The sequence below is a fragment of the Malania oleifera genome, chromosome 4 (assembly GCF_029873635.1).
Source record: "Malania oleifera isolate guangnan ecotype guangnan chromosome 4, ASM2987363v1, whole genome shotgun sequence".
Lineage (NCBI taxonomy): Eukaryota > Viridiplantae > Streptophyta > Magnoliopsida > Santalales > Ximeniaceae > Malania > Malania oleifera.
Genome location: NC_080420.1, coordinates 84,563,999 through 84,819,482, shown reverse-complemented (window position 1 = coordinate 84,819,482; position 255,484 = coordinate 84,563,999). Strand labels below are relative to the sequence as shown.

Genomic DNA, 255,484 nt, shown 5'->3' with positions numbered 1-255,484 from the left:
GTTATACACCATCCTTTGAGGAAAATTTTGTAACGACTGAAACTTTCTAACCATATTTTTTTTCTAGTCAAGTTATATATCATAACTCTAATACCCTGTATATAAATATTTGTCATCATCACGGCCTAATGTGGATGTCGTGGTAACCTGTGCATTCTATGTATATTACATATGTAAAGACCCGAAGAATTATAGCAATTAAGTAATTAAGGGAGAGGAAAATAAGTGGAAGGAAAAGGAAATTCAAAAAAAGAATTAAAGATGGATTCATCGACGAACCCTCTGGTCTCGTCGATGAACTCCCTTTTAGGTTTGTCGTGCACCACGTGTCTCGTCGACAAAAAAATACTGAGAGGGGTTATATCAGAGCCTGAAGTTCATTGATGAAAGTTACGAGTTCGTCGACGAACTACCTTCTTGGACTTGTATGGGCGGGTAATCACCCCTATCCTGGGGTAATCTCGTGGATTAAATATTTGCATGTGATTGTTTAGGTTCAGAAAACGATTTCAATATTATATGATGATTTGCAAATGAAATAAAATGATATCTATCTATCTCATGTTGGCCACATAATTTAGCAGTAAAATTCATGCATATTTCACATAAAATAAGTCAACCCACATTTAACATTTACATGCTCAAAATATACTTCATTTCTTACATAATTCCTTAGAAAATTCCTTTCACTTTCGTTTGTTTACTTTCACACATACATAACTATATCGACAATCCTAGGCTCATAAAACATAAATTTCATGGCTGGCATTTTAAACCCACATAAAAACATATATACATAAATAACACATGTTCATTTTTAATTCATGAAAAACCTGATTTAATATATAAATTTCTCCCTTACCTTGTTTCTTGAACTACACCAACAAGGACCCCGAAAAGATGCCTGTGGCATTCACCCGGATCCTGAAATTAAATTCCTAGTTCCAATAAATTATTCCTGAATAAAATATTATTTTAATAATTTCTAGGCCCATAAATTCTAAATAATTAAATAGATCCTTAAATATAACCAAATTACCAAATTTCCCAAATTAATTAATTCATTTCCCCAAAATACTACCCATCTAGCCTTCCCTAGGCTCCACATACCTCAAATAAACATTTAAACTAATATTTAATACTCCCGCTTAATTTTCTAAATTATGCCTGCGGGGCCCAAAATTACACCTGCGGCCCTTACCCGAGCCCTGATTCAAAAATCCTAAGTTCATTTAAATTATTTCTAAATAACATACTATTTAAATATTTTCTAGGGTCATAATTTTAAATTTATAGTTATACCCGCATATTTAACTAATTTGCCAAATTTCCCAAATCCCACTCTCGCTTTGGAGTAGAGCCTAGAAAATCCTAATTAAAAAATTATCTACGTCAAAATGATGATGACGACGATTAGGACCACGTGGTGGTACCCGTTCGTCGATTTAATAGCAGATTTAAAGTAAAATTGAGAAAATGGGAAAAAATTACCTTTCCCCAAGAACAGTGCCTAAGTCATTCTCACAACCAATCTGCTCCAGTAGAAATGTCAGTAGCGGAATCAGGAATCCAACGGCACCTTCCGTTTCCCAATCTGTTGCAAATTTACCGAGAAATTGAGAGAGACAGAGACGGAGACAAAGGTGGCTGTGGTTGGCAGGAAAGAAATTTCAGGGGGGTGGGGGGGCGTGCGCTGCTTCTCTGCTTCTTCTTTCTTCTTCTTCTTTCTTCTCTTCTTCAGTAAAAGTAACTTTACATATATATATATATATATATATATATTACATTACTTTAACTTTTATATATATATATATATATATATATATATACTTATATATATTATATTACTTTAACTTATATATTTATATATATATATTAACTTACTTATATATATATATATATATATATATATATATATATATCTTATTTTAATTATTATTATTTTTTTAAATCCAATGTAATAATATTTAATTTAACAACTAATAATTTAGTTACTTAATTTAATTTAATTTTAATTTTTTTTAATTTTTTCCACGTCATTCCTTTTATTTATTTGTTTGTTATTTTATTTATTTATTTTTTCTAAATTATTTTAATCCTTTTAAATTTCCAGGTCTTTACATTTCTGGACTGAGGGGAATATGTTGGAAGGTGTTAAACAGGTATATGTTGATTTGTTGGGAAATGTGAATTTCAGGGCGTTGAGTGGGAACACACAGTAGTAGGTTTATTTAGATTTGTGGGCTTCTCTGTAAGCCAGGTAAGGGGATAAACTAAATAAGCATTTTTCGTGAAATTATTTATGAATATATAACATTCACTTTCAGAAATTTTATATGTATAGTACAAGGTTTGAAAATACTGCTATTGAATAGGAAAATAGATTTAATACATTTTATTAGAAAATATGGTTTTAGATCAGATTTCATGTTAGAATATTATTCATATTTGTGTGGCAAGGGTATAGATTTCCAAGAAAATTATGTTATACCAAAATATTATGATTTTCCAGAATAAGCATGTTATAATAGTTTAAAAAAAAAAAAAAACCATGAAAGCAGTTCAAAAACTATGGTTTAAAAATATTATGTTAAATAGTGTAGAAAATTTATGTTCCGTAAGTTATGATATGACTGACGTAGATGTAGTGATTTATATGCTATGACATGACCAGCGCAGATGTTAGTGCTACCACACATCTTAAATAGAGTGTGGGAGATGGCAGTCGATGTAGCTTCAGTGTAGTGGAGGTGTTCCTCTGGTAGTTCAGAACAGGTGGGACAAGCCCGTCATACTTACAGACATATGTTGACTTAGCGTGGTCGGCCAGCCATTGCTAGGTTCCGCTTTTGGGCCACACTACTCTATCATGTGGGGGGGGGGGGTAAGACATGACATTAACTAGCTATCCATCCTGGGTATTATTTCAGTATTGTACAATTATAGAATATGTTTTCATGATTACAGAATTTAGTACGATATTTACTATGACGTTTATTTTGATATGATGAATCATGTTTTGCTCAGAGTTTATACAACCAATTTTTATTAGATATGCATATTATGTATAGTTCATGTTTAAGCACGATAATACTCATGTTGCCATACACTGATATTACTTTATCTCTTTTATTAAGAGATGTCTCATCCCAGCATTACAAACATTTCAGGGAATCTAGATAGAACGGAGGATAGAGCTCCATAGCAATAGAGGTAGATCGAACTACCCAATCAGAAGGTAAGTATTTGAGTTAGGGTCAAATTGATTTTTGGGTTATGACCCTAGGGTACTTTTTGGTCCTTTTGTGGATGTTTGTATATATATGACATGTTCAGTAGAATTTTGGTATTGTGCCCGTTGTTGTATGGCATATATGTAATTTATGTTTTCCGCTGCTTAGGTATCATAGATATATGAAAGGTATATTCTCAGTACCCATGGGTCCGAGTTGATCATGACTACATCGGTTTAGTAGGATATCAAAGTTATTATGTATGTGGTTATGTTGAAAAAAAAAAATTTATAGCAAAATAGGTAGGTAGTTACAACCTATGCAGCGGAAAAACATAAATATCCAAACCATATCCCATAATACACAATACCAGAGTACTACAGATCCATGCATAAATATATACACACATGTACATCATTTCCCAAAAATCTCAAAATACTAAGGGCTCTACTACTCAGCCCGAGACTCACCCTAAAACTATGTCGACTTAGCCACCTCCTCTATCTCTGAGTTGGCCCTGCACGTCTCTCTAGGTTACCTGGAATGTTTATAATGCTGGGGTGAGACACCTCTCAATAGGAAAAAACATGTTATTATCAGTGTGTGGCATATGAGTCTGTACATAAAACATAACCTTTATTTAAAACTATAAATGAGATATCATGTAAAGGTATCTGTACTATAGCCCACATCTATGTCACTTAAAATACAGTAATTATGTGTCAATAAATTAAACATACTTCTATCTATAATATTTAATCTTTGTTTCTGTGTATACTATACATATACGTAATTCTGAAAACTTCCTTGGATGACTGTATGTCATGATTTAACCCCTTATGACAGGGTTGTGCGGCCCGTAGGCGGGACTGAACACTCATTGGCCTACCAGTGCTAGCCTAACTATATTTATCTGTATCTATAGCATGAAAGGCCCGCTCCACCTGGTTTGAATGCCAGAGAGCCCTTTACTCTACCTATGGCACAATTGGCAATACCATACTCTATCTAAGACGTATGGTTGCACTGTCTATACTGTATAGCTACGATATCGTGCTCTGTAAACTGCTATGTTCCATTAGGGTCTGATACTATATAATACTACTTCTATATAATATCTATCTGTTTTACCATGATTATGTGTCAACTGTAAATCTGTATAATTTGTATTTCTGTATCAATTGTATTTACCATGATGCTATAAATCTCTGTATTAACCATGACGTTATAATGTATATGAATATATGAATTAATTGTATTTCTGTATGTCATGGTTCTATGCTCTTTATATCATGATTTTGTAAAATACTATATAATCACGGTTCTATAAAGTACTATATAATCATGGTTTTGTAAAATACTATATAATCATGATTCTGTGAAATACATATCATAGTTCTGTATATAAAACTGTATATGTTGTATATCATTATTCTGTGAAAACTAAATAAACATAATTAAATAGATTTGTATTAAATTATGTAATATTCTAGTATTTCTCATGCCACACAAATTAAATAAAAATCAATAAATATCATTTATAATACTGTATAATTTCCATACTCTAATTTATTCAAAAACCATACTCTGTAACTCATATTCAAATACTATACTTTGTCGGTAAAATTTCTAATTTAATTGGCATAACATATTTCCCTTACCTAATGGACTGGGAAGCCTGACCCAACTTAATCCTTATGTCCACAGCATACCAAACTCAAAATCCTATAAAAATATACATTTCCTAATTCAATTAACCCAAACTCAGAATACCAATTATACTCATATTTTCCCTAGGCTCACATATCCTATTATATCCATAAAATTTTAATCTACTAATCATTTATCAATATTATCTAATTTTATGAGGAACACCTGCTGGGATCCTCAACTCATGCTTGAGGTGTTTGGAAACCCAAACCTTGAAATCAAAACACCTTAGTTTAATCAACTCAAACACTAGTATATTCCTTTCTTATACAAATTCCGAGTTTAGAAAATCCTGATAACTATAAAAACCCTAAAATAACCTTCTTACCTTGATTTTGTGATGGTGCTTGAACTACTCAAACCAAAATTCTGCTCCTGCTAATTTGTAGAGAATCTCCTTGGGATCATCGTGGTAACTTTTGATCGTCGAATTGGCGAAAAACGAGGCCGAAATCTTGGAGAAAAGGTGAGAGAACCATATTTTAGAGAGAGAAACAGATCAAAAAATAAATCTCTCGCTGAAAATGCAATTTCCAACTATATATAGGTAGGTGTCCACGTGGCTTCGTCGACGAGTCAGGTATAGTTGTTGATGAACTGAAGAAAGGAGTTCGTCGATGAAGATGATGAGCTCGTCGACGAACTAAAGGGTCTGAAATACCCCATATCGGTATCTCTTCGTCAACGAAACAATGAAACTTGTCCACAAATGCTATATGGGAGCTCGTCTACAAAACCAGGGCATTCGTCGATGAACCCTACTTTTTCCCCCTTTTAATTTTCCTTTCTCTCTATTATTTAATTAGTATAATTCCCGAGTCTCTACAAATTTGCTACTTATTTTATTAATTACCCTCATTTATGGCGGAGGAATACCATGGTTACAACTACGATTCTGGGAGATTACAAGTATACATATAAAAGAAAATTCTCCCAAAACCAAAAAACACTACCTATCCTATAATTTAAAATACAACTTATACATTAATTACCTAGCACTGTATTAATAATACTGATTTTATCTAAACTATTACTTTCCTTATCCTAATTAACACTTATCCCCACTGAACAGATGTGGGTACCTCTGTCGTATTTCCTCCTCAAGCTCCCACAACGCCTCTTCTACTACATGATTCCTCCATAGTACTTTTACTAGTGGAATTTTCTTGGTGCGCAATTCCTATTCTTTTCTATCTAGAATCTGCACCAGTATTTCCTCATGTGTTAAAGTATCTCTAAGCTCTATCTCTTCATAGCTAATCAACTGGGAGGGATCTGAGACGTATTTCCTCAGTATGGAAACATGGAATACTTCATGAATCCTAGATAGAGTTGAAAAGTAAGGTGTAGTCCCAAGAGGGGGGGTGAATTGGACTTTAAAAATTTCTTTTAATTTCTTTGAAAATTTCTATTTAATTCTTTTAACCAATTCTTGACTTGTTTGTTTGATTTACCAATCACACAAGAACTTAGTTCTTTTTAATCCACAATACTATTACTCAACCAAACAAGTAATAAACCAATTAATTAAACCATCCATCAACCACAATGTTCAAACCAAACAACCAATTGATTTGCCAAGTAATCTGCAGCACTATTAGATTAATGAAAACTTTGTAAGATTTAGCACTCTTTGAAACACGTTACAATCAATATCAAAACTTTAAAACCATTCAATCATAATATAGCTTTTGTTGTCGTCAGCCTTGGATATATAAATTTGAATCAAGCCCTGTATATATGAAATTGTTTCTTTAATGCAATTCACAACTCCAATCCCAAACAATTTCAAAATTTAAATAACCTCTTGGTTAATTTTTCTTTAGGTGTTAACCAACCAACGTACTTCCTTTTGAGGTTTTCACAAAGACTCATTTGATTCTTCTTTGCTTTGAGTTCTCTTTATCCTCTTTGCCAATCTTTGATCTTTCAGACTTCGAGCTTCATTGAACTTTTTCATACTTTTGAGCTTTATTGAACTTTGAGCTTTATTCAAATTCTCTTTAATCCTCATGCTCTCATGATTTTCAGGCTTTGTCTTTAAATCCATGCTTCAAGCTTGATATAATCCTCCTCATCTGAGGTACAAGCTCTCATGAACTCTTTAACCTTGCATTCTTCATTGAGTCTTGAAAATAACAACACTTAACCAAATATGTTAAGTTCTACTTGTTTGTTAGCATCAAAATAAGATATTAAGCCTTTTAAGGCCAACAATCTCTCCCTTTTTGATGATGACAAATAAGAAGCAAAAATTGGAGTGAGTCTTAAAAAGACTCCCCTTTTTAATAAGCACCATCTTAACAACATTTGCAAGATCAATATCAATTTCAAAAAAACTTTTGCAATCACACTCATCACTTCATTCAAGTTCAAGTTTATCAATAATATCCTCCTTTTGATATATATTATGTTCTTGCTCAATTTTTGCTTTACACTTCTCCCCCTTTTGACATCGATCAAAAAGAGAAAAAAATATATGATTAAGTTCAAATAAAATTTTAAGCATATCATCCAACATGCATATCAAACATGTGTACACACTCAATTTATTTTTCAATATAGCATGTGTAGTGTGTTTTAATAGTTATATCTTTACTAACTTTTTCTTCCTTTGACATTATTTGAGATACTTATTGTTGATTTTATGATACCAATTTAACAAAATATGTAATAATATGTGATACCAATTTAAAATTTAATTCATGATATCAATTTATTAATAGGGAAACTATCATATATAAGTAATAAGTTATAACACTCCCCCTATCAATAAGCATAGTCTAAAAATAATTTCTTTTAAGATATAAGTTCAGAAGGTTCAAAGTTTCAGATTTAACATTAACATAGAACTTATAATACTTTAAATTGGAAACCAAACATTACATAGGTTCAAAGTTTTAGAACTAGAAACAAATACATACATAGACTAATAGACTTTGCTCACACACATACTCCCCCTTTTGACATAAAAAAGGCCTAATAAATCCAACAAATGAGCATGTGTAGCATACAACATCAAAAGTCTATGTATCAAAATTAGCATCACCATTTGCAGCAAAATTTTCCCTCATTTTAGAACTGAAGCTGGTATAATTCTAATAAAATGGAACAAACCATGTAGGCATATCAGCTTCTTCTCGTGCTGGTCTTGCCGGTTTATTTCCCTTAAACATCCATCCCTTGGTATACCTTTTGTAACCCATTCTTTTGAGTGTAGTAGAGGAGAAGACATGATAATGAGTTTGCTTCACTATTTTTGAAGACGGAGTGAGGAATTGAAAATAAGCAAAGACCAATGAAAGAATGCCTCCATATGGAAGTCGAATTTTGGGAGATTCGAGTTGCATGACCATCCATTTTAGTATGAGGCTAGCCAAATCTAATTTCTTCCCTTTTAATATGCACTACATTATGAAGCAATCGAAGAAAGACACATGATCAAAGGATCCGGACCTTACAATTATATTATAAGCAATGATCTTGTGAAGGATTTGTGCTTGGAGATTGAGCTGTTTATATGGTGGAGGATGTCCAAAATAGACGGGTTGATTGTTCATCACAAGAGGCAAAAATTCTTGTGGTGAAAAACCTTGCTCCATAGTTCACTTTTTTTCTACTAGATTACACTCAAAATACCATGCTTAATACGAAGTATTTTCCATAATGAGTGTGGAGTAAGTGTTATCTTTTGGAAAAAAAACTTCAGTATCAAAACCAACGTCTTTCTTTACCAAGTTTGAGTAAAAAAGTTTAATTTGGTTAGGATAGTATCCCTTAACTTGGTGAAGAACGAACTTATCCCATCCTATATTTTTGAACAACTGAAGAATTTCAAGGAAGTTTTCTTCAAAGAAAGTAACATCTAATACCTTACAAAACATTGGATTGATTGTAGAGATGTGATTTTGATACAACGCTTTTGCGTGAGATGAAACCAACCATTTCTCTATGTCGTTGTTGGTTGCAGCCTTTGAAGAAGAAGAGGATGCTTTGTCCTTTTTCCCCACTGTTTTGGTACGTGCCATTTTTATGAAGCTGAAATTTAAGAAATCCTAGGTGTGAAGGAATTAGGGTTGTGATGAATGACGTTGGGAAGAGGTTTGGAGAGAAGAAGCTTCAAAGAGAATGAAAGGAGCTAGTTTAGAGAAGTGGAGACGAATGGATAGGCATCTGAGGGTTTTTAAAAAGAGTGTTTTTATGTTAAAAAACATGAACCGCCGCGAGACAGTCGTTTGTCACCAAGTGGACAGTCAGCTGTCACCTGTCTTTCTAGCCTATCAGTCGCTTACTAGATGTTTAGTAGTCGTCTGCCCTAAAAAAATTTTTATTCTCTCTTATTTAACCTCCCGGATATGTAATATGCTTTATTTTTGCTTTCATATGACTTTTCTTTCAAAAACTCTCTATCTTAAGTTTGTATGAATCATCTTATGATTTTTGGCCAACAATGTTATTTAATTATTTATGTTCTTCAATAAACACTTTGAGTTTTTCAAGGCTTTTTTTTTTTTTTAAAATCTAGGTACCCATACCTTTTTGGGACTTGTAGGTTTCATAAGGGATGTTTCCTTAATTCTCCATACTTGTTTAGTTTTTACACCCTTTCTCTTAAATGAACATTCAAACTTGATATGCCCCTTTTTCTTACATCGATAGCATATTGTATTAGTGTAGGCATTAGAGGAAGTGCTAACATAATTTTTGGATTCTTTTGAAAAATATCCCATATAAAGATTCTTTTTCTTTATATTTTTAATCCCATTAAATCCCTTCTTTATTTAAGGTCATCCTTTGTGAGCCTATCATCTTGTCAAAGTTTGCCTTTCCTTTTGTAAAGTTATAAATGATTTTTTCTTTATCTTCAATTTGATTTTTAAGATCTTTTATTTCTATCTCTTTCTTGTTGTTAACCTTCTTCAGTGATTTTTCTTATTCTAGAGATAGTTTTCTTATCTTATCCTCAAGTTCAGAAATATATATATCTTTCTTATATTCTATAGAGGATAGGGATCGAAGGTCTTCTGTCATTTTTTCGTTCTTGCTTTATAATTCTTTAATTTTCAAGTCTTTTTCATTTTCAGTAAGATTTTTTGATTCTAGCTCCTTTTTCATAGCTTCATTTTTACTTTCTATTTTCTTGATTCTTGAATCCTTTTCCCTTTCAACAATTTTAAGTGATTCTAACTCTTTCATCATTCCTTCATTCTTGTTTCTCAATGATGAGTTTTATTTGGTTACTTTGATCAACATCTTATATACTTTGAATAAGTCATTTTGAAGTTCTTCCAAAGATAGCATGCTTTCATCATTGGATTCATCACTACAAGAATTATTTGAAGATTTAGATGAGAAGCTTTCCTCATCGTCCCAAGACATAAAGCATGTATAAGCAACCTCTTGGTCACTTGATTCATTTTGTGAACTACTTGTACTCATCATGTCCCAAGTAGTGTCTTTCATTTCCTTTTTCTTTTTCTTCTTAGACTCTTTCTTTAGTAGTGGACATTCTAGTTTAATATGTCCAACTTTGTTGCAATTGTAACACGTAGGGGTTTTATTCTTTGATTTCTTGCTGACTTCTTCTTCTAATTCGGAGTTTTGATTACTTCTCTTGAATTTGTTTCTCCTTCTTAGTATCCTTGCTAACTTTTTAGATATGAAGGCTACTTCATCTTCATCCATTTCTTCTTCACTACTTGAGTTGTCTTGTAAGACTTTGAAAGCTATTGATTCTTGGGTTTTGATTTTTCCATTCTTTTCATTCATTGCCATTTCATATGTAAATAGAGAACCTATTAACTCATCTAAGGAAGTGTTTTTCAGATTTCTTCCTTCATTTATGGCAGTGGATTTTGGTTCCCATTTTGGTAGAAGCCCTCTAAGAATTTTCCTAATCATCTCATAAGTAGTGTAGGTTTTTCCTAGTGCATTTAGGGAATTTATTATGTGAGTGAATCTAGTGAACATATTAGTTATGGATTCATCTGGGTTCATCTTAAAAGCTTCATATTCACTTGTAATCATATCGATCCGATTATCCCTAACCTCTATAGTGCCTTCATAAGTGACTTCTACCTTGTCCCATATTTCCGTAGTTGATTTGCAAGCCATTACTCTATTAAATTCATTTGCATCCAAAGCACAATATAGAACATTCATAGCACTAAAGTTTATTTGCAACATTTTATAATCTCTTTCAGTCATGTCTTTCTTTTCCTTAAGTATTTGTTTTCCATCTATTAATGTGGTAGGAATTAGATCACCATCCGTGACAACCTCCTAAGCTTTCCAATCCATGGTTTGAAGGTATATTTGCATTCTATTTTTCCAAAATGTATAGTTGTGTCCACAAAAGATTGTTGGCCTAGTTGAAGATTGTCCCTCTCCAAAGGGAGCTATGCCTATTTAAGCAATTTAGATCTTTTTATAACTAATTGTTAGGATTTGTTATAACCCCGCTCTGATACTAATTAAAAAGTAAGGTGTAGTCTTAAGAGGGGGGTGAATTGGACTTTAGAAATTTCTTTTAATTTCTTGGAATATTTCTATTTAATTCTTTTAACCAATTCTTGACTGGTTTGTTTGATTTACCAATCACACAAGAACTTAGTTCTTTTTGATCCACAATACTATTACTCGACCAAACAAGTAATCAACCAATCAATTAAACCATCCAATCAACCACAATGTTCAAACCAAACAACCAATTGTTTTACCAAGTATAAGTAATTTGCAGCACTATTAGACTGATGAAAACTTTGCAAGATTTAGCACTCTTTGAAACACATTACAATCAATATCAGAACTTTAAAACCATTCAATCACAATATAGCTTTTGTTGTCAGCCCTGGATATATAAATTTGAATCAAGCCCTGTATATATGAAATTGTTTCTTTAATGCAATTCACAACTCCAATCCCACAACTTCAAAATTTAAATAACCTCTTGGTTAATTTTTATTTAGGTGTTAACCAACCAACGTACTTCCTTTTGAGGTCGTACTCCCTTTCGGTTTCCGCAATCCCAAATCAAAATTAAACCTTAAGTTTATTCAGCTTCCAATTTACGTAGCTTGTATGATTTATATATTTAAAACATCCACGCAATTGTATATGTACTGGAAATAAAGAGCGTAAGGGAGAGAGAGAGTGAGATAGGGATTTTTACGAGGTTCAGCTTATACCCAGCCTACGTCCTCACCTTTGGTAAACCATCAAAGGATTCACTAAACATGTTGCTTTAATGGGCGGAACAAACCTTTACAACACTCCTTAGTTAAGGCTAGAGCCCGCCTTCTCCAAACGATGTCCCCTCATTCGGTCACTTCTTTAGGCTAGAGCCCGCCTCTTTAAGCAATATCCCTTTGCTTAGCCAACGATCCAAACAGTCCTTGGAATCATCAATCTACAAGAAATATAACCAAAATTCGTGTACAAGAATTTTCTCCTACAAAGAGTTGATTAGTACAACAGTTACAACACAATAATAATATACTTCAATAAAATTTAGAATATGAAACTCAAAATGAAGCTCTAAAGATTTATCACGGTAAGTATCTTTCAATAGATGAAAGAATCAACAATTTGAAGTACTTCAATAAAATTTAGAATATGAAACTCAGAATAAAGCTCTAAAGATTTATCACGGTAAGTATCTTTCAATAGATGAAAGAATCAACAATTTGAAGCACAAGATTGGTGAGAAGATTAACAAGACTTCAGTATATTTCGTGCAAGCTTACAGTAAGATGTGAGCAATAGAGTACTTTCAGAATTTCAGAATGCTTGAGAGAAACATAAGTGCTGAATTGATTTCTTGGTCTCTCTTGGTGTTTAAATCAATGGAACTTAAGGGTATTTATAGATGTAGAAAGGTTTCTAGCTTGTTCCCCAAGTTTACTTGGAGTAGGATCCAAGTTGTAATTTAGTTTGGGCTTCAAATAATTTTAATTTCAAAAATATGCCCATTGGAATTTTGAAAATTTGTCGCGAGCCAGGCGATTGTGTAGTCACCGACAGTCGGCTGTCCATGTATTACAACTCTGAAATTCAAAAACAGAGAGGTGGCAGTCGCCTGTCCTCAGGTTGGTAGTCGTCTGTCACTAGAACAACTCAATTTTAAAACAAACTCAGAAGGGTGGCAGTCGGCTGGTAGAACACACACAGACGACTCACTTGTCACTGGCAGTCGGCTGTCAGCTGTTTGGAAGTCCTCTGTTAGGCTTCTATAACATGTTTAAACCCTTTCAAAAATATGCTAGTCATCTGTCATGTGACAGACAGCCGTCTGTCATCAGACTTATCTTCTTTTAAAAGTATTTTTATCTCTCTCATTTTTGCTTAGTTATTCTTGGAGTATAAACTTGTTTAATTTTGAAAAACATGTTCTAAGACTTAAACTAAGGTCTCTAAGTATGTCTTTGCCTAATGAGCTTTAAAATGAAAAACATATTTGAACTATTCTTGATGTACTTACAAAGACTTTGTCCTAAAGACTCATTTGATTCTTCTTTGCTTTGAGTTCTCTTTATCTTCTTTGCTGATCTTTGATCTTTTAGACTTCGAGCTTCATTGAACTTTTTCATACTTTTGAGCTTTATTGAACTTAGAGCTTTATTCAAGTTCTTTTTAAACCTCATTCTCTCATGATCTTCAGGCTTTATCTTTAAATCCATGCTTCAAGCTTGATATAATCATTTTTATCTGAGGTACAAGTTCTCATGAACTCTTTAACCTTGCATTCTTCATTGAGTCTTGAAAATAACAACACTTAACCAAATATGTTATGTTCTACTTGTTTGTTAGCATCAAAATAGGATATTAAGCCTTGTAAGGCCAATAAAAGCTGGTGGTAAAGTTAGCCTGTAGGCGACTAGACCCACTCTCTCAAGTATCTCGAATGGGCCAAAAAACCTAGGGCTTAGCTTACCTTTCTTCCCAAATCTCATAGCTCCTCTCAGCAGTGCTACTCTCATAAATACCCAATCTCCCACATCAAACTCCAACTTCCAGCAGTGAGTGTCTGTGTAGCTTTTTTGTCGACTCTGAGCTGCACTGATTCTATCTTTAATAAGTCAGACTTTATCGTATGCCTACTGCACTAACTCTGGTCCTAAAACTCGCCTCTTACCCATTTCATCCCAATGTAGTGGAGAACGACACCTCCTACCATATAATGCCTCGTAAGGTGTCATCTCAATGCTAGCTTGGTAACTATTATTGTACGCGAATTCAACCAGCAACATATACTGGGTCCAACTACCCCCGAAATCCAGCACATATGCTCGTAACATATCCTCAAGTATCTGGATCATCCTATCTGTTTGCCCATCAATATAAGGATGAAAGGCTATGCTGAATGATAATTGAGACCCTAAAGCTTCTTACAAACTCTTCCAAAATCACGATGTAAATCATGGGTCTTGGTATGAAACTATGGATACTGGCAGACCATGGGGTCGAACTATCTCCTAAATGTATAACTCTGCCAGTCTCTTCATAAAGTCGTTGACTTTAATAAGGAGAAAGTGAGCAGTCTTTGTCAATCGATCAATGACCACCCAAATAGCATTCTGACCATGTAACGTCGGTTGTAACCTTGTCACGAAATCAATGTTTATATGATCGCACTTCCCCTTAGGGATGTGAAGTGGCTACAACTATCTCATCAGTCGCTGGTGCTCAGCCTTTACCTGCTGGCATGTCAAATACTGCTCTACAAACTTAGCTATCTTCCTCTTTATATCACTCCACTAGAAGGATTCCCAAAGGTCCTGATACATTTTAGTGCTTCCAGGATGCACTGTGTAAAGGGATCTGTGAGCCTCCTCTAGGATAGTCCTCCTAATCTCAGCATCTACAGAAACGCACAGTCTAATACGGAACCTTAGAGTTCTGTCATCTGAAATACTAAACTCTTCCCCCTGTGTGTCCTGCACTTTATCTATTAGCTCTATCAATTCTACGTCATTCTTTTTTTTTTAGCGGCTTTAATCCTCTCCTTCACGGTAGGCTGTAGCACTAGATTGGCAATAAATGCCTGAGATCATCCTCCACTAGCTCTACACTGAGTCTCTCCAAATCTATCTAAACCGGATGCTGAATCTCCATTTTTGACAATACTTCTCATACTGATTTTCGGCTTAGAGCATCAGCCACTACATTTACTTTCCCTAGGTGGTAGCTGATAGTACAGTCATAATCTTTAATAAGCTCCAACCATCTTCTTTACCTCACATTCAATTCTTTCTGGCTGAAGAAATACTTTAAACTTTTATGGTTAGTGAAGATCTCGCATCTCCCACCATAAATATAATGCCTCCATATCTTTAGGGCATACACCATTGCAGCTAACTCTAAATCATGTACCAGGTAGTTCTTTTCATACTCCTTAAGTTGTCGAGATGCATAGGCAATAACCCTCTCATGCTGCATCAATATACACTCGAGTCCTTTCTGGGACGCGTCACTGTATATCACAAATCCATCCACAAAACTTTGGTAGTACCCTACCAGACGTAGGAAACTTCTGATCTCCTGTATGTTCCCCAATCTCACCTAATTCACCACTACTTCTATTTTGCTTGGATTTACTGATATGACATCCCCAGAGATCATATGCCTGAGAAAAATGACCTACCTCAGCCAAAACTCACATTTCTTAAATTTAGCATATAACTTTTTTTCCCTTAATACCTGTAATACTCGCCAGATGTTTCTCGTGCTCCTCAAGACTCTTTGAGTAGACCAGTATATCATCAATAAATACCAAAAAAAACTGGTCCAAGTACTGATGGTACACTCAATTCATTAGGTCCATAAATGCTACTGGCGCATTAGTCAATCTGAACGACATTGCTAAGAACTCATAATACCCATACCTAGTTTGGAAAGATATTTTCGAAACATCCTCTACTTTAACTTTCACCTGGTCATATCCCAACCGAAGGTCAATCTTAGAATAGACCTGGGTCCCCTAGAGTTGATCAAATAAATCATCAATTCTGAGAAGAGGATATTTATTCTTCACTATCACTTTATTTATCTCTCTATAATCAATGCACATCTTCATAGTCCCATATTTCTTCGTTACGAACAAGACTGGTGCTCCCCAAGGTGACACGCTAGGCCTAATAAATCCTTTATCCAACTACTCCTGCAACTGGTCTTTCAATTCTTTCAGTTCAGCTGAAGCCATTCTGTAGGGCGATTTTGATATCGGTGCTAACCTTGGTATTAAATCCACGACAAATTCAATCTCTCGATCTATTGGTAACCCATGTAATTATTATGGAAAAGCATTTGGAAGTTCTCTGACTATTGGAATATCAACTTATTTCAATTCTTCCTTTGGTATCTCCTTTATGCAAACAACATATCCTTGGCAACCACCTTGGAGCAGCCTCCTCACCTAAATAATCGACATTAACTGTGGTGAGGCACGCACACGTGATCCCACGAATTTGAATTCCTGCTCAACTGGGGGTCTGAAGATCACTTTTTTTATGGCAATCAATGCTAGCATAGTTAACTGCCAGCCAGTCCATACCCAATATCACATTGAACCCCTGCATGTCTAATACCACGAGATCGGCTGGTAATACTTTCTCCTGAATGCCCACTGGATAGTTTTTAAGTACCCTCCTACACCTTACTATTGATTCAATTAGCATGACTATTGACAACTTAATATCTAACAGTTGTGCCTCTAGTCCAGATACTTTGACACATCCCAATGATACAAACGAATGGGTGGCACCTGTGTCAGATTAAAAAAATATATTTATATAGTAAAACAGCAAGAATACTTGTCACAACATCACCTGCAGCCTCGACATCTTCTAGTGTCAATGCATAATCCCTTATCGAAACTGTATTCCTCTGCTGGCCTCCACGGGGTGCCTGAGTATTACCTCGAAACTGTCAAGGAGCTGTAATATACTACGCATGATAGACTCGTGCTACATGACCTAGTCTACCACATCGGTAGCAAACCTTCCTCCCTACTCGGCATTCTCCCATGTGTCTTCTCCAACATGTTAGGAAAACATGATAGGTCTACTCGCCCTGAACCTCATGACTCCCAACCTCCTGCCTTTGCCCACCGCTATGACCACCTCTCCTCCATGGGCCCCGGTTAGAGCCTGCCTGAAATTTAGGAGGTGTGGGCCTCTTCCTCTAGTTCAAATTTATAAATTCCTTCGCCTGAGCATCTTTGATGGGAGAGTGAATGTATCGTTTATAGAAACTTTCTTTAAAACGGTTTCATGTCAAGGTTACTGAATCTGGCCTTTGTTCCTCAAATAACTTCATCGACATCCACCAATACTTGGCCTTCCCAGTTATTTTACAAACAACATACAAAACCTTCTGCTCATCTGCACAGTGGAGACTTTCCAATATTCCCTCCATCTCTTGGATCCATTCCTTTGCAACGATTGCATTGGCTCCTCCAGTAAAAGTTGGGGGATTCATACCGGTAATTTGCTCGATAGAGCAACTCGGGTCAGCTAGTGGGCAGTTCTGTCCCCTCCAATTCCACACAATACCTACCATGAACTGCTAGCCTACACTACGCAGCATCTGTTTAAAGTCACCACCACCTATACTGAGAGCCCTTATGTTGCCACTACTTCCAGCATTCATATTGCTATTTCGAGGGTCCATTCTGCAAAGAAAATAAACATAGTTTGAGAACCCTATCTTCATAATACAACTAATACATTTATCTAACTAAAATTTCATAATGCTATTCTTACATTAATCTAACTAAGACAGCCTCATACCACCTATTTCTAATTTAAGGTCTAGTCCTACCATATGAAAATAGAAACCGACGATAGTTTACTATGGTTTTCCTGAAATCGTCACCCTAGGAAAATCACAGAAACCACCCCAAAGTTCTTACTTCCATATTGCAAAACAGAACCCTAAATTCTCACCCTAAATTTCCAAAATTAACTCACTAAAATTCTATTCCTATAATCTGGTATTGTTTTCCACTGCACACTAAAGTCTACAAAACCTAATAACCTAGGCTCTGATACCAAACTGTAATGACCCGAAAATTCATCCTAATTTTTTTTTTTATAAAAATCACAAAAGCTATAAATCTAAATTACTCTGATACCCTTGTAATATTTAATATAACATCTTGATCCCAAAATGGTACCAAGGAATCCCTTTTCATAAGATAACATACCTATGCAGTGGAAAACATAAAGTCATAAAACCAGCAAATGTCCTTCCTCCTCCTGGACTGAGTTTTATTACCACTCTATCCACCCCAAGATTTGCCTCTCCCACAATCTTGATTACCCTTCGCCACGAGCCTTTCACCATGGGAACACTCATCACTGGACTTCTTCCTTTGATGGAACCCCAGCAATGCACTCGTGATGTAAGGACCCGACTCGAGAAATTTGGATTAAACAAATAAGCAAAGGGGAAGGAATTTAAAAAGGTGAAAACAGTAGGGCTTGTCGACGAGGCTCTTTCTCTTATCGGCGAAGTCTCTTTTGTGGCTCATCGATGAGGTTCAAAGGATCATCGACGAGTGGATACTGAGAGGTTTAGGAAATTTTGGAATCTTAGGCTCATCAACAAGGCCAACTCTGTCATCGACGAACACCCTTCTTCTGCTCGTCGACAAGTGCTCCACTTTGTCGAAGAGTCTGGCTAGGTCAACTAAGTTATAAATATCTATTTCATTACTTTATGGTTAAGAAACTCAAAACTCTCTCTCTCTCTCTCTCTCTCTAGAACCGACGAACTCTCTCTCTCTCTCTCTCTCTCTCTTTCTCTCTCTCTCTCTCTCTATCTCTCTCTTCAATCCTCCGCTATTTGTCACTCGAATCCATGATCCGACGTTACTATGTGGACTAGGGGGAAAACCTTTATGATTATAGTGGATCGGATCTTCATTTTGAGGATTTCCGGGTTTCATCCTGAAATCGAGGTAAGGGTCTAAGTTTGTTTTTGGTTGGGTAGATATATAGTAAATAAGATTGTGTTGAAGTACTGTTCTTTGGGTTATAGGTTCTGAGAACTCGATTCGCTATTTTGGAGCTGTGTAGTTTGTGTTTCAGGTTTGGAGAAATAGGTAAGGGGATTTGTTTACATTAGTCTTTTTAAAAAACTAAATCACTATAAAGTTAGCTTATGTTTATATGCACGTATTGACTTCTTATTTGTACAGTTGCACTGAGTAAAAATGTCGGTTTTATGATTTTACGATTTTGGTAAAAATGAGGTTTTTGGCGTATGGTCTCCAAACTTTCCAAAATTTCTTAATGTGCATTAAACTTATGTAGGAGATGCTTGGACCCCTTTTGTTTTCTGTTTAAATGTTAATTTTTGAGTTATATACTATATAGCAGATTTTGACCAAACGAGTGTGGCATATGATATGAAATGGAATATACTGAACTATTATACACGTATATGAACTATGGGAACTGAAGTTCCATTTTTCTATTTAAAAATTTGAAAAATAGGTGTTGGTTATATACTGAGCTTTGTATGTGAAAAGGGTTAAATCAAGAATGTGTGCGCCGATTTATACCACAGTATGAATGAATGAGTTTGTGAAAATACTGGAACTGTATAAGTGATTTATGAATTGGAAACAAGTTAATTTGGTTTTATCATAAATTGTATATATGATGTTGGGACCGCAGCTTGTTACTATGAGAGCCTTAAAAAGCTCAATATTATATGAGAGCCTTAAAAAGCTCAACGTTATATGAAGCCTTAAAAAGCTTAAGCGCGGTTCTGTTGCTATACTCTAGATATAGTGCAACCACACATTTGATTTTCAGTGTGGGTATCAAGATAGTCGGCTGGGTAGGTGTGTGCCACTGGTGGATTAATGGATCAGGTGGATTCAGTCGAACTATAGTAAATCGCACAACCTACTCCAAGGGGTAGTGTTGGCATTTGTTATGAAGTTTCTAAGCTGGATGGTGTTTTAAATATGCATATATATGATTTAAAAACTAAAATGGGCAAAGTCACAGGTCTGAGTACTGGGCGGAGGGATTGTACAGTGTATGGGCCTGTACCCTACCCTGACCTCGGGAGCTCTTGCTTGTTATGATGCTAAACCATCTATTGCAGGAATCATGTATATATATCTCCTATATTACAATATTGAGAATATGCTTTATATGTAACTGCTTTCAATATGCTTTATATTGTCACATACTAATGTAATATCTTCCACCTTACTGAGAAGTGTCTCACCCCAACATACAACCTTTGTTTTAGGTCCTGTAGGATGTCGTAGTTACTAGAGGGACTTGAAGTGTCGTATTGTGTTTAGTTTACATAAGTGTTTTGTATATGTAATAGACTTAGTTCAGAATATCTTTTTGGGGATTGTGAGAACATGTTATCTTTTAAGCACGATCGTATGTGTGTGAGAATACAGTTAGAAACTCTGGTATGTCTTTTAGATTTCCATATGGATGTTTATGTTTTCCATTGTGCATGAGATTACAGACTAGTATGAAACATCCGTATGTCCCTATTTAGGGCAAGTTGTATATGTATGTTTATCATAGACAGGTATATTATACAGATGTAGTAGCACTTTGAAGCTGTATAAAGGGCCAGGGTGTTACAGTTGGTATCAAAGCCTTAACCAGTTGGAAGTGTGATGTTAATTACACTACCTGATTATGGAAATGCTTAGAGCTCAGGTTGTTAGGTTTTGTAGACTAGACTATACCAGAGTTTAGGATTGGAATGAGATCTTGAGTTTAGCTTTGTATACTTGGAGGTTGAAATCCATTGATAAACTTCTGTGTTTTTTTGGATCAATTGAAAGGTTCATAAAATCATGGCAATCCATCAACGCTTTTGTTTCCGAGTGGAGGGGCGGAACTTGAGTTAGAATGAGAATGTTGAGTTATTTGAATACGTCAGTAGTAGGAGCGTGGATTAGAGGTTCAATAGCTAGATCATGAACTAGTAGTGACTACGCCATCTGGGTCTGTAATCATATGTAGTAAAGTAGTCGATGACTTTCCAGTGAAAATTCAGAAGAGGGCACTACCAGTCAGTCTTATCAAATTTGATGTGCATGGCTTCGATATCATCCTTGGGATGGATTGGTTATCTACCAGCTATGTCAGTATTGATTGCCACATGAGAGAGGTGGTGTTTAGACCTCCAAGGAAATAAGAGCTCAAGTTCTTAGGGTCGTGTGTGCGTTCAGCACCACGAATCCTTTTAGCTATGCAGGTTAGGAGATTACTCCTAGAGGGATGTCAAGGGTATCTAGCGTTTATGAAAAACACGCCAGAAGAAAAATGTAAATTAGAAGGGAATCCTGTAGTGTGTGAGTTCCTAGATATGTTTTCAGAGGACTTGCCGGGATTACCTCCAGATCGAGAGGTGGAGTTTGTTATAGAGTTGGTTCCAGGTACGACGCCAATATTGAAAACTTCATATCATATGGCTCCAGCAGAATTGAGAGAGTTGGAGGAGTAGTTTAGGAGCTACTAGATAAGGGGTACATTCGACCGAGTGTTTTGCCCTGGGGAGCACCGGTGTTATTTGTAGAAAAGAAGGACGAGTCGATGAGGAGTGCATTGACTGCAGAGAGCTTGGCAAGGTGACGGTAAAGAACAAATACCCATTACCTAGGATTGATGATTTGTTTGACCAGCTTCAGGGCACACAGATTTTTTCTAAGATTGATCTACGATCTGGGTATCACCAGCAGAGGGTGAAAGTAGAGGACATTCCGAAGATAGCTTTCCGAACCTAGTATGGCCATTACGAGTTCATAGTTATGTCATTCAATCTGACGAATGCACCTATGACATTTATGGATCTGATAAACAAGGGTTTTTTCACAAATACTTAGACTAGTTCATCATGGTATTTATAAATGACATCCTAGTGTATTCTAGGAGTGCTGCAAAGCATGAAGTTCATATGAGATTGGTACTATAAATGCTCAGGGAAAAGAGGTTATATGCTAAACTGAAGAAATGTGAGTTCTGGCTAGAATAAATTGCGTTTCTAGGGCATGTAGTGTCCAAAGAAGGGGTATTAGTGGATCCAAGTAAAATATAAGTGGTAGTGGACTAGGCGAGATAGAAGAATGTTCAGGAGTTCAGAAGTTTTCTAGGTCTTGCAGGATACTATTGATGGTTCGTAGAAGGGTTCTCCAGTTTATCAGGTCCATTGATGCTGCCCATAAGGAAGAACGTGAAGTATGATTGGACGGATGAGTGTGAGCTGAGTTTCTAAGAGCTAAAAGAGCAATTGGTTTCTACTCCAGTGCTGACCATTCCATCTGGGGATGGTGGATTTGTTATCTTTAGTGACGCCTCTAAGAAAGGTATTGGGTGTGTTCTAATGCAGCAGGGAAAGGTGATTGTTTATGCTTCTCCTCAACTCAAAGAGTATGAGAAGAACTACTTGACACATGGTATGGAAAAAGCAGCAGTAGTGTTTGCATTAAAAATCTAAAGGCACTACCTGTACGGTGAAAGGTGCGAGATTTTTACCAATCATAAAATTCGTAAGTACATTTTCACCCAAAAAGAGCTGAATATGAGGCAGCGTAGATGGCTTGAGTTGATAAAGAACTACAACTGTAACATTAGCTATCACCGAGGAAAAGCAAATTGTGTAGCTGATGCTCTGAGTTGGAAGTCTATTGATGCGTCAGTCTCAGTAGTGGGAGTTCAGCATCAGTTCTGTATGGACCTGGAAAGGTTGGGCTTAGAGGTTATGGAAGGAAATCACCAGGCTCTTCTTGCTAGCTTGGTGGTACAACCAACCTTACATGAGAGGATCAGAACAGCTCTGAAGGAGGACAAAGAGCTGGTAGAGGTTGTGGAAGGGGTACATAGTGGTTCAAAGCCGGATTTCAATATCTCTGATGAAGGGATATTGAGATTCTGCAGTAGGGTCTGTGTACTAAATGACACCGAGATTAAACAGGTCATTTTAGAGGAGGAACACCACTCGCTCTATACTGTACATCCAAGAAGTACGAAGATGTACAGAAACTTGAGGGAATATTTCTGGTGGTCTAACATGAAAAGAGAGATTGCCCATTTCGTAGAGCAGTTCCTGACATGTCAGCAGGTCAAGACAGAACACTAGAGGCTAGCAGGACCCCTTTAGCCACTTGACATTCCCAAGTGGAAATGGGAGCATATCTCGATGGATTTTGTATCGGGGTTACCTATGATGGTGCATGGGCAAAATGCTATATGGGTTATAGTTAATCAGCTGACAAAGACTACACATTTCATTCTAATAAGAGTCAGCTATTCTTTGAATAGGCTGACAGAGCTATATGTGCAAGAGATTGTATGACTCCATGGTATTCCAGTTTCTATCATTTCAGATCGATACCTACATTTTACTTCTCGATTTTAGAAGAGTCTATAGGATGCCTTGGGATAGCATCTCACATTTAGCATGTCGTTTCACCGATAGATGGATGGACAATTCAAGAGGATTATTCGGATGTTTGAAGATATGTTGTGCGCATGCGTACTAGATTTTGGGGATAGTTGGATACGGTATCTACCACTTGTGGAATTTGCGTATAATAACAGTTTCCAGGCTAGTATAGAGATGGAATCATATGAGGCGTTGTATGGTCATCGGTGTCAGTCTCCATTGTACTAGGATCAAGTAGGCGAGTGGCAGATACTCGGAACGAAATTGATTCAGCAGGCCTTTGCGAAGGTCGAGCTAATTAGAGAGAGAATCAGGGCAGCTTAGAGTCAGTAGAAGAGTTATGTAGATACTTTCCAATGAGAGCTAGAGTTCGAGGTAGGAGATATGGTATTCCTAAGAATTGCTTCAATGAAAGGAGAAATAAGGTTTGGGAAGAAAGGGAAACTAAGCCCTTGGTACATTAGGCCATTCGAGATCTTGGAAAGGGTAGGTGCAGTTGCTTATTGAGTGGCATTACCCCCAGCACTATCTAGAGTTCACGACGTGTTTCACGTGTCAGTGCTGAGGAAGTACGTGCCAGATACTTCACACGTGTTGAGTTACGAACCTCTGGAGATCAGTGATGCATTAACATACGAAGAGGTTTTGGTACAGATATTAGATCAGAAGGTGCAGTAGTTACGGACTAAGGAGATACTGTTGGTGAAGGTACTGTGGTGTAACCATGCAGTGGAGGAAACTTCATGGGAAGTGGAGTCAGAGATACACCAGAATTAGCCTCAGTTATTTAGAGATAGTTAGAGTTAGACAGGTTAGTAAGAATGTATGTATGTATAGTAGAATAGGTGGTTTAGGTTATTTTAGATATGGTCTTCGGGAGAGTTTTGTATTTGTATTGTAATCTTCTAAAGCACCACGTTGTAACCATGGTATTCCTCTGCCATATGTGAGGGTATATAATAAATTTGGGCCAGAGCCGTTATGTGGGTGGATGTCGACTCTTCTATAGAATTGAGTTATAAGGTAAGGTTATGCTTAGAAATAGTTAACAAATTTTGAGGACAAAATTCTTACAAGGAGGAGAGGTTGTAAGGACCCAACCCGAGAAATGTGGATTAAACAAATAAGAAAAGGGGAAGGAATTTAAAAAGGTAAAAACAGTAGGGTTCGTTGGTGAGGTTCAAAGGATCATCGACGAGTGGATACCGAGCGATTTTGGGAATTTTGGAATCTCGGGCTCGCTAGATTTGCTCTCCGATTCACTTGAACTTGTGTCGTCCCATGTTGCTTTCATTGCTGGCTTCTTCTTCTTCTTTTCCTTCTTAAGCTGAGGGCAGTCCGACTTGATGTGTCCAACCTTTTTACAATGATAACAAGCAGGAGGTTCATTTTTAATTTTGTTTTCCTTTTTGCTAGTTTCACCTTTTTCAGCTTTTGAACCTCTGAATTTTCTAGTGAATTTTTTATTTCTTTTGAAGAATTTTCTAGGTCTTTTAGTTATAAATGCAAATTCTTCATCATTTAATTCTCTGGATTCATTATTTTCTTCACTTGAATTTTCTTTAAAGGCTTTTAGAGTTATGGATTTCTTATTTTTATTTTCAGTGTTTCTTTCTTTCATGGCCATTTCATAAGTTAGAAGTGATCCTATGAGTTCATCTAGTGAGGTTGTTTTGAGATTTCTACCTTCCCTTATGGCTGTGGCTTTTGGATCCCAAATGGGTGGAAGTCCTCTAAGGATTTTGCGAATCATCTCATAGGTGGAATATGTTTTCCCTAAAGCATTTAATGAGTTTATGGTGTGTGTGAACCTAGCGTACATGCTTGTGATGGTTTCATCAGAATTCATCCTAAAGGCTTCGTATTCACTAGTCAACATATCAATCCTATTGTCTCTAACATCTACGGTGCCTTTGTAGGTTACTTCTAGTTTATCCCAAATTTCCTTTGCTGTTTTACATGCCATAACTCTATTGAAGTCATTAATATCAAGTGCACAATATAGGGCGTTTATTGCACTAGAGTTAACTTGCAGCATTTTGTGATCTATTTCAGTCATCTCTTTTTCTTCCTTAGGTACCTCTTTTCCATCCACTAGTTTGGTAGGGATTAAGTCACCATGTGTGACAACCTTCCATGCCTTCCAATCCATTGTTTGAAGGTAGATTCTCATACGCTATTTCCAAAAAGTGTAGTTTAGGTCCTCAAAATATGGGTGGTCTAGTAGAGGATTGACCCTCTCAACAGGGAGCTACTCCTATGTGTGCCATCTAGATCTTTATAACTTCTAATTAAGATTTGCTATAACAAGGCTCTCATACCAATTGAAAGTGAAGTAGTTATCCTAAGAGGGGGGTGAATTGGGTTATTTAAAAATTTAAGTTCCTATTATAGATTCTTGAATTACTTGTTTAATACACACAACAAAGTTTTAATGATTCAATCAATTCACAACCAATACTAAACACACCACAAGTTAAAAAAAAAAACTTAAACAAATAATTAACCAATTAATAACTCAAAATAACCAATCAAAATACTTAATCAATCACAATTTTACAACACTTGTGCAAATTCAGCTTTTGCAAATTTTTGCTTTGTTAGCAACCCTGTTTTGAATGAAATTATTTGTGCTCTCTTAATTAAGATTTCCACAAACAATTAACTAATGTACTCCCTTTTTGCGTTTCTACAAAAAGGTTAATTAAAACGTACTTTCTTTTTGTTAAGTGTATTCTTTTTATTTTAGAATTATTCCCTGTAGCCTGCACTTAGCATACAACACAAAATCTAAAAGTGCTAAAATTAAAGAGTTAGGGAAAGAAGAACACCTAGATTTTATGAGGTTCGACTTATCCCCAGCCTACGTCCTTGCCTTTGACCAATACCACCAAAGGATTCCACTATTTGCACTCTTTTCCAGGCAGAGTAAACCTTTTACAATTCCCTTTTATATAGGCAAAGATTCCTCTCCAAGCGATACCCCACGCTTGGTTACAACGATCCAAAAACCCTAAATTGTCTACAAGACAAGAGACAAGAGAAGAGAACTTGTGTACAAAAGACACTTTCAGATAGAGTAGATTAGTACAACAATTAGCACAATATACTTCAATGTAAATTCAATATAAAGTAATTGAAGCTTAATGAAATTTTATCACCGCATTAATCTTCCTTTGATTGAAATATTTAGACTTTGAATGTACAATTTCGGTGTGAAAATTAACAAAAACTCGGTAGTGGAAGCAGCAAGATGTGAGCAAGTAAGCTTTGGAGAGTTGAAAGCACTTGAGAGTATTAGATTGCTGAAAATATTTCTTAGTGATTAAAAATCCTTGTCTTGGGTGCTATTTATAGAGTTTAAAAGGTTAATTCATTGCTCCCCAAGTTTACTTGGAGTTTTGGTCAAGTTTCCGAAAGAATTGGAGCCCAAGAAACCAAATTTAAAAAACTTCCCATTGGTTTTTTTAAAGTTCCTTCGAGTGGCAGTTGCTTGGCACAATAAGGAAAACGTCTGTCATAGTTATTTTTGAAAGTTAGAATATTGGCAATCGCCTAACAAAACACAGGCAGGCACCTCAGATGATAAGGCAGGTGCCTGTCAGGCACCCATAAGTTCTTAAAAAACAAATATAGGTAGTCACTTGGGACTTTTGGGCAGGCATCTAAGCTTTCCAAAACATTGTTTTTTAAGGTTTTGACTTTGAATACTCTTTTCTTTTGAGACCTTCATTATTTTAAACTTTAGAAAATATATTTCAAGGTCTTTGAAAAATGGTTTCTTAAGATTTTAATTTATCCTAAAGAGCTTCAATCCATTTTTTATTGAGCTTTACTTGAAGTACTTACATAAAGACTTCCTTAAGAATCTAAATTCTTTAGCACTTAGAGTCTTCATGCATGTCCTTGCTTTGAGTCCTTCGTTTGAGCTTTAAACATACTTTGAGCTTCCATAGTCTTTCAAACTTTAAGCTTTCATGCTTTTTGCCAATCTTTGAGCTTTTACATCCTTTTTGCTTGAACCACTTGTTTATACATTTCCATTAAGCTTTCTAACATTTGGTTCTTAAACATTTCAATTTGGAAACACATTAAATTCCTTTGATTTGCTATCATCAAAATAATAGTCGTAAGCCTTGTTAGGCCAACAAGACAAAATCTTATAACTCTCAATACTTAACCTACCCATTTCCTATCCTCGTTGTCATCTATTCCTATGCTATCGTATTATTCATTCCTAAGTTTGCAGAACTTAAAACCTAATGCTCTGATACCAAACTATAATGCCCCGAACCTGAAACTAGGGTCCAGAGTGTTATTTAAAATATATCTCTAATACCACCTTGTGATGCCCCAAACTCGCCAAGTGGGGTCTGGGTGCCACATGTTCCATTACCAGTATATAATATTCTCACATCAATTATGCAACAGAAATAATAACAACTCCTCAATAATATACCAGAGTTTCTAAATATCTATAATCTCAAAAGGTTTTCTCCAACATCTAGTATTCACAAATATATATATATATATATATATGTATGTATGTATGTATGTATGTATGTATGTATATATATGTATATATATATCTTAGAAAACTTAAATATAATACAACCCCAAAATATACGACTCAAAAATGTAACCAAAGTTTATACTCTCTCTCTCTTAAAAACGCTACGCCAAGCCCCAAGCTCACTGAGTTCAATCACATGGTCCTCCTGAAAAAGATAAAATTTCATATCGGGTGAGACACATCTCAGTAAATTGAAATAGATTAAAACCAGTGTGTGACTATCATGAGGTTAAGTGTACAAAACATAATCATCATTTATAAATTTACCATAATTATGAAATCATTCTCTGTCTCTACTCACACACATGCAGTATATTTTAATAACGAGAGTTCTCAAAGATTGGGGTGATTACCCACCTATACAAGTAGCACCCCTCTGCTCTTATACCTTATGCAACCTCTGGCTACAATTGAAGCATATCAGGGCACTTAACTTACTCAGTAAGTCCTCAGGTGAATAGTTTATCTCATACTCACACACACATTCAAACAAAAGTTTACTAGCAGAAGTTCTCGAGAATAGGGAAGATTACCCGCCTATACAAATAGCTTCCCTCTACCCTAATACAATATGCAGCCCAGTATGACTACATCTAATATTAATTAGAGCACTTGCCTTTCTTAGCAAGCCCTCAAGCGGAGTGTATATTTCGCCCCAAATACATATAATGCTACAATATATAATACATATTTACTTTTCTCTATATCTGTTATCTCTATATTACTCATCTTTTCATGTTCTCAGTATTTCACATCACATAATTCACTTTCACATTTTGCATTACTCTGATTTCATGCACGTGAATCTCACTTCCACATTTTACATCATCCACATTTCACATTCACATTTCTTATTACTTTGATTTCATGCTACTCTATATTCACATTTGCATTCATATGTTTTGTTCTCATATTATACACTGGTTAAATTAAACAATTATGCATTTAGAACTCACTACCAGATGGAAAATCACTATCATGCTTCCCCCCATAACGGGTTGTGCAGCCCGAAGACTGGACTTAGCCCTGGTCGACCCACCAGAGTTAAATTAGAAAATAACCTCTTCAGTCTATAAGTCATATTGGTTTTCCAACATTAGTCTAGACTATAGGGGGAATCTCTACCTTACACAGCACAATCGACCATCCTTCTCCACACTCTCCATGAGACGTGTGGGTGCACTAATTTCTGCCAAAAATCACACGCAACAGTACTGTGCCTCACTATGGTCCATTGGAGTTTACAAATCATACATTGCAATTTAGCATTCACATCCTGCTCTAATTAAACAATACACATGCAGTATATATTCTCATCACATTTCAATATTCCCAAAATTTCATAAATATATCATAATTCAACACATTATTTTCATTTTACTTATGCCACACCATTTAATTAATACGCATAATCATATCATTTAAAATAACAAAAGCCAACCCATGTTCATCGACAGTTTAATGAAAATACACATTTAATATCCTTCAAAAATATCTAGAAAATTCATTACTTTCCACATTTCATTTTCACAAATAATATCTACACAGCCCTAGGCTCAAAATCATAACTCAAACGGTTGTCTTTTCTTCTAAAACTCACATGATAATTATATATATATATATATATATATATATATATGTATATGAACACTTAAAATCCCCATTTTAACTGGTAAATTCACAAAACTTATGGCTTAATCTATTCCCCTTATCTGGTTTCCTGAATTACGCCGGCAGAGACCCCGAAACGATGCCTGCGGTGCTCACCCAAACCCTAATTCAATAACTCGAGTTCAATCAAATCAACCCTAAATAAAATACTATTTTAACATTTCCTAGGTCCATAAATTCCAAATAACAGTTAAACTCTGCAAAATAACCAATTTTATTAATTCCCTAAATCCCACCCTCACTCGGGAGTGGTGCCTAGGATCCCCAAATTGAAAATTTGCTCTGGTAAAAAATGACGACGATCGAGATTAGGACCCCATGGTGGTGTTCGATCGTAAATTTGGCTAAATATTTAAGGAGAAATTGATGAAAGAGAGGGAGTATACCTTACCCTAGGAGTGGTGCCTACGTCGCTCCTACGACAAATTCACGCTGGTAGGAATGTTAGTGGCGGAGATTGGAACCCAGTGGTATCTTCTATTTTTCGATAGGCCAAATATTTTCCAAGAAAATGAGGAAAGAGAGGCGGAGCCGTGATAATAGACGTGAGGAGAGAGAGTGAAGAGAGTGGTGGTCGCTGGGGGCTTATGTTTCTAATTGAAACCAAATTTCAATTTCAATCCTATAGCTTATAGGTTAAGCTTATACATATATATATATATATATATATATATATATATATATGTATATATATAATATTATTATATATTATTATTTATTTAATTAATTTTATTTATTTATTTATTTATTTATTTTTTAGGATCACTACATATTTATGTGAACATGATAAAGGGAGAAACAGTGGCCTCTACTCAGGTCAAGGAAAAATCTTTTGCCCTTACTCCTCAAACTTTAGTTGTTAAACTAAGAATCTGAGAGGGAGAATTTGAATGTCCACTAATTGGTTCCTTTTTGGATGATGGCCCAAGATTTTACACCTGAGGAGTTCCTACCTATGATTGTGTCTAAGGAACTCGTATATTTTGGCTATCCTCCTTTATATCGTCAACTAAACTTGAAGGCCCAAATTTTATATAAACTCATCACATATAATATTTTGCCTAGAGTAGGGTCACATGACCATGTCTCCTACCTTGATTGTTTTGTGATGTGGTGCCTGTTAAAGGGTAAACGCCTTGATTTGCATAGTCTAATTTTAAAATGGATGATTTCGAGAGAGGAAGCTCGAAGGGTAATTCTTCCATACGGAAGAATTTTAAACCTCATTTTTGATCATCTGGGCGTTATTACTCCATCTTCTTTATTCATAAATCATACCCACTATGATATTTTTTCATCCACGGCAATTAATAAGGTACGAACGATGTCGACAAGGTTGGTTGCCAAAGGGTAGACGTCCACGTAGAGAATCTCAACAAGAGCAAGAACCCCAGCAAGATGCAACACCAGCGGATGATACACCCTCCTGGTTTAATTCTAATCAGTAGCAATTAAATGATTTCTATGGTGAAGTGCATACTAGTTTCAACTCACTTCAGTTGAGTTACACTTCCCTTAACCAGCGGCTTGGACATATTGAACGATATATGGAAAGTTCTTCTTCATCACGTGACAAGGCTCCCATGGAAACAAACTCTGGAGATGATGCCTTAAATATGTTATCTTTGCATGCTATTGTGGATTATATTGAATATCATATGCATGATGACTGATGTATATCTAGAATGAACATTTTGATGAATGCTTGCGTTGAGAAATTGCATGTTGAATTATGGACTACGATTGTGAATTGAATTTTGATTTTCAGTCCTATGTTGCAATGTATGTTCATTTTCTTCAATTACCCTTTTTTTGTTGATGTTTAAAGGGGGAGAAATATTAGCCAAATGAGAATTTATGATTGAGATATGAATGTAGTAGTAGTATATTCAGGTGGAGTTATTATGAAAGTATGATATGCATTAAACATTCTGAAAGCTTGAAACTGTTTTGATATGAGTGTTGACAACATGATATATATTGTTCTGATATGATTATTGAACGCATGCTATACATTGAAAATTCTGAATGCTTGAAATTGGTCTGATATGAATGTTGAAAGCATGATATTCTAAACGCTTGAAATATTATGATATAAGTGTCGAAACTTCTACTATTCATGTTATGACTTGTTAAGGATATGCTAATTGTAAAAGGGAGCCTTTTTAAGGCTTTCTCATTTCTACTCTTTATTTGTCATCATCAAAAAGGGGGAGATTGTTGGTCTAACAAGGCTTAATCTCATTTTGATGATAACAAATCAAGGTTACTTAACATGATTGTTTGAGTTAAGTTTCGAGGCTTAAGTGTATTTATAAAATCAAGTAAAATGCTTGAAGGGCTTGAATGAAAATCACACTTAAAGCTATGAGCCATGATGAACATGAAGTTTCAAGTCATGAGGGATATAAAGATTATTAAAGATTCACTTAAAGCTCAGAAGAATGTCAGAAGCTCCATCACATGAGGACTTAGGAACTTAGGTTTATCATGTGAAAGTCTCATGTAAGAACTTCAAATTTCAATATTGACGATTGAAGCTCCTAGGATACATCATGGACTTAAATACTTGTTTTATACATGGAAAATATTTTCTTAAAGTCCAAATTAAGTATTCCAAGTTATGAATTTAAGTTTGGAACCAAAACATTGAAAAATAAGTGTTGCTGAAAGGTCAGGCGACTGATGATATTTCATTAGGCAACTGAAGTGCTACTGATTTTGAAAAGATGCAAACATAATAGGTACAGGCGACTGACCTATCGGGACCAGTTGACTGACCCCATTTTGACTTTCAAAATGTGCTATTTTTAAGAGAGCTCAAGTAATTGACCCTTCGAGTCCAGTCGACTGATGCGTATGTTTAAGTGATTAATAGCGCTGATCCTGTTTCCAAATCTTGCATGATTGGTTTCCAAATTGAGAGAAAATTTGAGGAAAAAAATTTTGAAACCCTAAAGCACTATTTGAACTTAATATTCTTGCACATTAGGGCTAGAAGAGATAACGACACACACATATTCTTTCAAAATTCTTTGGTTATACTTTTCTGAAGAGGTTGTTGTGTTCCTACTGAATACTCATGAAATTTTGATTTGATCTTTCGAAACTCTCACTTTTAAATCATATTTCTGGTGATGTACTTTCAAGCTTTACTTCTATATTGATTTATTTGAAGTATTTTGTATTCTAAAGTGTACTAATATGCTCGATTGAGGAGTATTTCTTTGTACAAGAATTTGTTTCTTCGTCTGTATTCTTTTGACTATTCAGTTATTTTGAATCATTGCCTAGCGATAGGGGTGTTCTCGTTAGAGAGGCAAACTCCACCTTGAATGGAGAGAGGTTTGCTTCACTTGGTAACAAAGTCGTAAAGGAATCCTCATAATGGGTTGCTTGAGGCAAGGACGTAGGCTATGGCCGGATTTTTGTAAAAAATACGGTGTTCAATTCTTCTTCCTTTACTCTTTTAATTTTTGCAAGATATAACCTACGTGTATATTTTAATTTCATTGCATGCTTGCTGAATATTTGATGACATGCTGAATATATGAGAACTTGCTGAAAAGAAGAATCTTACTGAATATTGTGAACTTGCTGAACATAGTTTTGGTTGTGATTGAATATATATAAGTTGCATGATTAAGTCGTTGACTTGAAAATTCGAACAAACTTACAACTCTGAATTCGTGAGTAAATAATTTGAGGTAAACTAGTTGTAATTGATTTTCAGATTAAAGCTTTAGCACTGAAATAAACCAAGTTGTGATTTTAGGTATATTCCCAAGAGGAGGGTGAATTGAGAATTTTAAAAATTCTTCCTAGGTCAATTTATCCTTATTTTAATTTCATAATCAGTATAACACAATTTAGGGTCTTTCTAAACAAGCATCAATCCAACAAATAATAATGTATGCAAATATTTAAAATAAATATAACATTCAATACAAATTGAACATAAGCATATAAGTGTGGAAAGTAAAGTGTGGAAATTAAATAAAGTAGGAAAGAAAAATGCAAACACGATATTTGTTATTGGGGTTTGACCAATCTCGCCTATGTTCCCGCCTTGGGAAAACCACCCAAGGATTCGACTATTCTGCGCCTTAAAACTGAGCGGAGCTTCCCATTACAATTCATTGCTTACAAAAGGTACAACTTCCTCTTAATTCGTTGCTTACAAGAGACACAACTTCCTTCTAATCCGTTGCTTACGAGGCGTAGCTACCTCACCAGGTTCACAACCTGAATCATAAATTACAAAGGATATGGAATTTAATGCGTACAAGAAAATGCTTCTTAACCAAGCTAATTTGTACAAATAAAATCCTAAATGCACTCTCAAATGATTTTCTATTTTGAAGTTCGGTAGAGTATGATAAAACCCCTCAAAAATGTTTTACACTTAATTGAGTGAGAGAAGGGAAAAATGATTTTCTTAATAAGTTTGACCTAATTAAATATAATAAGCCTTCCAAGCAAGAATATATGAGTAAAAAATATTGCTCAAGGCTCTCTTTAAAAATCTAAAGAATTTTTCGCCAAAAAATATATTTTCTAATGAAAGGAATAGGAGAAATAATCTCTTTCAAGATTGGCCTTTTTAAGAAAAATAGCAAGTAGGCTTTTCAAGCAATATATATGCTCAAGCTCAAGGCTTGCCTATAAACCCCAAAAATAATTTCCCCAAAAAGAATTTCAAGTAGAATAGTAGGAGAAATAAGCTTTGATCTTCAAAACGGGTTTGGAAATATGAATAAGAAACAAAGAATATGTGTATATGCTTTCAAATGTGTTTCTCCAACCTTTTTTAATTGTAGAAGCATGTATTTATAGGCCAAATTATTTATAGCTGTTATATGGCCATTGGGGGAAGAAAATAATATTTAAGTTTGAAAACTAGCCATTTTTGCCCGTTGAAGTGCTGTTCCCGACACGACTGGTCGACCATTGTCCTGTAAAGGTCGACCATTGACTGCACTGGTTGACCAATGACCTCTTATGGTCGACCATTCACTTGGCAAAAAGAAATATTTAGCTACTACTTTCATTGGTCGACCATTCCCCTACACTGGTAGACCATTCCCCTGTTTTTGCGCGGACACCCTTCAGTTTTTTGGACATAACTTTTTCTATACAAATCCAAATTAAACGATCTATATATCAATAGAAATTTAAGAGAAAATTATGTTGGATACTTTTTATAAGGAGTGAGTGGTAAAAAAAAAAGTGCCCATCAAAGTGACAGAAGAAACATGAAGTGGTTTTTTTTTTTTTTTTTTTTCAAATACTTGTTTTGGAAAAATGTTTTCGTGAAAAATTCATGTGCCTAAGGTCAATATATGGTCAAGGTTGAGCTTCAAATTAAATCATATGATTATGCATGCACAAATTGAAACCTAATTAATTATTACAACCCAAGAAAAATAAATAAAGTCTTTGTGTTTTGCTCCTTTACAATTCCTTGGAATACGCCGGGGTATGATCATTTTCGTGCTCTTACGGCTTCCATTTCCCATTTGTTACTCATGGTTAGAAAAATGAACCTATTTATACACTTAGCACATAGATGAGATACTGTTGTTTTTCATAATCAAAATAGGGATCAGGCTCAAAAAGCTAACACAAGTGGTTTTACAGAAATTGTTTTTAAAGGAAAACATTATTCATTGCTGACAATCTGATCTTGATATTGATTATACTATTGAAGCATAAGTTGAATCACTGAATTTACTTTTTGAATACATCATTGAGTATTGTTGTAAATTGTACTCTAATAATTTATTCAACTAATTAAATTGAAACTTGATCTTGTAATATAAGTGTTGATATCATATACACATTCATATTCATATTTAGGACTCTCGATTGGTATAGTACAGTCGCTGCTTAGATATCTTGTTTGTGTAATTATAAAAGGTTAAAATAACTAAGGGTTAAAATAAATAGAAATTCTGCAAAGAAATTTTTTAATAACCTAATTTACTCCCCTATTGGGAATACATCCTAATTTCAGTATTCGGTCGGTTTATTTAAAAAATCTCACTAACCAAATCGAATTGAAATTCCATATTAACCGAACTCAAAATTGACCTAACTGAATTTCGGTTAAATTGGTTAACGAATTTAATATTTTAATATATATATAAAATATAAATAATATATATAATTTATGTAAAATATTAGTATATATATAATATATAAATTTATTTTAATATATAATGTATAGTTATTTATTATTAATTTATGCTATTCTGTTAATTCGGTTAACCCAGTTAACTAAACTCAAAAATTGAACCGAAAATTGAAAATTGAAAATCAACGAAAATGAAAACTAAAGCGAATATAATAAATCTTTAACCAAACTGAACCAACCAAATTTACTCGATTAATTTTGTTAAAAACTGAATTATGCTCACCCCTACATGTACACACACACACAAAGCTTTTCTTTGGAGTTATCTACATAAAATAATTTAGAAATTAGCTTGACATCCCAGAACCACGAAGCCATTCAAGAATGAAAAGTAAATCTTGATGATTTGAATGCTCAAAATCAAGAAACTATAATATGCTCCAGTTTGGTATAATCAAATATCTTATTAAACTACAATTTCCAAGTAACTTTTTAGAAGTTTCAAATTAGGTTTTTGAGAAATTAATGGGATTTGTGAACATTTACTTTGGAACATAGATAAGAACGCCGAAGTCCTGAAAAATACTAGAATGTTGTATCAAGAGAGGTTCTAATATCAACACAACAAACAAAATCATGAATGTGATTGCCAGAGAGGGCAAAGTAGTTGGAAACAACTTACATAAGTTGTGTAGAACATCACACCCGACAACTAGCAAAAAAGAGTAGAGGGAAATCAAATGGGGTGAAGGGATTAGGGTTCAACAAGTAGTTTCAGAGGGTGTCTACTTGAAGAAAATCAAATTATGAGGAGGGCGTACGACAATAGGGTTAGTTCAACAAGTAATGGCAGAGGAACAAATCAATGGGGGATCAAGAAGGGCAAACAACAAAGAATCAAATGACAAGGTGGCTGAGCATGCTAGATTTCGAACAATGGTGAAGCGTGCTACACTTTTGGTGGTAGTGATAGAGCCTTTAAAGTAGATGAGAAGGGAGGACTCAAAGCCACGAACAACAAAAATAGGGAAAGAACAGAGAGTTTCAAAGGCGAAAGAACTTTTTTTTTGCAGACATACAAATAGGGGTATTTCATTTTTCACTCAAAGCCTTTAGTGACAAATAAGAATTCGTCACTAAAGACGTTACCAAAATTTTGTCACTAAAAAGAACCTATATTTACAACTAGATAACTTTTTGGTGATGAACCTGGATTCATCACTAAAGAATATTTTAAATTATCGCTATATAAATTTGTCCCTTGCAAATTTCTAGTGGCGGATAGAAAATTGTCACTTAAAGAACTATTTAGTAACCAATATAAGCTTTGTCAGTAAAAATCGTCTTTAGAAACACATTAGAGATCCATTACTAATACTTTCTCTTCAGTGACCAACATGGCTCAGTCACTAAAACATTTTCTAAGTGCATTTTTTATTGACAAATATACTCCATCACTATTAATTGGTCACTAATGAAAAAAAACTTAAACTACCATTAATAATTGAATAATAGTGACAAATATAGTGATCGTTTGAAACAACTTATACATGAGTATTTTTCACAAAAAAACTGAATTTAATAAGTGCTAATAATAATTGCTAAACTAAAGAATATTGAAAGTTATAAATGGTGTTTGGTGGTATTTAAAATGGTAAACGACACTAACTTCCCCTAAGGTTTGGAAAAAAAAGATAATGATCTCCCCTACGTTTGAAAAATTTTAGGGGACCTTTCTTGAAATTTCAAGAATTCCAGAGACCTCCCTTAAGGTTCGTCAAAAAGATACAAACCTTCTTTTATATTTTACAAAAAAGACAAGTGTTTTTTATAGAACATCTGTGTCTTTTTGGTAGACCTCAGGGGAAGTCTGTAGTATTTTTTAAACCTTAGAAGATATATTTTTCTTTTTACCAAACCTCAGGGGAGGTGCTTTTACCCTAATTAAAATAAGTGGTATTTGGATACTTACTTTTATTGTAAAATACATTTTAAACTAAAATATTAATAATTTTTAATCAAAAATTTATTTAAAATTATTTTAATTATTTTTAGTTAATATTTATAGTTTTTCTATCAAATAAAATAATATAAAATATACTTTTTAGTAAAAAAATATTCCTATTATTAATGTGTAGTTATAACATATGGCTATTGTATTAATTTATTGTAAAAGAAATTTTATTAATTAAATTAAAAATAATTTATTTAATATTAATTTAAATCAATAAATGGTTCTACTTTGTTTTAAAATTGAATCATATTTCATTTATGTGTCACATTTCTATCTTAGAAAAATCTAATAAAAGAGATTACAAGTCCCAAAGAATCATGCTTTATTAATTATCAATCTATAATTAACTTGAAGATATCTTTAAAGCCCTACATACATCTCCATGTTATATTAGATTTCTAATGGGCTTGATACTTGCCAAGAAGAAATGATGCATTGTATTGTCTCTAATAATAATAGCAATTGATAGTGAAAATCTACCCCCTCCCAATTAATTTGGATACATTTGTGAATAAAAAGATTCCCATGCACAAAAGAAAAAAAACAAAAAACAAAAAACTTGCATTGCCTTTATTGTGATAAAAGAAAAATTTATGAGAAAACCATGTTTTCTTTTAAAGATAATAGATGATGACAAACATCAATTCACAAAATAAAAAGATAAAAATTATCGCAGTCATATGACAAATTCTATATATCTTAGACCTATATAATGCCAATTCTTTTCGGTCTACATTTTTCAAGTCTTAATCTTCTTGTATGATAAAAGTAATATTCTAGGTAGTCATTAGTCAAATTATAATACTTAGCATGTTTCATTTTAGGACCAATGGATGTATTTATAGAGAAGACAAGACATTTCAAGAGTTTTACATTGTGAAATTTACAATCCTAGCTAATATCAATTAAAAGATCTATTGGAGGATGCATGAAATTAAAATTATAATTCCGAAAAGATAGGAAAAATAAAATCAACAACGATTTTTTGTCTACAAGTAAACCATATTATGCTTTTAGGAGTAGTCAAATTGTTACTAAAAGGCTCCCATGCAACAAAAGCTGAAAATCACATTACTTTTATTACGATAAAAGAAAATTAGAAGGTGATTTTTTTTTGGAATTATAGGGAGAAATCTAGAATAAAAAAAAAAAAGGGAAAAGTCATTTCAATCACATGATGTCAAAATTAGAACATTTTTCAAATCTTTATCTCCTTGTATGTATATATGAATAAAAAAATTAATGTTAAAAGGAAATTGACTTGTCCCCAAGTTATGCCGAAATACTTAGCATGTGTCTCTTGAAGGACCAATTGATGTATTTACAAACTTGACTTTCCATCATGTTTACAATTTTAATTAATATCAACTACAAGAATAACAAACAAAATGTTATGAAATCAAATAATCAAAACTATTTGAGGGAAATAAAGAATTTAAAAATAGAAAATTCATAGATTTGTAGTGGTGAAATTGTTAACCCATTTATATTCACAAGAAAATAACCATGAAAAGTACATTACGATTTTAGTAGTAGTCTAATTGTGGCAACAATGCACCCATATTATTATGAAAAAAGGGAAAATTAGAGGATGACAAGTCTTTTTTTTTTTTTTTTGAATTGAAGAGGAATGGTAGATGTATAATTAAAAGAACTGAAAATCATCATAATCAAATAGTATTGTACATATTTTATAAGTTACATGATGTCAAAATTCTTGTCCATAAGAAATAGAAAAAGTTGCAAGTGCAAGTGATTCTTCCAATCATGTTAATATGATATTGTAAAAGATAAAATTTACCAACACCCCTTTAACTTTTTGAATACGAAAGTCCATCTTCTAAGTTTTGAAAACTAACAAAAAACTGTCATAGCTTTAATCTTATCGACTAAATGGATCTTTTGCTAGTTGACCATTAGTCAATCATTAGGTTTAGAAAAAATAAAATAAAAATTTAACCTTAAATAAAATGATAATTTTACCCTTCCATTCAATTTTGATGAGATAAATTAAAAAAATGATATTAATTTAATAAATTAAGTTGGAAAAATTGATTAATTTAAGTACAATATGTTTTGAAAATTGAACCTAATAGTTAATTGAACACCTAGTAATTTTCGAATCAACCAATTGACATAAGTATGATAACAAAATTAAATTATTATTTCAAAAAATTTAAAAATATATGAAAATAAATAGTACTAATAATTCATAAAAATTATTTAGATAATTATATTATTTCAAAAATTTATTATATACGTACAAATTAAATGACTAAATATATATTTCAAATAATGTCTCACTTTTTGGATATTGTTGAATATCATGTCTAATAACATATAGCAACTTGAATAAAATCAAGAAAATTCGGTGAATTATCTTAAACAAAAAATCAATCATTAATATACATTTGAGTTTTTTTGTCCAATTATCATTTATATTTTACAAATAAAAAAGTTAAAACTAGATTTTGTAGTTTTCAATTAGTAAAGTGTGAAATTTAAAATTTTAATTTATGTTTTTCAAATGCTATGTTTGATAATTATATATATATATATATATATATATTGTAAAATATTAGATTTTTTTGTTATATTGATATCAATTTTGATAAAAAAATGATTGAACTGAATGAATCAATCAATTCAGGAATCATACAGTTTGGTCTTTGATCCACTTAATTAGTTTTCAAGATATTATACTCAACAATTTTATCAAGTTAACTTATTATATTAATATTGTTTTAAAATATCATTATATTGCGAGTAAAATTCATTTTTTTTTTCACATACTTAACATTTGAGTATCAATTAATTAACAAAAAATCAATTCGTTAATAAAATTAATTCTTAAAATATTTTGTAATAACTTTTAAAAATTCAAGGAAAGAAATGTCATATTAAAAAAAAAAAAAAGTTGCTGGATTTTACCTCACTGCAAACCAATTAATGTATTTATAAACTTAACAAGATATTGTCACAATTTTTTTTTAATTTATAAATTGTGAAAATTTTAACTTAGAATAATAAATGAAGGTTATGAATTCAAACAATCAAAACTATTTAAGTAAAACAAATGAAATAAAAAATAATTCAAGGTTAATAATAGTAAAATTGATCAAATTTCATGCACACAAGTAAAAACACATTATCCCTTTAAGAAATGGAAATTTTCTAAATCTCTACACTTAATGAATTTTTACGTTTGATTTTTCATATATTTTTCCTATTTCAAGTTCCTTTTGTGGTTTTAAGATTTCTGACTCTTATTTTTTAAAAAATTTTTTGGGTAGAATTTCACAGTTTTTTAAGTCCCAACAGTTCTTTCCACTTGGCACAGCAACTCCATTCATATATAGCTCACAAAAAATGACTTATGACTTTTGATATTCTCTGTAGGTCAATAGACAATACTCTGTTGTTGCTAATGTTATAACTATATGTTTGATATGTAATGAATGAAACTAAGAGAAGTGAAATTAAATTTATAACTTGATTTCACCATGCTTTTTATTCAAAATTTTATTACATTACTTTCCCACTCCATTCTATTCCTCCAATCAAACATAAACCAAATCTCAGAACAAGTGAGTGAAAAAAAGAGCAATTCGATTTCAGTTGTTCTCCAACATCTTATCCTTTTCCTGTGAAGCTTTCATTGAACTAAGCATTTCAACCTTCCTTCCAACCAACCCCCACCCCCAAATACTTGTGTCTCGTTGAAGCAAATTCACCCCTGCAGAGCTAGCCAGATTCATAACATAAAGTAGCACTGAGCTCTTTCATCAGGCATAAACAGCAAAAAACAAATCCCTACTCTTTAAAATCTAGTTAATAAAAAATAATGATAGAAAAAAAAATTACCCTCGAAGGTCATCTACCGGCCTGTAAAATAGTAGAAATAAATTACAATTATTAAATGGATTGCTATTAGTTGAGACTTGAGAGCAACACATCATAAACCATTGAAACAGAAAAGCTAAAAAATTTCACCATTTTGACATACATGTTGACATCTAACTACGGCACTGAAAGTTTAGTAGTTTCAATAGAGGGGGGAGGAGGAGGAGGAGATCAAATGGGCAGAATTCATCTGGGAACAAGTCTCATTCACTTTCAACAAGCAAAACAAAGAGCTCCTCATCAGTTATCGCACCCATCTCCATTGCTCTTTCCAACACACTCAGCCCACCATCATCTTTAATTGACGCACGTGCACCCCTGAGCAATACACAATGTTAGGGCATAATACATATAAGAAAATATTTTATGTTAACAAAGCATGGAAACAATAACGTAGCTTCCCCATTTTTTTTTCAATCTTTCAGTTCTATGAAGGTCACATTGATTAATGCAAAGAAAATTATGTGAGCTAATACAATACCATATTAAATTGTTTCAAGCGTCCATATCATCTATTTTCGTTCAATATGTGATGCACATATAAGTACCACTTCCAATTTAAGTTTGTATTGATCATACTCTCATCCTATTGTGGTAACAAGGTTCGAAAACATTAAAGTGACAATATCCAAACCTGTGCAGTGAGTGATTTCCAAGTATAATGGCCACACACTACCAAAAACGAAAAAAGATGCTCCTGAACAAAAATGTGGAAAAAGATTGAAAGATGTTTACCAAAAAGTGGAAGTCGAGAACTATTTGAGAATTTGTTAGCTTCAAAAGGAAATTGAATCTATTAAAGAAGAGCACCAAAGCTAGGTGCATGGAGTCCTTTAAGTAGGATGCGGATCACATGGCCAGCACACCAACATATTGGCACAACGAAATCATTGACATCATGTTCTTATAATCCTAGGTCATCGTTAACAGATGCATCTTTTATGGAGTGGAGCAAATGCACTCCACATGACAGATGATAATATGACCCAAATGCCCATTCCCCACAACATTTACTGTACCATTTATTCTGTGATGATTACTCTAATGTTTCCAAGAAGACTAAGAAATTGTGTTTGCATCAAAATTAATACACGTTCAACCAACATCACATGCTCAAATGAGAAGCACCAAATCTTGCAAGCTCCTTTGCAAGTTACGCATCATACACAATTCACCATTTGGAAGCACAAAAAATTCAGAAGATATCACCACCAATCCACCATTACTGACAAGACCTTTATCCCAACAGTTTATGGGTGGCTTTGAGAATACCTTTTCTTGTTTCCCTTTTTCACACCAAACCATCCACAGACCAATGAGACCACCCTTTGAGCCAAATTAGAACTTAGATTTTCTGAATCAATGCATATAAATAACCAGGAAAATGATAGGGATATTCAAAGTGGAATTCTAGCTTCTACGCTGGATAGAATATGGGGTTGGCCCCATCCCCATGAGGGACCATGTTCGTTCGACCTATTGTTTTTGTCAAGGACACAAGAAAAGATCCCATCTTTTGAAATCCTCAGAAATTACCTAATAAAAAAAAGGAATGTTGGGATTTAATTGAGTGGCATTTGATAATCAGGAATCAACTCTAGGAATAAGAATTAGAATGGTCTGTTCCGATTCCTAAAATTTGGTTTGCAGGAATTTCATTCCAATGCCCATCCCATACATGCATTAGACACCCCTTTTAGCCTAGTTTTTGATTCCAGCCTCTTATCTAGGAATCAAATTCTGATTTTTGGTCAATCCTTGGTCCACCATATATACACATATATCTACAAAACCAAAATACCTATCTACACCTGCATACATAGATACTTACATGCACACATGCACGCAAGTACATTTATATATATGCCGTCATGCATGCATATACTTGTATGCACATACAAAGATATGAATATGTATATCCATGCATATTTATATTAATATTCATATACACATAATATCAAATATATTTCTAAGTTATAACATAAATCATAATATTTAGTAATGGCATTATGTCAGTAAATATATAATAATACTAATCTATGCAGTGAAACCATTGAAATCATGTTCTAATAAAACTATTCTTAGATCATTGTCAACAAATGCATCTTTTATCCTCCTTTATCTGGGGTGGAGCAAAAGCACACACTACATAACAAAGACGATGACATGATCCAAATGCCCATTCTCTGTGACAAAGGATTTCACTATACCATTATTGAGGTATGATTACAGATTTACTATATTATTATGTTATGTTAAATCATATATAATTTTATATAATTAATTTTTTATATTATTATTTACATTTAGAAAAACATAATAATAAAAAAATAAGGTAAGTCGCAATATTAATAATACAGTGAGAACAAGATATACTGATAACAAGAAAAATAATAAAGCATGATATGCAAAGTGTGAAGTACATGACGAAAATGGTAATAATATTAGTAATAATAGAAATTATTTATTATATAATAAAATATAATAATATTGTAATATAATTATTGATTTGTGTATAACTATTGCATATTAAATTACACAAATTTTTATGCTATGTAATGGCATAACCAACAAATTACACTAATTCCCACTCTTATGTCAGCATATACAAAACATAACATTTAGGTTGAACCTGATGTAAGAGGGGAATTTGTCATTCAGCTTCCAGTTCCGCTGTATTCTGATTCTGGTCAAACTAAATGCCACCTTGGTATTTTTAAGCTAGTCGTCAATATTAGTAATCATTTGATGAGTAAGTTAGATTTCAGTAAGCTCTGTTTTCGTATGTATACATCATAACATCCCTTGGAAAGACAACCTTAAAGAGTCTTCAAAGGCCATCTCATATCTTCCTTATTGCAACAACCGTATCCTTCTTGATATTCTTTTTCTCCTTACAAGGCCTCCACCTTCGTCAAATAATTGCTTTTCTCATTTTATTTTCTATTAGAGCTACTCCTAATCTCTCACATATTTCATCTTTCATTTACTTGCAAATCTCAACTTCCTCATTTTGGTAAGGAGAATATTTTTTGAACTACCCAACTATCAAATCCATACTATATGGTCAGTCTCTTAGAGTTTCTATTTCAACATGCTGGGTATTCCAGATTCACTTAGCACTCCAAAGTCACCTCTCCATTTTAATCAGCATGTCTTAACATTATGCACAAAATTTTAGTTAATCACTCTATCATGATGAATTATGTAACCCTGATAACAAACACAAAGTTTATAGGTAAATCCTTGCTTTCTTATCTTCTGTTGCAAAATTTATACTCCATTCAAAAGAAAAATAATAGAATCTAGCATTGACAGAGTTTATTGATCCAAGGAGCTCAATTAATGTATCCTATAAGCTGCTTATTCATTCTTCACCATAATAATCATATGTCCAGAACAATGGCTTCCCATCCAGGCTCAAATCCATTACTGTGATCTCCCAGATCAGAGGTGATCTCCCAGATCAGACAACTACTGATGCTGAATTTTGTCCAAGGAATTTTTAGATATTCTGTGTAAGCTAAGTACAGCTAAGCAATCAAGGGATGCTTTCTAGGATGGTTTCTTACAAAGAAGACCGTTAAATGATTCTCTGTTCACCAAATTCAAGTACAAAATGGACAATCAATACATACTTCCATATGTTTCAAAAGAGAGCTGTTGACTGAATGTATAAAATTAAGGTAAAGAGGAGCTTTAGAAGTTGGGTTTACACTTTACAAAGAGGGGAGCTCGTTACATGGCTAAGATAGTTTGCGCAAAATATGCATTTACAGAACCTAGAATTATATGTATAATGCTTTCCTCAAAACACGCCTTACTGCAGAAGTATTTTATCATGGAAACGAGGGGATGCACTACAATCATCCTGTGAATAATGAACTTTTCAGATTCATCACAAAGCAGAAGTTAATGGATCTGGTCCTAGAAGGTGGGGATTCTTTACTTGGTGTGGCCTCTTGGCTAGATTGGTTCCTTATTTTCCCAAACCAGGAGACATTTCCAGGGGATCTGTAGGTGTGTCCACCTCGACCAGTCTTAGCTGACAATCCAATTAGTGATGATTGTGAGGGTTGTGAGAAAATGTGGGTTAAAGAGTAGCATTTTAGGATAATAGTAAAGATCTGGTGTAGGCTTTGCACGGTGCAAGGAGTGCTAAGTTTTAGAATGTCCAGGAAGCTGCAGTTTCTCAATATTACCTCAAAAAGTGGAGTGAGAGGTGTTTGGAATAGAGGAAAATAAGATGTAGGCAGGAGGTAAGGAAGTTGGATGATAAAGATGTGGTCATTGACAGGACAGGAGAGAATTGGAGGAAATAGAAGAAAGGGGAGATGTGAGCATCAGCGACTTTGGAGGCAGAAATTTCAATGTTCTAGATCAAGGAAGTGGATGGAAAGCCATATCCTTCATTTCAGCTTTCAAAGAATTTTAATGCAGGGAAGGAGGCACGTTGACAAGCACAAATCAGATATGAGGCTTTCACAACCAAGCAGGCCACTTCACCTGGCAAACAATCAAAATGCAGGCAAGGATTAAGCTAGGGAATTGTCAATTTCTATTAGAAGCACTACCAAAAAAAATTGTAATTTTGGAGGCTTAGTCTGGATGGGTTGTATTTTAGGTCCCTAGGAGATGTGTGCAAGGAGTGGGTTGAGAGACCCTTCTCTGAGGAGGTATTTATTGTGGGTGAGATCTTTGAATGGGGATAAGGCTTCACAAACTTATGGATTTTCCTTGGATTCATGAGCCAGTATTAGGGCATGGTCAGAGAGGATGCTATGAAGGCTTTGCAGCATTTTACGAGCTTGCTCAGTTTAAGAAGGTCCTGAATGCTTCTTTTGTAGCTCTCATGCCCAAAATAAGTAGCAGATGACAATAGGGAACTTAGGCAGGGACTGTTTAAAAGATTGTAGTAAGGTTCTCCCTACAAGATTCCTTAAAGTACAAGTTTGCAATGAGCTCTCAGATTGCTTTCATGACTTGCAAGGGATAAGGCAGACCCAGGATGGTGTTTTGCTAATGAATATGTGAACTCTAGGTTCTGAAATAGGGAGCCCGGGTTCATCAAATCAGATACGACAAGAGCTATGATCCTGTGAATTGGGATTTTTTGCTTTACCAACATAGTAGGATGGGGTTTCAGGAAAAAGCCAAGGTGCTCGATTCGAAATGCATTTCTGCAATGTGATTCTCTCTTACTTACTGGCCCCAACTAACCAAAAAGACTTTTCTCCTTGTTTGGGGGCATTGGCAGGTACTTTATTTTAAGGAAAAAAGAGGAATATTATTAATCACAGAATAAGAGAAGTACAAAAAGGAGAAAGTTTGGATATTCATGGTAGAAAGCTGAGTCTGATGGGAGCAATTTTGGTCAGAAAGTATGGGGAGGGAAGAACAACAAGGTTTGTGAGACTAGAAATAATGTCCAATAGGATTCATATTTGGAAAGGAATCATGAGACAGTGGAATCAATCTTCCATATATATTAGGTTCAAAGTGAATGGTGGAAGCAGGAAGATATTCAGCACAATGGAGTGATGAGTGCCCTTGAAGAGGGTGTATGTATACCTTTTGAGCAATTGCGAGGAACAAGGATGCGACGGTGGAGGATTATATGGAGAGAAGAGAAGAAAGGATCTTGTTACAGCTTGATGTGCATTGTTGGCCCACAACATAACAACTAGTATCTACATGATGTCAGAGCTATTGTTGCCAGGAGGTCCTAGGTTTTACTTGCCTGCATTTATTGTAAAAAGAGGGCAGCTCACTGCACAAAGCTCCTGTGGATGTGGAGTTTGGGGAAGAGGCGGACCACAATGGGTCTATAGTGCACAGCCTTACCTCGCATTTTTGCTAGAGGCTGTTTCCATGCCTTGAACACGTGACCTCAAGGTCACATGGTGACAACTGTAAGTTTGTTAAAAAAATTATTATGTTCCCACTAGGGGGTGTTATACATTGTTTGTTTCTATATCCACGTGCAACCAGGCTGCATGAGTAGGGGGAGTGCTATGACTTGATATACATTGTTGGCTTACAGCCTAACAACCTAAGCTTTTAGGTAAAGTGGTCATCTAACTGATCAATTGGAACCTCAGATGAGCACCACAAAATTGGGTGGTGAAGTAAAAATAAAATTTGGAGGATCAGTGCAAGGGTGATACAGAGGGCAGTAGTCGGGAAAAATTGTGTAGGGACAGAGCAACAAAAAGAAGGATGCAGAGAAGGGTTTGTACATTCAACTTTCTATTTGGTACACAGCTCATATACATAGGTGGCACCCGGTTGGCATCTCCAATATAAATATACTCTTGCAGATTAAAAAGGATTATTCTTTTCATGGTTGCGGGTCAGGGAAGTGGGCAATAGAAAAAATCAAAAGCATTCTAGTAGGAAGGCCGACCACTACATAAGCCACCATCAGTCCAAGAGGGAAGCAAGATACCTTTCTTTGATCCACTTTCCTGGTCAGGGAAGAACTACAACAGGGATGAAACGAAAAGTGTTTTCTTATGATTACGCCCAACAGCCCACTTGAGCAATTTTCCAACAATCCAATCCATTCAGGGCTTTGGGGAACCCAAAAAATGAAGTCGGTCGAACAGTTGGCAAAGTTACCTCTTCCTCTTCTGGCTTTAAGAACAGGTGCGAATGGCTGCCAATGCCAAACCAAGTATGTTTTATTTTAGATTCAACTTTCTATTTAGTACACTGTTCATATACATAGGTGTCACCTAGTTGGCATCCCCAATATAAATATATTCTTGCAGATTAAAAAAGGAATCTTTTTTATTCGTGGGTGGAGGCAGGGGGGGGGGGTGTGGTTGGGAAACAGAACAAATCAAAACTATGTTTTAGTTTAGATTTTTTTTTGGACAGCCAAAGAAGAATTTTCATTAAAAGACCAGGAATATAAAAAGATGAGAATAAGACATCTTCTTAGAAGACTCTGGAGGCAACCAGATAGGATATACAAATAAAACAGAACAAAAAAGGAAAAGAAACAAATAAAACACACACAACACAGAAAATCAAGCCAACAAATAATTCCAATCACGTTGAATATTTTAGAAGCTCAGTCCTTTAAAGTACCATAGCCAGCACACCAAAACAATGCCAAGTAATGAATCTTCTCTTCCAAACTAGCAAAAAATTCAGCTTCTTCCCCAAAACAATATGCACATTATGTTCCAACTATATACCCCACAGGACTGCAAAATAAGTGCATTTCCATAGTTGTGGCCTGTCCTTTCTCATTCCAAAACCAACAGAAGTAACTGCCAAAAGATCCTCCACCATCTCTGGACAAACCCAACTCTCTTCCATTAAACCAAACATCTTATTCCACTCTTTTCAAGAAAAAATCACAATGCGGAAATAAATGGGATGCTGTTTCTGAGCTGTTATGGCAAAGAACGCAAACATCTAGACAAAGAGCCTATTTGGTCTTTGGCTTTGGAACAAGTGCAAAAGGAAAAGAAGTGGACAAAACAATATTTCCCCAACCAAAGGTCTTTCCAAAGATAGATATGAAAACCCTTCCCAACCCATACCTAGTATAGGGAATGAAGGAGGGGATAAATATGAGAGAAAGATCTCTACAGGCTTTCCGAAGAACATCTAGATCCTAAATTGTCATCCACCCGTTCTCATTTAGCCAAAACCTACTGTTAATGACTCTGCAAAAGGGAAGAATCCTCTAGGAGAAACCACCAAAGCCATTCAGCTAGGACAACAGTGTTTTTAGACACCAAATTCCAAGACCAACCCACCCTCCAATTTTCACCTACCCACAAGGGCCACAACATCCTAGCTCCCCAAATGGTCCCTATAATCCATAAAGTATCTCATAATTTTCTCAACCTGATTAGCAATCCCCAACGAAGTCTTTAAAATAGATAGATAACACAAGAAGATAGCAAGTCATGCTTGAATAAGAGTAATTCTGCACCCAAAGAGAAAAAAGAGCCCTCTCCAACCAAATCCCAAAAGTTCACTATCCTAGGGTTTCTTTTTGTTAGATTACCACTTTACTTGAAAGCTTAAGCTATTAGGTTGTGGACCAACAATGTATATTGAGGTTTAACATTGCCCCACATGTGTGACCCGAAAGCATGTGGAGAGATAAACAATCGAGAAGTAACACCCATTATAGGGAATATAATAATATTTTAAAACACCACATAATAAATGTGGGCAACAAGACTAGAACATAGGACCTCTTGGTAAACAGCTTCGGTGCAATGTTAGATTACCACTTCACCTAAAAGCTTAAGCTGTTAGGTTGTAGGCCAACAATGTATATTAGCTTTAACACCCTCCAATGGGACTCTTAGGTAGGACAAGGACTGTGGTCATCCAAATAGAAAATGGTGTTATCAGCAAATTGAAGATGAGAAACCACCAACTCCTCCCTCCCCACTTCTAGACCTTTCACCAAACCCCTATCCACCGCTTATCAATCAACCAACCTACTCAAAACACCAACCACAAAAAAAAACAAAAAAGGGAGAGCGAAAGGGAGAGCGGGTCATTTTTATGATTCCCCACAAGGCACTAAACCAAGAATTAGGTTTGCCATTTATTATAACTAAAAAGAAAATGTTAGATATGCAACCCCTCTTCCAAGTTCCAACAACATTGTCTCTCTCTCTCTCCAAACCCCTTCCTCACAAAAATCTTATCTAAGAAATTCCAACAAACTCTTTCGTAGGCTTTTCAAAATGCAATTTCAAAATGAACCCCTTCTTTCTCCTCTAAATATTCACTACTAGTCTACTACCCCATCAGCAATCAAAATGTCATCCACTATCTCTCTACCCCTACAAATGCATTTGAGCCTTAAAAATTGTCTTATCAAGCACCATACTCAACCTATTCACCATTAATCTAATGATAATCCTATACACATTAAAAACTAGACTAATAGGCCAATAATCTACAATCTTGATTGATCCCCTCTTCTTTGGCACCAAGCAATGAAAGTGGAATTATACTCTTAATCACTTCACAACAATCTTGAGAAAAGGTTAGGTTAAAGCCATTAGGCCCTTGAGCATTATCCCTCTCCTCCCAAACACTGTGCTCCTCACTTCTTCTTCAAAAAGTCTCTCCAACCCAAGATACTTGATATTCAAAAATAAGATCCCACTCTAACCCCTCAATCATTGGTCTACAAGCATTCTCCTCAGTATACAAGTCAAAGTAGAAAAAAAGTGATGTTTGAGGCAAACTAGGAAGGATTTGAAATAATCTACCCATATCCAATTCCTAATCAAATTCTTTCTTTTTTTCCCATTAGCTAGCCTATGGAAAAATCTAGAGCTGCAATTGCCATCTTTAACCCATTTAAACTCAGTTTATTGTTTCCAATTTCATACTTCCTTGAAAATAAAATCTTCCAATTCATTTTTTCAATAAGACCCTTTCACGTCCTCACTTTTCGGAAGACTAGAATCTTCTTCTTTTCTATCAAATAGTCAAACTCACCTAAAATACCGGCCTTCATAATCCTTATATTTCCAAACACCTCCTAATCCACTCTTCAATTGCTTAAGCCTACTTGTAAACCTAAACCCTTCCCACCCCCTCTCTGCGCCCTCTCTCAAGAATTCCTAATCGAAGGCCAAAAGTAATCATGATCCAATAACATTTGCAAACCTAAAAGAAGTAGGACCCAAGAAACCTTTCTAGATTCTAGCAAAATAGGAAAATGATAGGTCTAGGAGGAATAGTTTGTGAGAGGTTGGGAAACTCATCCTCCCACCCACTACAAAAAAAAAACCTATCAAGCCTACTACCGATCACCCTAGCTCTTCCTACACAACAAGAAATGAATGAGCATTATCCAAGTGAAGATATCTCAATCCATTTCCTAAAAAGTGTGTCAAAATGCTTAACAAGTGTGTAAAATTACTACATTGTCAATGTAACCCCCCTCCCTGCGTGGAAACCTAACATCATTAAAATCACCATCCATGATCCATCTAGCGAAGCAAAAACCAAAAACAAAGTAAAACTCATCCCAAAAGTGAACTCCTAAGAGTTGGTCTAGAAGGCCCAATGCTGACTCCCTCTCACTTATACAAAGATAGAAAGAAAATAAAAAGCTTACTAGACTATCCACTCTAGAAATGGAATGAGTATTCCCCTACCCTCAAAAGGGTTAGGAAAGCCAATTCTTGCCATGCTTGTCCCAAATGTTCTTGACAAGCCCTCCATCCACCATCTCAAGCTTGGTTTCCTAGATGAGCACAATATCAAGGGATTGTCTATTCAAAACCTCCCTAATAAGATTGTTCTTCCCAAAATTCCCTAAGCCTCTCAAGTTCCAACTAATAATCTTCATAATTTAACTCGTATACCTCCCTTTCCAACATCCTTACCACCCCCGTAATTAATAGATGAAACTAAATGTTTTTAGTTCTATCTAATCCTTCTTTGGCGAAAAACATCAGAAGAAATGGACTCCGTATGAAAGAGAAGAATTCCTTTCTTGGACAAAAAAGTTCTCGTATCCTCCAATGGAACATTGTCTCTTCAGCATTTTCCATCCCAATAGAAGAAGATATACCGAACATGTTTATTGGATTATGAATAGGGTAAGGACAGGGGTAAAGACCCCTTAATCAGTTTTCTTGATTGGGGAGCATTGTGTTGAGTATAATCTTCACCCACTTGCGCAGTTTTAGAGATCAAGTTAGGACAATATTTCCCAAGAACTTGTATTTCCTTTAATAAAGTGTCATTCCACATCCTTAGATCCTTAACTTCAGTTTTGAACCACCCCTAGTAACAACGACATGCAATCCTCCCTTTCAAGATCAAAATCAACTCTTAACTAATTAACCAATAAACCCTTCTTAGAATAACATAAACTGCTCATATCATCTTCCAGGTCAAGATATGAAACCTGCTCTAATTTATCCTCTTCCATACGACTCTGCTCCCCTTTAAGATCAGAAAATAGAGGAGAAAAACTGTTAAGACAGGAATAGGATTTTTCTCTAAGCTGATAGAAGGTCCTTCTCTAATGGAAGAGCTTCTAATGAAAGAGCATTCTTCCTTCTACTCTAGAGGTTTTGAGAGCTGAAATATGAGCCCACCTCCCCTCCTACCATCTTTCAAGATTTGGACAGGAGATCCATCCATAAACAACCCCCCCAACACCCTCTCACACTGAAAAGTCCCAACTCTTCTTGTTTAGAAAGGCCAAGACTTTTTTAGAGGAAATCATTTTCAAACCCACCTTATTCTCACATGGGCTCAGAATTACCTCTTGAATGGGACTAGGCTCCTTTTCTTTCACAACCTATTTAAGAACAAGCTTGCCTGGCCCATTTTGGAGAGGCCCACAACTAGATGGCCCACCATTGACAAAGCCTTGAAGCACATATGATGGTTTAAATTTCGAATTAAGATTCCCATTGCCACTTGGACTCAAGATCAGCACATGGATAAGCAAAGATCCCTTACCTTATCCCTGCAATTGCAGACATCAATCCTCCCTATGATACACTGCCAATTGCCGAAGCTTCTCTAACAGTCTTCACAAAAAAACACCCTTCTAAAGCCTCTGAATAATGATTGCCTTATCCCTCGCACCTATGAACTATGGTTGTTCACGGATCCACAATCTGCCTTGTGTGAGTTAGGATTCTCAATATGAACACCCAGTTCGTGCCCAATTGATAACTCCATCATAGCTGCGAGAAAGAATTGCCATCTTGTATTCTGGTCACCCTCGGGGATTTGCAAATCCTGTCTTATCCCTCCTCTGAAGACCTTCTCTACACACAAAAATCTGCCCCTCCCATTCAACAACAATTTCAAGCCAACGCTGCCCCCCCTTACTCTAAGAAACAGACCCCCCCAACCCACCACCTCGAGGCCTCAACTCCCATCATAAAGCACCCCCTACAGTCTCAAAATCCACAAGAATTTATCCTCCTTCAACAAAATGAAGGATACAAACCTCCTTGCAAATTCCAAAAGGAGAAACACAGATGAATCGAGACAATCCACATTAAAGAACAACCTTGACAGTGAAGTGAATACCCATTATACTCCCACAAAACCAACCACAAGAAAAGGTTTTCATTACAAAAATACTGGTAAAATAAATTGGTTTAGGACAGAAATTACAACCATGGCCACAAGGAAGGAGGCAGGATTCAGGATTGTTATATACTTATATATCAAGGTTTTGATGCTCAATAGAATCCGTGTCAACGGTTCAACAGCACTAGTAAACTAATTAAAGTCCTCCATGGTACACATGCAGGCGCATTAACGTTGTGCCTGATGCTCAAACTCGATCATCCACCAGGCATAAAATTTATGAGCACGCCTTAGGTGAGTAGGTGGAACATGCAAGTAACCGTGTCACACTACTGGAATGCCATTCTTTAGTTTTCATATAAAGATAATTCAGTCTATCGAAGTGCTAAGTGAAAATCGTGTCCAAAAATAACAATAGTATTAATAATTGCAAGCAAATGGATTTTGAAAAGGAAAAAGGAATCATATGCCAACAAAATTATCTATTTACAGAATCAATGCCATTTAGACCAGGAATATTGTTGTTTGAGCAGTTGATTCAATAAATATATATATATATATATTTAAATAAAAATGTGAGCCAGCCCAATCTAACCACCACAAAAGGACAAGTTTAAAGCTTCATGTGATGTTCTACTTCATTGATAATAAATATTATTACCTTCTAAGAAGAAATTTTGCCAATTGGTTGTCCCCCCCTTTGGAGATACAATGGTGAAGCGGAGTTCTTCCATGAAAGTCACGCATATTTATATTAGCACCAAATTGCAGTAGGAGCTCAAGCATCACCGGATCACCATGATGACACGCCAGATGCAGTAATGAACAACCCTGTAGGCAACTTTTTGGGTCATTAGAATCCTTAATTCTCTGACAGGTTGCTGGATCATGCTGCTTTCTTTCTGCACTATGGCAGCCAGATTGTGAGTCACTTGCCTCAACATGGTGATACATATTGACCCCAACTGCCTCGTCATAGGCGATGTTGATTGTATTCATGCCCAATGTTACAATAAGGCGATACACTTCTCGCAAGTTATTAGCTTCAACTACCTCCCAGATTCTAGAGTGAGAAGGAATTTCAGATATGGTACCTGGCTTTCTGACAAGCAGTTTCTCTACGTACTGCATTATGACAGACAAAGCTACAGTCAAATTCAAAGTTCACAGCAGCAGATTCTTGACAAAAGACAGCATGATAATTGCATAATATGACCACAGAAACTAACAGGAGAATGTGCTCAAAATATATTTTTGGCATCTGACTACTTCCAAGTTCTTATTTGTTCTCTAAATTAAATGAGACTCGAATTCACATTCTAGAGAGACTGATATCAATTCATTTAATATTTTATTTAACTCAAAAGAATTCTTATTAAATTAATATAAGTTTGGACCCCAAGTAAGAGAAATCTTCATATACCCTTCAGGCTTCATGTCCACCCCAGGCTCAGCTCAATTGAAAAGGGTGAAATATATAGAAAAACCTAGCTGGATGGTTGATAACTAAGATTAGAGACTTTGTTGTGATCAAGGTCTTAAATTTTGATTTCGACTAATATTTTGAAGCTCAAAAAGTACAGAAATTTCGAATGGAAACTTCGATTTCGATTTCAAAAACAATTGAAATTAATAACAAAGCATCTATTCTTTAATGAAACTTCAGAAATGGTTAATAGACATAACCATGTAAGTTTTAGGATTAATATATTATAAATTAAATACATCTACTTTGTGCATGAGGTGCAACAATTGTAATATAATATGTGTATTAAACATATTTGGTTAATATAAATGAATTCATAAATCAATTAAATATTATTTATCATACAAACAAAGATAATTTAGACATGAATGGTTGAAGTTTAATTTTTCATATTTCAAAAGCCCTTGTAATAATCTTTTGTATCCATACAAAACATAAGATAAATTAAGTGAGAAATTTCACCTTGTCCAAATATCACATTTGAATTCCAAGGAAATTTCATTCCATATTTAAAATTTCGACAAGTTTCACTAATATTTCCAGATTTTGAGTTGAAATTTCAGAAGAAATATTGTAAGACAGAAATCGACTGTCATTTTGATTTTGAGGGTGATGGAAAGCAGAAATTTTGATGGAAGTTTCGACAATTTCGTGGAAATTTAAGACCATGGTGGTGATTATGTTCATGTGTCCAGAACCTTTTGTGCTGACTTGGAGGGGTTACTTCTTGTTTCCTAAATAATTCCATGAATTGGAAGAGGCAGTGCTATAAAGAGTAGTTATTATTTATTGGCCACTAACCAGTTGATTAGTTTTAAAGCTCAAGATCTTATGTAGTTTATAAAGTCAATAGAGAAATTTTGGAAGTTTAGTTAGTACTTCTTTTTAGCAGGGATGACATGGATGCGTTGTTATAAAAAAAAGTTTCTTCTATAATGAAACAACTCTTCTTTTTCTACCAAAAAAAAAGATTCTAGTGATAGAAAGGGAATTTATTGGATTCAAGTACAATAATTTATTAGCCAGCATTTATGAAATGTCCAATTCTGTGGTTGCTATGACTGCTTAAATGATGTGTCTGTGTAGACAAAAATTTGCACTCCTGTTCAATAGCTAAATCATTGAATCAGGGAAGAGGGTTGCATAATTGCATTAAAAAGTTTCCTAGGGAATCTTCACTTACATCAATAAGAAATTTTATCTAAACAAGACGGGCAGGAAGTCTTTCGGTCTAAACCTTAAGGAGGTGGTGTGCCTATCTTTGATCCTATTTTTTGGAGTTAAAAATGACTCTCAAGGTTCTTCAATAGCTCAAAGACTGTTAGGCAAGGGGGCTTGCTTCCCTATTTTATTTTCTGCATTCTGGCAAGCCAGTCAAAAGGTTTAATTACTTCCAATCTACAATCTATAGGAAAGTGCATGATTAATTGAAATATCATATATGCATTGTATGTGTAGGAGACATAGCCGATTATGGAGTAGGTTAAAATAGGTGACTGACAGGTTGGTCTCTGATAAAATTCTCTCCAGATCAAGACCATCTTTTCTTCTACTTTTTGCCCTACCACATAATACTTAGATCATCAAGTTAAATATCTTTAGTTTACACCTTGTATCAGAGCAAGCTTAGATCATGCACAAGTCTCCATTTTGTTCACTGTTTGCAATTTACTGTGCAAATGCACTGTCCATCACCGCCGTTCACTTTACAGTTCTTCGCTACTATTCTCATCACTCTTCATTGCATCTTATCCCTTCTCTTCACTCTCTTCCCTAATTCATTCTTTAAGCAAAAGTCTTTTGGCAGTTGGACAGTTGTTAAGGGCTTTCTCCTTCCATATCAATTTCAACGTGTACATCTCTTGGCGGGTGCAGCCTGTTTGTGGATTGCATGTAATATGAAACAGTTTAATTTGCTGTTATGCATGTGTGCTTGTGGGGGATTCCTTTTTTTTTTTTGTTTGGGGGGGGGGGGGGGGGGGGGGGGGGGGGAGTGGTTAAAATTGTGCACGATTCTTTAAGCTTTCAGCTGTACTATAGGGTACTTGGATCACTGTCTGTCGTCAATCAGTCCCGGAGCTGTTGTTTGTGCTTTGTTCTGATTTTTTACTAGTTGTCTGGTGCTTGCACTACTGAGTATAGTCAATCCAAGTGCTGGAGTATCAGCTTGCAGTAATCCAGCTGATTATGATGTACCAGTACTTGCTGCGGCTGGCTGGTAAAGCCCGTTTTTACTTATGCTTCCTTCCAATGTGCTGTAGTTCTTGGTTGATAGTTCACAGTTCATAGCTGATTTGTAATATCAATTAGGGGATTAGAAGTTTTATCCAAACATGGTGGATCTCGGTAGAAGTTTTATGTGCAATGCCTCCACCTATTGATCATCTTTAGTGCTCTTCTTATGGGTTCTACAGGTCAAGTCTTTGCTACTAACTTGAATGTCCAGAATACAACACGTAGTTTGCCAAGGAGAAGCGTGAAAAAGTGGTCATTATGGCAAAGAAGCTAGTCATTGTGTGTTTATATTTGCACTCAGTGTGGGAAGCAAACCACATTATTTGACAGAATATTTTTGATAGATTTAAACAGAGATCGGCAGTGGTGCAATGCAGACCAATAGAATGGGAAAACACCAAAATGTCCTTGCAACACGGAAGATGTTATTGGACTCTGTTCACAATAAAATTCTCATATGGAAATTCTAGAGAGAATCTGTCATAATTGTGACAATAATACAGACAGATCATTCATTAATGCATGCACCTTTTATACACAAATAGTGAAGATACTATTTAAATACCTTGGCCTGAATATATTTCTCCTTCAAATAAATGGCATCTTTAGGGGATGGTTTTCTAACTGGCAGTAATGAAGCATTTGACGCATCCATTCTACATAAGAATATAGAATTCAAACAGAATCATTGAACAAGCCAATCATACAAGTACCAACTTTAAAAGAACAAAAGGCATGTGCAGCACTTCTCAATAACCAGATCAAAAGGTAAAGCAAATTAAAAACAGATATCATCTGATTTCATTCATTCCACTAAAATAAATGTTGTAAAGTTAGAGATGAAGGTGAGAAGAAGAGAAGAAAAGATGAAGGAAAGAGAAAAGAGGAGGCAGTTTCCCGGAGTTATGTTCAGCTCCAGGTCTGCCCCTTTATTTATTAATAATTAAAAAGCATGAAAGAAAAAAGTACCGCGACTCACACAACATGATTTAGTAAAACAACCTGTCCCTCCTAACACTCCCCCTCAAGTTGGAGATGTATAAATATCACCTAGCACCAACTTGTTAAGGTAAAGCAAATTGAAAATATATATCATCTGATTTCATTCATTCGACTAAAATAAACTTTGTAAAGTTAGAGACGGAGGTGAGAAGAAGAAAAGAAGGCAAGAGAAAGGACGAGGCAGTTTCCTGGAGTTACGTTCAGCTCCAAGTCTGCCCTTTTATTCATTAATGATAAGAAAACATGAAAGACAATGTTGGCCTAACAAGGTTTAATCTCGTTTTGATAATATCAGATCAAGGTTACTTAACATGTCTATGTAAGTATGAGTTTTAGGACTTAAGTGTTGTTGTGAGCATACTTGAAGAGATTAATGGATTTGAACACTTAAAGTCATGACACATGAAGGACATACAGCTTTGTGAGATATGGAGCTCGTTGAAGCAATGCATAAAGTTTGGAAGACATATTGGAAGCTTCACAACATGAAGAATTAGGCACTTAGAATAGTCTAATGAAAGTCTCATGTAAGTACTTCAAAACTAATATTGATTGATTGAACCTCCTAGGATATTGTCATTGGACTTAGATACCTGTTTTTATACATGGAAAATGTTTTCTCAAAGTCCAAATTAAGTTTTCCATTACATGAATTAAGTTTGGAACCAAAAATATTGAAAAACAAGTGTTGCTGAAAGGACAGGCGGCTGATGTTAAATCATCAGGCGACGGTGGTGCTACTGAGTTTGAAAAATATATAAACAGAATAGGCACAGGAGACTAACCTATCGGGCACAGTCGACTGACCCTATTCTGACTTTCAGAATGTGCTAATTTTAAAAGAGCACAGGTGACTGATGCGTATGTTTAAACGAGCTATAACGCTGATCTTGTTTCCAAATCTTGCTTGATTGGTTTCCAAATTGAGAGAAAATTCAAAGGAAACTTTTTGAAACCCTAGTGCACTATTTAAACGTATTATTCTCGCACATTAGGAAAAAAAAAGAGTACACGAACTGCACACACAAACTCTGAAAATTCTTTTTGTTATACTCTTCTGAAGAGCTGCTGTGTTCTTGCTGAGATCTCTCATTAATCTGATTAGTTCTTTCAAAACTCACACTCGTAAACCAGATTTATGGTGATATACTTTCGAGCTTCAACTTTCATATTGATTATTTGAAGTGTTTTTGATTCTAACATGTATTAATCTGCTCATTTGAGGAGTTTTTCTCTTGTACAAGCAATCGTTGCTGTTTGTTGTATTGTTTGATAGTTCAGGTATTGAATCGTTGCCTAGCGAGGAGATTCTCGTTAGAGAAACCGAGTCCACCTTTGAGGGAGAGAGGTTGTAACTTCACCTGGTAACGAAATTGGGAAAAGAAATCCTCACAGCGTGTTGCGTGAGGCAAGGATGTAGGCTGCGGCCGAACCTTGCCAAAACAACGGTGTTTAGCTTCTTCTTCCCTACTCTTTAATTTCCGCAAGATATAAACTGTGTGCATGATTTTATTTTCATAAGAACTTGCTGACTATTACCTCTTGCTGAATATTAAACTTTGTTGAATATTTGAGATTATGTTGAACATTTAAGAACCTGTTGAAAAGGGAAATATTGCTGAAAATTGTGAACTCTCTGGACATATTTTTGTGATCAAATATATATCAGATTACTTGATTAATGAGTTGATTTGAAAACTCAAAAAAGATTACAACTCTGAATTTATAAGCAAATGATATGAGATTAACTAGTTGTAAATTGATTTTCAGATTGAAGCTAAGTGCTGAAGTTAATCAAGAGTTTTATGGAAATTGTTTTTGAAGAGAAATATTATCCTTGCTGAAAATCTGATCTTAATATTGATTATATCATTGAGATATATATCGAATCACTGAATTCATTTTTCTTGATTATACTTTTGTAAATTTTTTTGATTCAAACTGAAGGTTAAATTTTGAATAAGTGATTAATTGAATGTGTTAACTCATTATTTCATTTTGTAAATTCAAATTTTGCATTGATCTCTACATTCACATTTTATACTTCCCATTGATATAGTACTGTAGTGAATAGAAATAGTGTTTGTGTTTGAAAGGGTTAAAGTAAATAAGAATTCCGCAAATAAATTTTTTAAATAACCCAATTCACCCCCTCTTGGGAATACATCCTAATTTCAGACAAAATACCCCGACTCACACAACAAGATCAGTAAAACAATCTATCCGAGCTAACACTCTTCCTCAAGCTGGAGGTGTATAAGTATCACCTAACCCCAACTTGTTGCAGCCACTAGACAAGGGAGGCTCAAACAAAACCTTCATGGAAACATCAGTTGGATGGAGTCCTCGCAACCTTATTCAAGGAAGCATCCTTCACAAAATGACAATCAACTTCAATGTGCTTTATCCTCTCAAGAAACACTGGGTTGATAGCAATATAATTGGCAGCTTTATTATCACAAAGCATGTCTATGAGCTTCTTGACCAATAATACCATCTCTGAGAAAAGAGACTTCAACCACATAAGTTCACTCAGTGTCAATTATAACTTGGTATTTTTCTTCAACACTAGATCCAGCTACAATAGTTTGTTTCTTGCAATGCCAGCTAACAATATTACCCCCCACAAATGTACAATATCTAGTAGAAGACCTTCCATCATCAATTGAGCCAGCCCAATTCGCATAAGAGTATCCAATGATCTTACAATTTCTATTACATCTATTTATTTATGATAAAAAATAAGCTATATACGATAGAAAGAATGGAAGATACATTGTGCAGGGACAAGGAGTCCACCAAATAAAAACAAGAGAACCCCCAAAGAAAAAGAAAAAAGAAAAAAAGAAACAAAAAATACTAGTTGAATCCTTAACAAATAACACTACACAATGTTAATCAAGGAAACTTTAAGCTCTTCAATTTCACTCATTCCCTTTGTCCCTTCAACTTTTGACGTTTGCCACCATCCATGTGCACTTCATTTCCTCCAAAATCAGTCAACTTTAAGCTCATTTTATAGAAAAGATCTTGTGCTTCTAAGTCCTTAGGAACTTCCTCCATGAGTGTAAACAAAATTCTATCCTTTTTCTGTAAATTGTTAACCGGATCATCATTATCAAAGATAGAAACTCCCTTAAGTCCTTCCAACGGGGTGGATGGACATAAGATAAATCCCAATTTTTTAACAAGAATATGAAACATCCCATATTGTTCTCAAATCTCATCCAACATCAGCCCCCTCACCACAATCAAACTGACCAACATGGTCACTTTCTGAATATGAGAAGCACCCCCCCCCCCCCCCCCCACCCCCCCATCCCCAATTTCTTTCCCTCTTTTTCTTTACTTACCCTAGAACTACATCTAGCCTCCTCCTTAGCATGCTAATCTTCCACTATACTAAGCTCTCCTTTAGAATCTCTCTTTAATAACTTTGCCATTGACTCACTAGATTTTTCTCTCTTATCTTCAAACACCTTCCACATTTCAAAACCCATATGAGCTACCCTCTGACGAGCATAAGCCTAGTTTCTCTCAAATTTGTTGTAATTAAGAAGAAAAACCATTAAACTTCCTCCCCACCCCCCCCCCCCCCCAAAAAAATAAACTTTTAATTTTTCACCCTTTTCCACATCATTTCCTAATCCATCTTCAAAACTTGTTGCAGTTTTATCACCACAATCTTGTTTCAAATCTTCTTTGTAGCTAATTTGAGTTTGTTCCAGAATTCTATCAATTTGACTCATATCCTGGGAATTTGTAGACAGGGAATGTATGATACCTTCAAAAGGTACAATGTCTTCCTAATTCTTCGCTTTTGGGTTCTAAGAAAGAGAATTTTGGGCCAGCCCATTTTTGGTTTCCACTAGGTAAGTACCTAGATCACTATTATCAAAAACATATACTTAACTACCAACTTGGCCCATGTGCATGAAGCTCCAAAAGATCAGAACCTCCAAACCTCTACCAAGACAACATTTGAGATACCTTAGAATCCTACAAACAACATCCTAGTGTGCTTGATTGGGATTTTCTATAAATTGACTCACCACCCCCCACAACAAAGGATATGTCAGGTCTAATGACAATCGGGTAGATCAACTTGCCAACCAACTCCCTATATCAATGTTTATCTTCAAAGTCCGATCTAACGTCCCTAGATAGCTTCACATTGGGATCCATAGGAATATCAACCAGTTTAGCTCCCAACATACTAGTCTCACATAGCAAATCCAAGGTATGTTTTCATTAAGATAGATTGAAACCTTTGCTACAATTTCAAAACCAAAAAAGTAATCCAAAGTATCCAAGTCCTTGATTGGAGAATTTTCTTGACGCCACTGCTTGACATCTTCAATCTTGCTTTGGTTATTACCAGTGATGATGTTGTCATTAGCATAAGTAGAAGCACCACACTTGTCTCTGTTTAGCGAACAAAGTACAAATTATTAGAGTAGCAATAAATGAAACTAGATGTAAAGATCACCTCACTAAATTTGTCGAACCAAGAGGAGAAAAATACCCAAGAGGTTGCTCCATTTATACCTCTTCTTGCAAATCTCCATACAAGAAGGCATTCTTCACATCCAATTGGCCCAAGGACAATTAAAATTAACTGCCAATGAGATCAATACATGAATAGAATTTAGTCTAGCAACATCGAAAAAGGCCTCAAAATAATCAATACCATATGTTTGAGTGTACCCATTGGCAGCCAATTGAACCTTATGTTGTTTAATAGATTTGTTAGGAAGATATTTAATGCTATATCAAAACCTAACCAACTCCTTACTAGGAGAACCAACTAAATCCCATGTCCCCCGAGTGGTCAAGGCATCCATTTCGACATCCATAGCATGCTTCCACCTAGGGTTAGCACATTCTTACACATGTAAGGGATAGAGATAGAGGCCATTGACAAAGCAAAAGAACGCATAGGAATGAGAATATGTTGAACTGAAACAAAATGAGCAATAGGATAAACAAATAATGATTGTTGAGTACATGTTCAAGTACCTTTCCTGTGTGTAATTGGTAAAAATGTCACACTGGGATGGATATCAAGAATTAGAAGTAAGCAATGGAGGGCAGAAAAGGCAGCTGCATAGTGATAAAGATGTCTGTGCCTACTTTTTGTTGTTTATAAACTCTCAAATGTTTCTTTGGGTCAATAACAAATGGATCAATAACCCTTACTTGTTTCTTTGGAGCAATAACTAATGGATTTGAAAGAGGATCAGAAGTTTTCATGAGAAAGATAAGGGTAGGAATAGGAGGATCAATGCACGAAGGAGAGCAAGAAATCAATGATGGGCTCAAAATATATTCATCCAATGAGGTGTACCCTCAAAATAGGTCACATCTGCACTAACATATTTCTTGCAAGTGCGGGAATCATAACATCTATATCTTTTTTGAGTTCTCGAGCAGCCGAAACAGGAAACATTTAACAGCAAGAGAACTTGTCGTGACCCTTATGTGGAACATGAACAAAACATGTGCACCCAAAGTCACAAGGCACAACAAAGAATATGATGTTTCTAGATACACAAGAGAAAGGAATTTGTCCCCCCTCCTCCTAGAACACTAGAGGGCATTCTATCAACTAGTAAACAAGTTGTGAGAAGAGTATTGGTCCAAAGGGCTCTAGGGTCATGCATATGAAAGAGTACAAATTGTGCTATGTCATGAAAAAAGTCTATTTTTCCATTCAACTACTCCATTCTGCTGAGGGGTGTGTCCATATGATGTTTGATGAATAATTCCTTTGGCCAAGAAAAAAGTCTAAAGCTCATTTCAAACTCATTCAAGTGCATTATCATATCAAAAAATTTGAATATAAAAGCTAAACTGGGTTTATTTCCTTGTGAATTTGAGTAAATACATTAAGAAACTCAGAAAAATCCTTTAATAGATAGATCTAGGCCACACATGAAATATCATCCATGAAAGACACAAAATATTGATGACTAGTCAAATTCTTGACTCTACATGGACCCTAAATATCTAAATGAATAAGAGAAAACATTGATTTAATATAAGACTCAATCATAGAAGGAAGATTTCATAGCATGTTTTCCTAATTGACATGCAGAACATTTAAACGAGAAATAGACTTGAACAAAGAAAAAACTTCTTGTGATTTTTGAAGCGATGGATGACCCAAACAAGCATGTCATTGATCTAGAGAAACACCACACATAGAAATTGATGAAGCGGAATGTTGGGAGCTGGATCTACCACCACCACTGTCGAAATAGTATAGACCATCCTTCTCAAGCCCCCCACCAATCCTTTTCTTTGTTTGGAGATTCTAAACAACACAATGAGAAGGAAATAAGGTCACATAAAAATTATAAGATTTAGTTAATTGAGTAACCAATAAAAGATTCAAGGGCAATTTAGGCACATGTAACACAGAAGAAAGAAGAATGTAGAGAGAAGAAAAGAATAGTGCCACAACTAGAGACTGATGTAACCAAACCATCAGCAAGTGTCACCTTGGAGTGTAAAGTAGTAAGCTTTATTGACCAAAACATAGTAGGACTACATATCATATAGGAGGTGGTACTAGAGTCAACAAACCCTGGTGAGATGGATGAGGAGGCAACAAGCTTAGTGGTACTTGTACCTGAATGGGCCATAGTAACCCTAGGACTACATCTTAGGACTACATATCATATAGGAGGAGGCACCAGAGTCAACAACCCCTGGTGAGAAGGATGAAAAGGCAACAAGCTTAGTGGTACTTGTACTTGAATGGGCCATAGTAACTCTAGATGTAGAAGACTAGGTTTAAAGTTGTTGAACCTTACAAACAAGATTGTTATACTCTTTTTGGGATATATTTGATGATGTACTCTACTCGCAGTGTAGTGGCAAGGTGCACCAAAAGTGTCAAACAGAGAATCACCCTCAGCAAGAAAAATATTGGCCCAAGTAGGCCTCCTATGCAGATTCCAAGATCAATCAATATTATGATTGTCCTAGCCATAATGTGTGCAAAAGCGACAATTGATACAATGGCCTCTGCATTCTGTTATGCTACTTTTGCCACAACCGCCATCCAAACCTCATCTTCGTCCTCACCCTCTAACACTTCCTTGGCCATTGTTAAACATACTGCTAAACATGGCTGAGCTATCACGTGAAGAAGCCTGAGAAGAAGATTGAGAGTAATCTTTGGTGATCCGTTGTGCTCTAGCATATGCTTCATTTATAGATGGAATAGATTCACCGGGAAGAATTTGATCATGGATGGGTCGAAGCTCTGCACTCAACTCAGCCAAAAATTTGGCAGTCAAGAACTCTGCCCTTTGCCTCTTAATCATCTCAATGCTAGAAGACTCAGAACTAATTGGTCGATAATTGCCGAGTTCCTCCCACATACCCTTTATAATGATGTAAATACTTACTAATAGGCTTACCTTCTTGGTCATATATTTGAAAAAATTCTCATAAGAATCAAAGACAAGAGTTCCATTTTTATCTTGTGAGAAGCTTTCATGGAGATCATTCAATATGGCTTTGGCTTTACTATGAAACATCATATTTTCAGCAATTCATGGCTCCATGCTATTCCACAACCACAACCAATATGTCATTCTCTTTCATCCAATCTTCATAGTCCTTAGAGTTTTGAGATGGAGAAGAATGCAGCAAATATTTGGACTTCCCTTTCACATTAATATGTACATGCACTGTCTGAGACCATAACAAGTAATTGAAGGACCCAACCAATTTTGTGGCTGTGATTTGTATGCTAACAGTATAAGTCAAAGCTCCCTCTGAAGAGGTCATCAGAGCCACCCCCAATATGCCACAATAAGTGCACACCCATACCAGGAATGAACAACACAGCACGAATGCAAAATCAGGCAGCGAAACAAGTACAGAGCAGAACTTCAGAACTTCCAGAGGGCTGCTCCGGCCATGGAACATAAGTTAAATATCCTACAAGGAATTACTTGACTGTGCAGAAGTGGGCAAACCACAACAAGTACCACAAGCATTGGATAGACAACCAGGCAGCACATCATCTACAGATATGATGGCTGGCAGCAACTAGAATTGAGTGCCAGAATTATCACAAAATAAGGTCATTGAATGCCAATAATAAAAACCAGTGACTGATACACAGAGTCTTAAATTTCCACGAAATTGTCGAAATTTCCATCGAAATTTCCGATTTCCGTTACCCTCGAAATTGAAATGGATGTCGATCTCCGTCTTGCGTAATTTCCATCAAAATCTCAACAAATCATCCGAATTTTATTGAAATCTCGAAATTTTAGCAAAATTTGTCAAAATTTGAACTATATAATGAAATTTCCTCAAAATTCAAATGAGAGATTTAGGAGTAAAATGAAATTTCTCTTTTAATTTATTTTATCAAAACAAATGATTATTACAAGTGTTTTTGAAATTATATGGAAAAATAAACTTACAACAACATTTTATTTAACCATTCATTTCTAAATTATCATTATTTGTATAATAAATAATATTTAAATGATTTATGAATTTCATTTGTATTAACTGATTCACAAAATATGTTTAATGTACATTATCTTACAAATATGTTTGACGCACATATTATATTACAACTTCTCCACCTTATTCACAGTATAGATGTATTTACTTGTAAGATATTAGTCCTAAAACTTACATTATTATGTCTATTAATCATTTCTAAAGCTTCATAAAAGATTTCCATGTTCTCCTACTGGTTTCCATTATTTTTTAAAATTGAAATCGAAATTTCTGTACTTTTGGAGCTTCGAAATTTGAGTTGAAATCGAAATTTAAGACCTTGCTGATACAAGGTTGCAGCAATCAATAGCAAACAGACAGCATCATTGTGGCACAACCAACCAACGAACAGCAACACATCAACAGCAATTACCAGAAACAGAGCATCACATAGCAACAGCAGATACCAGAAACAGAACGTCACTTCACACCAGCAAACCACCATGAACACACACAGCATCCTGTCAAGGATGCTACACATGAAACCGAGATGAACAGTAACCTTAAACAACTCTCAAACCAACCAGAAAGTCAGATTTTGAGAGCAGGTTAGGAGAAGATAAAGAAAACGAAAAACAGAGTGTCAGGGAAAAAATCAGAAAAATGAAACTTAGAGAAGTTTAATGCCATGTTGTAAAGACGGAGGTGAGAAAAAGAAGAAAAGAGTAGAAGAGAATAAAAGAAGAAGAAAACAAGAGAAAGGAGGTGGCAGTTTTCGGGAGTTGCATTCAGCTCCAGGTCTGCCCTCTTATGTATTATACTATAAATAATAATATAAAGTCTTAAGGACAAAAATAACCTCCCTCACACAAACTAATTGCTGAAATAACATACTCTCTTCTAACATATAATGTAGAATAAAGAACTATATTTCTTTAAATATTTCAATGTTGATCCTTCATATTAAGTTTCCCAAGTCTCAAACAAATCGAATGCAAGATATTCCACATAAAAATCTTCATCTGAACAATCAGCAGTTGATGAAAATGAAATTATGCACCACCAAATCATATGGAACTCAAAGAAATTTCACCTTTCATTTTGAAGTAGAAGCAATTCTTCCCATACCGAGTTAGAGTAAGCATTACCCAACCTACAAAATAAATCCAGGACTGTAGGTTCCCAAACCTTGACATCTAGTCTTATAGATCTCACCTGTGGTTGGCAATAAAAGTATAGTCAGCTTCAATTTTCTAATTATATATTGATAAGTGCTTCCCTGGGCAATGAAGCACCTCAAGTTTTCTCAACAAAATTTGCATTATATGAATTACATCAGAATCATTGACCCAGAGACACATACAGAGATCAGTGAACTGAGCACAATTTTTTTATGCACGTTGTGAGTATGTATGTGTGTGTAGATACCAGTAAATTAAGTGCAAGCAGACATATACTTGATAAATCCATATATATTTCAACTATGAAGCAAATTATTGGCGTATATATGTAGTCAACAAAGTATTCGCAGCGATTGAAGAAATTTATCAAACAAAAAACTAATGATTTTTTCTCTCTTGGATTAAATAATTATACAAAGAAGGAAAGGGCAAAGGCCAACTGGATTAAAACTTGATTTCAATGTTCGAAATCCAATAGAAATCGTGTTTTTTTCTTAGAAATAAGAGATATTTATACCCTGTTTTGGAAAGTATATTTTCACCCATATATTAACAATATAATGTTTGTGTAAATGCACAAACACATGGTTTTATATTTACATTAAATGATGGAAAAATGCTCAATAGAATCATTCAAGGGTAAGCAAAGTCTTGGCAGATCATTTCTTCAAACTTCACACAAGAATAGAATTGTAAACTTGTGATTTAGTTAAATTGTCATTTTTCTTTTCTTTCCCCTAGATATTTTAATATTCTGAATAGGATAGCGACTTACACTTATTAATTTTGCAATTTGAGCTCCTTTCAATTGTTTATACAAGCTCCCATGTTTCCCTACTTCCAATTTGGATCACATATGTGTGTTTAACATTCATCTTTGGAAAAATCTGTGAGGATCCACGCTGAAGCCCAATGCTCCATAAACTTGTTTGTTTCTTCCAGATGAACATTGGAATATATTAAGGGAAAAAAAAAAAACAAATTTGAGGACAAACCATCATCTCTAAATAGAAGAAAACCAAGGAAAAAAGATCAAACTAAACCACCAATGGAAGTAAAGGTCAACCATCTCTCTGCATATCAAAAGTCATACCAGCCCCAATCATACACACAAAAAATGGCCTAAAAAATAGCACACTTCCAAAGAGTTTTCCCTCCCCAGCATTACTAAAGCATTTGAGAAGATGATAAACACTCTCCAAAGTAGGACAAGACCATTAAAACATACAAACATGCTTATGAAAGAAATGCAATCATTAACGCAGAGAGCAAGACACACTTGCTGGAGGTTAGATGTGACAAACTCAAATTAGCCTTTTCTTCGTCTTGCACTCTTAACCTTTGGTTTCAGAAAATAATGATTGAGAACAGGGTTAGTTAATGAAAATATGCACTCTCTCCCCCTCACCGAAAAAAAAAGGAAGCAAAATGCATTAGATCATGTTCTGAAGGGTCTCAAGCATGCCTGTGAAGTGTTTGAGAGTGTCCAGAAAATAACCTTTTCTTTTCTTTCTTTATTCCTTTTTATTTTTATTTTTATTTTTAAATTTTCCAACATGTGCTAAATATGTGTCTTGTCTTGAGAGGTGACAATGTTGGACACATCAAGCACCACCACCGGAGGACTTCTTAGGCATCAGGATAATAATTCAAAACAAGCATAAGAAGATTTGAAGGGAAACCACCTAGAAGAATAGGAATCCAGAATCCAACATCTATCACGCAGTGCAAAGAATAAGCTCTCTCTTACGTCCTAATTACAGAATTTATGCTTCATCCAAGGGAAGGAAAACAGGTCAAATTTAAGAAACGATGATCCAAATGCTTCCATCACTGGCATTAACTGAACTTAACATCTTACCCATTCTACCAAAGTCCATATAATACTCTATATCACCTCATTCTAAGGGGAATTGGATTCTAATGACAATCATCATTAGATATATTCCTGCTTCTGATTATCATAATATGCTGGATTACCACTTTACCAGAAAGCTTAAGTTGCTAGGTTGTGGACCTGCAATGTATATCAGGCCTTAACACTCCCCTGCACATGCAGCCTCATTGCACAGTTAGAGATAAACAAACAATGAATAACACCCATATACTATAACCTAATGGTGAACCAATATGATAAAAGGCAAAAAAAATGAAAGGGTAGGGTGAGGGAACTTTTAGCAAACTTACATTAAACGCAAGCATCAAGATTGGAACCCAGGATTTCTTGGCAACCATGGCTCTGACACAATGTTAGATTGCCACTTTACCTAAAGCTTAAGTTGGTAGGTTGTGGACTGTTGAATAATTGGGTAAAATGCAAGAGCTACCCACAATCATAGGTCTCTCCCTCTATTTACAATATATGTCAAGTAAATACCAACAATCATAGTTCCCTTACTAATTCACACTTACTAACATAACCCTAGCACATGCTAATAATGCTAAATGACCAAACACTCCCCCCTCAAGTTGGAGCAAATATATCTGACGCTCCTAGCTAGTTACAAATGAATTTCACACGAGCACCTCCTAAGGCTTTGGTGAATAAATCAGCAAGCTTCAAATCAAACTTTATATGAGTGGTTGTAATGAGCTTTTGTACAAGTTTCTCTTGAACAAAGTGGCAATCAACTTCAATGTGCTTTGCTACTCATGGAAGACTAGATTGGAGGCAATATGAATGGTAGCTCAATTATCACACATCAGCTTCATCGGATGAGACTATGGAAAATATAGTTCTTCCAACATGTTCTACAACCAAACAAATTAACATGTAGTGTGAGCCAGAGCCCTATACTCTGACTTAGCCGGCCACCATAGTTTGTCTCTTATTTTTATAAGAAACCAAATTTCCATTAACAAAGATACCATACGCGATTGTGGATCTTTATCAGAAGGTGACTCAACCCAATTTGCATCTGTATATCCCTAAATATGAACGTGACCCATCCTGATATAAGAGACCTCCCTAGGTGCACCTTTGAGATATCTCAAGGTGCAAATTACTGCATCCCAAAGACTTGTTCTTGGAGAATCGAGAAATTGGTTCACAACAACGATATATTTGGTCAAGTGACTGTGCAATAATTCAACTTTACAACAAGTCTCCGATACTGTCTTGGGTTAGGCAAAAAATCACCCATATCTGGCACTAACTGTTGGGACCCATGGGTGTATCAACAAGTTTGGATCCCAACAACTCAATCACATCTAAAAGATCAAGAACATACTTTCTTTGCGACAAGACGGTTCCTATACAAGATCTTGATACTTCTATAGCTAGGAAGTACTTCAATGGTCCCAAGTCCATGGTATGAAATTTAGTCTATAGGAAAAGTTATAGATCCTAATACCTTGATTTCTCTAGTAATCACAATATCATCCACGTGCACAATAAGTAAAATCCTATTGGATAGAGTATGACAATAAAATATAGAGTGATTTACTGCAAATCGTCAAAGGCCAAACTCAAGTAGTACGACAGTAATCGACCAAACCATGCTTTGGGAGACTGTTTTAAACCATATAATGATTTCTTGAGCTAACACATTGAGCATAACTCCCCTTGAACAACAAACCCATGTGGTTGCTCCGTATTGACCTCCTCCTAAAGATAACCATGTAGGAAAGCATTTTTCACATATAACTGATGTAGAAATCAATAACAAGTAGTGGCTAAGGGGATGAACAAATGTATCGAGGCAAGTTTAGCGACTACAGAGAACGTGTCTGAATAATCCAAACTGTACACTTGAGTATATTTGTTAGCAACAATGCATGATTTTACTACCAAGGATAGAGGATGGCCTCTTACTAATAGGAGAGCAAGCAGTGAGCATGACATCACTCTAAAAAGCTTTGGGGCTATTCATTTGATACAATATGGTATGAGTGACTTCAAGATTATGTCTATTTTCTTACTCAGGAACTCCATTTTGTTGTGGAGTGTGGGCACAAGATGATTGATGGATCATATTAGAATTAGTCATACAAGTTTTGAATTAGGTGCTAAAGTACTCCTTCAGCATTATCACTACAAAGTATCTTGATTGGCATATCAAACTAAGTCCTTATTAGAGAACAGAGGGTAAAAAAGATATTAATAACTCAAAATGATCTTTCATTAAATACAGCCAAGTCATCTTGGAGAAGTCAAATAAATGTAACAAAGTACTGAAAAACCCAATTTCATGACACAACTAAGATCCCAAAAATTGGATGAACTAGCATGAAAGGGCTAACCACTCATTTGTTGACCCGAGAAGAAAAGGGATCATGATGATGTTTTTAGAACTAACAAGAATCCCACTCAAGATTAGACACAAAATTCAAGGTATGAACTAGCTGTTTCAACTTGTTAAAGGATGAATGACTAACATGACAATGGATTTGAAGTGGTGTAGCAGCGGTTGTGCTGGAAATGGTAGGACAAAGCAACTCAAAGTAGTAAAGTCCATGAGCCTCACCTCTTGTGCCAATTGTCTTCCTTGTCTTCAAATCCTAAATAACCACAAAATCAGGAAAGAAGGTTACACAGCAACTTAGTGACTTTGTAAGCTTACAAACTGACATGAGATTGAAAGGAGAACTAGGCATGTACAAAGCAGAAGAAAGAGAGATTGAGGGAGTAGGACTTATTGTTCTTACCCCCTTAATTGTAGTAGTGTACCCATCAGCAAGGGTAACTTGGAGGTAGATTTTATGATAATAGAGGGCAAAAAAGAAGTTAGTTACGCTTGTCATATGGTCAGTGGTGGCAGAGTCGATAACCCATGGATTAGATCAGTGGAAGAGATACTAGATGACATATTGACTGTAGGATTACCCTTCTAAGCAAAAGATGTAATGTCATGAGATGCTTGTTGAGATGTCTGATACTATAATCTGTAAGAACATTGAATACTCTTCCTTTGAGATGGTTATAACATGATGTTCACCTGAACAAGTGCTTGATGAACGAAAGACACTTTTGGGATTTGGTGTCGTCATTCCAAAACACAAAAAACCTTGACAGGGCAGCAAATCAGAAATACACAGCAAACAAAATCCTCTTGTAATCCAAAAGTGAACTTCTATACTAACTGAAACAACCACAGACAAGTCAACTATTAATTCAACCACAAATGAGTCACCAATAAGCGGACATAGCACTGCTCCACAGCCCCCAAAAAGTAGCCTACACGCATTGCCTCTCCCATAAGGCACCAACCAATCACCTTAATAATAACAGAGAAAAACTAACAAATTCCCAAGAGTGTGATTGAAAAAGGTTGAACCTTTGAACAAAAGACATGACCAACAACTTGATATTGTGGCCTACGCAAGGATTTAAAGCGTTCTAGAAGAAATCAGAGTCAAAACTGGTCAAATAAAGGTATCATGCATCAGTGCGATAGGATCAACCTGCCAAAAATTGGGCGGCGCGTGGGGATGCATGGGTGGTACCTTGGTGATAAAATTTCACTCACCCACTGATTGGAGGGTTTTGTGAATGATTACGGCGTTGGTTTGGTGATATATGGAAGGGTTATTGTGATTCTGAAGAAGGCAGCGCTGCCCAGAAATTTCCAGCAACTGTAGTGTTTTCTAGCGACTTCTGGACTTGTTTCTAACCTCTAATGTTACAAATGATCATCCTATAATGACAGATTTGCATAGAACAATCAGATTTAAGGTTTGATTTGGTGGTATGGTTTTGGTAGGATCTTGCTATAATAAAATGATGAATAATTGGTAAAATGGAAGTTCTAACCTCAGATAGGTCTCCCCCTTTATTTACAATATATCTCATGTACACACCAATGACTGTAGTACCATTATAACTCACACTTACATAACTAGTACATACTAATAATGCAAAAGACCAAAATAACCATTAACATGAACCAACACTGTATACCCTAACCAAGGTCTTAAGTTTTGATTTTGACTCAAATTTTGAAGCTCCAAAAGTACAGAAATTTGGATTTCGATGTCAATTTCAATTTCAATTTGAAAATACAATGGAAATCAGTAGTAAAGCATGGAATTCTCTATGAAACTTTAGAAATGGTTAATAGACATAATAATATAAGTTTTAAAACTAATATATTGAAAGTTAAATACATCTATGATGTGTACGAGGTGGAAAAATTGAAATATAATATGTGTATCAAACATATTTGTAAGATAATGTGCATTAAACATATTTAGTTAATACAAATTAAATTCATAAATCATTTAAATATTAGTTATTATACAAATAATGATAATTTAGACATGAATGGATAAATAAAATGTTGTTATAAGTTTATTTTTTCTGGTACACGTAATGCTGATACTTTCATGTATACTTAATGTTGATACCTTATCAATAAACTTGTGTTGAGCAAGCCATTGAAGTAAAAAAGATAGCATGCACAAGTACACACACAGAGAGGAAGGGAGGGATAGAGGCAGTATGAAATCACACTAAAGTCAACTTGCCGCTCTTTGAAAGGCTTACTTCTTCATAAGTTCATAACCAAAGTACCAAACGATGCGCACTGAAAAATGTCTTCTGTAGATCTAGCCAGCGAATCTTTGAAGGGGATTTCTGGGTTGAAAATCAGGTGAATGTGCTCTACAATTGAATTCTATAAAGAGCTTTCCCCGCCCCCTAATTTTAAGTCATTAAGTTACAAATATTCGTCATAGCTTCCTAGGTTGTTGTCTACTCTTGCAGCTAATTTAGCCAGAAGATTTGCAATTTTTCTGTTTACACATATTTCATTCATCAATTTTCTAAAATTAAATAATAATAATAATAATAGTATGGGAACTTAGATATTTTTAATTGATCGGAAGAAGTAGGATTGTGTCTCATATTCAGTGTATAAAGACAGTGCAGAGGTATTATAGACTAGTGAGGTAGAGGCCTGAACTGTTTCAGGACAATTTATTAGAAAAAAGAGAGAAGGAAAAAAAAAATAAAAAAAAAAAAATACAGAAAAGGGATGATACCAAATTCTCCTCCAAAAGCAAAATAAATAAATAAAGAGGCAAAAATAAGCCAACCTGATGATTATTTTGATTAGGAAGTCGAATTTAACAGCTAATTTCTGTTTTTTTGGGAGAATATAGTTTTTCTTGCATCTTTATTGGCTTTTTTTGTTTTTTGTTTTTTGTTTCAAGGGAGTTTGTTTTACTAACTTTCAGTGGGATGGGTTGACACTTTGTTGGACTGAAATCTTGTGCCTTTTATTTTATTTTTCATTTATTTTTCATTTTTTATTCCTTATGTAGAATATATTATCTTCTTCCTCATGTCTTTTCTATTCTCAATAAGTATTCTTCTATTGAAAAAATGATTATTAGGTCCATTATTTACACATGGCTTCTTATAGTAATTCATTGCATTTCTGATATTTTCCATTTTATTTTATCTTTAAAACATTATCTGTTACCTGCAACAACATTTCAACCCTACCAACTCATCCAGCATTTTGATTCAGTGATACCAAATCCAGATACAATACTATGAATGGACATGAATTCTACATTTGAAACAACAAAAGAGATGAACTCTTCTCTCACACAGGAATTGCAGTTCAGAACGTCATAGAAAATGCTTAGGCCTAACACAGGATGCCAGGCTTCAATAGAATATCCCAAAAAAAAAAATTTATCTACTTGAAAGCTCAAATCACAATCTCCTAAACCACAAACAAGAAAATTGCAGTAATAAAGAGACTGAATAAGTAACACAGAAACTACAAATTGCAACTATGAATTAATGTATGACCACACATAAAGCAATATATTTAACATTCCATTTCAAAACTAGAGCACCTTTGAAACATGAACCCCAAGATTTCGGTGAACACCAGAGCATTCAATACACAACACGATGCCCAAATTTAGAGACGCCCAGTCAGGTTCAGGAGCCCCACACTCTGCACAAAGATCATTTCCAGGAATTTCTCGGAGAATCCTGGAAGCACAATCTGCTTCATTGACTTTTCTGCCATCTAAACTTCTTTGGCTATGAAGCACATGATCACCACCAGTAACATCTCCGGAAGATTTGTTATCCTCCACAATTTTTGTTCCAGGCTGAAGTTCAGAAGACAAGTTCATGTAAAAATTTCAATGTTTGAAACCAGTTTTCATTAAATAATGTTAACAGGAAGAGACAAAGTTAGTGAGATTAACCTGTTGTAGAAAATGAGAATTCAAAAGGGATGCAATAACTCCTGTGATTTTATTGATCCAATCCATCCTATCGGCTGCATTTTCAGCCTACACAAACCAAGAGAAGGAAAATGTTAGCATGAAATTCTCTGAAATACATCAACATCATTTCAGACACTGATCCAGGACTTACCAGAACTACTATTCAATTACAGTCAATTACAAAAATCATAAACTGTGATCCAGTTCTTTATTTGACAATTTTAAATGCATTTCCCATATAACTCATTTTGAGGATCTAGCCAAAACCCTTAGGTTAGTCAAGCACAGACATACATGTTTTGATTCTTTAGAGTAGCCACTGCACCCAAAAATGCTGGAGATTAGGGCCATATCCAGATATCCTACGTCTGCATGATGGCCACTCATGCTCCCTCAATAATCCACATTAAGATCACATGAAAAACTGCCATTTTTTTTTTAAATGAAAAATCTAACAGCTTAAGCTTTTAGATGAAGTGGAAATCTAATGTTATCACGGCCATAGTCGCCATGATATTCTGATTTTTCTTAGAGATTTTCTTATTCCGCAGATGTGGTGCCATTCATTGTTGGTTTACCTCTCCTTGTGCAGGGTGAATGCCACTGTTTAAGCCCACAATATATTAACTTAAGCATTTAATTGAAGTGCTGAGCTATCAGTTCACCACACAAACATGCATGCACCTGGACATGCACACATGCAGCAATACTCTCTTGAGCCATGATAAACCCACTTTTTCTTCCTTAGGAGGGCTCAATATTGGTGTAGATCTGATGGAAATTCAAAAATGCAAATTAAGAATGATGTGCTCTTGCATTGAATGCCAAGAGAGTCATCTAGTGTACAACAGCATATGAAGCATTTTACTGTAATATAAAATATCAATACAGGGGTTGGGCAAGGGGGAGTGGGCATATGCATGGTTTGGATAAAGCATTTCGTAGCTAGGCCCATCAATAGATACATGCTTCTTCTTAGCATGTAGATGTTCAACAATACTTAAAAACAGAATCATTAACCAATCTGAAGCTGTTGTTTTTATCATCTTTGTTGCTTCAAACCTGCTTCAAAACCAAGCTAGTAGCGCCTTGAATTTGCTCTGAAGCTTATCAGTTCCACTCACTTCTTGGATAACTCCAGAAAGAATTTGGGCTTCGTTAACAGTGGATTGAAAATCCATATTCCCCGTGCTCTGCTTCTTTGATTTAATACAAGGATTTCAGGCCTGCTTATCATCACCATCCAACAAGGAAAGACCGGGTCATCATTATTAGAATAACATGCCTGTTTAAAATCATGACCCATCTGTGCATGACCCAGATGAGAAGAACAATCCTAGAATCCAAAGAATGGCCCAGATCATTATGACCCACACTATGGGCATGTTCAATTAAATTGCTCAACTTATTTAAAAAAAAGGAAAAACCTACTAAATCAATCACCTGACCCAAGTCCAACACGAGAAGCAAACATCTTGGCCCAATTTTCTTTGCGTCTTCTTCCCCAAGTGCAATCCTAGCCGCCACTGCTAGTATTGCAGCACCTTGCAGAACCCTAGGTCTCTTTACCATATGAGCATTCAACTCCGATCAATCCACAATGGTTTTTGGCAACGAAATCCCTGATTCCTTCAAATGCAACTTACCTTCACACCAAAGATGCAACTTTTCTTTCCCATACACCACATCGTGGTTAATTGATTGTTCTCAAATTCTACAACCTTCGCCTCCCTTCCCTTCATTCACCACCTGACTGACTCCATGATCTGGGAGCAGAAGTGCTTGCTTCAACTATGCCTCCAGATTCATGACAAAATTATTCAGCTAACTAGCAGAAGTAATTTACAAGGTTTTGCCATCCACCACCTTTTGTGCCACCAAGGATGAACACTGAAAATTTCTTTCCTTTCCACCCTAGACCAAACTTGAGATACTTCCCCACCTCCATCCACCTAATCAGCATCCAGTACTGCAAATTTACCAAACGAACATTTTGAGAACCCCTTTACATCCGACTGAAAACTGCGGCAAACCAAATAACTGCCTCTTTTAGAGAATCTTACCCACTATTACACGAAATATTATTCTTGAACACAAACAAAAAATGAATCTCCTCCATTCTGTCCAATCTTAGACAGAAGATCTTTCCTTTGATGTGAATCGAATGCTTTAACATCACCTACTTCTTTTGAAGCCATGGTACTGTCTGTGAGAGGCAGAGAATCATTTCGTGATGGAAAGAGAAAGCCATCAAATATTAATTAAGCACAAACCACTTTGATAAATCAACAAAAACACATTTTGGAATTTATTCAATTATAAGAGGGTACTTTTGGGCTAAAATATATGATATTCAGTGAGATTTGGGAAAACCTATTATTACCAAAATTGATAATTGCAGAAAAAAGAACAGAATCATATGAATATGCATTTTGATCATGGGTGTCGTACTCATTTTGGAGATATGAGCATGTTGACGTGAGCACTACAATTGCCCCAAAAAATCCTCGTGGATCTTCAATGCATCTGACATGCAGTTCCTTTTCTCTTATGTCTTTTTTGTGTTTTTCCTTTCTTTTTCAACGCCCCACATAAAGTAATGCCCTAATCATGGACCCATACAGATTGGGTGACTTCAATTCTTGAATGGCCTTCTTTGCCTGAGGCAAAATCTGGACCCTGGGGCTTTCCCTTGCCTAAAAATAAGACCATATTGGTTCCTTTTTACATTGAAGAAGGAGGATAGAGGGAGAGGGTTTTGTCAAAGATTGCAAGAGGTCCAAAAAACAAAGCTCCACAAGAATTGTACTCCCAAAAAAAGAAGTTGGAATTCCTATAGTAGCTTAAGGATCTTTCAAGACCAATTTCTCAAGCAGTATATTTTTTACAAGGGGAGCATGCCTAGGATCTATTTTGATTTTTATTTGATCTAGTTATGAATTTATTTAGCATTTACTTATGATGGGATGGTTAATTGCATGTTTGCGCTATATTGATTATGACTTAATAATGTGGATGACAAAACCAAAATTATTATTATTATTATTATTATTTATGATTTTGATATCTATGTTTTCCTTTGATGACTTTGGCCCCTTATTCAGAGAGGCTCTAGAACTACTATGGGTATCTTTCTCCCTTCAAGAAAGGTTTAAATAGGCACCTTGGGATTTTACTGAGTGCAAACACATGGGAAATAATCTTCAAGTGTTTTTAGATTTTAACTCTTTTAAACTGAGTGTGCATGATTTTTTCATTTTAAGCCTTCCAACTGCACTTGGGCATTTAATTATGGCCACAAGTTGCTTTTATTATAATTATTACTACTACTACTATTATTATTACTCCCCATGGCTCACTCAATTTGAGTCTTACATACAGGCTTATGTATCAAAAAATATGTGTTGAACATGCAAAACTGTTTGGGTGTACTTGCATGCTTAATGATGGTATATATGTTGATGAAGGTGTTTCCTTTATGTGTTGATTGAATTTATTTAGTGGTTTGAATGCTTGGTTTATTTTCTTACTAGAGGATTAACACTATCATTTGTTATAAAGAAGCCTAACAGGGCAAATTTGGGTGCTCAATGGGCCTTTCCTGAGGTTCATTGATCTTCTCAAATTGCATCTTAATTGCTGGAGCCAGACTTTCTTTTTTTCTTATCCAGATGACGACACAAATCTTAAATAAGAGTTCTTATTGCCCAAGATCAAGTTAGCTTGGGATTATGACTACTTTCAAGGTTCCCCTCACTAACTTAAATCTTTGAGAGAGAATGATTCCTTAGGATTCCTTCACTTTAGTGTAAGTTAACTAGAGGTAGTGGATTGTGTTTGGGTTCCACAAGACTTTCATTGCTGTTAGAAGAGAATATGTTGTTTCAGTGATTAGGTTGTGTGAGTGAGGTACTTTTGTCCTTAGGTATTTTTTATTATTAATATACAGAAGGGCAGACCTGGAGCTATACGTAAGCTCCAAGAAACTTACGCCTAATATTTCCTCTTTCTTCCTTCTTCTTCTCTTCTTTTCTCATCCCTCATCCATCTCTAACTTGAGGACGTGGTATTAGAGAGTTGATCTGCCCTAAATCTAATTATCTCAATTGATTTGATACTCCGTTTTTCATTTTTTTCCCTTTTGTGCTCTTAATCAGTTCTCAAATCCGATTTTCTAGGTGGATTGAGTAGTTTAGCAACACTCTTCCTCTTGGTTAGGCTATGCAACATCCTTGGTAGGAAGCCGTTTGTTTTTGTCTTGGTTTACAGATATAAAGTCAGTCATACTCTATTTATAGTATACTATGCTGTTCCACTGTTTGTACGCTGGTTGTTGTTTGCTAAAGATGCTGTTTTGACGCTGCATGTGTTCCTGATTGCTTGCTCGCGATATTGTGTCAATAAGTGGTTAGTTTCCGTAGATGATTCTTCTTGCTTTGCTTCCAGTTGCAGCCAGCCATAATGTTGTGACTGCACTGCCACCAGGATGCTTATTAAGTGCCTGTAGTGCTTTGTCGTGGTCTACTCTGTTCTTCATGGTTAAGTAATTCTCCCTAGGATATTGGGACCTCAGTTCTGTGGTCGTAGCTGCCTCTTGAGTTCTGAATCTTCGTAGTTCTGAAGTGCTGCAAGTTCTGGACCTTTTAAGTTCTGAAGTGCTGTTCTGTACTAGTATGTGCTGTTTGACTTCTTTTTTGAGCCTTTTCATGTAATAATTCAACCATGGTTACTGCCTCTAATCATATTAGGGGAATCCTCAAGGTTTGAATTGCAGCCGTGGCACAATATGATTATGCATGCATATAAGAAATCACATCTTAAAGGATTGAAATTCGTATATGAATAAAGGGGATTTAAAGAATGTCTGCTAAGCTTGTGGCTGCTCACCGTACACCTTAACAATTTTGGGTTCAAATTGAAAGAGAGACCCACCTGTTAGGTTTTCCAAGAGAGCCATGTTTGGCATATACTACAGGTTGACAGGAAGATGCTAGAGATACTAAGCATACATTTTATTGGCGCGAATATGTATTTATTACAGCCCAATGTAAAGAGCTTGTCAATGAAAATAGAACGTTTTTAGTTGCTTCACGAAATTTATGTATGTATCTTGTTTTTTAATAAATACTCGCTTTTAATAGGTTTCTTACTTGCATCCAAATAATGATTTTGCAAACAAATTCTTCACTAGGCCTGGTGCCACCATCAGATTTGGATGAAGTCACGGCCAATCAAGTGCCAAGAGTAGGGATGTGAAAACAACAGCTCCAAACTCAATATTCCACGTCTAGCACTACTGTGGCTCATGCTAGTACAACCAGGGTTCTGGCCTCTTCATCCTTCTCACCATGGGTTATTGATTCAAGTGCCTTATCCCATATTACAAGTAATCATAATTTGTTTCAATCATTGCAACAAACTACTTTTCACTAAGGTTACTTTTATTAATGGTCTAGTTACAATGGTTTCTTGTTGTGGCAATGTTCTTTCAATTACTTCTATTCCTCTCTCCTCTGTGTTATATGTGCCAAAATTTCCCTTGAACATGTTATTAGTTAGTCAATATACTAAATCTCATTACTGTTTTGTGATCTTTCCTTCTCATTATGTTACGTAGGATCTCCAAATAAAAAATGATTTGGTGGAAGGCTTGCGAAGGGTAGCCCACAATATTTCAATGGCAAACATGATGGATCTAGTTCGTGTCATACGACTTCCCCTATTAATACTCATGGTGTTTCTCTGGATCAATGGCACACTCACTTGGGTCATCCATCCCTTTTTTCTAGTATTCAAGTTTGGTTCTTGTTTTGAGTCCTTCTACATCTCAGTTGGGAAAGCCTTTTAGGACATCTTGTCCATCTAGAGTCAAGTCCCATAATTGCTTTCCCTTATTCATTCACATATTTAGGGTCCATGTAGAGTCAATTTGACTTGCCATCAATATTTTGTCTCCTTTTTGTGGATGACTTTTTGCATATAACCTGGATTTATTTGCTCAGAGCATGTCAGAATTTTTTAATGTATTTACTCAATCCTACCAACAAATAAAAACTCAACTTGGCATTGGTATCCAAATTTTCTGATCTAATAATGCACTTAAATTTGTTCAAATTTCAAAATGGCCTTCAGTCTTTTTGCTTAGCCAAAGGAATTATTCATCAAACATCTTATATACATACCCCTCTAGCCACAACAAAATGGAGTAGATGATGAAAGAACTTTTTTTTATTTGACATAGCATGTTCTATACTCTTTCATATGCATGTTTTGATAACCTTTAGAAGTTATGCTTTTCTTACAGCCTATTTGTTCCTCAACAAGATGCCCTTTGGTGTTCTAGGGGACAAATCCCTTCTCCATCTTGCACCAGAAACATCAATGTTTTCTATTGTGCCTTTTGTCTTTGGGTGTACATGTTTTATTCATGTTCAACATAGTGCTTGGGAAAATTTCACAAAAAAAGGGATATTGAAGTTATGATCCCCACACTTGTAGGATGTATGTAAGTATTGATGTCACCTTGCGCTCTAGTGTTGAATCCTCCTAGATGAATCTATTTGAGTTCATCGATGATTTACAGTGCCCCTTCATGTCTTGATCATCCTGTTGCTACCCTTATCCCTTTGGAAAAATCTTCTACTCCTTTCAAAGAAATAATAAAGGGTTTATCAATGACACAAAGCAAGCAAAGACATGACTACCACAACATGCCCCTAATACTTGCATTCTTGTGCCACCTCTTCTGCCCATCACTGTTTCGATTTCTGGTTCTAGAGACCCATACTAATGTGACTTGGATTGGAACATTGTTTGTCAAGTACTCAAACATGCATCAACAGTCCCTGGTTGCTTATGCTATTGCTTATTAATGCTTCATTTCTTCACCTTCCCGGTCATACATGTCCTTTTACCTTGTCTATTTCCTATGTTTCTATCCTTTCCTCACATGTCAAAGTGCTTTCCCGCTTAAAGGTCATGTGACTTGGTGGATGTTCCTCCACATAAGGAGTGGATTAGGTGTCGTTGGTTCTACACTATCAAAAATCTACTTGACGATTCTATCAAATGGCTTAAGACTTGATTGGTTGCAAAGCGTATATACCCAAACATATGATATTGATTATTTTGAAACCTTCTGTCATGTTGTCAACTAAATTATGTTCCAATATTGATCTCATTGTCTGATGATTTTGATTGGCCATTTATATGAATTGGATGTCCAAAACGTCTTCTTGTAGGGAGATTTGTAGGAAGAGACATATATGGAGCTACTAGGGGCAAGATGGTGAAGTATGCAGGTAGCATAAGGCTATTTATGGTCTTAAGCAATCTCTTCGAGCTTGGTTTGAAAAATTTAGCATGGTGGTCTCTTTGTGGCTTTATCCAATACCACTAAATTTTGAAGATAAACATTGATATAGGCAGTCCATTGGCAAGTTGACCTACTTGAGTGTCACTAAACCTTACACATCTTTTGTTGTAAGAGTTGAGACTCAATTTATGGACATCCCAAGCACCCACATTGGGATGTTGTTTGTAATCTCAAAGATTCTTCAAACAAAAGTTGGATATATAAATGTAGCATAAATAGTGAGATTATGGGGACTCATTTGCATATTGGGATGGTCTAGCCGTGTTAATGATTGAAGGCCTACTACTAGATACTGTATGTCGAAAGTAATCTTGTTACCAAGTGTAGTAAGAAACAAACTATTGTAGCAAGATCTAGTGCTGAAGCAAAATACCAAGCTATGGCTCATACTATGAGTGAGTTATTGGGGCCGAAGTCTCATATGTAAGAGATGGATTTCTTGGCAACAAAGCCAATAAATATGTTTTGTGATAATCAAGTTGTCATTTATATTGCTAGCAATCCCATGTTTCATCAGAGAACGAAACATATTGAAGTTGATTTCCATTTTGGAGGGATGCTGTGTTTAAGAAGATCGTGAGGATTCCATATTTGAAATTTGTGCATGGGCAATGTTTTCACAAAGTCTCTGCTTACGCTTGCCTTTTCTAATGGTTATAACAAGATGAGGTTAGGTGATATTTACGCACCTCCATCTTGAGGGGAAGTGTTAGAAGAGCATATGTAGCTTGCCTCGTCTATGGGTTAGAACAAGATGAGGTTAGGTCATATTTATACACCTCCATCTTGAGGGGGAGTGTTAGAAGAGAATATGTAGTTCGTTTTGTCTAATGGTTATAACTTATAACAAGAAGAGGTTAGGTGATATTTATACACCTTCATCTTGAAGGGGAGTGTTAGAAGAGAACACGTTATTTTAGTAATTAGATTGTGCAATGGGTCTATGGGTTAGAACAAGATGAGGTTAGGTCATATTTATTTCTTCATTCTTGCATCTCTAACTTCACATCAATTATGATCCTCCAAAATAGAGGTTGATGAAGTTTGTGCTGTCCAAATCCAATAAGTTAAAAGATGACCTATTCTAGGTTCCTATCACTCGGTTTATATAATCCAAGGATGATGAATATCCTTAGACCTAATTTATTTGGAAAAGAATCCTAAATATTTTTGCCCAAATTTCTAAAAAATCACCTACCAATTAAAGGAAAGCTTGCAATTCTTTTCAGGAGACTTGGTCAAGAATAAATAAAAAAACCTAAAAATTGTAAATACACAAGAATAAATTATCACCATGTGATTGCGCACTTGCTTGGGGGGTGGGAATTTGTGCACAATTTTATGCCTATATTTGTTTTATAGAGACATGTTGAAGAAATACATGCAAAGGTCACATGAGCAAGATTCAAGGTATTTGGAATTGGTTGGTCAATTTTAAAAAATTGTCGGGTTTTTTATTTTTCTATTTTCCTAGTATTTTTCTTTAAGTATTTCATTAGTCCCTAAATTAGTAGATTCTAGGGTTTATATATCAAGGATGTAGTATTCTAGTTTTATTAGGCTTCCTTACTTATATTTATTGATTCCTAAGCATTAGGCCTTCAAATTTGTGTCTATCTTGTCATTGTATCTCCTATTCTCTCTTTCCTTCTATCCTTCAACCTCAAATAGTAGCAAGCTAGATTGTTATATGTAGTATTATATACATGTGCATGTTGGTTACACCATGTACATACGCCAAATCTTAGATGAATTCAACTTTTATTAACCCTCAAACATTACACACTTGAAAGGCAAGAACACAAGTATGAAAAATGTAAGGACCCAATTCCATTAGTTGTCTAGCACACTTCTTATGTTGCCTTTTTTTTTTTTTTTCCCGGTTGTGTGCAGCCACGGCCCGCTGGGGGGAAAGGGGAGGAAAATTTCAACCATCTAGATAAATCATCAATCAATTGCAAAACCCTCCATCCAACTGCATATTTTACCAACCCCAATCATCCATAAGCCAATTTACAAGAAAATCCTATACTTCATTTATAGTCTGAATTCTTAAGGTTTGATAAGACCCTAGGGCTTTATCGTCAACAAATTGGGGAAATTGAAAGGATGGATAATAGAAAGAGAAAGAAGGGTTGATCACTTCGAAGGACCTGCCCCCAAATTACACAAAGGCTATGAATTATGTTATTGCTTGAATGAAAAAAAATAAAAAATAAAAAATAAAAAATAAATAAATAAATAAATAAACCCTGTAGGGTTACATATATATGGGGTAGGGAACCCCACTCCTATCATGAATGTAAAATATCTTAATCCATGTCCTTAATGGAATCAATCATTGATTTGGAAATCCTACACATTAAAAAAAATCCCAATTGATTTGGGAATTATAATATTAAATAGAATCCCAACTGATTTGGGAATCATAATACATTAGAAATCTCAATTTATTTGGGAATCCTAACACATTAATTAGAAATCCCAATTGATTTGGGAATACAAACAGACATAAAAAGCTTAAACTGGCAGATTACACACTAAAATTCAAACTACCATAATTTCTAATAGAAAACTCCAACTAATGTCTTATTTAATCCTAGAAAAGGGCACTTCTTCAACTTTAATCCCAGGTATTGCACACACATTTTCAACTTCTAGAAGCTTTTCAAAAATGGGCTCAAAATTGAGCCAAAACCTGCTGGTCCACATCTTCCAGAACTGAATTTGTATGCATTGTGAAGCCATCTCCCAACAGACCAAATTCACTTGCACTCATTGAGCACACTCCTGTGTCATGCTCCCCTGGTTGAAGAAAACTCACCCTTGAACCATATGTGCTATCAGCACCATAAAAAGGAGATAAATCAGCAATATTGAAGTGTCTGAAAACATCAAAATCAGCTAGAAATTCAATCTTGTATGCATTTTCACCAATCCCCTTGAGAACTATGAAAGGACCATCAGCCCTTGGCATGAGCTTTCCAAATTTTCAAAGGGGGAATCTCCCTTTTCCAAGATGAACCCAAACCAGATTGCCTTCACCGAATTCAGCATATCTTCCATACTTGTTGACTTGGTCACAATACTTCTCATTTTACTTTGCAATCTTCTCCCGGATCTGTTCATGTGGCTTCTGAATTTGTTTAGCTCTTTCTTCCGCTTCTCCACTAAAATTATTGGTAGTTGGAAGAGGAACCAAATACAATGGACTTGGTGGATTCTGACCATAAACAGCTTGAAAAGGACTACAGTAAATACTTTGTCCAGTTGAATGATTTAAAGCAAATTCATCTTGTGGCAAAACAAGATCCAAATCATTAACATTCTTCACAACCAAACTCCTCATAAAATTTCCCAAACTCTTGTTTACAACCTCTATTTAACCATCAGTTTGGGGATGACAAGTGGTGTTGAATTGATGATGAGTTCCAAGGTTTCTCCATAGTGTTGGAATGCCAGGAAGTTTGATAATATCTCTAAAGTACAAATCAGCAACATTAGTAACATCTAGAGTTTTGCTACACGGAATAAAATACACCATTTTATAGAAACGATCAACCACCATCATGACAGAATCTTTTTTCTGTGAGCTCCCAGGCAATCCAAGGACAAAATCCATACTAGCATCTTCTGATGGAGCTTTAGCTACTGGCAATGGAGTGTATAATCCTGTGTTTTGACTATTGAGTTTTGGCTATATGGCATGATCTGCAACGCTGAATAAACCTAGTGACATCTATTTCCATCTTCGGCCAATAACAATTTTCTTTAACAAAAGCGTGCGTCTTATCTCTGCCAAAATGTCCAGCATGACCTCTAATATGAAGTTCAAAGATAATAGCCTCCCTTAAAGAACCTTGTGGAATGCACAAACGGTTCTCCCTGAAAAGAAAACCATCCAGCACTAGAAAATGCTTAGACGGCCCATTTGCACATTCTGCCAATATCTTGCTGAAATCACCATCTAGCTTGTACATATCTTTCAACACTTCTAAACCTGCAACTTTCACCTACATAGTAGTTAGCAAAGAATGCCTACGATTCAAAGCAACAACAACAACAACATTCCAAATTCCAGATTTAAACTTAATAGAAAAGCTGAAAATTGAACATACTCAGTCCATGGTGTATGACACCTAAAAAGTTTCTGCTGTCTATGGAGAAGCTTTAATGCTTCATGATTAGGATAGAGCACAAATGGCTTAGGAAGTATTGACTCCAATGATCTGAAGCACAAACAATGGCATAAAATTCTTCGTTATAAACTGAACATTTTCTCTGAGAATCACTAAGTGTTTCACTATAAAAGCAACAGGTTTACCTTCTTGGCTAAGGACTCCACCAATTCCCACGTTGGAAGCATCACATTCAACTTCAAAGACTTGGTTAAAATCAGGCAGAGAAAGTACAGGTGCATTTGTCACCTTTTGTTTAATGAGTTTAAAACTCTTATCAACTTCATTTGTCCACTTAAAATTGCCTACTTTCAAACATTCAGTGATTGAAGCAATAATAGAATTGAAATCCTTGATAAACCTAGGATAAAAAGATGCGAAGTCATGAAAACTCTGAATATCATGTAATGATTGTGGAATAGGCCAGCTCATAATTGCTTCAATCTTGTTAGGATCCATCTCCTTTTCTGGAAACAACATAGCCTAAGAAAACCAAGCTGGTAGTGTAGAATTGTCACTTCTTTAAGTTGGCATATAATTTTTGATCTCTTATGGCCTAAAATAAAGCTCCCAAATGATCAATACATAGCATAAGGATTAAGGAAGCATATTTTCAAAGTTCTAATGCAACTAACTTCAGTTTGCATTCATCTGAGTAGTCCTTGAAATCAAAGACCCTCTCAACATTTTGAAGCCAATTAATGAAATCATCATGTTGCATTCTTCCTTCAAATTGTAGAGTATCAAGTTCCACATAAGAGCCTCTAGAAAACTTCTGATTGTTTCTTTGACAGTGATGAGAAGAAGAGTCATCACTTGAGACATGATGGAAAGGATTAAGATCACCATCAACATTGTTAGAACCATTTTTAGAACTATTTTCATCATCAGCATGATTCTCATAGAGTTCAAGAAGTGGCTAGAGTTCCTAGATTTGCTTTCTCATCTCATTTGTTTCAAGATCACGAAATTCTCTATCTTGTTGTTCTTGCACAAGATGACAACGAGCAGCCATAAGAAATTTTTTCTCTCATACCAAATTGATGCGGGGTTGCTAGAAACAAGGAACTAGCAGGTCACACACAGACACACAATAGGTAGCCTTGCTCACCACTTGATGGAATCCACCAAGAGATACAAAAGCAAAAAACTCACCACTCTAAAGATATAGAAGATTCACCACTTTAGAGATACAAAGTTTAAAAAATAAAGTTCACCACTCATAAAGGATATATAGAACAGAAAAGAAACAAGGCAAAGTGAAAGTCTCCAGTTTTCATTCACATAACAATCTAATCTGCTATCACATGGCTCAGACGCTTTTATAGACTTGCAATAGCCCTTCAAGTTTAGGAAAATGATACTCCAAATTTTATAGATAAAATTAATTGACTTTGACAAAAAAAAATAACTTAAAAGAAGAAAAAAACATGCTTTCTGACATAGGGAATACAAACTGGCACATAAAAAGCTTAAACTGGCAGATTGCACAATAAATTCAGACTATCATAACTTCTAGTAGAAAACTCCAATTAGTGTCGTATTAAATCAGTTGAAAAGAGCACTTCTTCAACTTTAATCCCAGGTATAATGCGCACATTTTCAACTTCTAGAAGCTTTTCAAAAATGGGCTCAAAATTGGGACAAACCTACTTGTAAAAATCTTCCAGAATTAAATTTGTTTGCATTGTTATGCCATCTCCCAACAACCCAAATTTCACTTGCACTCATTAAGCATGCTCCTATGTCAGACTTGCCACTGTTTTCCCTTTCTATGGTCGACAAACATCACATTCTGCCACAAACCTTTTGATTTCACCCTTCATCCCCTTCCAATAAAATTCTTCAAAAATGCAATTTTAGGTTTTAAGAAATTTAGAGTGACTTGCAGTCGGTGATTGTGGGCTGAATTAGGCACTGATAAAATCCTCCCCTTATACAGTAAGTTTAAAGAGTCCCAAAAGTAAGGAGGGATTGAAGTTGGTTCTTCTGGTAGTTTTTGGATAATACCTGTAGTCACTGGGTTTTGCCACCATTCCTTCCTGATTTGTCAAAGAGCAGTACATGCAAGTATAGAAATAGCTACAAGTTTACTAGTTTAGGAAGTTGTGAGAGTGCATCTGCCACCACATTCTCAGTCCCTTTCTTGTAATTAATCTCATAGTCATAGCCCAACAACTTTGTGACCCACCTCTGTTGTTCCATAGGACAGACAGATTCATTTCTCCAAAAAAATATTTCAGACTCTTGTGATCAGTTTGGATTAAAAAATTTTGGCCAATTAAATACAAAGTCTCCACTTTGTAACTGCATGCACAATGACTAGCACTTCTTTGTCATAAACAGGCATGCTGATGTGGGATCGAGAAAGAGCCTTACTGGTAAAAGCAATGGGGCGTCCATCTTGCATTAAAATTGCACCAATGCCAACTGTTGATGCATCAGACTCAATGATGAACACCTTGTTGAAATATAGTTAGTCAAGAACTCGTGTGGTAAAAATTGCAAACTTAATCTTGACAAAGGCTTATTCAGCTTCCTCACTCATTGAAAATATCCTTTTTCACTAGAGCAGCCGGTGGAGGACGAAGCTTTCCATAATCCTTGGCAAACTAGTAACTAGTCAACCCCAAAAATCCTTGCAGCATTTTGATTGTTCATGGATTATCTGTCATCGTTTGTATTTTAGAAGATCAACTGAAACACTTTCTTGGGAAACAATATGCCCAAGGTATTCCACATGCAATTGAGCAAACAGCATTCAGATTTCTTAAGGAACACATGATGTTCATGAAGAGTGGTGACTATAGTCCGCAAATGACATAAAGGATCATCAAGGGATGAACTATATATCAGGATATCATAAAAAAAAATATGAGAACAAACTTGTGTTGCTAAGGTCGGAAAATGTCATTCATGAGATTTTGGAAAGTTGAAGGCGCATTGGTAAACCTAGAATGCATAATCAAGAACTCATAATCACCATCATGAGTTCAAAACACAGTCTTCTGAGTTTCATCCTCATGTTTCCAAATCTGGTGATAGCCTGACCTCAAATCAAGTTTGGTGAATTGTTGGGCACCTCCCAACTCATCTAACAACTCATCCACAACAAGGATAGGATATTTATTCTTCACAATGTTCTTGTTCAATGCTCAATAATCAAAACATATCCCCCAAGTGCCATCCTTCTTCATCAATAAGATGGGAGAAGAATATGGGCCACTTGGTTGAATTATGTCAACATCTAATATTTCTTTCACAATCTTTTTTTATTTCTTCCTTCTAAAAATTAGGAAAGCGATAAGGACAGACGTTAGTAGGGGCACTACCTAGCAATAGAGGAATGTGGTGATCATGTGTTTGCTGAGATGGTAATCCATGTGGCTCCAAAAATAGGTTATTCTGAAATAACAGATTCTAGCCCTTCATCTTGGTCAGATTGATGTTGTAATTCCTCTGCTGCTCAAAGTTGTACCAGGCAGCCATGTCACTCCTTTTTAAGGAGCTTCTTCATATGATGGCTTGAAACGATAGTGACATTACCATAATATTTGCCTCCAACACTCATTCTCTAGCTGTTCACGGCAAACTTCATAACCAATTTAGAAAAATTCCAAGCTATAGCACCTAAAGTCCTTAACCATTCAATACCCAAAACCACTTCATAGTCTTCTAGTGGCAACAAAAAGAAATCAACATACAACCCATGATTCTGCATAATAAGTACAACCTTTGAACACTTGCTCTGACATGTCAAGGTCCTTCCATCTGCAACCTTTACATCAAACTTTTCAAATTGCTCCACACAATAGGCTAGCCATTTAAAATTTTTTGTGTCTATGAATTTTTTAATGCTACCCGTATCAATTAAGATAGGTATAAGTTGCATTTTTGGAAGCCATTAATTTTCTTGGTTTGAGGATTAGCATACCCAACTACAGAAAAAACTGAAAAAGTAGTAGATTCATCATCATCATCAGAATCCATACATTCCTAATATGAATCAGTGCAGTCATCCTCAACCTCTTCTGGCTCCTCCACTAGTTTAATCATCAAGAGTTGTCCCTTTTTGCAGTGGTGCCCTCTATGTTACTTCACATCACAATGCCAACACAAATCCTTTTTTGTTCTCTTTTTAAGTTCCACTTGAGTCAATCGTTTGGGAGGAGGATTGCAAGGAGCAAGTGAACAAGTGGTGCAATAGCGTTGTTGACATTCTGTTTGCTAATGGTCTGGTTGGAGTGATGCCATTCTTCTCCCAACTTCTCTTCTTCTAGCTGTGCATAGGAAATTGCCGGGGTCATAGTTTGTGGCTCACGCACTTTGACCTTGCACCAAATGTTAGGTAAGAGACCAATAAAATAACGACAAGTTGGCTTTCATTCCAATCTATAGTCCTGTTTCATAGCCACTCAAATCCTGTCCGGTACTCCAAGAAAATGCTAGTTTTGCATGTTTTGGCAAGCTCCCCATCAATATTCTCATATCCAGTGGGCCCAAATCCAACAAGTAATCCAGAAACGAATTCTGCCCATGACAAACCATAACAAGCTTCAAACCAATCATTTTGTTAAATAGTATCGCCATCCAGACTAATAGCAGCAATCACAACTTTACATGTTTTTGGGTTGCAGTGAAAGCAAAAGTACTTTTCAACCCTAGAAACCCAACAAGTAGGGTCATCATTGTCCCTTCGAGGAAAAATTCCAAGATCTCACATTTATCGGAAGATTAATGACATCCATAAGAATGTTGGCTCTAATACCAAATGATAATACCCTAGGGTTTTATCGTAGGGAAATGGAAGAAATTTGGAAGGAAGGAAAATAGAAAGATAAAAAAAGGGTTTATCACTTCAAAGGGATCTGCCTCCAAATTAGCCAAAGGCTATAAATTATGTTAAAAAGCCCCGTGGGGTTACATATATATAGGGTAGGTGTCGGATTTCTAGGGAATAAATTAGGAAATTCTATTTTTTAAAATTTGAAATTACTATTTCAGTTTTTAGTAGTTTTAGTTTCCTGTTTTCTAGCCGAGAGATTAGCTGATTTGATTTGCTGATTTTGTGGCCTTCCTAATTTGGTGGCCTTCCTCTACTATTTATCTTGTAATTGTGTCTCTTGAAATTCAATAAGAATGGTTATTTTTCTTCTAAAAAATCCTTCATGGTATCAGAGCCTCGTGCTCTTTTCTTCTGATGATGTCGTATAACTCAGTGATGACCAGTGCCCAAAGAAATCCTACCGGCTCTTCTGGTACTTCCGAAACCATTCCACCCAATACTCCCAAGTCTGTATCTGCTGATTACTATTCCAAGAACTCAGCCCTTTATCTCATGGTTACAAAACTCAATGGGCTCAATGGGCGAAAGAAACCAAGGTGCGAGCATTACAAAAAACCGTGGCATATGAAGGAGATGTGTTGGAAGCTTCATGGTAAACCAACAAATTGGAAGCCAAAATCCAAACATGACAGTCATGCCTATCAAGTCACTGCTGAAGAGACTCAAGAGCCTTCTCCCAACTCGGATGCAGTCCTTTTTACCAATGAGCAATTAGAGCACCTATAAAATTTGTTTCAACCTCCAAAACTGTCCTTAACTCCGTCTTGTTCTTCGGTACAGAAGGGTAACTCTCTTGCTACTGCGTTTTTAGGTGTTATTCCTAATTCTGTTCATTCTTGGATAATTGATTCTGGCACAACTGATCATATGACTGGTTGCTCCAAATTGTTCTCATCCTAGTCCGTGTGCAGGCAATGAAAAGGTCAAAATTGCAGATGGTTCACTCTCGGTAATTTCCGGGATAGGAACTATCAAACTCACTTCATTGTTAATTATCCATGATGTGCTGCACGTTCCAAATTTTTCTTGCAATTTGTTGTCCATCAGTAAAATTACCTCTGATCATCAATGTCAAGCTAATTTCTACTCTTCTTATTGTGAGTTTCAGGAAATGACCACAAGGAGGATGATTGGCAGTGCTAAGGAAAAAGATGGACTCTATTACTTTGACAATGGACCTAACTTGAGTAGACAATGTCAAAGTACTTGCTTAAATTCTATTTCTGTTTTCAAAGATAATGATATCATGTTATGGCATTATAGGTTAGGCCATCCTAGTTTTCAATATTTAAAATACTCGTTTCCCAATTTATTTCGGAATAAAAGTCCATCTTCTTTTCAATGTGAAGTTTGTCAGTTTGCTAAACATCATCATGCATCCTTTTCCACGCAGCCCTACAAACCAACTACACCATTTACTGTGATTCATAGTGATATCTGGGGCCCATATAGAACATCTACGTATTCTAGAAAAAAATGGTTTGTGACCTTTATTGATGATCACACACGAGTTTAAGTTGGGTTTATTTGATAAAGGAAAAATCTGAGGTGGAAACAATTTTCAAAATTTTTACACCATGGTACAAACACGATTTCAAAAAAATATTCAAATATTGCAGAGTGATAATGGTTGAGAATCTTTCCAAAACATTTTGGGCTGATTTTTTCTTGAAAAAGGAATTGTTCATCAAAGCTCTTGTGTTGACACTCCGCAACAAAATGGTTTGGCTGAAAGCAAAAACAAACACTTATTAGAAGTAGCTCGAGTATTACTTTTTACCAATCAAGTACCTAAATATATTTAGGGTGAAGCCGTTCTTATAGCTACATATCTCATAAATAGAACGCCTAATCAGGTTTTAGGCTTTGAAACACCATTTGATGTTTTTCATAAGTTTTATCCAACAAAGCGGATGTCTTCTTCTTTACCACTAAAGATATTTGATTGTACCACTTTTGTTCATATTCATAGTCATAATCAAGGAAAACTTGAACCCCGAGCCACAAAATGTGTGTTTGTTGGTTATGCTCCCACTCAAAAGGGGTATAAATGTTTTGAACCCATTTCCAAAAAAAGTTTGTTACAATGGATGTCACATTCTTTGAATTACATCCCTAGAACCAAAACAAAGATTCGGCTGTGTTTCATGATTTTTTTCCAAACTGAAGACTCGCAAAATGATCCTTCTCCAACTTTGATTATTCAACCTGAAAACCCAAGCTTTATTATACCAGGAGAAAGTAATTCGAGTTTTTTAGATACTGAAAAGGCAGGTCTTCCTACAGTGCCATCTCATGGTGTTCATGATCCTAGGGAGAAACAGAAAAAAAAAAAAAAAAATACCACAGCATTGGTACCATTTGAAATTGTCTACTCGCAACAAAGGAGAACTCAAAAGAAAGGGTCTTCCAATCCTTTATACTGTCCAAAATCCACAAACCCTCCAGGTAATGTCCTCACTAAGCCTTTACCCCATGTTCAGTCCATTTCATCTTCGAGTTCTAGGTCCTCTAGTTTTGAACTCGAGTCTGGTTCCAATCCTAAGTTTGATGATTCTGAACTTCCCATTGCTGTCCGGAAGGGTGTGATGTCTTGCACCCAAAACAAAGATTCGGCTGTGTTTCATGATTTTTTTTCCAAACTGAGGACTCGCAAAATGATCCTTCTCCAACTTTGATTATTCAACCTGAAAACCCAAGCTTTATTATACTAGGAGAAAGTAAGTCGAGTTTTTTAGATACTGAAAAGGCGGGTCTTCCTACAGTGCCATCTCATGGTGTTCATGATCATAAGGAGAAACAGAAAAAAAAAAAAAAAAATACCATAGCATTGGTACCATTTGAAATTGTCTACTCGCGACAAAGGACAACTCAAAAAGAAAGGGTCTTCCAATCCTTTATACTGTCCAAAATCCACAAACCCTCCAGGTAATGTCCTCACTGAGCCTTTACCTCATGTTTAGTCCATTTCATCTTCGAGTTCTGAGTCCTCTAGTTTTGAACTCGAGTCTGGTTCCAATCCTAAGTTTGATGATTCTGAACTTCCCATTGTTGTCGGGAAGGGTGTGAGGTCTTGCACCCAACATCCATTGTCCAATTATGTGTCATATGAAAATTTGTCACCTGTTTTCCGTGCTTTTACCTCACAATTGTCTTGTATAGAGATTCCTAATACTGTGTAGAATGCTCTGAAAGTTCTTGAGTGGAAGGAGGTTGTCTTCAAGGAGATGAAAGCTCTTAAAAAAAATGGCATGTGGAAGTCAATTGATCTACCAAGAGGAAAGACAACTGTAAGGTGCAAATGGGTGTTTACAATCAAGTATAAATATGATTGTTCTCTAGAACGGTATAAAGCTCGATTGGTCGCCAAGGGATTCACTCAAACCTATGGCATTGATTACTTGGAGACATTTGCTCTAGTCGCAAAGCTAAACTTTGTACGAGTTCTTTTGTCACTTGCAGCTAATCATGAATGGCCTCTACATTAGTTGGACATAAAAAATGCATTTCTTAATGGAGACCTAGAGGAAGAAGTGTACATGGATGCACCTCTAGGATTTGGTGAGAAGTTTGGAACAAAGGTGTGTAAACTAAAGAAGTCCTTATATGGGTTAAAATAGTCACCAAGAGCCTAGTTTGATAAATTCACTCAGTTTGTTAAAAGTCAAGGGTATAATCAAGGGCAAGGTGATCCAACGATGTTTATAGGACATTCACACAATGGGAAGATAACAATACTGATTGTGTATGTAGACGATATAAATCTCACTAGAGATGACGTACTTGAGATGAATCGATTGAAGACTTCCCTCTCATCAACATTTGAGATCAAGGACTTAGGATTTCTGAGGTATTTCCTTGGAATGGAGGTTGCTCGGTTGAAGAAAGGGATTGTTGTCCCCCAACGGAAGTATGTCCTTGACCTCCTTAAGGAGACTCGGATGAGCTGTTGTAGGCCAGTAGACACTCCAATAGATCCGAATCAGAAACTTGGAGATGACAGGGAAGGTGATCTAGTGAATATAACTCGGTATTAAAAGTTGGTGGGAAAGTTAATTTACTTATTACATACACGGCCCGATATTGCTTTTGCTATGAGTTTGGTAAGCCAGTTTATGCATTCACCCTATGAGAAACATCTTGAAACAGTTTATCGGATTCTCAGATACTTGAAAAGTACACCAGGCAAGGGTTTACTCTTCCAGAAGACCACACAACAGAACATAGAGGCATACACTGATGCAAACTAGGCAGGCTCAGTTATTGGCAGGAGATCCATGTCAAGATATTGTACTTATGTCTGGGGAAATATGGTCACATGGCGAAGCAAGCAACAAAATGTGGTTGCAAGGAGCAGTGCCAAGGCAGAATATGGGGCTATGGCTAATGGAGTTTGTGAGATGCTATGGCAGAAGAGAATTCTTGAAGAGCTATGGATGCCGGTGAACATGCCAATGAAGTTGTACTGTGACAACAAAGCTGCTAAAGTATTGCTCAAAATCCAGTACAACATGACCGCATGAAGCATGTAGAGATTGACAGACACTTCATAAAAGAACATTGATAGTGGAGTTGTTTGCATGCCTTTTGATCCTACTACTCAACAAATAGCCGATATCTTCACCAAAGGACTTTTCAGACCTAGTTTTGAGTTCTTTGTAAGCAAGTTGGGCATGATAGATATGTACGATCCAACTTAAGAGGGGGGGGGGGGGGGTGTTGGATTTCTAGGGAATAAATTAGGAAATTCTATTTTTAAAAATTTGAAATTACTATTTCAGTTTTTAATAGTTTCAGTTTCCTGTTTTCTAGCCTAGAGATCTGGTGATTTGTTTTGCTGATTTTGTGGTGATTTGATTTGCTGATTTTGTGGCCTTCCTAATTTGGTGACCTTCCTCTACTATTTATCTTGTAATCGTGTCTCTTGAAATTCAATAAGAATGGTTATTCTACTTTGAAAAAATCCTTCAGTAGGAAACCCTACTATTAGGAATGTAAAATATCCCAATCCAAGTCGTTAATCGACTCAACCCTAGATTTGGGAATCCTAACACATTAAATAAAAATCCCAATTGATTTGGGAATCATAACATTGAATAGAGTCCCAATTGATTAGGAATCATAACACATCAATTAGAACTCGCAATTGATTTGGAAATAATAACATTAAATAGAAATCACAATTGATTTGGGAATCCTAACATGGTTTTGTGTCAAATTTGGTAAACTGAACAAGGAAGTAGAGGATTCACAATCAAGGGGAAAACTGACTGCTATTCATAATGAATTGTACACCTGCAATGTATAAGTTTTTGATGGAGAAATAATTCGGAAACAAAGATGCAAATCTGTATCCTCCGCATCTATCTTTATTGTTGAAGTACGAAGATCAACAGTGTGGCAGCCCAGGTTCTCTTCATTTAATGGTGAAGCCCGATGATGCCATGCACGGAATCTACCAAACATGCCACTACTATTATCCAGTGAAACAGCTGCATGATGTGTTTGAGAACCCTAGGGAAAAAATGGAAGAAATCAGTTCTACAGTCCAAGAATATTTCAACCTACAGTTTAAAGAATTCAATCATAGGGCATGAAAAAACAGAAGGACAAATATACATTCACACTATCAACAGCAATAGAAGCAAAAGATTCATGGGTTCAGCATATATGATATCCCATTTGGTATCAACTACTGTCTCAATCTTTATGAGCTTTAACCATCAACAAAGGTGAGAAATACATAATGTAAAAATTATATACCCACCTAGACCAAAAGCAATTCATATGTTATCCAAGTATTCATAATTATGCCACATATTGTGTAGGCAGTGTCCTCCAAGTTTGATTGTCGCACCTAAAATTTATTTGTGTGCACATATACCTAAACCTTTTTGACAAACCAACACAAGGCTGCCTTCCTTAGTCACCAAAGATCATCTCAATTTTTATAGTCATAATAAATATAACTACAAAACTTAAATGTAGCTATTATTTCCCTTTTCGAGAGCATATAAAAGATCCAAATTACAGTTTTGGGCCTACAAAATTCAACATTTTATCATAAAGTTGACAGGTTTAACTCTAACTTCCTAATGTTTATAAGCCATCAAAGCACAACATACCAAAGTCTCCAATATTACATCCATAGCTAGTATAAAATCCTCGCAGAAGAGTACACTTTGGGATTCTGTGAGCTAAAATGATCAAGATTCAGAAGTGTAAAAATAAACTGCCCATAGCTTGCAAGGACAGTAAATTCACACTAGAAACAACTACAACCTCCTAAATTTGGCTCTTTATTAAACTTCTCACAAATATCTGTTGCAATCCCTTTCCATACCAGAAACACTCAATGCAATTTAGAATTCTATTTGCCAAGAATGAAATAAAATCAAGGTCACTACTCATATGCTCATTTGGGGTACTCCACTATTGTAATTTTCATTTTAACTCAAGAATCTCAAATGATCCTCTTCAAGTTCTTAATTTAAATAAATCCAGGCCAAACTTTTTTTGTCACCAATATTTGATTTCACTGGTTTTGGCTAAACATGGAGATACTGGTTTTTCAATCTAACATTACCACAATAACCCAAAAGCCATAGGGCTTTTTTTCTTGTTTTTTTTTTTTTTTTTTTTGCATTTCATTAGAGTGGCCATTGTGTACTTGCATCATTCAAATTTGATCTCCCTTCTCCTATCGGGAAAAAACCCAAACCCATTTTTGCTTAACGGGTTAAATAGGCTTGGTTACAATCGGGAACATCACTGATTTTTGGAGCCTGAAATTATTCTCTAAAGCATGATTCCTGTAACACAACCCTTTCTGCTTTAATACATTTTAAATGGGCTTGATTCCTACCTGGACCATCATTGATTTTTGGGTCCTAAAACTGCACTCTAAAGAATGATCATGGATAAGAAACTGAACCAATGCAGAGACTTAACTGATTCAAACCCTGTAATGTCCATTAATTGGCTCAAAAACAAAGCAAACAAATTGATCCAGCCTTGAGACCACCAAGGATAAACAGTCGCATACCCATCTCACTGCCAAAATAGTAAATCCAATCAACCAATTTATAAATTGAGATTTATCTTCCAGGTGAACAAAAACCCCACCCCCAACCTTCTCCAATAATAGATCTAGTATTCAAGCAAAATACCAAACCATCATTCATATTGCTAGTAGTTCGGTGTTTTATGAGAAGATAAAGCACATTGAAGTTGACTCTCATTTTGTGAGGGATGCTGTGCTGAAGAAGGTTGTGGGGACTACTTTTCTGAAATTTGTGGATCAATTAATCAATATTTTCACGAAACCATTAAATTAAGCCCGCCTTCTCTAATGATTGTAGCAAACCGCAGTTAGGTGATATTTATACACCTCTAGCTTCAAAGATTGTTAAAAGAGTGTGTTACTTTACTATTAGGTCGCCTTAAATGTTTTTATATTATTAATACGTAGAAGGCAGACATGGAGCTGTATGTATTGCTCTAGGAAACTGTCACCTGTTTCCTTCTCTTGCTTTCTTCTTTTCTTCTCTTTTTCTCTTCTTCTCTTCAACTTCCAACAGTGGTCTTATTGTATGATACCTTGGGGGATTCCCACTGGTGACAAAAGAGATGAGCAAACAAGAGTGCAATGCCCTCTCGGAAAGGATATCTCCACACTCCATACTTGGACCAAGGTCTTAAATTTCGATTTCGAGTAAAATTTTGAAGCTCCAAAAGTACAGAAATTTTGATGTGAATTTTGATTTCAATTTGAAAAAGCAAAGGAAATTAGTAGTAAAGCATGGAATTCTTTTACGAGACCTTAGAAATGGTCGATACACGTAATAAGGTATGTTTTTTAGGACTAATATATTATAAATTAAATACGTCTATGTTATGGATGAGGTGCAACAGTTGTAAAATAATGTTTATTGAACATATTCGATTAATATAAATGAAATTCAAAAATCAATTAAATATTTTGTATTATACAAATAAAGACAATTTAGACGTGAATGGCTAAATGAAATCTTGTAGCTAAGATCTAAATTTAATTTTTTATGCAGCTCTTGTAATAATATTTTGTTTCAACAAAAAAATAAAATAAATTATGAAAGAAATTTCACCTCCAGCTTTTTAGCATTCATAACAATATCATACTCCAACACTAACATAATATGGACATAATAGGCTCCACAGTTAGGAACTAATTCAAGCATCTCTTTATCTCCTTGACAATGAGAATGAGAGGGAATTTGACTGAGATTTAGTTCAAAACATATATTTGCTCAGAAGAATCTATTTTGCACTAGTAGCATGACCTATTCCAGCCTCCAAGAGAAGTGCCTACCTCTTCACATATGACTAAGACCATAATAAGGATAATGAGGAATTGAGCCTATCCAACTGGGCAAGAACGGGCATGCTCCTCTTCTTCTTTTCCTGACCATAATTTGGTTGCTCCAATGCTGGTCAACCAAGTCTTTTCATGTTTGTGACATAGTATCTGAGCAGGTAACTATTTTGCAGCTATCCATCATAGTCAGTGTTCATTGCTGATTTGCTACTATTTGTGTCACTATTCATCACAATGTTCATGTCACTGTTCAAATGACTTGCGTCACTGTTCATTGACACTGTTCACCAATGCTTCTTCATTCCCTTATCTATATACCTAATCAATTAATGGATCAAAATTGTTCTTTAGTTTGACAGTTTTAGAGTCATTTAAAGCTCCCTTGTTCATGTTGGATTTGACATGTATATCTTGTGTAGAATGCATACTGCAACCATCATACTATTGACATGAAGGAAGCTCATTTGAATTATTTGAGGGCTGTATGTGGCATGCCATTTTTGGTCACGATTGTGGCTGTTTTTTTTTACCTTCTTCTTCTTGGAGTTTTTAAATGATTTTCCTCATGTCGGTCATTCACCTGAAGTTGCTGCAGTCACTAGCTCATGATTGCCGCTGCTCTTTTCTAGTCATGCTGGTTGTTAAGGTAGCTGAAGCTGCTGATCCATGATTGCTGCTGACTGGCAGTGGTCATTGTTGATTCCTGAAGCCCTAGAGTGCCGGCCTCTTGTATAGCATATAAAACTTCACCCGGGCCTGTGTTTTCCTGTGGGCACCAAAGACTACTCTATTCCCAAAAGATTTGGACTGTGTGCACTACTTATTGCAAGTTTGGGTTATGGGCTTGCCATGTTCCCTGCAGTTTTAGTTTGTCCAGTTTTGCGCTGGTTTGTACTGCAACTATTCTGCATATTTTGTGCATTCTATTGTGTATTAAGTGCTGCTGTTTGCATTAACAGGTTGATAATGTCAATGTGCATATTACAGCCATAAGAGTCTACCAATTATCTTCTATAATTGCAGGCTGTGAAGGCGTATATTAATGTGAAAGGCAAGATTAAGTCTCTGAAAGCATGTTTCTTAACTTAAAAAAGAAGAGAGGGAAGAGAAATCAATTTTAACATGAGGATGGGAGATAACAGAGTGATTATGTCTTTTTTGGAAGAAGAAAGAAGAAGAAGCTCTTAGAGAGTGGAATGACATTCCCGGGAATCACATTATGGGGAACGAAATGCCTGCCTCGTGTGAATTTTTTTTTTGGTTTGTACTTTGTATTGTAAGATTCCCAGGAACAATAACAAGATGCCCATATCTTTTGGATCAACATGAGAATCTTGACAACCACTGAACAAGATGATCTTCATACCCTCGGCAGGTGTATAAATAGTATATGAATAATAATTATGTTTTGAACATAAAAAAAAACTAAAATTGTGTACCTAATTAAATCCATGTCCTAAAACTTTCAACAATCATAAATTAGAAATTTCAACACTTGATTAATCCACTTAAACAAAATAACTGGGGGCAATATGATCCCCAAATTTTAACAATTATATTATACTGTTATGATACAATAAAAATAATATTACTTTGATTTTCATCAATAATTAATTATCTAAAATATAACAATAGTGTAATGTTCTATATTATGGGGGTATGGTATCTAACAGATCAAAATAGTGACCAAAAAGTAAGATTCTCATAGGAACGGGATTTCCATTAAACTTGCCCATGGAGGAGGATGGGAATGGGATGCCAAAGCCTTGACGGAATCCTTCATTCTTATGAATGTTAAGATTCCTGCCAAGTCAGATTTTGATGCCCAAACAAATGTGGGAATGAGATACCAGAGGCTTCACATTCCAAGGAAAGCTGAAAGACCCTACGAATCAGAAGCCCCCTTACAGTATTAAAATACTTTTTACATTTACAAAAAACACCTTTATGGTTTGGCGAACTTCTTTACTAACAAAACATATACATTTAACATGCAAACAAAAAGAAAAAAAGGCAAGACTCATGAGATGAACTTTATGGTTGACTCAAGGCAAAACTCAAAAAAGTCATAAGTGGATAATAATAAAAATTCTGTCACTCAAATTCTTTGAGTAAAGATAGCTGAAAGAATAATGAAACATACCATGGATTTGGTTCCTTTATTTCTATAGTAAAATAAAGTTCCGTAGCTGTCGAGTACAAAAAATCTCCTCTTCCAATCTCCCCTCAAACTTGAAGATCGTTTCAGGAGGTAACCTTGTTTTATTGTCTGAACCTAAATAATAATGATTGGTAAAAAATAAAATTAAAACGTCTAAAAAATAACTCTGTTATATATAAGACAGATCCTAGAAAAAATTGAAATCCAAAGCAAATTTAAGAGATTCTGGGAGAACTTAAAATTTTAGTACCAGTCTTTAGAAAAACAAAGAACCAATCAATTACCTCCCCCTTGGCAGAGGACTGCATAATTGCTTCTATGTTTTTGTAAGAAGTCATTCCAACAATGTGAATACCATCAGTAGTTGTTGAGGCCTCCATGTTAGTGGATGCTCGTAATTCGTCAAGTTCCACCTGAGTTCTAAATTCTTGAATCCTTTTTGCAAGTTTGTCTTGCTCAATACTGGCCAGCTCTTTAGACTGTTGTGCATATGTCAGTACCTGATTTCAGAAAACAATTTATCACAAGCAACCAAAATTTGACCAACTCAAAGTTAATCACATTCATAAAAATAAAAATAAAAAGGAAAATATTTGTTCAAGCACATAAACCATGGTATTAAATAATGGTAGTGGGTAGCATAGTGTAATAGTAAGGGTTGTAGCAGGAAGCTGGAGCCACAGATGTTACATACAGGGAGCGGGTGCAGTGGCCATGAATTCTTTTCAAGGACACACAATCTTCTCTATATTTTGCATGTTTAAAGCTACTAACCCTTTGTAAGAAGAGCTTTAGTGCATTTTGGATCATTTAGTTTGACTTACTCGTGCTGTTTAGTAAGGGCAAGAAATTTTACTTCTGTTTTAAAACTGCCATGGAAGCATGGGCATAAAACTTATATATTTTTTCACTTTTTCATTAATTATATTTGACATAACCTAAAAGAGCCCGGCATTAAATTCAGCATTAACTCAAGATCGATCAAAAAATGTAAAGACATCAAGGGATCAACAGAAAGTGGTAACGTCCATTAATCAAATCAAGGGGTTAGCACACCAATCTTTACTCCCTAGCAACATATCCAAAATATAACCCCTGCAATCCATTAGTAAGAAAATCAATAGGGAGGTATCACGAATGTCTATAAAAAGGCCCCCTAAGGAAGGTAAGGCGTCTCATCTCATTCTCACTGATTTACTGTTGCGACCATATAATCCTTCAAAATCCCCTAACTTAGGCATTGGAGCAGTCCCTCAGAGTACACCCTTGGTCCTCGAAGCCATTTTTTATTTCATTCATGGCAGGTGATCTAAGTCGTAATTGATTCAAATTCTCCTAGAAAAATTTTGGTAGCAACAATTGGCGCCGTCTGGAGGAAACTTGGAAGGGTTTCTTTATAAAACTCAATCATGGCTGCATCAAGCAATTTTGAGTCCGAACTTGTAGCTGGGGATCAATCTCCCCAGTCGGTTCACACCCCACCACAAGACAATTTGCCGCAAATTGTGCCTTTAGACCAATTTATAGCCTTCAAAGGAGGGTGGAAGAGATGTTTAGCATGATCTTACAACAGAAAAAAGATCTTGTAGAACATGACCTAAGGGCTGTTCAAGAAGAAACGACACCTAAGGGTAAGGCGATAACACCACATGAAGCTGCCTTGAAAATTTAGATCCAACAAAGAAAGTAGAAGAAACCAACAATGTGGGAATTAATGAGCAACAGTCCCAGGAATTTGAAGAAAAACTCAATAAAGTTGATCAATTGGAAAATCTGGTAAAAGAAGTTCGCAACCAACCCTTAATAGGTGAATCCTCAGCTAGATCTTACGATCCCCTCTTTACCAAGGAAATAATGGAGATCCTTCTGCCTAGTAAATAAAAGATGTCCAACACAGAAGAATATGATGGGTCGTCTAATCTCCTAGACCACCTCGACACCTTTAGAATGTTGATGCAATTGCAAGGTGCACTTGCTACCATTATGTGTTGAGCATTTGCGGCAACCCTAAAAGGGAATGCTAGAGCTTGGTACCGGACATTTTGGGTCTTTCTTTGAGATGGAGCAGCAGTTTATGGGGCATTTTGTCAGTGACCGAAAAATGGCGAAGATTTCGACCCACCTTATGAGTCTTTTTAAATGAGAGGAAGAGAAACTGAAAGAGTTTATGCACCATTTTATCAATGCAACTCTGAAGATCAGAAACCTGGACCACAGAGTAATAGTGGCCGCCTTGACAATGGCTCTGCAACCTTGTGACTTTCGGAATCCCATAGGGAAGAAACCCCCAGCTGATGTGAGTTAGCTAATGGCGCGAGCCTAGAAATATATCAACCTAGAGGTTGTTATCGCCACAAAAATAAGCACATCAGATTTGAGAGAAAACATACAAGAGATGCTGATGAAATTGTCGAGCAAGTAGTAAGGAAACATACCTTTAGTAAAAACTTCCTTCCCAAGTAATGAGAATAAGAGAATGAATGAGGGACTATTTATAGGAGAAAAAAGGTGGCACAGACCACGAGGCTTCATGAGATGCAAATCATGCTGGAGAAATCTACTCTGAAAATGAGCACTACTTGGTAAAAAATTGACCCATCTGATGAGCACCACTCATTAGGCCAAATTCTCCCAAAAAAATTTTGGCAGCAACACTAGCAATCTAGTAATTCATGAGAGGAGAAAAAACACAAAATTTTGATGTCATTTTGTAAGGGATGTTGTGTTGAAGAAGGCTGTGAGAACTCCTTTTGTAATTGTGAATCAGCTAGGCAATGTTTCACGAAGCCTTTATTTAGGCTTGCATTGTCTAATGGTTGTAACAAGTTGGGGTTGGGTGACACCCGCAGCTTGAGGGGGGAGAGTTAGAAGAGAATTATGTTATTTCAGTAATTAGGTTGTGTGAGTGTGGGTATTTTTGTCCTTAGGTCTTTTATTATTATTAATAATGTATAAGAAGGCTGACCTGGGACTGTATGTAAGTAAGGCTCCAGGAATCTGCCACCTCTTTTTTAACCTTGCTTTCTTCTTCTTTTCTTCTCTTTTCATTTTCTTCTCTGCTCTATCTCTAGCTTTACAGCAGGTTACAAATATTAAGTAGTGAAAAAAATTTCAGATTCAATTAAAGGTTAATCTAAGGATATGAGTTAATAGCTTGATTATTTTTGTTTAAAAGACCAGTCAACCTGCTCCAAGGAATCAGGTCAAGTAAGGCCGAGTTGCTCAGCTCTGGCCAGGTTGACCCCGTTTAATTCAAATTCAAGTTGTGTGGCATACCTTGACCAATAAACTGACTAACTTAGTTTGACCACATCACCTGGTCTGGTCCAGGTTTCAAAACTATGTTTAAAACCGCATAAAATTATGCCAGTAGAATTCATGCTAGTTATCGCTCAAAATGCCACAAGCACAAATAATGGTAATCTTATGCTAGTACGAACTTGGTGGGACATATGGTGTTACGGAAAATGATATCAACTATTGCAGTAAAAGCTTATTTTGCCCATAGTTTGCGAATTGAATTTAGGCTGGGTCCCATCTATTAATAGGTGGACCCCAAACAACATCTTCAAAACTGAATTTGTATTTTGATATTTTTTTAACATTTTAAAAATGTTCAAAGTTTGGCCGCACCAATCCAGCCCCATCCGATGTTGAATGCCATCCAAATTTGAAAAGCAAGTTGGGCATTAGATGAACTTTCAACTCAATAGCCAAGATCAAAATTAGTGGCTTCATTTGGGCCCTACAAAGGAGGTGTCACCAAATTTGTGACAACCAGGTGTTTGCAAAGTACTGTGTGCATGGACATGGGTACACATTAACAAGTCAGTGCATGTGGAAAAAAAGATAATTTGTCATGATCAATACAAAACAAAGTAAGCCACATAAATACCATGACTAACACAAAGCAAAATAAGCCATATAAATATTCATAATCAAAAGAAATGTTTGCAAACAAAGCGACGCGACATGTTGGTGCCTGGGTACGGTGTCAAATATGCGAGGGTTCCTACATCATTCTGGACGTAGGCAGGTAAAGACATTAGTTCAGGAAACTATGATTATATTAGCAACTTGGAATATAGGGACACTTACGGTACAAGCATCGAAATTGTGGATACAATGATCAGAAGAAAAATTAATATAACTTGCCTTAAAGAAACTAAGTGGATGGGGGAGAAAGTTAGAGAAATTGATAAATCAGGATTTAAACTTTGGTACACTGGAAAAGAAAAACATAAGAATGGAGTAGGCATTATTATAGGCAAAAACTTAAAAGATAGCATTGTGGATGTAACCAGAGTAGGAGATAGAATTATAAAAATCAAGATGGTATTAGGACAAGAGATACTAAATATCATTAGTGCTTATGCTCCTTAAGTCGGCTTAGCAAAAAATCTTAAGAGACAATTTTGGGAAGATATGGATAGTATTATACAAGGCATACCAAGGATTGAGAAAATATTTATAGGAGGAGATCTGAACAAACACGTTGGAAGAGATAATAAAAATTATGAGAGGATACAAAGAGGATATGGATATGGAGACAAAAATGAGTCAAGGGAGATGATCTTAGACTTCGCTATGTCATATGATTTTAGTATAACGAATACTTACTTTAAGAAGAGAGAAGAACACTTAATAACCTTTAAAAGTGGACAAAATAGAAATCAAATAGATTTTTTTTTAACTAAGAGGGTAGATTGTTTATCATGTAAGGATTGTAAAGTTATTTCAAGTGAAAGCCTAACCACACAACATAGAGTCTAAGTGTTAGATATATGTATTAAAAAATGGAAGAAAAATGATAAAATAAACCAGTGTTAGTGAACTAGATGGTGAAACCTAAAAGAAGAAAATATAATAAAATTTAAAGATAAAATGATCAAAGATGGGGATTGGACCATAGAGGATGGGATAGATACAAATACTCTTTGGAATAGATTAATTAGCTCTATTAAAAAGATAGCAAAAGAGATTTTAAGTGAATCAAGGGGAAGATTCTCAAATAGCAAGGTGGTGGGATAAAGATGTACAAAAAATCATTAAGACAAAAAGAATTTGGTATAAAACGTGGCAAAAATATAGAAACAGAGATAACTTGGAAAAATATAAGAAGGTAAGCAAAAAAGGCCATTAGTGAAGCTAAATATAGATCATTTGATAGTTTGTATGATAGATTAGGTACGAAAGAAGGGGAAAGAGATATATTTAAACTTGCTAAAGCTAGAGAAAGGAAGAGCAAGGACTTAGAAAATGTAAAATGTATAAAAAGTGAGGATGATATTGTCTTGGTTAAGGATGAATATATTAAAGAAAGATAGCAAAGTTACTTTAGAAAGTTGTTTAATAAAAACCAAATAGAAGGCTTAAATTTAAAATTGTCAAATGAGGAAAATACTAAAAATATAAGATTTATTTGCAAAATTAGAGTTAACGAAGTTAAATTTGCACTAAAAAAGATGAAAAATGGGAAAGCTATGGGACCAGATAACATCCTAATTGAAGTTTGGAAATGCTTAAGTGATAACGGAATTATTTGGTTAACTAATTTATTTAATACAATTGTAAAAACTAATAAAATGTCAGATGAATGGAAGAAAAGCCTTTAATACCTATATACCAAAATAAATGAGATATTCAAAATTGTAATAACTATCGTGCAATTAAACTTATGAGTCATATGATGAAACTATAGGAAAGAGTAGGTGAACAAAGATTAAGGTTAGAAACGAAGATCTCAGAAAATCAATTTGGTTTTATGCCTGGGAGATCTACAATAGAAGCTATTTATCTTTTAAGAAGATTAATGGAAAAGTTCAGGGAAAAGAAGAGCAACTTGCATATGATATTTATTGACCTTGAGAAAGCATATGATAGGATACCTAGGAAAGTTCTATGGTAAGTTTTAGAAAAAAAGAGTGTATGTAGTAGGTATACCGATGTCATTAAGGATATGTACGATGGAGTAATGAGTAGTGTAAGGACAATAGATGGAGAAACTAGATAATTTCCAATCACCATAGGTATACATCAAGGATCTGCTTTGAGTCTTTATCTTTTTGCTTTAGTGATGGACCACTTGACTAATAGTATTCAAAAGGAGGTTCCATAGTGTGTGTTGTTTGCAGATGATATTGTATTAATTGACGAAACTAGGGACGAAATAGAGGCTGAGTTAGAATTATGGAGAGAAGTTTTGGAATCTAGAGGCTTTAGGATAAGTAGAAGTACGATAGAATATATGAAATGTAATTTTAGTAATGATAGGAGGAATATTAGAAACAACGTTAAACTTGATGAGGAAGAAATAAATAGCACTTGTAGATTTTGATACCTTGGATCTATTATGCAAGCTGAAGGAGAAATTGAAGATGAAGTAATGCATAGAGTTAAAGCAGGTTGGGTAAAATGGAGAAGTGCTTTAAGTGTACTCTGTGATCGTAGAATACCCTTAAAATTGAAAGAGAAGTTTTATAAGAAAGTTATAAGACAAGCTATGCTATATGGATTGGAATGTTGGGTGACGAAGAAACATAATATCCAAAAAGTAAAAGTTGTTGAGATGAGAATGCTTAGATGGATGAGTGGTATAACATTGAAAGATAAATTAATGAATGAACATATTCGTGGTAAATTAAGTGTAGCTCCTATAGAAGATAAGATAAGAGAGGGCCGACTCAGATGGTATGGACACTTGCAACGTAGGCCACATAGTGCACCTGTGAGGAAGAGTGACTTAGTTACTGTGGAGGGTAGTAGAAGGTGTAGGGGGTAGACCTAAAATAACTTGGGAGGAGATAGTGAGTAAGGATTTAATATCCTTGAATCTATCAAAAGAAATGGTTCATGATCGCATAAGTTGGCGGAAAAGGATTCAGATAGCTGACCCCACTTAGTGGGACTAAGGTTTGGTTTTGTTGTATTGTTGTTGTTGTTGTTGTAAAAGAAATGTTTGCAAAATAAGATTTCAAAATATTACTTTAAAAGAATGTAAATGCATTGATTTCTTAGAGAAATAACAAGGCACATATCACTAGGCAAAACTGTTTGGTCTCCAGTTGACACTGGAAGCATCAGTGTGGACTTGGGATGAATATTTTTTCTTCTGCACCCCTCATTGAAAGGTTCTTGATCTACAATTAAAGCTTAAGGGTCTATATTTTGCACCAGTACTCCCACAAAAAGTAGCTATACTATTAAACAAGCTGCATCAAGATCTGCTAGGCAACAGTTGTAACTTATTGTTGGCGTTTCTCCTAAATTTTTTCTTGTCTGACAACTTAAGAAAATAAGCAATGGGAGATATGTTAAAAACAGCACAGGCTTGAACAAGAAAATTGCAGGGAAATGTTGAGGGGTAGATATAAACAATAAGAACATTATAATAAAATGCAGTATACTTCAGTATTACTCAATTGAGTGCACATATTTTTTATATAAAGAAATTTACAGTTATTAAATGTGGATGCATTATGGTAATACCTGGTGTATGAATGGTTCCATTTGACTCAGTAACTCATATCCCTAAAGCATAAATTGATCAATTGTTTTCAGTCCACAAGATGACAATCATATCCATTTGCAAAATGAAAATATATAATAATTTAAGAAACATACCAACTTAAAATATCTCAGATGAGCATCCATAATTGTACTTAAAGATTCCAAGAACTCATACTTCTTTTTAGACTCAACATTCATGAGAGCATTTACCTGAATTCCTTGTAACCAGGGAGAATGCGTTTTATTAGAAACAGAAACATTGGACCGACATGTATCCTCAGGAAAACAAAAAAGAGAATCGCAAATGTATTACAAACATACTAGATTGAAGCGGCTTCTCTCAAACGCTGACTTAGAATTATGCAGCTCCTGTCACAGAAGTGGGCTAATAATGTCTTCAACATAGTGAGCAAAAATGTAGCCAACAAATTTATTAAAATTAAGGAATTAAAAGATGGAATGCATCCAGATTTTGTACATAGAAAGAAAGTATTAAACATGTGAACTTGTGAACCATAAAACATGGCAACAATATATGACCAAATAATTCATAATTTTTTTAATTGATAAAGAAAAGAGTATCAATAGGAGGATACCAAGGGTGTGTGCCAAGCCATTCACAAGCCAAAAATCAACAGTGTCCAAAATGGAGTGCAAAATCCACATAAAAAATCCCAGCATATCAGAAGTGTAAAATCATTAATATCCTATATTTAAGCCTCCATAGTAACATATCATCTTCCTCAAGCGCTCCATTTTCTTTCCCTCCACACAGCCAAACAAAATAGTGAAAGGGGAATATATATATATATATAATTTCTTCCCTGTAAAAGAATTTATGCCCAGAATCATGCACCACCCACAATAGCCCCAATACTAAGAGAACCTCATCCAACAACTCCCTAGATTATCAACAGTGAAGAAGAAGGTGATTTACAGTTTCACTTAGATCATTACACAGATAACCCCCATCAAGCAAACCGTTCCCCCATTTTGAAGATTGCCTATAGTCAAAATTCTCTCCCAATGCTTGCAAGTAAAGAAAGCAAACTTGCTACGAGTCCCATGTTACCTTAAAAAATTTCAGAGGGAAGTCTGCCTATCCAATCATTTCTGGCTTCCCAGCTCCTTGTACTGTGAATCCACTTTGAAGCATTCCCCTTTTGACAGCCACAATCTGAACCCATCCTCCCTCTACCTGCATAAATCATATCCTTGTATATCAAATTAAAAAAAAATTTTAGTAAGACTTCACTTCGCAGCCTTAAGCCTGCCAAGAAATATCACATTCAAAGCAAGTCATCAAGTCCATCACCCATAGACATAAAAAAATGTCACTGTTCCTAGCCAGCCTGCCAGCTGATATTTGGAAATTGCAACTTCAAATCAACTTCCCTGCACTACTTGTCATGCCCGAAAAAGCACCACCCCTGTTGCCTACCACAAACTCCACTTGCTGTCGACAGTCTTCTCAACCCTTCCAAATACATTTCCAAACCCCAACTCCGTAAGTATCCCTTACGCCCTTAGCTCCTCACTGGTCCACACATTCCACTCCAACACATATTTAGAGCAACACCTCTTCCCCATATGTCAAATATACTTTGCAAACAGGGCTCGTTTAAATGAACAAGGGACTTGATTCTCACATATCCTACGTTTAGAGGTAATTTCCCTCCCTACCCCTTTACCAAGTGCTACTTGAAATCATTACTTCATAAGAATCTTTTCTGCACATTTTCCAAACACTTTGCAACAGTATAAGGATGCAGAAATTTGAGCATGAGGCAGATTGGAAAACTTGAGAAATTGCTTTTAACAAGAGTAAGCCTCCCCATTTTTGAGAGATAATTCCTTCTTAAATTTAGCTCCAAGGACCCAAGTACATAAAGAGAAGAATATCCAATTTCAATGACAATATATTTGCCAGAGATTCCCCTTGCACCCCTTCACCTACAGTAATTAGCTCTCTCCTCTTATAAGTTGATTTTCAAAATTCAAACCCTAAATCACTTAAAGCGTTATACACTTTAAGTTTGAATTTTGTGCAAATCCTGCTCTGCTAAATAAGATACTGCAATTGAAAAAAATGCAAATAAGAAAGCCTCATATCTGTTTTCCTTCTTCCCACCTCAGAAGGATTCAATAATCCTATGCACATAGCCCTGTCACCATTTTTATAGATTATTTACCTTAATTTCAATTTTATACAAAAATTCAAATTTTTGAATAGTGTAAACTCATAATTCATACTGAGTTTGAGGACAAGTAACCCAAAATGTGCACTTTTTTTTCCTTCTTGTTCTTTCTCATCAAATAAACATACTATTTTTTTTCAAAAAGAAATATATAAATATAGAGAAGAAGAATTACAACCTAGGAATTTAATATAAGAATATACAAGGAGAATAAGAAATCCTAGTTAATGAAACAAAAAAAGAAAAAATAGAAAATGTCATAGATATGAAGAAGAAAAAAAACTACGGCATCAAGCTAGCAATGCCAGCCAATCACACTGAATATCAAGAAAATCCGCATTCTCAAAGCAACCAGATGCATATACCCACAGCAAAGCGGAAAAACCACAATCTGATCCCAAAACAAAACAAGAAGGTGAATTGATTTCAAAAAACATAACATTCCCTTTCATCCAGAGACCTCACAAGAAAGACAACTTCATATCACTATAATGCCCCAGCATCCTTACGCCTCTGTCAAATCATAATAAATTAATAATGTATATGCCTCTGTCAAATCATAATAATGTTTTATGCAGAATTTGGATGGATCAGAATGCTTGAATATTTCTGCAAAGAGATTGCCTCTAGATCTACTCTGAGATGTGGCCCCGTATTTGGCATCTCTTAGGCTTTCAGCAGAGGTTATTACAAAGGTTTTTGCCTTAACAATGTATACCATGATTCAGTGGGATCATTGAGCTGGCTGTGTTTATTCTTTTCTTCATTATGTTTTGAGGACAACGACAACATCAACAACAACAACAGATTACTATTCGCTGAAATTTCAATCTTTAGGAGCAGTTGAAACAAAAAACAGCTACAATTTATTTTTTGTGAAATTCTGGCCAAAATTACTGAACTTTCAATAATTTTGGCCAAAACATCAGGAATTTGACCTAATTTCAGAAATAATGACCACAATTTTAGAGTTTTTTAAATTCTAGAAAAAAAAGAGAAAAATATAGAGCTTCTCATTTCGTTTTATATTATTCACAATCATATATTTTAATATTTCCAATTTTTCAAAATGTTCATGCTTGATGATAATAACAATAAAAATACTAAAAATGATGATCAGAAATAATGAAAATAATATTAATGACAATGATAATTATAAAATCATCCTCATAAACTCGTGACAACAATGGTAACAATAATGATAACAATGATGGCGATAATGATAATGATAATGATAATGATATGATAATCATAATCATAATCATAATAATAAAAATTGATCGTGGTGATGATGATTGGTGATCATCATAAAATGATAATGGTAATAATAATAACAAAATAATCATAAGTGTTAATGCTTGACATACATTATTGTTGGCCCACAACCTAACAGCTTAAGCTTTTAGGTAAAGTAGTAATCAAACATAGCGTCAGAGCTAGTAATCAGGAGGCCCTGGGTTCTAGTCTTCTTGTCCACGTTTATTGTGTGGTTTTTTAAAAAAATGTGTCATTCCCTGTAACGAGTGTTATTTATCGTTTGTTTATCTCTTCATGTGCAATCAGGCAGCACATACAGGGAGTGTTAATGCTTGACATACATTGTTAGCCCACAACTTAACAGCTTAAGTTTAGGTAAACTGGTAATCTAATAATAACAGTAATGATAACAATAACCATAGATTCATAACGAAAAAAAAACATCAAGATTTCATCCACGACTCCAAAAGACCAGTTATAAATATGCCGTAAAGTTAGAGATGGAGGAGATAAGAAGAAAAGAAGAAGAAAGTAAGAAAAAGGAGCAGACGCTGCAGACGGCAGTATCCTTTAGAGCTATGTACAGCTCCAAGTGTGCCATCTTATATATTAATAATAAAATTATTTAGGACAAAAATGGCCCTACTCACACAACCTAAATTACCTAATTTCTGAAATAATCTATTCTCTTCTAACACTCTCCCACAAGCTGGACGTGTATAAAATATAAATATCACCAACTCCAGCTTGTTACAACCATTAGAAAAGGCAAGCTCAAATAAAGGCTTTGTAAAACATTGTCTAACTGATCTGTTAGATTACAACTTTACCTAAAAGCTTAAGCTATTAGGTTATGGGCCAACAATGTATATCAAGCTTTAACACTCCCCCACACATGCAGCCTGGTAGCACGTGGAGAGAAACACACAATAAATAGCACCAATGATAGGGAATACAACAACTTTTTAAAACACCACACAGTAATAGCTGGCAACAAGACTAGAACCTAAGACCTCCTAGTAGCCAAATGTTATACCATGCTAGATTACCACTTTACCTAAATGCTTAAGTTGTTAGATTGTAGACCAATAATGTATATCAAGCTTTAACATGATCCACAGATTTTATAGTAGTCCCCACAACCTTCTTCAATACCACAAAACGGCAATCAACTTTGATGTGCTTTGTCCTCTCATGGGGGTACTGGATTGGTATCGATAAAAATGGTAGCTTGATTATCAGAAAAGCTCACTCACAAGTCTAAGCCATAGCTCAGTATTCTGCTTGAGCACTAGATCTGGCTACAATAGTTTCTTTCTTACTATACCTGGTAACAAGATTATCCCATGATTGCACAAATATCCGGTAGTAGACCTTCAATCATCAATAGAGCTAGTCCAATATGCATCAGAATATCCCATGATCTTACCATTTTTATTACATTTATATATCAAACCTTTGGTAGGAGAGCCTTTGAGTTTGAGATACCGCAAAATCCTACAAATGGTGGCCCAATGTGGTTATTTGGGATTTTCCATAAACTAACTCACCACCTCTATTGTAGAAGATAAGTCAGGTTAAGTCACAGTCAAGTAGATCAACTTGCTATGCCTATATCAATGCGTGTCCTCAAATCCCGATCCAACATCCCCGGACAACTTCATGTTAGGATCCACAGGAGTATCAATTGGTTTAGCTCCTAACAAACCAATCTCACTTATCAAGTCCAAGGTATATTTCGCTGAGATAGACTCAACCCTTTCCTACACTGTACAATCTCCATACCAATAAAGTAACACAGAGTACCTAATTCCTTGATTTGAAATTTTTCTTGAAGCCACGGCTAAGCTGTAATCCTGCTTTGGTCACTAAACAGCCTTGGCTATTCTATGAAACATCACATTCGCAGATATTTGTGGCTCCATGCTATTCCACAACCACACAAGCAATATATCATTCTCTTTCATTCAATCTTCATAATCTTTGGAGTCTAGAAACGAAGAAAAATGCAACAAATACTTGGACTTCCCTTTCACGTTAATATACATGCGCACCACCTGAGACCACAACAGGTAGTTGGAGGATCCAATTTGATGGTTGTGATATGTACATCAACAGTATCAGCCAAACAGAGGCAATCAAAACCACCTCCCATACACTACAATCAGCAAACATTAAAATCGTGAATGAATAGTGCAGCAATTAGGAGAATCAGGCAGCACAGACAATCACAATGGGAACTTGATAAACTACATGGCAACACAGCAGCTGCAGAAATTTTGCTGGCAGCAACTAGAAGAAAATGCAAAGTCATAGAACACCAACCAAAACTGCCCACGATTGAAACAAGATTGTCAGAAAGCAAGCACTCACAAACATGAAAAAATAAAAACAGCTTCATAACTGCAGAATACCAGCCAGAACAGCAGAACAGCATAGGCAGTATACCCAAAACAGAGCATAACTGCTTCGCATAACCAAACCACAACAAACAGACAGCATTCTATCAAGGATGTGCAGAGTGGTCTAAAGTTAGAGATGGAGGAGAGAAGAAGAAAAGAAGAGAAAAAAAGAAGAAAGAAAGAAAGAGAAAGGAGGAGACGGCAAAATCCTGGAGAGTTATGTACAGCTCCAGGTCCACCTTCCTATATATTAATAATAATAACATTTTTGAGGACAAAAATAACCCCACACACAACCAAATTGCTGAAATAACCTATTCTCTTCTAACAAAATAAAATAAAAAACAAATGAATAAAGGAGGGAGAAAGGGAGGCAGGTATTCTTCCCCAGTTCAAAAACAAAGGAATGTTATTTATTCAGATTAAATAACTTCAACTTTACTAACATGAAAAGGAAATTAAAAAAAATATGCAGTATACCTCTTCTAAATCAGCAACAATGTCTCCTCGTGTGCTCTTCTTCAAAGAAACAAACTTTTCGCGTGCCTGCAGAAAGTACAAGAAGTGAACCAGTTGAAGTTGAAATTGAAAAATACTCTGAATACAGAAGTCAGAACAATAAAAAAATTTGAATATTCAATTTTGGATTCCAAATCTTGTATATAACAACAACAACAATGAACCACGCCTTAAGTCCACTAGGTGGGGTCAGCTACATGAATCTTTTCCCAAATCCTGTATATCAAATAAAATATCTGTAGAGAATTGTGTTTAAGCATCTAAAAACTTTAGCCTTAGTGTTTAATACTATTTTTTTCCAAGCATATGCGAGTAATAAGACCAGACAAGTCTCAAAGCAGCCTAGGAGAGGACAAGAGATCGTCATAGCAGGGGGAAAAAAAAGAAAAGAAAAAACAGAAAAAGAAATAAAAAACAAAGCAACAATCCCCAATTAAGCAAAGGAAAATGCTTGGAATTACAGGCCCACATAACAGCACTAGAGATAAGGAGGGATAATGGGTCCCATGCATCATTTTCTGATGCTGCCACATGGGCCAGTGATGATCACAGGCCTATTACCTCTAGCATTGCTCTCAAGAAAACCCTTCTTTAAGCCCTTCCCTTCATAAGTTATGCTACTAAAAAATAGCAAAATAAAATTGAAATAAGCAAGCCACAAATAAATTTAAGACAACCAAACAATGAAATAGAGCCTTTTTTATCAAGCCATCCATCCCACTTGTCCATCTTTAACATGGCAATGTTTGAAGTCATATTAACCATACCATACTGATTCAAATTTGGTTGGTTAATGGGCCATGAAAGCATTTAGGAGGTTGCATGGATAACCTTGTAGCCATGTCAATCCTAACATAAGCAACTCGTGCCTGGAAGGCAGACATTTTTTTTTATATTGCTGACAATACAAGGATAATTTAGAATCTAAGCATGCATGCAAGACTGAAAATTTTAAAATTAGTAAGGATATGTCAGTTCAAACAAGCTGACAACATACCAAGAAGGACCAGAAAAATAAATATGTCTGTCAAATAATTTCTTTTTTATAGAAAGAAAAACTATATTAAGACCGCGCATTTTGCATCAGTTCCTTTTCTACAATTGCTTGACAATATATTCGTCTTTCCCGCATCTTTAGTTATGTACATTTCTAAATGTTGCAAACAAGCCTACTTCAGAGACTTGCAGTGGGATTGGAAAGCAAGTCTCTATGATGCTTTTATTTCCTGCTTCTGTTTTCTTTTCTCTTTCCCATACTATCTTCTGTTCTTCTAATAGGATAACAGACCCCACCTAGTCAGCCAAGGTTTGGTTGTGGTTGTTTTTATCCTTTTTTAAGACAACTAAAATTCCTTCAAAGACAGAAAAAATACAAGCAATGGAGGATAAAGCATCCTCTGCAAAACAAATAATTACACTAATGCTGCCTCCCAAATTTCCAATTCCTTTGAAGATAGGACAGTGATAATGCCACAAAAACCTCAAAAGAGTGTGCCCTGAAAGAAGCAAGAAAACTAACTCTATCCCAAAGCAAAAACAGAGAAGTCTTCATCCTTGAAAATTTCCATGTTCCTCTCAAGCCATAAGAGTCCAAAAGATAGCTGTCCATACACTGCACGAATCCTTAAGCATTCCCTCTTCCACTCTTTCTGAAACCTCGAAATGTCACCAATAAAAAATCGTACATATTTTGCAGGGCCACTCATGCCTCACTGAAGCAAGGAAATAAAACACTCCAAAGATCTTGCCACCCAATAAAGACGAAAAAGGTGCATATTAATCCCATTTGACTTGCAACACAGCACACAGACGTTTATGCTGATGGCCTTAAAAGGTTTCCTAATTTGTAACAAACTTTTGTAGAGAGCTAGAGTCCAGATGAACACCCACATATTGTAAGGAACCTTTGCACACCCACATATTGTAAGGAACCTTTGCTCGCCAAATGAATTTATACAAAGGAAAGGGGCTATGACTTGAAGCATTTAGAAGATGAGCAAAGAAACATGTCGAAGGGAGAACCTCAAACAATCCCCAATCCAAACCCAGGTATCTCCCCTAGTAAAAGGAACAAAAGAAAACAGCGCAATTAGTGAGCAAGTAAGCTCATCAACCTCTCTTTCATTGAGACTATTGAAGAAATGGAAGTCCTATTAACCTGAAATGAGAAAAGCTAAAATTTGTGCCTTGATAGATAGTCGAAGGTTTAGCCCCTTGTTGCTTTTGAAAAGGAACTTCTAAGAAGGACGATGATAGAGATTATTGTAAAAATTGATTGGCCCCTTGTGAAAAACGAGCTACTATAAAGAAAAAATTGATTTTGAATGTTTGGTAAAACGCTATAACGTGCCTAAAAATATGTAAATGACAAAAAAGGATATGTATTTTTAGGAAATGTAATTATTGCACTGATAAATTTGTAATATTAGGAAAAAATAAAATTTGACACCCATGGAATATGATAACTTTTTCAAGAGGGGGGGGGGGGAGGCTTTCTTTTAGCTTTTAAAAGTTCAAAATATATTTCTACAGTTCCCCATAAAAGCTAAAAGTTGGAATTTTAAAAGCTAAAACAGTTGTTTACCACACACTTATATCCAGTTTCTACTTTTAGAAACGCAAATATCCCCAAAAAACTAAATTATATAACTGTTAATGGTTATTTTGGTCATTTAGTATTATTCGTGTGTTAGTGTTATGTTAATGAGTGTGAGTTAGCAAGGATATTATGGTCATTGATATTTGGTCTTCTATTTTACTCAATACTTTAACATTGTGTCAAAGCAGGTTACCAAGAGTTCTTGGGTTGTAGTCTTGTTACCCACGTTTATTGTTTGGTGTTTACAAATATATTGATCCCCTGTAATGAGTGTTATTTATCCTTCATTTATCTCTCCACGTGCTATTGGGCAGGCTACATGACTAGGAGAGATTTAAAGCTTGACATACATTGTTTCCCCACAACCTAATAGCTTAAGCTTTTAGGTAAAGTGTTAATCTAACATGGTGATTTTGAGAAGGAGGTCTATATGGAGCAACCACCTAGGTTTGTCACTCAAGAGGACTCAAGCTTAGTGTGTCAGCTCAAGAAGTCATCATATGGTTTAAAACAGTCTCCCAAAGGCTGGTTTGGTCAATTCAAGGATGTAGTACTTGAGTATGGCCTTTGACAATGTGCAACAAATCACTTTGTGTTTTATTGTCATACTCCAACGAGTTGGATTCTACTTATTTTGTATGTGGATAATATAGTGATTATCTATAATGATGACCAAGGTATTCAAGGTCTAAAACATTTTCTAAAGACTAAGTTTCAGACCAAAGATTAGGGACCATAGAAGTACTTCTTGGGTATAGAAGTATCCAGATCTCATACTAGAAATGTTCTGCTATGGAGGAAGTATATTTTTTATCTTTTGGATGAGACTATGCTCTTGGCATCCAAACCCGTTCATAGACCCAGGGATTCTAATAGAAAGTTAGTGCAGATATGGGTCATTTATCGCCTGACCTAGGACGTACTGAAGACATGTTGGAAAGTTGAATTATTTACAACTGCTAGACCAGATATATCTTTTACAACAAATTCTATGAGTCGTTTTTGGATTCACAGAGGACAAGTCATTGGGATAGAATAATCTACATCTTGAGATATCTTAAAGGTATCCCTAGCAAGATCAGGGTCATACTTACATTCAAGGATATTCAAAACGCAGATTGGGTCAACTTACCTTTAGATAGAAGAGTCACAACTAGGTACTATATCTTTTTTGGTGGTAATTTGATTTCCTGGAAGAGTAAGAAACAAAGTGTTTGGACAATTCGCTCTTCCAGAGGTCTAAGGCAAAGCAATCCCTCTTGGTTATGGAAGTGTTAATAATGTAAGACAAGAAGCAAGACCCTAACAAGAACCTTGTTGGAGAATAAGAAACAAATTGTATGGATTATTCGCTCTTCCAGAGGTCTGAGGCAAGGCAATACCTCCTGGTTATGGAAGTGCAAATGATGTAGGACAAGAAGCAAGACCTAGGGAAGATCCTTGTTGGAGAATAAGAAACAAATTGTATGAATCATTTGCTTTTCCAGAGGTCTGAGGCAAGGCAATCCCTCTTGGTTATGGAAGTGTTAACGATGTAGGACAAGAAGCAAGACCTTGGGAACATTATTGTTGGAGAATAATTAAGAAGAACTCGGTCAAGAGATTGTTAGGTCTATTTAGTAGTTAATTGTGTTAGTCTAATTAGTACACGATTATGTGTATCAGGGGACTTCTTTCTAATTTACTATAGTTTATGTGTAATTTTATGTATTAGAGGCTTTCTTAGAAATTGTATGTGAAAGCTATGTTGTAGGTAGCTATTGATGAATTTAAATAGTATTGAATGTGTGATTCCCCCCTGTACATCCTCTCTTCCCTCTTCCTTTTTATTTTTCCCTTCTCCTCTCCTACATTCTCCAATGGTTGTAGATCCTTGATGCTGCCCTGCATCATTTGCTATCAAAGCCCGATCACAATCTCCAGTCTTCATTTTCCGCCCCCAACTTCCCCTCTCACTCTTGTTCTCCTCCTCCTCTTCTCCTCTTCATTCTCTATCTCCCACCTAGTTCTTTTTCTATTTCTCTGTTCCTCCTCCTCCTCCTCCTCCTCCCATCTTGAAACCATCTAGGAATCTAAGCCTCCGTTTTGGAACACTTAAAAAAAGTGTTTGTAGCACTTATCACTTAAAATAAGCACTTTTACAACAAAATAAAATAAAACAAAAAAAGTGGTCTTGTACTACAACAAGTACTTATTGCAAAAAGTATTTTTGCATAACCACTTTTTCAAGAACTTTTCAAGTACATTTTGAGAAGCAACGAAAGTTAGCTTTTCTAGTCACTTATAAGTGCCACTATTCATAGGCGGGATTAGTTTTGTAACTACAAGAATTTTAGACACTTTGTACTTTTAAAAAATATATTAGAAGATAATCATATATTATTTTATTATGTATTATAACATGAAACATAATTCAATTCTTGCACAAAGAAGAAGAACCATCTATTAATTTAAATTAATATTTAAAAAATTAAAATACTAATTTAATTAATAATATTATTTTAATAAAATATAATATGATAATCATATGTTATAAATATGTATTAAGAACAAGATTATTGTTAATTGAAAAATAATATTATATTATTGTTACTTAATAAAATATTTAAATTTTAATTAAAAATAACAATTAACATATATATTAAACTAAATTTTCAACTAAAAATATTCAATTTTAATTTAAAATATATAATAAAATAATCATATATTATTTTATTATGTATTTCAAATATTAATAGTTAATGAAATATAATTCAATTTTCAAATGAATAAAAAGTACCATCTATAAATTAATATTAAAAAAACAAATTATTGTTAGTTTAAAAATTATATTATATTACTTTCATTAACAGCAAATATTTAAATTTTAATTATAAAAATTAATATAATTATCAATTAAAATATAAATTAATAAAATATTAATATTAATATAATTATCTATTAAATTTTAAATTATGCAATATTAATATTTTATTTAAAGCATTTAAAAAACAATCATATATTATTTTACTATGTATTATTTGGAACAAAGAATAAAAATCTATTAATTTAAATAGACATTAAATATATATATTTTAAAATTTTAATTAAAAATTATTTTTACCATAAATTAATATGATAGTAATATGCTATAAATATACATTAATAACAATATTATTCTTAATTATCTTTAAAGAAACAATATTATTGTTAATTAAAAAAAATCATCTTATATTATTTTATTTAATATAAAATATTTAAATGTTAATTAAAAATAAATAAAATAATTATTAAAGAAATTATTAATTAGAAAATGTTAATATTTTTAATTTAAAACATATTTAAAAATAATCATATAGCACCCTATAATAGAAGTATCCAAATACCACTTAAACACAATCAAACACCACTTATAACTTTCAACACTTTTCCATTTTCAGCACTAATTATCAGCACTTTTTTCAAAATAGAAAAAGAAATTCATTAGATAAAGAACGAATGTACAAATAGGAGAGAAGACATCTCCCTAACAAAATCTGAGAATCCCTAGAAGAATAAAACAAAAAAAAAAAGGAAACACAAAAAATACAGCAAACTTAAATCAGCACGCCCTTAGAAGGGGCTTCCAATCCTTCTAAATATCGGTCAAACACATCCCCTTAAAATTTTCATTGGCCACACCACAAAGAAGCCATAAAAAAACACTTTCTCCCACACCAACCAATATGGAATCTTCTTCCCTGAAAAAATACACGTAGATTTCGTCCCTTCCACAAGCCCCATGGCACTGCAAATAAAGCAAAATTCTATAAAGCAATATCTTCCTTCCTCCTCCCAAACCCCATAAAAGATATTGCCAAGAACTCCACTGTTCTCGGACAAGCCCAACTTTCTCCAAAATAATTAACTTATTCCAAACCTTCCATAAAGAATCACAATGCAAGAAAAATGAGAAACAGATTCTGAACAATCAAAACAAAGCATACATATATCAGGGGATAGAGCCTTTAGTGGTCTCCTCATCAGCAGCAAGTCATTAGTATTTATACTATTAAGCACAACCAACCAAAGAAACACTTTGATTTTATGGGAGATTTTGACCTTCCAGATTACTTTGTAGAGTGGGAATGATTGGTACCAACCGAAAAATCAAAGAAAGATGTACACGAACAAAGAAGATAATTCAATAGTTTCCTAAGGAATCCAACAACCAAGATCGACTATCCTCCTTGGAAGACATCGTATAATTGTTCAATATAACCAACAAAGAAGATAATTCAATAGTTTCCCTATCATTCAAGGCTCTCCTAAAATAAAAATCCCAAGAAGGTAGAGGACCTTCTGAATCTACAATAAAAAAGAAACGGGATCATTTTGCCCCAAGCTCAAACGAAATAAGTGAGGAAAAGAGGCAACCAAAACAACACTCCCTAACCATATATCTTTCCAAAAAAGAATGTTGCAACCCTCACCCGTCACAAATTTAGTGTGGGGAATAAAGAGAGGATAAATTTGGAAATAGCTTTCCACGGGCTTTCCAATGAACTCCTAGAACCTAAATTAGTATCCCACCCATTCTCATCAAGTCCATATTTACTTTTGATAACTTTATGCCCTGAGGAGGAAACCTCTAACTGGAACCACCAAAGCCATTTAGCCAAAAGAGCCGTGTTCTTGGACATCAAATTTCCAAGGCCCAAACCACTCTCTCTCTTAGTCCTACACACCTTCTCAATTCACCAAGTGATCCTTAAAAACCCCCGACCCCTAACCACAAAAAATCTCTCATAATTCTCTCAATCTTACTAGAGAATCCCATTGGAATTTTAAAAATAGATAGAAAATACAACAGAATACTGGAAAGACAAGTATCCTCCCTCCCATAGGGAAAAGCGGTCACTTCCAGCTGTCTAACCACTTGGACACTCTCTCCACCACTAGATCCCAAAAACTAGCTACTCTAGGATTGCCCCCCAAAGGAACCCCTACATAGGACATTGTCCACCCCAACTCTGCACACCCAACTTCCAAGGCTAATTCGCTAACACTCTATAAGCACGTTAGTAGCCGCAATTCCACTCTTTCCCATATTAATCTTCAACATTGATACACTTTTAGAAATTCAAAGAAGTGCCACTATATTTAGAATGGACGACTTATGATCCTCTAGAAAAAAGGAAAAAAATAGTATCATCTGCAAACTAAGGTGAGAAACCATAATCTCCTCCTTGCCCACTTTAGGACCTTTCACTAAACCTCTATCCACCACCCTATCAACCAACCTACTCAAAACATTCGCCACTAACACAAACAAAAACGAAGAAATAGGATCCCCTTGTCCAATCCCCCTTGTGACCCTAAACCAAGATTTAGGCTCTCCATTCACTATCACCGCAAAATTCACATTAGACCAACAACCTTTCATCTATTTACGCCATCTTTCTCCAAACCCCTTCCTCAATAAAATCTGGTTAAAAAAATTCCAACCCACTCTATCATAAGCTTTTTCAAAATCCAACTTAAAAACGAGCCCTTCTTCTTCTCCTAATATCCTCAACGGTTTCATTAGCAATCAAAATTGCATCCACGATCTGTCTTCACCCCCACAAATGCACTGTAGGACTTAGAAATAGTCCTATCAAGCACCACACATAACTTTTTAACTAGCACATTAGCAATTATTTTATAAACACTAGAAACTAAGCTAATCAGTCTATAATCAGAAATCTTGATGGACCTATTTTTCTCAGGAACCAAAGTGATAAAAGTAGAATAAATACTCCTGCAAAAAACCCCATTGTGATAAAATTCATTAAAAACTTTCATAAATTCTTCACCACCATCCAACAATCTTGATAACTTATTAAATTCAGCCACATTTTCCCAAAAACACTTCTACGTAAGTGGTTCCAACAATCCCTAAATCCTAAATCCCAGATTTCATCCCCTTCAATTATCTTCTCTTCCCTAAGATTTCAAAAGGAGGGGGGGGGGGGGATGAGAAACAGTTCTAAACTTCTTTTGAAAATTTCAGTTGTGTCCTGATTCTTTGAACACCTCATTCCTAGAAGATTTTTGCAACACCACTAACACCATCATAATCAGAAGTCCCGAAACCCTTTCCCTTAAAATTTTGTCACCATCCAACCACCAAGGGACCCCCCACATGCCAGCTAAAATATTTCCGGCTAAACCCCTTTGAAATTCCCAAATTCCTGTGTTTTTCTTATCACATCACCGCTATAATCCACACCCCCTGATCTACCTTCATCCAAATCATACATCAAATCATCTTCCATATACCTTTTCTAATAACATGTTCGCCATCTCTATCGAAGCCATAATTGGAGAATCAGCTAGGTTGCAAATGTCAACTTGTTTTTTTTCTGATCGTAGAAGCCTCTTCAACAGATAGCTTCTGAACTATGAACTCTGCCCAGCCATAACGTTGTCCCATTTAGCTTTGTTCTAGTTGATCCCCCTCCATCTCTACCACAAGCCTTAACTGCTGTGTTTACAGGGTTTGGGCTCTTTACGTCATCCTTCACTAGATTTCAGCCCTTACTTTTAATGACCCATACATCCTTAGTTTTATTCTGGATGAATTAGGCCTCCGAATTTCTGACCCAGCTTCAACCAAAACAAGACTCTCGACCCCACAAAGTTCACCCCAGCAAATTTGAAACCTTTACTTTTAACCCCGTCCTCACGTGTCATGGGATTAGGATTTGTTTTAGGTAAATGACCACCCCACTCCTTTTTATTACGGATTATTTCCATCCCAGCCTCCACCCTCATCGCCAGAGTTCATCTAATCACTTCAACATAGGAGGGACATGATGATAACCTCTGAATCATGCTGGTCCTTGTGCTTTTCTCCTTTTATCTCTAAATATTCCAAGAGCTGCAGTCGGAGAATTGCCAACTACATTATTGGATGTGGGATGTTTTGTGATGTTGACGATAACTCCAAAAGGGCAGCAAGGAAATCCCTCCACCCCTTTTTCCAGTCCCCTTGAGGGATGCGTCGAGGAAATTCTTGCTATCATCCTTCTTCAAGCAAATAAACCTGCCTCTACCATTTTCAAGGAACTCCAAAGATAACACTATTTTCTGCCTTTCTGTAGATAACTTTGAGGCTTACTGCACCTCCTTCATTGGCAGCACATAGCACCCCCGTCAGCTTCAACAGCCACAAGAGCTCCTCCTTCACCAATACGAACAAATACAGTGTAGGAGACAAGCTTATCTGCAAATTCCATGCTGCGATAGGTCAAAGCATCTAGTCAGTTAATGGTGATCACTTTCCTCTCAGCATTAACTCTTACAAGTTCTCCCATGGCTGCTTCAAGCATGAGCAAGATGTTCAGGGTTGGGAAAGGTCAAGATGACGAGATTAAACGGGGCTTTAGATTTTGGGACAGGAGCTGGACAATACTGATAAAGGACGATTACTGCCTCGCAGGGGACAGCAAAGGTTAGCAAGATATGGAACAATATTTAGGGTTTTTGATGTGGACAGAGGTAGCGAGGTGATGAAAGGGATGTCGTCGATGTACAAGAAGGATTCCGATGAAGTGTGGTGTTCATAGGGAGTCCTAGTAACAAATGGAAGGATTCAATGCAGAGTGGTCGCTTAGGGAATAGAGCTACTTGAAAGGTTGAAGGGTTCAATTTTAATAAAGAAACCAGCACATAGAGACTATAACTTATGCAGGCAATTAGGGGAAGGAAATGGGGTTTTTTTTTGGGGGGTGGGGGGGGGGGGGTCCCATACTCGAGGATTCGAAGATGGGAGACGCTAAGAAGAGGTTAACGTCATTGCCAGATTGCCCCTATGCCTTCCGAAAAAGGAATGTCATTTATCAAACCTTGGGCACAATTTCAGGCTTTTTCATGCTTCTAAGTGCAGAAGGAATGTTTGCAAAATAATCCCTGATGGAAGATGTCCTATGAATGTGGTTTCCATAAATGGGCCGAGCCGCTCATGAGCTAATCAGTGCTCAGCTCGATAATGGCCCGCTCAAACTCATTTATTAAGTTAAACAAGCTGAGCTCAAGCTGGTTCATACTCGGCTTGTTAGGCTCATGAGTTGGCTCGCTTAACAGCTCACAAGCCAACTCATTTAACAGCTTGTTTATCAGCTCATCTACTAGTTCGTTAGTAACTCATGAACTACTCTATAGTAGGCTTGCAAACTAGCTCAATATTAGGCTCATGAAAAAACTCAATATTAGTCACATTAAATTAATTTTTTACTTTAAAATATATTTTTCTCAAATTGTATTTATTAATTACCAATTAATTTAATTAGCTTAGTGGTTTGGTTCACTTATTAGTTTGAAACGAGCTTCAATCAAGTTGAGTTTGAGCTTGAGCCTGAGCTTGAGCTCGAGCTCAAACTCATTTATATGTAAAATGAGCTTTAGTCAAATCGAGCTCAAGCTAAGCTTGAGTTATATATATGCTAAACCAATCGAGCTCGAACTGAAAACTTTAAGCTCCAATCAAGCTCGAGCTCACTAACAAATAAACAAGCTGAGCTCAAGCTCGCCACAGCTTGGCTCCGCTAGGCTCATGTCATTTGCAACCCTAGTTGCATGTAACATCATCAAAAACCTCACCCAGAGCCTTATGCGATATCTTGGTTGATGACTTTACATGTTTGTGAAAGATGTTTACATCCTATAGAAATGGATGAATATTTTGCTTGTGTAATATCATACCCATGAATATTGGCCACGTACTCCTAGGTTCTCCTTCCTTCGATGATTTGGTGCGACTCTAGAACATAAGAACATGGTCTTAAATTCCGACGAAATTGTTGAAGTTTCCATTCAAATTTCCAATTTCCATCACCCTCGAAATTGAAATAGCAGGCAATTTCTTTTACAGATGTTCCATCGAAAGTTCAACAAATCATCTGAAATTCATCGAAATCTAAAAATTTTAGCAAAATTTGTCGACATTTTAACTATAGAACAAAATTTCCTTGCAATTCAAATCAGGGATTTAGGAGCAAAGCGAAATTTCTCTCTTTATTTATTTTATATTTTTATTGAAACAAAGAGATTATTACAAGGGCTTTTGAAATTATATGAAAAATAAACTTACAACAACATTTTTTATCTAACCATTCATGTCTAAATTATCATTATTTGTATAATAAATAATATTTAAATAATTATAGCAACTTTGTTTGTATAAATTGAATATGTTCAATGCACATTATCTTACAAATATGCTTGATACAAAATTATATTACAACTTTTCCACCTCAAACACAACATAGATGTATTTAACTTGTAATATATTAGTCCTAAAACTTATATTATCACGTCTATTAACCATTTCTAAAGTTTCATAGAAGAATTCAATGTTTTACTACTGATTTCCAAAAAACTTTTCAAATCGAAATCGAAATTGACATTGAAATCGAAATTTTCGTCGAAATTTTGGTACCTTTGGAGGTTTGAAATTTGAGTCGCAATTGAAATTTATGACCTTGCATGAGAATACATGTCTCCCACTATAATGCTAAGAAGATCATCTTGAAGCCAAGATCATCTTGAAGCCCTTCCACCCCCCCTTCTTCTCCTGCGGGAACCTCACCACATTAAAATCACCACTTATAATCCACCTAGGTGAACAACAGCCAAACACAAAATAAAGGTCATCCTAAAAAGAACCCCTAAGAGTCGATCTAGACTCTAGAAGGACCATACACAGAGGAAACCCACCATTGACCCTTGTAACCAATTCACAAGATAGTAAGAGAAAAAAAAAATCCCACTAGACTATCCACTTTAGTGATAGAATGAGAATCCCACAACACAAGGATGCCTCCCGCAAACCCTCGAGAGGGTACATATGCAGTAACCCAAACAGAAAAAATAAAAATGAAATAAAATAAAATAAAATAATAAATAAATAAATATCTTGGAAGAGATATTTTTAGATATTTATATATATAAATATTAAATATCTTGAAGGAGATATTTTAAGTTAATTAAGGGCTAAGTTATGTTTTTATTTTATAACTCTCATTTCCTCTCTCTCTCTCTCTCTCTCTCTCTCTCTCTCTCTCTCTCTCTCTCTCTAAGTCCCCCGGATCACTCACAAGTGCTCCTCGATTCTCTCTCCTCCCGGCTCGTAGGATCTCGTTTTCAGGCCCCGCTCCAAAAGTTAAGGTTTCATTTTTCAAGAGTTTCGAGTCGTTTTTTAGGAATCACGTAAGGGGATTATATTATGTCACTTACTTTTGCAAGTTTTAACCGATTGAAAATACAAGATATGTTTATATGTTACGGCTTTTCTAGGGTTTCCGAGCCTAGGGTTCGATTAACCGATGTTATTTTCAAAATCAACCGATTAAACTCAAATATGATATTTTTGGATTGAAGTACTGGGTTTTCTGAACATTTTCACTGGTTGGAATTTGTGATTTCAAACCGTAGGCGTGTTTTAATACGAACTAAAGGCGGTAGGGTTGATTATCTCCGTTTTTCCTATACTTAACCACGTATCTATATTTTAGTAAAATAACAACTTGGAAATAGTCATACCCCTATTTTCAGCACAGTGTCTATTTTCTCAAGCAGTTATTTTATTTATGATTTACCAGGTGAAAAATTGTGTTGCATTAGTACAGTTTTAATTGGCATGAATGAATAGGTTTTGTGTAATACTGAATTGTAACGGCTATGAGCCGAGATTAGATATGATGGCCGGGGGTCGGGTTATGATTGACAGCCGGGGGCCGATGTTAGTAAACAGTATATGACAGATATTCCAGAGAATTACAAACAGTTTATATTTTATACAGTTTTATGAAAATGAATTATGATTTCAGTTTTATGATGTAAATAGTCATATATGATTTTAGAGCCCTGTGAATATGATGTTATGTTATGAGCACAGTATTGTAACTATATATTGGGAGATAATGCAGCCACACATCTTAGAGAGAGTGTTGGCATTTGGATTGTCGATTGGAGACCTGGGTAGCACTCCCCGATGCAGAATTTCGGTGCCCCATCCGATGTTGAATTCCGGGTGACCCTCCCGATGCAGAATTCCAAGTATACCGTAGGCACAATTGTACTTACTACTTAGTTTGACTTAGCTATAGTCGGCCGGCTATATGCTAGGTCCAGCCTACGGGTTACACAACTCATCATGGGGGAAAGCATGTCGTCGTAGTATGTGAACGCATGACGATGCTAATTCAGCAGTCCAACTTGTATCTTCTAGGTATATATGGGCATATTTACTATAAAATGGGTTATATTGAGTCAGCAGTATTTTATTATGAAATTATGGGTTTGCCGACAAATATATTGCAGTACTATTTTTAGAATGTCAGTTAAATGTATTTAAATGTTAACAGTAATATGTGTACACGACAACTCATGTTAGCCACACACTGATAATAATATAATCCATCTTACTGAAAGGTGTCTCACCCTATTGTACAAATCATGTTTCAGGTCCTTCAAGGGATCGAGTCTAGCATACTGTCGGGCTGATGTTGGACAGTCGATAGATATTGTCAGAGTTGGTGAAACATAGATAGTAGTTTTGTTATTTTGGGGATTGTAATAATAGGATATGGAATTAGTTATGTATGTAAGTGGGAAATAGTTAGAACCCTGGAAAGTGTTGGATGTATTAGTATGTAATTTCCGTTGTGTATGTATATGATGATCAGTATGGAACACCTGTTTCCCCTTCTTTGGGTGGGTTGTATATGTATGGTATCAAAGAGACGTGTATGCTATGTTTTAGTAGCACTCCGAACCCACGTAGAGGGTCGGAGCGTTACAACATAAACCCAATCCCTATTTTGTCCTTTCCAAATCCCCCCAACAACCTCCCCGTTAGCTAATCAAACTTAGTCTCCTAGATTAAAACAATATTGGGAGAATTCCTAAGCAAAACCTCCCTAATCATACTTCTCTTCCTCACATCCCTTGACCCCTAAGTTCCAACTTAAAATCTTCATAATCTAACACGTTTGCCCTTCCTAGTACCCTTATCGCCCCCATAATTGATGGAAGAAACCAAATTCTTTAATTCTTTTTGGATGCACCTTCTTTTTTTTTCCGCTTATACATCTTCGGACTCATCTCCAACTTAACCTTAGCTCTCAAACCTATGCCATTCAAAAGTTCGTTTAGTTCTTTATAGTCCCTCTTACTATCCTCTAGACCAAAATCAAAGGCACTACTACTAGCGAAACCCTCTTTATTGCATAAAACATCAAAAGGAGAAAAGGACTAAACAGGAAGAGGAAGAAAATATTTTCCGGCTTCTGAAGAATTCAGATCATCTGATGGAATTGTTGTCTCTTCATCATTACCCTTCCCAATATCAAAAGGAATAGCAACAACATCCACCTTATTAGGAATGGGCTTAGGAACAAGGGACAAAGACGGCCCCCCCCCCCCCCCTTCTTTCAAACAAAGCTGTATTTTGGTCTAAGCTGTGCTTAGCAAAATCTTCTAACCCTTGCCCCGTGTCAAGGACATTAGAGAACTCTCTTCTCCTATATGCTGAATTCCATTTAAGGGTTTCTCACTCCATATTATTTCTCCCTCCCTTTCATATAAACAAAGACCTCTTGAAAATTCTGCCCATTTGTCTTCTTCTTCCATTTCTAACTCGCCTCTCAGCTGGTCAACTAGCAACCCATAGTCAAAATCGTAGAAGTTGCTTAGGTAGTCTTCTGAATTTGAATTTGCCTCAAATTCACTAATTTCTTCCCCTTGAGTCTCTACAACTTCTGTTGGATGCTATGAGCCAATTTTTTGAATGGGAATAAATCTTTCTATTGTGTGAATTAAATTCTTGTTCGCCTTTTTTGTCACTATTTGGGAGTTTTACAACTAAAGACTCTGCATCCCCTTTCAACTTTATCACCCTTCTCCTCCCCCATCCTCAAAATAGGAACTGCAATAAAATCAATCTTATTTTCCTGTAATAAACCCTTCTTTTTAATATCGCTAGATTCATCTTCTTCTGAACTAACTTCTAACCATGGTCTTAAATTTCGATTTTGACTCAAATTTCGAAGCTCCAAAAGTACGGAAATTTCGACAAAAATTTCGATTTCAATGTCAATATCGATTTTGATTTGAAAAAATAACATAAATTAGTAGTAAAGCATGGAATACTTTGTGAAACTTTAGAAATGGTTAACAAACATATTAATATAAGTTTTAGGACTGATATATTGCAAATTAAATACATCCATATTTTGTATGAGGTGGAAAAATTGTAGAATAGTATGTGTATCAAACTTATTTGTAAGATAGTGTACATTAAACATATTTAGTTAATACTAATGAAATTCATAAATTATTTAAATATTATTTATTATACAAATAATGGTGATTTAGACATGAATGGTTAAATAAAATGTTACTGTAAGTTTATTTTTTTCATATGAGCACTTGTAATAATATTTTCTTTCAATAAAATAAATTAAGATAGAAATTTCACTTCACTCCTAAATTTTTCATTTGAACTTTGACGAAATTTCATCGTATAGTTAAAATTTCAACAAGTTTTGCTAAATTTTCGAGAATTCGATAAATTTTAGATGATTCGTTGAGATTTCGACAAAAATTATGCAAGATAGAAATTGAATGTCATTTCGATTTTGAAGGTGATGGAAATCGGAAATTTTGACAAAAATTTAGACAATTTCGTGGAAATTTAAGACCATGCTTCTAACCAAGACATTCCAGTCTCTGCCAGGTTTCTGTCCTCAGTACCTACATCTCCAAAATTTCAAATTCTCACTTGGATTTGGGTTATCAAACCTGGTTTCTTTTCTTCTATAGAAGGCCCTTCACCTTGTTTAAATGGACTTAACCCATTTCCTCTTTATCTTTTCTTACCCATTTAGTGACTAACCCAGCATGCCCACTAGGATCAGGCCCAAACCTCCCTCTCCCAGGCCTAGAATTATAATTAGTAGTTGGCTTAGAAACTGGACTAGTAAGGGAAGTGATTATTTCATTCATGATATCACGGGATTCCAAATCATGTCTTCCCGATTCTCTCCACCCAATCACCAGCGCATTATTAACCACCTCAGCAAAGGTGTGTTTCTTTGACTATCTCGAATCCCAGCTCTGCTTTGTCCCTAACCCTTCATGGCCTATTAGGTTCAAGGAGTCAAACTCTATGCATCTGACTGTGAGAACTTTGCCATATTTTGAACAAGCTTCTCCAGCCTTTGCTGTTTTTGCTCTCAGGGATGCACAAAATGTGATGATTTCATCCTACAAATCCCTTCTCTAAACAATGGAATCTCCCTTTACCATTGGAACACAGCTTGACCAAGACCCATGCACCTTCGCTGTTAAGATACAATCCTCCTCGATTAAGGTCGTCAATTCCTCACTTCCTGTAATGGTACTGGGTCCAACTCCAGTGAGGTACTGTCTGCTTTGGCCCACTGGCCTCACAAGTTTGTCCTATAAAAGGCGCCTCACTTAGTTGGAATTCAAACCCTCCTTATAAGCCCAAAATCTCCCTAGTACACATCCGATGTGGGACCATGATAGGCTCTCCCATCCAATATCCGATGTCCTCGTCAGCATGATTTCCCTAGTAAACATCTGATGTGTGACATCCTTGTCAGCGTGATCTCCTTGGTACACATCCGATGTGAGACCACGACAAGCCCTCTTGTCCGATCTCTTGATGTTCTCGTCAAAGTGGCTTACACCTCTGCGTAAGATCCACTCACATGATAGTATCCCAGGGCAAATCTACTCACATGATAGTACCCCCAAGGCAGATCTACTCACATGATAGTACCCCCAGGAAGGCTCAGATACCAAATGTAACAGTCCTGGGTCCAACTCCGGTGAGGTATTATCCACTTTGACCCACTGACCTCACGTGTTTGTCCTATAAAAAGCATCTCACTTAGTTGGAACCGAAACCCTCCTTATAAGCCCAAGATCTCCCTAGTACACATTTGATGTGGGACCGTGACAGCTCCCTACGCAGATCAACCCCAATGACTTAATAATAATCCATAGATTTTTTTTATATAGAAAAAGAAATTCATTAGATAAAGAAAGAATGTACAAATAGGAGACAAGGCATCTCCTGAACAAAATCTGGAAATCCCCAGAAAACAAAACAAAACATAAAAGGTAAACACAGAAAAAAACAGCAAGCTCAAATCAGCACATCTTTGGAAGTGACTTCCAATCCTGCTAAACATCTATCAAACACATCCCCTTAAAAGTTCCATTGCTCACACACCACAAAGAACATAAAAAGCACTTTCTCCCACACCAACCAATGCAAGAACTTCTTCCCTAATAAAATACGTAGATTATGTTCCTTCCACAATCCCCATAACGCCACAAATAAAGCACAATTCCATAATGCAATACCTTCCTTCCTCCTACCAAACCCCACAAAAGATATTGCCAAGAACTCCACTATTCTTGGGCAAACCCAACTCTCTCCAAAACAATTAAATAGCTTATTCCCAACCTTCCATTCAAATCGCAATGCAATAAAAAATGAGAAACAGATTATGAACAATCCAAAACAAAACATAAAAATATCGGGTGATAGAGCCTTTAAAGATCTCCTCATCTGCAGCAAGTAATTAGTATTTATCCTATTAAACACAACCAACCAAAGAAATTCTTTGATTTTAGGGGGTATTTTGACCTTCCAAATTACTTTGTACTTTGTAGAGTGGAAAGGAATGATTAGTACCAACCAAGAAATCAAAGAACGATGAACTCTGGAATCCAGAAAATCGGTGGCTCTAAAGGATTCGCACAGAAGACCTTTCATTCCACCTTAACAGAAGAATGTCCTCCCCCACATGAACATCTACCTTATATTATCTAAATGCCCTCCCACTAATCCTAACATATTCTAGAATCCGAAGGGTGAATGGTGTTGATAAGAATACTAGAAAGTGCAATGAAGGTATTCTCAGCTGAAAGTCAAACAATCACTAGTTGCCAAGGAGGACTTGCCAATGGAAGACACGAGTGATTGATGGTTGAGTTTTCTGGTTGCTAAAAGAAATCTCTGGAAGCAAAAGAGAAATAGATTCAAAAGCTGTGATTTTGTTGATATTTGGGTTTCGTTTCTGGGTTAGGGTATGGAATGAGGGGAGGTTTCATGGAGTAGGATTTAGGAGAAAGGGATGAGGAGATTCTTGCCAAGCTCGCTGTCTCAGAGGAGTCAAGAGGAGAGCATTGCAAAGAATTCTCCCTATGATGCCATGTTAGATTGCCACTTTTCAAAGTTCGCATCTTACTTTTAATCCATTTCAAAATTCAAGGCTGAATTTTTTCTAACTGGGAGAGATTAGATATTGGACAAGAAGCAAGATCTTGGGAAGATCCGTGTTGGAGAATAATTAAGAAGAATTGGGTCAATAGATTATTTGGTTTACTTAGTAGTTAATCATGTGTTCAATTTAATTTGTATAAGATTATGTGTATTTGACGGCTTGCTAGTAATGTAATGTAGCTTTAAGGGGTATATGTGTAATTTCATGTGTTAGAGGTTTCTTATAAATAATGTATGAAAGGCATGTTGCAGGTAGTTGTCGATGAATTTCAATTGATTGAACATGTGATTTTCCCCCTTGTATCTCCTCTCTCTCTCTCTCTCTCTCTCTCTCTCTCTCTTCCTTCTTCTTCCCTTCTCTTCTCCTACATCCTCATGACTTCATATCCTTGATGCTGCCCTGCATCAGCTAAGCCTTGGGTTAAATAAAGCTACTAAAGGACTTCTCAAAGTCAAAATGTAGGGAAGAGTGGGAGTGAAGTGGAAATTTCCAATCTTCTTTTCACAGATGACACCATCACTTCCAGTGAAGAAGATCCTCATCAAATACTTGACCTTAGATGCATTCTGCTTGGGTTTGAAGCAGTTTCAGGCTCAAAGGTGAATTTGGGTAAGAGTGAAATTATTCCAGTTGGGGACAGCATAAGAGGGCCTCTCCTAGCTGGTTTTTTGGGATGCAAGCTGGGGCCTTTTCCTATTACCTACCTTTATCTCCTTAATGGAACCAATTCAAAGACAAAGGAGTTTGGGACCCCATCATTGAAAGATTCAAGATGTTCGCTGCTTGTAAAAGAAACTAACTGCCAAATGGAGAGAGACTAGCCCTCATCAAGAGCACCTTGCATAATCTCCCACTCTATTATATTTCCCTCTTCCCCACACCTTACTCAGTTGCTAGAAGATTAGAAGGCATTCAAAGAAGATTCATTTGGTGGAGCTCAGGGTTGGGTTTCAAGTATCACATCAATCAAATGAGGGGCTATGGATTAGTGCTTTATTTTCAGTATTTTGGGGTTTGTTGAAGGAACTTGCATAATTTTCAGGGAAGAAATTAGCAGATTGGTTGGTGCGGGAGAAGATTCATTTTGTGGCTTCTCTGAGGAGCATGGGTAATGGTAATTTCAAGGAGATATGCTTTTCAGACATTCAGCGGGATTGGCATTCGCTGTTGACCTGTTCGGATACACTGAATTCCTTGGGTTGTTTTTCACACTTTCTGGTTTTCTTATTTTGTTTCCCCTGGGGTTTCCCAGACTTTATTAAGGAGATTCCTCTCCTCTTGACTGTACATTCTTATTCTATCTGATGAATTTATTTTGTTATAAAAATAAATAAAACACCTATTCATAACAGATGCTTATGCTTAAATATCTCTCTACTATCAACAAAGCCCTCCTCGGGAAATGGCTTTGGAGATTGATGAAGAAGAAGAACGACCTTTGGAGGGGAATCATTGCTTCAAAGTATGGTCATCACCATAATTGTTGCACCACTAAAGTTGGTAGTGGTGCTTACAGTGGTGGAGTTTAGAAATTGATCAAGATTCAAAAATTCCAACTACCTATGCCATTTCGCTGATTCCAGTTTGAATGGAATAAAATAGAAAATCTTAGATGCAATTTATGAATCACTCTTCACAAGTTTCATATATCTATAAAGAACACTATGAACCATGAAAGATTAGAAAGCTCTACAGTCAAGAAATTTCTCTGTTCTTTCCTTCCAATCTAGTAAAAATTAAATTGCATGTAAAGCATGAAATCAATTTGTCCTTCACATTTCCAGAATAAAAATATACACTTTTTAACAACACGATAGATAACATGATGCACTTGTTTCAATTTTTAAGTAAAAATTGATCCAATTATTAGCTAGTTACAGCCTTAAAGGTTCATGGAATGAAGTCAGCACAACTCAGCTAAGCCTTAACCACCAAACTTACAGGAAATAAATATACTTAAAATTTTGAACATAATACCATCGAAAACATAAAATTCAATTATACTTTATTTGTTCATTAATTTAGACAGACTGGAAGGTGTTATTCCCTTCTTCTTTTTTCTCTGTCTTAGAATATCATCTACTTCACATTTTTTCCTCTTTTGCAAAAGGTCAGAAGTACATTTTATTGCCGAGGGAAAAGTGGACAGAGTTTCAAGAAGAAAAGATCAAAGAATACAATTCTTTAGACATACGAGATAAGATATTTAAGCAGTTTCAGCATAAATTCAGGTTCTAGTGGCATCTCTTTCTTAAGCTTCTCGCATCCACACATACTTTCTAAATGATTGATTTAGAGTTAGAGCTGATTTCCTCATATGGCTTCCACACATGCACACGCACACACATGCACACACGCACACACATGCACACACACACATATATATATATATGTATATATATGTGTGCGTGTGTGCGTGTGTGTGTGTGTGTGTGCGTGTGTGCGTGTGTGTGTGTGTGTGTGCGTGTGCGTGTGTGTGTGTGCGTGTGTGTGCGTGTATACTTTAAAACTTGATATACAGTGTTGGCCACAAGTTAACAGCTTCAGCTTTTAGGTATCATAACTATGGTTACAGGAGTTTACGGGTTAGAGTCTCGTTGCCCATGTTTCTTCTGCAGTAGATAAAAATGATCCTATCCCCTATAATGGGTGCTATTTATTGTTAATATATCTCTCCACTTGCAATCAGGCTGGGGAGTGTCAAAGCTTGATATACATTGTTGGCCCACAGCCTACCAGCTTAAGCTTCTAGGTAAAACGGTATTCTAACAATATTCAATACAAGAACTATCAATTCTTAAGATTAAGTAGATTTGCATGTAGAGAAGACTAGTTGTAGACAAATAATACAAGCGAGTTAAAATCCATTCCTAATATGTGTGTCTGTGCGCATGTAAATTTGAATGTTAGAATCTATGTGCACTCTTCATCATGTGATGCACCACAAGGAACATATATTGGCTAAAGTGACCTTTGTTGACTGTTAAGGCAGATGTTTCTCAAATCCACTACTTCATCTGTACTTTTGCATGCCTAATATACACATAGTTAAAACAAGTATCAGGTTGAGCAATGAGATCTCCAATACCTGATCATAAGCATGTATGGATTTGTCAAAGCGTCTACGGGACTCCTACAAGACAAAGAGGGCATCACACAATTACAAAAGCAACAAAAAAGGGAAAATTAACCCCATGTTTCAGAGCTTGGAGTTTGGACCTTCAATCTGGGTGTGTGGATTTGGATCAAATCAATACAAAATTGTACCAAGTTTTATTCAATTTCACATAAATCCAAACTTGAGGCATGAAATCCATACTCCCAAGCACAACCTAAGGGTTGATTCCTTGCAAGGCCTTATGCTAATTTATTAGAACCAGAAAAACATAATCATTCAAGAGTAAAAACAATAGTAATGGATAAAAATGCTTGACTCAACACTGTGTTTATGAATTAACCTAAAATAATCCCCAGCTATAAGTTATGATGGAGGAGCTTTGATGAGGAGGTTTCTTAAGAAGTAATACCAATTATAGTAGTTTGCTTTTATTATTTTTTAGTTTTCATTCTTCTTAGTTTTTTTATAGTATTTTTCTCAGTGTCTTCTTCTAGAGGATTTCTTGTCCTGCAGTTTGTACTTTTTCCCTTTTCCAACTAGGATATAACGCATCCCATACTCCTTAACTGCCGAGTGAAATGAAAACAAGACTATTTTTTTGGATAGAAAAAGAAATTTCATTAATGCATAGAAGAAAAAAAGAATTACGCAGAAAGGGGGATGAGAAATCTTCCTTTACTTAAAAAAATAAATAAATAAATAAATAAATAAATAATAATAATAATAATAATAATAATAATAATAATAATAATAATAATAATAAGCAAAGAAATCAAAAGAAAAAAAAAAAAAAAAAAAAAGTACAACAAGCCCCTCTCCAATCCCTTGGAAGATCCAATAATAACATTCTTTGAAATAAACCCAAAGAATGAATCAGAAAAGAAGCCCCGAAAGTAACTCTTATCTCAAAGAAAATTCACATAATTTATATTGCTGTCGAAAATCCTTGCAATCAGTTGTGAAAATACGCCCCTCAAACAATGCACAGTGGAATATGTAATATTGTTTAAAGGATCAAACATACACTTACAACAATCTAAATGGTAAATATAGAATATTTCCACAACCATAGCAATATAAAGAAAACAAAGATAAGAGCAACGACACCAGGAATTACGTGGTTTGGCAAAGCCTACATCCACGGGAGCAATCGGGAAAGATTTCTCTATGAAGATCAAAGATTACACAATACAATGGTATGCAATGATCTTCTCTCCATCTTTTTTTTCACAATATGCCCAAAATGACATATATAATAACCCCACGGAAATTTCCCTCCAAATACCCAACCGTTCCAACGTTCCAATTCAAAATTTGAAATTTTTCTCGCAACCGTTGACCTGGTCGGGCTCCTGGTCGAGACTCTTTGGAATTCATGTCTAAGATTTTTATCTGCTCTCACTCGTCGACGAAAAAGATACTCATTGACGAGCTCCTAGTCGAGACTCTCAGGAATTCATATTTGAGATTTTAAGGGACGAGTTGACTTGGTCGAGCTCCTGGTCGAGACTCTCAGGAATTCATGTTTGAGATTTTTATCTGCTCTCACTCGTCGACGAAAGAGATACTCATCAATGAGTGTCTGCTGCACAGCACACCCATATGTTTTTCTTCTTTTGTTTATGAACTCCACCAAGTATAAAAGCCACACAAACACAACAATCTCCACCTTGACGATTATACACCCCTTAAGAAAACCTGAAAAAAACATATCTGATTTCTCCACCTTGAACTTAGAATGTTCAGTTGGGACCGTCTCCCTTCTAGCACTTGTAAATAAACACCAAGTCCAAGCAACGCTGCTTGAACTTGCCGATGACAAATTCAGCTTCTACTATCAACCCCGATACGGTTGTAGATGCAACACCCAAGGACTTCACCTTAGGCTTCCAATAAGACCATCCCACAACAGTAAACACAAAAACTGATGCACGTCTTATATCACCAAAGCCCTGCATAGTCTTCAACAAAACTAATAACTAACGGTTCACTTTGTTGTCTACTGAAACACCCCATTGCACAACTGAAGTCCCTGGGTACCAAGCAGTAGACATTCCATAACGATTCTCCACAGAACCCCCTTAAGACAGCAAACAAAGTCTCCCTGCAGTTCCATCCATAAAGCCACCCTGAGATAACACCAATCTCCCTGTAGCCCTTTTCACAAAACCACCCTGAGATAACACTAATCTCCCTGCAGTTTTGTCCATGCGAATCAGCAAACCAAAACTCATCTTGGTCGTACCGAACACATTCATGTCAAAAACTTCAACAGAGTTCCCAACTGATTCCCAACTGATTAGCCTCAGTTAAAGCCTTACCAGCCAATAACATGTCATTCACACACAATAGATATATCACTCCACTGCATCCTATCACCCTCTTCCACACTGGAAGCCTCACCAACTTACATACCTGGTACATATGCAATACCTCCATTTTCTCCACCATAGCACTCATCCACATATTTTTTCCCTTTGCCATGCATTACAACTTGAAAAATAATATAAACCTTGCTACTGGTAGTAATGAATACATAAAACACCAGAATGTCAAATTTATAACTGAATGGTGGTATGATAGTGTACATGGGCTCACCGTGACTCTGCTGGTCTCCCCAACTAAAAACTCCATGCAATATGACCAATGCCATCTCTGCCCTGAGTCTATAGCTCCACCTGCATCACACGCCCATTCATACCGTGATACTGTTGACCCAAGAAAGAACTCCCCGCATTTCTGCCCTGAGTCCCTAACTCCACCTACATAACATGATTGCTGCTACCGCAATTTTCTAGCATTTGTTTCTCTTCCTTTACCTAAGTACGCTGTCCCATGACTTCATCAACAAAAATCATGTCCTCGATCACCTCTTTGTCTACCACAAGATCACCCAACTTTAACCTACCTTTCTTATACCCCAAAAAAAGTGTACTGCGCAAACATATCACCAAGCCTAAATCCTTCATCACTAGAATAGTGCACCAGTGGACATCCACTCACAACCGAGTAGTCTACTGCAAAATCTGCCCACAATTCATCTGCAACTTTCCCATCTAAAGATACCTTTGGCGATCGGTCACACGAGAAACGCGTCATACTCACTAACTTCACCAAGAAGTACCCTACAAGCCCTGCATAGTCTTCTACCCTGCTCACAATACTCCTTGAACAAAACCAACGTACTCAGCCCCAATGTCTGACTTAAGAATCTCTCTCCCGGTCTGGTTCTCCACCTAAGCCACTGCATGAAGTACACCAAGACCCTTCGTGATAAACCCATGAAATACATATGTCTATCCTATGATACTATCATCATCGGTTCTCAAACATCTAAATACATGTAGTCACCTATATGCTTTAACCGCATATGCCACAAGATACCTGACTCGGATTCAACAGCTGCAGATCCACCTACAATCGTAACATGATGCAGTGCATAGATATTTCCTGCTACTTTTTCTCCTTTCATCACTATCAAGTCGCCTTCACACATTTTCATTTCTTCACATTCTAACTTGTAACAATATCCATTAAAGTCTAAAGTACCCAATGAACTTAGACCCAGTTCATGCTTTATATAACATATGATTTTTACAACACCACCATACATTCAGATTTTGACATTTCCAATAACAAATATTTTGCATGAAATATCATTTTCCATCAAAATACAACCAGCATAAACTGACCTATAAGTGTCAAACCATTTTCTAGGATAAAAATATCCGGTGTCTAAGATCCAAGAATCACCCATGAGGCACTCCGAACCGGATGAAACACATAGTATATCTTTATCACTACATTCTGAATCTTGCTCCACTACACTTACAGATTTTGACAAACCCTTAAACATATATCAGCATTCCAATTTTCGCCAAACCAATGCCAAAGAATCCTCATCCATGACGTGATACAACACATCATTAGCCAAACAACATCGAATGATTGCTCCCAATTCATTCCAAGTCACTGCAACCATGCTATCTAGTTGAGTTCTGTATAAGACTTTCACCAGACCTTGTTGCACCACAAGATCCTTCACCCTTCTCTGCCACAAACCGAGATTTCCGGTTCCATCAAAATTAACAACATCAAATTTCGCGGAAGAAGATTCAGAGACAATTACAATTTCACTCTGATACCGGTTGTTGTAAAATTAATGCGTCTCAAACAATGCACAGCGGAATATGTAATATTGTTTAAAGGATCAAACATACACTTACAACAATCTAAATGGTGAATACAGAATATTTCCAGAACCATAGCAATATGAAGAAAACAAAGATAAGAGCAACGGCACCAGGAATTACGTGTTTCGGCGAAGTCTACATTCACGTGAGCAATCGAGAAAGATTTCACCATGAAGACTAAAGATTACACAATACAATGGTATACAATGATCTTCTCTCCATCTTTTTTTTCACAATATGCCCAAAATGACATATATAATAACCCCACGGAGGTTTCCCTCCAAATACCCAACTGTTCCAATGTTCCAATTCAAAATTTGAAATTTTTCTCGCAACCGTCAACCTAGTCAAGCTCCTGCTCGAGACTCTCAGGAATTCATATCTAAGATTTTAGGGGACGAGTTGACCTAGTCGAGCCTAGTTGAGCTCTTGGTCGAGACTCTCAAGAATTCATGTCTGAGATTTTTATCTGCTCTCACTTGTCGACGAAAGAGATACTCATCGACGAGTGCTTGCTGCACAGCACACCCATATGCTTTTCTTCTTTTGTTTATGAACCCCACCAAGTATAAGAGCCACACAAACACAACACAATCCTTTCAACCCACAAAGTCCAAAAAATGTCAAAATTTGTACATCTCCGTAAAATTTTCCCCGACTTACTCCTCCCAAATCCTTCATAACATACCATTAGGAAAACATCAACATTCTCAGGAATCACCAGTGCCTCCTCAAAGACTGAAAAGAGAAAAACCCAAAGCTACCTAGCCACCCTGCAGTGCAAAAACAAGTGATCACTTGTCTCCCCGGCTTCCAAACACAACACAAAAATTCAAACTTTTGGTGAAGTTTCACGGGTTGGATGAGTAATGTGGTGGTTAAGCTTGTGGTCCAAATTGGTATTCATTTCAACTATGGATAAGCTTGTGGTCCAAACTAGCATTAATTAGAACTTTGATATGTAAAATTAAAACACGTGTGTATCAACAAATTATTAGAATATGTAAAGTTTTCTTTGTAAACAAGAGGGCAGTCAGAATAAATAAAGGGTTGAATGTTCTTTATTCTGAGTTTTCCATAATTAAAGTGAACGTAAAGTTTTACATTCACTTGTCTAAAAAATGTGCAGCCTTGTATCCCTAGCTAGCTACCAGCTTACTTGCAGTACAACACAAACCACAATGCCAATGTGTATCTATATATATTTAATACACTCATCAGTTAGTCATATATATCTTCACCACACACAGACATGAAATATGTACACATGGCCAGAAACAAAGTTGTCTTTCTTGTTTTATTTTTTTCCATTTTACGTGTGCCTTCCTCAATCTTTTGTAGTTGGGGGTATGAGTATGACAAATTGACACATATTCCATTTCTAATTATTATATGATTGTTTGTTTTCCCGATCATGATGCTTGCCATTATGTGTTGAATTTAGAACGAAATCTGCACTATGTAAATTACTTTTGTTTGCTTTTTATATTTTCTATGTGATACTGTTTATTTCACTGATCATTAGGTTTCGTGTGCAGGTCTTGTTCTCTCCTATTGTTGTCTCTGTGTTGAATTGAAAATGAGTTTTTTTGCACTATGTATATTACTTCTGTTTGTTTTTTTATCTTTTTTATGTCATATCGTTTATTTCATTGATCATTGGGTCTTGTTCTCTTTTATTGCCACGTCAAATCTAATGAATTTGCAATTACACGTGAATTTTACAATTGTCTGAAACTAGGAAAACACAAGTCTCAATGCAACTTCTTGTTCAAGCTCGAACCCAAGTCTAAGCCCAAGCGTGGATGCAGAATCAGGAGATAATATTGCTACTTTAGAACAAAGTTAGGTGATAAAAGAAAGTTTGGATCAAGATCAGAGGTATGGGACCATTTTACTAGATTATGTATTGATGATACTCAATAGGTAAAAGCTCAATATAAATATTGCCCAAAATCATTTTATGCTGATTCACGAAGAAATTGAAAAAGAGTTTTGTGGAATCACTTGAATACATGTGCTAAGTATCCCTATAGGAGACCCCATGATTGTACTCAATCACAAATTAACTCCAAACTAGAAACAAAAATGAAAGGAAAAAAAATTAACATGCCAAAAATATGATCTGGGTGTTCTTAGAAAGGCCATGGCATATATGGTGATAGTGGATGAACAACCATTTAGATTTGTGGAGGGCCAAGGCTTTAAATATTTTTGTAACCTCATGGAACCTAGATTTAAGGTTCCATCACAAGCGACAGTGACTAGGATTGTCTTCTTTTACATGGGAAAGAAAAAAAAAATTGAGAAAATTTTTGAAACATAATTCTCAACGATTTTGCCTCACAACAGACACTTGGGACTTCTTTACAGAATGTTAGTTAAATGTGTTTGACTTTGTATTTTGTTGACAATGAATGGAGGTTAAAAAAGGAATTTTGAGCTTTGATCCAATTCGTAATCATCGAGGTGAATTGTTAGGTTTTGCTATTAAGGAAGCTCTGTTAGATTGGGGAATAGATAAAGTTTACACAATTACAGTGGATAATGTGAGCTCTAATGGTACAACCATTGGTTACTTAAAGAGGAGGTGAACAATCGGAAGGGTAGTGTTTTCAATGGTGAGTTCTTGCACATGAGGTGCGTTGCACATAATAAATTTAGTTGTGCAAGATGGATTGAAACTTGTGGGAGATTCGGTACTTTGAATTTGGCAGGCAGTGAAGTATATTAGGCAATCACCAAGTAGAACTGAAAAATTTAAAGAATGTGTAGATGAGGAGAAGGTTAATTGTAAATTTGGATGTGCCTACTAGATGGAATTCCACATACATTATGTTGGACACCGCTCAAAAATTTCAAAAAGTGTTCTATAGATATGATGAAAAGGATCGAGACTTTGCATTTGATCTTTCGAGAGATAGTGGAAAAGGAAAGCCAATGGAAGATGATTGGATAATGTGAGGAGGACAATGCAATTCTTAGAATATTTCTATGTATTCACTTTGCATATTTCTAGTCCTAATTATGTGACTTTTAATACTTTTTTCAATGAAATTTGCATGGTTAATGCTTTATTGGAAGACTGGTGCAATAGTGATGATTTTGAATTAAGTGAAACGGCATTCAAGATGAAACATAAATATGATGATTATTGGGGGAATCCGAAAAAACTTAACATGATGATGTTTGTTGCCACGGTTCTTGATCCTTGATATAATTTAGAGTATATGGAGTAGGGCCTTTTTCAATTGCTTTCTCCTCCTACATCTTCAATTCTGAGTAAAAAGGTGAAAGATGTTATTTTTGCAATGTTTGATGAGTACAAAAATGGGCGTAGGCAATGCAGTGGACCTAGTGGTAAAACTTCTGAAATTGGTTCTATTTCTTCTAGTGGTGTGGTGGATGCTAGGCAACCATCAATGAAGATAAGGATGCTTATGGTAGATAAATTCAAGAGGCATAGATCATAAAAAGAAGGTGGGGAAGGCAAGAGTGATCTTGATAGGCATTTTTTGAGGACTTTGAAGATGCTAGTCATGAATTTGATATTTTAGGATGGTGGAAGATAAATCATCCGAGATTTCCTATCTTTCACAAGTAGCACATGATGTTTTGGCTGTCCCCATATTTACTGTTGCCTGCGAGTCTACAATTAGCATAGGAGGTCATGTTCTTGATTCTTTCAGAACATCATTGACTCCTAAGATAGTGAAGGCTCTTATATGTTTCTTAAGACTAGTTACGGAATTGACCACTACTACTTAACTATGAAAAAAACCTTGAAGAACTTAATAAACTTGAAAAATATTGTCAAGATTTGATTAAAATGAATGACCTAACTTGAAGATAGGTCTCTCCCTCTATTTGTAATACAAATTAAATACCTTCTAATGACAATAATAGCCTTACCAACTCTCATTAATTAATATATTAACACACTTAATAACAATAATACTAAAAGACATAAATAACCTCTAACACTCCCCCTCAAGCTGAAGCATAAAATTCATAAGCTCCTAACTAGTTACAGATGAATTTATAACACGAGCACCTCCCAACACTTTGGTAAACAAATCAACAAGCTACATGTCCAATTTCACATAAGCAGTTGAAATGAGCTTCTGCACAAGTCTCTCCCGAACGAAGTGGCAATCAACTTCAATGTGGTTCGTTCGCTCATAAAAGACCGAGTTGGAGGCAATATGAAGAGCAACTTGACTGTCACACATCAACTTCATAGGCTGAGAATGCGAAAAACCCAATTCTTCCAACATGTTCTTCAACTAGACAACTTCAAAAGCAGTGTGAGCCATAGCTCTATACTCTGATTCAGCACTTGACCTTACCACCACAGTTTGGCTCTTTACTCTTCCAAAAAACCAAATTACCACCAACCAGGATACAGTACCTGGTGGTGGATCTACAATTGGAAGGCGATCCAGCCCAATCTGCATCTGTGATTCTATATATCAATAGATATAAGTGCGACCCTAATCACGATATAAAAGACCTCTACTAGGTGCACCTTTGAGATATCTCAAGAAGCAGATAATTGCGTCCCAATGACTTGTCCTCAGAGAATCCAGAATTGGACTGACAACACTTGTTGAAAAAGATATATCCGGCCAAGTGACTGTGAGATACTTTCCAACAAGTCTCTGGTATTGTCTAGGATTAGGTCGCAAATCACCCATATCCTGTATTAACTTGCTGTTAGGATCCATGGGAGTATCAACCAGTTTAGATCCCAATAAGTCAGTATCATCCAATAGATCAAGAACATACTTCCTCTGTGACAAAACAATTCCAATATGAGATTTAGATACTTCTATACCCAAGAAGTATTTCAACGGTCCCAAATCTTTGGCCTGAAACTTAATGTATAGAAAAAGTTTGAGACTATGAATACCTTTATCATCACCACCTGTAATAACAATATCATCCAGATAAACAACAAGGGGATCCTACCTGACAAAGTATGACGATAAAACACAGAACGATCCACAGCACACCATCGAGGACCAAATTCAAGTACTACAACATGAAAATGACTAAACCATGCTCTAAGAGACTATTTTAAACCATATAAATCCTTCTTGAGCCGACACACTAAGCTTGTCTCCCCCTAAGCAACAAACCCAGGTGGTTGCTCCATATAAACCTCCTCCTCAAGGTCACCATGCAAGAAGGCATTTTTCACATCTAATTGATGCAAAGGCCAGTGATAAGTAGTAGCAAAGGAGATAAACAGACGTGTTGACGTAAGTTTGGCAACCAAAGAAAAAGCATCAGAATAATCCAAATCATACACCTAAGTGTATCCCTTAGCAACAAGACGAACCTTTAGATGAGCCATAGAACCATCAAGGTTGACTTTATCAGTGTAAACCTAGCGACAACCAACTACAAACTTGTCAGGAGGAAGAGGTATCAAATTCCAAGTATCATTGTCATGTAAAGCGTCCATCTCTTCAACCACAGCATTCCTCCACCCAGAATGGGCTAAGGCTTTTGAAACAAATTTAAGAAGGGTAGTAGATGATAGAGTAGTAACAAAACAATAGTTGGAGGGTGATAAGGAGTCATAAGAAACATAGTTGGAAATGGGATGTTGAGTACATGTGCATTTACCTTTTCGAATAGCAATAGGAGGATCAACATCATGGGAAGTACAATCATCCAACGAGGAAACCTAAGGAATGTTAGTAGAAGCTAGAGGGGACTCTCTTCCTTGGAGATGCCGTTGTGAATATGCTTTCAAATTAGCATGATCAAGACGATGAGAAGGACTCAAACTACATGGAGACTCAGATGGTTGGTTGGGCAAGAATAGCAACGTAAAAATTTGGAAGATTAGGCAAAGGAATAGACTCATTGAGCTCAGAAGCGCTCAATGACTAGGTGTATTAAGGTGTAGACTCAAAGAATGTAACATTGGCAAAAACAAAGAAGCAATGCAGCACAAGGCTATAACAACGATATCCCTATTGAGTATATGAGTAGCCTAGAAAGAAACATTATAAAGCACGAGGATCAAACTTATCCACTCCATGAACAAAGGACACACACCCAAATATAGGAGGAGGAAGAGAAAATAAAGGTGAATTAGGAAAGAGAATGGAGTAAGGAATTTTACCACTATGAACAGAGGATGAAATTATGTTGATTAGATAACAAGAAGTAAGTACAACATCACTCCAAAACACTTTAGGTACATGCATTTGATAAAGTAAGGTGCGAATGATTTCAAGATGTCTATTTTCCTACTCCGCAACCCCATTTTGTTAAGGAGTGTGGGCATAGGATGATTGATGAACAATACCAAATTGAGTCATATAAGTAGTGAAGTGTGCACTGAAAAACTCTTTAGAATTATCACTTCGAAGTATTCGAATTGGGAAATCAAATTGAGTCTTTATTTCAGAACAAAAGTCAAAAAAAAATATGAAATAACTCAGATTGATCTTTTGTTAAATATAACAGTCATTCTTGAATAATCATCCACAAAGGTTATAAAGAACCAAAAACTCAACTTGGGCACAACTCTATTAGGACTCTAGACATCTGAATGAACTAACATAAAAGAGCTTGTAGCCCTTTTATTGACTCCGGAAGCAAAAGAAATCAATGGCGCTTTCCCAGCTGACAAGACTCACAATCAAGACTAGACATATAACTCAAACTAGGAACAAGACATTTAACTTTTCCAATGAAGGATGACCTAGGCAACAATGAATTTGGAAAGGTGTGGCAGCAGCAGTGCAAGCAGTAGAAGGAGATAGTGGCTCAAAGTGATTGAGTCCACTACCTTCATGCCCTCCACTAATTGTCTTCCTCATCTTCAAATCATGAATAACCACAGAATCAAGGAAGAATGTCACTGAACAATTCATGGATTTAGTAATTTTGCTAACGGACATAAGATTGAAAGGAAATTTGGGAACATATAAAACAGAAGGAAGAGAAATAGCAAAAGTGGTATTTACAGTCCCAATTTCCTTGACTGCAGTAGCGGATCCATCAGCAAAGTAACACAAGGTATTTTGCAGGATATTGAAGAGTGGGGAAAAAGCTAGTTATACTTGTGACATGACCAGTGGCAACGAAATCTATGACCCAAGGACTTGGGCGAGAAGTACTGGATGACAAGCATACTGTGTTATTACCTGTTTGGGCAAGAGATGCACTGGAAAGTGAAACTTGTTGCGACACTTAAACTGCTAAAACTTGGAATACTCTTCGTCTAACATGGATACAGTACGTTGCCCCTCCCCCTCAACCCCAAAGGTGAGGGGTAGGTAGTGACTGCATTGGCTACCCCCAAAGGTGTGAAGTCAGTGGTGGTTGCATTGGCAACACGTGAAGGTTTGCTGTGAAGATCCTAACACTGCTTAATAGTATGATTACTATGTCCACAATGAGTGCACTTTCGAGAAGTACCTCTACCTCATCTATCTCTACCACTACGACCACTCGAACCACTGCGGTAACTTTTCTTGTTTGGTAGAGAATTAGAATCACCTTGTGTACAAAAGGCTGTCCTCTCAGAGCCAATCCAACAGTAGGAAAATGCGTGTTAAAGGAAGCACAAAGAACACAAGAATAAATATCGGCAAATGATGGCAGCTCAACAATACTAACTATCTGGGACTGAACTGCCTCAAACTCAAGTCTCAAGTCTACTAGAACATGAAGAATTATCATCTTATCCCTTTGCTTTTGTATCCTATGAACATCGGCAATTATAAGTTGTACAACGTTAAGATCCTCATGAATACACTTCATCTCTCCAAAATAATGTGCAATACTCCTATCTCCTTGTTCTAACTGAAAGTACTCCTGGGATAAATCATACATACGTGTAATGTTACTTGAGTATAGAAGTTTGACCTAATCTCAAAATCTCCTTGCACGTACCTAGATGCATACGCATCCACATCCGTGCAATTTGTGGCTCCATCAAATTCCATAAAAGGGAGACAATCAAGACATCTTCTTGAATCCACACATCTTTTCTCTTCTCATCAAAAGAATTAGATTGGAGCAAGTGGTCAAATTTCCCTAGTCCTGCTAATAAATACAAACAAGCTTAGACCATTGAACATGGTTATTTCCATCCTACTTTTGAGACGTTATTTGTGGCAGTGATGTAGGAAACAAATTTTTGGGATTCATAGGTTCCATCTCAACACTCACAAATCAGCAACCACACCAAAAAAAAAAAAAAAGAACAATCAAAACTAATCAGAACAATCACAAACTATGTGAAGCACCAACAAAACCATGGACGAGATGAACAACTCACAAATGGATATAGCACTGCCACAGCCTCACAACTGAACATATGAATGCCGCCACAGCTCCAAGAAACTCACAAAGAAGCCTTGACAAACCTTGAATAGAAATTAACAAAATGCCGCAAGTACATAATCAAAATAGGTTAATTTTGAGCAAAAAACTGGCCTAACAGCTTGATAATATAGTCTAGGGAAGGAATCAAAGCATGGCAGAGGAAACAAAAAAAAAAGAAAAAAGTGGTCGGAACTTCACTCACGTGCCGGTGCGTGGGGTCGGCCCTGCCGGCATTTGGCCAGCACGTGGGAGCACGTGGGGGGGATGGGGTTTTGTGGGTTGAGTCGTCAGGGGGGTCTATTTATGGGTGTATGGTTGGTCTTGTGAAATAATACAGGATGGAGGCAGATTAGGGATGGACAGCCGCAGGAATTTTGTTTTCCGGCGACAGCTGAGGGGAATAGGGTTTAGGTTGGATCACGCTCTGATACCATATTAAGATTTGATTAAAGTGAGTGACCTAAATTGGAGATAGGTCTCTCCCTCTATTTATAATACAAATTAAATACATTCTAACGACAATAATACCCTTACTAACTCTCATTAATTAAACACACTCAAAATAACGCTAAAAGACATAAATAACCTCCAACAGAGATAAAAGATAATTTCTTAGTGTTTATCTTTTTTACACTTCCTAATTGTTTTATCTAATTACTGTTTTGTATCTATTTTCTCTATTTTATTAACTTTTTATTTTTAATTGATTTCAGAATTTGATAAATTTGACCCAAATTCTTCTAGTATTGACACCACCAATGATTTGTTGGTAAGATTATGCATTCATTTCTTTATAAACATTGATCATCAATTTAATTTTATTTTGTTATTACTTTCATTTGCTTTATTTTATTAGGAAGAATGATGTTTGTTTGGATATAGGGGAATTGAAGCTACAATTTTGACTATTGAAGAATGTGGATGACTTCAACTCTTTGAAAGTTCTAAACAATGATTTTATTTTTTGGTGAACAATTTTAATGTTTGTTTTTTTATTTGTAATTTGGGATATTTGATATTTTCATGTTTATTTTGAATGTTTGTTTATTTTGGGCAATTAGGGACAGGAAGACCTAACTAAGAAAGTGACCAAGAATTTGCTTGCTTAATTATTGAAGTTCCCAAGGATTGGGACATTCTGGTTAATTGATATGTAATTTGCACTATGTTGGTTTATGGGAACCTAAGAGAGACAAAAGTGATCGACAGAAGAGCTAATGGGAACTAGGAACAAAAAAAAAAAATATGCGTTCATATCTCCATATCAATTATTATTTAAAGGGTCCAGTAGGAGCAGCAGGTTCTCAATCAGTTCTCCATAATCATATGTTCGCAAAAGGTCCAGCAGGACCAGCAGGTTCTCATCAGTCTAGGCTGTCTAACAAATTCAATTTTGTTATAATTACGACACATTATGAAAAAACAAAAGGTCTAGTAGGTTCTCAACAACCTTTGTGAAAAAAAAAAAAAAATCCATTGAACATTAAAAAGATAGGTTAAAAACTGAAAAAACTCAAACCAAACTGCCCATGATTCGGTTCTCCAAGGAATAGCAGGCTCAGTTTGGTTTCGGTTTCGGTTTCAGTTTTGGTTTTGGTTTTGGTTCTCCTCCATCAAAAACCGCACTTTCAACTCGGTTTTCAGTTTGTACCATAACTGAACCGAAGTGAACCGATTTCACCCCTAGCTGGTAGTGAGCCCAAAAGCCTTCCAGCCCAACAACTCCGTGCCCCTTTAGAAGATCTGTTGGGCCCATATGAGCCCATTTCTGCAAGCCCCTTTCTAAATACCTGACTGTATGTGGCTCTTACTTGGTTGGGCCTTGCATCCTCCAACATTTTATTAAGCCCATCGAAGCAATATTTTTTAACCCAATTCCAATAAGCATCTCTAGGGAAAAAAATCTTCAGCTGTTCCATGAGTGATCTTACCCTATGATTAGGTTGGTCAAATCATGGAATGCCCTCTTAAATCACCTTCATTCCCCATTCAGTCAAACCTTCCTTGATCAATCTCTTTCCTTCCTCGATTTCCCTCATCGGAGTCCCACTCATGCCCTACTATGGAACTTCACTTAACACCATGGTGAATTGTTGGCTCTCACGAGAAACTTCACATGGGTCCCAAAATCCTTGACATTGTGGAACCATATGCAATATTGGCTCAAACCTTCAATTAACAACTTCAGCTCTATTGCCCTCTGTGTTGCCCTTCACAATCCCAAAGAACTTCTATCCCCCTGCCTTCTTTCCTTCCAAAATGCAAATCATCTGCATAGAGCCCTTTGATTGAGATCTTCAAAGATAAGCCTACAGAAATTGTTCACTTGGGATCTTCTCCAAAGATAAGAACCTAGCAAAATTGTTCACTCTCAATCTCAATATAAGGAAATGATTTTCTGTTCTGAGAGTCATGATCCAAAGGTTTGATGTTTTTGTTAAGTGAAAATGGTGTGACTCTTCTTAATGCCGTCTACTTTTTTTTTTTCATAGCAAAAGAAATTTTATTAATAGGAAAAGAATTTAGGAGGGAGAATAAGATATCTCCTGAAGATAATCTAGTAGAAACCAGAAAAAAGAACTAAAACAACAAAAAGAGAGACATCAAACCAGCCAGTACCTCCAATCCCTATGTAAATCCTGAAAACTAGCTTCCCTTAGAATTCCAACCCGACACACTGTAAAGAAGCTATGTAAATCTTTTCCCACACCAGAGACCAATTTAATTTCTTCCCAGAAAATATCTGTGCATTATGCTCCAGCCGTATACCCCATAATATTGCAAAGAGACCACTCTTCCACAAAGCTGCCCTATCCTTCCTTCTTGAAAATCCCGGGAATGAGATGCCTAATGAGTCTTCCACTAAATACGGGCATACCCAACTCTCTTGCACAATACCAAACAGCTTATTCCATATCCCCCATGCAAAAAATCACAATGAAAAAAGAGACGGAATGTTGTCTCGGAATTCCTAATCTGCAGCAACTTATTGGTATTCATTTTGTTAAGCACACCCAACCAAGTAAAACTTTTGCTTTTAGGGGAACATTGACCAACCAAATAATGGGATAGAGAGGAAAAGAAGAATTAAAGTAGGTCAAGAATTTATAGAATGATTTGCAAGTAAACAATCCCGATTGATCCAAGAACCAAGAACGAACATCCCTCCCAAAGAAAGGTTGCAATTATTTAATAAGGACAATAAGATGACAACTCCACCATCTCCTTATCATTTAGAGGTATCCTGAAATGGAGATTCCAAGAAACCAAAGAGCTACTCAAATTGTCAAGGGAAAAAAAATACTAATAAATCTATTAGCCTCTAAGCACAATCTAAAAAGATGAGAGCAAGAAGTGGAAAAAGAAACATTCCCAAGCCATGGCTCCTTCCAAAGCAAATCCAAGAACTCTTTCTCCACCTCAAAATTAGTGTGAGTGAATAGAGAATAAATATGAGAAATAGACCTCCATAGACTCCCCAAAGAACATCACAAACTAGCATTGGTATCCCTCCCAATCTCATCCAACCCAAACTTACAGCGTATGACTCTATGCCACAGTGTAACGGTCTCTGTCCAAATTTGGTGAGGTACTCTCCGCTTTGGCCCATTGGCCTCATGATTTTGTCATATAAAAGGCACCTCACATAATTGGAGTGTAAACCAATCTTATAAGCCCAAGATTTTCCTGTGTGACTATGACATTCTTTCCGGTCCAATCTCTGATGCCCTTGTCAGAGTGTCTCTGTGCAGGGTCCCACATGATAGTATCCCCAAGGTGGTTATGATACCAAATGTAATGGTCTTGGTCCAACTTTGGTAAGGTATTATCCGCTTTGACCCATTGGTCTCATAGTTTTGTCATATAAAAGGTGTCTCACATAAATGGAGAGTGAACCAACCTTACAAGCCCAAGATTTACTTCGTATACATTTGATGTGAGACTGTGACATTGTAGAGAATTTTCTTCTAAGGGGAAGCACTATAACCATAGACACCAATTTTCTTCTAAGGGAAAGCACTATAACCATAGACACCAAATTACCAAGACCCAAAACCCTCCTCCTTTTTAGAACTACAAACCTCTGCCCAGTGCACTAAATAGTCCCTGTGACTTCCCACACCAAACCACAAGAAATCTCCCATGATTCTCTCAAGCTTACAAATAATTCCTACTAGAATCTTAAAAACAGACAAGAAAGACAGCAAAAAGCTAGAAAGACAGGTCTAAGTAAGCGTAATTATACCCCCAAAAGAAAAAAGAGCCTCCTTCCAACCATCAAATCTCTTTGTCACCCTTTCAATACTAGATTCCAAAAATATGCTACTCTAGGATTCCCTTTCAAAGGAACTAGGAAACAAGTCAAGGCCCAATCCAATAAACTACACCCCATGTCTGTAGCCCAATCACTAGTTCACTTAACGAGTACATTTAACACTACTAACCCACTCCTCCCCATATTAAATTTGAGCCCAAACACCTACTAAAAAACTTCACAAATATCCAAAATTCTCTTAAACGAAGGGTACGATCATCAAGGAAGAAAATGGAGCATCAGCAAACTGAAGACGAGAAACCCCATCTCCCCCAAAAAAAACGGTCACTCCCCACACCTAACCCTTTCACCAACCCCCTATCTACCACCCTACCCACCATCTTACTCAAAACATCAACTACAAGGACAAAAAAAAAGGAGATCACAAGTCTCCTTGTCTAATTCTCCTTGAAGCAGTAAACCAAGATTTGGGTTCACCATTGGCAATAACCAAGAAATCGACATCAGACAGACAAACCACAATCCACCTGCATCAGCACCAAAACCCTTTTTCACAAAAACCTTATCAAGGAAGCCCCAACTCACTCTATCATAAGCTTTCTCAAAATCTAGTTTGAAAACAAACCCCCTATTCTTATTCCTACAAATATCCTCCACCACCCATTGGTCACTAGAATAGCAACCACTATTTGTCCCCCCCCCCCCCCCCACCAACAAAAAAAAAAAAAAAAACTCAAAAACACTCTAAGGACTCAAAATAGTAACGTTGAACACCGCACTCGACCTATTAGCTAACACTTCAATGATAATCTTATACACACTGAAGACAAGACTAACAGGTCTACAATCCTCAACCTTGGAAGATCTAGATTTTTTAGGCACCAAGGCTATAAAAGAAGAATTAATGCTCTTACTCACAATCTCATTCCCATAAAAATCATTGAAAACTTCCAAAAAAAAAACACCTTTTACAAGAGAAAACCATGTTAAAACCATCCGAGCTTGGTGCCCTATCCCTATCCATCCCACAAACCACTCCCCTCACTTCCTCCTCATCAAATGATCTCTCAAACCAATACATTTGATCATCAAATATAGGATCCCATTCTAACCCTTCTATCATCAGTCTACTATGGTCCTCCAAATACAAATTACAAAAGAAATCAATAACAATAGATGTGATCTGATGTTGATCATTAGTGACCCTCCCGCCCCATGTATCCAACTCCCTAATCAAGTCTTTACTCTTGTTCCCATTAGCAAGTCTATGGAAAAAGAGGAATTATACTAACCATCTTTAAGCAATTTGAATTTGGTATTTTGCCTCGAACCCCTCATTTCCAAGAAAATTACCTCTTCCAACTCAATTTTAATCAAAACTCTTCTTGCCTCCTCACATTCGTAAAGAATAACCTCCTCCTCCTCTCTATCCAAGACAGCCATCTCCTTTTCACAAAAGGAGTTGGTTGTCTTGGATAGAACCATCTCCTTTCCTCTCTTTACCAAAAAAGTATGGAAGAACCAACAACATTATTCTCTGCAACTTTGAAAAACTCAACATTCTCCAAAAAATTGCTCAATAAATAATAGGCCTCCCCTACTAACTATAAACACAACAAAAAGCTAAATCAGCTTGACAGCAAAAGCATCTTCACCAGAGGAGCAGAACCTACATCAACTCGACGGAAAAATAGCTTCACTAAAAAAGCACAACCAATGTCATTGATCAGCTCAATGGCAAAAAAATTTCACCAAACTATCGAAGGAGTATTGAAACCTTAATGATAGAGAGATCGGTGAGCTTGCCCCTCTGCTCAATGTGCTTTCAGTCACTTCAACTCCAATTGGGGATTGACTAAACAGTGTGGGGCATAGATTCTTCTAGGGACATTTCTAATAAATCCATTTCTCATTTGACTCATGCTCCTAATGCTACTCCTTTTGCCCCTTATTATTTCATTTTGAAAGCCATAGCCCCTTCTAAGGTTAAGGCCTTTCCGTGGACAGCCTTCTTGGAAGAAATTAATACTATATGACTTGCTTTGGAAATAGACCTAAAATTTTTTAAAACCTAATGTGTGTTTATTTCTATCTTAAGAGTGGAGATCCTTGTTTCCATTTCCTTCTACATCATCATTTCTCTTAGACCAACTAGAGTAAATTTTTTGCCATTTTTAGAGAAAGTAAGGTGTGCCATTCCTCCTTGGAAGCTTTTTGTACTATGTGGTTTAAGCGTCTTGGAAAGGGCAAGAAGAGAAAGGCTTATGGAACTGCTCAATGTTGGCTATCTTCAGGTGTAATTACTTGGAGAGAATGCTGAATCTCTAAGAACTTGGATGCTCCTCTTAGCTTGCTTTGTTAGTGGTGATTCTCGCATTTCTGTGGATTTTAGTGAATGGCTTATTTTGGCATTTATCTGTCAATCTACAGCAGAACCACGTTTCTTTGCTCAAGTAGAGCTGTTTTGTAATCTTTGTTCTCTGGTTTTCTGGTCTGTCCTTTTTTTGTTGTATCCAGAGGATATCTTATCCTCCCTGTTTTGTTCCCCCCTTCTTGTTCTACTCATCTGCTCTCTTTCTTTAATAAAATTCTTTGTTTATCAAAAAAAAAAAATTAAATCCTTTCTAAAACAAAAAAGTACTTATTAGTGCTTTTCTGCCCAAAAATTAAAAAACACTAACCTACAAACATTTCCACAGGCTTGGCAATTAAATCAATGATTCAATGAAAAGTCCAAGAACAAAAAACTCCAAGACATTAAAGATCAAATCATGACATTATATTTCTTTACCCCCAACATATAAAGAAGTTTTAGTTTTGCAATATCTAGAAGCGGAATTTCAATTTTTCTATTTCAATAAAAATAATATCTAGACTTTTGAGTAATTCATCCATGAACTAGGTAACCAACTAAATTACTGATAATGTTGCAGCGGCTATTAGTTCCAACCATCAAAGAGTGATTGTCACAGAAGCTATTATACAAAGCAATACCTTCACATCCTGCAGATCAACAGATATGAAGTGCATCAGACGATCAATTAACACATGCTCAACCTGCAAAATGATTTTAGTCATATCACAGAATCATAATCCAATAACATTTCAACCAAGCTCGTGTAAGGCGAAGAGAACTGCAATCTTCCTACCATAAAATATACCGTGTACAAAGATAAATGTTATGTGACCCAAATCCATTACAGAATTTTGGACAATGAATTTTCTAAATATGGATAACATTTTGAATCAAAAACCATACATGGTATAACCTTTGGAAAAATTGATGTTTCATGCAAAATTTCCACACTTCCAATAGTTTAGAAAATATCAACTGAAAAACAATAATTGCCAATGTTTCACAGGAATCTCAACAATTTCACTGAAATTTTGACCAATATCACAATCATTTTCAAAAATTTAAAAATAATAAAAATTTTGAGCTTTTCAGAATCTTTTGAGTTTGAAACATCTCCAAGCACATTGCTTCCCATGCTTGCGCTCTCTTTCTCCCCTCTCCTCTCCCGCACCCTTGGCTTTGTCTGGTTTGTGTTTGATCACGGATTCTGCTTGCCATGAGAGAAGGTGGCTCTCATCGGGCTGTCCAGATCGAAGGATTTCCCTTCGATCTGATCTGCATTTAGAGAGAGTAGGAGAGATGGTTTTCTTTGTTGTTTGAAAGGAACTCGCTCCACAACCAAGGGTTTAGGGTTTCTTTGGTGGCAATGCAGTGGTTCGTCAATGGTTTGTCTTTATTGTTTGGGCAGGTGGAGAGTTTGACTTGTAAAAGGTGCATTTAGTTGATCAGGTTGATGAGGGAGGTAAGCACTAGGAATCAGGGTTGGGGTAGAACCAGAAAAGGTTCTCCATTTTCATCCCAGGTGGTGCTTGACTGCACATGATGAACACAGGCACAGTTTTGCAAGAGAGCTTTATCTGTTGATGGTGGATTCAGGTAATGAAGATATCTGTACAGTGAACGGAACTTCTGTTGCAGAGCATTGAGCATCTGAGTCTTGGAAGGAGTGGTGTCGCCAGAGAAAAAGAGCATCTCCATGCAATGTCTGCAGCAGAAAACAACCGGACTTGATGTGGAATAACCAGCATGACAAGCTGAAGAGGTTGGCATCCAGCCTACCGGCTACAGCAGAGGCAGCTAGGGTTCCGTAAGAGCCAATTCAAAGGTTGAAGATAAGGTGGTCTGGGTCTGTGTCTCTCACTACTGTGTTAAAAATTAGGCCATTTGTTGGGTAATCTGGTTTCTTCAGGTTTAGGCCTGGATTGAGCCCAGCTGGGAGTTAGCAAGGACTTTTCCGCCTGAGATACGATAGAGTTAAATGAACCTCCAATTTAGGCCAAAAATCTAGCCAGTGTTGAGGTACTCGACCCTATTTTAGGAAGGTTCTCCGCATCAGGTCCATTTTACATCTCAGATCCCACAAGTTGGGTTTTGTAGCAATCAGGCCCAAAGCTCTCATTATAATATTAATGGCAGCAGATGGACTCAGTTCCTTCTCTGAAGCAGGACAAATTCCCATTTTCTGTTCCACAGCAGAACAAAGAGCATACCTCCTCTTCACTGGAAGCAGGAATAGATTTCAATCCAGCAAGGCATGAAGGATAAGAATCAGAAATGCCAGGCGCAAGTCATTTAACTGTGGGAGTAAGGATGATGTTGCTGCACCTTTAGTGGGAGAGGAAAGTCGCATAGAGGAGAGAACAACTGGTGAGTCTCCAGTGATGGCTGTTGAAAAGGGTGTGTTACAGAGGACCTACAAGTTGGTGTGGACAAGATTCAAGAAAAAAATGTTCGTTCGCAACCGCAGGGATGGAGTTCAGATGGATGTGCAAATAAGGAAAAGACTGAAGAAAGCAAAGGTATTCTAGTGAGATAGTGCCAAAGCTTTTAACAAGAGATACAAAGGGAAAGTTATGTATTGTGGAAGATCCAAATGTTCATAAAGGTGCAACTAGTGAAAGGGTTAGCAAAGTAAGATGAAGAGGAAATGCGGGGATCTCTCGGATAATGACAGTGAAGTCCTTAGTCAGTTTGATTGTGATGGGAGCTTGCTTTGGTTGAGATTTGGGAGCAATATGGATATAGTTTTGACTCTTCTAATTTTTTTGGGGATATATCGTATTTGCTTCCATCTTTCATGGAACGTTTAAAAGGATTTTTACTTTTGAGGATGATGGAATGGGTTAAAAGCAACAATATGTAATGATGGAGTTTTGCCTACCCTGTGTAGGAGAATTTATGGGAAGGATTTAGAAGTACAGAAATTGATGGATAAGATGGGTTTACAGCTATCTGATCCTAGAGCAAACAAAGTTCAATTCATTGGTGGTAAAAGTGTCAGAGAAGTGATGGATAACTTGGTGGGGTTTTTCACCCTATCTGTTTTAGTTGAAGTGAGAGGGAAAGGCCAATGGGGTGGTTCCTCCATGTATAGTCCCTCTAGACCAACTATTAGGAGTTCTTTTTGGGATGAGCTTTATTACGTTTATGGTTTTTTCTCCCCTAGGTGGATCATGAGCAATGATTTAATGCAGTGAGGTTTTTGGAGGAAAAGAAAAAGGGAGGGGTGGGGGTAGATTAACTACTAGCATGCAGCATTTTTGAGTTGCTTATTAGGGAGTGTGGTTTGAGAGATCTCCCATTGGGAAATGCTACTTTTTCTTGGTCTTCTTTTTTTTCCCCTTATGAAAGGTGGGGGGAGTAGAAAATAAGATAAGGAAGGGAAGACTCAGATGGTTTGGGCATCTGCAACATAGGCCAAATAGTGTGTCGGTGAAGAGTGAACTAGCCACTGTGAAGGGCAGTAGAAAGGGTAGCATTAAACCTAAAATAACTTGGAATGAAATAGTATGGATTTAATAGCCCTGAATTTGTCAGAGGAAATTGCCCATGATCGTGTAAATTGGTGAAAAATGATTCATATAACTAACCCCACCTAGTGGGAGTTAAGGCTTGGTTCGTTTTTGTTTGTGGGATGAGGGGATAGGGTGATATGGCTAGTAGGCTTGATAGGTTTTTGTTATACAGTGAGAAGGAGGACAAATTTCTAATCTCTCCCAAACTCGCCTGCGACCTACTTCTAATCATTTCCCTAACATGTTGGAATCAAGTAGGGTGTCTTAGGGTCCTACTTCTTTTAGGTTTGGGAATATGTGGTTGGATCAATGCAACATTTAAGCCATTTGTCAAGAATTCTTGGCGAAAGAACATGGAGAGGAGCTGGGAAGGGTTTAGATTTATGAGGAAATTGAAGCAACTAAAGGAGAAAAAGAGAAATTGAAATGAGGACGTGTCTAGTGACGTAAGGATTAGAAAATCCAGCATTCTAGGTGATTTGGATTCTTTGGATAGGAAGGAAAAAAATTTCAATCTATTGGCAAGTGAGGAGAAAAAAGGGATTTCTTTGAAGAGGGAGTTGGAAGAGGTGAAGGAAATGAGGAGTTGAAGGAAAAAGATCAAATTTAAGTGGGTCAAAGATGGTGATTGTAAGTCTAGTTTCTTCCACGGGCTAGCAACTGAGAAATGAGAAAGAATTTCATCAGGGAATTGGATGTGGGGAGAAGGAGGATTATTACTGACCCTAGTTGGATTTCTTCCAAGATCACTAATTTCCATTTTAACATGTATGATAAGAAGGATGTTTGTAGATGAATGGTTGAGGTTAGAGTGGAATCCCATCTCTAGATATTAGATGTGATGGTTAGAGGGACCTTTTGATTAGGAGGAAGTGAGGGGTCAAGTTTTTAGGATGGAGAGGGATAAAGCACTAGGACTGAGGCTTTAGTAACTGTTGTGTTGAAGAAGAATAAATCCATCAAGATATTGGATTATAGACCTATTGACTTAGTTTCCGGTGTTTATAAAATCATCACTAAGGTTCTAGCTAATAAGTTGACTATGGTCCTTATAGGATTATCTCTAAGGCTTGGAGTGCGTTTGTAGGGGGTAGGCAAATTGTGGATGCCATTTTAATTGTCAATGAGATTGTGGAGGATATTCAAAGGAGGAAGAATAAGGGAATCATCTTTTAAGTGTAATTTTGAGAAAGCTTATGATAGAGTGAATTGGAAATTCCTAGACATGATTTTTGCGAGGAAGGGATTTGGTGAGATATGGCGGCATTGGATTAAAGGGTGCTTGTATAATGTGAGCTACTTAGTGAACAGAGCGAGTCTAAATTTTGGTTTAAGGCCATGTGAGGGATTAGGCAAGGTGACCCACTTTCCTCGTGTTTGTTTGTCCTAGTGGCTGATGTTTTGAGTAGGATGGTGGATAGGGCAATGGTTGGAGGTTTAGTGAAAGGTTTGGAGGAGGGAAGAGAGAAGTTTGGAGGAGGGGAGAGTGGGGGTCAAGGTGTCACACCTTCATTTTGCCAACGATACTATCTTCTTTCTAGTGGGTCATAGACCCTCCTTTATGAATATTTTGACCCTCCTTTATGAATATTTTGAGTCTCCTTCATGTTTTTGAGGAGGTTTCTAGACTTACGAAATATGAGGAAGAGCGCTATTGCAGCTATCAATTTTCCTGTCAAGCGTGTAAGGTAGTTATCTGCAGAGGTGGGTTGTAGTGTTTTTGGATTGGCCGCTGTCCTAGCATGGGTTTCATTTGGCGGGTAACCCTAGATCTGCTAGATTTGGGATCCTATTGTGAAAAGGATTTCTAAGAGACTGGAGGGGGAAAAAAGGTGCTCTTTTTTCTCTTGGTGGTAGAATAACAATTATCCAGGCTTAGACTTTCTGGGTTGCTCATAAGATTGAGAAGATAATGAGGGAGTTGTGGTCGTGGGTAGGGGGTTTTAGGGATCATTTGGCTAGCCAGTGAGTGGTGAGTAAGTCTAACAAGAGGGTGGTTTGGGTATTGGAAATTTGGTGTCTAAAAACACAGCTCTTTTAGCTAAATGGCTTTGGCAGTTTCCGCTAAAGAATTATTCCTTGTGGCATTTAGTTGTTACTACAAGTATGGATTGAACAACAATGGGTGGCGTACTAATTTGAGATTTAAATGTTCTTCAAAGATTCTGGAAATCTCTCTGAGAGTTATCCCTTCTTCGTTCCCCATGTTAAAATCCTGGCGGGAGGAGGTAGTAATATCCGTTTTTCAAAGATCCTTGGTTGGGGAATCCAGCTTTGTCCACCTCTTTTCCACGTCTTTTTCACTGAGCTCAAGACAGGATAATTTCATTTCTTCTTTTGTTGTTGATCCAAATAGTCCTTTGCCTTCTTGGGATTTATCACTAAATGATAAGGAGATGGTAGAGCTATCCTATTTGCTAGTCTTGTTGAATAAGTGTCGTTTTTCTTTAGAGGAGGATAGTCGGTCTTGGTCTTTGGATCCTTCAAGGGTTTACTCTGCAAATTTTTGTGAATAAATCTAATTTACCTTTTCCTCTTATCACATTTGGAAGGCCAAAATCCCCTTTAAAATCAAGGCTTTTATCTAGTTGGTAGCACTTGATAGAATTGATACCAATAACTTGCTGCAGGTTAGAAGACCTTTGGTGGCTTATCTCCAGATATTTGTGTGCTGTCTTAATTGTTCAGAATCTGCATCATATATGCTCATTCATTGTAATTATGCTTGGAGGGTATGGAATAAGCTATTTGGTATTTTAGGCAAATGTAAGGTGAGTTCTGGGGCAGTGGAGGACCTTCTAGCAGTTTCTTTTGCTGGCTTTGGTAGGAAAGAAGAAAGGGCAGCACTCTGGAAATGTGCTTTTTTTTGCAGTCTTTTGGAGGCAGCAGATGGAGCCTAATGCACGTATTTTTCTAGGAAGAAATTGTCTCATTTGCTGGTTTGGGAAAAGATACATTATTTGGCTTCTCTTTAGTGTGCGGGAATGGGGAATTTTAAGGGGATGAGCTTTTCTAATATTCAGCGCGATTTGCCTTATGTGTTGGAGTGTTAATCATGTTGGTTTTTCTCTTGTTTTTTTAGCTTTCAGGTTGTTGCTTTATGTTTTTTATTTGGATTTTCCAGACCACGTTAAGGAGATGTCTATTTCTCCAGGCTGTATATTCTTATTTTATTAATGAAATTCTTATTTCACTATAAAAAATGTAGCTTTTCTTTCAAGATTGCTAGGATGTGATTAAAGGAGATTTGATTAAAGTTTTTACCAAATTTTATGGGAATGGGATTTTGAGCAAGAGTATTAATTCCAACTTTATTGCTTCGGTGCCTGAGAAGACTATATCTATAAAAATAGAGGACTTTAGACCTATTAGTCTAGTTTCTAATGCGGATAAGAGTATCACCAAGTATTTGCTAATATATTGAGCAAGGTGCCTGAGAAGACTATTTCTAGAGCTCTGAGTGCATCTGTGGGAAGTAGACAAATAGTGGATGGAGGTGGTGGAGGATATTCAAAGGAGAAAGAAGAGGGTGTTAATTTTTAAATTGGATTTCGAGATATCTTAATACAGAGTTAGTTGGAGTTTCTTAGATAAAATCTTTGTGAGAAAGGGATTTGGTGAGAGATAGTGTCGATGGATAAGGGGCTTTTCGCCTAATGTGTGGTTTTTGGTAATTGTGAATGGTGATTGATGAACCTAACTCTTGGTTTAGTTCCTCAAGAGGTATTAGACAACGTGACCCGCTTTCCCCTTTTTTGTTTGTCCTAGTAGCTGATGTTTTGAGTAGGATGGTGAATAGGACAGTGGATAGGGAATTGGTTAAAAGTTTGGCAGTGAGAAAGAAGGAGTGGTGGCTTCACACCTTCAGTTTGCTGATGACACCGCTCTCTTTTAAGATGATCATGGGCCTTCTCTTTCAGGAGTATTTTGGGTATTCTCCATGCTTTTGAGAGGTTGTTTGAGCTTAAAATTAACATAAGGAAGAGTGGTTTAGCAGCTATTAATGTGTAGTCAGCGTGCTAAGGAATTGTCCTCTGCTGTGAGGTGTGGTTTATTGGATTAGCCTTTGGAATATTTAGGGGGCCCTTTGTGGGGTAATCCCAGATCTGCGGATTTTTAAAATCCTCCAATGGAAAGGATGGCGAAGCGGTTAGATGGCTGGAAGGGGGCTTTTCTCTCTTGGCAATAGAAGCACTCTTATTGAGGCTTGCCTATATAGTATCCCATACTAAAACTTGTCAATTTTCAAGATTCCACTGGGGACCACAAGTAAGATTGAGAGAATTATGAGAGACTTCTTGTGGTCTGGGGTCGAGGGTCATAAGAATCATTTAGTGAGTTGGGAAGAGATGTTCAGTTCTAAACTGGAGGATGGGCAGGGTCTTGGAATGTTGGTGTCTAAAAACACCACTTTCTTAGCTAAATAGCTTTGGGGTTTTTCCCTAGAAGATTCTTCCATTTGGCATAGAATTACTAGAAGTATGTTTGAGTTAAGTGAGAATGGTTAGGGTACCAGTGCTAGTTTAAGATCTATCTTGTTGAAGCTTGATATACATTGTTGGCCACAACCTAACAGCTTAAGCTTTTAGGTAAAGTGGTTGCTTAACACGGTATTAGAGCTGGTTAACAGGAGGTCCTATGTTCTAGTCTCCTTGTCTGCGTTTATTTTTCGGTTTGTAAAAAATTTATTGTGTTCTCTATCATGAGTGTTATTTATCGTGTGTTTGTCTCCACGTGTTGTTGGGCTACACGTGTGGGGGAGCGTTGAAGCTTGATATACATCGTCAGCTCACAACCTAATAGCTTAAGCTTTTAGGTAAAGTGGTTGCTGAACATATCTCTCATATTTATTCTTTACGTCTTTATTCATTCCCGCATTAAATTTGTAGTGGGGAAGAAACCCCAGATTCGTTTTTGGAAAGACCCGAGGTTGGGAATGGTGTCTTATCCACATCTTTTCTGATAGAACTCAAGGCAGAATAGCATTATTTCTTTCTTTGTCGGTGATTCAGATAGTCCTTTGGCTTCTTGGAATTTTCACTTCAAGAGACCTCTTAATCATAAAGAGCTTGTGGAGCTGTCCTTCTTGTTGACTTTATTGAATAATTGTCGTCTTTCTTCAGGAAGGGATGTTCATGCTTGGCCTTTGGATCATTTGGGTTTTATTCTTGACAATTATTTTATGAGTACTTGACCTACCAATTCCAATTCCTATCTTCCTCTCTATTCTATTATTTGGAAGGCCAAATTACACCCCAAAAATTAAGGCTTTTTAGGGTTGGTCATGCTTAATAGAATCAATACCAATAACTTCTTGCAGATTAGGGACCTTTAAAGGCACTTTGTCCAGATGTTTATGTGCTTTGTTATGATAATTTAGAGACAGCATCTCTCATGTTTTGCTTGCATTGTGATTTTGCTTGGAGGCTTTGGGACAAGTTATTTGGTGTTCTGGGAGAAAGGTGGGTTTGTCCAGTATGGTGGAGGAATCACTGGCTAAATCATTTGTGGGTTTTGGGAAAAGAAAGGATAGGGCAGCATTATGGAAATGTGGAATATTTTCAGTGTTGTGGGGTTTATGTTTTTTTCTTTTTTTTTTTCCTTTTTTTGGATAAAAAAAGAAGATATATTAAGAAAGAATAAACAATCAGAGTGATGATACTAAATCCTCAAAAAGACAATGGAAAAACAAAAGCAAAAACAAAAAGATAAATGACAAAAATAAAAAACTAAAAAAAAAACTAAAATCAGCCAAGGAAACCCCTCTTTAAACCCTTCCCATCATAGAACAGTTCAAAGTAACCAATTCCCTCTGACCATTCTTCACCTTAGATTTACCACCATCAAGCCTAACTTCATTTCCTCCATATGGTCATACAAATTGAGGTCCAAGTTATCGAACAAACTCTGAGTTGTGGGGTTATAGTTGGAGTGTAATGATCTTTTTTGGGGAAAAAGTTGAATTGTCAGCTGGTTTGGGAAAAGATTCATGATATGGCCTCGTTGTGGTGTGTTGGGTTTGGGATTTTCAGCGGAGTAAGCTAACTGGAAGTTTAGCGAGATTGGAGGAATCTGATGGCTTGATTTTTTCTGTTCTTTGTTGTTTCTTAGTTTTTTCAGATTATTTTGTGACATGTTTTATTCTCCTTTTTGTAAATTCTTCTCTTATTAATGAATTTTTTTTAAATTATCAAACAAAAGTAAAAATAAAAACAAAAATTCAGTCTTTCATGAGTTTAAACAACAGGGTGGTTTACAGAAGTCTTAACTGCACATTTATTACCCTGGTCTCTAAAAATGACTTTGCTGCTACAGTTAATGACTTAGACCTATTAGCTTGGTTACAAGTGCTTATAAGATTTTAACTGAAGTCTTACCCAAGAGATTAGCAAAAGTCTTGGTGGATACCATCTCAATCAAGGCTCTTTTACTGGTGAAAGACAGATCCTACATGCTCCATCGGTGGCTAATGAGGTGGTTGAGAACATTGTTAGAACTAAGAAGAAAGAAGGGGGTTTTGTTTTAAAATTGGACTTTGAGAAAGCTTATGACCAGGTTAGTTGGGTTTCTTGCAATGAGTTTTTTTTTTTTTTTTTTTAATAGCAAAAGAAGATAGTTCATTAAAAGGTCAGGAATGTCCAGAGGAGAACAAGACATCCAACTAGAGTGTTCGGAAATGGATTCTTCAGACATATTTCCTCAGAAGACATGCAGCAGGATTGGTGGCATTACTTAATTGAGTTATCTTGTATTTATTTTTTTTGTTTAGTTGCTTTCATATTGTAGGAGGATATCTTGTTCACCCTGGTTTTTTTCTTTTCTCTTTTTCTGTTTTCTTGAGAGTACTCTATGATTCGTCATTAAAATATTGGAGGATCCTCTTCATAAGAGAGCAATGTAAACAGCTTACCTGGGAACGGAGAAGCTCCTTATAAGTAGCTAGTTCACGAAATGCAGAAGTGAACTTGGAAATGACTGGACCTGGAATAAAGAAACAAATGAAACTTCAGGTCTTTCTTTCATGCAATAGTAACCACACGAGCTACTCTTTCATATTTTTTTCTTTCTCACAAACAAAGAATTAAAAAAGAGCAAAAGAAATGTACAAAGAGGAGAATGAAACATCCTGAAAAATAAAGAAGGAAAAAAAAAAAAGAAAAAAAACACACAAACAAATGAAAACAAAACCGAAAAAAGATAAAAAGGATTTCCTGGATAGCTGGGTTTCAAAACACTTTCCTTTCATATTTTAGTATCATCATCAAGAAGTCAATTTTCAGAATAACTAATTACTCACTTGTCCATATGGAGCTAGCACTGATGGTCAAAAAATCAGTCAATGACTATTAAGAGTATAAAAGTTATTAAATGCTTAGCATTTCAAATACAAAAAGCTTTCATGTTATGTGATTGGTGCATGTAAGCCTTGATATGAGTGCACATATATTAATTGCTTTCATGTAGATCTAAATATGATCCAAAAATGGAAAATTGTTGGTTTTTATACTACAGAAACTTTTTCGCCACCAATAATAACACCAAATAAGTCTCAACAACCTCCTATAGACACACTAATAGGATCATCCTGTCCAACTCCAAAGGCTTCTAAGGAATCTGCAAAGGCAGTGTCTCCCATAAATGCCTCCTCAAGAGCTTCCCTGTTGGAGAAAAGGAGAAAGAAAATTAGAATTATTCTAGGCATAACATATTTTTACTTTCTAAATGTGGATAAACAAACAAAAAGATAACTTAAAAAATTTTAAAGAAAAAAGTAGTGGAAAGAAAAGAGGCATTAACAAAGTGCAACACTATTTTTTTCATTTTTAATTGGGAACAAAAGCTTTTGTTGAACAATGAAAGAGACAATATCATTTTAGCATGGAGAAAACAAACCAAATATATGTCATTTCAAATGCTATAGAGGAACATTATTTTCTTGTTTTTTCTTTGGACTAGAGAAAATTTTAATAATAATGCAACCAAAGTACAAGATGTACGCATAGAACAACAAACAAAAATCAAACGATCAAAAAGATTACATAAGAGCTGCCCTCACATCCCTTTGAATATCGTACATCGTCAAACCCCAAAAGAAACCAAAAGAATGTACCCAACAGTCTTATAGAAAGTTTGAAGATCATTTTGAGCTGAGGAATAAGTTCCACAAAGGTCTTCTAGAAAGTTTGAGTTTGGATATACTTCAGAAATAACATTGTGCTGTTTGAGTGGCATTTCCCTAGAGTTTGCTGAAGTTTTAGCTGAAGACCAATGCGTGTTTTTGATCATCAAGAACATTGATAAGATGGAAAGGGGAAAATGTCACAATATCACGCTTTTGCATCTGTGGCAAGAATAGGAGGGTTGGGCAGCCTTGTAAATACATAATGAGCATGCAAATGTGTTAAAAGTAACTCTTCTAGAACATGGATTCAATTATGAAGTTCTCATAGATGTACTAGAAGTGCAGCTAAGGCCTTATGGTTTGTTAAAATGGCATAGTTGTCCAAGTGAAGTATGATTCATCAAACCCACAAATGGCTACCCATTATAGAGTTAGAATGATACGATAAGTTGTTTTACTAAGGGAGAACACTAGGTGAGCATCCTACCACCCCTGATGTCCTATCAGGCACTAAGTGATCACCTCAAGGAGCGCTTGGGTCTGGGCTCTTGACATCCTTGAGGGGGTGTCTCAGGATTCCATGTGGAATTGGGAGCCACATGGATAACCTGTTAGAGAATGCTGCTAATCATCACTCTACACTCTAAGGTTGCGATGTGCATTTGTGTTGACCCTGGGTTTATTCAGGCATGCTGCGGTCTCATACCCAATTGGACTCATGGTCTTAAATTCCCATGAAATTATCAAAATTTCCATTGAAATTTTACCCTTGAAATCGCAACAAAAGTCAATTTTTGTCTCACATAATTTTTGTCGTAATTTCAACAAATCATTTGAATTTACCAAAATCTCAAAGTTTTAGCAAAACTCTTAGAAATTTTAACTATAGAATGAAAATGAAATGTGAGATTTAGACGCAAAATGAAGTTTATCTCTTAATTTATCTTATGTTTTATTGCAACAAAAGATTATTAAGGGTTATTGAAAGTATATGAAAAATTAAACTTACAACAACATTTTATTTAACCATTCGTGCGCAAAGTGAAGTTTATCTCTTAATTTACCTTATTTTTTATTGAAACAAAAGATTATTAAGGGTTATTTAAAGTATATGAAAAATTAAACTTACAACAACATTTTATTTAACCATTCGTGTCTAAATTATCATTAGTTCTATAATAAATAATATTTAATTGATTTATGAATTTCATTTATATTAACCGAATATGTTTATTATTATCTAACAATTGTGTTTAATTATATTACAACTATTGCACCTCACACACAACATAGATGTATTTAATTCATAATATATTAATCATAAAACTTGCATTATTATGTCTTATCATTTCTAGAGTTTCATAAAAGAATCCCATGATTTACTACTAATTTCCATTGTTTTCTCAAATCGAAATCAAAATTGACATAATTTTTGTACTTTTGGAGTTTCAAAATTTTAGTCAAATCAAAATTTAAGACCTGGACTGGACTACCAAGGGATGTTAAACCTTCTCGAGTAGCATAAGATGGCAGTTCCATGTTTAGTAGCAAGTACGCTGACACAAAATTTTTCAATTTGTTATTACTCTCCTAGTAATCCATATCAATAACATCCAAGCTTCTATCACTTTGAGGCAAATCAATGCAATGCATTCAGTGTACAAAAAGCCGCATTGGCTGAAACTGAAACATTTGATTGAAACTTGACATTACCCAAATCATCTTGCAGTCAATGCCAAGCATTGGCCCAAAGCCCAAACACAAGTGAACCCATAGTCATTGTTAACCCTTTTAGCATGCAGTATTATGATGCAAAAACATGAGCTAAGGTCTTTAACATGCCATGTAGGCACCAACCTTTCATCATTGGCCAAAGTTAGAGATCTCATTAATCTTATGTTTTTCCCACTTATTACATGTTTGATTCATGTTTAACAATCTTTGGTCCATTTAGTATTCCACTCTTTCTCTACTACTGGGTTTCCTTTTTTCCTATTTTTTGGAATTCAAGCTCCTCCACTATCATGTTTCCAACAACTGAAATTCCCAATCCAGTGCTAAGCCCATTCCACTAAGTGCACTTACCAAGGATGCCCCAGCCCTAGTTGGTGAGCCCAAGGCAAAAGAGGTGAATGCCCGAGAATGCTCCCTATGTCCTTTTCAGTGAAACAATTACAATATTTTCATGTCGTCTAAGTTGTTGTTACTTAGACAGAAGTGAATTAATCAAACAGTAAATTGCCATTAAAAATATAATTTTGAACTGGGTTATTTATAGCTCAACCAGAAGAAATGCAGAATCTACCACTGATCTGTACCAAACACCTCATGGCAGATAATTAAGGTTTGGAGTTCTCTACAGTCATAAGGATTTTGAAAGTAAGGTGATAGCCAAACATTAAGATCAGCAGGCACAATAGTAATTCAACAATGGCAGCAAAAGTGCCATTTAACAGACCTAGTGAATGCTCCCTGCACGTCCATTGTCTGTCTTTCAACAGATCAGAGAAGGGAAGAAAACAAAATAATGCCTATGGCTGGCTGGATATTTATCACTCTATAGATTGTGGGGTCTCCATGATCTTACTCCATAAGCAGCTTTATGATTGAATTAAAATGAACAGAGAATACTTGAGAAACTCACATAAACTTCTTACACCCTTTATATAATTTTTGGCAGCGATCTCTCACTTCCTCAGCCGTCTGTTCTAGAGAACATATCTGTTTGATATCATAAAATTGAAGGAAATTTGAAGAGATAAGTACCATAACGCTTGCTTAGAAATCAAATTTAAGAGCAGATGACCTTCTTAACAAGTTTTGTGGGTCATTCATCATCAACAAAAATCAATTGAAAAACAAAGCTAATGAAAATGAGTGGAAAATCTTGAAGCGGAAAGAATATTCCCAAGTCTCTGCTGTGGGGATCACATGTCCTTTCGGAAAACAATTGAACAGGGCAAAACTCTCGGATAATGGAGAAGGATCAGCTCGATCCGAGTACTGTTTCTTCTATAATGAAATTAAGGAAATGGGAAGACCTGCTTCTGAAACATAGGGGAGTCTTCGAGCTTGAGAAAGGCCGCCATTATCAGCTGAAGTGAACGAGGAGAGCACACCTGCGCAATTGCCGAGTCGGAAACGAACTCCCTGTCACTCACCCTTCAGATCGAACAAGGGTCGCAAGCACTTACTGAGGTAATTTGGTCATTCGGAAAAGCTTGGCGATGTCAAAGTGACCATGTTGTGCTGGACTGCCGGGGCCTCCTTTGGCCGCACGATGCCCCCTGGCCCTCGCCGTTGGGTTTGACCATGAAACTTCCAGTCCTTTTTCTTTTTCTTTTTTTGGAAGTAAAAATAGTAGAAAACATCAAACTTTAACCTTATATATTCTCTAGGAGACCTAATCTTTTGTTTTCTAATATTGTGTTCTTTGAAATTGGAAGTCAAACTTGAGAAATCTAAATACAAATACATTCTTTATCTTATTTTTTAAAAATGAATTTTGTATAAAATTTAATATGCATTTCAACTACCTAAATGCATCAATTTGAAATTACTTCACTACCTATAAATTTCAAACTCAAATCCTTTACAAATCATATCCAACACTTGTAGGATAGCATAAGTTCGGTCTTTGCTCTTCTTCTACTCCTCCTTTCTTGTCACTCTAATCTCAAAAATTTTCAATTCAAAGGGTTATTGTCTTGTTTTGCTGGATCAAAGATATCATCTCCTCTCTCTCTCTAGCATGCACACGACACACCCAAACGAACTGGATCTAACGCGACTAAAGTTCAATTTTTTTATGTAAAGTGACAAAAGAGGAAGAGCATACAATGGTTTTAAGGAAACTCTACTTCATTTTAAGGAAACCCTAGGGGGAAGTAACCCTACTTTAAAATGCTCTCCTTCAATCCCTTGTGTACCTTCTTGCCTCAACTTTGAAAAAGGAGGTTGATTTTATTTCCTTTTTCTATTAAATTTGAAGAATTTATCGTGTTAGACCAATATTACCTCATTTTGATAAACTTTTGTTTGAAATTAGGATTTAGAGGTCTAATGCATGCTAGTGCTTTTCTTTTTTCTTTTTTCTTTTTCTTTTCATAACTATAACTGAACATTATCTGACTATTATTTTTTGACAATAAAAGAATAGATTCTCATTGATAAAGAAGAATAAATTAATAATAATAATAATAATAATGTTATAAAATATGTAGGAAAATAAATAGAGATGAGACAAAAATTTACGTGATTCAACTATGCCTACTTCACGGGCGGATGAGATAAAAAACTTCACTATCACGAGCAAAATTACAAGATGATTTGGAACTAACCTTACACAAAATATCTCTCCTCTTTATCTCTCCTTTTCTCTCATCATTTATATATATCTATATTACTATACACTTGCTACTACTCCCTATTCATAACATTACAGCAGAGTAGTAGCAGCAGCTCATAGCAGAGCAGCAAAGCAACAGCAACAGAGCAGTTCACCTACACAAAAAAATTAACAGCTTATAGTTATTTCTTCTTGAATTGTTAGTTCAGTTAGTTGATTAGTTAGGTGATTAGTTATTAAGTTGTTAAGATCAATTATTGAATTATTATGTATGTATGTATATATATATACTCAATTGTAAGCTTCTTTTCAGTGTGTGAATAAAATTGATATAATGTTATAATTTCAATATGGTATCAAAGTAGATCTAGATTCTTTTCGCATTCTTTCTACATCATCCTTCTTGAAGCTTTCTTGAAACTTTCATGGCTTCCACTAATTCATCTTCTTCCTCTTCTACTTCCTCAAATTCATCTGCTATGGATGAATTTGTTAATCCTTATTTTCTACATCACAGAGATAGCCCTAGTGTTGTTCTTGTCACCATAGCACTCACTAAAACTAATTACCATACATGGAGTCGCTCGATGATTACCTCTCTTCAAGCTAAAAGTAAGCTTCCATTCATTGATGGTTCTCTTCCACAACCTGCTGCGATGCAATTCAATGGTTGTTGCATGGATCACCAATTCACTGTCTAAGGACATTGTATCCAGTGTTCTATTTTCAGATAATGCAATATGGCTTGATTTGCAACAACGATTTTTCAGAAGCAGTGCACCACGCATATATCAATTAAAGAAATCAATTTCAGATCTTTCTCAAGGGCAATTATCTATCACTTAATATTATAGTCAATTGAAGACTCTCTGGGATGAACTTCAGACTTACCGTCCTCCTCCTTGCTGCTCTTGTTCACCATCTTGTTCTTGTGAAGCACTTTAGAAAGTGTTCAATCGTGAGTAGTTCGACTACACTATCTGTTGACTTTTTGAGTCCTATCTTGTTTTTTATAATGACAAATATAAGGTATTTAATATTTGCCGAATTTGTGTGCAAGATCAAATTGGAGAAATCATATGGTGGCATATATTGACTTGAAGAAAAAGAAGACCCAAAGTATTTAATTACTTTATATTCATTCATTCAGGGTCTGTAATATTAATTATCTATCGGTCTGTAATAATTAATGCATGTCATGCATGGTAGGGACTATAAGCTCAAGATCATAGATTGACCTTGGGGATCATCCTTTAGTTGACCTTTGGTTGACCGATACCAAATTTTTGGGACTAAGTAAAAAGTCCTTAGATAGACCGTAGGTCCTTGAACAATCATTTAGGAAAAGTCCCAATATTTCTTACAAATAATATCTATGCAAACCGGGGTAACTTAGGACCAAAAACTAGACCAAATCTCAAGTTTGAAAAGGTTTTGAGCGACCAAATTTGTGCATTGAAAATGCCTCGATTGACCGAACAAGTGAAATTCAAAATGTTGACTATGGCTCGGGCGATCGAACTTTTTTTAACTAAACATCCACGGTCAACCGAACCCAAGTCTTAACTTTTTCTAACAGCTCGGGCACCCAAACATTTACATTTAAAATACCCTCGAGCGGCCAAACATGCAAGTTCAATTGACTGAACTTAAGAATAGGTGACCGAATCTCTGACATTTTGAAAATCACCTAGTTTAGCCACCTGAACCATTTTTCAAGCACTCGAAATTCAAAATTGCCTTTTTCTCATGTGTCTATTCGGGCGACTTAACCTATGGCTCGGTCAATCGAAACTCTCGGGTTAGTCTAATTTTTACCAAGGTTAATTAGGGTTAAATAGGGTTATTTTTTAAAACTCAATTAAAACAATTTTAGTAATTCCCTTGGTATCCCCAACGGTTATAATTTTGGCGATGTCTATATATATGAGCTTATTTGCAAGATTAAGACATGATTAGGGATTTAATTAGGAAATATTTTCTTTGAATTTTTGAGAGCCCTTCTTTATGCTTTAAGCCAAAATACTCCTCCTTTACTTATTCCTTTGCAAAATCTTGTTAAGTGAGATTATCTTGAGAGTACCTACAATCCCTTACACAAACTATACTCTCTTTGTTTTAATTGAGTGTTGATTTTCTTGTGAGAGTAAGTTATAAATTTTCCCTATTGATTTTAATCCATAAAATTCATTTGTGGGGAAAATTTTGAGAGCTTGTGAGTCTTTGTACTATTATTGCTAGACTCTTGATCTTGTATTGTGTTCTTGTAGAAAACATTTTTGCAAGCTTGGATTGCTAATATCTCGTGTGCTTATATTTTGAGAATATCATTTTGAGATATTTAATCACATTATTCAAAAATTTTGAAACCCTCTCTTTGAATGATATATGGTATATTATTTCAAAGATAAATTAACAATGCACTATTGTACTTGATTGCTTAGTGACATTACATTGAGTGGTATTGCACATATTTGCATTGAGCTTATAGTTTCTATCTTGTTGATGTGCATTGATTATACTGTGTTGTATTGGTACAAATCTGCTTGTGTTTAGAAGCATTAAAATTGTACGCAAATTTAAATTGTCTATTGTTTTCCAGGTGTGACTTGAGGGGGTTTGATCTAGCCCGTAAGGATCGGTTGTTAGGGCTTTCTCCGCCCCGTAAGGAGAGTGTGTAAAGGTTGAGGTTAGCCTTGGTAATTTGACCTGGTTATAAATGGTACTGCTCCACTCGTTAAGTGAGTTATAGTGGAATTCTCAGGCTTGCGAGCTAGAGGGGGGGACGTAGGCAATATTGGTTGAACTCCGATAACATATTGTGTGTGCACGTTACATTTCAGCACTTTATATTTACTATACATGTATGTTATTCTCAATTGTCTGTGAATGTTGCACATGATTTAATTTTCACACATTATATTTATCTGCGCATTTGGAATTGCATAAACAGGCCCTAGGTTGTGTATATACTGCTACTAGATACCTAGGAGATAAATTTTTAAATTTCCAATTCACACCCCTCTTGGGAATGCACCAATTCCAACACTATCTAATTTCTTATGGGATTGAATGATTCTTTTTTAGCTATACGAGGACAACTGTTAATGATGGATCCCCTTCCTACCATTAACAAGGCCTTTTCTATGCTCCTTCTAAATGAAGGCTAACACCAGCTTACATCAATTTCAGCTCCGATTTTTGACTCTGCTGCCATGGTTACAACTACTTCACCATCATCATCATCTATTTCAAAGTCTTTTAAGAAAGATAGGCCTATAAGTTCTCATTGTGGAATTCCAGGCCATACTGTTCATAAATGTTATCGAATTCATGGCTTTCCACCCGGGTTTAAATTTACTTAATCCAAGAAAGAAAACTCTTCTACAAATCAAGTTGTCTCAGATGTTCCTTCCTTACCTTTTACTCAAGATCAGTGCACTCAATTGTTGGCTCTTCTTCAGCCTTCACCTCTGCCATCTTCAGCTTTGGTTGCTTCAGTGTTCCCACTAGTAGTGTGATTACGTGTCAAAGTTGCGTAATTATGCATTCAAAATCGTGCATTAAATATTATAATATTAATTAAATGCCTAATTATGTTCAATATTTTAATATTGAGTTCAATTTGTAATAATTATAATTTTATTCAATAATTTACGAATATTTGTACCCTATTGTTGCAGGATAATTAGCAGAAATTAAAGACGAAGAAAAAATCTTCAATGAGGCCGTGTGATCGAACTCGTGTCCGAGTGACCCACGCATGCAACATTAAAGAGTCCTAGAAAAAGCCATGCATGCGTGTGTGAGTTGGCTTGTGCATGAAGCCATCCACGTGAATGAGCTTATGAAAGAGTGTGTGAGTGGGCTGAAGTGATGCATGCATGCAGCCCATGCATAAAACAATAGGGTCCCGGGCAGCATTTAAAAAGGAAAAAAAAAAAGTATGGTTAAGGGAGTATTGGGTTTTCTTTTCTTTTCCTAGGTGGTGCGCCCCCTCATTCCAGTCCCTCTCGGCCTCACCTTATCTTCCTTTCTCTGTCTCCTTCGTGTCCCTCAATTTCAGTTCTCATTCTCTCCCTCTCTTCTCTTCCTCTCATCTCCCTCAACTCTCTACCTCCTCTCTTCTCTCTTCTCTCTTCTCTTAACTCTCAACCCTTTATTTCCTCAACTCTTAGCCCTCTTCTCTCATTTTCTTTCCCTTAGTCTCTTTTTTCTCTTCCTCACCCTCAGTCTGCTCTATCTCTCTTGGCTCTATCTCATTCCTGCCAACCTGAGAACCCCTCCTCCTTGTTGTCTGCTCGTGTTGCTATTGCTGTGTGTGCTGCCACTGCAATTTTTGTGCTCTGCTGTTGTGCTTGCCGTACTCTTGCTACTGTTGCTACTGCTGAAGGAGGACCCAAGGCTATTGCTACTTCAATCTGCTATAGCCACACTCAACCCACATGACCAGCTGCTCTCTCTCTCTCTCTCACCCTCTCTTTCTTTCTTTCCCTCTCTCTTTCTTTATTCTTGCATTTAAATAGTTGATTGAACATTGTTAATTTTAAGTTAAATTTCTATTAAAGTTTGAATTTTAAAATTTATGTTGGGTTATTATTATTAGATTCAATTTAATTTTTTTTCTCTTCTTATTTAATATCGTTATTAGAAGTTAACTTTAATTTGTTTATTTTTCATTGTTAAAGTTTGGTTTGGTTTTTTTTTTTTTTTAATCTTTTTTAGGATTTAAACTTTGTTGGGTTCTATTTAATTTAAGTTCAATTTAATTAAAGTATGAGTTTTTATCGTGTTTTAGTTTATTGTTTAAGTTCTTAAAGAGTTAAGTTTAAGTTCTTGATTGTGTTAAAGTTTATCTTTTTGTGTTGATTGAGGTTTTTAGAGTTGCATGCTTAAGTTACATAGTAAAATTATCATCTTTAGTCTTTGATCCAAAGTTCAAATGTTAGATTTATTTCTTGCCTGGCTGATTAAACGTAGGGTTGTGTTTGATATTTAATTTTGTCATTGCCCATTTCATTGTGCCTTTTCCTGTTTCTCGTTGTTAATTTAGTGCATGTTAGGTTCATAAATTAAATTTCACATTGTTTTAATTTCGTCACAAAATCTCAGACATCCTAGGAAACCGAATTTGAACTGTGTTCAGTGACTCTTCTTTTCTTAATTTCTTTTGGAGTTACACTAAAATTAGAATTAGACTGCATTCTGTGAGGAGACGATATGACCCTTGACTAAGTATTACATGACTGAACTTTTATACTTGGGATAGTTTCCAAGTTGCTCATTTTTCAAGTGAGTCAAGTTTTTAGCGCAATTGACGGGGAGTGCTAGATTTAATTTCAAAATTTGTGTTTTTCCAATTATTTTTTATTTTTAATTAAAAAATTAAAAATTAAAAAACTAAAAATTAAAAATTAAAAAGTTTAAAAAATTGAATATTTTGATCATGTGTGTTTGCTGCTGTGTTGGTGAATTTCTATTGTCTAAATTGATGTTTGATGCCTTAGGTCCAAGATCTTTCGAATAGATTGTCTAAAATCTCACTTAGCACTAGTAGTGACACAGAGAGCACAGACTCTGATTGTTCTCATGTGACTTTTATGAGTGATTCTGAAATTGATTTGAGTGATCTATTTGAAGAAATTTTTTAGGGAGTTATGGCTGCACCTGCACCACGTACACTTCAAGATTTTCTGCAGCCTACACGCACTTCTACACCTTCCTACATTGTTTTACCACAAGATGCACCAAACTTCACAATTAAGCATGGTATGTTATCTGTGATACCCCAATTTCACGGTATGGACTCTGAGAGTCCATATCAGCATTTGAAAGATTTTCAATTGGTCTGTACTACTTTCATTAATAGGGCTGGAACCAATGAGTATGTCAAACTTTGCTTGTTTCCTTTTTCTTTGAAAGATAAGGCAAAATTTTGGTTTAACTCTCTAAGACCTAACTCTATTACTAGTTAGACTGAAATGTAGCATGAGTTCTTACATAAGTTCTTTCCTTTTCAAAGAACCCAGTATCTACAGCAGCAGATCAGTCAGTTCATGTAGAAAGGTGACGAGACCTTCCAAGCTTGTTGGGAGAGGTTCAAGGACCTAATGAATATATGTCCACATCACGGATTCGAATCTTGGAGGTTAGTAAATTATTTCTATACTGCTCTTACCCCTGAATGTAAATAATTTGTCCAGACTTTGTGCAACGGGGAGTTCTTCAGTAAGGAACTAGATGAGGCTCTATCATTCTTTGATTACTTAGCTGAAAGTGCCCAACAATGGAACACACAATATGATCAGGCACCAATAGTAGCACAACCTCTCAGAGTAATTGGTGGTGGAGGTAGATACGAGGTCAAAGAGGAAACTAATTTATGGGCTCTTGTTGCTGCTTTGTCTAAAAAAATAGAGGTTATGGAGTCAGAGAAAATGAAAGCTGCGAAATCAGTGGAGGATTGTTCGCTGCTACCAGTATTGCAGGAGAGTGGATCTAATCAGATGCAATCAGCAAATTGGGTTAACAAATCTCAAAATCAGCCATTCTCAAACACTTATAATTCGGGATGGAGGAATCACCCGAACTTCTCATGGAGGAATGATTAGTCTGGTCCATCTTCCTCACAATTTCAGCAACTTCCTCAATCTTATGCACCACCTTCGCAGCTGCTATATCATCCAGTTGCAGCTCATTAACAGCAATATTAGCCGCAAAGGATCTCTCAGAGCTATGCACCTCCAGGATTTCAACCTAATTTAGCTTTTATTCTATCAAAGAAATCTTCTTATGATAGCATGGAGTAGATGGCAAATATGTTTTAGCAATTATGTAGATTCATGTCATGACCAACAGTCAGAATACTCAAGCCATCAATGAATTGAGAGAAACTATTAATAAGATAAGTACACAGTTGAATACCTTAGAAAAAGGAAAATTTCCAGCACAACCTTAGACTAATCCCCAGGTATATCGACAACAACAACAACTAGTGCATAATATTTCAGGGGATTCTTTTAAGTCAACAAAGGCTGTCATTACCTTGAGGAGTGGATAAGAAGTTTCCCGTCCTGAAATACTCGTTGATCAACAAACAGTTGCTCTAACACCTGAAGTTGCGATTAAGATGGATGAAGCAAAAGAAAAATTAAATAAAGCAAGCGCAGATTTAAGGAAGTCAGGTAATAAGGAGGATAAGACTATTAAGGAGTATCAGCCTGTGGTACCCTATCCTCAAAAGTTGACATTTGGTCAGGAGAATAAGTATCATGCTAAGATTCAAGAAATCTTCAAGTAGATGAAGATCAATATCCTGTTGTTGGATGTCATACAGCAAGTTCCTGCATATGTAAAATTTTTGAAGGACCTATGCACAGTAAAAAGAAAATTGAACATAAAGAAGAAGGCTTTCTTGACTGAGCAAGTTAGTGCGTTGGTATTAAGTCAGACTCCTCAGAAACTTAAAGATCCTGGTTCTCCCACTATCTCTGTCAAGATTGGTGAATCTTGTATCGGGAGAGCTTTACTTGATTTGGGGAGTTGTGTGAACTTGCTCCCATTTTCGATATATAAGCAATTGGGTTTAGGTGAGCTAAAGAAAACACCAATGATGCTACAGTTGGCAGATAGATTACTAAAAGCTTCACGAGGTGTTATTGAAGATATATTGGTACAAGTTGACAAATTTTATTACCTAGTGGGCTTTGTAGTTTTGGATATGCGTCAACCTGTCTTCAACATCTACCAGGCATTTATTATCCTTGGGTGGCCATTCCTTGCTACCTCCAATGCATTGATCAATTTTCAAAGTGGTGTACTGAAGCTTACATTCAGAAATATGACTTTGGAGATGAACATGTTTAATGCTCACAAGACGCCGATTGGGTGTGATGATTTGAAGGTACATGCAATTGATGTAGTAGATGATTTGGATATTTCATAGCTGTTGTCGGCATTTGGTTTTGATAGTGCATTTGAGAGTGAATCTCCTGAGAAGCCAGAGGTATTTGATGAAAAAGTTCCCTTAATTAGAGAGTTGTTAGAATCAGAGGGGCAGTCCATAGAGATAGATGTAATACCAATTCGTGATGCGCAATGGAGACTGAACCCAATCATGACGGAGGTGGTAAAGAAAGAAGTACTGAAAATGTTAGACACTGACATCATCTATCCTATCACCGAAATGCCATGCGCCCTTTGGTTTGATGATATTGTGAACTACCTTGTCACCGACCGAATGCCAGAACATGGGGTAACGCAGGATAAGCGTAAGTTCTTTGTAGAGATCAAGATCGTACTTTAATAGATGGGTTGTCCTAATCGAAAAGCCTGGTTAGGGAAATTGGTTGATGCACTCTAAGCCTACTGGATTGCTTTCAAGACAAATTTAGGGATGTCTCCCTATAGTCTAGTTTACAGTAAGACATGTCATTTACTTATTAAAATTTAACATCATGCATTATGGGTTATAAAATAAATTAACTTTTCACTTGATGATGCCAAAGGCTTAAGAAAGTTGCAGGTGTGTGAACTTCAAGAATCCAAGAGGGAAGTTTATGACAAGGCTCGCCTAGTGAAGAAGCGGATGAAGTTAGTGCATGACAATAAAATCAAGGACAAACACCTTTTCTCGAGTCAACAAGTTCTTCTCTACGACTCCAGATTACATATGTTTCCTAGGAATTTGAAGTCCAGATGGGGTGACCCGCACATCGTTAAACATGTTCACCCTCATGGCGCAGTGGACATTGTGGACCTAAAGAATAGTAACAACTTCACAGTCAATGGACAACGGTTCAAGCCTTTCATGACTCCCTTCAATCCAAATGAAGAGGTCTTACTTCTGCAAGACCCTAAGGGAGTTTTCTGACCTTTCTCTCTTACTACTTTTATTTTTCTTTTTTTTTTATTTGTTTCTTTGTTTGCATTTTTCTTTTCTTTTTCTATTGCATTAGCTAATTGTGATTTTTTTGTGTTTTTTCTATTAGCTTGTTTCCCCCGTGCATAGTTTTTCTATTTCCCTTATGCTTTCACATTGAGGACAATGTTCCACTTTAGTTTTGGGGGGGGGGGGGTGAGAAATTGCATGCGACACTATGCACATCCACTTTTTTTAAAAAAAAGTATTGAAGATGATGATTATGCCATGATTAACACTGACTTATACCCTTCACATACTTGCATATAACCTAAGAGTTTCACACTCGAGTTATTTATGTGTAGTTTCTATTTATATGGCTTTGTAACTCCATGAAGGTTGACTGGTAGTTCATTGGTGTTAAATTGGCTATATAAACTCTTGTATTTACATGGTATCTCATGAGACTGAATATACACATTCACGTGATTTGTAGCACTTAGGGTTTCTTGTGAGTACTGAGAGAACACCCGTGGCAACTATGACACCTTGTGAGGTAATCTTGAACTATTTATCATCCTTTTGAGTGTTAACATTAAATCAGAGTTCATAAAACTCAGTTCTCTTTTCTTCTGGATGATTCTTTGTACACTAGTCTCTTATTTTGACTTGCTAGCCGAGAAGTGATATCTAGTGGGGAGATAGAAACCTAGGTCTTGTAGCCTACTTAAGATGTGAAGGCTAAACCTGTAAGAACCCGAACCATGATAGACGAGTTTGATTATTAAATAAGGGGCAAAAAGGTAAATTAAGCAGGCCTCATCGACGAATCCAGAGTTCGTCGACGAAGTCTTAAGGATACTCGGTGATTAGTTTCAGGGGCTCGTCAACGAGGAGAAGCCAAGAGGTATTGGGAAGTGCGATGAAATTTAGGACTCGTTGATGAGGTCATGGTCTCATTGACGAGATGACTACAAGGCCTCGACGACGAGGACACAATTCGTCGACGAGAACGACTGAGTAAAGGGTACTACAAATAGATATTTTCATTACTTTTCAACTAAGAAATCTCATTTTCTCTCTTTATCTCTCTAGAAACTCAACCTACTCTCCATCTCTCTAGATTTCTTCATCGTTCGTCACGAAAATCGTTAATCTGAAGTTACCATGAGGATCGTGGAAGGATTCTCTACAAGTTCTACGGATCGAATTTTCGATTCGGCTATTTGTGGGTTTTGGCATAAAATCGAGGTAAGGCTAGGTTTTCATTTTTGTTCCAATGGTTTTGTAGAGAACAGTATTGTGAGTATTTGTTGTACTATACGTTGTAGGTTTTGGAACTCAGTTCGTTGTTTAAGGGCCTTGGAGTTTGGGATTTGCCATTTGGGGAAAAGATAAGGGGATTCAGTTTATGTTGGTTATTTTTAAAATCGAACTCAATGGAACTGTGATCCACGGTCCTGTGTGCATTTTGACTACTCATTTGGGAGGATCTAATGGGTAAAACTATGAATTTTTTGTGATTACAGTTTTGGGAAAAAGGGGGTATTGGGATGCATCCCTGGTTTTGTTGGAAAAACCGTATGTATATGATGATTTATACTGTGTAATAGGGATGGTCGTGCCTTGACTTTATTTAAATTGTATATGTTTGGAAAACCATGATTTTAGATTACCAAATGGGTGTGGTATGTTTGGTTATATGAGCATGCATAGTTATGTTTTTGTGGAATGCAATTGGAATTGGGTTCTGAGTTTTTCCAGGTACTGAGAGTGTCCGGCTCTATATCTGTGGGCGTATAAAATCGCTAGGCCATGTTTGGTAAGAGTGTCCAGCTCTATATCCAAGGGCGTGAGCCTTACTGGCTGATCACTGAAGGGTGTGGATCCACCAGTTAGTGCCGGTATGATGCCATGGGAGTCTGGGACTAGCCATGTGTCGGTGACGCCGTGTATCGTGGCTCAGCTACAGGCTGACGCCAGGTATCGCGGGCCAACTTCAGGCCGAAGGGTGTGACGAAACTGGGTTGCTTGATCATGTGTGTGTGTAATTGTTTGCACTGTTGTGAAACTAGTACTAAAACTGCATTTAATTGTGTATGTGTTGTGTATCAAGGAAACACTCGAATGCCACACATCGATATAACATGTATTCTTCCTTACTGAGAGGTGTCTCACCCCTGCTGTACGTACATATTTTCAATTCCTTCGGGTAACCGGAGCTAGCTTCTTGGTGTAAGAGCGTAGTGGTCGGTGTACCACGGATAGCACTTGGGTGAGTGCTAGGACTTTTGTGCTTAGGTTGTTGTGTTGGAGTATAGTTGATAATTAGGTTATGTTTTGTGCTATGGAGCTTAGACTCTTGCTGTATAAACTCTAGTATGGTACTGTATGTATATAGAAAAACTTTTTTTCGCTGCGTATATTCTGTTGTGTATGGATGTGTATAGGGTGCCTGGGAACCCCACGGGGTCGGACCTTTATCCATTGTCTTGTATTTTGGTTATATTTGTTCGATACAGGGACAAGTTTGATTACATTTTCACCCATGGGTCCCATTTTCGGGTTCAGGGCGTGACAGCTTGAATTAGAGCTAATTAGGTTGTTAGGTCTTGTAGACTTGGTTAGGCTTTGTTGTGTGTACATACCAGACTATAGGATGTCGGATGTGGGTAGAGTTGGTTGAGGATTGTTTTGTTGCTAGACCTGGACTCGTCAGTGGTATTCTGTATTTTTCCTAGAATGACGATTTCAGTAAAAGTAGGGCAAATCATTGATGACTTTTGTGTCGGTGTGATAGGACAGACCTAGACTTGTCAGGGAGTAGTTAACATGATTAGTGCTAGATAATTGTATTAATTGTACATGCTATAGAAGTCTTGATAGAACTTTATTGTATTTTCAGAATGGAGCCCAAGGATAACAACTTGGGAAGTGACTCCGAGGGGACAGTGAGTGATGAGTCTCCGTCTGTGCCTCGAGGTTTGATGAGGCAGGTTTTACGGGTGATTGAGCAGAGTGTTGGGAGATGCAAACGCTCTCTTGCTATTACGGGTTGCACCATTGAGAGGTTCACACGCATGCATCCTCTGACATTCTCTGGTGGACATGACCCAACTATAGCTGAGGACTAGGTTGAAAAGATCGAGAGGATCTTGGAAGTTCTACACTGCATGGATAGGAAGCGAGTCCTCTATGCTACCTTCCAACTATCTGGGGAAGCAGGTCGATGGTGGACTGCGGTGAGTCTATTGGAAAAGTAAAGGGCCGGTCCTGTGGAGGTATCTTGGAGCCATTTTAAGGAGGTGTTCTTTGACAGATACTTCCCGACTTCTATACGTGATGCTGAGGCGGATGAGTTTTATGCTTTGACTCAGAGGAGTATGATGGTGCAAGGGTATGTTGCTCGGTATATAAAGCTATCCCGATTTGCGCCGTGTTTGATCTCGAACGAGTACGAGAAGACTTGGAGATTTGAGAAGGGCTCGAGGAAGGACATCCGCAGATTAGTGGGTATGCTTCAGATCTGTGAGTTCTCAGTTTTGGTGGATAAAGCCACGGTGATTGAGACTGGTATCCGAGAGGACGAGGTGGATCAGGAGCTGAAGAAGAGGCCAACATCTTCTGGTTCTCAGTCTGGATTTCGTCAGGGATCGTGGAAGAAGAGGAATACGGGCTTGGGTTACCATCAGAATACTGAGCGCCAGAGTTCTTAGGCGAGCCATTTGGGTGATCGTTGTACGAGGTGCCACAGATGGCATAGTAGTGAATGCCAGTCGTTTAGGTGTAATTGCTACAACTTTGGCCAGTCAGGTCACATGGTTCGGGATTGTCATGCGCCAAAGAGGGGTACGCCTTTTTCGAGTTAGAATCGGGGAAATAATCAGGTATCCCAGAGGACATATCAGGCGAACACAGCTCCGACACGAGTGTATTCTCTTACTCTAGCGGATGCTGAGCATACGGGAAATGTGGTGACAGGTACTATGATGTTGCTTTTAAATAGAGTTGTGGTTTTATTTGATTCAGGTACGACCCACTCCTTTATATCTATTAATTTTGTGAAACTGTATGGGGTGGAGACCCAAGTCATGGAAAAGGAATTGTCTGTAGCCACACCATCTGAGAGTATATCATTCTGTAGGAGGATGCTAGCAAACTGCCTAGTGTTAATCCAGGGGAAGCTGCTACTCGAACCTTGTAGTATACAACATGTTAGGGTTTGATGTCATATTGGGGATGGATTGGCTATTTTCCAGTTATGCTATGATCGACTGTCGTAGGAAGGTGGTAGTGTTCAGACATTCTAAGGAGCGGGAGTACGAGTTTGTGAGATCATGTGTGCGTTCGACACGACAGATTCTATCATCATTGCAAGTGAGAAGGTTATTCTTGGATGGATGTCAGGGGTACCTAACTTGTGTGAAGGAGCCGCCGTGGGATGACTTGAGACTCGAGAATATTCGGGTAGTCAGCGAGTTCCCGGATGTGTTTCCAAATGATTTACTCGATTTACCTCCGAATCGTGAGGTGAAGTTCGTGATAGAGTTGTTGCCTGGCAAGGCACCAATCTTTAAAGCTCTGTACCAAATGGCTTTAGCAGAACTTTGGAGTTGAAGGAGCAGTTACAGGAATTACTGGACAGGGGTTTTATTCGACCTAGTGTCTCGCCCTGGGGAGCTCCAGTACTGTTTGTGAAGAAGAAGGATGGGTCGATGCGCATGTGCATTAATTACCGTGAGATTAATAAGGTAACTGTGAAGAATTGCTATCCTTTGCCTCGTATAGATTATCTCTTTGACCTGCTGCAGGGTACGTAGGTCTTTTCGAAGATTGATCTACGGTCAAGGTACCATCAGGTGAGGGTTCGATCTGAAGATGTTGCGAAGATGGCTTTCCAAACCAGATATGACCACTATGAGTTTCTAGTCATGTCGTTTGGGTTGATGAATGCTCTGGCAGTGTTCATGGATCTTATGAATAGGGTTTTCTATGAGTACCTGGACCGATATGTGATGGTGTTTATTGATGATATTTTGGTATACTCGGGGAGTTCGGAAGAGCATGAAAATCATCTAAGGTTAGTGTTACAAGTTTTGCAGGAGAAGAAGTTGTATGCTAAACTAAAGAAGTGTGAATTCTGGTTGGATCAAGTTGTATTCTTAGGCTATGTGGTGACTGGTGATGGTATATCAGTTAACCCTAGGAAGATTGAAGTTGTGGTTGATTGGGTAAGGCCGAAGAATGTGTAGGAGGTTCAGAGTTTTCTAAGACTAGCGGGTTATCATCGTCGGTTTGTAGAAGGTTTCTCTAAACTATATGGGCCTTTGACTCAATTGACCAGGAAAGGAGTAAATTTTGAATGGACTAGTGATTGCGAGCAGTGCTTTCTTGAGCTAAAGCACCGGCTGATTACTACTTTAGTTTTGACCATTCCTTTAGGGGATGGCGGTTTTGTGATTTATAGCGACGCGTCTCTGAAGGGTTTGGGGTGTGTGCTTATACAACAGGGTAAGATAATAATGTATGCTTCTCGACAACTGAAGGAATATAAGAAGAATTATCCTACGCATGATCTGGAATTAGTTGCTGTGGTATATGCACTGAAGATCCAGTGACACTATTTATATGGTGTGCAATGCGAGATCTTTACTAACCACAAAAGTCTCAGGTATTTCCTCACGTAGAAGGGGTTGAATATGAGGCAGAGACGGTGGTTTGAGTTGATCAAGGACTACGATTGCACCATCAGCTATCACCCGGGAAGAGTTAATGTGGTGGCTGATGTGTTGAGTTGGAAGTCAAAACATATGGCTGTATCTACAGTTGTAGTTCAGCGTCACATCAGATGGGATCTGGAGAGCTTAGGTATAGAGTTGGTGCGTGGCGATCATCAGGCTTTCCTGCTAGCTTGATAATCCAGCCGACTTTATTCGAACACATAAAAGCTGCGCAGGCTAGTGATGCGGAGTTGGTAGAGGTTATGGAAAAGGTACAACAAGTTTTGGCTTAAGAGTTTAACATCTCTGAGGGAGGTGTATTGAGGTTTGGGACCAGGCTATGTGTTCTGAACAACGATGAAATCAGAATGACGATTCTAGAGGAAGCGCATCGCTCATTATATATGGTACATCCTGGTAGTACAAGGATGTATCAGGACTTGTGCAAGACCTTCTGGTGGAGTGGTTTGAAGAGGCAGATTGCTCAGTTCGTGGAGCAGTTTCTGATGTGTTAGTAGGTAAAAGTTGAACATTAGAGGCCATCAAGGCCGTTGCAGCCTTTGCCTATTCCGGTGTGGAAATGTGAGCATATTTCCATAGACTTTGTGACCGGATTGCCGCTAGCTCTTCACGGGTAGAATGTTATCTTGGTGATCATGGACATATTGACAAAATCTGCTCATTTCATACCGATAAAGGTTAGCTATCCTTTGAGTAGGTTAGCTGACCTGTACATGCATGAGATAGTTAGGATGCACGGGATACCGGCATCCATTGTATCATATCGAGACCTAAGGTTTACTTCTCAATTCTAGATGAGCTTGTAGGAATCGATGGGGATAGTAGGAGAGCATGATACAGATCGTGGAAGATATGTTGCAAGCTTGTGTGTTAGATTTCAGTGGTAATTGGATACAGTTTATACCATTGGTGGAGTTCGCCTATAACAACAGCTTCCAGGCTAGTATCAGGATGGCACCATTCGAGGCTTTGTATGGTCGGAGGTGTTGATCTCCTCTGTATTGGAGTGAGGTTGGTGAATGTCAAGTGTTAGGACCTGAACTTGTGCAACAGGTGTCTGAGAAGGTGGGTTTGATCCAGGAGAGGATTAAATCGGCTCAGAGTCGATAGAAGAGTTACGCAGATGTTCGCCGTCATGAGTTAGAGTTCGAGAAGGGGGGTAAGGTATTTCTGAGAATTGCCCCGATGAAATGGGTGATGAGATTTGGGAAGAAGGGCAAGCTGAGCCCAAGGTATATAGAACCATTCAAGGTTCTTGAGCGAGTGGGTCCGGTGGCCTATAGGATTGCACTACCCCTAGCACTCTTGAGGAACCATGATGTGTTTCACGTATCCATGTTGAGAAGGTCCGTATTGGATCCTTCACATGTTATTAGTTATGAAGAATTGGATATTGGGGATACTTTAATATACGAGGAAGTACCTATTCAGATTCGGGACCATAAATTCAAAAGCTTCGTACCAAAGAAATACCGTTAGTGAAGGTATTGTGGTGGACCCATGAGGTCAAGGAAGCTTCTTGGTAACTGGAAATAGAAATACAATGGAGGTATCCACAGTTGCTCTGAGTGTCTGTACATTGCCCCACTTTGGGTTGGGGTAGGTGGTCAGTCGTTGGGAGTGTGTGTATTGTGAACTCCTGAGATGGTTGTATATGTAACCACGATATTCCTACCCCATAAGTGAGGGTATGTATCTATTGTGATGGGGTTGCGATGTAGTAGTCACCAGTTTCTTTCTAGAATTGCTTATATGTATTTGCTTGTATGTTAAGTTTGTGAATGAGAGATGGCAAATTTCGATGACGAAATTTTTTAAGGAGATAAGGTTGTAAGAACCCGAACCGTGATAGGTGGGTTTAATTAATTAAATGAGGGGAAAAAAGGTAAATTAAGCAAGCCTCGTCGACGAATCCAGAGTTCGTCGACGAAGTCTTAAGGATACTCGGCGACGAGTTTCAGGGGCTCGTCAACGCGGAGAAATCGAGAGGTATTGGGAAGTGCGATGAAATTCAGGGCTCATCGACGAGGAGAAGCCGAGGGGTTTCAGAAATCCAAAAATCCTAGGCTCATCGACAAGGTCATGGTCTCGTCGACGAGAAGACTATAAGGCCTCGTCGACAAGGACGCAATTCGTCGACGAGAACGACTGAGTCAATGGTACTATAAATAGATATTTTCATTACTTGTCAGTTAAGAAATCTCATTTTCTCTCTCTATCTCTCTAGAAACTCAACCTACTCTCCATCTCTCTAGATTTTTTCTTCGTTTGTCGCGAGAATCGTTGATCCGAAGTTACCACAAGGATTGTGGAAGGATTCTCTACAAGTTCTACGAATCAGATTTTCGGTTTCGGCTATTTGCGGGTTTTGGCGTAAAATCGAGGTAAGGCTCGGTTTTCATTTTTGTTCTGGTAGTTTTGTAGAGAACAGTGTTGTGAGTATTTGCTGTAATGTACATTGTAGGTTTTGGAACTCGGTTCACTATTTAGGGGCCTTGGAGTTTGGGATTTGCCATTTGGGGAAAAGGTAAGGGGATTCAGTTTATGTTAGTTATTTTTGAAATCGGACACGGTGGAACTGTGATCCATGGTCCTGTATGCATTTTGACTACTCATTTGGGGGGATCTAACGGGTAAAACTATGGGTTTTTCGTGATTACAGTTTTGGGGGGTTGCATCCCTGATTTTGTTGGAAAAACTATATGTATATGATGATTTATATTGTGTAATAGGAATGGCCGTGCCTTGACTTTATTTAAACTGTATGTGTTTGGAAAACCATGATTTTAGATTACCAAATGGGTGTAGTATGTTTGCTTATATGAGCATGCATAGTTGTGTTTTTGTGGAATGCAATTGGAACTGGGTTATGAGTTGTTCTAGGTATTGAGAGTGTCCGACTTTATATCCGTGGGCATATGAAATCGCTAGGCCATTTTTGGTAAGAGTATCAGGCTCTATATCCAAGGGCGTGAGCCTTATCGACTGATCACCAAAGGGTTTGGATCCACCAGTTAGTGCCAGTACGATGCCATGGGAGTCTAGGACTAGCCATGTACCGGTGATGCCGTGTATCGTGGGTCGACTTCGGGCTGATGGGTGTGACAACACTGGGTTGCTTGATCATGTGCATGAGTGCATGATAGCAGTCGAATGCCATACACCAATATAACCTGTATTCTTCCTTACTGAGAGGTGTCTCACCCTGCTGTACATACATATTTTTAGGTCCTTCGGGTAACCGGAGCTAGCTTCTTGGTGTAGGAAAGTAGTGGTTGGTGTACCGCGGATAGCGTTTTGGTGAATGCTAGGACTTTTGTGCTTGGGTTTTTGTGTTGGAATATGGTTGATAACCGGGTTATGTTTTGTGCTATGGAGCTTGGACTCCTGTTGTATAGACTCTGGTATGGTATTGTATATATATAGAAAAGCCTTTTTTCGCTACGTATATTCTATTGTGTATGGATGTGTATAGGGTGCCTGAGAACCCCACGAGGTTGGACCTTTATCCATTGTCCCATATTTTGGTTATATTTGCTCGATACAGGGACAAGTTAGATTACATTTTCACCCTTGGGTCCCATTTTCGGGTTCGGGGCGTGACAGAGCCACCCCTAGAGATAGACTTAGTTCACGGATTAGTGTTCGAGCTTAATTCACATGGATGGTATGAAGACAACAAAAGAAGTGTAATTGTGATACCCCATGGAAGAAAGGCTTAAAAAGGATTAGATGTTACTACCCATATCAAAGGCTTAAAAAGGATTAGATGTTACTACCCATATTAACAAGGTGCACCTTTCTTTTCGGGAGCCTTCCCATAAGAACTCTACAGTTAAGCGTGCTTGATTTAGAGTAATCTTGGAATAGGTGACATTTTGGGAAATTTTCTCAGGAAGTGTGTGAGTAAGGACAAAACACACTGAAAAGGACACATGTTGGACTGTGGGGCCAATCATTAGTCCGATAAGGGCCATGTTGACTCTATGAGTCTGATCCCGTTTTGATTATGATAAAACTAATGTTTCTCATCTGTGCACTGAGCTTCTTGAACAGGTTTATCCTTAGCATGCACTGTTGGTAGGAACTTAAGCAAGCCATATGGACTATGAAGATCAAGCTTCATTTATGGCGTCTGAAAAATCAAAAGAATAAAGAACTATTTTCTATTGTATTTGCATTCATTTTTAATTAGTTTGTAATATAATATGGTCTGTAATAACTACATAACATGCATGATAGGTTTAATGTTCAAGACCATAGAGTGACCTTTAGGTTCACCCTTCGATCAACCGATGCCAGATTTTTTCAATAGGATAAAAAGACCTTAGATCCCTAAACAAATGCACAAACAGTCCCTATATCACATACATAATCAAGGGAATCAATTGGATTAAAATAGGACTAAAAAGGCAAACATTGTGAGGGGTCAGGGCGACCGAACCCGTTGTGTTCAATACACCTCAGGCGCTCAAACTGTGGACTGGTTAACATGTTGACCTGTGTTCGGTAGATCGAACCAAAATGTACACACCGTCCACAGGCGACCGAACTGTTGAGGTGACTGTTTTCACCAACTCAGTCAACCAAACATTCACGTTCAAAATGGCCCCAAGCGATCGAACACATGAGTTTGGTTAACTGAATGATAGACCAAGTGACCGAATCGTGGACCTTTTGGAAATTGCCTCAATTCAGCAAACCGAACATACACTTGGGCACCCAAACGTCCAAAAGTAACTTTTTCTACTGAGTCTGTTTGGGCAACCAAACCAAGGTTTAGCCACTTGAAAACTCTCAGGTTGTTTATTTTTTATCAAGGTTAAAATTGGTTAAATGAGTTTATTTTTCCTAAATAACTTTTAAACAATTCTAATAATGCCCTATGAGTCCTTAACGGTCATAATTTGGTTCACTTTTATAAATAGGGCCTCATTTGTGCAAATTAGTAAAAGATTAGTGAAATCATTAACAAAAATCCTCTCAAACCCAAAAAGCTTATTTTGCCCAATCTTCTTCAAATACTCTCATACATTCATTCCTTTGATTAATCCTAGTATTGTGAGAGTTCTTATTATACTTTTGCTTTGAAATATATTGCTTAATACTCTCATTAGATTGGTTGTTAATTATTTTATTTTTTTGAGTTAAGCAAGAGTGTTTCCCACATATTTAATTTGATAAATCTTGTGTTTGGGAAAACTCATTAGCTTGAGGATCTTTACATTGTTATTGCAAGATTCCTATAGTTATAATTTTTGTTATGCAGAATATTTTACAAGTTATATTTTTTCAAACAAATCTTGTGCTTATTCCATTGAAGAAAATATTTTGAGATTATTAGAATATTTTTTGCAGCATCTTTGAAACCCTAAACTATTATTGAGATTTGTTATACTTTGTTTCAAAGAAATAACTTGTTAGAACACTCTTGAGCATATTTGTAAATATACTTTGCTAAGTGTTTGCTTGCAGATATCACATCACTGAACTTACAATTCCTATACTGTTGATGTGTGATTGATTGGTTACATTTGGTACATATCTGCTTGATTAAGAAGCATGATCACTGTACCCAATTTACTATTGAGAAATAATGTTGTATTCCAGGCGTGCCTTGAGGGAGCAATAATCCAACCTGAGAAGGATTATTTGTAAAGGTTGACGTCAGCCCTATGCTAATTGACCTGGTTGTATTTAGGTGCCGCTTCACCCGTTAAAGGAGCCCATAATGTAATCTTTGTGCTGGTGAGCTAAGGCGGGAATGTAGGCAGGATTAGACGAACCCCGATATCATATTCGGTGTCATATTTACATTTCTTGCATTATATTTTGCTTTGTGCTTAATTTAATTTCCCTGTTGAATATACTGCATATCTGATTGACACTAAATTGTATTTGGTTGAAAAATAATGAAATTTGCGGTGCATGTACTAAAAATTGTTTAATATATCGTATCTACAATTTCATATACACTTGGACTGCTCCTAGGTTGCATTATACTGTTGCTAGATTAGTTTAACCTAAGAGGAAGTTCTTTAAATCTCCAATTCACCCCCCTCTTGGGATTTCACCAAAGCTAACATTTGGTATCAGAGCCTTGTCACTTAGACTTAAACGTTATTTTGTAAAAGATCATGATGGCTCGTGTTGGTGTATCCCAATCATGTGTGGGTAGGTTCTTTGCAAACCCTCCAATGTTTTCTGGTGAAAATTTTTCTAATTGGAAACTTAGAATGACTATTTTTATAAAAGCATTGAATTGGAGGAGAGTCATTACTCAAGGGGATATTGTGCCTATGAAAAGTGTCAATAATGTTGAAATTCCCAAATTAGAAATAGAGCTGAATGATAACGAAATAAGTTTAATTCAAATAAATTTTGATGCCATGAATATTCTATTTTATGCTTTAGATACTAATATCTTTTGTGAAGTAAGGACATGTCAAAAAGCTAAAGCAATATAGGAGGAACTTGAAAAGAGATATGGAGCATCTAAGCATGAAAATTCTATAGCTCTATGCGACTCTAGCTCAAAAGGCCATGAAGGAGAAAAACAGTGCTTTATTGCTTTAACCGATGATGAGGTAAATTTGTCTCCTTTTGCTTTATCAAATAATCCATGTGATAAATCTTGTGATGCATCTGATTTTGAATCATGTGATAGTTTTGATAGTGAAAGCATGCCAACTTATGAGGAATTGCAAGTTGAATATGTTAGAATTCATAAGTCTCTTGTTAAAACACTTAAATGCTACATTGCCTTGAAAAAAAAGAATGAGGCATCATTGAAAGAACTTGAATAAAAAATTCTTGTTGAAAGAGAAAATGATTTTAAAATAAAAAATTTTAGTAAACAAGAATGAAAAATTAGAAAAAGAGCTAAATGTCTTAAAATCTCAAACTTCAAGTGCTAATAAAAAGGATCTTCTCATTTCAGAACTTGAGTGTAAAGCAAACACAATGACCAATGAATTCATAAAATTACAAGGTGTTTGTGAAGGCTTGAAAGATTCAAAAACTCAAGGCCTAGAAAGAAAAATTGAGGATCAAACCTAAATCATTCATACATTTACTAAAGAAAACTTAGACAAGCTTCTAGGCTCACAGAAGATGACCTTAGACAAAGAAGGTATAGGTTATAATGAGATTGAAAATAATAAAAGAAAAAACCTATACATTGGGTACTTTGTAAAAGCATCAAAACATTATGCTAGTACCTCCTTAGGTCCATATACTAACACCATATGTGTCTTGTGTAAAAAGAAGGGGCACATAAAATTTGATTGCCCATTTAAAAGGAAAGGTGTAAAATGCAAACGGGTTTGGAGAGTCAAAGTGCCACCTAGTCCTAACCCATCAAGACTCAAAGATAGAAAAATGGTATGGGTTGTAAAGAAAGGAAACTCATTAGAACTTAAGGAGGAACGAATTTCAATTGGAGTTACATTAATGCTTTTCTTAGGTTCTAGGCTTTGGGGGAATGATGTCTATTGTCCCACGAAATGGTTTGTCCCTAAAATGTCAAATCTTAGCATAGTCATTCCACCTTTGGTACACTAAGATCATTTGAGAATCAAGGAAATCTGCAAATCCATGCATATAACCAATCTGAACTTAATGCATATATTCATTGGTTTCAATATGAAATTATTGGTTGCTCGAATAAAAATCCACTTTCAAATGGACATGGCATATTTGCTTTATATCTAATTTTAAATGCTTAACTCATACTTAAACATGGAAATCTAATGTTAAGCATACTCTTTCCATGGACATGGCATGTTTTCCTTAAATCCACATTCAGGTGCCCATTAATAGACATCCTTCTTGTAATCAAAATTAGAATCATTGACTAAGGGATTCATTTGAAATAAGCTCTTGTGTGTTGAATATAAAATTCTCTAGTTTTGATTCATACAAATATATTCCTCCTCCATAGGAAAACTTCACCAACCACGATCACATTTGGTAAAGTTTTCATCCTATTTTTTGGTTGTATCCTTGCTCAAAATAGTGATCATATTTAAAGGATACTTTCCAATCTCCCATGAGCTCTGGTCTATAATATTCATATACCCATAAATGCTCCTTGCCAAATTAGTAAGGACATATTTAATCATGCATAATGTCCTGGTTCCTCATATACTCTTCTGAACATAATAGAAGTTTATTCCTTAAGAGTATTCAATTTTTCCTCCAAGCTCTCAAACTTCAATCAAATCATTTAGAGCTTCACATAATCAAAATAAGTTTAAAGGCTAAAATGATTACTATAGGTTTCAATATAGATGATAGAACAAAATTCATAGAAACCTATGCATGAACCTTAAAATTCAAAGCCACTTGAACTTATGCCTCTCACTCGTTAGGATTCATAAAGAAATAAGGCAATGTAGGCTTAGTTCATTTAAAGAAATACTTAGTGTGACTTTTTAGTCCTCTAAGATGAATCATGATAAGCCAAGATTAAATCACGACAAGTCTAAAACACTTGACTAAGTAATTAGAAAATAAGAAAAGGCATAAAATGATTAAGTGATTAACTCAGGGGGAGCATTACACTTTCATGACTACTAAATTAAAATGCTCTCATAATCATAGTTTACATGCCTTAATGAATAACAATGCTGCACTGAACTCAATTCTATCCTCTATTCTTTACTATTTATATATTTTTTTATGGATAGATTATATTTATGAATTGATAATTGCTACTTGATTACATGCTTAGTCTGGAATGCCTCCTACATGGAGGATGCAGTGGATGTGTATTGCGTGCTGATAGTTGAAATAGGTTCTCGCATGCTCAAACTGAATTATTTTGAATTGATTGCTTGAATTTATCAAGTTTTGGTGCTTGAAAATTTAGGAAATGTTCAATTTACAGACTGTATGCTGCCGAAATTTTGACAGAAATTTTCTCAAACTAAAACCTTGTGTTAAAGATGATTATGACAAAATAAACGTTAAAATCCTTTTGAAAGGATGAGTGAAAACTAATTGAAAATTAAATTTTATCCTTGCATAATCATCAGGTAGTTAGGGGCGCTGAGTTCCATCCTTATAAAAAGAGCTTAAAGGACTCCTATGCATCTTACAGATTTATTTCTTGCATATTAAGACTCTTTTGTAACCCTGAACATAATATCCAGATTTTATGGCTTTATATTTAGATATAAATTGTTCTTAGTTATGTGCTATACAGTACGCCTTAATATCTATATATAACGCATTTGTGGCCTTTTGGGTTGACTATACTAATCAAGTGACAAATATATATATATATATATATATATACATTCAGTATAGTTGGTCCAAGGAATCTAAAAATAACTGCTTATACTACTTAGCAAATTTATTCTTGGCTAGTATATGTAGTTCATCTCATTTTGGCCATATCTTCAAATTGTTAGGGTGATCAACTTAACTTAAAATTCTTCGGCTCTAAAATTTCTTAACAATTCTAGCACTTTTATTCATACTCTTAATGTATATATTAAGTTGTGAGCTTCATACTGATCATGAATTTTGGATGTATTTGAATCATAACATGCACTGTTTTGGCCTTTAAAGAATATCTTGCATGAATTGATAATGAGTTATTTTTGTAATCATTAAGGTCTTTGATTTATTTTTGGGACTTGCTCTACTTTCAAATGGCATGCCATTGAAATTTCAAAAAAAAAAAAATTTCCCAAAATTGAATCTTATATCTGAATGTTTTGCGTTTACTTTCCTACCTTAGTCTCTTCTTGCTAATGTCAAAAAGGGGGAGAAGTGTCTAATGCAAAATTGGGAAAGTTAAATGTATCTCAGTTCATATTATCACTTCATACTATTTGAGCTTTAATTGACAATTAAAACTGAATGCATAATTTGTGTATGTTTGTCTTCATTCAAATGCCTGCACTTAAAAATCAAATTTTATGCGTATACTTAGGGGGAGCCTGTTTGGCTTTGCTCACTTTTGCAAGTTGTTTTGTCATCATCGAAAAGAGAGAGAATGTTGACTCTATGAGTCTGATCCCATTTTGATCATGACAAAACTGATGTTTCTCACGTGTGCACTGAGCTTCTTGAATAGGTTTATCCTTAGCATGCACTGTTGGTAGGAACTTACACAAGTCATACGAACTATGAAGATCAAGTTTCATTTATGGCGTCTAAAGAATCGAAAAAATGAAGACCTATTTTTCTATTATATTTGCATTCATTTTTAATTAGTCTGTAATAGTAAATATAGGAAAAAGTCTGTAATAATCTTTGCATGTCATGCATGTAGGTAATTGTAAGCTTAAGACCTTAAAAAGACCTTAGGGATCACCCTTCGGTCGATCGATGCCGAATTTTTGAGACCATTTCAAAATGACCCTAGAAAGACCTTAGGTCCTAGCACAAACACATAAGATGTCCCCATTATCACTTATAATATCAGGGGAATAAATTGAAGTGTAAATGGACTTAATAGAAAATTTGCGAGAGATTGGGCGTCCGAACCCGTTGTGTTCAAAACACCTCGAGTGCCCGAATCGTCGACCGGTCAACATGTTGACCTGTGTTCAGTAAAACGAACCAAAATGTACACACTGTCCACGGGCGACCAAACCACTGAGGTGACTATTTTCACCAACTCAGTCAACCGAACATTCACATTCAAAATGGCCCTGGGTGACCGAACACATGAGTTTGGTTAACCGAATGATAGACCAGGTGACCAAATCGCGGACCTTTTAGAAATCGCCTCAATTCAGCAAATCGAACATACACTCGGGCACCCGAACACTACATATCTGATTGACACTAAATTGTATCTGGTTGAGAAATACTAAAATTGTGGTGCATGTACTGAAAATTGTTTAATATATCGTATCTACAATTTCATATATACTTGGACTGCTTCTAGGTTGCATTATACTATTGCTAGAATTGTTTAACCTAGGAGGAAATTTTTTAAATCTCCAATTCACCCCCTCTCTTGGGATTGCACCAAAGTTAACAACTAGCCCCCCTGTTGTCTTGTCCAAGTGGAGGAGGAGAGACGCAATGCTCCCTGGAGGACCTGAGTTGGGGCGTTACAAATGGTATCAGAGCAATTACCCTACCGGAAGTATGATAAATTCACATCACTTGGGTTTGAAAATGTGAGTTTGCAACGAGGACTTTGCGTTTTATAAGTGGAGGAGAATGTGATACCTATGGAAGAAAGACTTGGATTAGATATTACTACCCATATCAATAAGGTGCACCTTTCTTTTCGAGAGCCTTCCCATAAGAACTCCACGATTAAACGTGCTTGGCTTGGAGTAATCTTGTGATGGGTGACCTTTTGGGAAATTTTCTCAGGAAGTGTGTGAGTAAGGACAAAATACACTGAAAAGGACACGTGTTGGTCTGTGGGGTCAGTCATTAGTCTGATAAGGCCCTCCTCCTGTTGTCTGGTCCAGGTGGAGGAAAAAAGACCCAGTGCTCCCTGGCAAACTCAGGTTGGGGTGTTACAGTAATGATTATCCTAATGGACCATGAAAAGGAAGAAATTGAAAAATGAGTAAAAGAAAAGAAAAAGAGAGAAATAGAAATGCGCAAGAATGATGTCAAAAATTAATACTTGCTTCACACGAATACAACAAAAAGTTAGGGACATGACACATGTTCTCCACATATGAAGACTCTTCATATGTATTACGCCTGGTTTGTGAATAAGTTGATCTAGAGTGGTTTTGGTTGGATATGGAGAGTGGGTGAGAAGATGTTAGGGTGAAGGACCCAACATCTCACAAATAGGCTGGATCCTTTTCGAACTAGTCCACTCCATACATTTAATGTTTGTTCCTTGCAATATGTGGGATGTTTGATCGTGACACTCCTCCTCACATATGACGAGTGAACCCATTTTTTTTTTTAGTATTTTTTAGGGGATACCAGTTAGGCCGAGCCAAAATGACCATTTTGTAGGTGTCCACTAGTATCCTAGGTGTAGCGAGTCATACACATTACACATGCCTCAAGATTTCCCCTATTTATACTTGAATTTATATGGCTACATTAATTATGAATTGTAATTGTTGGTCCACTTTATGTGAGTATACTGTTCATAATGACTATATAATGATGAAACTTGTATGAATGAGCTTGTGTGTAATTTGGTTATATTCTTGTATGTGAAATGGTATGGTTGTGTCGCATGTGCATTCATTTCATGTTTGTTGTAATTAGTGTTTGTGGGTACCGCCCTGGCTTTCATTCACGTTATTTGATAGAGACTAGCAAAACGTTAGTTAGGGGGTGTGATTACACGTCAAAGTTGCGTAATTAGGCACTCAAAATCGTGCATTAAAGATTATAATATTAATTAAATGTCTAATTATGTTCAATATTTTAATATTGAACTCAATTTGTAATAATTTAAATTTTATTCGATAATTTATGAATATTTGTACCCTATTATTGCAGGATAATTTGTAGAAATTAAAGTTGAAGAAAAAATCTTCAATGAGGCCGCGTGATCGAATTCATGTCAGAGTGACCCATGCATGCAACATTAAAGAGTCCAAGAAAAAGCCATGCACACATGTGTGAATGGGCTTGTGCATGAAGTCATCCACGTGGGTGGGCTTATGAAAGAGTGTGTGAGTGGGCTAACGTGACACACGCATGCAACCCATGCGTAAAGGGTAGCATGTTGGAAGAGTAGCATGCTGGCATGTAAGGAAGCAAAAGGGTCCCAGGTAGCATTTAAAAAGAAAAAAAAAAAGTAGGGTTAAGCGAGTTTTGGGTTTTCTTTTCTTTTCTTGGGTGGTGCGCCCCCTCATTCCAGTCCCTCTTGGCCTCTCCTTATCTTCCTTTCTCTATTTCCTTCTCATCCCTCAATTTCAATTCTCATTCTCCTCTCTTCTCTCTTCTCTCAACTCTCAACCCTTTCTTTCCTCAACTCTTAGCCCTCTTCTCTCCTTTTCTTTCCCTTAGTCTCTTTCTTCTCTTCCTTTCTCTTCCACTCCCTTAGTCTACTTTAGCTCTCTCGGCTTTATCTCATTCTTGCCAACCTGAGAATCCTACCTCCTTGCTATCTGCTCGTGTTGCTGCTGCTGTGTGTGCTGCCACTGCATCTATTTTGCTCTGCTGTTTGTGCCCCTGTCATACCATTGTTGCTATTTCTACTGCTGCTTCAATTTGCTATGGCCAGACTTGACCCACACAGCCAGCTTCTCTCTCTCTCTCTCTCTCTCTCTCTCTCTCTCTCTCTCTCTCTCTCTCTCTCTCTCTCTCTCTCTCTCTATTCTTGCATGCTTAAGTTACGTAGTAAAGTTATAGTCTTTAGTATTTTGTCCGAAATTCAAACATGAGATTTATTTCTTGCTTGGTTGATTAAACGTAGGGTTGTGTTTAATATTTAATTTTGTCATCACCTATTTCATTATGCCTTTTCCCGTTTCTCGTTGTTAATTTAGTGCGTGTTAGGTTTATAAATTAACTTTCACGTTGTTTTAATTTCATCACAAAATCTCGCATATCCTAGAAAACTGAATCTGGACTGTGCTCAGTGATGCTTTTTTTCTTAATATCTTTTGGAATTACACTAAAATTGGAATTATACAGCATTCCTCGAGGAGCCGATCTGACCCTTGGGCTAAGTATTACACGACTGAACTCCTATACTTGGGATAGCTTCCAAGCTACTCATTTTTCGAATGAGTCATAGTGTAACGACCCGAAAATTCCATTTAACATAATAGTAATAAACATATTATCTTTGATAACGCTATTGTATCAACCATGAACGCAGTGGAGTTTAAGGTATATCTTCCCATAATTCAATTCAAAACAAGTTGCGAAAGCAAAATAAACCTCCAATACCATACATAGTAGAGTACTATCTTACAACCATTACATCAACATTTCCCAAAACTATATTACAACACAAAATAACCAAAAATGTAAGTTTACCAAACAGTGTATTACTTGCACTCACTCTAAGCTAGTACATCTATACCCCGCCCAAGCTCCTCGGCTTGATTTCCTGTAGGTCATGAAAAATTGAAATATTTATTGGGGTGGGACACTTCTCAGTAAGATGGAATAGATTATCATGAACGTGTGGCAACATGAGTTTTAAGGTAGTAAAAATGTATCCATTAAATAATTAACTTTAACTAAGAAATCATCTAAAATTGTACGTACACCAATACATTTGAAAACACATACTTTCTTTTCAAAAATGTGCTTGGTCATAATAAATTTCTTTGTGTACATAAATTCACATATATGCATAAAAGAATCTTGCCAAATGGATAATCATATAACATCATGTATTAACCCCCACATGATTGGGTTGTGCAGTCTGAAGACTGGACTTAGCCTTGACTAGCCTACCACCAAACTAAGTCAAAACTATTGTTTGAAGTACGATTTGCCTACCCATTTGGTCCGGACTCCAGGAGGCACTCTACTCTACTCTGGCCAAATCGACTGTCTAATACCAACACTCTTAGAATAGTGTGGTTGCACTACTATATCACTGTAGTTACGGTACCGAACAATCTGTAAATCTCTAGTCCATTAGAGTTCTTAAACCATATAATGCAATTTATAGAAATAATACAGTAACATGATCTTATTTTCTCAACATACATTTCACATCAGTATTTTCACAATTTTCCAACCATTCACAATCGGTATCAAACCGTCATTTCCTAACGCGGTATCAAATCATCATTTTATAACACGCTATCAAACCATCAATTTCCACAATACCACAGCATTCTCAACATTTCCAAAACTTAGTATTAAACAACAACCTGCACTATATAATACCATAAAAAAAATCCAACAGGGTTAATTATGAAATAATAATAATCATTCTCATGCCACATGATTTATTCAATAATTATAATATACTAAACTGCCTGGGGAAAACATATTTTTGCTGAAAACAAGTGAATGATCCTCTCCATAATTTTTATTTAACTCAAAATATACATTTTATAGGAGAAATGAGATGAATACCCTACTCACTTTGGTTTTCCCCAAATACGTATAATACTAAAAATCATCAATTTCAAAGCTCGATTCATTCATAAAATCTAATATAGTTATCCCATATCCACATACTCAAGTTTAATCAGTTCAATTCAAGTTTAATCGGTTCAATTTCGAAAATAAATTGACATAATCTATTTCCCTTACCTTGTCCCAGGAGTGGTACCTACAACGCCCTAACCACGAAATCTCCCCGATTAAAACGTTGGTGGCTGAAATTGAAACTTAGGGTAATTTTCCGTTCTTCAATCGACACAGGTTTCGCTAAGAAAATTGAGGAGAAAGAGAGAGTGACGGTGCAAAGAGAGAGAGATGACGAGAGAGAGAAATGGCGGAGAGAGAGAGGGGGCACCTCTCTGTTGTTCTTGAGGAAGATTTACTTTATATATATATATATATATATATAAAAAAAATATTATTATATTATATTAAATTATTAAATTAATAATAATTATGATGTAATTAATTAATTAATAATTTAATTAATTTTTGTTTTTTGGGATCACTACATCCTCCCCTCCTTATAAAAATTTCATCCTCGAAATTTGTTAATCAACATTCTTTCCATTTAAAAACCAAGTGCTTACCTGAACAGTCACACTCACCTGACTAGTGTTGGGACTCGTTAGATAAGTGTGGGTACCTCTAACGTATTTCCTTCTCTAGTATCTTGAATGACCCATTATATCTAAGACTTAGCTTACCCTTCTTCCCAAATCTCATAATCCCTTTTATTGGAGCAATCCTTAGAAATATCTTATCCCCTATATCAAACTCTAGTTTTTGTCGGCGAGTATCAACATAACTCTTCTGCCAACCCTGAGCGGTTTTAATTTTTTTCCAATAAGGTTGGTTGAATTACTAGGTTAGCAATGAAGGTCTGACAATATGTTTTGGGTCCTGTTATGAGTGGAAGCCTTGTACAATAGGCCAACCCCAACTCAAGTGACTCCCAAAGCTTAAGCAAGAGTTGTCAAACACTTTCCCAGTACATTTGGTTTATCTACAAAATGACTCTTAGCCAAGACCTTATTATTGACTTCAAATTCAACTTCAAGATTAAAGTATCTTAAGCTTTCGCTATACTACATCACCTCACTAATGTTTCTGGAACTCTTGGGTATGAAAATATAACGATAAGGCAAGGCAGCATTCCTTCATATAGTGATACAAGGCCAACTTTCAACCGCTTAGTTCTCAATTACAATCCCTCAAAGCTAATGTATGCCGACCTTCATAAACTTATACTTGAAATATGAGGAAACTAATTTAAGAAATCTAATTAAACAAAAAATATCGCTTCCATTAACAACCTAAAACCTTGCTTCCTAAGCAATAGTATTCTAAAATCCTAAAGATTTTACCACAATGAAATCACCATAAATAAACAGTCGAAGTTACCATTAAAATTTGTACTACTGTTTCCCTAGGGGTCTGAATACTACCTTATCCTATGACCATCCATACTCGCATAACTGGAGGCTAGCCATTCCATTCCCATAATCGCTTCAAGTCTATACATGTCAAACACCACTAGATTAGCAGGTTGCATTCTTCACTGGATACCAATTGGATAATCCTTAAGTACTTTTCTACATACCACTACGGTTCCTGTTGATGTGACTACAGATAATTTGGCGTCTAAAAGCTAAGTCTCTACCCCACACAATTTGATATACCCCAAAGATATGAAATAATATGTTGCGCCTAAATAAAAAAAAAAACAACAGCTTTAACTAAAAACATAAAAATAATACCTATCACCACGTCACCTGCATTCTCTGCATCTCCTGGTGTAAGAGAATAAACCTGCGCCTAGGCGGCGTTCCTCCAATAGCCACTTCAAGGTGCTTGATTGTTCCTTCGATATTGATTAGGAGGGGGTGCATTATTTGGCGGTGCACGACAATCTCGCGCCCTATGGTCGGGTCTACCACATCCATAGCATATAACTGCTCTAACCCGACATCCCCCCCAATGCCTCATATAGCACCTAAGACAAAGAGGACGTGATGGATTACCCAATTCAGCTTGATTTCCCATTTTTGGTCTCTAGCTAACATTGTTACTATTTCTCCTCCATAAATCCTTGCTTGTACCAACTTGAAAACCAGGAGGCATAGGCCTTTTTCCCTAGTTCTGCAACCTTGCACTTCTCTGCCAGCTCATCTATGCTATGGTGGCATTATCTACTAGTTTTGAGAAATCCTGCACCTGTAAGACCGCCACCTGCTCATAAATCTCCTATCTCAAGCCTTTCTCGAACCTCCGTGCCTTTTTAGTCTCATCTGGAATCATATATGGGGCAAAGCGAGACAGCTCAACGAACTTGGCCGCATACTGCTGCATAATCAAGTGTCATTGGGTTAGGTTCAGAAACTCCTCCACCTTCGCATCCCTAGTGGAGGTAGGGAAGTACCGATCGAAAAAGATTTCCTTAAAATGGATCCATATTAAGACCGCGGGTACTGACCTTTACTCCTTAAGCAGCTTCACAGCTAACCACCATTGCTCGGCCTCTTGCGTCATCTTAAATGTAGGATAGAGGACTTTCTGCTCATCAGTGTAGCGCAACACTGCCAATATCTTCTCAATCTCCCATACCCAATTCTTTATAATAGTTGGGTCGACTCCTCCTGAGAAAGCTGGGGGATTTATTCGGGTAAACTGCTTTATGGTATAGCCTTGACTTGCTGGTGGGCAATCCTATTCCCTAGAGTTCCATGCAATCTCCGCCCTGACTTGCTGAGATACATTGTGCAATACTTGATTAGAATCACTGTCATCCATGCTAGAAGCCCCCCACGCTACTACTACCTCTAGCATTCATGTTGTCATTCCTAGGTTCCATCCTGAAAATAGGACAAAGAATAAGTTCTTATATTCCTATTGTCGGAATATAACCGGTACCATCAATTAACTGGAAAACTATAAAATGCATTCTATCCTCATACTAAAATGCTCAACCTCTTCTTTTATAGACTTCTCTTGCACCACTAAACCCATTTAATCCTCAAATTCCCAATCCAAGGTTCAGCCTCACAGCTTAGAAACAAAACCGTCGATGGTTTTCCATGATTTTTCTAAGACCGTCACCTAAGGAAAATCATAGAAGACCATCAAGGGATTTCTGCCTTTAGGTTACAAGACAAAACCCAAAATTCCAATTTACCTAAGGTACTCTACTTCGCTATGCATCCTATACTTGACCCACTTTACAACACCTAGACTATCCATTCTTACTCTCATCACCATTCATTCCTATACTTTAGTAGTATTATCCTCTAAAGTCTACAGAACCTAGCAAACTTGGCTATGATACCAATACTGTAATGACCCGAAAAATCCATTTAACATAATAGTAATAAACATATTATCTCTGATACCACAATTGAAATTAGGAATAGCTTCCCAAGAGGGGGGGGGGTGTGAATTGAGTTTTAAAACTTTCTTTTAACTTCTTTTAAGAATCCTTAACTTCTTTAAACACTTAACCAATTCTTTAAGTTATTTGTTTAATTTCACCAATCACACAACAACTTAATTAAACAACCAATCAATTAAACACAATCTTCAAACCAAACAGTCAATTTACTTTCCAAGTACAAGTCAAACAACAAACAACCAAACCAAGATATAAAGTATTCAGCACTTTGGTAATATAACAACTCAAGATGGTTGTTTGTTTATATTTGCCAAATTTGAACCAAGCCCTGTAATGAATGAAAATTTATGTTTGCTGATGTAAAGCCCTGTATAGATGAATCAAATCACTCTTTCCAAATATTTAGAACTCAAATAAACTCTTGGTAAATTTATCTTTGGGATGTTAACCAAGTAACGTATTCCCGTAAGGTTTCCGCAAGATATGGTGTAACCAACGTACTCCCTTTTGGTTTCTGCAACCCAAATCAAAATTAAACCTTAAGTTTGTTTGATTTCCAAATATATGTAGTTTATATGATTTTCAAATTTAAACCATCCACACAATTTAAATATACTAAAAATAAAGAGTAAGGGAAAGAGAGAATGAGACAGAGATTTTTACAAGGTTCGACTTATACCCAGCCTACGTCCTTGCCTTTGGCAAACCACCAAAGGATTCACTAGTTCAGTTTCGTTGACAGGTGAAACAACTCCGATTACAACACTCCTTGGTTAAGGCTAGAGCCCGCCTTCTCCAAACGATGTTCCCTCTTTCGGTCACTCCTTACATAGGCTAGAGTCCGCCTCTCTAAGCAATGTACCCTTGCTTAGCCAACAATCCAAATGACCCTTGAAACGTCAAAGAACTTTAAGAAACACAAGACAAGATTTGCATACAAGTATACTCTCTCAAAGAGCAAGTTAGTATAATTTCAGCACTATATACTTTGAATGTAAAATACCAATATGAAATACAATGAAGCTCAAGTGTAGAATTCACCAATATCCTTCTTAGAAGAGGATTAGAAGTAGAATTCAAAGGAGGAATAATTAGCACTTTAGAATTTCTCAGCAAAATAGATTTGCAATGAGTGAGCAAGAGAGCTTTTGGACGAACAAGAGTGCTTTCAGCTTTACAAGCAGATTTTTCAATTCTTGGATGAGTTTTGATTTGCAAAAGCATGTATTTATAAGCTTTAAAACTTGTTTCCATGTTGCAAAATTTTCCTTAGAGAGTTTCCCAAAATTTTAGAAAGTTTAGAGCTTAAACGGCTATATTTTAAAACATGAGAAAAAAAAATTTTTGCCCGTTAAACAATGTTCAGTTGACTGAAGTTACAAGTTCAGTCATCTGAACTGCTACTGCCTGCTGTATATTCTGTCTAGAAAATCTTCAGTTGAGTGAACTTAATCTTCAATCATCTGAAGTCATCTGTTCAGTCATCTGAAGTCCCTCCGTGAACAGTGTTCAGCTGACTGACAGCAGTGACCCCACTTTAGTGTTTTAGCTATAACTTTTTATGTATAACTCCAAATTAGGTTTTCTTAGTGTCAAAAGAAAGATAGGAGAAAATTCTAAAACTTTTATGTTCATCACTATTTAAAATGATGAAGTTTTAATAGTGAAAAATACACCTGAATACGGCTATATAAAAACTAACAGCAAACAGAAAAACCCTTTTTGGTGCTTTTTATTCCAAAAATGATTCTAACCCTTTTAAAATAATTTTTGACTTTATAAAAGTATTTTACAGATATTTTAAAAGGTATTTAGGTCCAAGAAGTTAACCTAAGAGCTTCAAAATATTGCAAACGATATTTTAAACATTTAAAGTACTTACATGAAAACTTCTAAAACTTTTCTCATTTTAGGTTCTTGAGTCTTCATGTTTTGTTTCTTCAAGCTTCAAGCTTTCATATTCTTTGAGCTTTATCACTTTGTTTTTCTTTGGCTCTTTAGACTTTAATATGCCTTGGCTTTCAACAACTCATTCATGTCTTCATATTCTTCAAGGTTTAATATATCATCTTTAAATCCATGCTTGAACTCTTTTAAGCTTCATTTGATCCTCTTGAGCACTTTGACCTTTGTTTTCTCATATATAAGCTCTGAAACATCATTACTCACACAAATACATTAAATTTCACTTGTTTGTTAGCATCAAAATAAGATAACAAGTTTTTAAGCCTTGTAAGGCCAACAACTATTGTATCAACCATGAACCTAGTGGAGTCCAAGGTATATCTTCCCATAACTCAATTCAAAACAAGCAACGGAAGCAAAATAAACCTCCAATACCATACTTACCAGAGTACTAGCTTACAACCATTACATCAACATTTACCAAAACTATATTACAACCCAAAATTACCAAAAACATAAGTGTACCGAACAGTGTATTACTCGCACTCACTCTAAGATAGTACTTCTAAACCCGACCCAAGCTCCTAAGCTTGATTTTCTGTAGGTCTTGAAAATTTGAAATATTTATTGGGGTGAGACACTTCTCAGTAAGATAGAATATATTATCATTAGTGTGTGGCAACATGAGTTTTAAGGTAGCAAAAATGTATCCATTAAATAATTAACTTTAACTGAGAAATCATGTAAAATTGTGCGTACACCAATACATTTGAAAATACGTACTTTCTTTTCAAAAACTTGCTTTTTTGTAATAAATTTCTCCGTGTACATAAATTCACATATATGCATAAAAGAACCTCCTTGAATGGATAATAATAAAACATCATGTATTAACACCACATGATTGGGTTGTGTGGTCCGAAGATTGGACTTAGCCTTGGATGGCCTACCACCAAGCTAAGTCAAAACTATCGTCTGAAGTATGATTTGCCTGCCCATTTGGTCTGAACTCCAAGGGGGCACTCTACTCTACTCTGGCCAAATTGACTATCTAATACCAACACTCTTAGAATAGTGTGGTTGCACTACTATATCACTGTAGCTGCGGTACCAAGTAATATGTAAATCTCTGGTCCATCAAGGTTCTTAAAATATATAATGCAATTTATAGAAATAATACAGTAACATGATCTATTTTTCTCAACATACATTTCACATAAGTATTTTCACAATTTTCCAACAATTTGCAATCGATATCAAATCGTCATTTCCTAAGTCGGTATCAAACCGTCATTTTATAACACGCTATCAAATCGTCAATTTCCACAATACCACAGTATTCTCAACATTTCCAAAACTTAGTATAAAACCACAATTCAGTATAAAACCACAACCTGCACTGTATAATACCATAAAAAAAATCCAACAGGGTTAATTATGAAATAATAATAATCATTCTCATGCCACATGATTTATTCAATAATTATAATATACTAAACTGCCTGGGGAAAACATATTTTTGCTGAAAACAAGCGAATGATCATCTCCATAATTTTTATTTAACTCAAAATATACATTTTATAGGAGAAATGAGATGAATGCCCTACTAACTTTGGTTTTCCCCAAATACGTATAATACTAAAAATCATCAATTTCAAAGCTCGATTCATTCATAAAATCTAATATAGTTTTCCCATATCCACATACTCAAGTTTAATCAGTTCAATTCAAGTTTAATCGATTCAATTTTGAAAATAAATTGATATAATCTATTTCCATTACCTTATCCCAAGAGTGGTGCCTACAACGCACTAACCACGAAATCTCCCCGATTAAAATGTTGGTGGCTGAAATTGGAACTCAGGGATATTTTCCGTTCTTCAATCGACATAGGTTTCGCTGAGAAAATTGAGGAGAAAGAGAGAGTGACGGTGTGAAGAGAGAGAGACGGCGAGAGAGAGAAATGGCGGAGAGAGAGAGGGGCACCTCTCTGTTGTTCTTGAGGAAGTAATCTTCCTCGGAAAGCTTATTTGTATATATATATATATATATATATATATATATATATATATATAATATTATTATATTATATTATTAAATTAATAATTATTATTATTTGTTGAATTAATTAATTATTTAATAATTTAATAATAATAATAATAATAATTATTATAATTATTATTATTATTATTATTATTATTATTATTTTGGGATCACTACAGGTAGTTCTTCTTTAACCTCAATGTGTATGATAGGTATATCTTCTTCAACTTCACCTTCTATCTTTGTTTCCAATTGTTCTTCTTCTTTGTCTTCTTCAACTTCTTGGATCGTAGACACGGGTGCAACTTACCATGTGGTTAGTAATGTTCATTTCTTAACTTCCATTACTTCTTCAGTTCAATCTTTTGTTAATTTGCCAAATGGAACTCATGTTTCTGTAACTCATGTTGGAACTGTTTCTCTGTCATCTTCATTAGTTTTACATGATGTTCTTTGCATTCCTTCTTTCAAATTTAATCTCATTTATGCTTGTAAACTATCGTCCTCACTAGCATGTTGTGTCATTTTTTTTCTTCATCTTTTTGTTTCATTCAGGACCTATGGCTGTGGAGGACGATTGGACTAGGCCGACTATCTAATGGCATCTATTATCCGCTTCCTTTCTCAAATGGGAGTTTTTCTACTTCATCTGTTGTCAAATCTTCTTCTTCGAATAATGCACACCAGTTGTTTAATCTTTGGCATCAACAACAGGGTTATCTTTCTTCTGATTGTTTAAATTTTCTATGTGATTGTATTTCATTTTCTACTTCAAATATTCATAATACTTGTAATATTTGTCCACTTGCAAAACAACATAGACTTCCATTTCAACATAGTCAATCTGTATCCACTTTTAATTTTCAATTGATTCATGCGGACATTTAGGGTCCATTTGTAACTCCTTCATTACAAGGTTTTCACTATTTTCTGTCTATCGTTGATGATTTTTCCCGATGCACATGGATTTTTCTTATGAAATCTAAATCTAAAACTCTTATGTTACTTCATTCATTCTTTACTTTGGTTAACAATCAATTTCAAACCACTATTAAGATCATTAGAACTAATAATGGTCTAGAATTTAATGACTGAATTTTATCACTCAAATGGCATCATCCATCAAAAATCATGTGTTGCTACTCCTCAACAAAACTCTATTGTGGAAAGAAAACACCAACATTTGCTTAATGTTGCAAGGGCCCTTCTTTTTCAAGGTCATCTGCCATTACCTTTTTGGTTTGATTGCATTTTAGCGGACGCCTACATAATAAATTGCACACCTACCCCTCTTTTATCAAATAAAACTCCTTATGAATTTTTATTTGGTAAACCTACTTCTTATTCTCATATGAGGGTTCTTGGTACGCTTTGTTTTGCTTCTACGCTTCCTTTCAATCGTCATAAGTTTGATGCTCGTTCTCATCGATGTATATTTCTTGGTTATCCTTTTGGCATCAAAGGTTACAATGTGTTTGATTTACGAACCCATCAAATCTTTGTTTCTCGTGATGTTATTTTTGATGAACATGAGTTTCTTTTGCCTCTTTACCTACTGATTTTCTTACAAAACCCTCATTTTTTGATGTTGTTTTGCCCACTCCTCCAACAGACACTTCTTTTGATCTTCCTAATTTTTCATCACACACTCCACCTTCATCAAACAGTTTGCCCCCATCTTCCTCTACCTCATCTAATCTTCCTTCTAATTATAATTCTCTTCGTCATTCAATACGCCTCAGACAACCACCTTCTTATCTTTGTGACTACTGGTCAATGACTTTAACTCAGTCCTTTCTCATCTTCACAGCTCATAGCAGCCATCCTCAGGTAACCCATATGCTTTATCCTCTATTTTATCTTATTGCAATCTTTCTTTAGCCTATCGTTCTTTTGTTTTGAATGTATTTGTTCACACTGAGCCACAATAAAATCATCAAGCTATTCAAATTGCTGAATGGCGTGATGCCATGGCTGCGGAGATACGTGCACTTGAGGAAAACCAAACTTGGTCACTCACTTCATTACCCCTTGGTCACAAACCCATTGGCTGCAAGTGAGTATATTGTATTAAGTACAATTCAAATGATTCCATTGAAAGTTTTAAAGCTCAGTTAGTAGCAAAAGGCTTCACTTAACAAGAAGGTATCAATAATTTTAAAACATTCTCTCCGGTTGCTAAACTGTTTTAAGTTCGTTGTCTCTTAGCTGTTGTTGCAGCCAAGAATTGGTTTGTTCATCAGCTAGATGTAAACAATGCCTTCTTACATGGTGATTTATTAAAGGATGTCTATATGAAACTTCCTCCTAGTTATGGGACTAAGGGGGCACCTGATTTGGTTTGTAAACTCCATAAAAGTCTTTATGGTTTGAAGTAGGCCTTGAGACAGTGGTTTTCTAAGCTTGCTGTTACTTTACTTGCTTATGGATTTCATCAGTCTAAGTCCGATTCATATCTTTTTATTCAAACTTCTGCTTTGGTTTTTACAGCCCTTCTGGTATACGTTGATGATATTATAATTTCTAGTTCTAGTATTGATTCTATCACTGCTATCAAGGAGTTTCTTCACTCAGCTTTTAAGATCAAGGATCTTGGTTGCTTACGATATTTTTTGGGACTTGAAGTTGCTCATTCCTCTAAGGGAATTTTTCTTTGCCAACGTAAATATACATTGGATGTTTTGCAAGATGCTGATTTTCTTGGTTCTAAACCTGTTTCTTTTCCAATGACTCAATATCTTAAGTTCTTTCGGTCTGAGGGTGATCTTCTTACAAGTCCTTTACAATATCGATGTCTTATTGGTAGATTGTTGTATCTCAAAATTACTAGACTTGACATTGCTTTCTCTGTCCAAACACTTGCGTAGTTTATGGATACCCTATGGTTACCTTATCTTTATGTTGATCACCGTGTGCTTAGGTATCTTAAATCATCTCCTGAACAAGGTCTTTTCTTTCTTGCACATTCATCCCTCAAACTCACTGGTTTTACTGATTCAGATTGGGATAGTTGTCTTGATTCTCGTCGTTCAGTTACTGGTTTTTGTATTTTCATTGGTAACTCACTTATCCCATGGCGATCTAAGAAACAAACTACTATCTCTCGGTCTTCTGCTAAGGCTGAATACTGTGTTATGGCTACTACTTCTTGTGAATTAACTTGGCTTGTCACCTTGCTTATAGATATTGGTGTTTTGGTGTCTTTGCCAAATTTTTTTGTTTTGTGATAATAAGGCTTCCTTGCACATTGCTTCTAACCCTGTTTTTCATGAGAGGATGAGATATATAGAAATTGACTGTCACTTGGTTCGTGATAAAGTTCAGGCTGGGTTTCTCCGTCTTCTTCATGTTTCCACTCATCACCAGTTAGCAGATATTTTTACAAAGGCATTAAGGTCTGATGCTTTTCATTATCTTTTGCGCAAGATGGGTGTATTAAATATTTATACCCCACCATCTTGAGGGGGTGTATTACCATACACTTGCTGCTGCTCCTTATTCATAACATTACAGCGGAGCAGCTCACAGTAGTAGCAGCAGCTCACAGCAGAGCAACAAAGCAATAGCAGTAGAGCCTGCATAGAAAAATTAACAGCTTATAGTTATTTCTTCTTGAATTGTTAGTTATGTTAGTTGATTAGTTAGGTGATTAGTTCTTAAGTTGTTAAGATCCATTATTGGATTATTATGTATATATATACTCAATTGTAAGCTTCTTTTCAGTGTGTGAATAAAGTTGATATACTTTTATAATTTCAATAATCTTCTTACATGAAAGCATGCAATTTGTGTCCCAAATGAGATGGGGAGGGTGCCCTTTTATAGGGTAATATGGTAGATGAAGGGTGGAAGATGAAAGAGTGGAAGATGAAGGAGTGGAAGATGAAGGGGTGACATTCATATTTTCATAACACTCCCCCTTAGATGTTACCTATATGTTAACTCATTTTGCTATGATCTTTAAGATGTCTCATTCCGATGAGATGAACCAATTTCTTGAATGTTGCGGTAGGCAAAGATTTGGTGAACAAATATGTTGGATTATCACTTGATCAGATCTGCTGAACATTTATATCACCATTCTTCTAGAGTTCATGTGTATATAAGAATTTTGGAGAGAGATGCTTTGTTCTGTCACCTTTTATGTATCCTCCTCTTAGTTGAGCTATACATGCAGCGTTGTCTTCAAATAAAACTGTTGGAATATCCTTGATTGATTGAAGACCACAATTTGTTTGGACATGAGAAATCATTGATCTGAGCCACACACATTCTCTATTAGTTCATGGATAGCTAGTATTTTCGAATGATTGGAGGATGTTGTTGTAATCAGTTGCTTTACTGATTTCAAAGGTATAATAGTTTTTATGTAAAGAAATACATATCTAGTTTGAGATTTAGCATTGTGAGGATCAAATAGATATCCAGCATGTGCATATTCTACTAATTGAGATTTGGAATCAAATGAGTAGAATAGAATCAAATCAGATGTACCTCTCAAATAGCGTAGAATGTGCTTAATTCCATTCCAGTGCCGCCGAGTAGGAGTAGAGCTATATCTTGCTAGTAGATTACAGCAAATGCAATGTCGTGTTTTATACAATTGGCCAGATACATTAGAGAGCTGATAGAACTTAAATATGGTACTTTAGGATCAAGTAATTCCTTCCCCTCATCATGAGGTCGAAATGGATCCTTCTTAACATCAAGTGATCGCATCATCATTGGAGATCCCAAAAAATGAAATTTGTCTATATAGAATTGCCTTAATACCTTTTCGGTATATTTAAATTTATGAACAAGAATTCCACCATTTACATGTTCAATCTATAGGCCAATACAATATTTTGTCTTTCCTAAATCTTTCGTCTCAAATTCCGCCATTAAATAATTAGCAGCTCTAGTGAGCTCTTCAGGTGTCCAAACTAAATTCAAATCATCAATATAAATAGCAATTATAGAAAATCAGGATTCTGATCTTTTAATAAAAATGCATGGACAAATTGGATAATTTATGAATCCTTCTTTCACAAGGTACTCACTTAATCAATTATACCACATGCTTCTAGATTGTTTTAATCCGTATAAAGAACGTTAGAAGTTAATTGAATATAAATTTCTAGGTTTTGCTTCAGGCAATTTAAATCCTTTAGGAATTTTCATATAAATCTCACTGTCCAATGATCCATATAAATATGTTGTTACTACGTCCATAAGATGCATGCTCAGTCATTTAGCGACTGCTAGTCCAATTAAGAATCTGAAAGTAATTCCATCCATACGGGAGAGTATGTCTCCTCATAATCAATTCCAGGTTTCTATGAGAAACCTTGTGCCACAAACCTTGCTTTATATCGAGTAATTTCATTATTTTTATTTTGCTTGCGCACAAATACTCATTTGTATCCAACAAATTGAACATCTTCTAGTGTCTGAACTATAGGTCCAAAAACTTCTCTTTTTAATAGAGAGTTTAATTCTGATATGATATCCTTTTTCCATTTTGGCCAATCACTTCTATATCAACTATCATTAATAGATTTAGGTTCAGGATCCTTATTACTCCTGGTAATGTCAGTAGCTACTGCATATGCAAATGTGTTGTTGACAATAACTTTATTTCTATTCCACATTTCTCATGTGTAATGAATTGAGATCTCATTATTATTTCCAAGTACTTGTCCCTTTTCAAGGGATGTCTCTTTAGGAGATTCCTATTCAAGAGGTTCCATAATAGGGATTTCATTTTCAGGAGAAACGAGTATGTGAATGTTGAATGGATTATCCTCCTCTGTAACCTCTTCTGGAGTGTTTATAGATTTCAATTTTCTCATTCTTGGAGTTTTATCTTTTGCACCAACATGCCTTCCACTCTAAACTTGTGGTTTAGGTTCATTAGCCAGCTATTTTCCTTCAGGGACATCAATATATGCTGTAGTATTTGCAGCAAATATATGAGATTTTAATAGCACATTGGTATCTATAAAAGAATCTGGTAATTGATTTGCAACTCCTTGCAAATGTATAATCGTCTGAACTTCAAGTTCATTTTGATTTATGTGAGAATCTAAATGAGATGAACTCATGGCATTCCATGTGATTCCATGTTGTGCTTTAGGCATTAATTTAGCTCCCTGTAAAGTAGGGAGTAATGCTTTATCAAAATGACAATCTTGAAAACGCGCTTTAAGAAATCATATGTTAAAGGTTCAAGATATCTAATAATAGAAAGGGAATCAAAATCAACATAGATACCAAACTTACATTGATGACCCATTTTAGTTCATTGAGGAGGGGCATTAGGAACATATACTGCACAACCAAAAGTTCTTAAATAAGAAATATTGGGTTGTTGTCCATAAATTAATTGCATAGGTGAAAGACTATTGTACGCAGTTGGCCTTATACAAACTAAACGTGCATCATGAAGAATAGCATATCCCCAAACAAATAAAGTCAATTTGGTTCTCATAATCATAGGTCTAGAAATGAGTTGAAGTCTCTTAATAAAAGATTCAACTAAACCATTTTGTGTATGGATATGAGCAATGGGATGTTCAACATCTATTCCAAGTGACATGCAATAGTTATCAAAAGTTTGGGATGTAAATTCACCAACATTGTCTAAATGAATTGATTTAATTGGATAATTGGGAAAATGAACTTGTAATCTAATCAATTGAGAAAGAAGTCTAGCAAATGCAATATTACGAGTAGAAAGTAGAGAAATATATGACCATCTAGTAGATGCATCAATTAAGACCATGAAATATCTAAATGGTTCATATGGTGAATGTATTATGTTAGCTTTGGTATATTCCCAAGAAAGGGGGTGAATTGGAATTTAAAACTTTTTCCTAAGTTTGACCTAAGTAGCAACAGTACATTCACAACCTAGGGTCTATCTATGCAGTTCCAAATGCACAGATAAGTATAATATGCTAAATTTAAATCATGCGCATCATTCACACTATAACATACACGTGCGGTATATATAAAGTGTGGAAATATAAACAGACACACGATATGTTATCGGAGTTCGGCCAATACTGCTTACGTCCTCGCCTTGGCTATACCAGTACAAGGATTCCATAACTGCTCACTTAATGGGTGGAGTGGTACCAATTATAACTAGGTCAATTGACGAGACTGAGCTCAACCAACATGCCTTACTAGGATGGCGCACCTATCTTTCATAACCAGGTCTAAGCCAGTCCGGAACTATTCAATAGGGCTAGTCTCCCTCTTTAAGCCCACGTCTAGAATACAATCAATATAAAATTTTCGTACAAATAAACGCTTCTTATACAAGCAGATATGTACCACTATGCACAATATAATCAATGCACCTCAATGATGTAAGAACTATAAGCTCGGTGCTCTATGCGTGCAATCAACACTTAAGGTTATGTCTATTAATAATCAAGCACAAGAGTGTATTAAACAAGCTATTCTTTGAAAACCAGATAAACTAAATCTCAATGTTAGATTAGGGTTTCAAAGATGTTAACAATAATATTCAAATAAACTCACATATATTTTCTTCAATGTAACAAGTACAAGAGTTGTTTGAAAACAAACTTTGAAAATGATTTTTGCACACAAAAATATAGGCTTAGGTAACTTGCAATGACAATACAAGAACCACAACTTTCCAAGTCTTCCCACATAAGATTTATTAAGTTAAATTAGTGGAAGAACTTGATGCCTTTACTCTCAATAAAATCAAACAATCAATATAATCTAATGAGAGTATTAGCAAATATGAATGAAGAACAAGCACACAAAATCTACTCACAACACTTGTAAGATTAAGAAGGATGATGTGTATAAGTGTTTTGGAGTATTATAGGCTTAAGAAGGATTTTTAAATTTGAGAGAGTTTGGCCCTAATCAATTTTACTAATCCTTGCTAATTGTTGCAAATGAACAGGTATTTATAGGCAAGGAAGGATTTTTGATCGTTGGGGACCCAATGGAAATAATTAGAAAAGTTTAAAACAGGTTTAGAAAAAATTAATCCCATTTACCTCTTAACAAAATAATTTTACCTGAGAGATTCGGGTGGCTGAACTTAAGTTCGGTTGCCCTAGCAGACTTAGTCAGAATATCATTTTAAAAGGTTCGGGTGCCCGAAGCCAAGTTCGGTTAACCGAACTAACCAATTTGGTTGCCCGAGCCCTTTTTGAACAAAATTGTTAGGGCGCCCGAGGGTTGAAAAGTGTTCTAACACAAGTTCAGGTGCCCGAGGGAGATACGCTCAAAAGTGGTTCGGGTGCCTGAACACAAAGTCAACATGTTGACTTGTTCGGTCGCCCGAGGTGTTCTACACCCCATGGTTTGGTCGCCCGACCTCTCTTATGATTTTCAATTAAATTTTTCCTACTTACTTTCCCCTGATATAGAGAGTGATATTGAGGACTTACTTAAGTGATTGTGCAAGACCTAGGGTCTTTTCTAAGGCTGTTTTGAGATAGTCCCAAAAATTCGGTGTCGGTCGACCGAAGATAGATTGAAGGGTGCTCCCTAAGGTCTTTCATAGGTCTTATGCTTGCAGTTCCTACATGCATGATATGCATTAAATATTACATATCTTTTTCCTATTTACTATTACAGACTCGAATTGAATGATGATATAAATTACAACATCAACTAATCTTTAGTATCTTCAGGCTTCAAGCTTTCACGTGCCATCAAATATGAACTTGTTAATAAGAACTTGCACACAAACTTGGCAACCATTAAATACCAGAGTATTTTCCATTATCAAAATTGGGAATGACCTATAGGGTCAACATATTGGTCCACATATATCACAATGAATTCTTTGTAAGAAACCAGGAGATTCAATACTTACTTTTGAAACAGATGGTTTTACAATTAATTTTCCTTGAAAGCAAGTAGTACACATGAAATCATTTGATAAAAGAATCTTCTAGTTTTTTAGTGGATGACCATGTGAGTTCTCAATGATTCTTCGCATCATTACTTCTTTAAGATGTCTAAGACGATCATGTCAAAGTGTAAATAACTTTGGGTCATTGCACTTATTTTGCAAGACATTATATGATTCAAGTGCTTTAATCTTTATATAATACAATCCAGAAGATAAAGTTGATAGTTTTTCTAAAATATTTTTCTTCCCAGATAATAGAAGTAATATAAAAGAATTCTTTACTGCCTTCATTTGTTGTTTCAATGTCATATCCATTGAGTCTTAAATCTTTAAAGCTTAACAAATTTCTTCTGGATCTGCTGGAATATAAAGCTTCATTAATTTGTAATAAAGTACCATTGGGTAACTTCATATTAGCTCTTTTGAAGCCTTTAATCCAATGTATAGAACCAGATATTGTATTAAAATTTGTTGAAGATATATTCAAGAAATGGAAATATTTCCTATCTCAAAGAATAGTGCGTGTTGTAGCACTGTCAGCTAAACAAACTTTTTCCAAAGGCATTTTAGAATCGATTAAAGCTTTAAATCAATTCACACTACAACACATATTTAAAAATCCATTATTGTAATTGATCATAACAACAATAAATACGATAATTTATTTCATTATTTTCATCTTGATTTACAAGGAAATCAACAACATCAAGATAAACAGAGCTGGATGATCCAGTATTAAGATCTATTGGAACAACATTATTAGCTAAATTTGTTTCAACTTCTTTACTCTTTTCCTTTTCTTTTATGGAGGTTTGGTATAGATCTACCAAGTGCCTGGGCGTATGACAGGTACGCGACCAATGATCTTTCCCTTCGCATCTATAACATTCAGTTTCATGATGTCTGGGTCGCTAATTTTGATCATGAACCGCTTTTAGGGGTCATCCCTCTCCTATGGGTTATCCCTCTTTTGGGAGATTGTAGCCTTATGTTGATGCCAGTAATTATTTCAACCATAGCTATGATCATGCCCACGACCTCGTCCTTGACAATGAGATATATTCATATTTACTTCAGGGAATGAGGTTGAACCAGTTGGACAAGTTTAGTGATTTTTAATTAAAAGCTCGTTATTTTGCTCAGTAAAAAGAATACATGATATAAGTTCAACAAATTTAGTAAATTTCCTCTCCCTATATTGCTGCTGCAGGAGCACATTAGTAAGATGGAAAGTAGTAAAAGTTTTTTCTAGCATGTATTCATCAGTAATATTTTCTCCACATACTTTTAGCTTCAAACTATTCTTATGCAGAGCTAAGTTATATTCATCAACTGTTTTAAAGTCTTGCAACCTCAGGTGCAACCATTCATATCGAACTTTTGGTAAAATTACAGTTTTTTGCTGGTCAAATCTATCCTTTAAATTTTTTCATAATATAAGTGAGTCTCTAACAGTGAAGTATTCAATCTTTAATTATTCATATAAATGATGACGGAGGAAAATCATAGCTTTTGTGCGATCTTGTAGGGGTGCGGTATTTCCATCTAAAATAGCGTTTTTCAAGTTCATTGCATTTAGATGGATATCAACACTTGAGAATCCATGATAAATAATTGTTGCCTTTGATATCGAGGGGAACAAATTCAACTTTGCTTAGGTTCAACATCTGAATAACTTAACAATAATAAAGCAATTTAGAAAATAAAATGTAAAGACTGAAATAAATTTGAGATAATAATATAATATTATTTCTGTAATGTCCTCAAAATTCTTACCATTTTTCTTTTTATATCTACATCCATACCTAAGCAGCAAAACACACATCACATATATATATATATATATATATATATATATATATATATATATATATATAAGTAAATACTATACAATACCAAAGTCCAGTATATATTGACCACAACCGTACAAACAAATTCCTCCATCATCATCTACCCTAAAAATACAAAACTCTGTCAAAAACTCACCCTATAACTAGGGTAATCAAAATACTCTCTATCTACGAGCTTGATCTGCTCGCCCAGCTGGCTCACCTGAAAGATGTTAAAATCATAGGGTGAGTCCACGCTCAGTAAGTGGAAATATGCTATTACTAGTGTGTGGCAACTAAGTTAAGGATACTTTTAAATAGTAACTAAACTGTAATGCAATAAATAATCTGTAAAGCATATCTTTCTTTCACAATTTAGAATATACTGTATCGTCTGTATTTTCTACTTTTCATACTGATAATATCATACTATACTCATCATATACTGTAAAACTGTATACATACACATAACTGTGCTTTATCCCTGGGACTCTGTACATAATGATTTGACCCCTTATGATAGGGTTGTGCGGCCCGTAGGTGGGACTTCATCTGGTCGGCCCTCCAAATAAGTCAATATACTCTACACTATCTCAATCTGGCCAAACTGCATCCACTTCTAAGCTCGGGACTGGCTACTACCTCGTCAAAACCAGCCCCCTCCACCTAGTGAACTGGGGAGCTGCATCCTCTCCGAGCACGGTTGACAGTACCCACACACTATTTGAAATATGTGGTTGCACTTTATCTGTATATAGCAACGGTACCGTGCTCTGTAATCTATATCTGTACTGTATCTTTCTGTAATCTTTCCATATGGATCTAATACTATATATATATATATACACACACACACACATATATACTCTTTTACTGTTTTCATCATGTTTCCAAAATTACCATAAGGCTATCTTTCTATACTGTAAATACTGTAATCTCTGTATACTGTATCTGTAGCATCTTGATGCTACCTCTGTATATTTGTCTGTATACTCTGTCTATATACTCTGTCCGTTATGGTAATAGGAAACATGGCATACTATAACTCTGTATATACTGTTCTGTATAAAGCTATAATATATATACTAATCTGAATAAAACTGTATACATATATATATATATATATATATATATCTGTTTCATGAAACTATTCATATAAAAACTGTATATGCATGTAAATTTCTTTGTATAATCTCCGTGAATATATATCTATATCTATATATTCTGTATAACTCCATATATTGGGAAAAACTATATAAACTGTATATACTATCTATATCTGTGTATTTAGTATAGTATGATACATTATAGAAGCTGTATAAATTCTTCATCACACGAAAATCTACTCAAGCCACACAAGCTTTTAAACTCATATTCTATAAAAGCTATGTAATAAACTGGTAAGAATATATGTCTATGAAATCTATGTTAACTTTATTAAAACTCCTAGCATAACATATTTCCTTTACCTTAACTTTGGAAAGCCCCTTGTAAAACTTTAGCTCTATACTCGCAGGGTTGCTAGCTCAACATCCTGAAAACAAAATCCCCAAAAAAAAAACATCAATATTTTCTTACCTACAACATTTCTTATAACTGAGGGAATGACAGATACTGAATAAAATACCTTACCCTAAGATTGGGACGAAATCCAACCCAACTTTTCCAATGATCAGCTCTGACAGACTTGCAAAGAACTTTGCCAGGAGAGTTGTGGTAGCCTCAGATCTTCGATCCAGCGAGAAACAGGCCTGGAAACAAAGAGAGAAGTGAGAGAGGGACGTAGAGAGAGAGAGAGAAAGAGAGAGAGAGAGAGGTTTCTTGCGCCGTTTTTCATCAAAAATCCAAGTTAAACACTATTTATACTGCGGCCTTCATCGACGATACACGTCATCTCGTCAACGAATCTTTTAGTAATTTCATCAACGAACCTTGCTTCTTCGTCGACGAAATTCAAGCTATCCCAAAACCTCTCTCGGTATTTTCTCATCGACGAGGCGTAGCTTCATCGATGAGTTCCCTTATGCACTCGTCAACGAACTTCTTGTGTTCGTCGATGAGGACCTATGGAAAATCTTTCAGGTTATTCTTTCCAAAATGCAATGTCATCGACGAAGCCTACTGCCTCCTTCTGTTTCTGTTTCTGTTTCCATTTTCCTCTTTCTTAATATTTAAATATCATTATTTTTCAAGTCGTTACATTCTCCCCTCCTTATAAAATTTCGTCTTCGAAATTTACTATCTGTATCTCCATCATTCCGTAAAGGAAAAAGGAATCTACTTATTTAATTACTTGCCCTCACTTATGGCGGAGAAATACCGTGGTTACATACTATGTTCTGGGAAATTTCACATATAGAATTAAAAACTATCTACCAATTGAAATCAATACATGTACCTGCAAAAGAAACACTATCTAGATATTATACTTTACCTGATTACCTCTATACATCTTGGAACAACTACGGGTATCTCTGTCTTATCTGCTTCCTCAAGTTTCCAAGAAGCTTCCTTTATAGCGTGATTCTTCCACAAAACTTTTACTAATTGAATTTCTTTGGTGCGCAGTACTTGTGTCTTTCTGTATAAAATCTATACTGGTGTTTCTTCATATGCCAATGAATCCTTAAGCTCTATCTCTGCATAGCTGATGATGTGGGATGGATCTGGGACATATTTCCTTAACATGGCAACATGAAACACGTCATGAATACGAGCCAAAGCTGGCGGTAAAGCTAGCCTGTAGGCAACTGACCCTATTCTCTTAAGTATCTTAAAAGGGCCAATATACCTAGGGCTCAACTTGCCCTTCTTTCCAAACCTCATAACTCCTTTCAAAGGAGCTATCTTCAAAAATACTCGATCTCCCACATCAAATTCCAACTCTCGACGGCGAGTGTCTGCATAGCTTTTCTACCGAATCTGTTCTGTACTAATTCTTTCTCTAATTAATTGGACTTTGTCGGACGCCTATTGTATTATCTCGGGACCCAAAACTCGCATTTCACCTACTTCATCCTAGAAAAGAGGATAACGACATCTCCTGCCATATAATGCCTCGTATGGAGCCATGCCGATACTAACTTGATAGCTATTATTGTAAGCAAACTTAACTAATGACATAAACTAGATCCAACTGCCCCCAAAATCAAGCACACAATCATGAAGCATATCTTCTAGTGTCTGAATTGTCCTCTCAGTCTGACCATCTGTCTGGGGATGGAAAGCAGTGTTAAAAGCTAGCTGCGTACCCATAGCCTCCTAAAAACTTTTCCAAAATCGTGAAGTAAACCGAGGATCTCGATTCGAGACTATAGATACTGGTACTCCATGAACACGAACTATCTCCTGAACATATATCTCTGCCAATCTGTCCATGGAATAACCAATTTTTATAGGAATGAAATGAGTGGTTTTCGTCAGACGATCTACAGCCACCCAAATCGTATTCAGTCCCTGTCGTACTAGTGGTAACCTCATAATGAAGTCCATCGAAACGTGATCCCACTTCCATTCTGGAATGAACAATGGCTGTAACTGCCTTGTTGGTCTCTGGTGCTCAGCTTTAACCTGCTGACACGTCAAGCATTGCTAAACAAATTCAGCTATCTCCCTCTTCATTCCACTCCACCAGAAATACTCTCGCAGGTTCCTGTACATTTTAGTACTGCAGGGATGGACCGTGTATAGGGATCTATGAGCCTCCTTCAATATAGTTCTCATGATCTCAGTATCCACAGGAACACATAGTCTAGTACGGAATCGCAGAGTTCCATCATATGATATGCTGAACTCCTTACCGTGACCATCACGTACTCTAGCCATCACCGCTGCCAACTCTGCATCATCACCCTAAGTTGCTTTAATCCTCTCGTAAAGCGTAGGCTGAACCACTAGACTGGCAATGACTGCCTGTGGACTCTCCTCTATTAACTCTAAACTGAGCTTCTCCAAATCCACTAAAATTGAATGTGGAATCCCCATAGTTGCCAGTATGGGTCCCTCTAATTTCCTGCTTAGAGCGTCTGCCACTACATTCGCTTTTCTTGGGTGGTAACTAATTGTGCAATCATAGTCTTTAATAAGTTCTAACCACCTTCTTTGCCTCATATTCAATTCATTTTGAGTAAAGAAATATTTCAAACTCTTATGATTCGTGAAAATCTCGCACTTTCAACCATATAAATAATGCCTCCAAATCTTAAGAGCATACACTACTGCAGCAAGCTCTAAATCATGGACAAGATAATTCTTCTCATATTCTTTAAGCTGTCTGGACGCGCATGCAATGACCTTGCCGTACTGCATTAACACGCATCCAAGACCCTTCAAAGAAGCGTCACTGTATATTATGAACCCATCCTCCCCTGAAGGGATAGCCAGTACTGGAGCTGAAACTAACCGCTGCTTTAACTCTTGGAAACTCTGCTTATAGTCATCAGTCCATTCAAATTTTACATTTTTCCTCGTAAGTCGTGTTAATGAACCTGATAGCCTAAAGAAACCATCCACAAAGCGCCAGTAATAACCTGATAATCCCAAAAAACTCCTGACTTCCTGAACATTTCCTGGCCCTTCCCAACTCACCACTGCTTCTATTTTACTCAGATCAACTGATACTCTTGTTTCTGAGATCACATGCCCGAGAAAAGTAACCTGCCTTAACCAGAATTCACATTTCTTGAATTTTTCATATAATTTCCTTTCCCTTAACACCTGCAATACCAGCCTCAAATGATGCTCGTGCTCCTCACAACTCCTCGAGTAGATCATTATATCATCAATAAATACAACCACAAATCCATATACTGGTGGAACACTCGAATCATCAAATCCATGAAAACTGTTGGTGCATTAGTCAACCCAAATGGCATCCCTAAGAACTCGTAATGCCCATATCTGGTACGGAAAGCGGTCTTCGAAATGTCCTTTGCTTTAACTTTCACCTGATGGTATCCTGACCGCAGAACAATCTTAGAATAAACCTAGGTCCCTTGAAGCTGATCAAATAAATCATCGATCCTAGGGAGAGGATATTTATTCTTGACTAACAGTTTGTTTATCTCCCTATAATCAATGCATAATCTCATGGTTCCATCTTTCTTTTTCATAAACAGAACTAGCGCACCCCAAAGCGACACACTGGGCCTGATGAAACCTTTATCCAGCAATTCATGTAGCTGATCTTTCAGTTCTTTCAACTCGACTGGAGCCATATGGTACGGTGCTTTAGATACTGGTGCAGATCCCGGCAACAAATCTATCACAAACTTGACCCCATGATCTAGTGGCAAACCAGGAAATTCTTCTAGAAATACATATGAGAATTCCCTCACTACTGGTATGTCAGCTTGTCTCAATACTTCTTTTAGCAATTCTTTTATGTATGCGACATACCCCTGGAAACCATCCTGTAACAGTCTCCTCTCCTGAATAGCCGACACCAGCTGTGGCGAGGCACGCACACGTGAACCCGTAAATCTAAATTCTGGCTCACCCAGGGGTCTGAAAATTACTTCTTTCTAATGGGAATCCATACTAATGTGATAAATGGCTAACCAATCCATACCCAGTATCACATTAAATCCTTGCATATCTAGGACCACAAGATCGGCTAAAAGTACTCTCTCTTGAATACTTATTGGGAAATTCCGAAGTACCCTCCTACATCTAATGATAGATCCCATCGGCACACCCACAGATAATTTTATATCTAATGGTTGTGTCTCTATTCCAGCTATTTTCACATATCCCGCCGATATAAAAGAGTGGGTGGCACCTGTATAAAAAAAAAACAATCATTCTATATCATAAAGCAGTAAGAGTACCTGTGGTTACACCTCCAGTCGTCTTAGCGTCTCCTGGTGTCAATGCATAGGCCCTCGCCGGTGCAGTGTCCCTCTGCTGACCACCATAGGGCGTCTGATATCCACCTCAAAATGGCCTGAGAACCTGTGCATAATTTGATGACATCTGACATGATCGAGCCATATGACCGGGCCTCCCGCATCGATAACACACATTTGCCCCCAGTAGACACTCACCAGGATGTCTCCGTCCGCATCTAGGACAAATGGCATGAAGCTATCCGCCCTGAAATCTACCATGCTCTACCATCTGTCTCTGACCTTCGCCAAATCTACCTCCTCTCCATGGGCCTTGGCTGGGACCCACCTGAGAACTCGAGGGCGTAGTCCTCTTCTTCTAACTCTGTGTCTCCGTCTCTCTAGGTAGACTCTCCTCCGCTATAGTGGCTCTATCAACCAATTTTGTAAAATCCTAGATACTTAGTACTGCCACCTGCCAGTAAATATCATGCCTCAAGTTTCTCTCAAACATTCTAGTCTTCTTTGCTTCATCGGGGACAACATAGGGACAGAAACGAGAGAGCTCAATAAATCTCGCCGCATACTATTAGATAGTCAACAACCCCTGGGACAAACTCAAGAACTTTTGTACTCGAGCATCTCTAACTGAAGCAGGATAATATCTATCAAAGAACATGTCCCTGAATTGGGCCCAGGTCATCTGCACTGGTATAGCCCTCTGCTCCTCCAATAACCTGGTGGCTGCCCACCATCTCTTGGCCTCCCCCGCCAGCCTATATGTAGCATATAAAACTCTCTGCTCGTCAGTGCAATGGAGTACTGTCAGAATCTTCTCTACCTCCTACACCCAAATCTCCACAACTGCAGGATAAGTTGCTCCATAAAAAGCTGTGGATTCATCTTCATAAATTTTTCTATGGTGCATCCCTAAGCTAAGGATGGACCTCCCTGCTCTCTAGAACTCCGCGCTATCTTATCCATGACTTGTTGAGTCACACTGCATAGCACAGCATCTAAATCCCCACCTACTGTTCCAGAAGGACCCGCACCATCATCTCCACTGGCGTGAGCACTATTGCCTCTTGGGTCCATCCTGCAAATACATAGAACACCGTTTCAAAATTCTATCTTCCTATAGACCCAACTTATTCAACTAAAACTCCAAATCCTCTATTAACTATCCCTCATGCTCCTAGCCCCAAAATCCACTCCTACAATCCAAACACATGACTCGTCAACAGTTTACTATGATTTTTCTAGAATCGTCACTTTAGGAAAAACACAAAAACTATCACGAAATCCCATATCCAGATCACAGAATAAAACCTTAAATCTTTTCCCTATATTCTAGTATTGTTTTCCGCTGCACTCTAGAGTCTACAGAACCTAGCAACCTAGGCTCTGATACCAAAATGTAATGTCCTCAAAATTCTTACCATTTTTTTTTATATCTACATCCATACCTAAGCAGCGGAACACACATCACATAACCATATAAATATGTAAATAATATACAATACCACAGTCTAGTATATATCGACCATAGCCATACAAAACAAATCCCTCCATCATCATCTACCCCAAAAATACAAAACCTTGTCAAAAACTCGCCCTATAACCAGGGTAATCAAAATACTATATATCTGCGAGCCTGATCTGCTCGCCCAGCTGGCTCACCTGAAAAATGTTAAATTCATGGGGTGAGTCGACACTCAGTAAGTGGAAATATGCTATTACTAGTGTGTGACAACTAAGTTAAAGATACTTTTAAATAGTAACTGAACTGTAAAGCAATAAATAATCTATAAAGCATATCTTTCTTTCACAATTTAGAATATACTGTATCATCTGTATTTTCTACTTTTCATACTGATAATATCATACTATACTCATCATATACTGTAAAACTGTATACATATACATAACTATGCTTTATCCCTGGGACTCTGTACGTCATGATTTGACCCCTCATGATAGGGTTGTGCGGCCCGTAGGCGGGACTTCATCTAGTCGGTCCTCCAAATAAGTCAATATACTATACACTACCTCAGCCCGGCCAAACTACATCCACTCCTAGGCTCGGGATTGGCTACTACCTCGTCAAAACCAGCCCCCTCCATCTAGTGAACTGGGGAGTTGCATCCTCTCTGAGTACGGCTGACGGTACCCACGCACTATCTGAAATATGTGGTTGCACTCTATCTGTATATAGCAACGGTACCGTGCTCTATAATCTATATCTGTACTGTATTTGTCTGTAATCTTTTCACAGGGATCTGATACTATATATATATATATATATATATATATATATGTTTCATGAAACTATTCACATAAAAATTGTATATGCATGTAAATTTCTCTGTATAATCTTTGTGAATATATATCTATATTTGTATATTCTGTATAACTCCATATATTGGGAAAAACTATATAAACTGTATGTACTATCTATATCTCTGTATTCAGTATACATTATAAAAGCTGTATAAATTCTTCATCACATGAAAATCTACTCAGGCCACACAAGCATTTAAACTCATAATTTGTAAAAACTGTGTAATAAACTGGTATGAAAATATGTCTATGAAATCTTTGTTAACTTTATATTAAAATTCCTAGCATAGCATATTTCCCTTACCTTAACTTTGGAAAGCCCCCTATAAAACTCTGACTCTAGACTTGCAGGGTTCATAACTCAACATCTTGAAAACAAAATCCCCCAAAACAAAACATCAATATTTTCTAACCTACAACATTTCTCATAACTAAGGGAAAGGCAAATACTGAATAAAATGTCTTACCTTGAGATTAAGACGAAATCCAACCAAACTTTTCCAACGATCAGCTCCGGAAAACTTGTAAAGAACTTTGCCAGGAGCATCGTGGTAGCCTCAAATCTTCGATCCGGTGAGAAACAGGCCCGGAAACGAAGAGAAAAGTGAGAGAGGGACATAGAGAGAGAGAGAGAGAGAGAGAGAGAGAGAGAGAGAGAGAGAGAGAGAGAGAGAGAGGAGAGGTTTCTTGCACCGTTTTTCATCAAAAATCCGGGTTAAACACAATTTATATTGCGGCCTTCGTCGACGAGACACATCATCTCATCAATGAATCTTTTAGTAATTTCGTCGACGAACCTTGCTTCCTCGTCGACGAAATTCAAGCTGCCCCAAAACCTCTCTCGGTATTTTCTCATCGACGAGGCGTAGTTTCGTCGACGAGTTCCCTTATGCACTCATCGACGAACTCCCTGTGTTCGTCGACGAGGGCCTGTGGAAAATCATTCGGGTTATTCTTTCCAAAATGCAATGTTGTTGACGAAGCCTACTGCCTCCTTCTGTTTCTGTTTCCATTTTCTCTCTCTTAATATTTAAATATCATTATTTTTCGAGTCGTTACAATTTCCACCCTTCTGGGGTACTTAAATATGTTTCTTCAAGAACATTATTTTATTTTTCTCAATTTGTACTATTCAAGAGTATGATTCTAATTTATAATATTAAATTAGGTAATAATTTACTATCTCTTCCGGATGTTAAATATATTACTTCATCTGGAAGATAAACGTTTCACCTCTTCAGGAGGTCAATTTGAACATCTCTTCAGGAGGTTAAAAATATACCCTCTTTAGGAGGTAAATATTTACCATCTCTTCTGGAGATTAGATATGTAGCCTCTTCAGGAGGTCTATCTTTTCGAAAGATTAAATATGTAGAAGAAATATTTAAATATACTGCCTCTTCAGGAGGACTATCTTATTATCTATTCTAGAGATTGGTACTCTTTAGACTTTAAAAGACATATTCTCTTATGGAGTAAAGTTACAAGAAATAAATAAATTAAATATGATTAAAAAAAATATCTCAGTTGGTTAGAGTCTCGAGCTGATAACGTGTTATAAAAGATGTAGGAAAATAAATAGTGATGATACAAAAATTTACGTGGTTTGGCTATGCCTACTCCACGAGTAGATGGGATAAAAAACATCACTATCACGGGAGGAATTATAAGATGATTTTGAACTAGCCTTATGTTGACCTTATAGGTCATTCTCAGTTTTGATAATGACAAATACTCTTTGTATTTGATGACTTTCAAGTTTGTGTGCAGGATCATATTAGTGAAATCAATTGATGGCACATGAAGACTTGAAGAAAACAAAGACCCTAGAACTTTCTCTTTATTGTACTTTATATTATTGCCTTATTCAGGTCTGTAATAGTAACATAGGGCAAAGGTTTGTAATAATCTGCATTGAATGCATGTAGAAATCTAAAAGCTCAAGACCTTAGAGAGACCTTAGGGGTCGACTGACGCCAAGTTTTTTGGTGTACTTAAAAAGGCCTTAGAAAAACCCTAGGTCCTAGCACTCGCACGTAAGAAAGTCCCTAACATCACTTAAAATATCAGGGGAATTAATTGAAACAAAAATTGGACTTAATTGAAAATTTTGAGAGAGGTCTGGTGACTGAACTTGTGGCGTTCAAACTGCCTCAGGCACCCAAATCATGGACAAGTCAACATCATCCATGGGCAACCAAATCCCTAACCTGACACCTTTTCACCAACCCGGATGCCCGAACCTTCGCGTTCAAAATACCCTCGGGCGACCGAATTGGAAAGTTCGGGCTACCGAACATATAACTGGGCACCTAAACCGTTGACATATTGATTTTTGCCTTAGGTCAGCCAACCGAGCTTGAACTCAGGCACCTAAACGTCCAAAAGTAGTTTTTTTGGACTCAATCTATTCGGGTGACCGAACCATGGTTCAGCCACCCAAAACCTGTCAGATTGCTTTTTTTTACCGGGGTTAAAATTAAGTAAACTGGGTTAATTTTCTTAATTAGTTTTAAAACAAATCTAATAATACCCTATATGTCCCCAACGGTCATAATTTACCCATTCTCTATATATAAGGGTTCATTTGCAAAAATTAGTTGTGATTAGCAAATATGATTAGCCAAACTCTCTCAAATTTCCTAAACCCTATTTGTTCATTCCAACCCCATAACACTCAAATACCTTCGTTCCTTTGAGAAATCTTGCCTTATGAGTGTTTATTGTTTGTTATATTGTTCTAGAAACCCTCACTTGTATATTACACATTTGATTTTCATATTGAGGGTTGAGCTAAATTCCTCCCCCCCCCCCCCCCCCGATTTCATTTGATAAATCTTTAGTTGGGAAAAATCATATAGTTAAGTGAGTTTGCATTATCATTACAATACTCATTTGGGCTTATACTTTTGTGTGCAAAAATATTTTACAAAGTTAGATTTCAAACAACTCTTGTGCTAGATACATTTTGAGAAAATATTTTTGAGTTCGTTTGAATATCATTGCTAGCATCTTTGAAACACTAATCTGATATTGAGATTTGATATACTTTGCTTTCAAAGATTATCTTGTTAGAATACTCTGCGCATATTTGAGATTATACATCTTATTGAGTGTTGATTGCATACGTAGAGCACTGAACTTATAGTTCATACATACTTGAGGTGCATTGATTATATTGTGCATATTGTAGTACATAGTCTACTTAGTTGAGAAGCACATTTCCGTATACGCAAAAGTTGTATTTCAAATTTGTTGTATTCTAGGCACGAGCTTGAAGAGGGAGACTAGCCCTCGTAAATAGTCCTGGATTGGCTTAGACTCAGTTAGGAAAGTTATGTGCACCATCCTGGTAAGGAGTAGGTTAAGGTCAGCCCGCCTTATTTACCTGGTTGTAACTGGTGCCGCTCCACCTGTTAAGTGAGTTTTAGTGGAATCCTCGAACTTGCGAACTAGAGGCGGGGACGTAGGTACAGTTGACCAAACTCCGATAACATATCATGTGTCTATTTATATTTTCGCAATTTATTTACCACACGTGTATGTTATTCTGTGAATGTTAAGCATGATTTAATTTTCACACATTTTATTTATCTGTGCGCATTTGGAATTGCATAACAAGATCCTAGGTTGTGAAATACTGCTCACATCTGGTTTAACCTATGAATAAGTTTTAAAATTCCAAATCACCCCCTCTTGGGAATACACCAAGACTAACACCTTGTACAAAATATCTTCGGCCTTATATAAAATATCCCTCTTCTCTTTATCTCTCATCTTCTCTCATCCTTTTTACATATCTACTTACATGGAAGCATGCAATCTGTGTCCCAAATGAGAGGGGGGTGGTTCCCTTTCATAGGGCAATTTGTTAGATGAAGGGGTGGAAAATGAAAGAGTGGAAGATGAAGGAGTGGAAGATGAAGGGGTGACATTCATATTTTCATAAAAAATAATAGTTTATTGTTATACATATACATATTTTTCTTTTGGACAGCCCAAGGGCGAGCTGAAGCTAGATTTTTGCACTTGGCTATTATGAATGGAGTCCAAAAATAATGGTTATAGGGCTTGAATCCACTCCTAAGATTTAAAATTTTTTTTTTCCTGCTGACACAATGTTGGTTACAAATCATGTTTGTGAGATCAATGATTCTATGGTAATACAATGAGCAAATGAGTAGTTTTTAGTTTTTATTAACTTTGTTTTCCATTTTATTATGCTTGCTCTATGCCATAATATTGCACATTTAGATTCAAGTTTAAAGGAAAGGGATAATCGATTTTATCCTTGGTGGGTTTGTTTCAATAATGTTTACAATGCTAAATATGTTTGCTCTTGTTCTTGTTTTGATCGCATAATAGTGTCCTAGTTGGCTACCTATAGTAGACCTTGCAATTTTTTCTAGATAAAACGATATATAAGATATTCTACTTTCTAGTCTTGCTTGCTTAAATTTTGCTTGCTTATTATACTGAGATCAAGCTTGTGCTAGTAGCGTCCAAACTATGCTTATTGTGTTAGGATCATTAAGCACACAATATGGTCCCCTTATTATTCAAAATAGATAATTAATGATTTTTAAGTTTTTAGGTTTTTTTTAATATTTTTCCATTTTAATTATTTTTGCTCAATGTTATATGTCGATAGTCAATTTTTACCAAACAAAATAACAAGATCTAGCTAAATATATATAAAATTAAGCTAAAAAATCAAAGAAAAAAAGTTGTAGTAAAGGGCTGTCGATATGCCACTTATTGGTAGTTGACCAACCCTTTTTCCTTTCTCTGATTTGGCCTCTATAGGCAGTCAATCAACCTAATGAAATTTAATTTCTTTTTAGTTGTTTTCATTTGTTTGGCTAATGAATTTAGACATGACAAGTGTCCTAGAATTTGTCACATGCTAGACAACAATTAACATAGTTGATATTTGTGGGCTAGTGGTTATTAATTTGAATTTGAATTTTTGAAATTCAAAGTAAAATGTTGTTTGCCTCCATCTCTTGAGAGGTCTATAAATAAGACCCTTTGGGAAAAAAATTTGAGTACGACCAAGTAGAGGCAAGGAAAGGGAAATACAAATGATTTGTGCATCTTTTAAGTTAGAGAAAGATGGTTATAACTAGAGTTTGTAAAGAGAATTTCATCTCTTCTTGTTCTTAACTTAGGGTTCCTTGGGGTGTGAGCATTGTTGAGTGTATCCCACTTGATCTACATTGATTGTAGTAACACAAGGTTAATCCTCTATCCCTCTTTTTTTTTTTTTTGGAAATTTAGTTTATGTTTTTGCATATAATGTTTGAGTTTGTTTTACGCATGTAATTTGCATTTATTTGATTGGATCATGTCATCTAGGGGTGTTAAAATGTGATAATGATTTGAATTCATGAAAAAAAAAAATCATTTGAAATGGCATAAAATAGATTTCTTTTGGAAGATGGGCATGTAGACAGTCGATTGGCCCACATGCATAGTTGATTGCCTCTAAAGTTTTTGAAATATTAGTCATTAGGCTACAGTAGGCGGTTTATCGGCCTACCAAAGGCCATGTTTTTGGCTATTTCCTCAGAATTGTTTCTATATCTTCTTCTTCTTCTTCTTCTTTTTGTGAATTTTTAGGCTCTAAACACTCTCTAGAGTGTATTTGTCGAGTTTGACTTTTGATAACTAAGGGGATAGTATATGCGGCTGGGGGAGTTCTTTAAAGATATTAATGAAATCCACAACATAGTTCACATTTGCATCGTGAGAATAATAGAATTTTGTTATGTCGAGCATGACACTCTCTTTATAAACTCACTACAAAGTATGTGCTTGACAACAACTGGGATATAGCTGACCATCTAGAGGTAGTGAGGACAATAAAGAATTTGACATACCTATTAGACTCAGATATGTCTAATGAGTACGACAATGAAGATGACAACGAATGAAATATTAAGCACTCATATCATTTATTCACAATGATTCGTCCACAACTCTCTCTCTCTCTCTCTCTCTCTCTCTCTCTCTCTCTCTCTCTCTCTCTCTCTCTCTCTCTCTCTCTCTCTCTCTCTGCAGCGCATGTACATTAAAACAATTCAATTCAAGGTGTTTATACGTATGTGTGCACTTCGTTTGATTAATTCATGAGTTTTTTTTTATTATACTAGCTAGCTATGAAGCATATACTAAAAGACAATATATTGCTAAACAAGAAGTGAGATGACATTTATAATAACAAGAAAAATGTCAACACAAAAAGTAGTATGAAAACATTACATAAAAAATGTAAACTAAAATTACCTTACTTCAACTTCGTTCAATAATAGTTATTACAATCATGCTTTTAAGAATTTGACTCCTCATTCCATTTTCTTAATCCCAAGAAATATTTACCAGTCATATCATTTTGCAAATAGGTAGGTCTTCAACCACATACTATGAAGAATCTCTAAACTTAAAAAATAAACTCTTGCATTAAGGTTGAGTCAGCCCGATGATTTCAAGGTTACGAGTGATCACTCCTAAAAAAATCATATAACTGTGTTTTATTGATCATGGTTGGTTTTTTCTCCATACGTAGGTATTACATATAAAATTTCATGCGAAATGTAAACAAACTTTCGAAATTTGGTTAACTGACGCGGACCTTTGCATAAAAACGATGACACCTTTTTAATCTTTTAACACAAAGTCGATAAAGGGGAACTGAAATTTTCATGCAACGGTTCTCACAATTATCCATAGAAATTTCAACCAACTTTTGAAAACTTAGTTAAACATAAATTTTGCGTGAACCGAATCTTTAGTTACAGAAAACTATGAGTAGTCCCTTTGGTTTTTATAAACTATTTTTTAAAAGTTGTTAAAGCTTGCACAAATTTTACAAGCGTACAAAATCAATTAAAATAATTTAAAAATAAATTCTCAAATATGGGCAAGGAGAGAGCATCCATTACAATAATATATTCTAGCTATGGTTGTGTGATTTGACACATTTTTCCTAACTTGGAAATAAAAGATCCATTTTTTATTATAGAAAAACCTAGTAAAAAAGAAAAATAAGAATGAATTAATAATCTTTGAATCTTTATGCAATCAATAAATAATTCCTTCACCTTAGTAAGCTCACTTTGGTTGCCCAGATAAGACGTCGATTGGTCATGACCGGAATGGACTTCTCTATAATGTAAAATAGAATAGTCACCAAAACATACTTTTGAAAAGCCGGTTTTATGTTAGGTCAGTACATTGCATGCATGCAAACCAAAACCGTCTTTTGGATAGTTGGTTCTTACTACGTAAACGGACTAATGAAAAGTTGATTTACCTTACATTTGTACATTGCATGCATGCAAAGTGAAACCGACTTATGAAAAAATCAATTTGTTGGCGTCTTATTAACCTGCATTCATAGAGGAAAGCAACTTTTAGAAAGTTGGTTTATATAGTAAGAACCGATTTTCAATAAGTTAGTTTCATTTTAGTACAATTATATAAATAGTTTCTCCATTGTCATACAATTATATTTTTTTTATTAAAATGTTAATATTTTCGTAAAAGACTCAGTTTAATTGGAAAGTAACTTCCTTTTTTGGCAGAGAAACCTAATTCAGTCCCTCCTTATCGGCCTACTTTTCCATTTTATTTCATTTATTATGAGGATTTATGAGGCACCCCAGCACTTCAAGCTAAGCACATACATTGCTTTAGAAGGGCCTAAAAATATTAATTTATTTTTTAAGATTTTTATTGTAGAGGTAAAAGATAAAGAATTTCTTTAAACATATATAAAATTTTTTATTTTTAAATTTTTAAATAATTTACAACAAAAAAATTATTTTTAAAATTTTTTAAAAATTATATAAGGTGATATTTGAATTCATAAATATTGGAACTCGAGTCTAAATTTGTGTGATTTTTTTAAAAAAAAAATATGTGCATAATCTATATAAATTAAAATTTAGGATTCCAATATAGGTAAGAATGAATTTTAGATATTTTCTAATTTTTTTATATAAATTTTAAAATTAAAAAATGTGGTGATATTTGTAATAAAATTATTTTGATGAGTAAATAATACTAAACCTGTTTATTGTTAATTTCTTATTTATTTAAATATTATAGCCAATTGATAAAAAAAAATTTATAATCTTTAAAAAAATTAAAATAAGAAAATAAATTTCGCAACTAAATGGCCCTCATTTTGACTAGTAAATAATACTAAACCTGTTTATTGTTAATTTATTATTTATTTAAATATTATAAACAATTGATAAAAAAAATTTATAACCTTTAAAAAAATTAAAATAAGAAAATAAATTTCGCAACTAAGTGGCCCTCAATTTTTAGAAAACTCTCAAGGTGGTGTAAGCAACGCGTCATAGCTCAATCAATTTCAGGATTGCGCTGCATTGACCTACTACTTCCTTGATTAACGCATCCATCCATCATCCCATACATTAGCGCGCACACGTTACACATATAATCTAAATTGCTCGGGGCACATGTCAGCCACTGCCCTAAGTGTATATACATATGCTACGAAAAAATTTAAATTATGTATGAATGAACCTATTCTGTTTCTGTACAGCAGAAAACACTAATAAAAAAAAAAAAACACACGTCCCAAACGGCAGCAGCACTTGCGGCCGGCGACGGCCTTCAAGTTTCAACCCTTCCCTGCATCACCGTCCTGCATATTATATTAATTAATATATGCATCACTACAAATAAATAAATAAAAATACAAAGATAAATCCATGGATTCAGAACCCCACTAGCAACCGTTATTAAAAGATTGAGAGAAAAAGAATAGCACGTCCCAACCAACAACTGCTACCAATTAAGCAACCAATCCATGCGGCGGCTCACAGCTGGCATTGGCAACACTTTCTTGACAGAATTAACAAATTAATTCAACTGAACTGGACGTGGTTGGACAACGCGGCGAGCCCGACGTCGACGGCGTCCAGAAACCCCGACCGCGTCGCGTTTGGGTGGGCGTAGGTGACTCGCGGTATCAGATCCACCACCCTCCTCCGCATCCTCTCTACCCTTTCAGCCGGAATCAGTCGTAGCTCTTCCTCTATTCTCCTACCGTTTCCCGTCCCGTCTATGTAAACCGAATATTCACTCCCATCACTCGGAAGGAACCACGCGTACTGCGAGTACGCCGTGTGCGGCGAGAAGAACACCGGAATACAACCCGCCAGCACCGAGTCGAACGTGGACCGCCTAGTGAACGAGTCGCCCGGCGCCTGCAGGCAAAACTCCGACCTCATCATCACCTTCACCACCTCCTCCGGCTCGTAGCACTTACTCGCTCCCTTACCGCATTTCACCAACTCGCACCGAATCGACTCGGCGCACTGCCTCATGATCTCGTCCCTGATCGCCGCTTTCTCCACGCCCACCCTCGGGGCTCCGACGAAGGAGAACAAGTGGATCCGGTCCGCCCGTCGCACTCGATCCTGCCAAGTGGACATCTCCTCCCACGTGGACGGATGGAAATAGGAGGGGTAGGGAATCCCGTGTTGGTTCGACCCCCGCCAGGGGTGCCTCTCCACGGTCAGCACCGAGATGTTCCGGACAGGTGGCAGCATCAGGAGATTGTTGGCGCCGAAGTCGGGCCCACCAGGGGACCGCATGAAATCCCACGCCGTCCTTCCCAGCACAAGGAAGTGATCCTTTCCGTGGCGCCTCCGCCACCAGTCCTGACGGCGGAGATACTCCGCCAGCTCGACGGCGAGCGCGTCGCGGGCGGCGAGGTCGCTTTCACGGAACTTGCTGGACGCGTGAAGGCCGCCATAAAAGGGAACGTAGAAGAGAGAGGCTCGGCGGGGATCGCGGGTGCGACAGGGGTGGTTCTCCAGGCGAGCGTGGAAGATCATCTCGGCGATGAACTGGTGGGTGGCGAACCAAGCGGAGGTTGAAAGGGGTTGGCCGAGGCCGGCATTTGTCACGTGGGGGCACATGTCGGTGTAGACGTTTAAGTGGCGGCAGTGGCGGAGGAGACCGCGATTGAACTTGGGCGGCAATTCGTAGACGTAGACCGACGCGCCTCCGTCGCACGTGGGAAGGGGCGATGACTGGGGCGTCCATTTGGTGTGGTTGTAGGTTTTGGGAGGAGAGAGGGTTTTGGAGGGTTGGGGGAAGCAGAAGAAGAGGAGAAGAAGCCATATGCAGAGAAAGGCGAAGAGGAAGAGAGGGTATTTGAAATGTTTGGGGTTGATGAGCTTGAGATATTGCTGCTGAGTTTCTTTCTTTTTGAGGTGTTTCTCTTTCTCCGATGACGCAGGGCTTGGATAGGAATGCATTCTGGTAGACATGAGAGAGAGAGAGAGAGTGGTGCAGAATTAAACAGAGACGGAGAAGAGTGATGGAAGAAGAGTAATGAATTTCTTGTGGGAAGGCTTGACTACCCAACGTCATAAAGAAAAACGTAGCGTTGCAGGAAGTTTGGTGGGAAATTGATGAATAAGAGCTCGGAGCGTCTACAGCTCGAATAAGACAGGCTCCACGTTTCCACCTCCAGAGTCTGTAATTGTGCGATTTAAGGGAAAGATTTAAATTGGGTTTTGACTAGATTTCAAGGTGAGAGTTTAATGAGTTTGGATTTTTCTTAATCCCTTTATTAGTGAATAAATAATCTATGAATATGAATTTGCCTGTTTAGTAAATAGGTATCAATTAAGTAACCGTTTATAAATATAATTTATTTATTTTAACTTTTTTTCTCTAATACTTTATCAAAATTGACGTAAAACTTTTTTAAAAAAAAAAAAATGTCTTCTATTTTATTTCTTAATATCTCAAAAAGAAAGGTAAAATTTAAAAAACAGTACATGTTTTTTAAAAAATAAAAAATAAAAACAACACCAATACAAATATAATCTATAATTTACATTGTTTATCATTTTTTTCTTCTTCAAATTTTCAACAAATCTACTTATATAATTTACAACCATAAAATATTATTTATCTAAAAGCTAAAAAGTAAGATAAAAATAATAAAATATTATTTTCAAATATAATACATAACCCAAACTTATCTATCCCGTTCATTAAATGAGTTGAGTTGACCTATTCATAAATTGATCGTCTCGCCTTAAACCCAAACTTAGCTTAAATTGACAGGTAACAAATCATTCATTGGATCTTGATCCATTTTGTCACCTCTAATTTTGACAAAGAGTTGTATAAAAAAATATTACTTGCAATTTTTTTAAATATATTTTTGGTTTTATTATTAGAAATAAAAATAGGGGCACCATCGACATTCTATTATATGGTATATTAGTTGACAATAATATCATTTGATTTTTCACATAAGTAAAAGAATTTAAAAAAACAAAGACAATTAATTCGTCTTTTTTCTTTTAAAAAATATTTGCCATTTGATGCATATAAAAAATAAATATCCATAACAGCTTGTAAGTGTTAATAACCTTTTCAAAATTATTATTTTACAATTTTTTGTGGTTTTATTTGTTATTAATTTTTTTAGAGTACAGAATTATAAAACATAACACAATATAACATTATACATGTATATAGAAAGACCTTAGGTTGTGAAATACTATTGTTGAATTAGCTAAACTTAAGAATAAATTTTAAATACTCAATTCACCCCCATTCTTGGGAATACACAAAGGCTAACAATTGGTATCAATCTTATAACATTGACTTAAATGTTTTTACTAAAAGATTGAGATGACTCTCATTGGTGTATCCCTATATGGAGAGGGACAGTCACCTATTTGTCCTCCATTGTTTTGTGGTGTCGATTACACTACCAGAAAAATTAGAATGAGTGTATTTATAAAATCTATGAGTTAGAGGGCTTGACGGGTGATTGTCAAAGTAATTTGTCTGCCTGTAAACGAAAATGATATTACCTTGATGCATGCAAATTCATATGCCATGGAACTATTATATTGTGCTTTAGATTCTAACATCCTTCTTGAGATTATGACATGTCATAGTGCATAGGAAATCTGGGATGAAGTTGAAAGAAAATATGGAGAATCCCAAGAGAATGAAACCACCACTCAGGAAGTGGTAAATGATGGGGCTAGTGCATTAACAGAACAAGAGGTATATGATTCTTACTCCAGCTCGATTGATGATTCATATGTTGAATGCTGTGTTGCCACATGTGCTGAATCATCTGCTGAATATTATGTTAATCCTGTTTTTTATGCATGCGATGATTTTTATGTTGAATGTTGTATTGTATCTTATGTTGAATCATCTAATAATCCTTGTGATAATCTTTCTAATGACACATGTAATGATCCATATAATGATTGTGTTGAATTTTGTGATGAATCATGTGTTGAATTCAATGATGAAAGCATGACTTGTAATGAAAAACTAGAAATTGCTTTAATGAAAATGCATAAATTTCTAGATAGGTTATCTAAGAAGAAAACCTTTTTGAAAAATGAGAGTAATAGGTTAGTAAAGAAATTAGAAAAATTAAAAGAGTATCATGCCATCCTTGAAAATAAAAAGGTTAAGAAGATATTGAAAATTATCTGCCTAAAGGAAGAAATAGAAGATGATAAACCCCTAGGAGTTAAAAGAAATAAATCTTTTAAAAAACGGTCATATTATAGGTCTCACTGTCATTGTCTTACCTCGTCAAGCAAAAAGAGTTTAAATAAGCATGATTTTTCATGCATATACAAAATGAGCTTACTTTGTAAAAGAAACCGGCACATCCAATCCAAATGTAAATCTAGAAGTGCTAGAGGCTTAGATAAAGAAAAGGAGTGGATTGTCATGAAAGCAAACCCCTTAGGACCTAAGGAATAATGGATCTAAATTAATATTATCAAAATATTACCAAATTAGTTAATTCTTCCTTAGACCCTAGGACTATATTTAGGGATTGGTAATGACATTAGGCTTGGAAAGTGTCTTAGGTGTAAAATATAGAAGCTTAGCATACACATCCACTTCCAAATGGACAAGGCTATTACGCCTGGTACATAATTCAATATGCTTAATTCACACTTAAATATAAACATATTAAATTAAGCATACCTTGTCCACTCATAATGAATACTCCTTGAACTTAACAGAAATTTTACTTCTTAAGAATATTTAATTTTGTACTTCACACAAGCTCTCAAACATTAACATCAAATCATTTAGAGCTTCACCTTATCAGAATAGGTTAAATGGCTAGAATGATTGCTTTAGGTTTATATTAAAAATAAAGATACATAGTTCAAAGAAACCTATACACACACTATTAAATATGAAAGTCATTTTAACTTGTGTCCCTCACACGTATTGAAATTCATAACAATAGAGGCAATATTGGCTTAATACACTTAAAGAAATATTCATTGTGACTTTTTGGTCCAATAAGTTGAAAGCATTTAAAGCCAAGATATAATCATTGAAATTCTTATAACACTTGTCTGAAGAACTTGAAAAATAAGAAAAAAACATAAAATGAGTTGAGCGCATGACTCAGGGAGAGCATATACTCTTTTATGGTTATATAAATTAAAATGCTCTCATATTTTTCTATTTCATGCCTAAATGTCCATATGAGTACTGCAATGAATTCCTAATTATCCATGGTTATTTACTGTTCATGTTATCTTGTTGGATGGTTTTCATTTTATATAGACTGTTGATTGTACTGCTGGAATGCATACTTAGTTTAGAATGCCTCCTGCATGGCGGATGCAGTTGATGTGTGTTACATGCTAATAGTGGATATAGGTTCTCACATGCCTTACATTGAATTATAAATTACTTATTTGAACCTATCAGGTACAGGTTTTATGGGAAAATGTCCGATTTACAGACGACATGCTGCCAAAATTTTGACAGGAATTTTCCCAACGTAAAACCTTGTACATGGGTGATTATGATAAAATAAATGTTAAAATCTTTTTTGAAAGGATGAGTGAAAGTTAAAAATATATTAAACTTCATCCTAGCATAATCATCAAATATTTAGAAAAGTTAAAATTCATCCCTATAGGAAGCGCATAAATGACTTATATGCATCATTTCGCTTATCAAAATATTGAGGCTCTTCTGATATCTTTGAACATTATATCTTGCACTTGAAGTTCTATGATTTGATATGAAATGTTCTTGGGTCATGAACATTATTGCATGCCTTAATATATACTCTTTGATGTATCTATGGTCTATAGAGACAACTATACTAATCAAGTGACAAATGTAATTGACAAATACTCAGTATAGTTGATTTTAAAGATTTGGATTGATGACTTATACTACTAAGCATAATGAATTTAATTTTTGGTTAGTATAAGTAGTTAAATAATCTAAGCACGTACTCAGATTGATAAGGGGAGCATCTAAACATAAATTCCTATTTTGGTTTTGCTCACAAATATGTTTAGCTTAGATCTGTTATTGAATCAAGTGTGGCATGTGTTTGAATGAAATGCTTTATTAAAAATCTTAAGTTGAAATATACTAATTTGCTAGTCATTTGATTTGTCATATGATCTTGCATGTGATTGTTAAATTTTTAGGATCATTATGGTTGTGGTTTTCTGGTTATATTTTAGTATGTGCTTCATTGACAAACTAGAAAATTTGTGCTTGTTTGTTTTAAATTAAAGTTTTTTTTTTCAGCAAGCATTAATCCCCAGCACCATTTCGCAAACATTATAAGGGGGATGTATATTATAATTATATACACATATATTTATTTACATGTACTTTTGGCATGATCAAATTTCAAAACTAAACTCTTTATCACTTGCCTTATTATTATTATTATTATATACTATATGTTTTAAATTGATTAACCGGTTCGGTAACTTCACATAAAAATGCATGCGAACTAGTTAGACTGCTTTTATACTCAAACCTTCTATTTGGTATCATATGTCGTGTGCTTTTAACTCAAATCTTTCACGGGTCTTCTGATATATTTCAATTGCAATGGTTTGTGTATATTTTTGGTCTAATCATATTTGTTATGTCATTTGAACCTTTCAAGGCTATACCCACTTTTTGCATAGTTTATTTGTTATCATCAAAAAGGAGGAGAATGTTGACCTCATAGGTCACACCCGATTTTAATAATGACAAATACTCAAATATTTGATGGTTATCTAGTTCATGTGCAAGTTTATATTAGCAGATACACTGATAACACATGAAGTAAAGCATGAAGACCCTAAATATCATTTTTATTGTATTTCATTATTATTCAATTTGGGTCTATAATAGTAATTAGGAGAAAAATGTTTGTAATAAATCTCTGCATATCATGCATGTAGGATAAATTGTAAGCTCAAAAAGACCTAGAATGACCTTAGGACCCACATACATGCATAAACAAATGTTCTTATATGAATAAGGTTCATGTATAAGGAGATTAGAACCGATATGCATTAAAAATTCATGTTCGATCGACCGAACAAGAATGCATAAAAACATTTGGTCGACCAAACTAGTTAGAGGTCAACATTTTGACCATAGCACGGTTGACCGAACCTTTCCAACTTCATACATCTTGGTCGACCGAACTCCCACCGGGTCAACATTTTGACTCCTTGGTCGGCCAACTAGAAATATATGGGCAACGCCTTAATCGACCGAATCCTCACGTGGGAGATTCCAACTGCGTGGTCGACTGAACTAGCTAGTTCAAAATCACCTGGTTGAATAAATCGAGCGGAATTGGAAAATCGCCTTTAAGACCCTCAGTACAGTCGACCGAACTCTCAGTTCATTTTTTGCACGGTCGACCGAACTCTATCATTTGGTCAACCAAACCTTAAGTTTAGTCGACCGGTGCTCTCAGGTTGGACATTTTTTTACCAAGGTTAAAAGTTTTTAAACGGGATTAACTTTGCTAAATTGTTTTAAAAATATCCTAATATTACCCTATATGTCCTAAACGGTCATAATTTGGCCTTAGTCTATAAATATGAGTTCATTTGTGAGGATTAGCAAGGGATTAGCAAAAATCAATATAAAAAATCCTCTTTATTTCCAAAAGTTCATATTGCCCATTTTACTTCAAAACACTCTCAAATATTCATTCCCTTGATATATCTTAACTTTGTGAGAATTCTACATTGGTTTATTGATTAGTATAGATTGCTCATACTCCCATTTGCTTGGCTTGTTTGTTTGATATTATTTTTGGGAGTTTAGCCAAGTTTTTCACACAAATTTGAATATAGTAATCTTGTGTTGGGATAAACTCATAGGCTTGAGGATCTCTGCATTGTCATTGCAAGATTCCTATAACTTGATTTTGTTGTGCAAAATATTTTCTATAAACTACAATATTTTCAAACTACTCTTGTGCTCATTTCATTGAAGAAAATATTTTAAGTTAGTTTGAATATTTGATTAGCATCTTTGAAACTTTGATTTGTTATTGAAATTTGATATAATTTGTTTCAAAGATATAACTTGATTAGAACACTCTTGAGCATACTTGTTATCACATCTTATTGAGTGTTGCTTGTACAAAGATACACATCACCGAGCTTACAATTTCCTATATTACTGATGTGTGGTTGATTGAGTATACTGTGCGTATTGTGGTACATATCAGCTTATGTAAGAAGCATTTTCGTGTACACAAAATTTTATACAAATTTGTTGTATTCGAGACACGAGCCTTAAGAGGGGGACTAGCCCTGTTGAATAGTCTCGGATTGGTTTAAACCCGGTAAAGAAAGTTAGGTGCACCATCCTGGTAAGTTGTAGGTTGAGGTCAGCCTCGTTAATTGACCTAATTGTAACTGGTGCCGCTCGACCCGTTAAGTGAGCATTAGTGGAATTCTCGGGCTTGCAAGCCAGAGGCAGGGACGTAGGCACAATTGGCCGAACTCCGATATCATATCATGTGTGCTCTGTTTATATTTTCGCAATTTATATTCCTACACGTGTATGTTATAGTGTGAATACTGCATATGATTTAATTTCCATATCTTACATTTATCTGCGCATTTGGGTTTATGTGTATATAGAAAGACCCTAAGTTTTGAAATACTATTGTTGAATTAGCTAAACCTAGGAATAAATTTTAAATACCTAATTCACCCCCCTCTTGGGAATACACAAAGGCTAACACATAGAATGATTGATAATACTAAGATTGGTTTATTAGGTTAAATATTTGCTCAGTAGTTCATCTGTTATTGGGGAATGCTTAGACGACCCTAGGTTGTGTTATCCTACTACTGGTTACTGGACCTAGGAAGGAAATTTTTTAAATACCCAATCCACCTCCCCTCTTGGGAATACACCAATTCCAACCATGCGCAAGCTGAAGAAAAGCCTATATGGTTTGAAACAAGCACCGAGATAGTGATATAAGAAGTTTAAGTCTGTTATGGGGGAGCAGGGCTACAAGAAGACAACTTCAGATCACTTTGTATTTGTTTTAAAATTCTCTGATGACGATTTTATTTTTTTACTACTTTATGTGGATGACATGCTGATTGTTGGTAGGATTACATCAAGGATTGACAAGTTGAAGAAGCAATTGAGTAAGTCATTTGCTATGAAGGATTTGGGGCCAGCAAAGAAAATTCTTGGGATAAGAATCAGTTGTGAGAAGAGTGCCAAGAAGTTATATTTGTCACAGGAGGAGTACATTGAGAAAGTGCTTTAGAGGTTCAATATGGACAACGCTAAAGTGGTTAGCTCTCCTCTTGCTACCCACTTAAAACTGAGTACAAAGGAGTGCCCTTCTACAGATAAGGAAAATGAAGATATGGAAAGAGTTCCTTACGCCTTGGTAGGAGGAAGTTTGATGTATGCAATGGTTTGCATAAGACCAAATATAGCCTATGCAGTTGGTGTAGTTAGTCGATTCTTGTCAAATCCCGGAAGAGAGCATTGGAATGCAGTGAAGTGGATCATGAGGTATCTTCGAGGCACTTCCAGTTTGAGACTTGGTTTGGGAATGGACAACTATTGTTAGTTGACTACATAGATGCAGATATGACAGGGGATGTGGATACTCGTAAGTCTACTTCGAGTTATTTGATCACTTTTGCAGGTGAGGTTGTAGCTTGGCAATCGAGACTTCAGAAGTGTATTGCTCTTTCTACAACAGAGGCAGAGTTCATTGCAACAACGGAAGCGACTAAAGAGTTTCTATGGGCAAAGAAGTTCTTGAGAGAACTTGGTTTCAAGCAGTAGAGGTATGTATTGTTTTGTGATAGCCAGAGTGTCATTCATCTTGCTAAGAATTCCAATTTCCATGCAAGATTGAAGCACCTTGATGTACGATACCATTGGATCAGAGATGCGTTGAACGATAAGTTATTGGAACTTGAGAAGGTTCACACTGATGATAATGGTTATGATACGGTAACAAAGACACTACCAATGGAGAAGCTTGAAGTTTGTTGTTCGATTGTCGGGATGGCGATTCCCTCCACATAGTCGAAAAGGGGGAGATTTGTTGGATTATTTCCTTCTATATGGAGAGAAGCCCAAGTGGGTTTTATTAAAGCCCAAAGTCCAGCCCTTTAGTGTGATAACCTAAAGGAAGTCATAAAAAAGAGAAGAGAGAGGTGATTAGCCCACTACAAAAAATCAGGATATTAGTGAAGGATCAAATCAAGGATTCAAATTCGTCACTTGTAGGGATTAGTGACGAATTACAAATTCGTCACTAATAGTGCAATATTAGTGAAGGATTAAAATTCATACTAATAGTAGGATATTAGTAACGAATTACAAATTTGTCACTAATAGTGCAGTATTAGTGAAGAATTTAAATTCGTTACTAATAGCGTACTATTAGTGACGAATTTGAAAACCGTCACTAATATGCTACTATTAGTGACGATTTTGAATCATTCACTAATACTGCACTATTAGTGACGAATTTGTAATTCGTTACTAATACCCTACTATCAGTGACGAATTTTAATCCTTCACTAATAATTAAAAAAAAATTAAAAAATTTTAATACGATTTTTTTAATCATCAATTCTTGTAAAAATATGTAATTACATTTTTGCATACATAACCTGAAACCATAATTACTACAAAATTCATAAATTATTCAAAATTTCGAATTCAAATATAAATTCAATTAAAATAAAGAAATAACATATGTTTAGATAACAAAAAAAATTCAAAAAATTCAAATTAAAATACAGATACATTATACAAATTCAAATTAAAATACAAAAATTTCATTTGTTTAAATAACAATAAATATTACAAAAAAAAAAAAATCAAAAGTTGCATCCGACGACTGTAGTGCATACATGACATCGTACTGATGTTATGACAGTCGCGAACCCTACAAATTAAGAATCATAAAATAAAATAAAAAATAGTATACAAATGGAGAGCATAATGGAGAGCTGACGCTCAGTATAATCAGGAAGAAAAATATAGAGAGTGTGTCGTACAATAACTTTCAACCCTAAACGAATAACTGAAATGAATGTGAATGACATACGTATGAATATATACAGTTGCATGTATCAAATCATGCATGTAAACACTTTAACTCGTTCTCATAATAGAATATCTCTGGTGGTGGACAAATAATAATGCTTATTTATAATTAAAAGCAAATGATATGTCATGTATGTTAATAGATACAAATTTAGGGCTTAATGAAATGACTTTTCGTTTAACTTTCACTCATCATTTCAAAAATATTTTAACATTCATTTTATCATAATTATCTTTGTACATGATTTTTTTTTTTTTTTGAAAAAATTTTAACGAAATTTCGGCAACATGCCGTCTGTAAATTGGATTTCCCATAAAACTTGTACCTGAAACAAGGTTGTTTTCACAAAATAAAACATTTCAAGCATGCAACAACCTAAATTCACTACCAGCATGCAATTCACAATATACTGCATTAGCCATACAGTTGGCGTGTACGCAAGCATGTATTCCGATAGTTCAATATACAATTCATATAACATAATACCATCCATCAAGAAAATATTACCAAGAAAAAGTTAAAACACAATTCAACTAACCTTGAACCTCATCAACAAAGTCGTATCCTCTTCTAGGCAGAAATCACCCTAACTTCTAATTCCACAAACCGCTTCTTCCAAACCTCAACCCTCACCTCGACTCTTGCCTTCGCGAGAACTCCGAATTGTTCAACTTATTCTTCACATAAGCAACAGCCTCCTTCTCACCTTCCCCAGAACTTCCCAAAGGCCCCAATAGCATCTTGCATCCATCTTTCCTCCTCTTTTCCTATAGCTCGTTACTCTATTATCCTCTCGCAAACGAATGATCGTCTCTTTAGCGTCTTTGTACTTTTTCTCCAAGTCTTCCAATTGATCTTCAAGCAAGGGTTTACTGAGCGCCAACTCTCCATTCAGCTCTCCATTTGTGAGTTAACTTCACAATTCCTAAGATTTATGTTGAAAACCAATTTTTTTTTTCAGAGGGGCATACTTTATAATAACATTACGAGAAAATATTCACACCTACTTATTAGAAAAGTTCAATATAAATATAATTTTAAAACTCATTTACTAAACCAAATAAAATCATTAGAGATGGCTCAGGTGAGCGCTTCATTTTAATATATATATATATATATATATATAAAATTATAATTATAATATATTAATTCATAAATAATAAGGCAAACATTTAAGCTATTTAGGGTGAGTTTGATGCCCCTCTTTTGTCTTGTCCTTTTTAAAAGATAAAGGTAGGTCTAACTTTCGGTATAATTTTTTTAGTTTCTAAAAATCAACTTTTGTTTTTTTAGAAGTTACAAAATTAAAAATTGAAAAGCTAGAAGCTAATTTTTTTCACGAACAAATTATTTTTTCTATTGTTGTCCTTAATTTTTTCTAACACCATAACACGGTTAATATATTAATTATATTTTCTAAAAAGACCATATTCTTTCTAGTTATTATATACATCAAATGCTCAAATTTATCTTTTTCTTTCTACTAGCTCATTTTTCACAAGGAGACCAAACATTTTTAAAATGACTTCAATAAACTCACATTTACCAAGTGAAATTGTTACATTTGACATCCGCCAATGAGATTTTGCATAAGATTGTAATAATTTGAGTAAATAAGAGGCGTAATTCAACAGTGTAAAAAATTATGATCGGTATAGCCTAATAATTCTCCTAATAAACAAAAAAAAAAAGATAAATTATTTAACATGTTTCTAAAGTTTTATTGAATTGTACTTTGTTTATTAAAATTTAAATTATGATATATTAACAAAGTTTAACCTTTTGATTTTTGTTAAGTGTTTATTCGTGGATTTTATTATGCCATTTGAAATTAAACTATATGGTTACATTTAACTAGCAAAACGCCTGCTTCCAAGAATAGATTAATTTTAGTAGGTTATTTTCAATTAGTTGTATAAGAAAATATGTTATTACTATAAAACAAATAATAATGTGAAACATTTTAACAATCCGTAATAAAGAATAGATAAGAAATAATTATTTCGAAATTTCATTATGGGGATGTGTATTCTATCTTATTTAATGTTAAATGAAATAATTAGAAATATATAAGAAATAATTATCTCATGATTCCCAAAAGTTAAACTATAGTCCGTCTTATTTCAATGAATAGCTATTTTTGTCAAACCAAACAAATTGATTCAAAAGCTATGTTCAAGGATTGAAAAAGGGATGTAAAAAAAAAAGGAAAAAAAAAATATGACAGGATTGTGTTAGGCCCCATTGTTAAAATTAATCAAGTTCTGATCCATTTCTTACATTAATCTTTAATATAGTAATTTTAAAATTTATTTTCCCAAGTCTCAATCAAAATTTATTCCCCGGGGGGGGGGGGGGGGTTTCTAAATATGTACATGCCAATGACCCTAACTTTTTTTACAACAAATTGGGAAAAAAAATTCATAATTTTTATGACTTAATTTTCAAATTAGGAAAAAAAATGGGAACTCTATCATTTCTTTCGCAACATTTCTTGAATTAGCCAAATCTGGATCTTGCAAGTTTAAGCAATAGCTTGGATGGGTAGAATTGCTGCGGACTGACTAAAAAGGATAGCAATATAATCGTAATATTTATGGCATTTCAAAGCCAAATTAAATGGTTTGGATTAACGGCAATTGAGAAACCTATCAAACTCAGTCTTAGGAACTGTTATATAGCAAAGTAAAGGTTGTTGAACGATAATCTCGCTCACATAAGAACCATATAATAACTAAGACATTTTTGAAGACGAACGTTATTTGTCCTCCTAATTTTTAAAGCTCTTTTTATATTTGCCAAAGTAACTAAGTCATAAATATGTACATAACATTTTTTGTCCTCCTAATTAAATATATTCCTTATATTCAAATAATTATTCATTATTTAATGTTGCATATTTTTTAGAATGATATATCGATGATAAATGTTACTTCAACAAAAACAATACTTAGTTTTGTTCATTATACTTATTTTTCTAAAGTTAACGTAATATATTATTCTGTGTATTTGTCATTAAGAATATATAACTTTGGTCATTATATCTTATATATTAATAATGATTAATCTTAATTAATATACTTATTATGAATTATTGAACCAAGATATAATTTAATTCTTGTTAAATGAAAATTTACATATGCACACGGGATCATGAATATAATGTATATTAAAACTTAAAAATTCAAGAGATAAATCATGTAAATAATTATATATCACAAAGCTAAGGGTACTTTAGGAATAATAAGGAGAAAAGATTATTGAAAAATGCTTCCTTCTGATAGGAAATATTCAAGCCAGGTAAATCCCGGTACCGCATCTAAAGACTCCTAATTGTGGGTACGTGTGTATGTGTTTCGATTATTCCTTCAAATTTATTGGCAAGACAAAGATCAATCACTGGAAATAATAGGCAACATTTGAAAAAAAAAAAATTCGGACAAAAATAATAAACTGACCATCAAGTTCAAACCTTGAACCACCACCCCCAAAAAAAACAAGAGTAGAGACATTGTGAAACTTGTGAAGAATTTATTCACGTAAAAGCAATTACTAAATTTTAAGAAGTGTATTTGAGAAGAAGCAGGATCAGATCTCACCTTTTCAACAAACTCTCGATGAAGGTGACGGCAACAGATCTAAGCGTCAGTGGCGGCAGCGGCGGCGGCGACGAAGAGATCAGACGAAGAGAGAGAGAGAGAGAGAGAGAGAGAGAGAGAGAGAGAGACCAGCGAGATTGAGATCGAGATGGACAGATTGAGATCGAGATGGACAGATTGAGAGATGGAGGGAAATGGGGAGGCTTGGAGGGAAAGAAATGAGATTGGGGAATTCGCGTGCGGGTTTTGCAACGTGAGACTATTAGTAACGAATCCTCAAATTCGTCACTAATAGTGTTTAATACATTTTTTTTTTTAAATAATAGAAGTATTAGTGACGGATTTAGGAACCATCACTAATAATTGGATAATAGTAACGAATTTCAAATTTCGTCATTAATACTATGAAATAATTTTTTTTTAATATAATAAGTACTAGTGACGGTCCACCAATCCGTCATTAATAATGCGATAATTGTAACGAATCCTTAAATTCGTCACTAATACTATGATATATATATTTTTTTATTTTTTTAAATAATTGAAGTATTAGTGACGGTTCCTAAATCTGTCACTAATAATGCGATAGTAGTGACGAATCATCAAATCCGTAACTAATATTATGAAATAAAATTGTTTTATTTTCTTTAAAAAAAAAAACAAGTATTAGTGATGGTTTAAAAATTCGTCACTAATAATAAAATAATAGTAACGAATTCTTAAATTCGTCACTAATATTATGACAATTTTTTTTTTTTAAATAGTAGAAGTATAGTGTCGGTTCCCAAATCTGTTACTAATAATGCGATAATAGTAACGAATCATCAAATCTGTCACTAATAATGCTATAGTAGTGATGAATCATCAAATCCATCACAAATACTATGAAATAAATATTTTTTTTTATTTTCTTTAGATAAAACAAGTATTAGTGACGGTTTGAAAATCCGTCACTAATAATGGGATAATAATAACGAATCTTTAAATTCGTCACTAATATTATGAAATAATTTTTTTTTAAAATCTTAGAATTATTAGTGACGGTTCCCAAATTCGTCACTAATAATGTCATACTAGTGATGAATTATCAAATCCGTTACTAATATTATGAAATAAATTTTTTTTATTTTTTAAAATAAAATAAGTATTAGTAACGATTTGTAAATTCGTCACTAATATTACAAAATAAATTTTTTTTATTTTTTTAAAATAAAAGAAGTATTAGTGACGGTTCCTAAAATCGTCACTAATAATTGGCTAATAGTAACAAATCTACAAATTCATCACTAATATTATAAAATACATTTTTTCAATTTTTTTAAATAAAAGAAGTATTAGTTGTCGCTTCCAATCCGTCACTAATAATTGACTAATAGTGATGAAAATTAAGATTCGTCACTAATATTGTGAAATACTTTTTTTTTAATTATTTTTTAAAAATAATATTAGTAACGATTATCAGTCGTCATTAAAAATTTTCTTTTAGCGACAGATTTAATTTGTCACTAATACCTTAAGAATCGTCGCTAATATTTTTCTAGAACAATTTCTGCGTGAAAATTTTTTTCTCGCGATATTTTCCTATTTTTAATAACGAAAGTATTAGTGACAGTTTAAATTCATCACTAATAGTGTCGTATTAGTGACGACTGCTAAAACCGTCATTAATAGCCACTTTTAATGATGAAATTGAATATGATAGTTTCGTCACTAAAACCAATATTTTTGTAGTGGTTACAGTTTTCCCAAAAGAGAGAAAAACATAAATTTTTCTCATACTATCCAGATTTAATCAAGACTCCAATCCCGCTTCGTCTGTGGTTCAATCGAGCTGAAATTTGGAAGAAAGATTCACAACTCAAAGGGCTACAATCTGAATAGTGGAGATCAAATTTTGAGCTCGAGAGTTGGGATTTGTGTCCGTGAAAAGTAATTGTGATTTTGGTATATTCTCTACACTTCTCATTGCATTTGTCAAGATTGATGATATTTTGATGAAATATAATTGTAATCTCTAATTGCAATTAAAGAAAACTTTGCATACTCATTATTTAATGACAATAGAGATTTCAACTGAACTAAGCCCCACCAATTTTCTTCCTCATTGGGAAAATTTTCCACGCAAGTAAAAATTACTTTTGTTCTTGTAGCTCGATGTGATTGGTCATTTTTCTTATTATTTTTAATACGCATAAAAGTAAAAATACACGATATTTACTTACATATAAGAAAAATTATTACACCGTGATTGTTTACT

General features: G+C 35.9%; 3 protein-coding genes across 14 annotated transcripts; 1 reads left to right on the top strand and 2 right to left on the bottom strand.

The window, feature by feature from the left end:
* Positions 1–41,231: 41,231 nt before the first annotated feature.
* On the bottom strand, positions 41,232–173,312 carry LOC131154260 (ADP-ribosylation factor GTPase-activating protein AGD4-like). Of its 12 annotated transcripts, XR_009136401.1 has the most exons (21): positions 173,015–173,312; positions 172,618–172,694; positions 169,409–169,509; positions 168,762–168,832; positions 158,975–159,037; positions 139,127–139,171; positions 117,073–117,138; positions 111,057–111,104; positions 110,850–110,945; positions 110,715–110,756; positions 103,511–103,726; positions 103,209–103,340; positions 98,005–98,223; positions 76,290–76,376; positions 75,927–76,190; positions 68,030–68,151; positions 58,025–58,115; positions 54,400–54,863; positions 41,779–41,993; positions 41,637–41,657; positions 41,232–41,508 (listed from the first exon to the last, which is right to left on the bottom strand). XR_009136401.1 is itself a non-coding variant. In XM_058106920.1 (20 exons), the coding sequence occupies exons 1-20, from the start codon at positions 173,060–173,062 to the stop codon at positions 41,879–41,881; spliced, it is 2,262 nt and encodes a 753-aa protein (XP_057962903.1). In that variant the 5' UTR covers positions 173,063–173,312; the 3' UTR covers positions 41,232–41,878. The 12 variants fall into 12 exon arrangements, 7 of the variants coding, with proteins under 7 accessions (XP_057962903.1, XP_057962901.1, XP_057962905.1 ...); XR_009136400.1 differs by lacking the exon at positions 41,637–41,657 and having other exon boundaries at positions 41,232–41,516; positions 41,766–41,993; XR_009136399.1 differs by having other exon boundaries at positions 41,232–41,657.
* An 8,618-nt stretch (positions 173,313–181,930) lies between these two features.
* Positions 181,931–183,193, top strand: LOC131153853 (uncharacterized). Its single transcript, XM_058106303.1, has 3 exons — positions 181,931–182,224; positions 182,267–182,591; positions 182,829–183,193. Exons 1-3 carry the CDS (start codon positions 181,931–181,933, stop codon positions 183,191–183,193), a joined length of 984 nt encoding a protein of 327 aa, XP_057962286.1.
* A 55,437-nt stretch (positions 183,194–238,630) lies between these two features.
* Positions 238,631–240,825, bottom strand: LOC131154428 (probable xyloglucan galactosyltransferase GT17). The gene has a single exon (XM_058107194.1). The coding sequence runs from the start codon at positions 240,495–240,497 to the stop codon at positions 239,085–239,087; it is 1,413 nt and encodes a 470-aa protein (XP_057963177.1). The 5' UTR covers positions 240,498–240,825; the 3' UTR covers positions 238,631–239,084.
* Positions 240,826–255,484: the final 14,659 nt, after the last annotated feature.

Excerpts from the sequence above, each read along its gene's own strand:
- LOC131154260 (XM_058106918.1), bottom strand. The coding sequence starts at position 173,062 with ATGGCGGCCTTTCTCAAGCTCGAAGACTCCCCTATGTTTCAGAAGCAG. Across the intron at positions 68,152-75,926 it reads TTGGGGTTCATGTTTCAAAG|GTGAGATCTATAAGACTAGA; the intron begins GTGCTCTAGTTT and ends TGCCAACCACAG. Across the intron at positions 58,116-68,029 it reads CTTCTACTTCAAAATGAAAG|AATGGATGCGTCAAATGCTT; the intron begins GTGAAATTTCTT and ends ATTCTTATGTAG.
- LOC131153853 (XM_058106303.1), top strand. The coding sequence starts at position 181,931 with ATGATGCTACAGTTGGCAGATAGATTACTAAAAGCTTCACGAGGTGTT. Across the intron at positions 182,225-182,266 it reads TTGGGTGTGATGATTTGAAG|CTGTTGTCGGCATTTGGTTT; the intron begins GTACATGCAATT and ends GATATTTCATAG. Across the intron at positions 182,592-182,828 it reads TGGGGTAACGCAGGATAAGC|GCTTAAGAAAGTTGCAGGTG; the intron begins GTAAGTTCTTTG and ends ATGATGCCAAAG.
- LOC131154428 (XM_058107194.1), bottom strand. The coding sequence starts at position 240,497 with ATGTCTACCAGAATGCATTCCTATCCAAGCCCTGCGTCATCGGAGAAA.